The sequence below is a fragment of the Mauremys reevesii genome, linkage group 9, assembly GCF_016161935.1.
Source record: "Mauremys reevesii isolate NIE-2019 linkage group 9, ASM1616193v1, whole genome shotgun sequence".
Lineage (NCBI taxonomy): Eukaryota > Metazoa > Chordata > Testudines > Geoemydidae > Mauremys > Mauremys reevesii.
The window spans coordinates 100,353,057-100,641,241 of NC_052631.1; the positions used below are offsets into that span (position 1 = coordinate 100,353,057).

General features: G+C 45.4%; 3 protein-coding genes and 2 long non-coding RNA genes across 11 annotated transcripts; 2 read left to right on the plus strand and 3 right to left on the minus strand.

Annotated features, from left to right (window-relative positions):
* Positions 1–9,518: 9,518 nt before the first annotated feature.
* Positions 9,519–38,924, minus strand: IL13RA1 (interleukin 13 receptor subunit alpha 1). Of its 2 annotated transcripts, none has more exons than XM_039489504.1 (10): positions 38,267–38,924; positions 25,020–25,177; positions 23,210–23,345; positions 20,964–21,084; positions 18,747–18,928; positions 16,797–16,948; positions 14,924–15,059; positions 14,432–14,528; positions 13,358–13,442; positions 9,519–11,869 (listed from the first exon to the last, which is right to left on the minus strand). In XM_039489504.1, exons 1-10 carry the CDS (start codon positions 38,280–38,282, stop codon positions 11,723–11,725), a joined length of 1,230 nt encoding a protein of 409 aa, XP_039345438.1. In that variant the 5' UTR covers positions 38,283–38,924; the 3' UTR covers positions 9,519–11,722. The 2 variants fall into 2 exon arrangements, with proteins under 2 accessions (XP_039345438.1, XP_039345437.1); XM_039489503.1 differs by lacking the exon at positions 38,267–38,924 and adding an exon at positions 35,910–36,059.
* A 13,606-nt stretch (positions 38,925–52,530) lies between these two features.
* DOCK11 (dedicator of cytokinesis 11) lies at positions 52,531–167,357 on the minus strand. Of its 5 annotated transcripts, none has more exons than XM_039488291.1 (54): positions 167,212–167,356; positions 136,378–136,494; positions 136,042–136,131; positions 134,404–134,486; positions 132,191–132,260; positions 130,066–130,161; positions 125,867–126,001; positions 124,162–124,339; positions 123,712–123,791; positions 121,903–121,986; positions 119,401–119,541; positions 117,465–117,680; positions 116,487–116,609; positions 115,371–115,453; positions 113,489–113,611; positions 113,239–113,315; positions 112,224–112,408; positions 112,068–112,133; positions 111,517–111,609; positions 111,011–111,134; positions 110,223–110,344; positions 109,652–109,735; positions 107,989–108,078; positions 105,435–105,553; positions 102,683–102,752; positions 102,471–102,596; positions 101,555–101,626; positions 100,964–101,110; positions 100,402–100,485; positions 99,777–99,888; positions 97,771–97,809; positions 95,983–96,161; positions 93,965–94,081; positions 92,568–92,643; positions 91,206–91,318; positions 89,435–89,546; positions 88,345–88,411; positions 87,748–87,795; positions 86,941–87,083; positions 86,104–86,219; positions 83,720–83,857; positions 78,711–78,893; positions 76,673–76,786; positions 75,501–75,716; positions 75,352–75,409; positions 73,207–73,313; positions 72,927–73,049; positions 70,920–71,033; positions 69,671–69,817; positions 69,141–69,351; positions 67,056–67,246; positions 65,574–65,674; positions 63,855–63,993; positions 52,531–53,668 (listed from the first exon to the last, which is right to left on the minus strand). In XM_039488291.1, the coding sequence occupies exons 1-54, from the start codon at positions 167,311–167,313 to the stop codon at positions 53,546–53,548; spliced, it is 6,267 nt and encodes a 2,088-aa protein (XP_039344225.1). In that variant the 5' UTR covers positions 167,314–167,356; the 3' UTR covers positions 52,531–53,545. The 5 variants fall into 5 exon arrangements, 4 of the variants coding, with proteins under 4 accessions (XP_039344225.1, XP_039344223.1, XP_039344226.1 ...); XM_039488289.1 differs by having other exon boundaries at positions 109,652–109,738; XM_039488292.1 differs by lacking the exon at positions 97,771–97,809 and having other exon boundaries at positions 109,652–109,738.
* On the plus strand, positions 53,557–65,190 carry LOC120371884. The gene is made up of 3 exons (XR_005584632.1): positions 53,557–53,683; positions 60,763–60,984; positions 65,162–65,190. It is a non-coding gene; the product is annotated as an uncharacterized LOC120371884 (long non-coding RNA).
* LOC120371883 lies at positions 111,353–117,169 on the plus strand. Its single transcript, XR_005584631.1, has 3 exons — positions 111,353–111,503; positions 113,252–113,398; positions 115,197–117,169. It is a non-coding gene; the product is annotated as an uncharacterized LOC120371883 (long non-coding RNA).
* A 15,250-nt stretch (positions 167,358–182,607) lies between the features above and the next one.
* WDR44 (WD repeat domain 44) lies at positions 182,608–239,778 on the minus strand. 2 transcript variants are annotated; one of them, XM_039488295.1, is made up of 20 exons: positions 239,639–239,778; positions 223,442–223,475; positions 216,224–216,298; positions 214,906–215,563; positions 211,070–211,152; positions 209,802–209,897; positions 207,487–207,623; positions 206,102–206,185; positions 205,246–205,352; positions 203,227–203,378; positions 199,217–199,355; positions 199,018–199,082; positions 197,573–197,686; positions 193,227–193,349; positions 191,963–192,154; positions 191,607–191,708; positions 187,815–187,930; positions 185,363–185,490; positions 184,262–184,393; positions 182,608–183,736 (listed from the first exon to the last, which is right to left on the minus strand). In XM_039488295.1, the coding sequence occupies exons 1-20, from the start codon at positions 239,713–239,715 to the stop codon at positions 183,642–183,644; spliced, it is 2,709 nt and encodes a 902-aa protein (XP_039344229.1). In that variant the 5' UTR covers positions 239,716–239,778; the 3' UTR covers positions 182,608–183,641. The 2 variants fall into 2 exon arrangements, with proteins under 2 accessions (XP_039344229.1, XP_039344228.1); XM_039488294.1 differs by having other exon boundaries at positions 223,442–223,478.
* Between the last annotated feature and the right edge of the window lie 48,407 nt (positions 239,779–288,185).

Sequence of the window (288,185 nt, forward strand, 5' to 3'; positions counted from 1 at the left end):
ACAATGGTATCATGCAAATTACTATCAGTGTGCATTGGAGATGAACTCCTCAGCAAGGGAAGTAACAACTCAGTGCACTAAACCAGAGCCCTCGCTTGGTGGGAGAATCCTGCCCCCTAATGTCTCCTCTAGACATGAGCAACTGTTACTGTGCAAATCCATTAATTGCTTCTGGCTGCAGCGGCTTGTTCTGACGAGCTAAGTAGCCTGGTAATTACCTGCATGAATCAAGGCAAGGTGATGATCAGTACACAATTTAATTACACTGCAGACATGGCTTTCAAAGCTATTAACACAGCCTCTAATACTATCGTTAATGGTCCCAGAACCTCTGGAGAACTGCTGGCTGTGCAGATAACACACAGAAAAGAGAGTCAAAACACACACAGATAGTTGTCCTAGAACTTAAAAAAATCCCCCTGTATGATCCCCAAATGTGTACACTTCAGGCAATAATGCCCAGGTGAATGCAGTAGGGATTCAAGACCTCCATGTCCCACAGCAATGTCCTCCTGCTGCCTCCAGAGGTCAGGAGAATGCTAATTATTTTTCCTATTACTTTGTAACACCTGATCCCTTCGATTTCCCTCGAGCACCTGCCCAGAATCTTGCTGTGCATCAGGTTTCTTAGAACCATGTCCTCAGATTTCAATTCCCAATTGATTTTTTTATGTGACCCCCCTAGCCGAAGAGATGCAAACAGAAGGATTCCAAGCTCACAGTTAGGCTGGGTTAGCTACAGGCAGTGGACAGGCCAGGTTCCAAGAGGCGCCACACACACAGCAGGTATAAATGCAGCACCGCAGTGTTGCCAACTCCTGCATTTTACTGTTCGCCTTGCAGTAGCTGGTGTTTTTCTGAAAGTTCCAGCTCCTGAAGGCAGGTGATGACTTGAGAATCTTAGTTTTCCTTGGGGAAAAAAATGCTTTTAGCCCACCTGGCTGTGGAGAAACGTGGAAACACAGCCTGAGTGCATGAGAAAGGCTCAGAAACCTGAAGGCAAAGAAAAAGAATCCAACGGTGACTTTTTTAAACATCTCGTGATTTCTGAATGCTTGGGGTTGGCAGGACTGAAGATGTTAACTATAAAGACAAGTTTAACTGAGGCTAGCAACGGTGAGAAACCGGTACAACACCCTGCTGGAGACAGGTCTTACAGAACCATTGCTTCACCTGCGGAGGGAAGAGTCACAGTTTCATAGTCATCTCAAATTCTTGGCAGCTCCTCTCTGTGTCACTGCCCTGATGTTTCCTGGATTGCACTGAGCAGAGGAATTCTCTCCCTTTTAAAATTAAACTCAGGTGTCAGTGAGGAGCTGGCCTGTTCTGTTTCACTTTCACCCTATGATAGAATTGTTTACAACGGTCTTGTCTGGCCTGTATCTTTTCAGAAGCTCTCACCGCTCAATGCCACGGTGGTTCAAATGCTGATGTCATGGGTTCACTAGTACTTCAATCATTGCTAGTGCAGGCGCAGCTGAAACGATACAAGTAGCTGGTCTGAGACTAACCCAGGAGAATTTCTGGACATCCATGATACATACCCAGCCTTGTTTACCTACCAGCTGTGTGGAGGAGAATGGAGCACACACAAAAACATTCACTGTCTATTCGGTCCTTTCAAGGTACATGCTTCCTTTCTGTGAACAGATAAAAAATCAGTCAAGAGCAGAGATGTGGGATAAGCAACTCACCAATTAGCTTGCCAATTTCACAGCTCCTATTATTCATGCTCGCCAAGTCAATCTGGCGAAGGATGGCGGAGATAGAAACCCAGCATTCCAGGAGAGAGATTTGCCTTGTTAGCTGTGAAAATATGGCAACTCAGGGCCAAATTCTCCGCTGGGTGAGTTAGCAAAATTCCCCCGCAGTCAATGGCACTGCACCCATTTACACCAGAAGAGGATTCAGCCCTGAGGTAACATGAAATTCTCTTTCGCCCACCAAGCTGGCAAAAGCCCAAGGCAACATCCCACTTGCCAGGGACCATAAGTGCCCAGGCAGTAATTGGCTACGATGCCAGACAGTCAGAGCCAGCAACCAAATGTCTCCCCTGCACCCCTCCTCTTACAAGGGACAGGGTGTCACTGTCAGGGAAAAACAAACCAGGCGTGGCGTACATTTGGGTGGGGATAGCGCCCCCTATGGCTGAGCAGGAGACAAATAGGAGTTTCAGTTACGCTGGCTACTTTCCATCTCCCTCCCATGACTTCTCTCCTTTACTCTGCCCCCTTCTGCTCTGCTCTCCTATACAGGCCCCCTAGTGCCTGGGGTTCATCTCTTTCACGCTTTCCAGATATCCCAGCCCACAATGCCTGGGGCCTGCAGCCTTGGACATTTCTCTTTCCAAGCTGCTAGCAGAACATGTAAAGGGAGAGAGTTATAGTAAATTAGCAGCACTGAAGATGCTTAGTTGTGGGGGAAAAAAGGGTAAAAAAGTGGGGATTAAGATGATTTTATATGCAGCGTATACCTTCTATACTCCTGTTTTGCTGTGCCCTTCATTTTAGGTTTTAATGGATTTTAGACACCCACTGTTATTAATTTGGGACAGGTCCGTGGTGTTTTACAATATCCAAACACCGGTCACGGACATTAATCTGAGAACCTGAGCTCAGTTCTGTAGGTCCCTTACACACCATTAACTGGCATTAGCCCAGTCGCTGTTTTCTCTCTTCGTATACACTCCCCATTGTCATTCATATGCTTGAACAGAGAGGACATAAGAGCCACCATCCGGGGTGAAAGTAACTTAAGGGACTTACCGGTATGCAGGGCTGCTGGGAGCCCCAGGCCCTTTTAAATTGCCGAGCCTGGGGAAGCTGCCCCTTTTGGCCCCTCAGCAGCAGCCCTGCCGGTGCGGTCGGCTGTGTACGGGCTCTTACTGGTACACGGGACGGGACTGGCTTACTTTCACTTCTGGCTGCCAGACTGGGTCAGACCAAAGGTCCATCCAGCCCAGTGTCCTGTCTGCCGACAGTGGCCAGTGCCAGGTGCCCCAGAGGGAATGAACAGAACAGGGAATCACCCAGTGACCCATCCCCGTCACCCATTCCCAGCTTCTGGCAAACAGAGGCTCGGGACACCATCCCTGCCCAACCTGGCTAATAGCCATTGATGGACCTAGCCTCCAGGAACTTATCTAGTTCTTTTTTGAACCCTGTTCTAGTCTTGGCCTTCGCAACACGCTCTGGCAGAGTTTCACAGGTTGACTGTGCGTTGTGTGAAAAAATACTTCCTTTTGTTTGCCATGTGCACTTTTAAGTATTACATAGACAGAAGCATCTTTTAAATTATGATGTTTACTTTTGCCACACGTTTACAGCATTCTGTAATGTGCTAACTCTTCAGACAAGGCCATTAAAACATCCTTGAGAGAACGCTAAACAGTGATAAATTACGTTCCAGTCCTATCTGGTGTATATGTACACAGTGCCCTGTCTTACCTCGCTCCATATATTCTTGTTCCTAAGCACAAGCTTATGCTGCCCCATTACCATATTTGGTAGAGTAATTTGGACTGAAAACAGAGACAAAAATCTTGGCTTAACAACCAAATGAAAATAATGCCTGGTTTTGCAGTGACTTATTTGTGGTCACCGGTCAGTTGCCAGGGCTCTGTGTCTGAGGCCACTTCCCTCTCGGTCTCACACGGTCACCTCACTAGGGGTGAAATCATGCCACTCTCAGATCAGGCTCTGGAAGGAAGTCTCCTGCAACCTACCATGATTACCTCAGCAGGCCTGACTTATATGCAATATCTGCAGCTCTGGTCCCTCCAGGAGCAGAGTCACTGGTATCGAGTGACCAGACAGCTTCCTTAAAGCCAAGTGTAGTTATTAGCACAACAGCATTCAGAGAAAACAGACCTAAACAATAAACCAGCCTCTACCCAGGCTTATCTGTAGAGCTCACCAGCTTCTGATGTCAGCCTTGTAGGCCCAACCTCTTCACACAGCCTGTTCCTCAGGACAGCCCCCTTACCTCTCCTGAGAGGGGCTTTTCAACTGTGTGCTGCCCTTTTCATCTCTCAGCTCCCAGTCTTGGCAAAACAGGGCTTGTCACTTCATCAGAGGCAGGATGTAGGATCCTCAAAGCTAACTGCTTTTCCCATTGTCTTTCAAGTGTGTGCTGGGGTATTCTTATCATTGTGTTGCCTTCCTGCTTGTTTTCCCTCCAGCCCCCTATTATGCTAGATCAGTGGTTCCCAAACTGGGGTTTGCAAAATGTTACACGGGGTTCTCAGGAAAAAATCCCCTATGGCGGACAGAGCTGTCCCTAGGGACCGTGGGCAGCACGGGGCCAGCAGCCCGGAGCCCCTGGACTTCCAAGAGCTAAGCAGATCAAAGCAAGCATCTCTGTCGCACCGAGGAGATTTAAACTTCGAGACTTCTTATAAGCAATGGAAAGGAAGGTGGATATTTTTTGCTGTTTTTTAAATTAAATAGGCAGCTAGGATTGTTTTTAAAATTATTATGAAGAACAAGTTGAAGCTTTGTTGTAACGTGTGTTGTTTGCCTGGACTGCTCAAGCCCTGAATGCTTGTGTATGAGGAACTCTTTGAGTTGGCTTCTTAAATCCCTTCCTGCTGTTTCACATCTGATACTCCTTGATGAAACCTAGGAGCCTTGTCTTATAACAGGCTTATTCAAAGGGATACAAGCTACAAAAGTCAGATCTTGGAAGAGTGTTGCCGTCTTCATAATGTAATAAAAATACTGTATTGCTAAATAATAATAGTGCGTAATAAGCATGTCATAAAAACAAATTTTATATTTCCAAGATCCCTGCTTTTATAATTTATACTCAGGTAAAGGAGAAAATCCCTGGAAATATTCATTTTTAGGAGGGGGTTCGCGAGACTTGACATTTTAGTGAAAGGGGTTCACAGATTGTTAAAGTTTGGGAACCACTGTGCTAGATTCAGACCGGGAAGTAACAACCCATAGTAACTTTGCTTCTCTAAGCAGGTCTCACACAGTGTTACAGATCAGTACTTACGTTACACAGCCGCCCCGCATGCCCAACAGTCACTACAGCACTGGCCAGCTAACGGGGAGAGGAGTGATTTAACCTAGGTATATGTCAACTAATGTCAGCAGGTTAATGCCTTACATTCTGGAGTCATCTAAAATCAAACATGTTAGGAGTTCGTTCTCACATTTAACAGACTCTGAAATTACATTTTGCCTTATCTGCTGCATAGGTTTTTGGAGGGAGAAAAATAGCATCCAAAGCGAGACAGACGAAGGCGCACACATCATCTCAGAATGGAATCGCACTAAATACTAATAAAGGGAAAAATCAATACTGTATTTTAAGCTCCTCACCCAAAAGGTTAGAGACCGGGGTGCTTAAAGTCAGATTCCAAATTAACATTTCTCCAGGTACCGAGCCCCTGACACTCCCATTGACTTCAGATTAAGTGACAATCTTCATCCAAGAATATTAAAGGAACTGGCACATGAAATTACAAGCCCATTAGCGAGAATTTTTAATGAATCAGTAAACTCCGGGGTTGTACCGTACGACTGGAGAATTGCTAACATAGTTCCTATTTTTAAGAAAGGGAAAAAAAGTGATCCGAGTAACTATAGGCCTGTTAGTTTGACATCTGTAGTATGTAAGGTCTTGGAAAAAAATTTGAAGGAGAAAGCAGTTAAGAACATTGAGGTCAATGGTAATTGGGACAAAATACAACATGGTTTTACAAAAGGTAGATCGTGCCAAACCAACCTGATCCCCTTCTTTGAGACAAAGGAAACGCAGTGGATCTAATTTACCTCGATTTCAGTAAGGCATTTGACACAGTTCCACATGGGGAATTATTAGTTAAATTGGAAAAGATGGGGATCAATAGGAAAATTGAAAGGTGGATAAGGAACTGGTTAAAGGGGAGACTACAACGGGTCGTACTGAAAGGTGAACTGTCAGGCTGGAAGGAGGTTACTAGTGGAGTTCCTCAGGGATCAGTTTTGGGGCCAATCTTATTTAACCTTTTTATTCCTGACCTTGGCATAAAAAGTGGGAATGTGCTAATAAAGTTTGCGGATGACACAAAGCTGGGAGGTATTGCTAACACAGAGAAGGACCGGGATATCATACAGGAAGATCTGGATGACCTTGTAAACGGAGTAATAGTAATAGGATGAAATTTAATAGTGAAAAGTGCAAGGTCATGCATTTAGGGATTAATAACAAGAATTTTAGTTATAAATTGGGGACACATCAGTTGGTAGTAACAGAGGAGGAGAAGGACCTTGGAGTATTGGTTGATCACAGGATGACTATGAGCTGCCAATGTGATATGGCCGTTATAAAAGCTAATGCAGTTTTAGGATGCATCAGGCGAGGTATTTCCAACAAAGATAAGGAGGTGTTAGTACCGTTATACAAGGCACTGGTGGGACCTCATCTGGAATACTGTGTGCAGTTCTGGTCTCCCATGTTCAAGAAGGATGAATTCAAACTGGAACAGGTTCAGAGACGGGCTACTAGGATGATCCGAGGAATGGAAAACCTATCTTATGAAAGGAGACTCAAAGAGCTTGGCTTGTTTAGCCTAACCAAAAGAAGGTTGAGAGGGGATATGATTGCTCTTTATAAATATATCAGAGGGATTAATATTAGGGAGGGAGAGGAATTATTTAAGCTTAGTACCAATGTGGACACAAGAACAAATGGATATAAACTGGACACTAGGAAGTTTAGACTTGAAATTAGACGAAGGTTTCTAACCATTAGAGGAGTGAAGTTCTGGAACAGCCTTCCAAGGGGAGTAGTGGGGGCAAAAGACATATCTGGCTTTAAAACTAAGCTTGATAAGTTTATGGAGGGGATGGTATGATGGGATAGCCTAATTTTGACAATTAATTTGGCAATTGTTCTTTGATTATCAGCAGGTAAGTAAACCCAGTGGTCTGTGATGGGATGTTAGATGGGGTGGGATCTGAGTTACTACAGAGAATTCTTTCCTGGGTGCTGGCTGGTGAGTCTTGCCCACATGCTCAGGGTTTAGCTGATCGCCATATTTGGGGTCGGGAAGGAATTTTCCTCCAGGGCAGATTGGCAGAGGCCCTGGAGGTTTTTCGCCTTCCTCTGCAGCATGGGGCACGGGTCACTTGCTGGAGGATTCTCTGAACCTTGAGGTCTTCAAACCACAATTTGAGGACTTCAATAACTCAGACACAGGTTAGGGGTTTGTTACAGGAGTGGATGGGAGAGGTTCTGTGGCCTGCCTTGTGCAGGAGGTCAGACTAGATGATCATAATGGTCCCTTCTGACCTTAAAGTCTATGAGTCTCTGACTTGCCCAGGTGACGTAGGAAGCCCCCGGCAGTCTGGTCTCCTGGCTTCTAGCCCTGCACTGTAGCCATTGGCCTGTGGTTGTCTAGCACATCCCAGGTATGGTTGAGCTCACAACACTGCAAAGAATCTGTAAATAAGTCATTAAACCTGTGCTACTCAGGTCAGGGTTAATTTAAAAAAAACACCAACAAACCATCAAGGTTTTGGACTCAAGCTAAGGTGAACGTAACCCTTTAAAGTCTAGAGCACAAGTGACATATAGTAGGGTCTCCGTTTTCTACTTACTGAGTGACAGAGATAAGATCTTCTGTGGAATAAAAGCACATGGAAACCCAGTTATGAGGACGGTTACGATTTTGTCAGGGTTATTTTTTAGTAACAGTCACAGACAACAACAAAAATTCATGGGAGAAGTGACTGGTCTGTGACTGTTACTAAAAATAAGCGGGGAGGGGGGAGGGGGTCAGAGAAGGAATGACAACCTGAGCCATGCTGCCCTGCGGGGGAGGGGAGGAACAGCCCAGACCTCCGGCTGCACTGGGGCGTCCAGCCCCAGCTCCAGCCACTGACAGTTGAAGCCAAAGAAGTCACATAGCTCCGGTAAAGTCATGGAATCTGTGACTTCCATGACCTAGTCATCTCCTTAGTCATGAGTAAGCATTGACTAACAGCTCCGTGCTTTTCAAATTCCCTTTATTCTGGGGGAATGTCTCTACATGAACGTTAGACGGTGTAAAAGAGGGTGTGAATCTAAAGTAGGATAGCGATTCCACAGTAACACAATAAGGCACTTTTATTAACAGGGTCCACAACAGTCCTGTCATTTAAAGAGCTAGGGAGCTGTGCACTTCTAAAGGCTGCCTAAATGGCATTTTCTAAAAGTTCTTGGCACATTTGAACATTTTATACAAGGAGAAAAGGGGCGTCAGCTGCACTAGAAAGTGGGTGGAATGTGAATGAAAAATAACTGCACTGCCACCCAGTGCTAGTGTCAAGAAGTGACCCATTTGATCTCAAGTCACAGTGACAGGAAGTAGCATTTACATGGGTAGATTCCTGCAGGCGCGTCAGATTATGACATTTCAAGCTGTACAGGATTCTGTTGCCACATGTGCACAGAGCTCTAAAGGTAACAAAAGGTTGATATCTATTTAATCTCTAATGATACTTATTATAAAGGATGCACCTTGTATGTACCAATTTCTTTCCAGCCTGCAATACCCAGTGTCTGTCACTTTTGTTAGCATAAAACTTTCAACAACTGCTACATTTAAACTAGTGTCTTTCTTTCTAATCCTTGGTTTAAGTCACTCCTAGCTTTCAGAAACTTTTCCTTTGCTAGTTTAGAAAAAGGTGGCTGAATTCCAAACGGTGATGCTAATGTTCCTATTATCACCTCTTGTCTGACAGTGTGCCTTACTCACTGTCATCTGAGAAGACTTGAACTTGGCCAGCGAGGACAAATCTAACCTTGCAACATTTTGCTGTGACGTTTGTTTTTCAATCCCTAAACAGCCTGATTTTCTGGTAGAAATTTGCCAGGCCCCAGTTGTGGATCACGTGTCTGTGATTTTCTAGTTATTGAACTGCAAACATCAGAGAGAACCTGCATTTTCCTACTTTTCATTCTTTTCTCTCCCTCTCACCTCTACTGCATACTTGCTTTTTTGCCTAAATAAGAAACATGATCAAACTTTAACAAGTTCCTGGTAACAAAATGTGAGACCCAAATTGCTGCTAATATGGGGCAGTAATTAAAAAACCCTGTGATTTAAAATAACATCTTAAACTCTACTGGATCTTCTCAACAATGTGACACACATTTAAGTTTGAAGACGTCTGTATGATATTCTACTGTATTACTGAGAAGCAGTACATGCTGACGTAGTTACAGACTATTTAAATGGAAACACACACGATGAAAGCTAAGGCTCTATGTACACCCTGTCTTGTAACACCCAAGTGAAAAATGCCAGTTTCTGCATTATCTTAGTTTACTGTATGGAATTAGCTTGTTTACACCAGAAATAGTAAATAGGAATGGCCGTTTTGCCTCTGTATTCCTCCAGCATACGCCCTTTTACTTATCTTCTCTCTAAACTAAACAGCTCCCATTTTTTGTCTCTCGATTTACCCTCTCGTTAAAATACAAGGAAGCTATTCAATTCAATTGAAAGGCAACAGTTATTCAAATATATTTTTATTCATCCTTTTAACAAAATTACAATCAAGTTACTGTAATAAAAGAAAACATACATTAGAAGATTCACATCATTACAAAAGCTGAAAAAAAATCCCAAATTTGTCAAGAAGTCTACTAAAAATGGCATATGGACAAAAAGAAAAAATAGCAATTCAAGTGTACTCACATTGCATTGTGGTATGTAACGTAATAGACACAAGAAATTCATTTACCGGGAAGTGTCTTCACTATTCATAGTCAGGAAACAAAAAATTATTCACAACATCCTCATCAGGACCTACATTTATCTCTTCGTTTTGGCCTAGCACTACCCTACTTCTTAAACACACAAAACCAAACAGAATGTTCTCTTTAATAAGCTTCAGTTTTGCCAGAAACACCACAGAAGCTAACTCAAAAAGAATTTGTGGCAAAGCGCCAATAATTTTCTTCCTTGATTGGTAAGAAAAAAATCCATTGCCCTTCCTTATACTGTCATTTTACGTTCCTGGTCACACCGTGATGCCAGAGCTAATACCATTCTAGTTGAGGTAGATCATTTTAACTATGGTAAGATCTGAGAAGTAAATGGAATATCTTTAGAATATGTACAATGAATGTTTTGGGGGGGCTGAAGTTTGGAAAGGGAATTTAACAGGCAGGATATTCTTTAAAACTCTTCTCCCTCTGGAACAACCTATTATTAGCTGATGTTTTTGAGCATTTTGCTGTACCTTTTATTAAAATCCCTGAGAGTGCATCCTCGTTTTGGGGATTGATACATGTATGAAGAGGATGGTCCCTTCCACTCCTAATGGCTTCCAATGAAACTTGTGAGGTGGCCTGTTCCAATTTGTTTAGAGCTAGGTCTCTTCTCAGCTAACTGCACTGCACTTCCTAGCAGAGGCTGCCAAGGGGATAAGAGGAGAAAGAAAATCCCTAATCCACCACGTAAAGCTGGCTGATATGATTTTTTTCTGCAGTTCTTTCTCCCCATCTTTAGGAGGCATAAGAATGGCCAGAAAGTAACCCTGCTTGAAGCATAAAAGCACATATTAGGTTATGCTTAGAATTTACAGCAGGAAAGCATGGCGAAAACAACCTCAGACATAGCTAAGGAGAATATTATGAACAATCAGCTAGTGATCACGATGGTCCCTTCTGACCTTAAAGTCTATGGAAGTACAATCACTAAAGATAAATACCATCAGCAGAGACAGCATGAAATAAAGTCAGCCCCTACTTCTTTTAAATAGCTTTCGAGTCCTCAGAGGAGAAAACCAAGAACAAAATAGCATCACTGTGTTAACCAGGGGGAAGAGCGACGCTTAGTCCCAAGAAGCGGGCTTTCACCTTCTCCCCATCCTGGGACGTTACGCTGGGCTACATGGAGAGAACCAGTCCCGGCAGCAGCAGCTGAAAGGCTACACATTTAAAGTGAGAGACTGCAATGGTTTTTAAACAGAGCATAATTAACTGATGAAACTCACCATCGAAAAGATATTAGCGGCCAAGAGCTTTGTAGAATTCAAAAAGGATTAAACACTTGTGTGGTTAGTGACAACATCCACTGTTATGCTAGGAGACTTGTGTATATACATATATTTTAAAGAAAGGATATAAATCCTCCTCTTTGGTTTTGGCCGCCACTAACTGGGGGCGTTAGGAGAAACTTCCTTTATAGCCAGGTAGTTATTCCATAAATACTCTTGAAGATTTATTGCACCTTCCTCTGAAGCGTCTGGAATCGGCCACTGTTAGAGACAGGATGCCAGACTAAATGGTCCAGCCCATCTCCTGGCAGGCAGTTCCTATGTCCCAGCAGTGACAAGCTGTAAACAAGTTGTTTATTGTTTTACTTCTCACCAAGCTGAGCAAGGTGCTTCACAGAAGAACCAGTTCTTGCTTCAAACCACCTACAGTCCAAATGTGAGGTGTGAGCAGAAGAAAGAAAGGCAAGTAGTCAGAAGAGCTGAGCTTAGGCAGGAGGAGGGGCACTGCGGTGGGGCCAGTCCCATGGTTTATGTACATGCATATCGTGGTGGCTCTGGGAGCATTTTTAGCAGAGATGGAAGGTGGCAACGGTCAACATTTTATCTTGCGAGTGTCACCAGAGAGGTGAGTTTTCAGTAGGGGTTTGCTGAATGGAATGTAGGTGTCTGCCTTGCAGACCAGTCACTGTCAATATTCAGAAATCCTCTGAGGTAAACAAACTGCAACAAAGAAGTCTTCCTCACAAGGCTTTCACTTGTAAAGCAGGTCTTTCTCGGTCCTCATTTTCAGATGTGGAGCTCTCTGGATTCTCTAGCCAAACTAAAGAGGAGATTTCCTCTTCTACAGCTGGTTTATTGACATTCAAAAAGTCATCCCCCAGACCGCCCTGAAAGAGAATACAATACATTATTTTACAGAAAATCTTCAGTGTCCTCAGGGCTTGGTCTCTCTTTTAGCTGGCAGTAACAGTCAGTTTTACAGGGCATGCAGTGTACAGTTCAGAGGCAGCTCAGGACCAAGAGCATGTCTTATGGAGGGATATGTGGAGGCACAGCTGCTCCTCCTAGGAAAGTGATGGGACCTCGGTTGGTGCCAAGGGTTGGCCAGAGTCTCAAGAGAGCTCCCCTTGCCGCAGCTGCTTATCTGAGAGGGGCAGGCATGCGAGTGGGACATTCCAGATGTCAGGACTGGGTCCCACAACGCTGCCAAGCTGCACATGGACATTGAGCTTATACAGGTGAGAGGCTGTTGTTGCTGGGATCAGATAGGGAAGAAGGCGGCAGGGGAATAGTGGCAGGGAGGAATATTGCAGTACTTCTAACCCTGCTGGAACTAGAACCACCATTAGAAGAGCCTCAGTGATCACTGGATGCTGCAGTCTGAACTCAGGGGGAGCTGGCGTAGAGCCTGAAGCTAGCCTTCCACACTGGGCTGAGTTACAACGGGAGTATCTAGCCTGCCCCTCACCATGGGGAGTGGGGCTTCTGGGTTCACGCTGCCCAACTCCCTCCCACTTGAGAGGTTGCAGGAGGAAGAAGCGCTCTCCTCTACTTGAGCCTGTCTTTTCTGGAGAGAGTCACCTGGCCCCTTGGGAGCCAGAGCCCACCAGGACTTCCCTCAGTGGAAGCTGTTCAGCCCAGGGTGTCCTAGTCCTACAAGAGCTCCAGGAAGAGACACCCTTAATCGTTCTTTAGTCCTCTATAAAGCTGTCAAGGACAGTGTATTTTCCAGATGCAGAAGACAGAGACAATTCACTGTGGTGAGCCAACAGCTTCTCTATAAACTGGGAATGGCCGCACCAGAAAGGTTCTGTGAGCTGTCTCCAACTGCTGGAAGGAAGGAACTACCAGCTGTGTCTGGATTGGCTAGAGATTTGAGGAGAGAAAAAGGGATTTAAACACAATTAAATGTAGCATAACCAGGATAACAATCACAAAGGTGCAAAGTGCCTGTGACTTCACAGAAGCACGTAATTAACTCCATGCACCAATTCATTGTGTGTGTCTGTAAGGCTCCTCAAGACTGGGAGATTGGAATGTCCCTGAAAAGCGGATTAATTGGGTTGCAAAGAGAACCATTTCATGGAACTGGAAGAGAAAGCGCAAGCTTTGTTGAATAGCATAATGGCATTTAGTAAACTAGTGAGTCAGAAAAAGTTTACACTGCTTAAGAAAAACTTAACTGAGGACATAAAACTCTTGGTTTTAGACTGTACTTGTTTTTGTATCATTCTCATTGTCTTAAATACTTGGTCTATGTATAGTGAAAATTCTCTTAGATTAAGTAAAGGCAAAATACTAATATAGGAGGTGGGACTGTAGAGACAACTTCTAATTCTGAGAGATCACTTGACAGCCAACAGGCAGATACTAACCTGGAAGTCCTCAATTTGCTCTCCAAACATGCGTTTAATAATTTTTCTAGGGTCAGGAATTTGTGGATAAATTAGTATCTTGAGCCTTTAGAACAGAGAAATAAAAAAGTGTTCGATGAAAACAGTTTATTAACCAAAAGGAAGAACATTTCAAAGTTGCATTTAGGATGTTATGGTGAAAGTCAGCTGGACTCTGTCTTCTCTGACCATCTTCTGTCCTCCCAGACCATGCCCCCTTCTCTCCACCTCCACTCCCAACAACGAATGGAAAAGGCCCAATTTTGTCTTTGGATATCTCTGAGCAACTCCCACAGAAGTCAATGGGAGCTGTAAGCATGCACCTAATGCATATGCAACCACTGAGTGAGAGGAACTGCCTTTTTCTTAGGCAGGTAAACTACACAGCGTTCGTGCAACCAGAACGTATTTGTTCCATAAAAAAACCTCAACTCAAACTCAACTCTAGAGCTCCGATTGGCACCTCCATATTAATTTTGTATGCAGAGGTATAAAGGGAAGATAACCACTGTCAAAAACATACATACTACACATGAAAGGTAAACTAAAGCAGAGACGGACTGCAATGTAACTCAAACAGAGGTGGCCAACCTGTGGCTCCGGAGCCACACGCGGCTCTTCAGAAGTTAATATGCGGCTCCTTGTATAGGCACCGACTCCAGGGCTGGAGCTACAGGCGCCAACTTTCCAATGTGCCGGGGGGTGCTCACTGCTCAACCCCTGGCTCTGCCCCAGGCCCTGCCCCCACTCCACCCCTTCCTGCCCCCTCCCCTGAGCTTGCCATGCCCTTGCTCCCTCCTGCCCCCAGCCTCCTGCATGCCGGGAAACAGCTGATCAGGAGGTGTGGGAAGGCGCTGATCAGCGGGGCTGCCGGTGGGTGGGAGGCGGTGGGAGCAAGGGGGAGCTGATGTGGGGCTGCTGACCTGTTACTGTGGCTCTTTGGCAATGTACATTGGTACATTCTGGCTCCTTCTCAGGCTCAGGTTGGCCATCCCTGCTCTAAAAGATAAGTCAGTAAGTGACAGATTTTAATATAAAAGCGGTACGGTTATTTACCTTTTCAGGTACACTAGTAGAATTATAGTAGCTACTGCTACTGTTAATGGAATAGTGAGTATTAAAACAATATAGAATGTGAAGTCTGTGTTTTCACCTGGAAAAAAAAATCCCAAAGGATTTAGAGAGTGAAGTGCTTCAGGAATAATGAAAACAACATTTAATGCAACGCTTCTTTTCTGGCTACATGATAGACTCCTAAGAACATTCAACTTACAAATTCACAAATGCTTTTGTAACCAATGAAAGTGACCACTAACTTTTCAAAATGTGATAGATGAAATACAACAGCAACAGCTATGAAAATTCATGTAGTAAAGCTAACTATATTCAAAGAGAGAGTTAAGAAGGAACTTAGTCATAGCTATAAGTACCTACACAGGAAGAAAGAATCTGACAAATCTAGGACACAAAAGCATAAGCCGTCTAATGGCTAGAAGTTGAAGTTAGAAAAAAATTCAGATCAGTGAAACAATGAAAGATTGTTCTTACCAATGCTCTTCTCCTCACTCCAGTCACTCCATTGACTGCTGCTGTAACATGTTCCTTCAAACCCTGCTCTCACTTTGACGATGTACACAGTGTTAGGATGAACGCTGGGAAACCGAGCTTTAGTGAGCGCTTTAAACTTAAAATAAAGAAATGAAAGATATTTACTTTTTCCCTGTATCAGGATACATGATGTTTACAAACTTGGTTTCATTGTGTAGCTTTAATATAATCAGACTGAATGTTTTGACTGAAGCTCCATTTGACTTTTGTATTTTTGAACTCCATGAAATAAAGGAGTAAAAGATGAGGAATTCAGATTTTCACAGTATGCGTTGGCCTTTAACTAAACAACGACCCAACCTGCCGGAGCAAGGTCATTCAGAACTCAAGGTTCAAACTAGCTGACCCCAGTGTTTCTGCTACAACACTCAGCCGCAAAGGTTAAACTGAGGCTGAATGGCCTGGAGTGGTGGTCTACAAGCTCCTCCAAATGCCTGCCTGAGTTCTACTGCCTTCCCCTCCATCTATCAGGAGGGCAGAACTGCCGCTCGAGCTTTCCCTACCCCGGAGCCTACCCCATCCCTGGGAGAAGTGAGATGCCTGAGAACCTTCATGTTTATTTGGAGCCCAAAGGACCACGTTCTCTGGGGAAGTTTGATAAAATGCAGTTTGGGCATTTGTCCTACCTCAGAGGTTCTCAAACCGTGGGTCAGGACCCCAAAGGGGGTTGTGACCCTGATTTAATGGGGTGGCCAGGGCTGGTATTAGATTTGCTGAGGCCCCCCGGCCCGGGACTGAAGCTGAAGCCCGAGGGCTTCAGGCCAGGCTGGCAGGGCTCAGGCTTTGACTTGCACCCTGGGTGAGGCTCAGGTAGGTTACAGGTCTACTGCCTGGGGCTGAAGCCCATGGCCCCCCACCTGGGGCAGTGAGGCTTGGGCTTTGTCTCCCCCTCCCCCCCAGGGATCAGGCTTCAGTCCCTGTTCTGGGGTCGTGTAGTAATTTTTGTGGTCAGAAGCGAGTCGCGGTACAATGAAGTTTGAGAACCGCATCTATTTCTCTCATTTTTCCTATGGGAGAAATAAAGGGAGGGCTGAACAAATTAATCTAGTGCCTTTTTTGGTGCGTGGACCACTCAGTTTTGTTTATAACTTATTGTGTACACAGTCCTCAGGAAAGGACTCTTGCTTTGCCAAGTTATAAAGCATTGAAAGCAGTATATAGCATACTAAGCTGTTTTCCTTACTGATTTAATGGCACACCTAGTTCAGTTACTCAGATATAGGCATGCACAAGCAAGTCCACATCCACACATTGATAGAAGTGCAGTTGCAGTGCTTTCCGTGCGTGATTATTTCCCCCTTTCCCTTACCCTCAAATCTCCTTGCCTGCTACATGCACAGAACCACAAATCAGCACGTTCCTTTTCTTTGTGATAATCAAAGTCGTGAAACCAAAGTAGATGAATATGAGGATCTGACTGGGAGACAGACAGACCATAGGGTAATGTAGTTGCGCTGTATGTTTCTGAAGAGCTATTGCCCCGTTCAGAAGTGTCCCTGTTTTGCAGAGTACATTACGTAGATATCAAGACACAGATACGGTAAACGGGTAGCTAAGGTGAGAGACTCAGAAAACTGGCATTAGTTTCAATGCATGGTCATATTACTGAACCCCATTTCATGAGAGGAAAACCAGTTATGTCCACATATGCAGTTTCAAGTAAGTTAATAAACCTACACATTTCTGCTCTGCATACAATTATAGTTCTTCAATGGCAACACTTGAGTTGCTATTAACAGTTTGAAGAAGATATTAAAAAAAACACACAACAAATTTCAATTCCATTGTAAATAATGAATGAAAAAAAAGTTACATTATATGGCTGACCGGAGTCCGATTTGCTGTCTTTAAGTTCTACTTGGTAAACTAAGCAATGTGCTGGAAAGGTGCCTGGCTTTTGCCATTCTAAATGTATTTCATCTTTGATCATTGATACTGTTACAATCCTTGGAGGTCCAGGTTTTACTGAAATAGAAAAATAAAATCTAAATTTCTGAACTAAGTTTATTTTGACATTTATAATATGATTAAAGTACATACAGGTTAAAAAGAGAGTCACTAGATACAGCAGTACAAGGCATAATACACACACAGCAATTAGGACACTGAAAAGTGAGGGAAGAGCTTGACAGATTCAATATCAGGATAGGGTGACCAGATGTCCCAATTTTATAGGGAGAGTCAAAGATTTCAGACTTTGTCTTATGTAGGCACCTATTACCTCTAATCTTGTCCTGATTTTTCACACTTTGCTGTCTGGTCACCCTTTATCAGGATCAGCAATACTTCTGATGAATTCCCAAATCAAATCTCGTGAAAAGTAAGTAGCAGATAAGATGCAATCACTGTATCATTCTGCACTAGTCATATTGTCTGGAGCATAAAGTGGAAGTTCCATTTACATGGAAGCATTTGCTAACATGTCAAAGACAAGTCAACCACTAAAATGATGCTTTAATTTTTAGGAATCTGAACATAACTGTGAGATGGCAGGCTCAAAAATTGCGTAAGTTAAACTACTCAGTAATGTCAGGTCCTGGTATTTCAAAATACAGTGCAATTTCTCACACCAGGAAGTCAAACTAATGAGAATATTCTGTCAAGAAGCAACATGCTGAATGAACTCATTTGCCTTGCAATAGGATACAGCCTCTCAAAAACTAGTCATCACACCACAAAGAACTATGATTAGCCACCGAGTTCCAACATCAGAGTGTGTGGCCTAAGATACACCAAAGAGTGCTCTTCATTTGTCAAAAATAATTGGCTACTTTACAATAAAATTTACAGGAAGCTGTGAACAAATCCTAGGTCCCTGACAATTTTCATATGCCACAGACTGGCAAGAAGGTTGAAAGACCAGGATCCTTAACGACAAGGGGCTGTGTAGTTTAGGTGAATGATAACACACACAAGGGCAAAAATACCCTAAAATCTCCCACTATTACTGCAAAAATTTGGTACCTGCAATGAGTCTCAATTGCAAGCTGATAGCTGATCAGATGCATCTGCTGTTCTCACTAAGTGCAAGGGACTCATACCCTGGGGAATCCAAAACTTTGGCTTCAAGATGGAAGAGAATGGATTTAAATGGCTCCAATGCTATCCAGTTCCACTCTCCTATCCCCAACTCCCAGAAGACCTGACACATGTAGGACAGTGGTTCTTAAAGCCAGTCTGCCCCTTGTTCAGGGAAAGCCCCTGGAGGGCCGGGCTGGTTTGTCTACCTGCTGCGTCCGCAGGTTCGGCCAATCGTGGCTCCCACTGGCCACGGTTCGCCACTCTAGGCCGGTGGGAGCGGCGGGAAGCGGTGCGGGCTGAGGGATGTGTTGGCCACCCTTCCTGCAGCCCATTGGCCTGGGGTGGCGAACCACGGCCAGTGGGAGCCGCGATCGGCCGAAGATGCACAGAATACAGTGGGACCATTCCTGTAGATGAAGGGCCAGATCTTTGGCTAATGTAAAGTGGTTTAGTGCTGAGTTTCATCCAGACGCATCACTGATGCAATTGAATCTGGATAAGATGATCAGCCTATTACAAGAGAATCTTGTGTGTTCATGCACAATTTATGAACATTACATAATGTTCTTATTGGAAAAAATACAGATATATTTATCCTGGGTGTATTCTTATCAGGTTAAACCAGCTGTTCCTTTTTGCACTGAACAATACATGATCAAAATAAATTCCATTCCCTTTTCTTTGACTGATATTTAAACCTAACACTCTTTGCAAAATTACATAATCTACCTTTTAAACCTACCAATTGTTGTTGGATTTTTGTTTGCACAGACAGGCCTAATTTCCTCCGAGTTGCCTCTGATCAAAATACTGATAGTTGGATAGACATTTGTGCAATTTGGGATTGAAAGACTGAAATTACATCCAAAGTTATCGCCATAGATATAATTCTGGCACTGCTGGCGACGTCCCAGGCCTTCATACCTACAAGAATAAAATGTAAACATACTATGTTTTAACTTCAGACGCCAGGGCAATGATGGTCACATTTGCTTTTAAACCGGCTTTACAAGATTGTCAAAGTGGGCATTGCACAAAGGTTGGGTTACAGCAATAAGAGATGGGATTAGACTGAATAAACACTGTGTCATTTCACCCTTACTTCAAGGAATGCCAAAGCATGAAACGTACTGATTTTTCTGTACAAAGCTGCAGCAAAACAGAAGCAAGTCTTGGGCCCTTTAACTCAAATCATTACAGACAACTCTGCTACCTCTAGTCTATATTTTAAATGTTTTACAAAAATATTTGTTCAAAATAGTTTGTTCCAGGGGGGCAAACATCCCCAGGGGAAAAGAATTCCACCTCCGAATGATTCCTTTTGACATTTCCCCACCCCGAAAAGGGAAGTTAGTCCACTCTATGATGGGAGGTGGCTAGCCCTACTCCTGTAATTTACTCATCGTTATAGAGCAGAGGTCCCCAAGCTTTTTCAGTTGCAACCCCCTTACTCCTAAATATTATCTGCCCATGCCCCGTGGAGCCATGGACAGGAGCAGAGACTGCGGTCAGGGGCTGGGAGCGGGGCAGTCCACTGTTCTAGAGTCACCCAGTGATTCCTTAATCCAGTCAAGAGTCCCTCCCCTGATACCCACTTTACTAATTACCCACCTTCCCCAGCTGCCCAAGCGAATTGCCGCCACCCGCACACCATCCTCCTCCTCGTTTCCCCACCTTACCCTATGGAAGCAATCACAGCAGGGAATTCCTGGCTCCGCCACAGGAGCTGGGGTACTGCTGCTGTAGATGCCTTCCCTCCTGTCCCGCCCCCACCCCAACAGTGAAGGAAAACTCTCACTGCCTCCGGCACCACAACAGGAGTGCAGTTCCTGTGCTGCCTGCTCCCATGCGTATGAGGTGGGGAAGTTGTTGCAGTTTCTCTCACATATGTACCTTCAGCCCCCCACACCGTCCCACCCCACACTATCCACCTCCTTGTTGATTGCCTACCACCTTCAACCACCCCTGAATTTTCAGGAAAATAAGAGTACAAAGATATATTAATACTGTACTCCTTCCTTCCAGCTGGACTCTATTCCAGCTAATCACCACTCTGGACTGGTGTGAATTTGTTGCCAGCTAATGGCAACAACCTAGGCAGCTGAGAGGCCTTATATTCACATTCATCCATTATCCAAACATGGGTTGTGCAGGAAAGGATTGCGGGAGAAGGGTGTAAAGTGCTCCCCCAAGAACAAAGTCCCCTAGAAATTTAAATTCTTTTTTCCAATCAGGCCCAGGGCTAGGTTACCATTGCGACATGTAAGAAGGGGTTGAAGTGAATAGTTTTGGACAGTGAAAAGGTCATTTCTCCCTGTGTTTAGCTTAACAAGTACCACAAACATCCTAGTATTTGCTCTCCAAATACATTTGCAGAAAACTTAGTATCTACCATTGGAGTGAGAAAGATGACATTTTTAATGTAGTCAACAGAAAGTAAGATGTAATGTAAATTTAAAACTGAAAAGAACTTTGAAAGCTTTCAAAAATCTCTCTTTACATCTCTGCAGAAGCTAATGCAGTCTAAAATTTCAGGAAATTTTCATCAATATTGGGGAGTATGCACTGGTTAGTGTATATAAATATCCATGCCAAATTCTTCCTCTCTCCACAACTCAGTTGTCTTGTAACAAAGACTATTTATGGAAGACAGTTGGCAAGTGAGCTGGAGATGTTAAGGTGGCATCCTATTCCATAACTTCCAGGAATAAATCAGTTTCTTAAAGATGGAAGATAAAACCAACAGATAGATTTTTGAAAAATGAGTTTCTGGGGCAGGCCAAATGCTTCATATAAGCAAATCAGCTCTCAAAGAGCCAACATGCTAGATGGGACTCTCAGTTATAGTCTCTATATTAGAGTTTTGGGATCCTTCAAGGCAATGGGTAATAAAAAAAAATAAGTCAGAGGTATACCGAGTACTTTTAAAGCAAGGGAAAAAAAATCAATCTATACAAACCAGTAGTACAGAGTGTAGTTGGTACTAGCACTTGCATTCCGTCCAGGAAGCCATGTACAGATCATGTACTCTAAGTCGTACCAAGTGCAATTTATGCCAACAGCAGCAGTGCCTGCAGCACCTGGAATACAAGTTTAAGGACTTCTTAGAAAGATTTTTTCTACCAGTAAGTGCCTTTCTTTCCCAAATATCAGAGCACTCTCCCTTTGTTTAGTGAATATCTTAGCAGTTGCCATTGTTCACTTTCCACTATCCCACCTGAAAGGCAGAGTGCGGGCTTCTCAGACTACAGTGAATGCCTTCATTAGCCAGCAAGTGAAAGTCACTCACTTGTACAGCCTGGCATGCCTGAACCTGTGCAAGGCCCCTTCTAAACACAAGTGACCCAGAAAAGCCTAAACTGTTGCTTTCATTGAATCTGAACTAGTCCGAACAATAATTTTACATATAGAATGAGATGGTGAAGCAGGTAGTAGTATTCCAGTAAAATGTAGGTGCTTTAGAACTAGTTAAAATCCTTGGCAGTTAGGGGAATATTGTTGCAAAGCCATGAATAGCTGCCGCCATTAGAAACCATCAATACCGACCCATGGTTACTGGGATATCATAGTTATTTTCATGTACTTTGAATATGGAAATAACTGGCTCTAAAATACTATTCAGTGGCAACATGAGTCAAAGTCGAGTTTTAATCATGACTACTGTACCTCTAGGATACCGCTACTGTATTCAAAACACTAGGAAACAAGCGACAGAATGGTAAAAACAAACGATTACATAGTCACCATGAAATGGGATGTTAACGGGATATCCCATGGTGGGTAGAGCAGCTATAGAATCAGGTTCTTCATATTTAATTTCATGTCACACACATGCAAAGTGGCAAAACTGCATAGGTTGAAGAGTTTCTTTTTTTAAATTTAATTTCTTCGTTTCCTTCCATCCTCTGCTGTCTCACACTGCATTAACTGATTTCATCTTAGAGAAGAAATAAGTATATCTGGTAACGCCACAATAATCCTCAGGCACTGCACATACATGTTATTTCCATAAAGAGTCCAGCCTCCAACTGGTGCCAAGCCTGGAAACTCACTTCTGTTCCTGAATTTGTTACTTCTGCGGCAGCGACTACTTGAGGGTTTATTACAGGAAAATTAAACCTGTGCTTAGACACTAAGGTGACAGACGCCTATGCAGAGAGCTTTTTAAAAACAAAAGTCTGTTTAGCCCACTCAGTCCCACTTCTGTGGTGCATCAGAACAGTCCTTAGACCAAAGGATACACAGTACTCCTAGGACACTGAATCCCTTTCATCAATGAAAGCTTCCAGGTCTCAGCGGCTCGCTGAAACTTTACTTTTCTTTGCAGGTAACCTGCCAACAGCAGTCACCTGTTTTTTTTGCTTCCATTACTGTCACTTGCTTTCCTGCCCACTTCGCCCTGTAGCTCTCTCTACTCCCAAGCTACTGGACTCTGCCCTGTGGCCTATTACTCATCAGTCCTTGATACACCGGTCTCGTCCCTGACATTACCCAGAAAATGCGTTTCCCTTAGCCATTCTCCCCTGGCCCAATCACTTATATTCTCCTCGTTTTTTAAAAGATGAATTCAGAGATGAGAAGTTTAAGAATCAAATTTGTTAGCAGGGCACACAGAGTAGGTTTCACCATTACAGAGGTGCACACACTTTGAGAACCAAACATGTGACAGTTATTTCCCACTTGTATGCAGTATTGTTGTACCCGTGTTGGTCCCAGGATATTAGTGGGACAAGGAGGTGAGGGAATATAGTCTATTGGACCCACTTCTGTTGGTGAGACAAGCTTTCAAGTTTAGACATGCTTTTGAGTAATGCCTGTGTAAACCTGAAAGCTTGTCTCTCTCACCAACAGAAGTGGTTCCAATAAAAGATATTCCCTCACCCACCTTGTCCCTCTAATTTGCTGTCTTACTTACCTGCCAGGATTGGCATTCAGGATTTTCCGTTTCTCCTGTAAGAGCTAATAATATAAACAACAAACAATCCTGAACTAAGGTCCTGGCAGGTGAGAACTGTACAGTTTACTTTTAAAGTGTATTCGGCTGTGCAAAGATACAGATACTTTCAGTTAATTTAAGATTTTAACAGAGTTTTATTTTTCTTAAGATTCAGCTTTCTTGTACTACATCCCAGAAAGCAAGATGATGTGTATTTAGTCAGATATAAAGAAGACAACATGTTCAAGGCTAGGTTTTAGAGTGAGTACCTTTTGGTGTAGTAAAAATCTCCACCCAGTTGCTTAGTTCACTTGTATTATCAAATTTGCATTCACTTCTCACTCTGAAATAAACCTCCTCATTCAAGGACACATCTTCCTCACGAAAAAGATTCTTAGTCCATTCCTAAATTTAAAGAAAAAGAAAACTTTTAAATGACCAAATATAGTAAACACAAGCTACAAGGAAACCATAGGTAATGTAAAAACATATTAGAACAAATCAAGAGGCTCACAGCCAGTTCTAGAACTAAAGGAACAACGAGGATTCTTAAAAATCCAAACCAAAAGCAATGAACAGCCATTCAGCAAAAACAAAAGGTGATGATCTCTCGGCAGGCGTACTTAAACATACCACTCAAGAAGAGAGGGTCATAGTCTAAATCCAATTCCCCATGGACATGGACTTACTGGCAACCTACAGAGATCCAGAATGGAGTATGGAGGAGAGTTTTCTTCCTACAGGCAGCCTTCCAGATCTGATAAGGCAGTCCGGAATTTTATATTGCCTCTGTCTAAATAGAGGACTTCAAAAAGATAGGGATGTCAGTCCAGCACCTTTCACCATTCCATAGTCACACAAAACATTAATAGAAGAAAAAGCATTTAAAGCCCATGTCAGAGCAACAACAGTAAAAAATGTGCATATAAGCAAACAATCATTGAACAGGTAGGGAGTCAAACAGCCATTAACATTCCAAATACAGCAGATCAGAATGCAAAAACTGCAGCCACAAAACAAACTTATGAACAGCTTTCCCTTAAAAGGACCAGGATATCCTAGATTTGGCAGGAAGAATACAGCAGTCACAGCTGGGATGGTGCTGTAAACATCAGGCCTTATGGCCACAATAGTGTTCAGTAATCACAGAGTGTCTCCATGAGGCATCCTCTCAGGGCCTGGAGGACTTGCATCACATCAGGCTTGACTGCATCCAAGACACAATGACTTGGGGGCAGTTCAGGAAAAAAGTAAAGTTTGTTAAAATTTGGAGGTTTATGACTTTCTAAACTAGATTGACCACAGATGTCTCTTCTGGACTGGGAGCCTACTTTGAGGGGTTCAAAGTCAGGGTACAGGGCCCTTGCAGGAAACTCAGTTTTCCGTAGCTTGAAGATGAAGACAGTGTGGTATGTATTTGTTAAAGTACCTTTAAAATGAATACTTAATATAATGGAAACATGAGTCTTTTCTATTATGCTCTTTGTGAATTATCACTAAGTCCCCTGCTCAAGAATGAGCCTGGCTGCTGCTTTTGAGCGCTGAATATTCCATAACCCGTCATGACATCTTAACTGCAGCAGGTGAGATTTTTTCAGGCCCAAACCTCCTTTCCCTCCTCCCCGGACCAAAAAGTGCATACTTGGGTCAACCAAAACATTTTATAATTGTGTTGATTTCACCAAATTATTTCAGTGAAAAAGACTCCAAAAAGTCAATATGTTGTTTCGAATTAAAAAAAAGTAACATTTTCAAATTAAACTTTTCATTTCAAAATTTACTTCCATTTTATTAAAAAAGGTAAAAATCCATCCATAATTTTTTTAAATTGTTTTGTCGAAATTTTTGTCTGCTTGTTTCTGGTCAGCTCAAGATTATTTTTACCCCCTTGTTTGGCCACCAAACCTAAACTAGTTATTCGCACAGCCCTGCACGTGACCCCCAAGTATATAAATCCATTATAAGTGTATAACATCTGAGAACAGTTACAGGTAATTTTATTTCCTTTCATTGTAAGAATAAACATTTACTGGAACATCGTGGAATTCAAAGAGCTGGTGGGGGGGGGGGGGAACATACCCGGTTATCTTGCGGGATGCCATTAATGAAAATTTCACTGCAATATTTTAGATCACAGCCACTGCTAATGCCCTCTGCAGGATTCCATGTCCATTTCAGTTTACAGAGCTGGCCAAATGAATAATGCAGATTGGATGGAGGTGGGAGATCTTTTCTTCCTATAAAAGCAAAGGAAAAAGTTTTAAATAAATACTTCATGGGTGCTGTAAGTAATTTAATTAGTGCTGGCCAAAAATTTTCCATCAAGACTATTTCGACAGAAATTTCATTTTAATTAAATGAAATTTTCCACCGAAAGCTGACAGTTTTCTTGAAAAAGAACCCACCCTTTCTGGCCAAAAAATTAAAATCAAGTTTTCAGCTGGAAACTTTCACATTTTGACACCCCCCCCCCCCCAAACCAAAAAAAAAAAGTCTGTGGAAAATAAAAATTAAAGCTGGTCAGAAAATGTTTTAAGTTTCATGTAATGAAGCTGAAATCCTAAAATTTTAAATCATTGTAATATAATCTGCTTCAGTTTCACAACTCTACTTAAATAAAGAATAAATAAATAAAACCCAGTATATTTTTGTATTTATTTTTAAAGAGTCGTTTGATAAAAAATCCTGCCGTTACAATGGTTTAGACCTGACTCTAAAGCAACACAACTGAAATATTTGCCCAATCAATGCTTCCTCTTACTTCCCCAAATCATACCTAAGTCTGAAGTTGAGGGGCTGGGAGTGAGGTATTGCACAAGCCTGACCGATTGGGTGGGCAGGCATAGACAAAACGTTCTCCATTAGGAACTACATTTTTTGGTCAGATTTTATTCAGCATCAGCAAAGGGTGATGCGAGAGTGTCATCACCCTCATACGTCTGCCCATCCCACAGCCAGATACCTAAATAAGAACATAAGAACAGCCCTACTGGGTCAAACCAAAGGTCTATCTAGCCCAGTATCCAGTCTGCCGATGGTGACTCAAAGGTCTCTCCTGGAATGAAGCAGCTTACACACCTCTGGTCTGTGAGTGTGCACAGGCACAGTCTAATCCCGAATATCTATTCTCGCAGCCAAAAGAATACATTGGGAGGGAAGAAAGGAAGCAAGGACCAAGAGAAGAAAACCAGGTTCATCAAGAAAAATGGCTTGGTAGGAAGGTAAAGAGCACAAACTATACCAGACTCCCATTCTCGTTACCAACTCAAGGGCTACTGATTCTCAAGAGGCAGGGAGGTCTTTTTGTTGAAGGCTACTGTTTATTATATCTAATGGAACAGGCGCTAAAGAGGGCCAAATGAGATTGGTTTCCACGTGAGAGCCCTCATGATGTCCGCTGTATAAGCAATACCACCACCAAGAGATAAACTGGTATCATAATTAAGGCTCTACTAAATTCATGGTCCATTCTTGTCAATTTCACAGCCATAGGATTTGAAAATTGGTAAATTTCATGTTTTCAGATGTTTAAATCTGAAATTTCACAGTATTGTAACCATGGGGGTCCTGACCCGAAAAGGGGTTGTGGTGATGGTGGGATTGTTGCAAAACTGCTGTAAGAGGGTCAAGGGTTTGCCACCCTCACTTCTGTGCTGCCTTCAGACCTGGCCTCAGAAGGCAGCATCCACAGAGCTTCCTGCAGCTACAGGAGGTTCGCGGAGGCGGAGGTGGTTCTGATCTCCCCTCTGCTGCTAGGAGCACCCCAGCCAAGGCCTCTTACCTGCTAGTCCCAGCCAGGCTGGGGAGAGACAGGACTTGTCCTTCTCCTGCATGGCCACTGGCCGGGGGAAATCAGACCCACCTCTGGGTGCCCACCCCCCACCCCGAACTGCAGGAAGCTCCGGGTCTCGGCAGCAGACCTGGAGGTTCCTGCAGCAGGGGAAGGCACTTGAAGGTGGGTCTGATCTCCGCCTCAAGAGTGGCTGTATAGGGGAAGGACAAATCTGGTCCCTTCCCAACCCAGCCGGGACTCGCAGCTAGGAGCCCCTCGCTAGGATGCTCCCAGCAGCACAGGGAACAGATTTCATGGGGAAGGGCTTATTTCATGGTCTCTGACACATTTTTCACAACTGTGAAATTGGTATGGCCCTAATCATAATCAACTGTCAGCCCTGATAGCCCTCTGTTCATCTGAAGCTGGCACTGGACATGAGTGCATGAATGGCCACTGCAAAAGGATGTTATAAAGTCAGTTGTGATAGTCAGCAGGAACTGCAAGTGTGGGTGTTTTCTTTTGAATGTGGGCAGATCTTCTTGTAAGAAGTTTGTATCGCTTATTTGCACTTATTGGAACCACTGCCAACTTTGTGTGCAAAAGGTTGTTTTCATCCATCATACTCCTGCATGCAGTTTTAAGGGTAAAGGCATCTTGCAAGTTTCAGGGGAGCTATACAAGCCAACACATATAAATTAGATGTTAATGTGTGCCTAAAGCGACCACCAATGATACAGGTGGCTGTATTCAGCTCTAACTGAATGAGATATATATGCTGACTTCTGCCCCAACTGCTGCACAATATTCTGCTGCAATGAATACCAGCACCAAGATTGAGGTTTGTAAAAACATTTGCCTCTGCCACTAGCTGGTTTCTGCTAGCTTCTGGGTCAAGGCAGTGTGGCAAGTGATCTTTTTCTTTAAGTATTCTAGATGGGACTAGTATGCTAAAGTGCAATACAGTCTGACCCCTAAATAAGGGTCAACTGGCTGGAGAGGGAGTGGGTGATCCTCACCACAGACTGCAAGGGGTTGATTAGTCAGGCGATTGTTCAGCTGGAAGGTCGTGGCTGCCATCTTACTCATTTACTGGAAGTCTCCACTGACCAAGGGAAGTGGCCAGAGCATGTGTGTCCTGGCTGAGTGACCCTTCGATATTATGTAGAGCAGTGGTTCCTAAACTGGGGTTTCTGAATCCTTGGGGTTCATGAAATGTATCGGGGGTTCTCAGAAAAAAATTCTGTAACTGTGGACAGAGCTGTCCCTAGGATTCCCATGACCATGACTTCCTGGCAGAACAAGTTTAAGCTTTGTTGTAGTCATGCATTGTTTGCCTGGACAGCTCAAGACCCAAATGCTTGTGGGAGGAACTCTTCATTTGAGTTGGCTTCTTAACTACCTTCATGCTGTTCCACATCTGGTACTCCTTGATTAAACATGTAGAGGCTTAATCCAAGTGATATGAGCTACAAAAGTGAAATCTTGGAAGACTGTTTCCGTTTTCATAATGTAATAAAATAATGTAATGATAAATGATAATGTAATAATAAATAGTATGTAATAAGCAGGATGGATTTGATTTAAGTCACTAGTCAGGAAGACTCGATTTAATCATGGATTTCTACATAAAAGTGCATTCTTGTTGATTGTTATAACCTTAATACATATTCTTCACAACTCAGAGATAGATGTAGGTTTCATTTTTAGAAGGTACACACTATACATTTTTAAACAGTGATTCATTCTGAAAACTTTTCAGGTTAGTTTTACAGCTATATGAGAAAATGAATGATTGTTTGGTTATTTCATTTACCAAAGGTAATTGAAGCACATATTTATGAAGTCATTGGGAGGTGAACTATCTCCAATTCAACAGGTTAATCATTAATATTTGGAGGATTTCTTGCCATGCTGTACGAGGAAGAAAACATCACCAGACAGACATTTAAATGGTTTTATTTAACTAAAACAACATTATGTATTCTGGATTTTTTCTTCAACAGCAAACATATACTATTTTAACAAAACAAGCATATGAATTTTGAATTTAGTTAAACATTCAAGTTTTTTTAAAATCAGGTTTGTTTTTGTTAAAATTGTTTTTAACTAAAATAGTTAAATGAAATATTAAAAAAAAATCAAATCAACTATGTCAGATAGGTCAACATGAGAAACTTAAAATATTGGCTTCTGCAGCTAACTCAGTCATCTTCACCTTCATTTTCCTGTTTGTTCATAAGCTTGTTTTTCCTTTTCCAGATTTCCTGCTTTTTCAGGTCCCAAACAATTTCTCAATTTGGAATGAATTAGTCCAAAGGAAGAAAATATTCCTTCTACACCGGCAGAAGAAGCTACTGCTGTTAAAAGTGAGATTATCACTTCAACAGTCTCTGAATCCAAGTGCTTAAGTGACTTCTACCAGTTTAATGGTGTGACTTTCTTTAAAACATCAGCAGCAAACATATTTCTTAAATTTATTATATATTTCTTATTCCCAAACTGGGTCTCTTTTACAGCCTGCTGCCATTATAGGGTTTTCCCTTCTAGTGAGAAAATGGTATGGTAGATCTCAAGTCAATGAAGGCTACACTCAGGAAGACTTCTGGAATATGCTACTCAAAGTTTCACTTTCGTTTCTACTGCCTGTCTCTCCCTTCTCACATTTATCTCCAGACTTCTTCTCCTTGTCCAGATCTATTCCACCCCCAGCAATCTTCTATTCATTGAACTTTTTGAAACTTTGCACTTTTAGAGAGAGGTAAAGGAGTGACTCTGTGTACACTAATTTGCAGAGGGACAATAGGGTTGAGGTCTGTTATTTCTCACCTCTATATATTATTTATTTAAAAACATGTTTGCTGTTAACAAGCATGTTATCTCTGGAGACACAAATCCACAGTTTGAGAACTGCAAAACTAAGCATCTCTCATGGTGTCTTCTAGACTGAGCACTGAGTCCCATTGGGTAGATAGAAAGATTAACCTAAATAATCTAGACAGAAGCCTCTAGAACTTCATCAAATTGGGTCCCTAATCCATGAACTATTGGAACTCATTTACAAAACTTTTCTTAAACATTACATGAACACATTGTCTCATACTATAGAATTAGAATTTATAAACCCTATTCCATGATGAGATCTCTTTGAGCTATAATGTATCTTTAGATAGGATTTTTTTGATAAAATGTTTTTTGTGGGGGGAAAAAACCTATTTAAATAAAAAAAATCTGTTTTGATTTTTAAAAAAAAACCATGATAAGCGTGTTATAAAAAAACCCCAAATTATTTCCAAGATCACTGCTTCTATAATTTATGCTCAGGTAAGGGAGAAAATCCCTGGAAATATTCATTTTTAGGAGGGGGTTTGTGAGATTTGGTTTGTTAAAGTTTGGAACCACTGATGTAGAGTTATCCATGTCAGCAAGACAGATAGCTTCCGCATACTTATCCAACCTCAGCCAGTTTGCTTATAAATGTATCTAGTTCTGCTTGAAAGACCTCCCACCAAGCTTTCTGAAAATTCCGCCAGGCCTTCTATAAACTGTTTGTTGTTAATATCTGCACGCCTGTGGGTGGTCAAAGAAAGCAGATGCTGAGATTTCAGAAAAGCTTCAAGCACTTTCTGCTCTTTGACCACTGGAGGCAGTTGCCTGGAAGATGAAAAGGTGATGTTGGGTGAAGTACCTGTGGCCCATCTCCTACCGTGAAAGCTGGGGGGGAGGGATGTTGCCTTGGGTCATAGAGAAGTTATAGGTCAGTGACTGATGCCCACTCCATTAGATTCTCCCCATCTGTGTTGTTTTCAAGGTAACCCCAACAGACTTGATGGGAACTGAAGTCACCACAGTAAATGGAAAGATCTGGAAAGGTGGGTGGAGTAGAGACTGGCCAGTTGGCTGATGGAGGCTTGTAAATAATTAGTGCAAACTCATTCACCTTGATTGCCTACAATGGCATTTGGACCAGATGTCAATACTGTGACAGAGGACAGCTCTTCTCTAACATAAGATGTCATCCCATACTGACTGCAATGGTGATGAGCCATGACAGCACAGCCTGGAACTGAAACTTGCATATCAGTGGTAGAGTGCATCTCCTGAAGCAAGATTACACGTGCTTCAAAGTTTGTATGTAGGTGGAGTCTGTAACTTTGCTCTTGCTGTCTTTCAATATCAAGGGGATCTCATCTTGAGAACCGGCCCTAGCGCTAGGGTTTGCTGTGCTGGCCCTGAAAGGGGCCCCATTGGAAAATGGCTCTTTCAGGCTGATTATTGCTTAAAACATGAACCTGTTCCACATTTTGTTTGCTTTCTTTTCCTTTTGCACTGCTTATGGGGGATGCCACAAGAAGGTAGCAGACATACCCTGTTGGGCCCTATTCTGAAAACATTCACTACTGTGATCTCACTAAATCAATTAGAAGCCCTAGTTAAGTCTTTCGATATGACTTTCTACAGTAGTATCACATCTTGAAGTATTTGCAGAATTAATCCCCTAATTAACTGCAACCAGCACAGGAGGCATAAAATGTTTTTTGTGGGGCAACCCAAGTGTCTTTAAAAAAATTCCAAGCTAAGAACTTTAATAGACACTCCTTTTAAAATTCTACAGCTTTCCTTTTAATAAAGCTTAATTTTAGGTATTTTAGGTTCACACACAACTATTTCACACTGCATGAAGCTGAAATTGTGTTTGCAAGAAATAAACTTTGAGTAAGTCTTATTAGCATAACAAATTTAACCTAATAAACTTCAAAAGTAATTTTCAGGTCTCATACTTTTATGTCAGCCTCTGGGGGGGAAATGGCTTAGATGTAAAAAGCATGTATAGAATACACCTTCAGTGATTACTGAAGTCCCCCTCAATACTTTTATTATTAAATAATCAGACAGACAGTGGTTTGAACAGCAATTACCACAATCTTTTCAGCTTTCATGAATTTGGACCTATTCCACATAAAGCATAGTTAAATTCTGATGCAAAAAACTTGCATTAATAGTCAAAAAATTCTAAGTTACATTTGTATGTGCATTTAATTTCTGGTAAAAGCTGAGCAGTACATGTTCCTTTCCCAAAATCTGGATGCTAGTTTGGGATCAGGTATGGTTAGGGCAGTCGGGGGAAGGACACAGGGATGTGTGACAGCTTTATGATCAAACACTGGAATTGGGCAAGCAAACACGTTCCTCTCGAATACTAGTATGGTTTGGAAGCTTCCATTTTGGAGCCACATCTCAGGACATGTGATGGGTGCAAGATTGTTTAGAACCCCAGAGCTGTTGGCTAACACAGCAGGATGGTTTACTCAATAGAAACCTCTGCTTTTAAATTCAGTACCATTGTGGTGTTTTATTTCTGCATCATCCCAATTACCATCCACAGTTTGATATGCAGATCAGCTATACCTGAAAGGATCTAAATTATAAAATACATATAAATACATGCCTGGGATCTCCATCCCTTTTTCATGGCCTCTCTTTCCCTATAGCTCTCTCTGGCTAAACACCATAATACAAAGTAAAAGTAATCACAATCTCTGCAAAACAGTCTGTTTCTACTCAATTTTTTCTTCCTTTAGCAACTTAATGATTCAATGTGATTTTACTTCACTCCACACTAAAGCCTTAAAAATCAAGTAGACAATAACCAACCTGATTATATATTAATACATACTATTAAATACATATAGTTGGCAGCCAACATATAGTTAGCACCCAATTTTCTATTTTAATCTTAGTTCCAGGAACCAATTCCTGTAGCAAACCTCCTTGCTTACTCTGTCCCCATATCTACTCTACCGACCCAACCACATCAGAGGACCTAACCACATCAGCCACACCATTAGGGGCTCATTCACCTGCACATCTACTAATGTGATATATGCCATCATGTGCCAGCAATGCCCCTCTTCCATGTACATTGGCCAAACCAGACAGTCCCTATGTAAACGGACATAGTAAACACAAAAGCCAGTAGGAGAACACTTCAATCTCCCTGGACATTCTACTACAGATTTAAAAGTAGCTATACTTGAACAAAAAAAAAAAACTTCAGAAACAAAGAGAAACAGCAAAACTAAAATTCATTTGCAAACTTAACACCATTAATTTGGGCTTGAATAGGACTGGGAGTGGCTGGCTCATTAAAGAAGCAGCGTTGCCTCTCCTGGATTTGCAGCGAAGAGTCCTGTGGCACCTTATAGACTAACAGAAGTTCTGGAGCATGAGCTTTCGTGGGTGCATCCGACGAAGTGGGTATTCACCCACGAAAGCTCATGCTCCAAAACTTCTGTTAGTCTATAAGGTGCCACAGGACTCTTTGCTGCTTTTACAGATCCAGACTAACACAGCTACCCCTCTGATACTCTCCTGGAATTGACACCTCCTCATCTATTATTGGGAGTGGACTACATCCACCCTGATCGAATTGGCCCTGTCAACGCTGGTTCTTCACTTATGAGGTAACTCCCTTCTCTTCATGTGTCATTATATAATGCCTGCATCTACAATTTTCACTCCATGCATCTGAAGAAGTGTGTGTTTTTTTTAACCCACGAAAGCTTATGCCCAAATAAATCTGTTAGTCTTTAAGGAGCCACCGGACTCCTTGATGATAAAATTAAGATATCTAATTTAAAGAAATTACTATAGCTTTACAAAGTTTGACCGATAATATTAGATGAGCTGGTAATGGCAGCCCAATAGTAATTATGAAAGTGAAAGAAGAAGTAGATCAAAGATAGTACTTATCAATAGTCGTGAGGGGATTCCAACTTTCTCTCAAGGAGAACAATACATTACATTTAAAAAATATATAATTATTCATTATTTCCACTCTTCCAAAGATGTGCACAATGATTTAGTGACAATTAAAATGGCACCCTTTTGAGCTGAAAAACTTTACAATAATAGGAAAAGAAAATCAATAGCTCAGTTCAAAGACCAAGATTTATTCATTTCAAAAGCCTGAAAAGAGAAGTATTTTATTTTTGCCCAAGATATATCATCAGTAAGACCTCCAGGAAGATTAACTGCAGAACAGATTGATTCACTGATGTACTCTTGTTTCCAATACTTAACTCCCCAATATCAGAAATACCACCATTTATACGAAATACAATTTGATCAAATATTGAACCTCTGCCTCCCCTCCCTCTGCACTCCACCAAAATTATCCTTCTCTACATCTGAGGCTTTAATGACTTCATCTGGGTTCCACCTTGGCATACAGGTCCATACTTACAAACAATTTGCAGAACTCAGATGAGTTAGTATAGAAAATAATCTACATATAAGGCTAACATCCCACATGGAAGATGAGAACTAATTAAGTTATTTAGAACTAAATTATATGGTGGAATTTACTTCTGAATTGTATTCCTTTGTACTTACCACACACACACTTTTCAGATTGTTAATAAGAACAAGAATAAAATGCTGATGGAAAAGTAAACACAGTGAACATCACTGGGATCGAATGTAGCCTCTACATACATTTAAGCATGTGGTCTTTTGAATCAGTATTTACACTCATCCTATGTAAATAGAGAATCCTTTAAAATTTCGATTGTTTAAATTTTCATTTAAATTTTCAGTCACATTATATTAACAACGTTTTTCCACTGAATTTCTTTAGTTAAAGGGACAGTCAACATGAAATTCTAGATACTTCAAAAAAATCCCCCAATGAGAGGTAGATTCAGACACTTGTTCTCAAATCTTTCTTTGCTGATTTTGTGGCTTTACAGATGTATTATCCTATTTATCTGAAAAAACTAAAATGAAAAAAAAAACCTTGTCTTCCCTGTCACTGTGTGAGCCCCTCTGCTTCAGAAAAAGCAACGGGAAACTAACTATACAGAAAGTAGTATCAAATGCATAAAGTAAAGAACGGAGTGCTGAATACAGTTTTCAAATGCACAACCGATGAAAGTTTTTTTCTTTAATTCTTTCAATTTTAGTCAACTTTGAGGCTACTTGCAGGAGAAGCAGGTATGAAATTTTTAGAAAAGTATGATTTTATTTTAAGGTGGTTGTGGCTGCAGCCACAGGAATTTGAGATATAGTTTAACCTATGGCACGTGTGCCAAAAGCAGCACGCAAGCTGATTTTCAGTGGCACTCACACTGCCCAGGTCGGGGGGGGGGGCTCTGCATTTTAATTTAATTTTAAATGAAGCTTCTTAAATATTTTAAAAACCTTATTTACTTTCCATACAACAATAGTTTAGTTATATATTACAGATTTATAGAAAGAGACCTTCTAAAAATGTTAAAATGTATTACTGTCACACAAAACCTTAAATTAGAGTGAATAAATGAAGACTTGGCACACCACCTCTGAAAGGTTACTGACCCCTGGTTTAAAGCCACCAGATAGGTTAGGGATCTTTTCAAATGCCATCATAAAGGAAGGACGATCAGCATCTTAAATTTCTCCTCACTACTTTATGATCTAGGAAGCAGTGGATCTGAAGTCCTAATCTGGATTGCACATCACTTTCAAAATTTGCACGATCTATAGGCAGTTTGGGCTGAAAAGTCATAGTTATTTGAACGGAACGTGCAAGCCAATGATTTAGAGAAACACATTTAGAGAAATATTGTGACTAATCCTGCGAACGGCAACTACCTCCTGTTTTTACAAAGGGTTGTACAGGAGCAAAAAGACTTGCGGTAGTCAATGTCTGCAGTGACCACACACTTGGAGCTGGCGGGATTGCGGGATTAGGAACGGTTGGCCAGGTGGTAAGATCTGTATTTATTTTAAAAGAGGGAGAATTATGGCCCTGATCCTGCCAATGGGCGCGCGCTTGATTTGGATGTACGCCCTGGGATAACCCCACCGCGCTAGGAGGGATCAGTCCTGGGGTAAACCTTGGCCGCAGCCCCGAAGTACCCGGGGTGAGGCCGCGCTGGAGGGAGGCGTGTGGGGCAAACACACGCACACAGCGCCCGGGAGCGGGCGGGTCCCGGCGGGGAGCGAGCCCGGGCCGGCCGGGAGCCTGTTAAACATGAACAGCGGTGCCCAGCGCAGGGGGTCAGCGGCCCCTCACCCCGGCCGCCCCACGCCCCGGCTGCCCCCTCGCCCGCCGTGTCCCCGGCCCCGGCCCCGGCAGCCGGAGCCAAGGGAGCCGGGTGCTCAGCGCCCCCAGCCGAGCCCGGCTCCCGGCCCCTGGGCGCCCAGCTCCGCACCTGCTGGCCGCCCGTCGGGCTCCGCGGCCCCGGCCGCGAGGCAGAGCGTCAGGGCGAGGCAGAGCCGGGCTCCGACGGGGACAGCAGCGCCCATGTCCGCGTCCGGCAGCGCCGCCGCCGCCGCTCCGACCCGCTTCCCGGCGCTGCGGGGACGGGCCAGACGGGAAGAGGCGCTCGGCGGCCCGCCCAGGTAACCCGAGCCGGGAAGGGAGCGGCCTCCGTCCCGGCTGGCCCGCCCCCTCACACCCCTCTCGGGGCCGCCGGCCCGAGCCGGCCCCTGCCCCGGCCCTACACACCCCCCGGCCTCTCTGCTCCCCCGCACGGAGCCGCCGCCTCACACACCCCGGTCCCCCCGGCCGCCACCCCAGCCCCAGCCCTACACACCCCCTGGCCCCTCAGCCCTCTCCACGCTCCCGCCTCGCACCCCACAGGCCGCCACCGGGCCGCCGGCCCGCGCCCGCCCTGCCCCTGCCCTACACCCCGGCCCCTCAGCACCCGCACGGAGCCGCCGCCTCACACACCCCGGTCCCCTCAGAGCCCCCCCAACATTCCCCCCGGCCGCAGCCCCCAGCCCCACACATCCCTCAGCCGTCTCCGCGCCCCCGCCTCATCCCCCCCGGGCCGCCCCTCCACCCCCGCGGCCCCTCAGCGCCCCGCACGGAGCCGCCGCCTCACACACCCCGGTCCCCTCAGGGCCCCCAGCAGCCCCCGGCCGCCGCCCCAGCCCCACCCCCTCCGGCCCCTCAGCCCTCTCGCGCCCCCGCCTCATCCCCGGGCCGCCACCCGAAACCCCGGCCCGAGCCCGCCCTCAGCGCTCTCAGTGCCCCCGCCCGCCCCACACATTCTGGCCCTCTCAGGGCTCCCGCCCCGAGCCCATCCACTGCCCCCATCCCACACCCGTCGGCCCCCGCCTCAGCGGTACGATAACCCCCCTCTCCAGCCTACGGGGTCCTGGCTCCCCCGGCCTGCAGCAAGCCCACAGCTCCCCTGGCCCCAGCCCCCCCGCTTCTGTTAAGAGGTTTTGAAATGTTTAAAATGGTGCGCAGCAGTTTTAATACGTTACAGCGACGCTGATGGGAAGGGCCCGGTGTACCTGAGGGCACTAGCACTGTCCAGAGGGAGACAGCTAAGCCAGCCGCTAAGGGAAAGGGGGTGCCCTAAAATGTCTTAAAATAAAACAAGGGCCTTTATTTTTCCAGGTGGTTTCCCCTTATTTCCCTTCCACAAGGGAGGTTGCTTTGTACCCAAGCCCTAGGGCTACACTCCTGATTTGAGATTAACACCCACCCCCCCCAACCAGGGATCATAAAGCTTCCCCTATGCCTCCCCCAATCCCCAGCACACTCACTACCTGCACTCTCCGCTCTGGCCTCTCTGACACCCCCCTTACAGCCACTCTCCCTCTACGACCCCACTTTTAGAAATCCTAGACCAGGGGTTCTCACGGGGGGGGGGTCAGGACCCTTTAGGGGGTCACAAGGTTATTACATGGGGGGGTCTTGAGTGTCAGCCTCCAGCATTTATAATGGTATTAAATTTATTAAAAAGTGTGTTTAATTTATTGGGGGGGGGTCGCATTCATAGGCTTGCTCTGTGAAAGGGGTAGCCAGTAAAAAGAGTTTGAGACCCACTGTCCTAGACCAATCCATCATACTCTCTCAGACCCCAGAACAGGGGTGGGCAGATTACAGCTCATGGGACCGTCCTGCCCAGCCCTGAGCTCCTGGCCTGACAGGCTCACCCCCGACCCCTCCTCTGCTGTTCCCCACACCTCACAGTGCAATGCTCTGGGCAGCGGGGCTGTGAGCTCCTGGGGCAGTGCAGAGCAGAGACCTGGGCTCTGTGCTGTGTGGCAGCAGCATGGCTGGCTCCATCCAGGCCGCCAGCCACTGGTGCTCCAGGCAGCGTGGTAAGGGGGCAGGGGGTGTTGGACAGAGGACGGAGTTTGGGGTGGTGGTCAGGGTGTGGATGGTATTCATGGGGGAAAATGGGGTTGAATGCAGGCAGGGGTCCCCAGGGGGCAGTCAGGGGCAGGCGTTCCAGGAGAAGGGGTGGTAGGATGGGGCAGGGGTCCCAGGGGGGCCCATCAGGAATGAGAGGAGGGGTTGGATGGGGCAGCAGGGATCCAGGGGCAGTCAGGGGACAGGGAGTGGGTGTGTGAGAATGGGGCAGGGGTCCCAGGGAGGCAGATAGGAGGTGGGGGCTAGGTCACAACCCCCTCCCCTAACCAGCCCTCCATACAATTTACAAAACCCGATGTGGCCCTCAGGCCCAAAATACTCCCCCCACCCCAGAATTGATCTTGTCCACCCACTACTGCAAATTCATGTATTTTCCACCCCCATTTTACTACTCATCTTGTACTGCAAACATTTTTCCTCATACTGACCATGTGGATAATCTCATTCAGGAATAAACTAGTTAATCCCTAGACTGTATGACTTCACACCTGTAGCTGATTCACATTAACCTTCTTGAGAGTTCCTGTACAGGCAAGATGTTAGGCAGACTTTCTAACCGTCCACAGATACCTATCCTCTGCTTCAGAGTTCAGACCCAATACTACAGCTACAGCCCTGCAGCTGTAGCACCACAGTGTAGATTCTTCTGACATCATCAATGTAGTTATCTACCCTTTCAGAGAGATGGTTCCTAGGATGACAGAAGAATTCCATTGACTTAGCCACATCTACACCCAGTGTTAGGTTGGTTTAACTGCAGCACTCAAGGCATGAAATTTTAAAGTATAGACGTCACAAGCCCCTTGCTGTAAGAGGGCCTGATTCTATTCTTATGCACAGCCACATAGCTACCATCCCACAGCTGTGCCACCGTACTGCAGGTGCTTCCTATATTGATGGCAGGGGTTTGTCTATCAATGCAGGTAATCCATCTCTCCAAGAGGCAGTAGCTAGGTTGACAGAAGAATCCTTCTGTGGACCTAGGGATGTCTACACTGGGGGTTAGGTCAACCTAACTGTGGCGCTCAGGTCACAACACTTTTCACAGCCCTGAGTCATGTAGCTAGGTCAACCTAACTTTTAGGAGTAGCCCAGGCAGGGGTGAAAGTAATTTACAGGATTTACCGGTACTGCTGGAGCCCTGGGGGTGTGTGGCCTCTCAAGATTTAAAGGCCCTGGGGCACCGGCTGTGGCTGGGAGCCCCAGGGCCTTTAAATCAACCTGGTGCTCCCAGCAGCAGAGGTGGCTGGGTGCCTCCGGGGCTCATGGGCAAATTAAAGGGCTCGGGCTGCCATGAAGCTCCAGGCCCTTTAAATTCCCACCACAGCTCCAGTTGGGATTTAAAGGCAGCTGTGTGAGCCTTGAGCCTTGCCGGGCTGGGGTTGGAGCTGTGGGCTCTGGGCTGTCTGTAGCGGTGGGGAGCTCTGAGCCCTTTAAATCCTGGCCCCAGCCCGGCCGCTGGAGGGATTTAAAAGGCTCTGGGCTCTCCACGGCTGCAGGGAGCTCCGAGCCTTTTAAATCCCAGCCCCAGCAGCTGCAGGAGGGATTTAAAGGGCTCGGCACTCCCCACCACTGTGGGGAGCCTAGAGCCCTTTTAATCCCGGCCGCAGAAGCCAGTACGCCGTACCGGCTTACTTTCATCTCTGAGCCCAGGCCCTACTTACACCAGTACTGCCTCAGTATAATTCCACTGACTTCAATAGTTATTCGTGGTTTACACCTTGAACATACAGGAGATTAGAACTAAAGGAGATTGTAAACTCTGTGGGACAAAAAACATGTTTTGTGCTGTTTGTACAGTAACTAACATCCCAATGTGCTAGGTGCTACCACAATACAAATACTGATAAAAGCCTAGCCCATAGAGAACTTTGGGTAATAATTTTAAACTGCTGATGGACCAAAGAGTGAATTAGTTAAAATTCTCCTTGTTCCTAAACCTGTAAAACTGATATTCTGTAGTCTGACTTGCAAAAGTCTTCAGCCAGGGAGTTGAGTGAGTAAGTGTTCATTAGCATTCATAGCCATTTTGGGAAAAGGGAAGCTGACCCTTTTCTTCTAGGGTGCGGAATATCCTGTTTTAATATTGCATTTTTCCTGAGTTTTTTTTTTAAATTGTTGTAGGACAAGAAAAGAAGCAGGTGCAGGGAACCTCCCAATCTCTGTAAAATGGTATCCAAGACAAGCTAAATAAGAACGTTGTAGTTTAATTTACACACGCTGGAATATGTGTCAGGCTTTTGCTGCTAGGTTTGTGACAAGGCACTGCCTGCTAGCGCAGGGCTTCTGGAACTACAGCACAAGGGCTTGATCCTGAGCTATATGGCATCCTCCCAATCTCCACCCTTACTAAATACTACACTGTACAGTGTCTCACTTCTGCTTTCTTTTTCTATCCACTCACTCTCAGAGCAACAGCTTCACAGATTACTCCAGTCCTTGACTCTCTGTCCTGCCTCCCAGATCTTTGTTGCATTTATTTTCTCAATCCAACTCCCAGCATGGTGCATTCCTCTCTGCTCCAACATACCATGCTTTCCCACTCTCCCATGTTCATTACTCTCTAATCTGAGACTTCAGATTCCTGGGTCTCCTTGGTGTTGACTCCTGTCTTGTGGTTCCAATTCCTGGAATAAAAGATCTCTTCAGTTCCTGTCCCAGCCTCTTTCCTCTCACTGCTGACAGTCTTCTTGGACACATTTCAAAGCTCTGCTGGAGTCAGAGGTGCTTTTGCAGGAATACCATGAAACAGCGCTATTCCTGGCAGACTTTTCTTCTTTAGCTCTTCCTCCCTGCCCCCCACAGTTTTTATTCTAATTTCTCTCGTTTTTCCTCTTGTTGTCGCTTCCCAGGCACACTGACTTTACTGAGGACAATACAGTAACATGGGATGAATTAGAGTTACATTAGCAATGAATTTGGCTCCATATATTCTTTATGTTCTCCCTCCCCCCAGGGCAAAAAAGGCCACTAGGTGTTTCAGACCAAGGTAAATTGCTATACAGGGGAGTCGCATCTTACGTGGGGGTTAGGTTCTGAAATCAGCATGTAAGGCAAAAATCGCATATAATCAAATGCTCTTTGAGTGGAATGGCAGGTGGAATTGCCTGCACTACGGGTACAGTATTTAAATTGTAATTTCTTTGTTTTGCTGAGCACATATAGTTAAAAATCACACAAGTTAAATGTGCCTATGATGCGACGCCAGTGTATTTAATTGTACAGTTATTGTATGATTTTAAATTCAGCCTGTTCTTGCAGTTTGGAGGATAGAATGTGTATTACATGGGGGAGAGGGAGAGGGAACTGCCACCCTACTTTAAAAGAATACTATTAAGGTTGCAAAGTCAAGCACCCAAAAAAAAAGGAAAAAGAAAGAAAGAATTGGCAGGCAGGGAAAAGCAGCGTGTGTGTGTGTGTGTGTGTGTGTGTGTGTGTGTGTGTGTGTGTGTGTGTGTGTGTGTGTGTACACATACACACACACACACACTTTGATACAATCTTTAGTTAAGTGATCACATACTCTAGCTTCCATAGGACCTTTCCTATAAGTTTGGTAAAGCTATAAAGCAAACTAACTAAAGGCTTATAAAGTGAGTGTGTAGTAGCCTTAATAGGTGTACTACCTCCTTACCCCTGGTACTTTTTCTTTTTGTACATCCCAGTTGGAGTGCTGTAGCAATCATCAAAAGCATAAATAGCATACATCATCAAAAAAGAAAATATAAAATATTTTGGATTGGCTTATATAAAAAATATTTAAAAATAAAATAATAGTTTTCTAAAAACAAAAATTTCACATTCTTACTCATGCTGAGTCAGCTTCTGCATGATGAGTAGTTCCAACTAACACAATTTAACATGTAAAACAAAACAACATAACATGCAAAAAAAAAAATCATATCAGGGTGTTGTTGTTTTCAAAAAAAACAAAAAAGTTTTCCTTAAACAAACAACAATTTCCATGAGGCAGATTGAACAATTTTGATCACCTGATTAGATTCCATCATCTTCTTCTTCTTTTGAGGAAAGGAAATAGGAGTTTACATGATGTAATAATATAATAATGTGGGTCTGTTTCTGTTATGCAAAATTCAAACAAAAAACTCCAGTGGATTTCAAGGGTGTAAATTCATAGATCAAATCTCCAATCTAAGCAATGCATTGTGTAGTTTTTTCTGTTGTGGCTTTCAAGTTATGAGCTATGCTTGCTTGCATGGAATTAGTCATTATGACTATACTCCTGTGCTTTGTTGAAGTTTAGGCCAGTAGACCCAATCACTAGCCTGGGACAAACAAGCAATCAGCCATACACAGTTCAGCTTGTAGCTCACTTTATTCCTCGCCACAGAAACAAACAAAAAGCAACAGTCCTGTTCCTGAGTGACATTGTGGTGTGCTTTAATAGCTCAAGGGTCTCACCTTCACCCAGCCTAATGGGTTCATAGGGGCAGCTTTAACTTACCTTCTCCCAGCCTTCTACTACTGCAACCACAAGCAAGCATCTTATCAACTCTCTTAGGGAGCTTATCAACTCTCTAAGGGCTCTCCTTTGTATCCTTTAGCTGGAAATCAGTCCCAATCACTAGATTCTGTATGGCTGAATTGGCAGATTCTCGGCACCTACTTGCTGGGCTTCTCTCCAGAGCAGGGCTGGCTGAGAGGTCCCTGATCCTTAAGGGTATGTCTACCCTGCAATTTAAAAGCGGTGGCTGGCCCATGCCAGCTGACTTGGGCTCAAGCTAAGGGGTTGTTTAACTGTGTTGTAGACATTCAGGCCTGGGCTCTAGGATCTTGTGAGGGGGGGTTGGGGAATTTCTATACCTCAATTAAGCAACCCCTTAGCCCAAGTCAGCTGGCATGGGCCAGCTGTGGTTGTCTACACACAGTGTAGACATTCCCTAAAGGGACAGACTGCCCTGTTACAAAGTTTTATTTCACATGGAATAGATTGTACAATTTAATTCAATGACAAGAATACAGGTTAGGGTGTACAATCTTATAAAATGTAAAACGACCAAAAAAGCTAGTCTCTCTGAGTAAATTATATTTTAAAATATACCAGTTTTACAATTTAAGATGTATTCTGGTAGAAAGCAGCTGAATTTGGTTTCTACAATAAGTGGCATGTAAGAGAAAATAACACAATAGAAACAAGACATGGAATGACTTGCTATTAATTACTAGTTTAGGACCTGATCCTTTAAGCACCTGTCTTTGCAGGATAGGGGCAGGGGGAGGGCTTAGACAACATCTTTCCTATATATGTATGGTTTCCAGATGAGAAGTCAGTACCATTGAATTCATTTTGCAGTAATGCTTGATAGATTTTATTTGCTACAAATAGCTGGTGGCTTGTTAATGTCCATGACCATAAACCATATAAACAATTGTAGTCTCCTCCCTGAAGAGGTTGCTTACATAGGGATCTTGCAAGACTTGGAGATATCTCCGTGGAGCCAGTTACAGTCTCTTTCTCTTCTCTGTGGGCAGCAGGAGACTAGACAGTGAGGGAAAGAAAGGCGACAAAAGATAATCATAATCATCTCCATCTCCACCTCCCCCACTGGTTAAACAGAACTCGAGGAGCTTTATACAGAGGGATGGCATCTGGGGAGCTGTGTGGTGTACTGTTGAGGCCTGGAGGTTCAGTGGCACTTAATTGAGGGAATACAGGTCTTGGGTGCAGCACTGTCACCACAAAGTGACCTAGCTGATGAATGCTCCACAGCAGCTGGAGGGCCCAGAAGAGGCAATGTGCCACCTGAGTGAGGGGTGAAAGAAAGGGTTACTGTAGGACATAAAGGGTTAAATTTGTTTAAACAGGAAAAATACACATTTCTGTAGGTTATGTAAAGTGCAGGTTTGTTAGCCTTTGTGGGAAGGCCTTGAAAGACTGTAGCTTAATTAGAAAAACTGGACCTGAAAGGTAACTGATAAGACAGACTGAAGTAGAGGCTCCAATTAACAGGGATAGTTAATAATAAGCATGGTGCATTTGAACCAGCAATGACCCTAAACTGCCCCCAAACTTGTTTTTTAGCTAAATTAGTAACAGGCAATAACACCACTTGTTAATTGCTAATAGATGTCTGAACAAGGTGGAGCAGACTACTGTGGGTCTAAATACCCCTGGGGTTAGCCCACTTGTAAGCATCTTGATCAAATGGTTATAAATGTTTTGTTACTGTTTGGCTGTAGGAAATTGCTTATTATTTAGGCTTTTTAAGACATATTTAGAATGATTGTATACATGTCATTTGGCTTTAGTCAATAAATGTATGGTTAAATTAGTGTCCTGATAATTCCTTGCATAAATAATTCCAGCAATTACTGCCAGCAGAAGCATTGCCAGAAAGTTGCTCCAATGGCTGAATGCTGTCCATACTCAGCAAGCCCTTTCAATGTCAGGCTTTCTTTCTTAACCCCATGGGAGCTGGATCCATTTCCCCAGCCACGCAGCACAGAAAAAGCGATGTCTAGCTTTTATCAGCTGTTACAAGCTTGCAAGTATCCAATAAGCATTGGATTTCATTCTGATCTCAGATACACCAATTGTAAAGCCAGGATAACTACATATATTTCAGATTTACCCTGAAGTAGCTGAGATCAGCATCAAGCCCCTTAATTTTAGATATAAATTGTCAGTTAGGAAATTTAGGCTTGAAATTAGACGAAGGTTTCTAACCATCAGAGGAGTGCAATTCTGGAACAGCCTACCGAGGGAAATAGTGGGGGCAAAGGACCTCCATGACTTTAAGATTAAGCTGGATAAGTTTATGGAGGGGATGGTACGATAGGATAACGGGTTTAGTCAATAGGTCAATAACGTGCCACTGGTAATTAGTACAAAGGGTGAATGTTGGGATATTGTTAGCCCTTTCCAGAGGGTCTGGCTGGAGAGTCTTGCACACATGCTTGGGGTTCAGCTGATCGCCATATTTGGGGTCGGGAAGGAATTTTCCTCCAGGGTAGATTGGCAGTGGCCCTGGAGGTTTTTCGCCTTCCTCTGAAGCATGGGGCAGGGGTCGCTTGCTGGTGGATTATCTGCTACTTGAAGTCTCTAAATCACGATTTGGAGCATTCAACAGCAGAGTCAAGGGAGAGAATTAGTTCAGGAGTGGGTGGATCGGCTTATGTGGCCTGCATCTTGCAGGAGGTCAGACTAGATCTTGAATTCTATGATTCTATACCCGAAGTGGGCAATCAGGGTAAATATATTCCAAGACAACAGACTTTGGGGCTCAGAATCTGTAACTGCAAGATGCAGCAAAAATTGGATCACTACCGTACTGAATCTTCTCCAGGCGAGGAGGGAGGTTAATTTGCTGTCATCATCTCCTAGGGGAACCATACCATATTTCCAGTCATTCTGGGCTACTGCCTGGTTTTACTTAGGAGATTCCCTGGTGAGTGTAGGACTAGTAACACTGTATGGCATGCATGATCCTCTGGAGCTGCCTGAATTTGTGTCAGATACCTCAGCCTGCACCCCTCAGTAAATGACTTAGTATTATTTATCATTCACATGCATGCATCTGACGAAGTGGGTATTCACCCATGAAAGCTCATGCTCCAAAACATCTGTTAGTCTATAAGGTGCCACAGGACTCTTTGCTGCTTTTGGAGTACCTAGACATTTGTGTGTGTGTGGAGTGGGGGTTGGCATAGTAATCTGGGGTTGTGGGAATTATATACAAGTTTGCATTTGACCTAATTCTGCTTTCACAAGTTTTACAGTGGTGTAGCTATTAACTTTAAAAACAATATTCTAGGTCTAGATTGGTATAAACAAAAGCAGAATCAGGCTCAGTAAGTAAAAGATTCACTGTAGTGCAGAGTGTACCACTAGTTTTTCTTGTCCTCTTTCTATAATCCTTTTAGTGAGCCTTAGTGAAATGTCCTCTCTCTGGGTCACTGGAGGTGTGAGGTTGCTCCCAGTTCCTGTGCTGGATTATGGATTCCAAGGAGGAGGAACCAGGAACAGGTAATATTCTTGTTGGGAAGCTAGATTTTAGAGTTCTCTGGAGGTAGCTTTTGTATATTACTAGGTGTCACCACCACATTAGTTAGCAACTTAGCTGAACAGGATGTGCAATCCAGTCATCACACAGAGAACCAAGGTCATAGAATCATAGACATGTAGGGCGAGAAGGGATCTCATGAGGTCATCTAGTCCAGTCCCCGGTGCTGAGGCAGGGCCAAGTAAACCTAGACCAGCCCTGACAGGTGTTTGTTCAACCTGTTCTTAAAAACCTCCAATAATGGGGATTCCACAACCTCTCTTGGAAGCCTATTCCAGTGTTGAACTACCCTATAGTTAGAAAGTTTCTCCTAGTATCTAACCTAAATCTTCCTCGCTGCAGATTAAACCCATTCAACCTGTCCCCTTTATAGCAGCCCTTTGCATCCTTGAAGATTGTGCTGAGCTGGCTTCTTACTGGAACTGACATGTATTTCTGATTAAACAGCCACACCTCATTTTACACAACACTTTTAATAATGTGGTTATATCAAGCTATGGATGAGCCAGGTTAATCAAGTCTCCAGTGATGCTGGTTGGAATTTACACTCCTTTTAAAATCAAGATATATCGTCCCTGCTCCGTTCTCCAGCCACTAGGCCAGTAACCCTAACAAAGAAGATAATTAAGTTGGTTTGGCATGATTTGTTTTGCACAAATCTATGTTGGCTAGTCCTCATACCCCTGTTATCCTCTAGTTGCGCACAAATTGATTGTTTAATAATTTGTTCCTGGTCATGCTGAGATTGACGGGGAGTTACACAATATATTACTGAACTTGTCTGGAGGACTTTTATCAAGGAGTAAGTAGCGGCAGGTGTTAAAGAAGATAGACATCCAAGACCACAATTTTCAAACCCAGCTTGACTCTATAAGTTAGCCTTCCAAAATGGACAAACTGAACATCATGCAGTTTACTGTGTATGGGTACTGTCTACCCCTTGTCCATCACCAACTTTTTCCTCTTCTCTCTTGAGCCTTTTTTTTTGCCAGCTAATTATCGCCTTCCAGCTCTGAGGTGACTGCATTTCAGTGGTGCCATAACTGGTTAAAAGATAGGAAACAGGATAGAATTAAATGCTTTCAGTTTCAGTTTTCAGAATGGAGAGAGGTAAATAGTGGTTTCCCCCAGGGGTCTGTACTGGGTCCAGTACTATTCAACATATTCATAAATGATCTGGAAAAAGGCATAAACAGTGAGGTGGCAAAATTTGCAGATGATACAAAACTACTCAAGACCGTTACGTTTCAAACAGACTGTGAAGAGCTACAAAAGGATCTCTCAAAACTGGGTGACTGGGCAACAAAATGGCAGATGAAATTCAATGTTGATAAATGCAAAGTAATGCACCTTAGAAAACATAATCCCAACTATAAATATAAAATGATGGGGTGTAAATTAACTGTTACCACTCAAGAAAGAGATCTTGGAGTCATTGTGGATAGTTCTCTGAAAACATCCACTCAATATGTAGTGGCAGTCAAAAAAACCCGAACAGAATTTTGGGAATCATTAAGAAAGGAATAGCTAATAAGACTGAAAATATCATATTGCCTCTATATAAATCCAAGGTACACCCACATTTTGAATACTGGTTCAGAAAAGGGTAACAAAAATTATTAGGGTTATGGTACAGCTTCCGTATGAGGAGAGATTAATAAGACTGGGACTTTTCAGCTTGGAAAAGAGACGACTAAGGGGGGATACAATAGAGGTCTATAAAGTCATGACTGGTGTGGAGAAAGTAAATAAGGAAGTGTTATTTACTCCTTATAACACAAGAACTAGGGGTTACCAAATGTAATTAGGCTGCAGATTTAAAACAAACAAAAGGAAGTATTTCTTCACACAACACGAAGCGAGCTTGTGTAATTCTTTGCCAGAGGATGTTGTGAAGGCCAAGACTATAATAGAGTTCAAAAAAGAACTAGATAAGTTCATGGAGGATAAGTCTGTCAATGGCTATTAGCCAGGATGTGCAGGGATGGTGTCCCTAGCCTCTGTTTGCCAGAAGCTGGGAATAGACAACGGGTTGGATCACTTGATGATTCCCTGTTAATTCCCTCTGGGGCACCTGGCATTGGCCACTGTTGGAAGACAAGTTACTGGGCTAACATGGACTTTTGGTCTGACTCAGTATGGTCGTTCTTATGATAGGGTCACAGGAGAAGGCCCTTTCTCATGTGGGTTGTCGTCTTACCAGTGGGACTATTTGCACGTATAAGGGCTACAAGAGATAGGCCCCCAGTTTGCAATGTGCTTTGGGATTCTTTGAGATTAAAGGTGCTATGTAGATTATAAAATACAGTAACTCCTCACTTAACGTCGTCCCGGTTAACATTGTTTCGTTGTTATGTTGCTGATCAATTAGGGAACACGCTTCGTTTAAAGTTGCGCAATGCTCCCTTATAACGTTGTTTGGCAGCCGCCTGCTTTGTCCACTGCTTGCAGGAAGAGCAGCCCATTGGAGCTAGCTGGTGGGGGCTTGGAACCAGGGTGGGCTGGAAGCCCCCCTACCAGCTCCCCGCTCCCCTAAGTTCCCTGTGCGGCAGCCACCCAGCAGGCTAGCAATTGCCAGCAGTTCAGGTGTCCCGCCCACCACTGCCATGTGCTGCTCCTGTCCTCTGCCTTGGAGCCTCCTGCTTGCTGTGCAGGGGATGGGGGGAAAGAGGGGTGCTGATGTAAGGGTGTTCCCTCCCGCCTCTCCTGTACCCCATCTTCATGGGGCAGGACAGGACAGGGCTCAGCACTGAGGGAGCTGCAGCTGCTGTCTCAACTTGCTGATCTACTTAAAATGACAGTGTACTTGGAGTGGGGTCAGTGTACTTAAAGGGGCAATGCGTCTCTCTCTCTCTCTCACACACACGTGCCCCCCCCCCGGCCCTTTGAAAAGTGGAGGGAGTGGTGTGCTCCAATGGGATGGTATCAGGGTGACCAGATGTCCCGATAAAATCGGGACTGTCCTGATATTTAACCCTTTGTCCTGTGTCCCGATCAATGTACGATTAGGATGCCGTTTGTCCCAATATTCAGGTAAAGAGGTGAGCGGGAGGGAGGCACTGACCCCGTGGGTTCTCCGGGGCTGGAGCACCCACAGGGAAAAATTGCAGCCAAGCTTCTCCCCTCCTCACTGCCTCCTCCCCCCAGAGCATGCCATAGCCTCACTCCTCCCCCACTCCAGTGCTTCCCACCGCCTAACAGCTGTTTGGCGGCACTTAGTGCTTTCCAGGAGGGAGGGGGAGGAGTGAGTATGTGGTGTGCTCAGGGGAGGAGGCGGAGAAGAGGCAGGGCAGGGATGGGGACTTGGGGGAAGGGGGTGGAATGGGGGCAGAGCGACAGCAGTGCAGGGTGGGAAGAGGTGGGGGGGTGGGCGAGCACCCACTCGGCAGAGGAGAAGGTGGCACCATAGGGGTGAGTGGCAGGCAGGGGGGTGAAGAGGTGAGCGGTAGGTGGGCGAGCAAGCGGGTGGGGAGGCGAGCAGTGGGTGGGGGACTGAGGAGGGACGCAGCAAGCCAGTGGCAGGCCAGGGGATGAGGAAGGGCACGGTGGGGAGGGGGCGGAACCTGGGGCAGAGCCTGGGAGGAGCAGGGATGGACTGTGGGTGGGACTGATGGCTCCCCAATGTGTCCTGATATATTAGTGTGGTGATCTGGTCACCCTAGATAGCATGGGTTCATCACGGTTTGTTTCTGCAGGGAACGTTTGCAGCCACTGCCATGCCTCTGTTGTGTCTCCTCCCTCCATTCGTGCTGCCTTGTAAAGCGCGAGGCTACATTAACAACAATGGGTTAACCCTTGAGGGCTCAGCCGAGTGCTAGTTCATCATTTAGCAGCAAAAACAACACCTTAGAGACTAACATTTATTTGGGCATAAGTTTTCGTGGGCTAGACCCCACTTCATCAGCTGCAAGGCATTCCCTGGGAAATATCCCACCCTCTGACGCCACCACCTCAACCAGACTTCACAATTATTATCGCTGTGTACAGTATTGTTTGTTTAAAACTTATTTTGTGTGTGTGTGTGTGGGGGGGGGGGTGTATATGTCTTTTGTCTGATGAAAAAAATTTCCCTGGAACCTAACCCCTGCTATTTACATTAATTCTTATGGGGAAATTGGATTAACATCATTTTGCTTACAGTAGCATTTTTCAGGAACATAACTGCACCATTAAGCGTGGAGTTACTGTACATCTGAAACTGTACTGTTTATGCTCAGGCTTCTAGAACATGTCAAACACATCAGAGTATAAACGTCCTCAATGTTCACCCTTTTCCATCTGCCTACATGTCCAATAAACATCTCTCCTACACTTCAAGTGGAAATTTAGGAAACTGAGCAATGTATGAGAAGAAATTTTGCGTTGCTTGAATCCAGATCAAATACCTCTTGCTGAAAAGTGTAATTCTGAAGTTAGTTGGCTTGAAAGCATTAGCTTCTAAGCTATCCTTAGAAATAGATAGAAGCCAGTGGTATGTTTCAGAGGGAAACATATTGATATTTGTTTCATAAGCATAATAATTCTGTTCCATGCAGGCATATAGATACACTCTCAAACAAAAGTGCTGACAGATATGTTATCTTCCTACATCTCCTTTTCCTTATTTATCTGGCCCACAACACAAAACATCAAAATGGGCCCCGATATTGTGAGAAGCTGAGTGCCCTCAATGCCCATTGACAGCATTCTACATCCTGCTCATTCTGACCCTAAGTGCGTGTTGTGTCCAGGGGTGGCTCCAGGCCCCAGCACGCCAAGCGCGTGCTTGGGGCGGCAAGCCGCGGGGGGCGCTCTGCCAGCGCCGCGAGGGCAGCAGGCAGGCTGCCTCCGGTGGTTTGCCTGCGGGGGGTCTGCTGTTCTCACGACTTCGGAGGACCTCCCGCAGGAATGCCTGCGGGAGGTCCGCCAAAGCCGCGGGACCAGCGGGCCCTCTGCGGGCAAACCGCCAGAGGCAGCCTGCCTGCCGTGCTTGGGGCGGCAAAATCCCTAGAGCCGCCCCTGGTTGTGTCTGCAGAATACGGAGCTGGGCACAAAATATTGTTTGCCTGCAAACAGTTGAGTGTTTGCATAATTACCTGTTTGTTCCTGCACATGTGTATGTTGCTGGCATAATATATATTGTTGAAAACTCTCTCCAGAATGTCAGCTGGGAACACTAGGAAGTATAAAGCGACCAGGAACAATCACGTTGTCATCACCAGGAACAGCATCAGCAATAACTATTAGCGTGGCTATGGCATTTGAGATAGCATCAGTGCATATAGCTTGGAAACTTCCTTGCTACATTGCTTTCTGTCCCTGTGTACCCAGAACATGTTTTCAGTACTGCTGGTTGCTTTTAATGGACAGATAAGGCCATTTATTGCAGTCACTGATAAATATCTTTATCTTTTCAAAGCATAATTTGGAATGGGCCCACTATCTGTCCTTAAACATTCTTGAAAGAAAGCTGATGACCAAGATGGTAATGACTATAACTAAATGTACTAATCTCTCTTCCTCTTTCTGTGAAACTAAATTTGGATCCTGGCTGGAACACAAGCACGTACAAGCAGAAACATGATCTGTTTGTGAAACAGGAGTTTCTATATTTTGCTTACTACTAAAAGTAATGGAACTCTCATAATCTCCTTCCCAGAACACTCTATTAATTTTCCACTGTCGTCATTCCAGGCTACCTGCCATGCTCCCTTGCAGGCAGACATGGAGTTGCAGGTGAGCCATTAGTTGATTTTCCCCTCACCCAGGGTATCAACAAGGCCAAACAGACCATAAGGTTAACAGAAAAGCCAACAGAGGACATGAACAAAACTTTCATTTCAACATCTCAGATGGGAGACTAGGTCATCCCTGGTCTACCTATCCCCACACCTGAGCCCAGTGCTCTCTCTACCCAGGCACTTCCCTCTGGGGGTCTCTCAGTTCCAGTCTCTGCACCTGATGTTAGGCCTCTTACCTCACTGGAGTAAGATCCCTCTCTGAAGTCAGAGGTCCATCCACAGCGACTCTTCTCCAGGGACAGCAGGTGATACTTTCCAGGTCAGGCTTCTGGCCACTGTCAAAGAGACTCCTGGCTGACACCAGATACTGTTGGGTGCTGGCTGACTGAATTCCTCCATATAGGAGGCTCCCCTTTCTAGGAGCACCTCTTATAGATTCAATATTTCAGTGGGTTCCCCAGAGAGCTCACCCTCTAGGCTCAGTTTCTCCTGGGAGCTCCTCCTCACAAGAGCTTCCTGTCACCCCTTGGACTATTCCCTTCGAACTGAGTTTAGGTAACTGTTATTAACTCATCAGCCACCTGGGCCAGTTATGGGAAGACTAGGACCTAGCTCCCCATAAAGGACAGCTACCATACATAGCGTGTGGACTATTTGCTATTTAATGACCACTTTTATTATGGAGATTAGAGGTTTAGCATGAGGTTTGTCACAAGGTGTAAAAAGTCTAGTTAATAAAAGTTATTTCAGTCCGAGAAAATTCCAGTGAAAAACCCATCTTTCTTTAAAATGGATCTTGCACAACATTAGAATTTTCTGAAAAGCGCTAAAGCACTTTAGACTCCCAGACCCACTTTAAGAAGGTCTCTAATTATTTATTTATCTCATACATAAAATGTAATAATTCCATCACACATGATCTTTCAAGGTTTATTCAGCTTCTAGCCCATGAATGATGAAGAGGAAGAGTATATAAACAAAGGATTATATTATCAGAGATCTTGCTTAGTCATAATGACTGTTCCTCAATCAGACAGTGTAAGAGAGGCAAAAGCCAGCAGAGGTAAGTCCCCTAGAGGCACAACAAGGATTCCTTTCAATTCACCTGACAAGAGTGTCTATTTGTGGACTATGTGGTGTCTGCATTAGGTGTTAATTGTGATATATGCAGGATTCAAACTAAGTAAGTCTACCTATTGTATAGTAATGCCTCTTGGTGCATAGGTAGCATATATAGCCTAAATCGCTTTCTAGGAGGCTGGATCTCTAGTGAGCAGGGACGGTTCTAGGGCTGGGCGAGCAGGGCTGTGGCCCTGGGTGACAGTTTCTAGGAAGTGCTGTACCACTGCACCACTCAGCCTTTTAAAAATACATTTCAGGCTTGACTGCTGCAGGATGGGGCAGTGAAAATGTTTTCCACCATGGCTGGCAAAACAGTTAGGGCCACTCCTGTTCATAAGTGCTCTGAGGGCAGATTGACTTCCACACCGATCTGCATACCCCATGCCCACGAGAGACTGGGAATTTAGCAGCAAATATTGCACAGGGGTAATTTCTATACACTGTACTCCACTTTCTACTTACAAAGCAGTTTTACACTTTATTATATTCCATTTTACAACTTTACAGACTACCATTACAATTTCAACTCATACTTACGCAATTCAATACATACTTTGATAAATGCCTTTCAGTGTACTGTATATATTTAACTAAAAAAGTACAAAACAAGCACAGTGGTGCAATTGTCCGGGCACTTTCAATGTTGCTCAGCAAAATAAGCGAGAACCCTGTTTGAAAGCATGTTAATTTTTTGGGGAAAAAAATACTGAATGTATACTAGTCACTCATTTGAATTTTAACATCCTTTGCACAGCTCCAAGTATTCCTGAGACATATCTGTAAAGTGTCACTTTTACTTGTAAATCTCTTTATATTTCGGCAGTGGATCTAAGCGAACCATAACCTCCGTCACCAGATGTTCCGCTGATTGCGCAAAAAACGTGTAAGGAGTCGTGCATCCAGGGAGAATGCATAGTATCTTCTTGGTACATCTAAACAAAAACAAGGTAGTAATTAAGTCACATTTCAACTCATTATTCACTCATGATATCACTATTTTAAAAGATACACAAAGCAAAAGTGGCATAGCATTACCCAATTTTGTCTTCAAAGCTGGATTGCAAAGGCAGCATAACAAAGAAATGAGAAAGAATGGTTATTCAGTAACTACAGCATGATACGTATATATTATTAGGTAGATTTCAGGAGACGAGACTGTTCAGCTTAAAGACAGGCAAGACTCTTTCTAAGAATTCCTTACTGCTATACCTGTATATTTTAACAATAGCTCAGAACAAATGTTATTTTAGTGGCAATCAGGAATGTTTTACCAAAGAACAGAAAGCTGCTTGTGGAAGATGTTGTTCAACCAAAATCAATATTGTATAGTATGATCTGATGACCTATACACATGACCTAGAAATCAATCTTCATTATACTGCAGCATTTACTTAAAAATGTACAAAATGAAAACACACACAGCTCCAGAAACTGATATTTCTCAGTCTGATTTCAGTAGATTTAGCTTTATAGCCTTGCAGACTTCTCTAGTTTAGAAAATAAACCTAAATTCTGTGACGCAAATGTCAGGATGAGCGGTAAATACAAATACAGATAGGAACCCACTTGCTTGTACAACCTGATGGTAGAAAGATTCTAGGTGCTCAGATCCCATTTAAATAGGTGGGAGTTCTGAGCCTTCCCTGCAGAAGCAAACTGACCCTTTGCTGAGAATGGATGTCAGTGCCGGGTGGTGAATATAGCATAGTTGCAGGTATAGAGATGAAGAGACTGGTTTTGGTACTCTCAGAGAGCATGGCTGTAGAGCTGGGTCAATAATGGATTTACTGGCAATTTTGAAAGAAGTCAAAATTGTTTAGAGTGAAAATGAAAATTTTCAGAGGATTCAAAAGTAAAAATTTGTTTAGAGTTGAATAAAATGTTTTGTTTAGATTGTGAGCATTTTTTTGAATTTTAAAAATATAATTAAAGGAAGATTCTGAATGAAAAGTCTGTTTCAAACCAAAAAAATAAAACCCCTTTCCCCCACTAAAAAACAATTTGGCAAAATCAACACCAATTCATAAATGTTTGTGTCATCAATCTTGCATTTATTGCCAGAAAAGTCAGGGCACGGTGGGAACTACAACATACTACCTATCTGCTGGACCCTGATTTCAACGAGCTCCTCCTTGGGTAGGTTATTGGGGGCTTAGTGTACCTTCTGTGGGGCACTGGTAAGACAAAGGAATTACTCTGGATTTACACTGATGGAACTGAGCTCAGAATCTGGCCCATTTTGGGCCATCTAGCACTGTGCTTCTTTCTGTGGTGCCCTGTGTCCTCTAATTGCAGTTCCCCATCTACTTTTGCTTCTACCCTTCTCTTCCCCATCTCTCTCTCTTGCAGCTTCCCGTCCCTTCACTATCTTGAGTAACCTGGAAGTGGGTCTCAGGGGGGCATCTAGTGGGTTGCCCTTCTCCCTCCTATATCAAAATAGCATACAATATTTGTTTGTTGGCTGATTTTTAAAAACATATAGCAAACAATTTTTTTAAATTTAAATTGGGCCTCTAAACTAACCCAATTTTCTCCTCTGTGTTTAACCAAGGAACTTTGCAGAAGAGTTTCATTATGGTAAAACTGGTAAAGATGTTTTATTGCTATTAAATGCACAGAAGATTCAAAGCCGACCATTATCTACATCTAATAAGTAAGACAAACATGAAGATCAGTTTTGTATATATGAAGTCTTGGGCTATTCATTCTATACAATGCAAAATGTGGACCCTTCATTAATGAAAACTAATATTCTTAGCTAGCACTTAACCTGAAAATAGTAGATAATGCATTAATACAGGGGTAGGCAACCTGCGGCACGCGTGCCGAAGGTGGCACACGAGCTGATTTTCAGTGGCACTCACACTGCCCGGGTCCTGGCCACTGGTCCAGAGGACTCTGCATTTTAATTTAATTTTAAATGAAACTTCTTAAACATTTTAAAAACCTTATTTACTTTACATACAACAATAGTTTAGTTATATATTATAGACTTATAGAAAGAGACCTTCTGAGAACGTTAAAATATGTTACTGGCACACGAAACCTTAAATTAGAGTGAATAAATGAAGACTCGGCACAGCACTTCTGAAAGGTTGCCGACCCCTGCATTAATATGTTGTCCCATTCATCAAAGAGAACAAGATGGTGGATTTTTAAATGTGTTCAGATAATAGGGAGTTTATTAACAATGCGTCTCTGTTCTAAGAGCCCCTTACCCGCTGTGATGCTAAGGCGTGGTACTGCCTGATTTGTTTTCGATTTGAATATTGCAGAATTAAAAAACCCTCAAATTCTGGCAGCTGCATGTAAATTCAATAGCTTAGTCAGGCTTACTTGCAAAAGGAGTGGAAGTAAGCAGGTGCAACTCCTGTGAACTTTTCTGGCCAAAATTTAGCAGTGAAGTAAACAGGGTTATAATATGTGGCGAAAACACAGCAGGGGGCAGGTAGCAGAAAAAGCAACTGACTAGAAGATGTAAGATAAAGCAGACACCCCCCCTCCTTAATACCTTCCTCTTCCCCAACACTCCCTGGGCCAAATTCAGCCGCAGCACAAGAGAGGGAAACTCCCACTGACTCGAACCAACCAACCAACCAACCAAAAAAACAACCAACATTACATCCACTTGGTTTGCAAATGCCAAATAGATGCAAGTTATACTTTGCCACTTACATACATTTTCCTATCAATTTACACAACTGTTTGTGTCACCAATGAATTTGATGAAATATTTTTCAAGAGTAAAATGGTACAGTTATAGAAATGAAGGGAACTGTTTAATCAAACAAAAATCATTATATATTGTGTGCAGACCCTCCCCCAGACTATTTTAATGTAAAATAATTTCGATTTCACATGTTCATTTGAAATTATACTGTATATAGTATTCTAACTTGTGAGAGATGAAATTAGTGTGCATAACATGACTAGGAAATTCTGAGAACATCTTGTTCAATCAGAAGTTACGAACACTTGGAAACACATAGTACAAACACAACTATTCATTTTAGACACCTGGTACTGTAGCTTTGTTATATTAACTTTCTTTTATAAATTAAAGATATGATCCCAAAAGTAGAGAGATCAGTTTGAAGAGCCAACTGACCTCTGATTTCATACCATGTTAATGGATGGTACAAGTTATTTTTCTGCGTCTGTTAACCCTATGCTATTATTGATCATAGATTACATCTGTACAACACCTTTCACCCAGAAGATTCCCAAAGTGTGATTATAGTGCACGTATATCTAATGGTATAACACCCACTTCACTCCCTCCTTGGTTTTACATGCTGTTTAACACATACACTGCTGTTTAGGCCAGGAAGCAGAAACCATCAGAAAAATGAGGGAAGGAATTTATATAGGCAAGATGTAACTAATCAAGTTGCCAGCAAGCCAAGACTTATTACTGTACTCTTGCAAAAACTGCCGGAGTTCTTCATGCCTATACATGGCTAGGATCCTAGTTATTTGCATCTGTGAAGGCTTCACCCTAAAGCACGGTATGTGGCAACTCCACAATGAGGCACAGGCTCAAAACAAACTCAGAGGTTAGAGTTCCACCTACTGAATCATCCACGCTTCCATATTCAGGGGCTTGGGTTTTCATATGCAGTTAAATAATGAAAGAAAAATTTGAGCCTGTTTTCAAGCACAAAGAAAAAATCCCATTTAAGTCCCTGACACACAATATAGCCATGTTTGGGTTGCAGACTGGGAGCATGTGTAATTCTGTGGACAAATTAATGATAGGAAAGTATGGGAGGTGTCATTTCATTTGTAAAAGTCTACAGGATCATAATTTCAAAAGTGTCACCCTCTACAGCATGACAGGGAGGACTTGCTACCCCCCACCCTCAGGGCCAGATTAAGGTTATGAGGGGCCTAAGTATGAATTACAAAGTCATCAAACATTCTTCTACATACATATTTACATATTATTTATTTATGTAAAATTAACAAGTTTATTCTACTCTCACGACACGCAATTCTTCAAACAGATACTTCTGAGTAAGAGGTAGCACGAGGGATGCTACGCTGTCCTTCTCCTGGGCCTCCTTCCTCCTAGGTAGTGGAGTGCTTGTCTGTATGAGGATGAACACTGCAACATTCCCATCCTGCTCACCTCTTTCCACCTGGTGCGTCTACCCTCAGCTCTCCACAGTGCAAAGCCAAGCCCTGCAGGTGTTTCCTCCAAGCACACCACATACCCTATCTCACTCTGACTGCAGCATGGGAGGCAGCCAGCTTTTATTATGTAAAAGAAAACCACTTAGGTGTAAAATCCACTGAAGTAGAGGAAGGAGTAGTGGGAAAATTACATTGGGTGGCATTGTATTTTAGGCTGTCTTGGTCTGGAAGCTGCCTCCCAGTGTTGCACTGGCTGAGGACAATGAATTACAGTTTTCACATTGAACCCAAATGTTATTTGTGGGATGATACCCAGTTTGCATAGTTAATCTCCAGTGATTCACCATATCAGGCCATTCTGTCACCAAGCTCTTCCACAATTAGAATCATAGATAGAATCATAGGACTGGAAGGGACCTTGAGAGGTCGTCTAGTCCAGTCCCCTGCACTCATGGCAGGACTAAGTATTATCTATTCTAGAATGTGTGATCAGCAGCTCTAACACGAGGTTTTTTAAGCATGAGTTCTGTGTGCATCAGCCCTCTATGGTTTGCATTTGTTTGTTTTAAGCTTTCTGTAAGAAAAAGGTAACAGCTAGAAGTGACAGATCTTTAGATGGTTGTCCAGTCATAATATTTAGCACTTCTGTACTATGTTAGCTCTTCAAAATCACTATACAAACATTAAACAAACTTAATCTAAAGCCTTTCAGCTTTTGAATGACTTGGAGTTGACAAAACAGAGCTATTCCCTGTTGTGTTCTCTGCCTCCCTGAACAAAAAGACTTCATTGAAAATCAGCATCTTAAAAAAACCAGTAAGGATCTTTCAAAAGAACAGTCCAACCAAGGCTGCTGTAGTGACACCTTTGTTACATCAGGTCTGGTGTTTAAGGATGGGAGAATGAAGGGAGAGCTTGCTGTTTCGTTTGCAGGTGTAAATCAAGCAGACCTTGCTTATTTTTTTCCCCTAAGTCCTCAGAGTTTAGGGGAGGAAAGTGAATGAGATTCTGCTTATACCAGGTGTGAAAAAGCAGAAGGAACCAAAATCTATTCTTGTGCAAAAATCTGTCCTCCCTGAAGTCAATAAGGCTACACAGGTGTAACTATCAGCAGGAACTGGTCTGTGTTCTCATTCCCTTCTCAAATCACATTCCGGGCTCACCCAACATTTTCCAGTTGGGAAAGAAGTTAGTTTGAGTTGGGGCAGAAAAATGAGGACTAACTTCAGGTTTATTTAGCTTTAAGTTTTTGGAATGAAACTCAAAAGAAATCAAATATGAGGTACTTTTATGATGGATTGGAAGGCTAGAGAACCAGCAAATGGACAGAACCTGCCTTTAGCCTATTCAGCCAGTCTTTCTATCATAGCCTACTAAGAAGTGGATTTAAAATCCTTGAGGGAGCAGGGAGGGAGAAACTTACAACATTGTGTGTTGAGCTTCCTCCAGTCATTTTGCAACCCCTTAAAAGTACAAAGATGCATTGGCCTGTGGAACTAGGCTGAGCATGAGGAAAGAACTTGGTTCCCTGTGCATCCCAGTACAGAAAAATACACCAAAGAAAAACATTGGATTTCTTTGATTTTTTTAGTACAGTTCAATACAGTATTGAACACAGTGCATCATACAGCTGAAGCCCCTTGATGGAAAATACTGTAAAAGTTAAAGGACTGGTATCCAGAATGGGATGTTTTGTTTTGTTTTCCTACACATGTGTGGGAGTTTGTTCCTTATACCTGGGAGGGGCAATAGTTCAGGCTGGAGCTGGATAGAGTGTGTGCAGGTTCTGTGCAAGCTTCCCACCCTACTGCTCTGGTACTGCCTCTTCCCCTGCCACCCCCTTGCTCTGCCCCCCACAGGCACTCACCATTGTCCAGAAACGGGATCCAGCAGACACAGAAGGTGATGGCACTAGGACCCAGGATGCAGCATTCTGGAGCTGCCTGCCAGCCTCAGCCAAGGAGAGGGTCAGAGGGAGACTCTTCCCTCCCTGACAGCTAAGCAGAGCTCCAGAGAAATCATGGGTGGAGAGGCAATGCCTGCTCAAACGACACCCACAGCTGGCACAGGTTCCCATGGTAACCGGATTTTTAGTGTCCAGTCATCAGTGTTAACCAGATCCCTGGCAGCGTGTTCCTACAGCGCGGGGCAATGCAGACTGCCAGCCCAGCTGAGCTCCTTCCAAGCCACAGGGGGCTGCTTTGCCTTTCCTTTGCAAGCTCGCTCCCCCTCACCTGGCCCCGGCTCTGCCCCCTGCCTGACCAGTAGAGCCTAAAAATAGGAGGGCCTAAGGCTACCGCCTTATTAGCTTACTGGTTAATGCAGCCCTGCCCACCCCCCACTTCCAGCTTGAAGGCCTCTGGTTGGTGGGAATTTTGGTAATAGAATGTCATCAGAAGTGGGTCAAGTTGGGTATGATTCCCCTTCTGCCACCAACACAATGGTACCAAACATGACAAAACTAGAACAATTATCAAGCTGTATATTTGACAAAATGTTTTCAAAAAATCAATGTTTCTGTAATTATACTTTACCACAGGCATGGGAAACATGCAGCCCTCACAACGTTATACTGTGGCCCTTGACTGACAGTACCGTGTTACCAGTTAATGTTCAAACATGGCACCTGAATCATTTTTTTAATGTTACAGATTACTGTAAATAGACGGAGTGCATCAAGTTGATTTGCCATCATTGGGGGAAAAAAAGCAGTTCAGTGGTATTATCAGCTTTGCTTATTTTGCCAAAAGAGTTATAATGAGGCACTGATTAAGACATCAGAATCCATCTGCAAACAGTATGCATATAGTTATATAACATACATTACATACAATCCCAAAGTAATTTATTAGAAAATCCTTGTTTTTACTTTGGTCTTGATAATTTTTAGGTATCAATGGGGAGACAAAGAGTAACAACTAGGAGCCGAATCTTTGGAGGATACCACCACTGAGGATCTGATTACACATAACGCTTGTGGCACCTTACATGCTCTAAGAAATGCACACAAAGTGAATATGGCAAGGTTGGAGAGAAAGTACATCAAGCAACAGGAAAATTGATGGGATAAGTGCCAGCTGTGGGCAAGAATTGCCTTATACTAAGTCCCAAGGTATGTGTTTAGATAAGAACACCTGCTTCTTCTGTGGTTAGCCCAAAGGCATTCATTATTCAGTTTCAACATGAGAGACATGGCATTATGAAGCTGTTGCCATGCATGGTTCAGTGAAGTTTCTTCGTAGCTCTCATGAAGAGGCTGACACTAAAATTATCTTGCATGCCATCAATGCCACAAAGAGAGGTGCAACTGAACTCCATGTGTTTGCACAAGACTCAGATGTTCTAGTGCTCTCTGTGCAATTGAGACGGAATGCACGCCATACTCATAACTTGCTGATCACTAATATCATGGTAAAATGCGTGTAGCACCATTAGGTGTAAAGTTATGAACATAAGCTGACATCATGACTGAAGTGTGTTTCCCAACTAAGTCTGAGGAGGGGCTAACCCTGTTTCTCTAAAACAATGGGCAAGCCGATGCCCCAGCCAGATGTCAAGAAAGCTGATGGGACCTCATGTATCCAGTGACCATTCTTTGTCAAGAAAAGGGGACTTGGACATAGAGATCTGCATCTTAGCAAAAAACAGCTGGAGGTCTCCTTCCTCCATCAGACCTCCATCTCCTGGTTCTCAGCTGGAAATGTTTTTCAAGGGGGGGGGGTACTGAAATTATAAAAAGGAGGAGCAAACACCCCAAGAGACCGCTTCCTCTCTCCCTCCCATCCATTTCACTCTTTGCACCTGAGAAGACAAAAGAAGCAGCCGTTGGTCTCCGGGGAAGGGGCCCTGACTGGAAGAGTTTGGTCAGTAACACTCTTGGAAGCATGTGGTAAGAAATTTTGCTTTGAATCTAATATAGTTTGTTAAGCTAGGCACTATAAAATGTTATCTTTATTTTTCTAGTAATCATTTTGACTTTTATGCCTCATTCCTTGTACTCACTTAAAATCTCTCTTTATAATTAATAAACTTGTTTTACTGTTTTACCTAATCCACTGTGTTTATCTTAAAGTGTCTGAGTAACTATTTAAGATAATAAGCTAGTGTATATTATTCCCTTAAAGGAATAATGGACTTAATACATTTGAACTGTCCAGGAGAGGGCTGGGTGGCATAGGACATACATTTATGAGGGGAAATCTGCGATTGGGAATATGATGGGGTCACGTGGCAGAAGTAACCGAAGTGTGGTGGAAGTTTGCAGTCACACACAGACACACAAGGGGTGGCTGGAAGGCTGTGAGCAGCCCAGGTGGGAGCTACAGCAGCAAGACACGGGAAGGCACCGAAGGTTACAGGGCAATGATGAGAGAGCCCCTCACTGATCGGATTGCACCGTGGTATGTCACAGAGATGCTACCCAAGACTTTCAGAAGATTCTGTTTTTGTGCCTGCTGCTGAGGAGCAGAATTGCAGGGTATCCCTCAGAGACCTGTTTCTATCACTCTAACCATTAAAAGCTGCCACTCTGCCAGGTCTCCACGCCCTTTCAGAATGTGACACTACTGGAGGTTGGCTGGAAAGACCAAATTATCTTACTGGAAGGCTTTTGTTTCAGCCTCCAAAGACTCTATCCTGGCTCTGGAGGTGCTTGGAAGAGCTGAGACAGTCACTGATGACGTCATAAGTACACTGGAGGTGTTTACATGCCGAGATTGCCATTTGAAGACCAACATTATGACACTTGCCAACATTACATTGGTAGACGTTTTCCAAGAGGCAGGCAGACAAAGCAAAACTGCCACTGAGAAGGGGTGCTGTCTAGAGGACAAATTATCAAGCAATGGAATGGCTCTGGGATGATCAAACATATCCAAAACTACCATCCCCTATCAAGCATGAAGAGGTGTTGGAGGATGGACTGATCACACTAATCATGTGTGAAATAAAATGTGCTGCCCAATCAATCCTTCAGCTAATCAAATGCTCGTGCGCAAAGACCAGATGCTCACCACCATGCAAATGTTTAGCTAGCAGCCTTCCCTGTACAGAGAAGTCCAAGTGTGATGTGGACGAGAATCAGTGTGACAATGGGTCTAGCAGTGATGCCTGTATAAGAAGGTTGTAAGCCAGAGGCCCAAGGGGAGTCTCTCTCCAGACTGGGAGAGAGCATGGCCTGGCTTCCTGCAGGAAGGGCACTGGGAGTGAGGCAGGGCTGGGGACAGGCCAGAGGAGCAGGGGAGCTCCAGGCTGGCAACTCCCCAGGCTGCAGGGCCTGGTCCAAGGCCCACGGAGGTACTGGGAGGCAGAGGAAGGCAGCAGGTCTGAATCCCCTTGCCTGTGATGAGTGGCTTTTACACTGCAGTCTGCCCCAGGGAGCAGGGGCTTGGTGATGACTGGCAGGAGCCCAGACTGAGGCAAGGTGGGGATTAGAGGGTTGGAGGTTTCCCAGAGAAGGGAGACCCCTAGAGACTGGTGGGGGTATTGCCAGGGGGCAGCCCCCGGGTAAAGGGACACTGGGTCCGGGACGGACACGGGGGCCAGCGGCAGCGGGACACCAGCCTGCAGAGGTGCTCCGAGGGCTGTAGAGCTAATTTCCTGAGACGACCAGCAGGAGGCGCCACAGGGGTGAGTCGTCCCACGCTTACAGAATATAATAGTTCTAGGTTTGCCATGTCTGGTACAACTGTGTGCATGGAAGAAAGGGTTTGCAAATGATACCCAGCTTGACCCATTTCTGAAGATATTGTATTATCAAAATTCCCACCAACTAGAGGACCGGGAGCTGGCCACTGCAGGGGAGGAGGAAAAGGCGGGAGTGAGTCCCTCCACTGAAATGATTCTGTAGAATTTTGAGAGTCAGATGACCCCTCTCTTACCTTCCTATCACTAAGTTGCCCATGGAATGTGATTTCACTACATTGTGCTCGCAGACTAGAGATAATATTTCAGCATAGTTTTTGGAGTCTCTTTAATACATGCCTGTTCATGGATGATGTCGGAAAGCTCTTTCACCATGTCTCTGAAGTTTGATTTTAGTCCTTCATGGTACTCTACTTGGTCCTCCTTAATGAGCTGCTCATTGAGTTCCAGAGCAAGTCCACAGGCCTGTATAAAATTCCTGGGGATGAAAGAAATAGGCCCTGGGCATTATTGTTTCTCATTCACATTTGCAGATTGGAGCCAAAAAAACAAACGGATGTGTGCGACTTTGTTTACAAATTCACCCCATGGGCAAGCACAAGGCAACATCTAATCAAAAAAGCAGCCCACAGGTTCTCTCTTGGGTGGCCCTGAGCAAAAAAGGATGTTTGTAGTCTATTCCTGTCTGTTACTGTTACTCTTGGATTAAGTTCTCTTTCACATAACCACTTCTCCCCTGTCTGAGGCTGTGGTGAAATAACTGTGTGCGTCTGACTTTCAAAGGCTGTTATGAAAAGGATAGAGCTGCTGGGACCACAAGATTGCGCAGCAGGGTTAGGGGTACAAGATGTCTTCCCTCCTTCTTTCGTGGCAACCATAAGTGTCCGGCACTACTTCCCAGGGGTGCCCAGTGCCCCAAAGGGGACAGGAAAGCAGAGTCCACAGCCTGCTCCCCCTGTGCATTGGTCAGCTGTGTGGGGTGAGCAGCAGCAGGCGAGCAGGCTGGGTGTGCCTCATTGCTCCCGGAGGAATTCTGGATACCAAAGGCAGACTAGTAGGAAGGAGGAGAGAGGGCAGGACAAAAGTGGGGGAAACCTACAATGGCCCTAACTGAATGGAGGACAGGAAGTTAGCTAGTTAATATATTTAGTTATCTCTTGGGAGGCACAGAGTTGGGCACAATTCTAAGACCACAGAAAAAATGACAGGATAGATTGGCAGGTAGGTAGGTAGATAGATTGATAGACAGACAGATGCAAGACAAATTCTTGTTTGAAATCAAATATCTTTGCAAAAGTAGCAATGGAAGCGAGAATAATGGAACCACATGGACAGTAAATGGATTTATTTAAATATTTTAAAAGTTCTTTCCAGTTTGACAGCCCCCCTAGAAAAGTCTCTCTTGAAAGATCAGGACATGAACCATAATTTAAAAAAAATAACAAACACACACACACAAAGTCTTTGGGTTTTAGCAAGACATTTCCCCTTTTAAAAAACAGTTTTGTCTAGGTGTTGAGACTGGGCACCTGATAGCACATGAAAGCTCTAGCTTTAAAAACAGAGTCAGCTTCAGTGTGCAGCAACTGCTGGTGTATTATTTATTAATTATTACCATTATTATTGTTTTGTGTTATTTATTGTAGCCCCAAGTGCCCTAGTCATGAACCAGGATTCCATTGTGCTACACGCTGTACAAACGCAGAATGAAGAGAGCTCCAAAGAGCTTACCATCTAAGACAAGAGACACATGGATGGATACAGACAGACCAATCATGGGGGAGTATAAAAACTAATGAGACAGTCTGAGTCAGCGTGACGGGCAGTGGTCTCAGGGTTAGAAGGAGCCAAGATGTTCTGACTAGGATTTGGTAAACTCATCATGGTCAGGATACTTTTGGGCCAGGAAAGTGGAAACCAGTCTCCTTCCAAAATCAGAAGGACAGCACCAAATCTTTGAATTAGTATTTCAAATCTTAACTCTAATCATTAAAAATATAAGAAAAACCATATATCCCATTATGGCCAGCAGGCTAATTCAATTACTTAGTAACCTACCTGAACATTTCTTTTAACTCATTCACCTTCTTCGCGGGATATTTGCTGGACTGATTGTCATTCAGGAAAGCTCTAGCATAGGCCAGCGGACCAGCATTAACCTAAAACCCAAAATGTGAGAACTCATTTATGCTGCAGCTTTTAGGTTAATTTCAGAGGGTAATAAGTTTGTTTTATTAGAAATATTACTTAAGCTATTACTTCATGCCACAAGATGTGCATTTCTATATGGTCATGGGATAACAATACTATAGTACTGTTTATGTAACGGAACAGAAGGCACCTGTAGTTCAAAATGTCAGGCTTTTTGGAATGGAAAAAATGTCTTTACTGATATTCTGAGTCATTTTCAATAAGACATTGTGATGATATTGTCTTGAAAAGTATATCTTCATACAGAATTAACAATATTAAGCAACATATTGAATCTTGACATCATATGATATTATTAACATTTCCCTTTTTTCCCAGAAAATGTTTAAAGACATTATATTCGATATATTCCTGGTTTGAATCTCTTTAAGAGGCCAGCTCCTAATATAAACCTTTCAGTCCTGTTCAAATTCTATTGCTAATATTTGTTTCATTTCCTTCAGGATGTTTTTCCAATTTTTTATTTATTACCACCAGTCCCATATCATGTGCATGAAAGAGGGCCTGGCTGTCTTGCATTTCATACAGATATCTGGGGCCATATTATGTATTTTATTATATTGACATGGAGAAACATACACCCTGTAAACTAAAAATTACTGAACTTGCACTACGTTAATAGTAGATTCAATATCCATTGTCTGCATCATCTCATCCCATTATTTTGCTATTTCACATTTACAGTCTAATGAAATTACACATTCTAGACATAATCTTGATTGATGCTTACTTTATTAAAAATCTCTTTCAGAGAAGAAAAGCACCAACAAAGCTATCTGTATTAGAAAATTTTACACACGGGTTTGAAGTTTCAGCAATCTAGATACACTAAAAAGAATGCACGATAGGAGTTTATCAGCTACAACGGTTTGCTTTAAGGGTTGTGCTAGACTTTACTTTTCTATTTATGATCTTTACATACAAAAAGAAAAATGAAGAAATTGACATTCCTTCATTTCCTTTTTAGGGAGTGACCTCTTGAGACACATGGGCCATGTCTCAGACTGGGGACAGGTCAGGATTCATGAAGCTGTTTCTGTCTGTATTTTCCAGGTCAATCTTTCAGAGCTGTTAAATATAACTAACACCTGCCACAAACAAATAATGGGCAAATACATATGGGCCTGATTCTGCGAACACAACTGGGCATAGTGTTTACTCCCATGAGTAGTCCCATTGACTTACAGTGGCAAGTACTACAGTCAGTATTGTTGGCAAGATCTGGCCAGCAGTGCTCCAATGAGCTAGTTAATGATTTCTGGAAAGTAAATAAGCTGTTCTGTCAACAGCGTAATGATTTCAAGATGTTGTGCTAATGATGGGCCTTACCTGTACAGAAACACAACCCTGCAACTTCAGCTGCAGCTGGATCATGTCAACCTCATTGGAAGAGCAGAGTTTTTGCAGTTCTGCTGTCTTGTCTTTTATCTCATCAGTAGCAACATCAATTGGCTTGAGATCAACCTGTTGTTTGTTATTTACTGGAATTCTCTTCTTCACATATGGAAACGAGTTTGAAGCTATTAAACATATCAAACAGAATGTACAGTCTGAAAATCTTCTCAGTAGACCCCTTCCCAAAGGCTCACAGAACAGACACAGACAGGTCCCTATCCTGAGGATCTCACAAAGTGAAGGTAAAATCCTGGCTGTGCTGAAGTCAGTAGTAGTTTTGCCACTCAGTTTCAAGAGGAGTCAGGATTTCATCCATAGAGTTTAGGCATGACACAATCACAAACAAGAGGGGGAGGAAGTGGTGAGGTTGAATAAATCAGATCTAAAACAGTATGGAGGCTCAGTCCATGTCCAATTAAAATGAAAAATAGTGCACAGAATAATAAAAATGTAAAAATAGTTTAAAATTCTGCAAATTTTGTCACTAAATAAATGTGGAGGCTCCAGCGTGGCATTGGGGAGCACAGACCACTGGCTGCACAGAGGTGGGACAGGGACTCCAGGACAGGGACTCGACGGTGAGGCTGCATCCAATCCTGACACAGCGCCAGGGCTGGGCCTGCCCCAGAAACACCTCGGGGACCCACCTCTCTGTGCCAGGTGCACCAGGTGTGGGCAGGCAGACTCAGCCTGGCAGGATCCAAGTGTGGAGGGGCTTAGTGTGGGGGGGATCCAGGTGTGGGGTAAGAGGGTTCTTTATGGGGCAGTCTGGGTGCTGGTGGCTCAGTGGGGTGGGGTGCCAGGGGGATCTGGATGCACAGGTACTCAGTGGGGGAGGAGGGTCTGGATGCAGGGGCAGTGGGACTCTGCAGGGAAGTCCCAGGTGAAGGTGGTTGGGGCTCAGCATGGGGAGTGCGGGTGCTGGGGGAGTGGGGCTTGGTGGGGTGAGGATCCAGCAGATGGTTGGGGCTCAATGGAGTGGGGGGTGGTCCATGTGCGGGTGGCTCATTGGGGTGGTCCAGGTGCACAGGAGGTGGGGCTCACTGAGGTGGGGGTTTGAGTGCCGGGGTCGGACTGGGTGCAGAAATAGGAAGGCTGGATGCAGGGGGTGGGGCTTGGTGAGGGGGAGTCTGAGTGCAGGGGTGGGGGTCTGGATGCAGGGGGGTAGGGACTCGGCAGGGTTCCAGATGCATGGGGGTTGGGCTCAGCAGGGAGGGCCTTGTGCAGGGGGCTGGGGCTTGGCAGGGTGGGGGTTCTGGGGCAGGGGGTTGCAGGTGTGGGGAGTGAGGCTTGGTGGGGGTACTGGGTATATGGGGTGTCCAGCTGCAAGAGGGTTTGGAGGACAGGGGAGCAGTTCCCCATACAGTGACCCTGCTCCCCATAGCTGAGGAGTGATAGGGACAGGAAGCAGGGCGGGGGGGTGGAGCCAGGGGAGGTTTCCGTGGGTGGGTCTGACCCAGCCGCTTTGTGCGGGGGAAGTGCACTCCTCCCCCATCCCCATCCCAGCCTGGACTAGCAGCGGAGCCCTGCACAGAGTAGGGCTGAGGAGGGGTGGGGCTCGGCAGGGTGGGAGTTCAATTATCGGGGACTCCTCCACCTCTGCCCCCGCAGTGATTTACTTCTCTACTGGCTGCTCCGGGAGTCTGAAAGGATACGCCCATGCTGCTGGGAAGAGGCATGTGACCATTCTTGCAGCTTCCCTTTGCTTTCCCGTCAGAAAGTCATTTTTCTGCCGGGAAGTAAAGAAATCTAGGGGGGGTCAAGAATTCTGTGCCCACATAGTGGTGCAGAATTCCCACAGGAGTAATTTGAGATCCAGGGGTTAATACTGTAATTAGCTGACACTTTAAACATTCTATATGTGGGAATAAAATGAACAAACCAAAATGAACAATTCTGCATGATTCTAAGTTACAGAGAGTATTCCTGCCATTTTTTGGAGGTTAATCAGCTGTGATTTGTGTGTTAAAACAATATTTGCTGATTCCTATTCCCTAATATTTAGAAGGTCCTACTCACTAGTTAGAATGATCCGTCTTTTGCACTGCTCTTCCACAGAGCCATGTTTTTTCCCAGATAAGGTATAAGGAGATTCAAACACAAATCTGCGAATGTTGTGATTTCTTTCAAACTCAGTCTTTCTTTCAGAGAGCTCTTTGTCTTCAAAGTAGGGCTTCACATAAGTCACTTGAATATGAGCATATTTGGGATCAAGATCTTTGACATTGACCTATGATAGAAGAGAGTTATTTACTAGAAGAGGAAACAGGCACAAACTACATTAACGACCAGTTTTAGATATTCACGTATTTATCCATCACGGGTGTAATTCACCCCATGCAGAGGACCTGTATGAATCCTATACATCACTTTAGTTCCACTTACATGCTATTTCAAGGGCTTAAGTGGCATACAGGCCTTGGACTGACCCTGCTGCCTCAGGTGAATTTCACCCACAAGAATTCCTTTGGACCTCTGCCTCACTCTTCCAAGCATTTTGTTAGCAGGGCTGTCTAGATTCACTGACACCACATGCCATTTAACTCCACCTTATTTGAATCCTGGATAATTTTTACATTCTCTGCTCCAAATTTTTCTCCATAAAGTTTAAGAAGTCTCAGGGAGATCTCCGACAGGCCCGTCAGCTTGGGTTCCTTGTAAATGTATTCCTTGCCATCCTCTTCTTCAAAGAAAGTCTAGCATTAATCAGAAAGGTGTAGGCGGTGAATGGAGAGATTTCGTGACATTAAACATTTAATTTAAAACTTACTTTAAAATGGTTTTTAAAAAACTTCTCAGATAAGATAGGTTTATATGTTAAAACAATCTCTGTGTAGTAATATCTAAAAAGTTGGTGAAACTTTCAAAGTGAAAATCTGGAACCTGTACTGGGAATAAGGCTGAATATCATTTAGTCACATTACTGTAAATGTAGTTAGAATGATCCCAGCCAGGGGCGGCTCCAGGCACCAGCGCACCAAGCGCGTGCCTGGGGCGGCAAGCCGTGGGGGGCGGCCTGCCGGTCGCCATGAGCATGCCACCGAATCCATGTTACCAGAGGACCTCCCACAGGCGCGCCGCCGAAAGCCACCTGACTGCCATGCTTGGGGCGGCAAAATACATAGAGCCGCCCCTGATCCCAGCATATAGAAAATTAAAGCCAGTTGTTGCTCCTTGTACATTTGATTAAAAGGGATTCTGTCTTTGGTTTTATAGAAGTCCAAAGTGAGAGACATCAGACTATGTGCACTGCAGAGACAGCCACTGTCTGAGTATGTCAAACCTGTAACAACAATGGACCATATTGTGCCACCAGTTTTTAAGCAGACCTTCCCCCTGAACACACCCGTGCTAATATTCTGAAAAGTCACAATGATTTTCTGTGGAGGGAAATATCCACTGTCGCTATTGGTTCTGTATTGCTTGTGTAATCCAAAGTGTTTTTTAAACGTTGTTAACTCATTACAGTAATATTTATACAGGCTAGGATTTTCAAAAGCGTCTAAGTCACTTAAGAGGAGAAGTCTTGTTAAAAATCAATGAGACTTGTATCTTAAATCAGTCAGCTGCTTTTGAGAATCCCACCCAGTGTCATAAAGCTTTGTAATAACACATTAACAAGGTACAGAAGCTCTGTACTGAAGAGTTTACTATATAAAAGAGCACAAGTGAGCAAAATATAGAACCATCTTAAAGAAGCTAGTGGTCAATGCAACGGGAATGCTTCCTGAATGAGGCGGCTGAGCAAAGACAGGGTGCTTGGGGCAGGTTAGTTGACAGGCTGGTCTATGTACTTACTTGTCCATAAAAGGCCACTCGGAAAAAGGTTCCTAGAAGTCTTTTTCTTGTGTGCATCACCTCCAATATTTTAGTGTAAGCACCATGAAGTGTTCTGTACAACTGAGTAAGTTTCTGGAAAGCAGAAAAAGCCAGGTGTGTTTCAACATTATTCAAGTAGAATTATGTGAGCAGGAAGTCAGAGCTGATCCTGCAAAGTGCTGAGCGCTCTTGCCCTGATTCAGCCTAGCACAGAAGCTCCTTTGAAAATGCCAGACTGAAACATGTGTCTAATGTTAAGCACAAGAGTAGTCCCATTCATTTCAGTAGGGCTGCTCCTATTCAACTTTAGCACACGCTTAAATGCTCTGCTAGGTTAAGAGCTCAGCACATTGCAGGACTGAGCCTTTGAAAGCAGAGCTGCTTGAAATATTTCACTCAAAGTTTTTCCAATGAAAACTGACCTTTTCTAAAAACTGAACTTTTTGTGAAAAACTGCTGACGTATTTGAAACTTTGTTTTTCCTGAAACTTGTGGTGACATTTTTATTGTTATGTTTTAAATCAGAATATTTATTGAAACAATACGCAAAATCTTTATCCAACATTTTTGTTTACCAAAGACCAAGATTCCAGTAAACAAAAACGCTGGAGAACTATTGCTAATAAGATTTCAGTAAAAATTCTGATTTGAAAATGGTGACAAAATGCTGTGGAATCTTCCAGGAAAAGCAGAAAATGGGTCCATTTCAAAGCCTGCGAAACAGAGCTTTGAAGTCCCCATAGAAACATTTTTTGACCCACTCTACTCGGCGCATTCTTTCATTCCCCCACCTTTCCTAAAGCCATAGGAAATGAAAGACGTCCCTGAGTGTCCCCTGTGACTCACACACAGGGCCAAATTTAGCCTTCAGACATATAGGCATTGCTCTCAGTGGGGTCAATGGGATCATCCAATGACCGCATGTGGCCCATGGGGTACAGAAAATCTCCTGGCATCACTGAAAGCCTGTCCTCAAGAATGCCTTCCCTGCGGATTTGATTGTGCATTGAACCTGTTCTGAGGGAAAGTAACATATACAACTGCATGCTGGAGCATAGCTCACATTTCTTCTGTCTGGTTAGCAGCCAGAAATGACACAGATTTAGGAATGTGCCTGCACAGTACTTTGGGTTGTGAACCACTAAGATAGGCAAGCACTGCGCATTAAGCAAGTCAAGGCATGCTGGAGGTACAGTTTTAATGTATGGTTTCTCATCTGCTTTCAGTGACTCAATTCCATGGTCTACAGCAGAGCAGCAGGCGATTGTAGACTCTGTTTGTCAGAGGGTGGAGATGGATGGCAGGAGAGAGATCACTTGACCATTGCCTGTTAGGTTCACTCCCTCTGGGGCACCTGGCATTGGCCACTGTCGGTAGACAGGATACTGGGCTAGATGGACCTTTGGTCTGACCCAGTACGGCCGTTCTTATGTTCTTATGTATAAGGCACAACTAATTTCTCCAGGATGGTGTTCTGCTGAGGTGGGTTTGGACACGTTGGGCTGCATTGCCTCTTGGAAGAAAGCTCGAGGATCACGGGAGAAACAAGTTTCCATCTGGGAACAGGAGGAAATGTTTGCCTTGGAGCTTTGGTGGCTCTGGGTCCCATTTAGTGTCAATTACCCCCAAGTCAAAGGAAGGGACTCATTCAAGTTTTAAAAAATCCTCAAAGCTTCGAAGCCTTCCCAAGTCTAAGGGCACCCAGAAACAAGGGTTTCTATGGGCACGTGTGGTGTGGATGGTAGCTATAATCTTTGTTGAATTGGGTCCCTATTTAAGAGATCTCTGTGTCTGCGGCATCTCATAGGAACTATTAGCCTCCAGATTCTTGCTTTAACTTATTTTGTTTAATATTCATCAATAATACAGAGCGTACAAAAAAAATAATACATCCATCACATCGGCTCATCACTCACAAACTAAGAATTTCTTTACTAGCAGCCTGGGGAATTCTCATTAACACAAAGCCAAGGTCCAAATAGCTACCTCAAACTCACGGCGCTTTTCATAAATCGGAATGATCAGTTTGGAAACCTCTGAAATTGTTTCGTAACGTTCTGCCTTCCACAGGCCATCTACGCATTGTTCCAACAGCTCCACTAGGACTTCCTGTATGAAGCACAAAAAGGAGGCTGTTCATAGCTAAGTAATCTTAGGGAGAGGTACCATGAAAGACATCAGAACAGTTCAGCAGCACAAGGGTGGGTGATTCATTCTTAGAGAATTATTCTCATTCAATCTAAGGTTCTGCGCCTTGGAATCCCACCTCGCTGTAGTGAACATCCATCATCCCAGCATCTTCTTTCATGGCTCCCTCTTCATCAATATTGGACGTAATTTTCCTGAAGGCTGAGCATCCATTAGGGAACAATTCTATGGAAGGCAAAAAGAAAAATAAAGTTAGAATTAAAATATTATCGAACAGTCTAATGCAGTGTATGGAATACCGTGCTATGGTTACCCATGCTACATCTTTGTCATGCAGATTCCCATTGTACTTGGTGCATTTGTGCATGAAAAGCTAAACTTACTTTCATGTTATCTGTTATACAGTGGCTTATGTTTTAGCATTGTTAATACGCACCATCATGCCTCAGCATAGGAGGCAGTGTGGGCTAGCAAACAGGGCACTTATATGCATGTCAGGAGACCTGGGTTCTATTCCCCAGTGCTGTCACTGACCAACAGGGTGACCTTGGGAAGTCACTTCCCCTCTCTGAACCTCACTTTCCCCTCCCAACCTCTGTCTGTCTCGTCTCTTTAGATTGTTAGATCGTTTGGGCCCAGACTGCCTGGGCATGTACTGCACCTGGCACAACCGAGCTCAGATCTCAGTTGGGGTCTCTAGGTGCTATTGCAGTAAAAATAATAACGTCCAAAAGCACTTCAGTGAAAGGGTCGATTGCAAAGTAAGAGGGACAAGAAAGGTCTCAAGGCTGCTCTGCCTTTGTACCATAAAAGGAGGAATAGAACCAAAACAGATGAATCAGTACATTAGAGAGTGTGGCCTCCAGCTGACCCCTCTGCAGCTGCAAGGAATTTGGGGGAGTACTAACTAATCACTGAGGCATGGACACATATTGCCCCTTGTGTCAGCCACACTGTTCAACAAACTGTCAGCCTGCATGTCCTCTGAGACCGTGGCTTGTTCCAGCAGCCTGGATCTGTCTGATGGCAGAGCCAGCTGGCCTGCTCCTTCTGATGGACACCAGCCATGACCTGGCCAGCCTGTTCCATCTGGTAAGGGCCCCACTTCTCAGAAGTACCCCCTCCTCCACCAATAGCCGTGGCTTCCTCTACCACAAAGCAATGAACACATGTTTCACTTAGCAACTACTGCACAGAGTCAGCTGTGAACCCCTGATGGGGGCTGCACTGTACAGGAGACGAGAGAAGGAGCGAGGTGTGTTTGTGTTCTGAATATGCATGCTGAGTGATGGGCGGTGCTGTGTGCTGCAGCACAAGGTAATGAATGCACAGGGCTGGATTCTGAAATTGAGAATACTTCCTTGGGCATGGCAAAAGTGTCACTTTCCTGCACATGTGATGGATGAGCAATGTAGTTCAGTAGCAATACTAACTCACACATCCTTTGGAACTGTTCCTCTTTTTCTGCTGGCTTCGGTCTCCCTTTCTCTCCAGTCACATGAATGGAGAATATCCAGATTTGCAATGACCCTTCCATTTGCAATCATGTAAGTTTTGTATATGTAACCAGAAATGTATGCCAACAAGGAGCCATCAATCACCTTTGCAAACTACAGCTGAAAATCAGTGTTTCCTGGTCTCTGCTCCCTTCTTCCTAGTGTTTACAGATCAACTGCAGTCAGAGATATTCAAGCTACAGTTTCAATGGCGCCCTTTAGATGAAAAGATCAGAGGGAGCCGACCGGTGGAGTGCAGTACATTAACTGTCAATGTACGGAGTTATTCGAAAGAAAAACTTTTTACATGCAAAATGGTGATATTTTAAAACCAACCAGTCTGCCCGCCACTTCCTGTTCTGCACTAAGCCACAATGTCCTCTGTCACCGCTGGCTCTTTATCTAGTTGTACAGGGCGTAGAACAATTCCGCTTTCACTGCCCTTAGCCTGTACGCCCGCTGTGAAGGAACCCACTACTCTGACCTCTATGCAACGACACCTGTGGCATGATCAAAATATCGGGGAGCCAGTTTTTACACTGATTAGGACATTTCAGTCCTGTGTTCGAACACCTAGACTGGTATTTACATGTGTAAATTCCTATGCCACAGAGTTCACTATTTTAGAAGAACCCAGTATAACCTGAAAACAGTTGTTTACCAAATCAAGTGAATTTGATCTTGAAAACATTTTGATGACCTGTAAATTCAAAGATGGACACAAAGAAAAGGCTGCCGCATTCCCCACTCCAATAGTAAACTCTTACTTTTTCTGTGAAGAAACTCTGCCACAAGGGCTGCTACATGGACATAACACATGGCAGCCTGCAAAATACAAAACAGGAGCAGTTATAGTGTCAGTTGGACTCTCTGCCTCTCCCACACCACCTGTTTCCAGTGGAATCTGACAGATTACCTCAGAAAAGTCTCCATTTTTGACATGGATCTTTGCCATGCTGTCCAGCCATGTTTTCCTGAGCTCTGGGGTACTAGCATAGGACTTGGCTAAGCTGTACTGTAAATCGATCAACATTTCAGGGTCCTTTTCGTGTTCTTTCATTTGAGCAGTAGCCATAAGCACGGTACGGATTCTCTTGGTCAAATCTTTGACTTCTGAGGGGAAAGCAGTTGCCTGGCACAAAACAAATCTAATTAGAAGCAAACACAGAAATAAAGATGTTCGAGGTTTTGTCACAGAAAGACAGATGTCAACCCTTCAAGTCACTCAGCGTGCAATGGATTTAATTACTATGTAGACTGCACGTAGCAATTTTCACATGCAAGATACAGGAGATGATGCTGACTGGACTTTTGATACATTAATCCTATACTGTGCCATTTTGTTATGCAATCAATGCATTTCACCTTGGGCCTGCAAATCCTCTTGTTCAGGGTCAAAGTGCAACTCTTACTTGAGTTGCTCATTTAACAGTAGCCAAATGGACTTCAGTGGGACTACTTATGCTTACGTACCCTACTGGATTGGCATGTGGGTGAGCAAGTGCTACTCAGCGTGAGTACAGGCTACAGAATTGGGCCTTCAATCATTCCTGAAGTATTTTTCACTTCAGTCAACGCCTGCCTCGCTTGTTCGCTGTCTAGCGTGGTCTATTGTACTAAAAGTGTGCGCAGTACGAAAAATATGTGAAGTAAAAACTAGAAATAAACAGACATACTCCCTTCCCTGTAAAGTGTATGACTTAAGGTCCACATGCAGGGCCACTCCTAGCCATTTGGGTGCCCTACGCAGCCCCCCTGCGGGGGGGCTATGTTGGGCCCCAGGCCTCCCTCCCCCAGGGCCTGGGTGGCAGGAGCTGTGGGGGGCCACTTTTGGAGGCCCCACAGGCCCAGAGTGGCCCTGGAGATTAGCTGGGGGTCAGTAGCAGCCCGCTCCACTTTCCTCGCCCCGGCCCCAGCCATGTCGCTCAGGGGAGGGGATCCCCCACTCACCGGCAGAGGGTTACAGGAGTAAACAGTATAAATACATAACAGTCAATCTTTAAATACGATCTCTGTGTACATTTCCCAGACCATGTACTTGGCGGTGGTAGTGCAAACTTATTGTTTGTTTTAATTCATCAAACTTACCTTCATGGGCCTGTCACTGTTTGCAAAGTTATTAATAATGGATAGCGACTCCTGGAACCTCGATCCTCCATTTAGTGCCACATCTGCTATTAACTGGCTCACTGCAATTATTATCTGTTGGAAAAGGGACAGGTTCTCATCCATGTGCTTTGTTGTCACAATTGTATAAAAAGACATTTGTGGGTCAAAACTTTTTCAAACAGAATTAATACAATTAATCCACGTCTGCGACTGCTGTGACTTCCGCAGCGGCCAGCGTGGCTGACCCCAGGGCTGCCCAAGCAGCTGCCCTGGAGCCAGCCGCACCAGCTGCTGCTGGAGAGGCCTGGGACCAGCTGCACCGGCTGCTTCTCTGGTGGCTCTGGGCAGCTGGCCCCAGGGACTGCATGAGCAGCGGCCAATGTGGATGGCCCAGGGGACCACCTGAGCAGTGGTCCTGGGGGCAGCGGGGGCAGCCGCAGCTTGGTGGCTCCTGGCAGAAGTCCTGGGGGCGGCGGGGGCAGCCGCAGCTCGGTGGCTCCTGGCAGAGGTCCTGTGGGCGGCGGGAGCAGCCGGCGCTCGGTGGCTCCTGGCAGAGGTCCTGGGGGCGGCGGGAGCAGCCGGCGCTCGGTGGCTCCTGGCAGAGGTCCTGGGGGCGGCGGGAGCAGCCGGAGCTCGGTGGCTCCTGGCAGGGGTCCTGGGGGCGGCGGGAGCAGCCGGAGCTCGGTGGCTCCTGGCAGGGGTCCTGGGGGCGGCGGGAGCAGCCGGAGCTCGGTGGCTCCTGGCAGGGGTCCTGGGGGCGGCGGGAGCAGCCGGAGCTCGGTGGCTCCTGGCAGAGGTCCTGGGGGCGGCGGGAGCAGCCGGAGCTCGGTGGCTCCTGGCAGAGGTCCTGGGGCGGCCGGAGCAGCTGCAGCTCGGTGGCTCCTGGCAGAGGTCTTGGGGCGGCCGGAGCAGCAGCTGGCCCCCCGTGGTTTCCCCCTCCCTGGCAGTGGCCTGAGTGGCAGCAGGTCCCCCTGGCAGCTGGTGCTGTGGGCCTTCCCGCAGCTGGTGCCACCAGGGCTCCTCCCCGCCCTCCAAGATTCAGTCAGGGGTATTTGTGGTATAAGTGATTCTTTGTTTCTTGCCCGTGATTTGTCCATGAGTTTAATTAAAAATACCCATGATTACATTGTAGCCTTAACCATAACCGGTCTCATTTTCTTGTTTACTCTTCAAAATCTGAGGATTATTAAACCACAGGACGTAGTCCCGCTGTCAGAACAGCGCATTTTAGGACTAGGACTAGAACAAGCAGACTACAAATCCTAGGCAGGAGTTATTAGATGCTATGTTATATTTTCTCTCTTTTGTGATTTATCACAGCTTGTAGCCCATCTGCTACTCTGGCTGTTTTTATCATGACTGAAAACAACAATACAACACAAGCCAGAAACAACTCCCCAGAAGAATTCCTCCCCCAATCCACAGGCAGGACTTTTCCCACCTGACCATGGACAATCACCCCAGTTCTCTTCACTGGTCTCTTGGCAAAGAGGCGAGCCTTGCAAGCATACTCTGAAAAACAATAATCTCATCCATAAGGACCAAATTCTGAAATCACGATTTAGAACAAACTCCCAGGGAAATCACTGGAATCAATGGGATTTCTGACCAGATAAGGACTGCAAGATTTAGCCTTTATAAAAAAAGTCAAACTCCTTCTCAGACTCCCTGATGAATAGGACAGGCTGAGGTTGATAAATCCCCGTGATACCCAGGAGTTCTGGGTTCTATTCCTGGCCCTGCCTTTTGAGCGACCATGGGCAAGTCGCTGCCATGCTTGGTTCCTCACTTTCCCCAGCAATAAAATGGGGAGGGACGACACTGACCTCCTTTGTAAAGTGCTTTGAGATCTGCTGATGACAAGTGCTGGATGACAGCTAGGTCCTAGAGTTAATATTTTAATCTCTCATGCTGAAGATCAGAGTCACGCGGGACACATTCTCTGTCTTTGCAGGACTCATACCTGGAGATTAAGCACTGAGGTGCACCACTGCGCAGCAGTTCATCTTTCACTGACCTGCAGGTGTGTTCTCAGAAAGGTTTTCCTTTTAGTGAACTCAAAGTTGTTCCTCATCAAAAGATACAGGAGTGCCGATGCCTCGTTCCTGGTGGAGGCTAGCTTCGAGGTGCAGCACTTCAGGACCTCATAGCACAAGGCTGCACACATGGTCATCCTTCCTTTGAAAAATGCTGAGGGAAACTTAACAAGAAGTGTGCCAATGTTAAAAACACACCCAGTACACACCCAGACACGCGCGCAAGCAGGGCCATGCTTTGTCTTCACGTCTGAATGCAAACAGGCCTAGACTGGTCTTTGGCTCCTATAAATACACATAGGAGTGAATTTCAGGGTCTTATTTTTAATTGCTGAATGTTTATAGAATGACTGAACTGTGTAACTCTGAAGACACACCAATGAGACACATCCTGTCCTAGGGAGCGTGAAATCTCCATCAGATCCCCCCAAATGGAGCTAGCAGACAAAGGAAGCCGTAGGCCAGGGAAGGATGAGGGTTAAAACAAACACAGACTGTTATCCTGAGGAGGAGGAAGTATATCGGAGCGGCAGGTAGGAAATTTGTAATCCAAGCAAATCTCTAAATAAGAGTGAATTGTGGCTGAAGCCTTCACTGCTGGCTGCCTGGAGTTGCAATCTGCTTCTTCCCCCAACTCACTGGGCCTGACGGTGGGAGCAGGGGTCAGGGCAGGGAAATGACCTGGAAGGAGGACAGGGGGAGGAGGGATGCATGCTACCTTCCAGCCCGCCACAAGGAAGCCTCAGCAGGGAAGCTTCAGCGATGAGGCGAGCTCAGGGGTGGCACAAGGACCTTCCTTGTGGAAATGGTGACGGCTACATAGTCACTGAAGAGTGGGCAGGATTTGTCCGTGGGCCTGGAACACACACAAGTGCTCAGAGTATGCCTGCCCTGCAGTCAAAAACCAGCCTCACAGCCGCAGCTGGCCTGGGTCAGCTGACTTGGGCTCAGCTGCAGGGCTAAAACTTGCCGTGTAGATGTTCAGGCTCGGCCTGGCGACCCCGTGAGAGGGGAGGCTCCCAGAGCCTGGGCTCCAGCCTGAGCCCAAACGTCTACTCTGCAATTCTTAGCCCCACAGCCCGGGCTCCGAGACTCGGGGCTGGATGGTTTTCACTGCAGCGTAGCCATGTTCTCGGGGGCATCGTTCCCCCAGACACCACAGAGATGTTAAACGCTGCCGTACTAGGTGACAAAGTGTCAGGGGTCTCGCCCAGCGAGGGTGCGTCTATGCAGCAGCTGGGCAGTGCAATTCCCAGGGCGGCTGCAGCAGCCCGGGCTAACCATCTGAGTCCACTCCCCGAGAGTCAGGCCAGGCTGTACTCGGGTGGGTAGCCTGACCCATCACCCATGCCACTACAGCCACAGTGCTACTTCTACCGAGCTAGTGCGTGTCCATCTACCCGCGTTGTGTCGCACCTGCCCGGCTGTTATGTAGATGCACCCTGCGTTGCCATCGGCATGAGCATTTTCAGCAGCTGATCCACCCCCTGAGGCCTCGGCCACTTCAGCTAAGCATAGCGAGCCAAATGCCCCGACTCACCCCAATTCAGGGGAATGCCACGGAGTCGTCTCTTCTCTTGTTCTTCCTAGCAGAGGAGGAGGGGGCACCCTGCGGTGTGCGGGTGGATCCGAGCGGAGTAATTTGCTGAGGGGATGGGGACTTGTGAGCGCCGTTAAAGGTTGTATTCAGTGGCCAGAATATTGGGCAGACGTTTAAAAAACGTCCATAAGGAAATGAACTGTGGGGATGTCACTGTGGAGCTCTAGGCTTTCTGCCGCCACATGATTTCTGAGCAACTTGCTCAGCTTACAGGAGGCTGTTTGGTTTATTTTTTAATTTGATTAAGTAAATGGTAATCTCAGCACCACCAGGGACTGTGACTGCATCACGGTATTATTTGTCAAAGAAGAGTCAACAGCCGAAAGATCACGCTAGGGACAGACTGAACCATTGGTAGGGGAGCTCTGATCTCCTCCTATGCCCAGGGCAGGTCTCTTAGTTGAGTTGGTAATGCAAATAGTAATTATAGCAGCTTATAGTGAGTGAGACAGCAGATAAGCCTTACATTCATTGTCTTTGGCCAAAATCAACATTTTAAGGAAAAAAATTGGGAAAAAGAGAAAATAAACACCAGTGTAATAGTAAGGAGCTAACAAAATGTGTACATAAGAAACGACTGATTAAAGATCAAGAGTACTTGTGGCACCTTAGAGACTAACAAATTTATTTGAGCATAAACTTTCGTGGGCTACAGCCCACTTCATCAGATTAAAGATTAAAGATTAACTGCTGCTTACTGTAGCATTGCCCTCTTCCACTAGCAAAGGCAGGAGATCAACCACAGTTCAGGCATTTCTACTAGGCAGCTCCCCTATGATCAAGTTTACTCAACAGTTGGCTGAGAGGATTAGTGGGTGATGTATTTATATTAGGTATTGTTTCTGGCCCGATTCCACACACAACCTTGAGATCTGCAGGAATGTGTAGTCTTTGGCTGCCACAGAAAGTTCAGAGATTCTTTTCCATGTCTATAATACTCCTCAGTCACTCCTTGAGTGTGTCAGCTGTGGGAAGGCAGCTCTCAGCCAGACAAAGAGAAGCCATTCCCCCCAAAAGGGGGGAACTTGGCTGTTCCCATCTATGGGGCAGATCCTCAGTGGGTGTAAATTGTCCTAGAGCCACTGACTTCAGAGGTGCCGCCCCAATGAGCTCTGAGTGCCCGTCGGCAGAGGGACATCTAGATCCTCGTATCTGGAAGTGCTGAAGAAGTGCTGAGGGGCCCCCAGCTCAGCATGCTTTGGGCCCAGTGGGGTTCTGCCTTGCAGCACACAACCCACGGCATCCCTGATGCCCCACAGAGGGACACCTGAGCAACATCCATGGAGAAAGTACCTCCATGCTGGGCCTGAATAGACGAGTAGCCCAAGGTGCCCTTAAAGAAGCCAGAGAATTTCCCCTGCGCTGTGGGAAAAGCCTCCTGTGCCAGGCCCCACCTGGCATAAGGAGAGGGAGGAAGCATGCCAGGCCAGAGGGGTGAGACAGAGCTTGGGCATGGTGGAGCAGGGCTCTGCTACTCCTGACTCCACTGGCAGGAAGTTCTCAGGGACCTTTGCCAGTGACAACAGTTAAAGCTGCTCCCCTGCAGCTTCAAGTTGCAGCAAGGCCAGTGGACAAAGATTAGGGATTTGCAACCAGCTCCCCTTATCCCCACTCTCAGCTCCACTTGGACATAGTAGAGAATCAAGCCTGATGTGGATCAAGTGAATTAGCCCCTTAAAATACACATTTCCTTCATAATCCTTCTTTCTGGGACCACTCCCGAATAGGAGATATGTGTTTTATGTCAGCATTCTCCCCAGCAACTTGGGGCTGGCAGCAAGCAAGAGCATAAACAATTAAGAATAATTGATTTTTATTGAGTTTCCACTAAGGAAAGAAACAGAGCTTTTTCTTCCTCTTTTTTTTTTAAACAACTAAGCACAGCGTGAGCTCTGTTTTCTTGTGCCAGTTCTGTTCTATGTCTCTTCCCGGTCGTGTTGCCAATTTGAGTTTAGTATAGAAGGGAAGACTTTTGAGACAACAAGCGATAAAATGTATTTAGTGGGGGGGGGGAAATTAAAAAGATTTTTTCCCTAACTACTACCTTTACAAACTCCCCATGACAGGAGGCTCTTTCCTGCTTCATTACCATTATCTCTGCGCTAAAGGAGGTGTGTTAAAGTAGGAGGTAACATACGCATACAAGTTGCATCAGAGCTACAACCAGAATACACCGTAGCGGTAACACAGTTACTGGTGAAGGTGCGCAAACCAAAACCAGCATGCTGGGACTTTCAGATCCCATAACAAGTTTGCAAACAGAAAAGCCAACCTTGTACCTGCCTTTTAGAGACAATTGCCATGGCCACTTTAGAGTCACTCTGCAGTTAGAAATGACCTTTAAAGTCTAACACAGGTAGGACAAGGATGCTTGGAACCCATGCGGTTACAGCTCGCAGAGAAAACACTTCCTTGCAGATACTATCTACTGGGTCTGTATCTCATTTTACAGAAGCAACATATCACAGGGGAAATGAGAAAACTTCACTAAAATGATATTGCAAGTCTTTGAAAATATATCAGCCAAATTCAGCGCAGGTGTAGATGGTCAAGACTCCACTGAAGTCAACGAGTTGCCCTCATGGACACCAGCAGGGAACTTGGCCCACCGTAGTTTTCACTTTGCTTTGGAACTCCTGGGCATAAGGCCTTAGCTCCGGGCTAAGTCTCCGGGAGCTCGGGGTCTTGGAATCTCGTAAGGAGACCCAGCAGGGCGGGTGTGGATTTGCCTGTTCATTTGAACTGCATAACAATTGGCGGGGAAGGGAGGAAGTTGCTGTGTTCAAACACAACCTTGGGCTGCTTTTGTGCAGAACGGAACTATTGGAATGTTGAAAAAGCTGCTGGAGAAAGTGAGTGCGTCGCTACCTCCCATAGATGCAGCACGTCCCGAGTGCTAGTCCCACCTTGGCGGCTAACTCGTTTTAACGCTGCCTGTTGGCACAAATGCTTCAGGGAAGAGCAACATTTTGGTGGGACTGATACTGAGCTCTTACAGGATCCAGGGAAAACCGCAGAGGTCAATGGACTGACTTCAGAGTCACACTTGTCCACCGCCAGAGTCAGGACAGCCTCTTTAGCTCCTGGTGAGGTCCCCTGGTATTTTACCCAGCTGCGATGAGTGTCAGTACATTGCTGACCGCTGTTTAAAGTTAGACAACTTCGTCTGGCCCTGCTGATCCATTACCTCCAAGCAGCGCAGGCCGGCAGTGAAAGTGAGGCTAGGGCTGTCCATCCATCCATCCCCCCCACTGCCTGTACAAATTCTAACCGGAACCTTTAAAGCTGTCCCACCTACCCAGGGATATCTCGTAACTGTCAGTAGGGGCAGGAGCACAGTTTAAAGGTTTGGGGGCACAGGACCGCCTCATGTGTCACCTCTGCACCTACCTTGCTAATGAAAGCTCTCAGGGAAGCGAAGACGTGCTTCAGAGCTGCTTCTGACTGCCCGTTTTTGAGAAAGGCGAGATGAATATCAAAAACCTTTTTCATGAGTGGATTATGGCCGTCGTTGTTTAAGAGTTGGTTCTAGAAAGCAAGGAGAGAATTCATTCTGCAGAAATACCCAGCGTGTGCACCTCAAAAACCAGTTCCCTACCTTTCGTAATGGTTATTCTTCGAGATGTGTTGCTCACGTCCATTCCATTCTAGGTGTGTGCGCACCCGCATGCGTGGCCGTCAGAGATTTTTGCCTTAGTGGTATCCATAGGGTAGGCCGTTGCGCCCTCTGGAGTGCCGTTCTCATCCGTCGGTATATCAGGCACCACCAGCCCTACATCCTCTCAGTTCCTTCTTGCTGGAAACTCCAACAGAGGGGCAGGAGGGCGGGTAATGGAATGGACATGAGCAACACAAGTCGAAGAACAACACTTACAGAAGTTAGGTAACCGTTTTTTCTTCTTCAAGTGCTTGCTCACGTCAATTCCATTCTAGGTGACTCACAAGCAGTTTCTACGGAGGTGGGCTCGGAGTTCACGGTCTTGCAGCTTGCAGCACTGCTCTGCCAAAGCCAGCATCCTCTCAAGCTTGCTGGGTAAGCACGTAATAAGATGTAAAGGTGTGGATGGACAACCAGGCAGCGGCCCCGCAGATATCCTGAATCAGCACCTGGGCCAAGTGCCTTTCATCCTGTCTGCCACCACAATGAACAACGTTGACTTGTGAAATAGCTTAGTATTGTCCATGTAGAAGGCAAAGTGCCCTCCTAATGTCCATGGCATGCAACTTGCACTCCTCTTCCGATTTACGAGGCTTCAGAAAGATGGCAGGTAAGCATATGTCCTGGCCGGTATGAAACTGTGAAACTACCTTGGGCAGGAACGCTGGATGTGGCCACAGCTGGACCTTGTCCTTGTAGAGCACCGTATTGGGTGGCTCAGAAGTAAGCACCCTGATCTCAGAGGCCCTGCGGGAAGACGTTATCGCAACCAGGAACAAAACCTTCCAGGAGAGAAGAAGAAGAGAGCAGGAAGCCAGAGGTTTGAAGGGGGGGACCTGTGAGCCGTGACAGCACAAGGTTGAGGTCCAAGGGAAGGGACGAGATCCCTGACGTGCAGGTAGAGACTCTCCAGACCTTTCAAAAACCATCATGTCATGAGCGAAGACTGACCTGCCCTAGAGCAGAGGGTGGAAGGCCAAAATAGCGGCCAAGTGGACTTTGATTAAAGACAGGGACAACCCCCAGAGCTTGAGGTGCAGAAGATAATCCAGGATCACCTGCAGCGAGGCCTGCTCGGATACCCTGGTCCAAGGTCCAGCATGTGAACTTTTTCCACTTGGCCAGGTAGGTCACTCTGGTGGAGAGCTTTCTGCTACCCAACAAGATCAGTTGGACACAGGCCCCTGAAGTAGAAGAACTGCTAACCCTTGCTAGGCAAGGGAAAGGTGCTCCGACTAACCACCACGGGTGGTAAGAAGGAATCGAGAGGGTGTAGGTCGGCGGTGCCTAATATACCAACACCTGAGTGCAGCATTCAGGAGGGCGCCACAGCTGACCCTACAGATACCACTACGGCAAAAATCTCCGAAGGCTGCGCACATGGGCGCGTGCACACCTAGAATGGAATCGACATAAGCAAGCACTCAAAGAAGAACTGTAAGTGACTAGGATACCCATGCATAACAGAACATACCATTTCTTAAGCCAGACAAATAATAGTTCTACAGCGACTTGGGTAAATAAGTACAGACACACGACGGTAGAAAAATGGGAAGTCATCCCAGAGCTATACTATTTGGTCAGAGATTTTATTTTCTACACTAGATAAAAAGTCAAACGATATTACCACATTTGCAGAAGTAACTTCAAAAGCTGAGCCACTTATCTGTTACCTCTCTCACCGCAGCTCTTAAAAACATAACAAGCTTATATCACAGACACCCTGTTACAGTTGTGTAGTACTTTTTACACAGGCTGGGATCTGGCCCCAGAGAAGTAGGTGCTCTCATTTGACTAACTGCACAAAGCACGGGCAATACTGTCTGTGAGTTTTTGGCTTTTACTATTTGTTTGAATTCCTAAACACGCCTACTAGCAGGATACACTTACTTATTTTATTGAACTAACTCTGTCAATAAAAGTATAAATGCCTAAGACTCAGCTCGGGTTTTCTTTTTTTGCACTATACTTCCGTGTGGTACATCTTTATGATAGTGAGCACAAAGGAAAAGCACATGAACACGGGAGAGCGTTCAGTCTAACACAGGGTTTGCAAATCGACACTGTTTTGGGGGTCTGCAATACACCAAAGGACAATGGTGATTTCAATGCTCACCTTGAAACAGTGGGTGAAGAAAGAAATGGTGTCCAGGACCGTTAGGGAAACTTCTGTGGCCGTATTGCCTTCCAGTAAGGCCTGGTGCACAATGTCTGCTTCGGAGGTGCCAGCATCTGGGAGCAGGAAGTAAAGAAAAGTGATGGAACCCTCCAGAACAATGTGCAAGGGTGGTGCTCAGGCACACACGGGGTTATAACGCCAGCTCTCCTGAGGCCTAAGCGCAGCAGATACTCTCCTTACCCACGGCAGACAAGGGCAGCGGCGTCACCACACAGAGGGAAGCTTGTGAGTGGCCTCTTGCCACCTCCCTTGGCCCCCAAATCAGATGCAACGCGACATCCCCACCCATCAGCTGCCTTCTCCAAGCTGGCTTCCTGGAGCAGACGCGGGGCAGGCTCTCTCATGGGGGAGGGGTGGCATTCACCCATGGGAAGAAGGGCCAATACCCCACTTAAATCCCACTGAAGCCCCGTTGGCATTGCCCTCGTGCTGGGACTCTGCACGGGGCGAACACCACGCAGGGCGCAGCATTCCTGTCTGCTCTGCTCTCTCACTAGCAGCAGGGCACCATCTGTCCCTACCGGCAACCAGGAATTGGAAGCGAGATCGGAAGAGGAAAATTCCATCTACAGACGAAACAGGGGTGATTTTTAACACACCCTTTGGCATGAAGCCCCACCACGCCCCACAGTTCAGGGGGCTGCAGGGAAGAGAGGGGATCAGTGTAAAGATGCAAAGCCGAGCAGCCTGATGCAACCAAAGGGAAGTGTCGTCGCAAGTGGCAACACGCAGTGGTCGATAAAATGACATTACCAGCCCCGTCTCCGTACATACTGTGATTGAGCGTAAATGAACTTTCCAAGCTGCTCAGGTGCTGCAGCCGGGCCTGCATCAGGCCGGCTCTGCTGCGAAGGGCAGGCATTGTCTGTGATTTCCTGTCCACTCCGACGTGCTTTGATAGCCAGGCATCGTGAACCCTGAAAGGAGAACCCAAGATGCAGACTAGGATGGGCCTGTGGCACTGGGCTGGCATCACCATTGGAGCGTGAAGCAGGGAGACCCGAGTCCAAACTGCTTGTCAAGCTCATGCCAATACCAAGCAGGGCTTAATGTGGTACCTGGAGCAGGCAACAAAAAACCACAAGGACAGCCTGTCCCTGCTGGCCCAACGGAGCACGGTGCCAATTAGCCCCAGCGGCGGGTCTGTCCCTCAAACTCTAGCATAGCCAGCAACGAAGGGGCTGCTTTGCAGCACCTCTGAGAATCAGGCCCCGAGCCAGACTTGTGAACTGAGACCCACCACTTGTCTTTCAAAACTTGCGGCTTCACGCTAGCAGAAAGCTATAAAAATAAATCTCAGTGAAGGGCTGGCGGGGTCAGAGAAACGGCTGGGAAGTTGAGCTTTACCAGTGAGAGCTGAAGTTGCCCTCTGCTGAGCCGGAGGAAAAGAGAGAGCACTGAGAGAAGTGTCACTTCCCTCCCCTCTTAAAAGCAGAAGGGAGCTCCCCACTTCCTCTCCCTGGCTCCCCAACAGCTCCCTCTCCCCGCACTGGATCCGAGTGCTCCCCTGCTCATTCTCATGTTGACTCCATGGGGCAGGTGGCGCGTGGGAAGAAACCACTAGCAAAAAGAGTACAATACCTGGCTATATTTCTCTTCCCCGCGTATCTGAAGTGGAATAAACAGACTCTAGAAAGAAAAACATTGTAAATGTCAGGAAGGAGACTGAGTGTTTCACTTTAACCAGTACACGTCTGGGTGTGTGGGTTTGGGTGTCTGTATTTTAACCCTGTGCTCAGTGTGTAGGCCCTCAGCCCCCCCAAACACACTCCTATCTACTCCCCCATCTGTGCTGCCAGACACAATAGAAAGTGAGACTGCGCTGGTATTTCCAGAGCCTTTGATGTGATCACCTTCTCTTGTTATGCAATGGAACGCTCTTTGCACAGAATCAGTGCCCATCACCGTCAGCTTGGCAGCCCGGCCTCACGTATCTAACACTGCTCCTCTCGGGCTGTGACCCTACAGTCTGCAATGGCTGACCCTAGATCATTCCTCATGTGAAGCAATATTATACAAACTACTTTTCTACCTCCTGGTAGGCTGCATCTTGTGTGGAACGGAGCAGCATGTACCGTGTACAGTGCATGGAGGGATGGTTTCATTTTACCTACATACGTTATATAACAAACGTATCACGTGCAATTCGAAGCATAGATACAATCTCCTGATACTTACTCCAGAAGTACAAGGACATTTATCAGCTCAGGGGGGGATATTTTGTTCCAATAGGTGAGAAGTGTATCTGAAAATGAAACAAACCTGCTAAGAATATATAACAACATTTAAGACCGTCACAGAGGGTCTTTGCAGGCTAAATCAGCCTGTGACCACTGGCCCGTGGAAATCTATCTTTGCAGCCACACAAGCATGTGTCTTTTCGTACTGGCCATTTGATTCTTCACCTCCCTGGAGGCCTTTGCCAAGCCTGCTCATCCAATGAAATGGTGCAGGGAGCTGCAGTGAACGTGTTTCCAGCCACGGAGGGGAACAGCCCCTAAGCTGCCCTCCTCCAGCAGTCAGGGTCAGACGCTCCCCTTCCCCACTAACGCATTTTTGAAAATGATGAAATAAGACAGAGCTGAGCAAGTCCGGGATCTGCCTGTCCCCCCAGTGATGGATGTGGTACCCGTGGGCTCGCCCTCTTTCCTGTGATGGGGGCTCCTCTACCGAACCAGGCTCCAGCTGGGATCCCTTCGCTCCCCCCTCAACTCAGCAGTGTGGGACGGGCCGGGGTTCGCAGCCCTTGATTCCAGTCTTAGGCCTTGGCAGCCCCAGCTGGCTGTGGGAGACAGCTGGGCTTCGCGAGGGGAGGCGCAGCCCTCCCCTCAGAAATGAGTTCACTTACTGTACATTTCTGGTAACACGATGAAAACCGAGGGTGCACAACCGGCACCCCCCCTTCTGTGATGCCCCAACACACCCTGCTGCAATATACAGCACAGAGACCACCCGAGCAATGGTGCTTTACCAGACCCTCGGCCCATGCTGGTGTCTGACTGGCACAGCCTGGGGTGGGGGACGAAGAGGGTGTCTAACTCCCAGCAGCCTCTCCAGGGTCCTTGCAGCACTGGGGATGCCCCCTCCTGCCCCTCACACTGGGGCCTGTCAGGTGAGGAAGTGTATGGCTGCTTCTGGTGGCCCCGCATTATTCCTGTCCTGGGGTAGATCCCCTCTCCTTTACGGCTGCTACACGCCACGGCACACGGGGCTGTGGTGGGGACCAGACCCATCTCCCTAAGCACACAGTACGGTGAGCGTCACTAACCTTCAGAGACCATTTTAATGACGTAGAGGTAGCACATTAGGAGACTCCTGATCTCATACTGGTCCAGCCTACTGTGATGGGACACGTTACTCCTCGTGGAACTTCTCCGGCTCTAACCACCACAAAGATACGTGTTAGAAAACCATCCCGAAGCACAGAGAGCCGGGTCCCTGCTTTGAATGGAGCCTAGGCTGCCCCCCATCCGAGGCTGCTTCCACCTGATGGCTAATTGGTGGCTTAGGTGAAATATGCTGGTGGCTGCAATCTGCGTGCTGGGGCGAGATGTTCCCATGTCACCCAAGCCACCGTGAGATCGGGCTGGAGCTGGCACTTGCCGGGGTCTCGGCTGACAGAAGGGGAATGCGGAATGAACGATCTCCGCCATGGAGCGAGCAGAATGAAACCGCACGCACCCTCTTTGCTCCCTGGGCTGGTCAGTTCTGGCTGAAGCCCCACACAGGTTTTTTTCTGGTTTGTTTTTTTTAGCTGGGCCCCAGGACCATACAGAATAGACAGACATTTTTAGTTTCTGATTTATTCTGGAACAGGCTAGGGGCATGAGTCACTGCACACACAGAATGAGCATCGCGCTGTTTGTATGTGCCAAATTCTACCTATTAAATCCACACGCCACTCAATGCTGGAAAACAGGAGGTGCACAGATGGCACCGGAGAACAGTGTACATACTACACTATGCAGCTGTAAAGACCTGCACCTCTGTTGCTGTAAAACTGAACCCTGGTACATCACGTCTATTAACAGAACTATTTTTTGGGTACTCTGAAAAACAAACCTTCTACTACTTGGAGGAGGACTCCTGGCTAACCAGGGTCCCTGGACAAGAATTGTGCCAAAACAACACTACTTGCTGCAAAGCAGAGCTGGATGTTCTCTTATGCACGTGTGTAACATGCGTAACACTTGGCTGAATAGGAATGGTTCAGTGCTCAAGCACTTGGCAGAACTGGGACTTCAGGGCTCTTGGTGGGGATACTGGATCTTCACCAGGCCCCGCCTCTCCCACGGAGAAGCTCTGCAGACTCCCTTCTGAGGATGCACTGGCAGAACCAGTGGCAGCTCCGAGAGCTCGCTCCTGTTGCCTTTTTAGTCACAGAGGCCAACGTTTTTAAAAGAGCATGTAGCAATTCCGCGTCCGCCCCAGTTACATGTGCAAATGCCTGCTGGTCACAGGAAAGCCGGGGCAAATCCCCAGTCTCTGTGCACGCAACTTGGGCTCAGGCAGGGAACTTGCATTCTTAAAATTTGGGGCCAGATTCTTCCCTGGGTCATTTGACCAACGTTATTTACTGTGAAGCGAGGTGGTGGCTGCTTTTTAAACAGAGCTGCTTTTCCTACAGCTGTGTCCTCTCCGCATCTTCTCCCCTGAAAGTGATGAGCACTGGCAGACAAACACCATGGTGCTCTGCTTTCAGTCCACCTAGAGAACTCACCAGGCCTTGGTCAAACGTGCAGTGACCCATGGAAACCACTGGGGATCTGTGCACGTGCATGTCAGTCACAGCACATGTGCATACCGGAGTAGAAACATTCCCTATGAATTCTGACTTTGACCTTCTATAAATCATTCACAGTGTTTTAGATCAATAGATTAAGGCACAATTAGATCATCTAGTCGGACCTCTATAAAACACATCTATCACTTTCTGTTTGCTTTAAAACTGGTTTGCAAGAGAACGATCAACATGGTGATTTTTTTTTTTTTGAACAGCCCAAATGTGCTATTGCTTTCTGTCATCCCACATGCATTACGTTTTCCCCGGTGTTGTACTGATCAGGAGAACCCGTTGCCCCTTCTGAACTCAGAGATCCTTTCGAGTCGTCTCTTTTCATACTGTGGCCGTTTGGAAGTGCTGTACCGTAGCCTAAAGGAAAAGAACAAACCCAGGAAGGCACAGTTAGCGACTACCTACCACTGGGAAGGGGCTTCATGAAAGATGCCTGAAGAGGTGGTACACGACTTGCAGAGAACAAATGGCAAGTGCACAAGTACTGCTGGAGCCACGACCAATCCAGAAAGAACTGACAGGGTCATGCAGAGTTTCGACAAAGACGTACAAACCTTTAAGAGGTTGTTTAACAGACTAGTAGTGTAATAATTAAGTCTCTTCCAAGCCTAATATTCTATGATTCTATGTTCTGGCCCAGATTCTGTTCCACTTACTCGCACTGAGTAACACATTATTCCACCGGTAGTCCCATTGATTTCCGTGTGAGTAAGGGTGTCAGGCTCTGCCTTTTGACAATTGATTTGATAACTGTTGAATATTAACAATGGATCAGTTCCGCCAGCCCTTTCTCACCTCCCACTGAACTGAGCTTTGGAAGGAGGACGGAAGAGTCTGGCAGGCCACCTATCTCCTGAGCATAAGGAGGGAAATCTATTCTCCTAATACGTCTTGTGGCTTCCCCCAAGAGCAAAGTCCTTTATAAACATTTAAGGAGAGTTTCCATCTAGCAATAATCACCCCTTGGAATGAGTAATCTCATTGGGTCCGATATTGATGCTTAGGCCACTGCAGGTAGGTCTACACTGCAACTCGAGAGGCGATCCCAGCCCCGAGAGGCAGACCTGCACTAGCACTAGAACAGCTGAAAAGGGCATGTGAAGCCTTGGCAATACTTCAGGCCTTCAGGGAGGGCTGTACAAACCCGCTGGGACCCTAAGCACAGAAACACACACGTCGCTGAAGCCTGTGTCGCCGCCTCTTGACTGCTGCTTTTAGCTGTGCTAACTAGACTGAATGTAGGGTGGGTACGCGTCCAGGAGCTGCACTCACACCTCCGACTACCCTGGCTACTGATTTCAACAGAGCTACTCAGTCGAAGCATGGCCGAATCTAGCCTCGTAACCTTAGTGTTACAAAGTCCCTCACAAAGGGTGGGCATACTATTGTGCTGGGCAAGGAAGGGAGCAGACTTCTGCCATTTTTAATCACTTAAAACTCTGGCCCATTGAAGACTAAGACAAGCCCACATTTGGTGTATTGTTCTCCTGTCTCCCTTCTCTTGCTATGCATTTGGAATAATACAGGGAAAGTGCTGTTTGGTTCTACCAGCTGCTTTTAGTTTGCACTGCTGATACTTTAATTACATTTTAACTAACTCATTTACCTGTATCTTTCTCCACAATCAGACTCGATCTGTTTGAAGGGGATGTAAAATTACATAACAACTCATCTCTCGATGCCTGCAAAACAACAGGAGATATGTGTGACGGAAAAGCGGTGTCAAAGTATAACAGCAACTACCAACTAGATCAGCGTTGCAAATTTGGGATGAAAAATATTTATTGTGACTACAAAGAAAAAAAAAAAATCTCCTCACTCACTTCTGCCAGGATGAGGATGAATACACTAGCAGAGTTGTTCAAGGAACAGTAAAGCATTTTTAAAAATGTTTTGTTAAATTTTTTTCTCCCCAAGATTTCTGTTGAAATGTTGGCCAGCTCTAAAAATTTGATATTTTACTTGCCAGTCTAAAAAATTTACTTGCCCTGAATAAATGGGCAGGGACAATTTGCAAGGCTGAGCTCACTCCGCGGCCAAGCTCAGATATGAACATGCAACTCCCATTGTAAATCCACGTCTGTGCGAGAGCGGGACTTGGTTTTACATTAACACATTACGATAACCCACTTTCCTCAAATAATGACACTTACATAGGGTAGATCTCAAAAGAATGTGTTATAAACTGCAAATGAAAGGGCAAAGCAATCTCACCTAGCAGTGCAGAGAGATTTATGTCAGAGTAGAAAAGGAATGTGAAATGAATGAAACAAGCGAGATCAAACTGGGCTATGGAAAAGAGAACACAGTTATTTGTTTATAAAGCAAAACTGAGCAGGCTACTGGCAGTACATACTAAAAACTTCAGGTAGGGTGATAGAGCTAACGGAATGGGGGGTTGGTCCCTGTGGGAAGATCAGGTCTAATGGAGCCAATTCAAGGGGGCAGGGCTACCCCTGGGACTAGAAAGGCCTGCCAGAGGCCAAGAGGAGGAAGAGTGGCTGGGGCAGGTTGTGCTGGGGGAGAGGAGTGGAGCTAACTCTGATGGTGGGCTCCTGGAACAAGAGACCAGGTGCCCAAGAAGGTAGCTCTGGGGCCAGTGTTCCAGAAGGGAAGCAAAGGTGACTGAGAACAGAGAACTGGCCGTGAGGCTGAAAGAGCAGGATTACCACAGACCCCTGGGAGGGAAGGCTGTGAAACACTGGGACGAAGGGCGAGCCAAGGAACTGTTTGTGTGTGGAGTGTGCTTATGTTCAGACAAATAAACCTACTTCAAGGAGGCTGGGTCTGGCAGTGAGTGCTTAAGCTAGGGAGAAGTCCTGCTCTGTCATGTATGGTGGAGAATGGGGGCGCCTCGATGGGCCCTGAGACAAGGGGAGAGCGAGGTGGATCTTTGGTGCCCAGTGAAGAAGGGAAAACGGCCTTGGATGGCGGCCGCTCTAGCTGAGCTAAAAATCCTGAGGAAGAGAACTGCCAATCCTCAGTGCACGTAGCGTTACTCACAGAATTAGACATGGCCGTGCAGGAGTATAGGGTGTCCCGGCCAGCCACTCGCTGGATATTCTCTAAGAGCAGTGCAACCAGTGGCAGATACAGCTGGGCTATTTTCGCCTGCTGGTTCTGAAAGACAATCAATAGCACAAACTGTTAAGATAACCACCAATCTCTTCAAATGTGGGTGACACAGTTAAGCTCCTCAGCTTCTCCATGATGATCCCTGCTGATTGCTATAGCCTAGAAAGAGTTAGCTCCTGCTCCGTCACTATCTTTAATACGTTTATTCGCACAACACCTCTGGGAGACAGGAAATATTAATATTCCTCTTTTATAGATGAGGAACAGCAGGGATAAGTGACATGCCCAACATCACACAGGAAGTATGGGGCAGAACAAGCAATTGAACCCGAGTCTCGGGCTGCACCTTAAGCACTAGACCATCCTTCTTCTAAACAAGAGAGGCCTGATTTGCAAGAACACGGAGTACCCAGTAAGTGCCACTGAATTAACGAGCTGTGGCTTTTGTTCCCTTATCTTGCACTGAGAAGGGACAGGGAGCTTTTCCTTGATCTCACTGATTCTTACAACATGACTTGCCAACCGCTGAGCATTGCGGCAAAGAGTTTCTAAGCTACAGAAGTCAACAGAGATCAGCAAGAAGCAAAACAAACTGATACCAAATGCTGACTCCTAATTCCCCCAAAAGAGAGGAGTTACGCTGGCAGAAATCCCGCATCTCAGAAGTCACTGGCGGGAAAGTCATGGGGAAGCAGAACAATTCCAACATTTAAAAATGATTTACCATAAAACTGCTGGAGTAAGAAAGGCACCCTAAACACAATGTGGGCATTTCATAGATTCATAGACTTAAGGTCAGAAGGGACCATTATGGTCATCTAGTCTGACCTCCTGCACAATGCAGGCCACAGAATCTCACCCACCCACTTCTGTAACAAACCCCTAACCTATGTCTGAGTTATTGAAGTCCTCAAATCGTGGTTTAAAGACCTCAAGGTGCAGAGAATCCTCCAGGAAGTGACCCGTGCCCAACGCTGCAGAGGAAGGCAAAAAACCTCCAGGGCCTCTGCCAATCTGCCCTGGAGGAAAATTCCTTCCCGACCCCAATATGGCGATCAGCTAAACCCTGAGCATGTGGGCAAGACTCACTAGCCAGCATCCAGGAAAGAATTCTCTGTAGTAACTCAGATCCCAACCCATCTAACATCCCATCACTGGCCATTGGGCATATTTACCTGCTAATAATCAAAGATCTAATTTTGGCAATTAATTGGCTATCCCATGATACCATCCCCTCCATAAACTTATCAAGCTTAGTCTTGAAGCCAGATATGTCTCTTACCTCCACTGCTCCCCTTGGAAGGCTGTTCCAGAACTTCACTCCTCTAATGGTTAGAAACCTTCGTCTAATTTCAAGCCTAAACTTCCTAGTGTCCAGTTTATATCCATTTGTTCTTGTGTCCACATTGGTACTAGGCTTAAATAATTCCTCTCTCTCCCTGATATTTATCCCTCTGATATATTTATAAAGAGCAATCATAGCCCTCCTCAACCTTCTTTTGGTTTCAAACCAAACCTCACCCAAATCCTTTTACCATAGTGTGAGATTGACTAGTCAGAAAAACATCAAGCTGCCTTAGAGTAATAGAGATTAGTTCTCTCTCCAGATTGCTGCATATTTAATACAAGGATGCTAAATTAAGTCCTAGTCCAGCAAAGCACATGCTTAACTTCAGGTAGCCCATGGCTAATCACATGCTTAAGTACCCGGTTGGATCAGGGCCTTATCACCTTAATGCTCATTATGGCTAAAACCAATGGGAATAACTAACTGAAGATTAAGCTATTTCCATCTTGAACTTTCCCCATAACACAGTGTCAGTTATTCAGAACCGGTCTTTAAACAGTGATAAAATACGAATGAACTGTTCAAAACCAAAAGTTTGTTGTGTGTCTTTGCATCGAACCCAAAGACACGCTGAATCATCAGTAAAGTCATGTCTTACCTTGTGCTGGTATCTATTGTCAAACGCATGCTTTATTAACAGATTCTTTAATACAGTGATGGCTGTAAATCTGATATCATAATTGTCCTGCAGAGCAAGAGCTGTTTCCCTCAGTAGCATCCCCACCAAGAAGTGATGCCTGCAATACTCATCGGTTAAATTGTATTCAAGATTTACATCTGCAACAAAACAGAAAAACACTGAACTGTGCTCGCCATATTTTGTTTTAGGGAAAGAAAACACAATCATGACGTATTTGTAATACAGATCCCGCCTCCTCTGTAAAGCACTCTCCTGTCGGTGTGATTCAGTGACTATGAACAGCCCTGTAGCTTTCGTAACCATTATTCAATGCAGCAACGTTTTGATTAAGGCTGAACTGACCAGGGGTTTTGCCCACCGACTTCAATCACATTAAAGGACACAGACACCCACTAGCTCCTCCGGTTTAGGTTCAACATTGATATTTGCTTCTCTCTTTCATGACAATGTTTTGGCAGCGCTGGAGCTAAAGGTCCTCAGAGATCCTTGTTAAATTTACCTCTCTAGGGCCCAGTTCAGCGGCGTTTTACTGAAGTCCTAGAATCACAGAGAACAGAGACGGAAGAGATTTGCCAAGACCCAACAATATTTAGCGCCTGGGGACTAGCCCACTCGCAGGGTTATAATAACGACACAGCATCTTTCTGGGGCTGTTTATGCGACTGCGAACTAACAAGCAAGCGAGAAGCTCACGCCCTGGAGTGAATGCGACACTCGGCGGGGGATGGTGAATGGGTGGTGGAACGAGAGACATCATGGCAGTGATGCCTAGTTTCAATAGGCCACTTGGCACAGCGGCTTGGGAAGGGATCTGCACACCGAGTCAGGACGCTGGTTTATTTTGCATCCACAGTGGCAGCACTGCCTCCTTCAGCTCAGGTCAGACCGCAAAGGAAAGGGTTATAATACTCCAGAGTCCCAATACGCAGGCGACAGCTTCTTGCAATTACCGTACAAGATCAAACTGCAGGAAGAGCTAAAACATACGGGAGGCACATGAGGCCACACCTCACTGCCCAGCCCTGTCCCTGCTGCTGCATTATAACACGCCCCCGAGGGCCTGGGGAGCTAACCGGGAGGGGGTTTAATGCCCTGCTTGCCAGGAGCTGTGATGGCTTCACCTCTGCCAGCAGACACCTTTTGCTATTCCCGACACATCCTCTGCAGCACGGCCACCAAGGAGCAATGCAGCCCAGCATTTCACTGCTGAGGGTGGTTTAACTTCACCAAGGCCAGCTCCTGTTGTGCTCTCCCCTAATGCACGCCCAGAGTCTGCATAGTCCGCAAGCTCCCAGTCTCGTGGACATGACACAAGTTGCGTGGCCTTTCCCCAGAACGGACAGCCACCTTGTTCTTGGCTCAGATGCCTTTTGGAAACTCCCACAAGTGTGGAAGGCTCCCCTGATACACCTGGTTAGGCCTAGGGGGTCTAGACAGCTTTGAAAATCCCACACTAAATTTTCCAACAGCTGTGTCATGCTGCTTACAGAAACAATAGATATTTTAAATTCTGCTGATCCATATCATCCAATACAACGTTAATTGAACTGTGAATTCTTGATTAGGAGAAAACAGAAAGCAAGCTGGAGAAGCTATCTAGCATTGATTGTTAACTGTTTTAGTAAAAAGTCTACGTCTATTACACAATATGGTTATTTCAGTTAGTTGGGTGCAAGCAAGCTAGTTGATTTAAAGCTGCGTATTTAATTTGACATTAGCTGATTCAACGATCCCAGTCGAACCTACCTACTGAAGTGAACCGTTCCACAGCAAATGAAAAAAAATCTAATTAATATGTAAAAAGAAAAGGAACAAATAAAAATACAGCAAAACTGAACAGTATTAAGTAATCCTGCCCTCAGCCTTGGGCAGGGGACAGTCTTGATGGTGTTGTTACACACTGTTAGCACATTAACAATGAAGAGTCCGGTGGCACCTTAAAGACTAACAGATTTATTTCGGCATAAGCTTTTGTGGGTAAAGAACCCACTTTGGGCATAAGCTTTTGTGGGTAAAGAACCCACTTCTTCACACATTGTAACTTGCGCTTTTACTAATCTGTTGTTTAGCTGGCTGACAGCGACCTGCAAAACCTGGCCAGTGTTAGTTCTGTTTACAAAAGCAGTGCCAAATTCTAGCTGCTGATGAAACACAGATGTCTTTCAGGAAACCTACAGGGGGAGGGAGGGGATGTGAAAACTGACTTCTCCTTATCCCTGCCCTGGAAAGCCACAGACAAACTGCTCTGAGATGCCTCAGAGATAATGGAGTGTGACTGAGGCGGGCATGGTCTGCATGCGATCTGTCTGTTCACGCCACGTCCCCTGTTCCCAGCCCTATGCATACTAGTCCTTTTCTAGCGTGAACACAGTACTAAAGGGGTGGCGTGAAGGGTTCTTCCCTTGGTTCAGATAACTCCATACGCCATGAACTACACCTGCAGACCTGCCCACTTCACCACGGACACGCCCCAGTATGCTCCTCTGCAAGGGCAGGCAGAATGGACATGTCAATGCTACTTCTATCGTGTGCACATTTGAGGAGGGGTCTGTGCCACTTTCTCACGTCAGCCAGATCCTGGTGACCGTGGTGAACCGATTCACACTCATTAACATATGCACTTTTTTTTTTAAAAGGAAGGAAAATGACTTAAATGGCAGACACTGGCAGCAGTGAACTACAGGGCAGGAGCTCAGTGGCTTTTAGTTTTTCAGTCTGAATGCTGCAAGTACACAGACGTATGTTAACCAAGTCAGAGCATCCCTGTCCTATTGCGTTAACCGTAAGCAGTCAGCAGACATCCCAGCCCAGTGTGTAATGTTTCCTCTCTTTCCCAGCCACTTCCAGCAGTGCATGCTGTTACACCGGGCCAGACGGACAAAAGGCCAGCTTTACGTGAGTGTGATGGAGATTAGTCTGGGCCAGGCAGCTCAGAGAAGTAAGTAATGCGAGAAAACAGACAGGAAGATGCTGATCTGTCCGCAGGCGCTCCAACTGAACACAGTTCGCCTTGGCGCTCCCTCGGAGGTAGGGCAGTGCTGTTATCCCCATGGGACAGATGGGGGACTGAGGAGACATCTATGCTGCAGAAAATCCCATGATGGCGAGTCTCAGAGCCTGCAGACTTGGGCTTGCAGAGCTCAAATGACAGCACTAACAATAGCCATGCAGCCATTCCCGCTCTGCTCTGAAACCCAGCAATGGGGGTAGGGCTCAGAGCCTGGGCAGGCACGTTTACACAGCTATTTTTAGTGCCGTAGCGCCAGCCCCGTGAGCCCGAGTCTGTAGAGCTGAGCTCTGAGACTTACCACCACGGATTTGTTTTTGTTTTGTTTTTCTCCAGTGTAGACATGCACAGAGACCCGGTCACCCATTGAACCAGCAGCACAGCGGGGAATTAAACCAGGTCTCCTGTGTCACAGGCTAGTGCCCTGCCTCTGGGAACAGCCATCCTCTTTGGGGATGGAGCTCGGAGGTTGTGGGAAAGGGCAGTTAGATACACTACATACAACGCAGTCACTGAACCCTGTCCAGAAAACTCAACGGGTTTATTTAAACGTAGGAAAGTGCTGACCAAGTATTGTCTGTAGTTACATGGGCCCAGGAACACAGAAGCATTCAAATTAAAATGGGGCTCACCGAGGGGCGTTACATAAACTTAACCACCAAGGGAACCCATCAAGGCCACCGAGGGAACCCACCACGGCTGATAAAGTAGGGCTCTCGCACCAGTTCAACAGGAAAGGACGTACCTTGAACTCTCTGAAGTTTCGGTTTGGCAAAGGTCATCGGTAAATTTAGAGGAATGTAATGCTCGTGATTGCAAATTGTTTGCAGAAATTCAAACTTGAATTCAACCAGTATCTGGATAAAAGACGTAAGATTTTAGTTTGAGTAGCTCATTGCCAGTTGGCACTCAATGTACTTCTTGGTCTCCACTTGTGGAGTTAGCACAGGAACGGGATTTGCACGATACCAGCTTGGTCTCAATAGTATCAGTGACTGATTAGGGCTGGTTTATGTCCTGCTTCCTGCCTCTTCTCTCCAGTCATTATAAGCCACCGTGACCTCCTGTCCTCTGCTACCCCGCTCTTTGTCTCCTCCGGTACCCCGCTCTTGATACCCTGGGCCTGATACTCCCTAGCATCTCTTGAGTTTGGTTGCTCCAATTCTCTCAGGTTGTTTTAAAATTTACAACGGTATTGGCACTCTTGGAGCACACGGAGATGCTGCTACACTTCGCTGATATTGCAGCAATTGTGTCCATCTGGCAGCCAATTACAGTGCAAAATAATTACTGCAAAGCTCTGTTTGATGCTGACAAATACCCCCCCACACACACACACACTATGCTATTTCAATAAATCCGACGCTCACCTTAGGGTCTTTGCGGCTGAATCCAGAAACGTAGTCATTTATCAAGTTAAAAATAAACCCTCTGTCCATAAACGTCAAGCAGCGCTGCAGAAAACACAGTGAAGCATGTCAGCAATCATTAGAAAAGAACGTCACCATCCTAAATCTTCTCTACACCCCAAGAGTCAATTCACCAAGAGTCCTGCTAAGAGTCAAGCCGTGTCCTTCTGCAGGGCTACTCAAGTCCCATGTGATCTATAAGACTTTTTTCTCTGAAATGTACTGGATGATCTCACTTCAGTCTCCAAGGGACATGAGAAACATTCAAATGAGAGAGTGCACACATTTAATCACAGCCGTGGCACAGCTGCTTGGCATGATGGCAGGCCCTACATTAAAAGTGGAGAGTCCCCATTGCTCCTTACCTGCTACAAAAGCTAACCATGACAGAAAGAGTCTGAGTCACGGAACGTGCAGAGATGACGCAGCAAAGCCATGTCTGCCCGGCTTGTGAATTCACAGCCTGTTCAGTGCTAGCTGCTTTTTATTTATTAAGCCTGGGAGAGAGCAGGAAATGACTGACCTTCAGGAAGTTGGCCAAGCTAAAGTTGACATTCCTTGACTCCTCGGGGATTTCACTGTAGCGAATAGTCACATGGGGAATTATGGCAAGAAGCAGTGAATGTAAAACATGATGGTAGGAGTCAGGAAACCGCTGGGCTCTGGGAAGCTGAAATCAAACACCACAGCGTACAATCAGGTCTGAGAGATGGGAGTCCATGTGAAAGCTCCCTTTAAGCATTCACGTAAAGAAATATTTAGACAGACACCAGAAAATGGTGCATCATGTGCCCCTCAAGTGGCTGGGACACTAGAGGAGAACAGCCTACTACTGCTACCAACTAATGGAGCTACTCCTTTAGCTCAAGTACAAGAGGTCTGTGCTGCACTGACCATAAGAAAAAGACCACAAATGTTTATAGTGACATAAAATTACAATGGAGGGGAAGTGGGGAGAGGGAAGAAAAAAAACTATCTGGCTGGGGTTTTTTTTTGGTTTGTTTAGAAAGGTTTACACATTTTGTTTGAGGATCCAGTTTGCAGAATAGCTGTCTGAATGAATATTGCGTTGTGACATCTCTCTTTGGTATGGGTCCTGGGCAGTCACGCTTACCTTGATTTTGTTTTCCTCTAACAGGTACATTGCCATCGACTTTGCCAGTGCTTCAAAGAAAAACCAGGAGTACTAGAACAAACAAATGGAGATCAGTTCGCTCTCCCAGCAAGATTGAGCTCATTGGTCTGAATCAAAAAATGCAGTCTTGTAATGACTGGAGGAGTAATACCGATGACAGTTTAAACCACGCGCATCCCTTCATGCATGTCTTAAATAAGCCTTTTAAACTGAATCTGAGACACAGATGTAAGGCGCTGCTCGTAAGTAGATTACAACTTCAAAATGCTTGCAACTATCACCCCCCATTGCACTCGGAGCCGAGCAGGTCAACCCTGACACTTGGACAGAGTCTCACTGAAATCAATGGGTCTCCCTCAGGTGCAGGAGTCTGCCTGGAGAAGATCCGCTTGCAGGATCAGGGGCTATGTCGTTATGCAAAGGCACATAGGAAGGGCCAGCTGACGTCACTGGGGCTGGAATGGGGGTAAGGCAGCGCATTACGGGGCCCAAAGAACATTATGCATGGGCAGAGGGAGGGCACAGAAAGGTACACGTTCCTAGGCTACAGGAGGCAGAAATGCAAAATCAGCACTGTAAGGAACACTCCCCCTGAGTGCAGTCTGGAAAGGAGCGAGATTGTATGTCAAATGAATGAATACGATTGCACACAGAGAAATCCAGGAGGTGCATCAGAGTAGGAATCAGTCACAGCTGTGTCTCCTGCAGGGAGAGCAGGGATCAGTGTCTGCTGGGAGCGGGACCTGGGAACAGATTACAAAGGCTCGCCCGGGCACGAGGCTCTGATCCTAGGGATGGGTTTGAGCGGACAGAAGTGGCTTTGTAACACGGAGCCCCGGACCTTTCCCCCTTTCTTCTCTGGCAGTTTACAGTAAATGGCCAGCTACCCCTTTACCTTGAGCAGCTTATTGATGGCTAGGAAATCTGCTGACTGCTTCAGCACTGTGGCCATTGCGGCGGCCAGGATTTCATGGGTCGTCTTTGCCTGTGAGGTGCTGGGTTTCTCTGCACGGAAGCCGTACTACAAAGAAACAGGGACATCGTCAGACAGTGCGGTGCTTGCTCGTGGTGATGAATTTTCCAGACCAGAGCATTGTCCTGACTGACCTTTATGAAGGACCGTAAGTAATGATCTAGTCCTTCCTCATGGCACTTGGACACGATGTGGAGAAGAACCCTACAAAAACAAACCATGGGGTTCTGCTCACTACAGAGCACTCCGTGACATGCAAAGGTGAGCTCATCCAGCTCGTGAACAGAGCATTCGGGCTTCGTCCTACTGCAACAGTAGCGTAACAGCCAGAGTCCCTGCGGCTGGTGTGATCAGACACACTTCCCAAGTGTGAGCCCTTGGGCCGTGGAGGAGGTTCCCCCCAGAGACATTCTAGCCCGACTGAATGCCCTCAAACTCTGTGGGGGTGAGAGAGAGGGGGCTAGGGCAGGACAGAAGCCCCCTGCCTTCTACTCCCAGTGTGCGCAAGCCTGCAGTGTTTGGTTAAATCTAGGGGCCCGATTCTCCTCTCCGACTGGTGGAAGTCATGAGGCTCTGCAGTGGAGCTGCACCAGTGTGTAACCCTGTGACAAGTGAACCAGGCCCCAGAGATGTTTAACTCATCACTTTGTTTACCTGCATTTTGACTGTCTCTTAGATTGCCAGGAGCAAAAGGTGGTTTAAAAAGCAACTTGACTATTCACTGCTACGCCTGGGGTTTCCTCTCTACAGCTCTCTCAGCTGAGGCCAGGGAGACCTGCAGCCCAGCCAGCTGCCCTCTGGCTTTCACCCCCTGGCCCAGAGCTACAGCACTCGGCTTCCAAACACTGCAGGGGAATTTTCAAATTCCAACACAAGCCAGTTTTCACTGGAGATCCAAGAAATGTGGAAACCTTCCCACTGATGCTGGGGTTTCTCAAGCCTATTTCTTCAAAATCTAAATCAACCCAGCAGAGTCCTTGGAAAGGGCCAGCTGATCACACCCACCCACATTCCTCCATGCACTGCGTCTTCTCCTCCAAATCCTTCCGCCAGGAATGCTCCACGTCTCTACTCCCAGCAACCCCTCCAGACCCTTTCCTCCTGAATGACGCTTCTGCAAGGGGCGGCGAGTTGTATGGGCCCGTGGTGCCCGGGCTCCACCAATATGAGAGCATGGGGGCCTGCCACCCCCGCGCACCTCCCCTGGAGCATCCCCCCGGCCCCACCTGCTGCCCCCAGGCAATTTGAAAGGGCCCCTCCCACCAGCACAACGGTGCTAAGGTGACTTCCTGCCTGCTGCACTTCACATCCCGGTGGCTCCTGGGTGGGGGGAGGGGCGCATGTCTCTGAGCGCTGCCCCCACCCCAAGCTGCGGCCAATTGGAGCTGCAGGGGCAGTGCCTGTGGGCAGTAGTGCATGGAGACCCCTCCGGCCCCCTGCCTAGGAGCTGCTGTCAGTGGCAGGTGTGGGTCACTTTCGGGAGCTGCCCGAGGTAAGCACTGCATCCCCACACCCCAACCGCCTGCCTCAGCCCAGACCCCACACCCAAACCCCCTCCCAGAGCCCGCCCCTTGCACCCCAAACCTCTGCCCCAGCCCAGAGCCCACCCCCTGCACCCTCTACTGCACCCCAACCCCCTGCCCCAGCCCACACCCAAACCCCCTCCCAGATCCCACCCCTGCACCCCAACCCACTGCCCCAGCCCAGAGCCCACCCCTACTGCACCCCAACCCCCTGCCCCAGCCCAGAGCCCACACCCAAACTCCCTCCCAGAGCCCATCCCCTGCACCCCCCCCCCCTCCCAGAGCTGTGCACTAAGGGGAATGAGACTTCATACATGGCGGTGCAGCGCTATGCATATTCAGCACGAGGTCTTGAACCTGGGGCTCCTGGGTCACCAGGCAACCGTCATATCCCAGCAACCATCCAGCATCTTGTTAGCAGGGGGTGGGCTAAGCAGGTAATGGAATCCCAGCCCCGCCAGAGGCCCCGCCCACAGGAGCGCCTGACCCCACCAGTTGGCCTAGCTGCACTATTTAAGCCAGAAAGAGGCACAGGAAGTTGGCTGTGCAATTGGTGAGCTCCTGGTTGGCTGCTACATTGGAGCTGCCTTCCAGTCTTGCCTGCTTCCCTGCCTCGTTCCTGCTTCCCTGACCAGCTCCCGGTTCCTGTCCCCCTTCTTCTGGCTCCAGCTCCAGCTCGGACCCTCAGCTCGGATTCTGGGCTTTCGCATCCAGCATTTGATTCTGGTTCTCACCCTCAGCTCCAGCTCCTGACTCCTACTCGGACCTCTAGGCCTGACCGCCCATGTCCCAGCCTGTAACAGGCAGTGCTAGATAAGTGATTTTTAATAAGACTAGACAATGAACCAATTCTAATTCAGGCTCTAGGATCTGGTGGGAAGTGACAGTTCAGAGTAGACCGGTGACTCCAGTCTCACTCAAACAACGTCAGGATCCTCAAGACAATTAGGGTCAGATTCTGCAACCTTTACTCATGTTGAGTAACATTTACTCCTGCCCCCAACAGGACCACTCATAAGAGCAAATTCTACCCAGCACAGCTCAGGAAGAACCTGGCCCCCAAAAAATAAAGTTTTGAAGCCAAGTAGTAAAATAACAAAAAGAGGGAAAATCCAATTCCCTGATCTCTGATTTCATCTCCAAATACTTTTTAATAAAAAAGGCAAGATCTTTTGCTAAAGCAAGCTGACTTCCAACTCTGTTTGTGGAGGTCAGCAAGATCTTTAATAGAAATATCAGTTGCAGGAATGCTATGTTTTTTTCTTTTTTTGGTGATGGAATGTCAGAATTCCTTTGAAAAAAATCTGAATTACAGCTTTATATTTATAGTGGAAGAAAGCCGCACTGGTTAGCAGACTCTTACATGGTGCAGTTGACAGCTACTTCATCCTCCTGGCTCACATTTGTGAGGACTCTGAACAGTTGCATAAGAATTACCGGTAGAAACTGTATCATCACTTGGCTCTCCATGGCGTGCAAACACTAGAACAAAGGTTCAAAACACATGGCTTTTAGCCTGATATGTTACAGATGTTGCCCTGTGTTTACTTTGCACAGAAATTTTTCACCAGTGCAGGCATAAATAAAGGCGAGGGCTTCCCAGTTGGAAAGAAAGGAGGAGAGGTTGGAATTACCCGGCCAGCTCCTCACACCAGTAAAAGCAGATAATTCCCAGGGCTCATAAATACTGCCCTCAGATGTGCCCCGACAGCCAGCGCTGTCTTGGAATGACTCAGCTGCCTTTATGAGAAGTCACATGCTTGCTCCGGAGGGCCTCATATATCCCAAAGATTCAAGCTGAAGTTTTGATCCCAACTCTCTTTTTGTGATTGGGGGAAAAACTTTCAAAAGCAACTCTGGCACTTCGGTGCCTAACTCCCACTGATGTGCAATGATACTCAGGCTCCCAAGTGCCTGGGTCCACTTTTGAACATGGGACTTAGGAGCTTTTGAAAGTTTGACCCTGTGAGTGAATATTTAAACTCACTGTCACTCGGCCATTCCCCAGGCCCACGTCCTTATTTAGGGACCTAAAGAAAAGTGGCCTCATTTTCAGAGGAGCTAAGCCCTGACTCTGACATGGACTCCCTCTACGACCGTGGCAATGTGACAACATCTCTGCCTCAGTTTCCCCATCTGTGAAAGAGGACTAACAATTGCTACTTGCCTATCTCAGGGGCTGAGGCTTCATTAGATTATCTTTGTAAAGTGTTTTGAACATGGAAACTATTATTTAAGTGCTCACCATTATTATTAAAGGTGTGATTATTTTTATTCCTTAAAACAAAATTTAGATCTATGAAATATAGCCAATGATTTTTAACACGAAGTGATCTACCTCTTTGCTATAGAATCACACTTGAAGACAAGTTCTTAGCATAAAGTTATCAGAAACGGTGAACAGAAAGTTTTTGTCCTGTTCAGAAGTTACTGTTTATAAAAACTTGGGCCTGATCCTACAACCCACCTTCAGATTTCAGTGGGATGACTCACCTGCGTCAGGATTGGAGTTCCTTTAAAATTAAAATTCAGTTCTGAGCTATCAGCCACATGGGCCAAATTTCAAGCTGGCAAAAAAATCCAAAAAACAAAAAATGCTCCACACTGATTAGAAATTGCTGCAAATAAGAGATTATGCTAATCCAGGGGCATCTTCAGTACCTACAGCAGCATGGAAGTATAGGTGCAATATAAAATATCATTACAGCTTTGGGAAATCATTGATGCCAGCTAGGTTCAATGTAGCAAATCCATCTGTGATATCAGGAAACATTCTGTGACTTATGTGCCTGTGACATCTGCCAGTCAAGAGAATTACTCCCTTGTTTACAGGAAATTGCTAGTATGAATGGGCACTATTTGGTCCTTTGCCACTAGAGGGTGCTTGGAAGCTGCACAAATGCCACTACGCTCACACCCTCATAAAAATCAGAACGAAAGTGAAAACAGCAGGGAGAATTTCTGAGCGATTCACGTAAGCAGAGGAGAGCACACTTCTGAACGAGCAGAACACCGGGAACGTTAACTCGGGGGAAGAAGGGCCTTATATCTCAACATGCGCTGTTCAGGATCACACAAGGATAGTGACCCTGGCCTCGTTCTAGTTTCTACGGGTCTGACCCAATTTCCAATGCCATCAATGGAAAACTCTTGGCAACATCAGTGGGAGCTGGGCCAGACCCGAATGGGTAGAGAGAGGAGGGTCCTTTCTCACAGGGGCTCCGCCGTTCCCACAAAAGCCTAAAAACGGACCCTGCCGCAGTGTGTGCCAGACAACTGAGCAACCAGTTCTCTGTGCTGCAGCGCAAGACACGTGGCACTTTACCGCTCGGAGTCCCTGCCTCAAGGTGTCTGCAGTATGAAGAGATAGGGCAGAGCAAGAAATGACATCAGAAAAGGGGCGGGGCTTCCATGACATCAGGGAAGGGCTGGAGTGGCTCCTAACACCGCGCACCGTTGCGTTTGGTGATTGGTCTCTCTCTAGCGTCTTGATACTTAGTTTAAGAACAACATGAAGTGGCAGGTCCCTGCAGGGAAGTGAAGGGTTTGCAGGACACCCGCCACACAGGGCTACCGAAGCTACACATGCTGCCCGCACCGTATGGAGCATATAGCGCAGAATCACTGCATCATGTGTGATAGTAACTAGGGCTTATATAGATCTCACTGTTAACTCCAGGGATAAGCCATTTACTTTCTAGGCTACGGGGCTGCTGACTCGTAGGTGTCCAGAGGTACCGATGCACATACTAGAAAGCATTATTGAGATCGATAACTCTGTTACTGTCCCACACTCGCCTTTAAAGCCCTATTTGCATACTCCACATGGAATACTTAGTGGCGACTGAGTGACTTGAAAAGCCAGCTGGGTGTTCACCGATGGACTGTAAAAAGGGTCAGGGAAAGACACTGTTCACCTTTAGATATTTAACAAGCTCTCCTGGAACTTCTTTAGCTCCTGCCTGGACCAGCTGGCAGTACTGGAAGAATTTGTGCAGGTGCAAGTCCTGAAAGAAAGATGAAAACAAACAAAATTCAATGAATCAACCTCAACTCTGGTCAGTCTTTCCTACCCCACATTTCCCAGGTCTGCAAACCTACCAAATCTATCTGCCTCTGCAACAGGCATGTGGCATAGCCTGATCTCAGCCCTGCCAGGAACTCCTCAACTGCCTGCCCCAAATCCCAGTTCCCTAGACCACAGCCTGGGCGGCACACTGCTCCCGGCCTTTTCAGATGCACACAGATGCATGGCCACATAACCACCCTCTTCAAACAGCTCCTCTGGCTCCCTGTTCTTTTCAGCATTAACACAAAACAGCGGCCTCAGTAGGCTTGTACCAATCTGCATCACATTGTCTCTTTCCGGCTAGCCCTCCCCACACAGTCTGCTCAGTGCCAGCCTCCTCCTGTCTCTTCTTCCAGTCCCACCACTGGTGGGGCAAAAGCTTTCTCCTCCTAGCTCCTGATATTTGAAACAGCCTCGCTGTGCCCGTCTGCTTCACTGATCCCCTCTGAAATCCCCTCCTTTCTCCCCTGCCTACGTCCCTTCATTTCTCTCTCCCTTGGATCTTTCAGTTTATTAGTGGGGTATTTGCCTCTGGAAAGATTTGGGGGCACAGTTTGCACGAAGGGTGCAGTGTACGTGGGCTTGTGCTGTTGCTACTGACAGTACCACACAGTTAAGAGGAAAAAAAGGATAAAAAGCGCAAGGTAAAATGAGGCAGCTGCACACCGAGGCCTGGTCTACATTTACAAATCCCACACTGGCCTAGCTCCGGCACTCAGGGGTGTGAAAAATCCCCACCCCTAAGCGCCAAGCTCTGCTGTCCTAACGTCCGGTGTAGACACAGCTCGGTCGATGGAAGAATGCTGCTGTCACTAAGGGGGGAGGTGGAAAACCCCTTCCAAGGCTGCGCTCTGCAGCTACACTATAGGGTTATGCTGGCGTAGCTCTGGTGCTATAGTCCCCCTAGTGTCGACACGGCCTTGAACACGGCCCACGACACCTCAGCATTGCTGCACACACACTGCGGCTCCCGTGACACTCACACAGTCAGATCAATGGCGCTGGGGAGATGAAATCTGTCATCACGAGTCTGACCTACTCAGGTGAACATTTGCCTTGGGACTCAATGAAGGTTGCTGCGGAAGGTGCTGTCTGGGGCGAAGTGTGACTCTTTGTCAAAACCCAAACCCTTTTCTTTTGGGGATGAAAAGTCAAAATGGTCTACAGGAAAACCCCATTTTCCAACCAGCTCAGCGACTCAGGCTTCCACAGCGCCTGCAGGTCGGAGTGTGAGCAGCAAAGGGAATGAATGCCAGCACGTCTCGGGGCTCTCTCGCAGCTCCGACTGCTCGTTATGCTCCCAGTCAGAAGGGAGAGTGAACAAGCCGTAACCTGCTATTACATAGACTCTCTCTGCTTTATTCTGCAGATGCTAATCCCTTTCTTAATACCCTAAACCCAGCAGCAACAGAGTAGTTCAAATCATTTTATTACAACACTCCCTCCAAGCCCATCGGGACAAGGTTTTGCTACCTCTGTGCTAACGGCTAGGAAGGAGACAGTCAGCTTACCTGGGTGTAAATGGTTGACTCCAAGTGGATTTTGATCTTCAACAGTGGCTTTGCTCCATCGACCCATTTAATATCAACGCTCTGCTGCTGCGAACAGAAAATATTCAGCTACCTGGTTGCAGACATTTGCAGATGAGAACAAGGCTTTATGCAACTGGATCTTTATTCAGTCCTGTACGTAAATGCTCAATGCCTGCACAAAGTCTGAAGAAAAGGGCTTTGTGTGGCACAAGAGAATGGCACCCTCCTTCAACCCTCAGTGCACCCTGCAGCCACTCTGTTCCCAGCCTGCAGCAGGGAACGTGGCCTGCTGCACTTCATCAGCCACTGAATCCACATAATACACGTGCTCACTAGCCAGGCCCCAGTACCACACACAACTGTCCAGACACACTGGGACTGGGGTCTTTTACAGGCTCCAGCGTTGCTGATGGTGGGTGAAGTGGGGGCAGGACTTTCTGGATGGACAGGTGTGGCTAAGAAGATCTGGGGGGCAACCCAAGGCTTGACACGGTAACAGTCGTAGCTTTCTTCTCTCTACAGTTAAGTGTATTTTAAATACTCTTCCTACCCTGCGCGACTCCGCGTCCCCAGGGCTCAGGTAGCCAGGCGGAAGATTGGCTGAAACGGGTAAATGCTGCTCAAAGGTGATAATTCGACCATCCTTCAGCAAAGGGAGCCAGGCAAATCCCACTGCGGAAACAGCCAATGAGGAGAGATTAACGCACCTGCAGGAGTGTGCGTTCAGCACGGTTCTCAGGAGACTTGGAGCCGCGGCCACGACTCACCCCCCCAGGGAAGCTAACCCAGAGACTGGGAACTGGCCTCCACCTGCCTTACTCTGACAAATTCCCTTCTGCAGAGTCAACGGCTGAAATTCACAGGGCACCAACTGCGACCCTCAGTGGGGCTGCGTGGCAAATAGCCTTTGTGCTGGCTTAATGCACAGGGGTGAACTTCCCCCAGCGAGCATTGCCTGAGGGAGGACTGCAGGCACAGATGCCCAGGTCAATAGGACTTCAATGTGGAAAGTTACACATACGCCCTGATCCTGCACCAACCTGCCACTTTACTCCCATGGGTGGTCCCGTTGCAGTCAATGGGACTTCTTATGCAAGTAAAGGTAAGACTATGCAGAAGAGTTTGCAGGATGGAGGCAGTAGTTTGTATTTAAGGAGACACTAACCGGATGTGTTGCTTCCTGTAGCAGGGCATACATGATTCATTTGTTCATAAGAAGATTAAAACAGACAAGTACCTTAAATCACAAATAGTGTTTTCTTTTTATTCAGCTCTTTACATGTATTCCCATCGCTGAGTATTAGATTTTAAGGGCTGTAATTTAAGCAGCAAACATACCTGGAGTTTCAATGGAGTCCTGTTTTTTCACTGATGCCTTGGTGTTAATTTCACAGCTGACATGATAGAAGGTGAAAAGCAAATGATGCTTTTGATGGAGATGAATTGGAAGCTCAATTTTAATCTAAAATGATACCATGACAGATAATACTGGATTTGTAATTGGCAAGTTATGTTGTAAGCTCTCTTATTTACTGAAGTTTTCAGAATCACACATTGTGTTGCAGATATTTCTGCTCATCTTTGAACTCGACTGTGTAACAGTTTCATCACAACCGTGTATTATTTATACATTGTGACCATAACCTCCCAGTAGTGACACCACATGCTAGGAAAGCAAGAACCAGAAAACAAACTGACATTAAACACTGAAAATCACTGAGCAGATGGGCTGAGGCTTATTCCATCTCCAGCTGTACAGAAAGAGGTGCTGGAGCTCTCTACGGTTTTGGTGTACCCATGAAGGACTATTACTTCCCGCAGCTGTTCTAGAGTTGAGTGTTTACCTCATCATAGAACTCTGGACTCTGGTTATGATGCAACACGATGGCACAGGCATTTGCTGTCAGGAGGGGTCCTCCAGGTTTGCCATAGATACACTACAATGAAGGCAAGTGACATGTTGGATCAAAGGCATCTGTCACTCAAATTTGCCAACCAGAATAATGAAATACATTGGAAACAGAAAATACTGACATTTTTCTAGATTCTGTTCTCCAGCTTGGAGAGACCATTTGACTGGAGGATCGGTCCATCAATGGCTATTAGCCAGGAAGGGCAGGGATGGTGTCCCGAGCCTCTGTTTGCCAGAAGCTGGGAATGGGCGACAGGGGATGGATCACTTGGTGATTCCCTGTTCTGTTCATTCCCTCTGAAGCACCTGGCATTGGCCACTGTCAGCAGGCAGGATACTGGGCTAGATGGACCTTTGGTCTGACCTAGTATGGCCGTTCTTGTGTTCTTATGGAGATACTCAGTACTACACCATATTAACCTAATGAAGTGCCCAATTCTATATACATTTGTTTACGGTTTCAAAAATGGATTATGAACCAACCTTCAAAGCTTGGGCATCAGCTTCATCTGAGTCCTTGAATTCCATGCAGACCACGATATTCCTTGCCTGGAATGAAGAAGAATGGGAGAGTAAGCTCCCAGTTTTAGATCGGGGACGTTGTGAGCATCTGTCCGGCCCGTGTTCCGTGTGACTCACCTTTGCAAATGTTTTCTGGCTGTCGTATTTTAAATGCAAGGGGTACACGTAGAGATGATTTTTGTAAATGGTGAAGGGATAATGGTATTTCGCCACTTCTGGGACAAACTCCTCCACCTCAATGGTGATGTTCTCATGGCCCTTTTCAAAAGGCGTTATAGGGTTGTAAGAGGCAGTAACACAATCTAAAGAGGAAGGATAAGCTGAGATAAGCAGGTGTCTGACAAACACGGGAAAGAAAGCAAATGCAACGTGCCACTTTACATTGGACATTCTGCCTTTGCCATCACATCCACGCACTCGCTGCAGCCAGAGAGCCAGGGGTATGTGCCCCAGGGTAGAATTTGGCTCCTGTCTGTTCCACGCTACTGGGCCAACTTCTCCTGTCAATCACAGGACAGCAACTCCTTCAATGGATCATTGACTAATGCAGCCAGAGCTGCAGATTCCCTAAAGCTTGAAAACAAAAGTGCAAGACGTGTTCCTTAAGAGAAACCTTTGCTGCTAAGCGCCAGCCATTCATAAAAAAATATTTTAAAATATCATCTGCAAATTTAACACCATCAGTTTAGGACTAAACAAAGACTGTGAATGGCTTGCCAATTACAGAACCAGTTTCTCCTCCCTTGGTTTTCACACCTCAGCTGCTCTGGAAGAGGCCCCATCCTCCTGATTGATGAAACTCGTTATCTCTCTCTTGCTTCTTGCTTGCTTATATATATACACACCTGCCCCTGCTGCTGCACTTGCATCAGAAGAGTGGTATCAAGGGTCATGACCATGAAAGCATGCTGCACAAAAAAGGTGTATATGCCACAGGCTAGGCTGCTCAGGATTCTTGCTACACCACCAGAACTACACACTACCTGATATTTAAAATATCAGTTTCACTAAGTTAGTTGCTCATTATCTATCATTGTAAATTCTAGATATTTATATTATAGAGAAGCATGCTATAGATGTTACCAGGATGGTTAGCAGAGTTAATATTTACTTTCTGATTTGTGTTTCTTACTTGATAATTCCAGAGGGATGCACTCGATGGTGATATTTAAGTGGCCTGGGATAACCTGGAGTTTTGTCTTCTCTGGCCTGTATTAGAAAGCAAGAACAAACTCATCAATCTTGAAAATTCAAGCATGAACAAATTAGCTCCAAATATTTGATCTCTCCAGGTAGTTTAGAAACACTCTCGCATCCACACATACTATTTTAAAGAATATTCAAATGCCCACTCAGCCGCTACACCAGTTCCTTGCACTCACTTCCTAAACTCTGCTAGCAGCTTCAGCAGATCCTCACTAGAGAGTTTGCCACTATCTTGTTTATAGAGAGGAGAGAATTTCCCGTCGACATCCAGAGTACCTTGAGAGTCTTTGAAAACTGGCCTGCAAAAAACAAAAGTGGACACATTTCCCAAGCGTTAGTATCAGGGCTACCCATGTATGGCTACCCATGCCAGTCTGGGAGAAGCTCAAAGGGTGATTGACTCCTGTGCAGGCAACACACACGAGGTCTACGCAACACAAATACTCAAACCCGCACACAGGTGGTGCATAGGCTTTGTGCTGGCTCTCTGCACAGGAATGAACGGCATCGGCATGTCCTTGCAATATGAAAATACTGCTCAGGAACCTACATGTATGTACCAAGCCACAGTCCAAGCTGACATTCAAGAGTCATCACCATCTTGGTTTAGGACCAAATAGCAACCTAGTGGTAGGCATAGGAGACAGTGGGATGAATTTACATCAGTGTCTTCAAGGGCGCTGCATTCGGGTCAGTTTGGCTCGGTATACATTCACCCTCAACAAAAGAATATTAGGGGAATCAGATCATGGTCTTCAGTCATCCAAGAGACAAAGGGAGGAGCTGCGGCTAGGCGGCATCTCTTGGGACTCTCCAGAGTTCCAGACTGAACTCGTTAACCTCCACCCCAAAAACCCACTAACTAAAGGTCCAGCCCTGCAGCCCTTGTCTCCTGGGCAGAGTCACTGAAGCTGAGAGGACGTGCATGCAGACCCTTCAGTCCTTTCTTTGAAAAAGAACCACAGAGGCTATCAGATGGGATCAGACCAGTGGACCATCCTGCCCTGAGGCAGACAGTGTAATGCACTAGCTGCTTCACAGGCAGCTGCAGGACCTTGGCACCAGCAGTTATGGGATAACCTGTCCCCAAGGAAATTCCCTCCTGACCCCAATAGGCAGAGCTCAGCTCACACCCTGAAGCAGGAGGGTTTATAGCTACAACTGGTTGGAAATTTTTCACCCACATGGTTTTGGTGAAAAATGCCATTGCTGTTGAAATCTAGACAGCTCAACAAATGTGTTGCTTGTGATGAAAATTCCTGTGGGAGGGAAAATGCATTTTTTTTGTTTTGAAATTTTCATTTTGGGGGAAGTTTTGTTTCAGATTTTATTTCACATTATGTTTTTCATGTTTAAAATATTTTCACATTATTTCTTAACATGTCAGCAGTAGCGGTGCACAATCTGATCTAATCTAAGAGCTGAAATACTCTATTTTATTTTAAAAATCATTAAGGAAGACACTACATTGCAGTGATTGAAACATTTTCTTTTCCTGATCAAAGCATCTCCTGTCTGTGTTCCAGTGAACAGTCTGACCCTACTATTATTATCATGGTATGAAAGAAAATGGAATTCCCATAAAATTTCTGTTTTGGAAAATTTTCATTTTGGAATTCTGAAATTCCATTTTGAATTTTTTTCAGTTTTATATTATAATAAAATTCAAAATGGAATTTCAGAATTCCAAAATGAAAATTTTCCAAAACTGGAATTCCCATAAAATTTCTTTTTCCTGGGAAATTTCAAATGTTTTTGTTCCCATATGGAACAATTTTTTTTTCAAAATGTTGACATTTCCCACAAAATGGAAGTTCCATGTTTCAACCAGCTCTATTTATAGCCCTCCCCAGAACTCTTGTTTATTTTATAATCTCTCTCCAGATCTAGGACTCCAGCCAATCCAAATTCTGGCTCAGGAAAACAATTTGCAGGGCCAAATTCTGCCCTCAGTTACACTTGTGCAGCCTCCCTGACTTGAGGAATTTGGCCGAATTTACAAACAACATAGACAACAACAACTTCAGGAGGACACGTGAGGATTTCAAGACAACTGACCTGGCAGCCCAAGCAAAGGGCATCCTGTACTGCCCAAGCCGACTACACACCTGCTTAGCCAACTTATGAACCTTCTGGGCAGTCTGGAAAAACAAGAGAAAGGATCAACAAGGTGACAGTGGGGTCACACCTTCATAGGACAAGAATTAAAATGTGACAGCTGTGGGAAAGGAAAGCTCTCAGCCTTCCAGCAACATACAGCCAGGTAGCAAGTTAGAGCATCTAAGCTGACACCAAGGACCAAGCCGACAATCATTGTGACTTCACACCATGTCTATTTCATTGCTGTATGTGATCAACATGCCTTTTAGGGTCCAGCTGTGTTACCAACTAACCTATGCTGTATGCAAGGGGAGTACAGAGCCTTTACCCACCCTGGGCCTCACCCCACTCACCCTGAAGTCAACGGGAATCTTTTCATTGAATTCAGTGGAGGGTTGAGGTCCCAGCTGGGGTACACACAATTCATGGCAGCTACCACTAGAGGGCCCCCAGATCCTGCTCCCATTTGCACACGCTGGCCATCAGCCCTGTGCACCCAAGCAGAGGAGAAGGAGGTGGAGCTGTGTGCAGAGTGGGCGTGGCTACAGGGTGGGCCATATTCTGCCTGGTTCTGAGCCCCGCCAACTGTGGTGCAGGAGCCATTTTCATTAAAAAAAAATAGCTCTTCCCACCTGCAGGAGCAAACGCAGAGGCAACCTGAGGCAGCTGGTTGTGAGCAGAGCTGAATCTCTTGTGTGCATAGCAGTTCCACACCCAGCTTAGGCCGATGCGGCATCAGGCCCCGCACTGTTCTAATGTGCTGGGGAAATAATTATCTCATCTTAAAAATCAATCACGTTTCTGAACAGCCAAGCTCTGTTCTGAGAGACGAGCTGACATCAGCCGTGAGGCCAGTACCCAGAGCAAGGCCAGAAATGCCAAGAGCCGCGGCCATCTTAACTGCATAGGGAAAGCCCAAGGTTTGCCAGAAAGGACAAGAAATAACAAACCACATGTATTTTCATGCTTCTCAGAGTATCACAAGCCAACGGAGACTAGCCAGCTCCAGGTTATCACAGGAGTGGCCTGCAGTGCCCTTTCGGAGACCCTGCCATACATAACCTTATCCAGTACCTTCCCCGGGTCGGAGTTCTTGATGTACGGGTCCACACAGTGTGTGATGCTGCCTTGCAACACTTTCTCCACACGGGCGACAAGAAAAATCTCCACATGGGGGTTTGCCACAGAGAAAACTCCCTGAAAGTGAACAAACAGCAGAGAGTCAGAGGCAGTTACTCCTCCCACGGCCACGCTCTCCTCCGGCTCCAATCAGAATGGAGCCTGGTAGCCTCCCCACTTTGGCGCTATGCAGATTCATGGCACATGCCACGTGCCAGGTTCCAGCAGGTTTTCATGGCCTGAGGGAGGCCAAAGCCTGAGAGAGGCTACTGGGACGGTGCAGGCACTCAGTACTTCTCAGAATTGGCGCTAGCTGTGGGACTTGGAGGGTTAAATGGCTCATCAGATCTTTCTATGAGCCCCAAACATGGTAAAAGTCAGAACCATTTGGGTTCCCAGCAGAATGAGGAGCTGGGTGGAGGGGATTTGATAACGAAACCTCCCTCCCACTCAAAGAAAAGCTGCAGCGTATGCTTGAACTATGGGCTGGGAGTGTCAAAGGTGCCTTGGGGAGGGAGATGACCAGCTTTCAGGCACTTTCACTGGCTCCTTCGCGAATCCCAGGTGGATACGTTTCAGGCAGAATTGGTGATTTTTTTTAAATTTCAAAATGTTGATAAAATCAGGAAAAATGTCAACTAATTTTGTTTGCATGTTTTATCAGTGATCATTCAGGTACAGAGCGTCATGAGCGAATGAGGGCTGGATAATCAGGGCTGTGCTCTTGGGAGCACGGACCATCTTTTTGTGCTGTCTCTGTACAGCACCTACCACAGTGGAGTCCTGGTCCCTGACGAAGGCTCCTAGATGCTACAGCACTCCACATAATCAATCACATGCTGGACATTTTCTGAAGAGCTGCAACCACATCAAAGCTTTTTCCTTGCACGTACAGTGACAACAAGGAAAGAAAACAGGAAGTCAGTTCCTCACCTGCTTTATGTAGCGCAGGTGAGATTCAGCAATTCCATGAACGAGGTGCTCATTGGTCGGAGTCCCCTTGGGGTGACTGTCACCAGCTGCTTGGGTGGAGCTTCCCAGCAGCATTTCACGTACTGAGGGAGGATTCAAGTCCACGTGGAAGTCAGCTGAAATCTTGCAATTGTTTTTTACGTCAAATAATGCCAGGCTGATGAAAAAAGGCTCAACCTGGGAATTTGAATGAATGTTCTTGTTAAAAAGCCTGGTACGAGTTCTAACCTCAAGGTGTACTTGAAATTCACTGCCAGGTACACAAGTGTGATCTCTGTTTCTTTGAGTCTCAGTTCAACTCTTATGATGAAATTCACCCTTCCACGAGGACTGTGCACCACTTACAATCTGTGGGGGCCATCTATGCGGGGTGAATTTCACTGTAAAAGAATTATATAAGTAACCAATAGTTTATTTGCTTCTGACTATCTGGAAAAGCACTCTAAGACCACAGCTTTGCTGGGTCTTCTTGCATTCGTATCTAGTGAAGATGAGCATAAAGATGAGGGCCATTTTAAAATCACTGACATACAGAAAGAAGAGGAGAGGGTTATTTATACAAATGATGGAACACGAATGTCAGGAAGAGATGAAAACGCTGATCAGTCTGTAAGAGCTGTTTAAAGGCTGTACATTCAGGATAAGGCTACGTCAATCCTAGCCCTTTTGTCAGTATAACATTTGTCGGTCAGAGGTGTGAAAAGAACACAAGTTTCACCGACAGAAGCGCTGGTGTGGACAGTGCTATGCTGGCGGGAGACGCTCTCGCGCCGACATAGCTACCACTTCTCATGGGAGGGTTAATGATGCCGGCGGGAGAGCTCTCTCCCCTCAGCACAGCGCCGTCTCACGGGAGTCCTGACAGCACCGCAGCTGCGCTGCGGTAAGGTCTGCAGTGTACGCAGAGCCTAGGAATGTGCATTTTTAGCATATCTCACAAAGTCCCAAATAACTCAGTTCTCAGTTGCCTGACTTCAGTTGTGTTCTAGCAAGAGAGTTCTACATATTTCTTGGTCACATCAGGCAGGGTCACACAGAGAAAGCTTCCAGCATAAATTAACCACCTTTTCCTAGCTGTTTTCACCTTGCACGTGAACTGTCTGAAGTGAGTTCCACAATGGGGTGACTACATCAGATCTCAGGCTGGGCTTTGTAGCTCCAGGCCTTGACAAGTAGCAACAATTCCAGATGTTCTTGGTTCAGAAAGATTGTAGAGGACAAAGCTACCATGTGAAGGTCAGCCCGCAGCATGCCTGATCAGAGCAGTGATGTACATATGTGCTATAACAATGTTTAAAAGGGGACTGGATAAATTCATGGTGGCTAAGTCCATAAATGGCTATTAGCCAGGATGGGTAAGAATGGTGTCCCTAGCCTCTGTTCGTCAGGAGAGAGAGGATGATGGGCAGGAGAGAGATCACTTCATTGCCTGTTTTTTTCTTCCCTCAGGGGGGGCTGGCATTGGCCTGTCGGAGACAGAGATGATACTGGATGGACCTTGGACCTTTGGTCTGACCCGCCTCTTTTTCTCTTTCTATCTTATTATGCTACCTCCAGGCCTGATTCTGCAGGCTAAAATCTAAAGTCCCCACTGGCCCTGGGTGCATCAGGACTGAGGTCTCTGTTAGCAGTGCCTCCATCCCTCTCCGACATATTGGTGAAATATTGGAACAGGGATGGATGCAAATTCAGGCCCCAGGCCTGCAATGAGCTCTGTGCCAGTCGACCCCCTGTGTCGGCCCATAGGCCACTAGGAGCAGAATTGGGGCCTAATTTCTTTTCCCAGCTCCACCCCCAGTCGGTTTCTGTTGCCGATCAGAAGAAACGGGATGGTAATTGTCTATGTCTAAGCACAGCTCCAAGAGAAGAAATGGAACTTTCCAATGAAAATGCGTACGTTTGTGGGGGAGCCCTCGGCTCGGTCACCGACGTGAGTCTGGAGGTTGAAGGTTAAATCATGACAGTTCACCAAAAAGCGCCTGCTGCACTTTTCCTCAAAGGGCTTTACGTCAGGCTCAATTCCAGAGAAGTCCAGCCTCTAGAAAACAAATGAGACACAGTCTTTAAAACAGGAACCTCACAAAAAAGTTAAGGGATTACATTATAGCTAATGGTATTTTACCATGCTTAAAAACATGGTCTAAAAAGTGCAGCACATTCACAAACTGAGAGCCCATTTGGTGCCTGTTAGGCACATGCACTAAGGACAGGAATTCATAACTTTGTACTGGGTTTTAGCAGTCTGCTTTGAGCTGTTTGTACAGTACAGAGAACTAAATCACTGTAAGATTTCAGTTCTGCCCTCTGCCTTTTAGTTGTAACCTTGAGGATCCACCCAAAATGTCCGATTACAGGGAGCTTGGAGGTGAAAACAGCGTATGTGCAGCAGGAATGCTTAAAGAGTTTCTACCACTTTGCAGGATTCTGTTGGTTGAAGAGATCGTTCACATAGTTAATAGACAGCGCTGGCAGAATGAGAAACAGCTCACAAACGGGAAGACATTTTTGATAGGCAGCAATGACCAGTCTGGTTATAAACAGGCCAGATGGGCAATTGATTTAGATTGGCTGTAATAAAACTCAAACCACCTTGAATCCAGTCACCTCCTCCATGGCCCTTAAAGCCCATATGGTCCTGTGGCTGGTATGTACCCACAGCGACCTTTCACAGACAGTGCCGAACAGGAAGAAAGAGACGAGACGACCTTTAGGCACGACCCTTAGCCAGATAACAACTCCCTCCCTTCCCCAGACCCACCTTGCTGCGTGCCAAGGATGCAGGACTGCATCCGGAACATCAAAATCACAGTGTGTTGAAGGGCGGATGTACCCGCTATCATTCTCCCCCAGTTACTGAGGAGACCCATGTTATTACTCTCTGGGGGCTATTTCCCCCCTCTGAGTAATCTAAGCAAATATAGGCTGCAATCATTAACCCATTTTAGAAAACTATTTCTGAGTCACTTTCGAGCAGACAGAAAACCCTGCCCGCTCTCAGGCCCATGGCTACGATCACAGAATTGCTTCAACATCAGCCTGACAAGCGTGCAAACATGCCACAAAACTGAACTTGTGTCCACGATCGCAGACGTACCAAGCCGCAGAACACACGGGGTCTGCTCTGAACCAGAATCAACAGGCTTCTTTGTGCCCAGGGACAGGGCACTGTGAGTTCAGTGACAGCCCAGCCAATAAAGATGTTTTGTACTTTCAAGGATGTTCCCCTTCTGAATCACACGACTAGTATTTTGGGGAGTTGCCAACAGTCCCTTTTTAAAAACAAACCTCGTGGCTGCCACAGGGATGTAGAGACCCTGGTGCAATCATCCTAAGGAAGGCCCAAGAGGAAAGTTTGGTTTGGTACAAGAAAGACCCTTGGGAGACTCTGCATTTTTCCCATTAAATCAGAATTGTCACCCTCCAGGGCTCTAACCGCTCATATTGATTTGAAGCTAGAGAAAATCAGAAACTAGGAAATAAATGGAGCAGTTTTCTAAAGTCGTGTTAGCAGCAGCAGCTTTTTCCCTTTAAATGTCACAGGTGCCTTCAGATCCGTACCGCTGCTCTCAGGAACGGAGAAGAAATGCTAGCGTGCATGCCGAACCTTCCTTTGCCATCCTGGGGAGAACCTCGGGCCTCATCATCCCACATGGCAGCTCTGCTGGAGCCAGGGCAGTCTCTCTCTCTCTCTCTCTCTCTCTATTCCCATGACTGTGCAGTGAATAAAGTCAGGCCTTCATATTCCCAAGGTACTGAGCTCAAGCCGCATTATCATTGTGCTTGTATCAACATTTCTATTAACTCTTTCCTATCTGTGTGAATAGAAATTAATTTTTGCCACTTTTCCAAGGCCAAAACTTGAAAGTTCGTAAAGAATTAATATAGAGACAAACAGATGTATTACCTATAAAAACAGCCTACTTAAAGAAGGGTCAGCTGTCTACATGGTCAAATTAAGGGCTATCATGGAATCAGACTAAGTCCCTGGAAAGGAGCAATGGAGAAAGACCAAATTCAGCATTCTGCAGCTGTCAGACAGGAGTCTGAACAAGGAACAGCCTCTGTGGTTTGAGAGCTTCCACGTGCCAGCAGCCATGAGGACTTCCTTTACGTGAAAGCTGTTCTGAGCTTTGGCATCTCCAAAACCCAGAACCTGCATGGCTGGCATATCTCGCAAGGACTCCGCACAGTCATGGGCTTGCTGCTTATCTCATCGGCCTTAGCTGTAGAGGTGACTTGACTACCAGTCATTTCACCGTCTTCCTACGAGTCCCATTGCTGGTGTAGGTGACCATGGCCACCCAAGGAAGGAAGGAAGCAGGCGACACCAAATGGACTTTTCAGAATGGGTGAACCCTGGAAGACTCTCAAGGGTGTGTGTGGGGGGGGGTAGAATTACCTGGACTTCCGCGTCAAAGGAGAAGAGGTTTTGTCGTCCATCATTTCTGCTTAGTTTATTCAGCTGTTCAGTTTCTCTTCCATACTAGGACAAGGAAAACACTGACATTACTGAGGAGACCAAGCCACAAGAGAAGCAAGTGTTTGTCTTCGGGAGGAACGGACACAAAATGTAATAAAAATAAAGCAGTCAGTATTGTTCAGCGCTGACTGATGACCGGAGAGATTACACAATACCGCCCCACCGCACCAACGAACGCCGCGCTGGGAAACAGGAGGACTCGGGGTCCTGTGGCCTGGCCCTGTGACAGGGTCACTCTGAGTGACACAGCCAGCTGGCTACCAGACACCTGCACCTGGCCGACCCAGCGCAGGCCCAGAGAGCTGTGACAGCCATCCCCGCCCTGCCAAACAGGAGTGAAGCTGTCAATATTGCACCATTTTGGAGGCCAAGCTCTCCTGCCCCCGTCCGCACTGCATGTCCCTGCGGTAGATTTGGCGACCTCTTCTCCTGCCCCATCCCCAGATGCATCCACTGTCCCTTGCTTGACGCCCTCTCCCCCAGCTGAGTTATCCTCTTTTGTGGCTTGGGTGGCACCTTTTACGTCGATGACTCAGGTCAGTGCCCCCCCTTCCACTCTCCCACGTCTTCTGGGATGTTCGACGCATCCAAACCTGAACTTCTCGCCTTGCTCCCCAAATCACTTCCCTCCCTGCCTTTCTCCATCGCCGTGGGCAACATTCTCACCCTCTGAGTCACTCGTGTCTACAACCCCGTGGCTGTGTGACTCTTCCCCTCCCTGTCCCCCTCTCTTACCAAATCCAGCCTCGGCTCCCTCGACGGCCTCTCCCTCTGAGATCCGCCCCATCCCCAACCACAGAACTCCTCTCTGCAAGCCCTCGTTACCTCTCCCCAGAACTTCTGCAGCCTCCCCGGCCTCTCATCTCATCCGCTCCAATACATTCCACGTGCTGCAGCCAAAGCGGCCTTTCCTGGCGGCTGCTCTGACCCTGCTCCCCATGGCCTGCCAAGTCCCCACCGGGTTTCAGACTCCTCACCCTGATTGTGAAGGCTCTCGCCCAGCGCTGCTCTGGGATGCACGTACCCCTCATCTCCTACTGCACTCCCACTCCCTCCCTCCCACCTTTCGGAGGCCTCCAGCCCTTTCCAGCTCTGTGCCACGGGGCCGGGCACACACGTGGGTCGGTAGGACCCAGCACTGGCAGAGCCTCCTGCAGCTCCCTCCCACGAATAGCTCCCCGAAAGGAACAAGAGCACCAGCTCAACACACATCCTCAGACTGTGGCCCTGTCTTCCTCCTGTCTGCAGCTCCCTCCAGGTTCCTGCTCCAGCCTCCTTCTCCCCTGCCACTCCCAGAGACTCGGACACTCTCCCTAGTGCGACTCTCCCTGCCCTCTCCTGGCTTCAGCTCCCCCACCCACGGTTCTTTCTCCTATTCCGTCCCAGCAGCTGGTTCTGGGCAGCAGCAGCGGCAGTGCTGGGTCCGGCTCCTGCCGGTGGTGTGCCTGAGTTTGGATGAGAATACAGGCAGCTCTTTATGCGGTAGCCTCAGCAGCAGACCTGGGAGCAGCTCCAGCTCTGTGCTGATGGGATCTGTACACAAGGAGGCGAAGCTGGGGCCAGCAGCATCCCGTGGCTGCCCAGCTCTCCCCAGAGCACAGCTTAGGGACCTCTGCTGTAGGGACCTCAACCTCTGTCACTGAATAGTGTCCAGCAGGAAGTCCCTTTCCAGTGGCAGCTGCAAGTTAGCTGTGGGAGCTGAGGAAATGACCACTGTGGACACAATACCTTCATCAGCTCAGGATGCATGCTTCTCTCCAAGCTCTCCAGGATGTTTTCTGATTTCCCTTGGCTGCTCGAGTCATCATCTGTCAAGTCATGAAAAGCAGATGTTCCAAATGACAGCAACAGCACCTTCTAATCCCACCGGGCCCCCGGGCTCCGCTCCTGAGCCGCTCACTTACAATAGCACAGGGACAATTGATCAGGGCTCTTGAGACGCTGCCATGGGTTTCCATCCAGCAGGAGAGTCAAGTTTCAAATCCACCTTTTTTCTACAGACTATAGTTTATGTGCTACCAGCCAAATCTCAGCATCAGCATTTACTTGCTACGATGCCGATTTTTAATGCAGGAAAGAATGTAAACTCTGGTACGGGCGTCCTCGCCTCCATGCTGCTAACGACGACGTCAGTGCCGCAACGGTGGGAATGAAAGATCCAGGGATTTAAAGACTGACCTTGTGCAGACTCCACGGTGTCTTTCCTCTCTTGCACCAAACTCTCCGTATTGATCTGAATAATCTTTTTCAGAGTCACCAGCCACTCCTCCATTTCCTGTTCACTTTCGGCTGCCAGATAGTGGCTGTACTTATCTAGCATCTTGAGTTCAAATGCATAGCGGCGCATCTTGGGGCACTGCACACACAAACAGAGAGCGGGCTTCGCGTTACACCTCGTTAATATCGCCTTCACTTTAGAGCTCAGCTCAGCGCAGACCTGGTACCAAGCTTCTCCCTGGCGAAACCCACTGTGCACAAATAATAATGTTAGAGATGCACCTTTCATTCATTCCTGCACTGCTCAGCCCCACTGACATGCGGCTAGCTCTGGGGTGGAAAGTAGCAAGCAGCCAAGGTGCAGCCTGTTGTACACTAGTGCGAAGGGAAACATGAGCCAAAGTCACAAGAGCAAATTCCTTCCCTTATTAAAAAAGTGCCATGGAGCCTTTACAGTCCACCCAGGAGCCTGATTTTAAAGACTCGTCCAACCCACCAAGTAGAACTTCTGCCCGGCGCTATAGTAAGAAGCATTAATCAAAAACTAAACTAACATAGTTTCATGGTCGCTCACTGTTCCAACCGCTGCTGGTCTAACAGCAGCATATTCCAGTGAGAAGTCCAGGCAAGTCCCTTGATGCAACATGTAAAGTACAGTCTACGCCGCCCAGAGTCATGATGGCTACAAAGAAATCTACGGAAACTCATTTTGGAACCTGCGTGGAGCCTGCTCTACTCACCCGAGAGTTAGCCCAAACCCCCATGAAAACAGTGCGCCCTGGGAGAGCTATGCAAGAGACAGCACAAGGTCAGGAATAAAAACTTTCTCAGGCTTCAGAAGCTGTGGTTTTCCATACACTACTGCTAGTGCATACAACTCAGGCCTGACGGGCCTTTCCAAAGCAAGGGTTTTCACATGAGCAACAGTTTTCCGCAGAAGTCCCCAAATTGCAACATCATGGGGTCATTTCCCACTACCACTCTTTACCATTCACCACTCCTCCTCCTCTTTAACAAGAGCTACAGGAAGCAAACACAGCTCTTTTGCATTCTCTTATTATTTGTATTATAGTAGTTCTCCAGCAAACCACAGTGTTCAAATACACAGTAAGAGACTCTTACAATTTAAGGCCCTGTTTCCGTAACCCCTTGCACGTGTGAGTTACTTTACATGTGTGAGTACTCCCATTGAATTCTGCGTGTACAGGATCCAGACCTAATTTAAGCCAAGAGACAACCAGTGGGTGCAGACAGACAGAGAGAAAGGCAGATGAAGGTAACACTGGAATGAACAGCTGACTGTACAGAGTAGTTACTGGCCTCAATCTTTCATGTACTTCAAGCACCTGTAGTCCTACTGAAGTCAATGGAGGTGCCAAGAGGTCCCCTTGGTGGTGGACACTGTACAGTCATAAAGAAAAAGAGCTCATCCAATCTCAGCAGGGACGACACAGCTGGCTGGGGAGCAGGCGGAAGGCGCAGTGGCAGTGAAGCCCAGGTTTTACACTGCCAGCAGTAGCCTCTGCCCACCCCGGCTAGCGGCAGCGATGGCATTGCTGGGCTGGCTGGTGGGTAGGCAGATGGAACAGGCAGAGCGCATGAATGAGATTGATGAAGCACACGTACAGGGACGAAAGCAGGTAGGACTCACCCCTTGTCAACCTACCTGAACAACATCAATGCAAGCGTCCAAGAAGATGCAGCCTTTGGATTCTTTTGAAATTTTCTCATCTTTATAGGAATTCAGAATATAGGAACCATCCGGCAGTTGTGTGAGGTAAAAATACCGTCTCTTGAATACCTGCAAGAGCAAAATGCCATTCTCATACAAGGGTCACTCTGTGCCATCCGTAGCCAGCGAGGCACACGTTTTCAGCATTTGACTTCTCGGTCACTGTACGATACCTCGCTAGGGAAAACAGATGGTCTCTCAGTGCTACACATCTACCAGGTTATTATTAAACCTAAAGATGTTCTCACGCTCAGGCTTTGGAAGGAGGAAAGGACAGGAAGCATGTTGCACAGGTCAGCACACTCAAAGCCAGGGCTGAAATACAACCCCCCAGAGCTCCTGCATCTCACACACCTAGTTTCCTAGACCCTCCATTCACCTCCTGCAGTTTGAGACTGTTCACTCAATGGGGTAATTGAAAACTCCTTAGCAGGGTTGGATTCCACAACTAAAGAAGTCCCTCTCACGCTGGCAAGCTGAGGAATTTCCCCCCCAGGTTAGATGGGCAGAGACCCTGCGGGGTGGGGGGGGTAGTTCGTCTTCCTCTGCAGCCTGGGGCAGGGGTCACTTGCAGGTTTAAACCAGTGTAAATGATGGATTTCCTACAACTTGAAGTCTTTAAAGCATGATTTGAGGCGTCAGTAACTCAGCCAGAGGTTAGGGGTCTATTACAAGAGTGAGGTTCTGTGGCCTGCGATGGGCAGGTCAGATTAGATTGTCGTGATGGTCCCGTCTGAGCTTAAAGCCTGAGTCTGAATCTGAGCTGGCACCTAGTTCTGTCCCTCCGCACCCCCTCCTGGCATGGCTCACTTCTGCAAGGAGCTGAGCAGCGCCGATCAGGCAAAGCACTCGCGTCTGTCCACAGCCCCGCTGAAATCAATGGGATCACTCATCTGCTGAAGTGTTTTGCTGGATCAGGATCAAAGTGCTCAGCACGTCGCAGGAGCAAGCCCTGAGTTAATATCTTTGGGGGGGGGAGGGGAGGATGTGCATGATTACAGGCTGGGGCCCCCGTTCCCCCAGTGCAGAGGCTTCATGCTGCCTGCACACCCTCCCCTCCGCTGGCTCCTGTCCCCGTCAGCGCGAAAGAGAAAAGCCAAGTGGTTCCATGAGGGTCTGGGCCATTCAGCTGAGCAAGCACCCGGGGATTCGTTCCACCACACACAAGGCACTTGCAGAACCCTTCCCGATAAAGGCCTCAGCAATAGTTGCAATCCAATTGTCAGACAGATGTTGTAACGACAGCTTGGCAAACAGTCCAGTGACACAATCGGAACGGGCTCCACGCAACTGGTTGTATCTCTTTTTGGAGAACACAGAGTAACTTTTATGGACCAGTCTTGGCTTAGTTTCCTGACCCATTCACTCACCCCTAGATGCACTAAGTTTGACTTCAGTGTCTCCATCGCTGAGTTACGAACACAGACATACAAAGCGGACTGTGCCCTCCAGTGCGCCACATGCAATCTTGTGCTGCAAGTCAACGGGCGCATACGACCATGCGCACACTTAGCTGCATCTGCAACTTCTTGCTCCTACCGCACTGGAGGCCAAATTAAGGCCAGGATGTTTGTGATCCGACTGCTGTACACTGGGAGCTACAGAGACACAACAAAGATGAGACAAATGTGCTCTTGCCCTAGGCAGTAGTCACAAACCCCACCTTTCCTGGAGCCTGCTTAGCAGTCAGTACAAGCACATAATGCCGGGGAACATTTTGCAATTTCAGCCGTGGGAAAAGTCGCCTCAGCTATTCTCAGGTTTGCTATGAATCAGAAATGTATTTCCTTCTTGTTAGAGATCACGATTAAAAGGTGGGCACGGGAGGTCAGGACAGGGAGACGAGAAACAGCACTTGCACTCCCATTTTGAGACTCTGAAAATATTCTCATTGTAATGAGTGCCTGGAACAAATATGGATCAATGCAGCATTTGAACAACACAGATCAGGTTCTACCAGTAATTTCATGCCTCCATGAACAGTGAATCCATCACATATTTGATCAGGCCATTCACTTACTGCACAGAATCGGAAAAGTGAATTAAATCTAATCCATTCAAATGTAACACGGAGTCAGTGTTTAGACAGGTCCCGTAAGTGAGCTCCGAGGATGTGATGCTGATGAATTTTAAGTTTAGAGGATAGTGTAAGCACGTTGGCCCTGATTCAGCATGTGTGGACTTAAGCAGGAGCTCCAAGGTAAGCACTGCTTCAGCACTTTGCTGAACTGGGGCCTTAGATACTTCAGTGCTGCGTGCTACGGAAAATCTTAGATTAAATAGAGGTGTATTAAACTAATGTTCAGAAGACAGGTGAATAAGTCTCTCATGGGATGTTTGATTTCATGCAAAACATTTGAAACATTTAACATCCTTCCAATGGAAAGTGCAGAAGCAAGCAGCACACACAAATACGCTGCATTATTTATATGGATTTTTCCTTTGCTGGCCTGCTGTTACAAAGAATTGAGAGGAAGCTGTACCGCTTTTGGAATGAATCGCAGGAACCTAGGAAGAGAGTGAATGCCATATCAGATCAGACCACCGGTACAGCCAGCTCAGTATCCCACCTTTGGCAGCGGGGAGTTGTGAAAGCTTCAGATGAAGCAAAAAGAACAACAACAAAAATGCTGCTAGACAATTGCGTGGGGTTAGCCAGAGAATTGAGGAGATCCAGAAAAAGAAAAGGTCCTGATATAGTGATTGCCATGGGTTAAACTGGATTGGTGTGCAACCGAATCCAAGCTAACGAGAGTCAAGCTAGAGAACATGTCTGCAAGAAAAAAGGTTACTCTGAAGCAAACGCAGTCAACTGTAAGCCTAATTAAGTTTTGCTCATAAGCTGGCTCACCACGAAAAACATTCTGTACATGCTTAGCAACTGCCAGCACCATTCGTTGCCTAGCACATCACTGTAATGAAAGAACTCGGAACTGAGATCATGGCAAATCTCCTTCTGCAGCGCTCTAATGATGCTGCAATGTGCCAGTATGGATGGCTTCAGACCTTCAAGGTGCTACTGCTGTCTCGGAACTCTAACAACTGGCATTAGAGAAGTCTTCTGCACGGAAGAGCAGTGCTCAGAACCGTTTGCACCAATGGGCACTAATTTGGGGTCCCTTGATTTTTGAGTCACCCTATAGATAACATGAGCCTGATTTGTAGAAGTGTTGCACCCCCACAACTCCAGCTAAGTCAATGGGATTGCAGCTGTACATTGATATGCTCTAGCGCAAACAGAAGTTATGGGCTTAGTGCAGAAACTACCAGTCCTCTGGCCTGTATGATGCAGGAGGTCAGACTAGACCATCACAGCTCGGGCTTCAAGTCATGCATGTGCTTCTGCACTTCGCTGAATTGAGGCATCCGACTGAGAAACTCAAAATCATGGAATGCTTTGGAGAGTTTTTAGCATCCTAACGGGAGCAAAAGAATGTCATGTTTTTTCTCCTGAGTCTCGCTGTAATTTGGATACCCATCCAAGTCCTATCACCAGATCAGTCTCTTTTAGCAAGTAACAAAGCAGCTGTTTGCTGAAACAACAAATAGATCATTGGCTGAGCAAAATCAATTATACAATTAGTTGGAGCTTCTGTAGCCAAGTCCGAGCTGTGGAGTGCTGCACAGTATCCGATAAAAAGAGCTGACGACTTAGCTGCTGCACCGAAGGTCAGTCCTATGGTAGCAGCTCACTGACACCATCCCTGCTTTAAGCACAGATACTTGTTATTTAGGTTCTACAAGTTTGGCCATGTGCATACAAGAGAACCAGCACTGGTTTTTTTAGGCCAGCTGTTTTGCTTAATTCAATTGTCCTCCTTTTCTGGGCCTCGGGCGCTGATTCAGAAGGCAATCGTGGGTTTGCTTTAACACACCTCTTTGCTTAGCCTGCCCCTTGTGATTCAAAGCAACTAGTCCTGCGCACTGCTTGGTAGGGTTCAGCACAGACCCCACTGCAGAAAGGGACTCGGGCCGAGGGAGGCTCTGTAAGACAGTTACAGAGGGGCCCAAACCAGAACCCAACAGCCAGTCTTGGAAGTTTGGATCGGAACTGAGACACTTGGCTACATGTAAGCGAGACACCCCCCATCCCGTCACTGCTCTGGCACGACAGCGTATGGAATTAAGCTCACCTTCATGGTAACAGTGATTGTACTATTGACATTTGCTTTGTACAGCCAGCCTTGTTTGATGATTCCACCTTTCTGAGAGCACAACGAGGAGGAGTCCTGGAACAAAACAGGAGATTAGAAAGAGGTGATGTCAGTGCTAACCCAGTCCTGACCCTGCCACTGTGTCACATGCAAAAAGTCCCATGGAAGTTGAGGGGAACTTTAAGTCTCATTCACACTAGGAAGTAGCACTGAATTAATCGTTTGAGTGGTATTACCTCCCAACATGGATGCAGTTCTAGCGATATACAGTTTTGTAATGGCACCACTATTTCTGTACAGAAAGGGGAAAATCCATACTGGTTCAGTCACCCTTATACCTGTATAACTGCATCCACTCGAGAGCTTTTACTGGTATAATGCTGCAGTTTAAAAAAAAACCAAAAAACCCCACCCCTCTACCTAAACCACTTATACCGGTAAAAGCTGGGCCTTAGCATCTGCCCAGCTCGTCATACTCGGCGTTTTCCCACGCGTAGCTCTCACAGTGCTCTACGCCATTGCACAGGCAGGGAAGTCTCACAGCCAGTCAGTAGCATAGCGGGGGATAGAACCTAGGCCTCCTGGCCCCTAAAAGAGCAACTTCCAAGCCTCACAATTCAAGACTCTACAGTGACAATGGAAATATTCACAGTGCGTTCCGGCTGTGACTAACGTCCCGGATTTCTCCTTGCTGGCAGTTCACCCTTTCCCCTCACCACACTGCTTTTCACTGACGTTCTTTAACCTAATCCTGATGCAAAAGCTCTACTGGAAAATTACAAAGAGCACAGTCCACATTCGGTCAGACACAAGCCACGATCAGGAAGTTCAGCTAAGAAGGGGTACGGACGCACTCTCTCAAATTACTTCAGTATTTTATTTGGGGAACTGCTTCAAAGAAGACAATTCTATTATATTTTGAGGGTTTACTTTTGTCCTTTTCTTTTGGGAAAGCACATTGTGTAACTTACTGCACAATACCGCAGCTAGACAGAGTGAGATGCTATTAAAGGAAAGAACTACACACAGCTAATGTTAAAGCTATGACACAAGCCAACAAAACAACCAGGAAATTCAAGGTTGGGCCCAACAATCAATTCCCGACTATAAAGAGCTGCTCCAGGACATGCACAATCGTCATTAAAAATGCATACGAAACATCCCTTTCAAATTTCAGCCTTGGTAAAACACAAGCTGCCTTCTTCCTTTAATAAATTCATCAGCCATGGTGCCTCATCACCCCATCACATTTAAACACATTTAGGCTACAATGTCCAACAATTTTAGACTAAAACTTATTAACAACTTCCACCTGCGGCTCTGCCGGTGTTTCTCCAGAGAGGCAGACGTTATTGCTACGTTGCAGATGTGGGCAATGCCAGGCAGAGTTGCTAAGGTGCACATGTTCAAAAGTGATCACTAATACTGGGTGCCCATCTCGAAACCCCTCGGGCCTGATTTTCAGAGGGGAGAAGCAGTCTCAACGCCAAGAGATGTCTGTGGAAAAGCACTGAGAGGACGCAGAGCCCCTGGAATGAGGTGAGCACACAGATGCTGGCTCCCAGAAGCAATGGACACTTTCGAATATTTGGGATCTGATTGCAGGATCCGGACCTCGGAGTGGCGGTGTTTTACACCCTGTGAGCCGGTGTAAGTGACTACACAAATCGCAAGGCAGAAGAGAGTCAGACCCTGTGCCTTTGAACGAGCAGCAGCGATTACTTTACACATGGACACTTACCTGTTCACTTTTGATTGGAGTAGATTGAATTAAAACCTTCACACAAAGAATTGCTTAGTAATGTTCTTGGCCTCTCCATTTCATACTGCTGCAAGATACCAGATGGAGAGCCAAAGAAAGCATCCAGGGAAAACATCCCAGTTAACTGAAAGGAGGCACATGCCTACTAATTCATAAGCTTCTTGGCTCTAAGAGATTATCGTGTAACACCTGCAGATAGATAATTGTCCGCAGGCTTGTCCCAACCGCTCAGAAAAGGGAATGGGCTGTCAGTGTATGATCACACCAGGCAAAGCACCAGTCTGGAATGCCCTTGCTGGGTAAATTGTTCCAGCCTCAACGCACAGTGCTACTCAGACATACCTCATCCTTCTCAATGTCTTCATCAATCTCAAACATATGGGTTGGAATCTTCTCCGGTCTAAAGGATTTGCTGAAAATATAACACGGTATGTAAGACAGCCACTCAAAAGGGAAGAATTCAGGACAATAGTAAAGAACGGGTACCAGTCCTCTTGTCACTGCTGGGAACGTACATGCATGCAATGGGACGAGTAGGCTCAACAACAGATATTATCTGCAAAAATTGATGTGGCTGAGTAGGGAGGGGGAGGACAATGGAAGGCCATACATTTGTGCACGTCGCCATGATGTGTCAAGAGCGGGTGGCTGCCTAAAAGATAACTTCGCCAACTTCAGTGCAGCTATTTCTGGTTCACATGAGCAGGACCGAGTCAAGGGGCTGGCCCATCATTTATTTAGCAAAACCCAACAAAGATCAGATAGCAAGAACATGTGCAAACTGAATGTAATTCAAGCACCAATGGCATCCTTTTGTGCATGGCTTTCACGCCACCTGCATGGAGCAGGCCTCTTGCACGTCGAGCTGGTCGGGAATTTGTTGACATAACTTTTTTTCATTGAAAAATGCCATATTGTGGAAATGAAAACTGTCTGCAAGACAAGGCCCTTTCTGACGAACCTCCTGACCAGAAACATGTTTGGGGAAAGGTACTGAAATTGTCAAGCCGTCTCTTTTAGACATTTTCAAAGTGAAAAATTCCAGTTTTCCGGTTCAGAATGACTCTCTGTTTCAAAATATAAGCCAATTAGACTGAAAGGAGTTAAAAGGAAAAAGGTTGAAATTGAAACAAAATGTTCACAATTCCAGAACTAAAACATTTTGATCCACCCGAGCCACTTATTTTTTCCAGTTTTTTTGGTTCACAAAAATTTCCAGATTTTGACTTTTCATCTCAATTCAGGACAGCAAAACTTTTCAAACTCAAAACCACTCCCAGCGCAGGCAAAGCCAGCTGTCCCCTAGCTCTTGTGGTCTGCCTCCTCAGAGGAGTCAATTAGCAAGAAGAGGCTGTCAGCATACCAGGAGAGCTTTGTCTGAAGCGGTTTGAGAGGGGAGCGGGGGCAAAACTGGCTCCACCCAGCACATAACCACCCATCAATCAGGCATGCATGTGCTTGTCTGAAGATGGAGGCACTAAACGAGATTAGCCTTTGGCTGGAATAATGCACAGGGCTGGCATTTTAATGCACAAAGCTCTCTTCAGCATTGCCAGTGTTGATGGCGATATTCTTATTCCCCAGGACTGTATTTCCCCACCATGTTAAGCAGAAGCAGGACTGACTTGAGCAAGGACCATGGTGTATCGCGCCCTGTGACAGTCGGCATTCAGAGACAATGGGATTCCTGATTCAGGATGAGCAGACTGCACTGAAGCTACTTATTCTGCCACATTCCTGAATTTAGGCTCTTCCTGTCATAACAGCTGATGGAAGGAGGATGTTTGCACATTGACAGTGACCGAACCCCTGTAATGTCTCCTGCAGTTCCTTGATACAGTCTGAGTGACACAGACCTCTGGCTTGCAAACCCTAAATAAAGGGCAAGTAAATCTCATGAGAAGATACAGGGGTGGGGCAAACATCAGGGAACAGGAAATATTAGTGGATTGTTGGATCAATAACAATATGCTATAAGAATGGCCAGACTGGGTCAGACCAATGGTCCATTCAATCCAGTATCCTGTCTTCTAACAGTAGCCAATGCCACGTGCTTCAGAGGGAATGAACAGAACATGGTAATTATGGAGTGATCCATAATGATGTCCAGTTGCAGCTTCTGGCAGTCAGAGACTAGGGACACCCAGAGCACGGGTTTGCGTCCTTGACCATCTTGGCCAATAAGTTCATGGAGGATAGGTCCATGAATGGCTATCTAGTTCTTTTTTGAACCCAGTTATACTTTTTGTCCTTCACAACATCCCTTGGCAATGAGTTCAACAGGTTAACTGTGCATTGTGTGACAAAATACTTTCTTTTGTTTGTTTTAAACCTGCTGCCTAGTAATTTCAGTGGGTGACCCCTGGCTCTTGTGATATGTGAAGGGGTAAACAACATTTCCCTATTCAATTTCTCCACATCAGTCACGATTTTATAGACCTCTATCATTTCCCCTTGAGTCGTCTCTTTTCTAAGCTGAAACTTAGACCTGATCAAACCACAGTCTAGCAAGGTTATTAAGCGTTCCTAGCATCCCAGAGGAGAGACACACTTACCACGGTAACATCCGGAAATCACCCGAGTATTCTTCATATTTATAGTTCACCACGTGCCAGTCCGAGTGGTACGTTTTAATGCACTGTAAGGAAAATGAGGCATGTTCTTTGAAATCACAGCATGCTAAGCAAAAACATCCACAACTCTTAAGAATGAAGCGCAATTAGTGAGATGCTGAGGCTGGCATTAAGGTAACAAACATACACAATAGGTTGGACAAAGGCTTGTGGAGTTGTTTCATTTATCCTGGACTGCAGAAACTAAACACCACAGAACTCCTTTGAGACCTAGATACCCATGTGATAGGATGGCCGCTTTCAGAGCGCCTCCTCCTGGCCTCAGGGTGACTCTGCAAGAGGTCCCCGCCTCAATTTCTCTCTTCCAAGGGACTGGTCACCTGCACAATTTCTCCACCATGTCACAGGCCCTTCCTGGGCTGCCCTCCTGTGGCAGGCCATGGCATGACTGGTGCTGGCAGCTACCGCGCTATGCCTCAGCCCAGCCCCTCTAGCTGGGGGACTCCTCTGCCCTGTTTCTGTCCCGACTCCCGGGTTTGCTCCTAGCTTTTGCCCGGAGACATTGGCAGGTTCAGCCCTCTCTGGCCCTCTGGCTTCAGCTCTCCCGCTCGGAGAGCCAGCCGGCATCTCCCTCTGCTGCTCTAAGCCTCCAGCCCTTTCTGGCCAGGGGAGGTTTGTGGGTGACCCGCGACTGCCTCCTCCTGTCACCAGCTGGCTCTGGCTCCCCAGCTCGATGAGGGACCTCTCGCCGCTCCCTCCCCGAGGCGCTCCATCCCGCTTGGCTCCTTTGAGCTCTCCGTCCCGAGACTTTCCCTCGCCTCTGGGCCCTCTCCCATTTCATACTCCCAAGGGCAGCCCCACCCTCCTCATTACACCAAACGAGGAGCCCCTGGACTGGGCAGGAGAGCTGCCCAGTTACAACGCACACCTAGCCTCTCGCCAGCTGCACGGGCGCCGGAATCTGCGCTTACCTCGGCCGCGGCTTTCAGACCTGACTAGTGCTGCTGAGTGCCCAGCCTGATGGCGCCGGGCACCTGCCTCCGAGAGTCAGGCTCCTTTAACGGTGTCTCAAAACAGTCATCCACCAATGGCACCTCTGCCGGGGTCCCCCTTTCCCCCCACTCTGGCTGCACGGGAGCTGGGCTTCCCACCAGTCCCCACCCGCCGCTGCACAGGAACGACTCTCAAGGGCACAGCTGCAGCTGCCAAGAGGAGTTGCTGCTGGGTCAAGAGCAACCCAGGAGTCATTTTCCATTTGGTGCTGCTCAGAGCAGCTGCTCTCGTTCCTGCCGACGCACACACAGGAGCCTCTCCAGCGGCTCTGAGGCACGACAGGCAGAAGCAGCAAAGCCTCTGCCTTCCCCCTTCCCATTAAAGGCCTTGGGGGTTCATACTGCACCCCACACAGCTGGGGGCAGCAGGTGGCTCATAAACTGCATCTGCCAGATAGAAAAAGAGTTGTTCCTCCAGGCCTGAAGTTGCAGCTCCCCTGGGTCACAGATGAGGCCAGCAAAGCAACTTGCAGCCTTATCTGCCATTAGCTGCAGAGCCGCCTGGAGAGCATTTCCCCTGAAGGACGAGGTGCTGCAACGCTGCATGTCCAAGGCCAGTGCACACTACCTCTTTGACAAAGAGACTCTGAGCCTTCCTGTGAGCGTCTTCTGGCACCGTAGACTGGACAGTCCTCTGCTGGCGACCGATCACCGAGATCTGCGGGGAGTGGCGATAGTAAAAGAGATGTCATGGTTAACTGGGCCCATATAAATTGTCAGTGAAAATAATCAATACTCTGGGCCTGATTCAAGGCCTGGTCGCTCCCATTCGACCTGGCTGTAACGCCTTTGAAATCAGTGTAGAAGTGGACACTGAAATTGAAGGGGGTTCCCCAGCGTGAGAGTGGGTTAGTGGAGGGGTGGATTAGGCCCTGTACGTGAGAAGGAGCCAGCACAAACTCACAGACACATCCTCCATCGGAAACATGAGCAGGTCGCGGAGAGGATCGCTGTAGATCTGGGCTTTCCTTTGCAGGACCACATTCTCGTAGTCCAGGGGTTCTACCACTTTGGTTTTTTCCTGAAGGAAAATAAAAGCAGAACAAAACAGATAGTGAAAAACAATTGCAAATGTTGCATCGGAGGCACCCAGCCAAGAACTGAGATTCACTTCCCCAACAAGAGTCATCAGTTCCACTTCTGCCCTGAAGTTGGCTGCTACCGAATCCAGGTTATGCTGGGAGCCCTTAACAAATCACATTCGTGACTCACAGCACTTTGCCCTTCCACAGCGATGTTCACCTGAGGATTTCAAAGCACGGTACCAATGAATTACTCATTACATCAACCTTACAATCCTCCTGCCGTGTAGGTGAACATTACTACGCACGTCCTGCGGGTGAGGCAGAGGCTCAGCGACATGCCCATGGTCACACAACAGCCTACAGAAACAACGGGATCGTCCTGACTGCTAAGCGCCAGCCGCCGCAGTCCACACGCCCTCTCTCCCTTTAGCGTGGAAGACAAGCTGCCCGGACAGGTGAGCTGCTGTGGTTTTAAAGGTATTGACCATAGTAGTAGTTCATCTGCACTAGTCTAAAACAATCCTGCTGGACTGACACTCCGACACGCCGTGTCGCTTGAGCCGTCTCTGTTTGAGCCTTGTTATGTGATGCGGGCTGACAAGATTTACGCGGCCTTTGGAAGCCTGCCATTTGGCAGGATGAAAGCAACCAGCTGTTCCGAGCTCTAACCAGGAATCTTGCAGGATGGAAAGGAAGATCAACACAATAATCCCTTTCAACACTTGAAACGCAAACGCCTAGCAATAAATCACACCTCCAGACGCACTGTGAGGTGACAGTTTATGGCAAGAGCGATTGTAAAGTCTCTGGGCCCGATTTTGCTCTCAGAACACGGGCTCGCCTATGTTACAGGCATGACAGCAGCACAGCTACACTGTGGCAGCTGCACCACTGCAGTGCCAAAGTGGGGCCACTCGCTGCAGCGATGGAAGGGTTTTGTCATTCGACGCAGGTAATCCACCCCCTCGTGGGTCGCCAGAATAATTCTTCCATCCGCCTAGCAGCGTCTATACCAGGCCTTAGGTTGGCTTAACTATCAGGCTGTGAATTTTCCCCCATTCTGTGCAGCCTGAGCTAGAGCAGCCTGAAGGACGGGAACTTTAATTCTCTCCTCACATCCATTTGGGCCTGATCCCGGGAGACCCTGAGCACCTCCTGACATTTGCTGCACTCCCTCAGGAGCTGCACCCTTGCCAGAGGGCGCTCAGCCCTTGGGATGGTGGAGACGTCAACACGTCACACCCCCAAACACTCGCCCTTCACCTGCCGTTTGACTCTCCCGATCTCACACACGCTGGGGCAGGAGGACATTGATAGGCGCCTGGTATTCTGGACTGTTACTTGTGCTTCCTGGTGCAGCATTTCCTGCTTGCGCAGGGTTTGGCATTCTCCAAAGTCTTACGGAGAATTAATCTGCAGAAATTCAAGGATTTGCTTGTAAATTCAAACCCTGCATTGCTCTAGATACAAAGTCATTACAAGCAATTGCCACGACAGAGTCACGTTACGTATTCTGTCATCACTGTAAACCACGGCATTCTGATTCCACTTGGCAGACAGAGCTAATTCAATGTAATAGTGGGCGAACATCATTGTTACGTGCCATTATTTATTCTTTAAACTAAACATGCCCATATTAAGATTGGGGGCTGGGGGTGTTAAAAAGACAGAGAGTGATGCCATGACACAGAAAGATACACAGCTAAAGCAAACATCCAAGACTCTAAGGAGACTGCACGGACGTATCCCATAGCGTTATACCTGAGCGAGTGATCAGGCCAAACGCTGCCCTCGGGTCTATGCAGGGTTTTGTCCCCATGTCCATAAGGCAGTAGCCACATTAGTAACAAAAGACCAACTTCTGCCATCTTTACTCAAGCAAAACTCCTACTGAGGTCAAGGGGAATTTAGTCGGGTTAAGGACTGATGAATTTGGGCCACAATTCCCTCCTCCTCCTCTCCTGACCAGCTCAACAATTGTTTCTGGCCTCCCTCTACAGCGGAAGGAGAGGCTGTCTATCTGGGTGTCTCTTTTGGTTCTCATACTGCACCCATCTCCATGGTTTCTGAGATCCCATTCTCATTTGGCCTGCGACCCCTGAGTATTTTCTTCTCTGGCATCTCATGGAGTTGCACCTGCTGACAGTATGAAGGAATTTGGCTTTACGCCTTAGAGCAGAGTTTTGTTTCAGTATATACACCTGATCTGTTAGCAAGCAAAGGATACTTCCCAAAAACTGCAACCAAAGAGGCAGAAATGCCATTTTGTGAAAGAAGAGTGCTGCGGCCCTGCTGCTTAAGCACAAAAAACGGAAGTGGTGTCATATGATTAAAACTGAAATACATTCGATACAATTTGCATGTGCTCCAACAATGTAATGTGTTGTGGAAAACTATTTTGCCAGCCGTGGCACTAGAAAATGAGCACACCATTCCCTTTATAAAAAGAGAAATATTAGAAACTTCTTTTCTTTAACATTCCTCTATGCGCTCACGAATTAAATACCTCTGATTATGCTATTCTAAGGATAAAATTGCTGCTATTTATGTTTTTTGTTTCCTCATTTTTAACTAACTTCTATCAATAACATCTCATCAGCTTGAATACAAGGAGATGATATTTCCTTTTAACACCTGCAAATAACTCCAATTTACATTACTGGAAGGTCCATGTGTCCAGTAAGATTAAACGGATCCTTCAATTTGTTCTTTTAGGATTGGGGTCCAAAAGAACACTCCATCAATTCAGTAGGCGAGGGCAGTGGTACCAATTTATCTCAAGCGGCACTAACTGGGAAGGTATGTGTTACACTGTAAAATCTTGCTGTATTATGTATATCAAACAAGGCTATAAAATACTGGTTTATATTGCTCTTTTCCCCCGTTTTTCAAGTTTATGAATGGGCTGCTGCTAAGTTATATCACGTGTTGTAAATATAAATGAGTTGACCTATTCCTAACACGTCTGATTATTAAAATGAAAGAAATTTAAATATCCAGCGTGAATCTCACCATTTATTGCTCCTTATTTACTTTTTTGCATTTTTCCCCACTGTGGGCAACTGAAATCAATTAAGTGCTTTTCACACTGGTTTAAAGGCGTTTCATTTGCAAGGGCTGCAATATCCCCAGGAGGTTTTCCATTTGATCAAACACAACTGTTGCCACTCACTTTTAAAAACAAAACTAAACCCGTCTCTTACTGGTTTTCACAAATTGGACGTGTGGGGCCAAGTTGACTGGAAGGCGGTGGGAGGATGAACAACGCCCATTGCATAGGCTGTCCCAAGGTCTGGGAAAGGCTCAGTCGGGAAGTCATTTGAGGTTAATTTCTAATGTGATAAGTAACAAACAATGAGATCTTAACAGTTTTCCACAGCACTTAAAAAATATCCACCTTTCACTTCAAGTTTCCTCGACCTGGCATGTGCGCCAACAGAAACACCCCGGTTCTGCAACCTACTGAGCCAGGCTTGCCAGCCCCATCCCTGCAGGAGGCTAGCACAGGGGCTACATGCTGGTTAGGCCCTAGTTTCCTGCCGTAAGTGGTGCCTGGCCTCACGTGGCTCGTCAGCAAGCAGGGAATTCCATGTCGTGTGAATAGTGCACAAAGCTTTTCCCGTACACGCTTTGAGCCGCCACCTCGGCGAGCTTTGGGTTGGCAATGGAGAGGCCTTGAAAAAGTCGGTGTCTAACTGCCCCACCTGATTTTCCATTCTGAGTTCTTTTCATGCAGCGTAGTGCAGTAATGCCGGTGTGGATTAGCTCAAACAGCTGAAACGGTGCCACCAAAATCGCTCTCTGGAAATGTGTGTGTCACCCCCACACAACCTTCAACGAACTCCGCCAAGCTCCAGCAGTGGGCTGAGGCCAGCAAAACCCTTTAGACGTAGACATGATGAGCCCACCAGACAAACTAGCAACTTGGAAAAACAAGAGGTGTTTGCCAGAGAGCCGCTTCACTCTCGCAAGTGGGTAGCGTCTGAGAATTACACAGGACGTGTTACACTGCATGAATCACGACCACATGGAAGACCTAATTCTGGAGACTTCCCAGGATGAGGCCCCGTCAGCGTAAATGGTGTGGTGAACCACTGCATGACAAGGAGCTCCAGCACAGACGCTCAACAGCGTCTGTGGACTGTAGCAGGGAGTTCCGTGCAGTTTCCCCTACCTAGGCAGGGATCTGTGAAGCTCCAGTGGCCGGTCAAAGTGCTGCCAACGCCTCTGATTTTAGAGCATAAGAATGGCCCTACTGGGTCAGACCTAAGGTCCATCCAGTCCCCTATCCTGTCTTCTGACAGTGGCCAGTGCCAGGTGCCCCAGCGGGAATGAACAGAACAGGGAATCACCAAGTGATCCATCCCGTTGCCCATTCCCAGCTTGACAAACAGAGGCTAGAGACACCATCCTTGAACATCCTGGCTAATAGCCATTGATGGACCCATCCTCCATGAACTTATCTAGCTTTTTCTGAACCCTGTTATAGTCTTGGTTTTCACAACATCCTCTGGTAAAGAGTTCCACAAGTTGACTGTGCGTTGTATGAAGAAATACTTCCTTTTCTTTGTTTTAAACATGTTGCCTATTAATTTTATTTGATGGCCCCTACTTCTTGTGTTATGTTCTTGTGTTTATTTTATTACAAGTCTTGTGATAGCTTTTCATAAGACCCTTGCTCCTGGAGTCATCTGATTATGTGAGAATCTCAGTTAACACTGTTTTTTTAACAAAAGGAAGTTACTAGCTTTCACGATTGCAAAGAAGAGATTGAAAATGGAACCCCCAAAAGCTCAAAAACAAGAAAGAAAATAAAAAGAACCTGATATTCATTGCTGTTAATGTCTCACTGTTTTCAAGCCAATCTCATGATTTCTGAATGCTTGGATTTGACAATGCTGATACCACAGCAACACTGAGGGGATAAAAGCCAACCCCACCTCCCACCCCTCCATTCTCACCCCTCCCAGCGTTGGCAGTCCCATGCTTTCATGGCCTTCCACACCCACAGCAGTGTGATGAGAGTGAGGGGACGGGAGCTGAAATTTGACTTCATGTACTTATGGCTAGAGCCCGCAGCCTCTACTCATACGTCACTGCCCGAGCTGGGACTGAGCACTGATGGCAGGAAGTGGCCCTGAATGTAGCTGCTGGTTAGCGTCTCCGGACAGCTCTCTGATTTCAGTCTAACAGATGCACTGTGACAATGTGCCAAAGACTCGCTAGTGATGGGCAGAAACATCCTAAAAGTCACTTTCCTGGCTTGCAGCTTTATATCCTGCATGCACAAAAATAGAGTCTGACTTTCTCTGAGCCAAGCTGCTTCCTGAACAAACCAGCCCTTAACACGTTGCTCTGAACATGCACCAGCATTTGCTGCAGTGCCAATTAAGGTAAATCAGTAAATCTGATGGCAAACTAAAGTCTTGAGCCTGCATTCTCCTTCACACTGAGACCCCTTTCTCCAGCTCTGGCGGCAGGGATGATGGTAATTCCTGCCTACCTTAAGAGTCTTTTATACTGCAGAAGCAGCGTAACAGGGCTGCAGGGATTCACTTTGTGTCAAAAGGGAAAAAATCCTGGAAATGAGCCTGGGGATTCCAAAACTATTTCCATCCCCCACCCCCCTTTGACAAGAGCCAAATTCTTCTCTCCTTGTTAGGTGGCTGACGACCAGTTAGCAAGGAGAGATTCTAGAGCACATCCCAGCACGGGCGTCTTTAAAGGAACTGGTGTCAATTGAATTATAAAGACTTCAAGGTCTAAGCATGAACCCAAGCCCTTCTTACGAGAGCACTAGCAATTGGTGTTATTGAGCTCCAAAAAATAGACCAGCATTTCCTCATCTCTTCTGCTCTAAGGGGCCTCTTCTGATTTTAATGACATTCAACAAAGCATCTGACGTAACACCTCCCCCCCTTATGTATAGCACCTGGATGGCAGGGTTCCCCCGAGGTTCCAGCCTGCCAGGAGGGCTCAGGGAGAGCTGAGGAAACCCGGCACCCTTCAGGAACAGACCTTCAGCTGTATGTGGGGAAACTTCACAGACCTACAGATCTGAGCTCTTAGCCATCTCGTCCAGCCACCAGCACAAGTGCAAAATACTCATAAGGGTTTGCAAGGCTGGGCCTTTGGGTATCAAGAGCCAAGGGTGTTTTACGTTGCCTTTTTTCAAAGATGTGAGAAGTGCGACCCCTTAACCAGCAGACTCTGCAATGCCCAGCCAGGCAGGGAGGTCAGAGAGGGGGTTAGGGCTTTCTAGTTTGCTCTCAAGCATCCCTGAACAGCATCACCTAAAGCCTGAATGGAAGCTGCCCACCCACATGCATGAAACAGACACGAATCACAGGGTTTGAGGTCAGCTGACATGTTTTCAGTGAAGGATTGCACCACACCATTTTCAAGGGCATCAAATCACTCTCCATCTAGTCCTCCCTGTATCAATCAGCTGCAGCCCTCATTGGCCCAGGAACCCATATTGCTGAAGAACTCTGCTGGGTTAATGGCAGAGTCACATCACATTCATTTTACTTATCACCAAAACACAACCCAACTGCCACAAGCCATAAGATGAGTTAGAGCAACGCCTTCAAAGTGAAACCGAAAGGTGCAGGTCAAGTCTTTGTAAACAAACTTGACTGTTAGCCCACAGCACAGCTATGAGCCAGGAGAACCTGAATTCCTCGGGGACAGGTTGTCACCCAGTTAGAGAGAAGTATTTTTATGTGCCTGATGCAAATTATAACTGCAGACTGGGAGGATGGCAAGACAGGCATCACAAATGTATCTTTGCTCTCCAGCACGTATCAAAGGTTGCAGATCTAACAGGGCGGGAGATGAAGCTTTTTAAGCCCTGAAAGAAGATTTCAAAAGTCTTCGTTTTTTTTGCTGAGTTCTGTTAAACTGCAAACCACAGACACCTACAGATGTAAATGATTCAGCCTCTTGCTATTACATCAGCAGATGGCTCCAACCGAATCGTGACAGTAGAGGAGAAGCCATTGCATTAAGCAATTATACAACTAGAAGCCGACTCTACGGGGTCAGCTGACATTGGAGCACAAGGGAGCTTGGCTACCTCAGCAACAAAATCACTATCTCCCTCCAGAGAGAATCAAGACCGGCTCACGGAAAGAGAGAGGGGGGGTCACAGTCAGAGACATGGCAGGTGTCAACATTGGGCTGCATTAAACTGACGAGCTTGCACACATTGCTCCATGGAGGAACATTTCCCAACCCGGTTACAACACTCGTTCTGTACAGCTCGTGAGGGTCTGGTCCCACCCCAGAGCCTCCACCAGGCACACAAAGCAAACCATAAAGCTCAGCAATTTTCTACATCAGTGACCCCTTTGCCATGTGAGGAATCAGGGCTGCCCATGGGGATAGTGCCAGGCTACGGCAGCGGCAGAAATCTGGAGCTTCTCTGTAGGAGATGATGAAGCAGCCTCTGGTTACTGTCCTTTTGCACAACGCTAAGCAAATTGCTCCTGGCTAACATGCACCAACAGAGGATACTTTTAAGCTCAGCTGAAAAGGACAAGGGCCTGTGTCCCCTTACTACAGCAGGGTTGACAGGGCTGCTTTGGGTTCACATGTCTCTCCTCACCTTCACCCGGAGGCCACATGCTGGAGCTCGCGAGGGGAAGGTCAGCTCAGAGGCATGCTGCATTAGTACCTCCCAGGGTAGCTTCTTTGGCCAGCTAGAAGGAGTGTGAGCATCATGCTTCCAGACACGGGGCGAGAGGTAACACGTGGGAGGCAGCAGGGAGATGGTCTCCAGGGATGTGTCTGGACAGACAGCGGGTGTGTTTCTCAGTCAAGTTAGCTTAACACTCCTGAGAGCCGCACTGAATCCAGGCCAGCACGGCTGAAGCCATGTGGTCTGGTTGCATTCCGGGTCCTTCTCTGTGCCGAGCCAAGGAGGCCCTCGGTGTGTTGTCCAAGATGGTGGCCACCATAATATAGCCTAGGAAGCCTCCTAGGGAACAACATGGCTTCAAACACGCCAGCCAGCATCTTGACAGGGCCTTTAGCTGCATTACTCCATTGAGACAAACTCTTTTTGCCCAGCCATGCAGGCACAAGGCTCTGCCATTGGTTGGGTGCAGATACAAAGAGTGAGAAAGCTCAGAAACTAACCCCAAGGCAAAGCCGCTTTGTCTCTGTATCAGAGGGGTAGCCGTGTTAGTCTGGATCTGTAAAAGCAACAAAGAATCCTGTGGCACCTTATAGACTAACAGACGTTCTGCAGCATGAGCTTTCGTGGGTGAATACCCACTTCTTCAGATGCAAGAAGAAGTGGGTCTTGCATCTGAAGAAGTGGGTATTCACCCACGAAAGCTCATGCTGCAGAACGTCTGTTAGTCTATAAGGTGCCACAGGACTCTTTGTTGCTTTGTCTCTGTGTGGAACCTACCGTCACCTGTACGGCTGCCCAAACCCTGTTCAGCGAGAGCCACGTACAGGCGCCCCCGAACATGCAGCTTTTGGGCACCAGGGTGCGTACAGCCACGGGAAACAGCCACAGAGGACACAAGGAACGGGTAAGTGAATGATTGATGCATCAAGGAGACAGACTGAGGGACTCCGGAGGCGGACGAGGAGTCAGACAAAGATCTGTCCTGTATCCATTTGCAAAATCGATGGAATTCTTTACATTTCGTTTCAGAACGAGGTCTTGGGCACACTTTTTCTAAAAAGGAAATAGTATTTTTTTAAATGCCACTAGCCCAACTTTCATGAGCTGCCCTATAATGACAATTGGGGTGTTCATGGGATTGAGGACAGGACAGGAGAGTTCCATTTCAAACTTTCCAGGCCAGTACAACACTCTCTCTCCAATGGCCTCCTTTCTGCACCTGCTGAATTTCTTACAAACACGTTTATTAATCGAAATATACTCCAATGGCCTCTTTCTCAGTATCCCTTTTCTTCCAAATCACCCCAGATGGTGAATAAAGTTACGCATTGTACATAATTTGCAGAAAAGATTGTTTCACAAAGATTTGAGGGTTTTCAAAATAGTAACTTAAGGGAACAAATATAACAAGTTATTTCATATCATTAGTCATGTCGGGGGGCTCGCATTTAAAACAAACCAACCCAGAAGAGTAATTGTCCATCATCCGCTTGCAGCAGTAACACACAGACCAAAAAGCTGTACTTTGCCATTAATCACTTCACGCAGTCTGTTTAGACAGCATGTGAAAGACTCATCAGTAACCATCAGCTCACATTTCCTGCTCCAGAACGGAAGTTGGTCATTATTTAACCCACAGCCCCAGTGTAGGAACTAGACTAGATTAGACTTTCACTTCTTGATGCACAAATGCCAACCCGTTAACACTGACATTATTTTTCAGTAGATGATCCTTCCCCTGCTAAAGTCAACCTTCACTGCAGCTTCGTCGCTGTCATTTAACCTTGCACTAAAAACCTTTTGTTTGTGGATGAGCCTGTGAACAAGAGATGTCATGTTTTCTCACTGTGACTTGATGGAGAAATATCTGAGACTCAACTAAACACATCCATTCATCACACCAAAAAGAGAGAGAGAGAGAGAGACACGGCATCCTGAACAGGGACACCAATAATCTGAATAGTAAGAGTGACAGCTGTCAAGTGCACTGGACAAAAGAGGGGAAATAACACAGATCACATACAAATCTAAAAATATGCATCAGGCTAGGCAACTGTTGCTCACAAAAATCTTGGTCAGCTTTTTACAGTATATCCACTTTCTATTTTCTCTACTGTAACTCCGTAATGCATTGATTTATGTATGAAATCATTTCTAGGATGCATCTCATAAAACCCAGTACAAACTATATTTTAAAATAGGTCCTAAAGGACCAACTAGATGAAAAATATAGAAAACATGAGGCAAAAGTTAAGCTGAGGAACTGGTTGAAAAAGGTGCATTTATATATATATAAAATTAAAAATGACAACATATAATTTAACATTTTGGACAGGCTGACCACAGTGGCCCAGTCAGTGATGCTCAAAAAAGAAGAGGCGTGTGCATGTGTAATACACTCACATTGGTTTTGAAACTTGCAACCTCTAATTTCAGAAGGGGAACAACTTCCGAGAGAAGTAACTAACCTGGATACATAAGCATATAAAAACCACAGACATCACATCTCAGCTTTTGTTCACACAATTTGTTTGTGAAAGAGTTTACATTGAATCGAGAACTGGGGAAATCTACCTTTAAACAAGTACACTATGGAAAAGTGAGGCATTTTTACCAGTAAATAACCATAACAGAAGAAAAGTATCTCCAGCACCAAACACTTAGAAATCACGAATCAGGCTCCCCAAACTTCATGGGATTGGATTAAAAATCATGAAGTTGTTTTTTTTGTTTTGTTTTACAAAAGTACTAAGTTTTGGGTTCTTTTTATTTGCCTTCTGCTTCCTGAGCCATCTTTGCGTCACTCTAGTCACATTTTCAAACTTTTCACTGCAGCCATTAGAGCTAAAACTTTCATTACCAAAAAACCAAACCCACCACCACCAAACTGAGATTCTTACATAATTCCTGACTCCAGGAGCTGGGACTTAAAGAAAAACATCAATCCTCATGCAAGCTGGCAACACACATTCATCTATGCAATGCATGGAGGGCCGCGCCTTTCTTCCTACAAAGGGATTATATACGTTCTAGAAGAGGAAACTGGGAATCAGAAGTAGTGATCCACTTGAAATAGGCATAACCCCATCCTTTGTATGCTCCAGGTGTTTCAACGGACTCCCTGAAGCACAGGAAAATTATAAAAGACAAACACTTTGTCACCTGTGGTGCACACTTTTCCCAAAGTGATCACTCTATAGCTGACCTCTCAGTCCTCATCCCGAAAGGAAACCCCAAACATGCACAACACTTTCAAAAGACAAGCCTGGGAGCTTAGATTGGTTACTCATGGACTGAACAGGGGTGCTGCATTTATGGCTTATTACAACAATCTGTAACCCACTAACCCCCTCTTTTCGTCCTCTGACTACAGAGGTGTTAACCGGCCACTGTACCTTGAATGGTCCCTTACCATATGTGCTAACCCCTTACGCTCAACACTCTGCTCCACCTGGCATTTTGCTGTGATCTGGGAGTTCCTTTCCCAGGCCTGGGGCAGAGCTGTGTGTGGCTCAAAAGCTTGTCTCCCTCACCAGCAGATGTTGGTCCAATAACAGATATTCCCTCCCTCACCTTGTCCCATTGTCATGTAACAACACTTATTGGCACCAAAGGATCCTACGGACGTGAAACAAGCATCCACACAGCTGTACAGAGCAGGGCCTCAGAAGCAATGACCATTGGGGCCAGCTATAAAATGTGGGTGCACCCCCTGCTTTTCGCTCCTGTCCCATCTCCCCCCAAACCTGCAGAGAGGCCAGAGCACAGGCTCCCCCAAATCGGGACAAAGTGGAGCAGAGCTAGGGGCCCGTAGTTATACACAGACTCCCAGGACCCCGCCCAGGGTCCTTACAGAGATGACGTGTCCTGGGCAGAGTGGTCTACAGGGGGGCGGGGGAGGGGTGTGCAAGGGGCTGCAGACAGCTTGGAACTCAGGCACATGTTCATTTTGCTTTCATAGCAGCCACCTGTGATCCCTCTGGCAGCCCGTCCACAAGGCAGCAAAACTTGGCTCTGGGGACCGGACTTTCTGCTGCCTAAAGTTTGGGAAAGTGTCTCTCACCTCTGTCACCATGGGAGACTCTCTCTACCATGCACCATACAAATCAAGTGCTCCCTTTGGCGGGGCACAGTAACATGGCGAATATTCCCCTCTCTTCCAGACCTTACACCATGCCCATCACTGTGGTATCCGATCTGGGCACCGCTTTGCCATCTGCAGGATTTCTCCCAAGGCTTTGAACACAAAAACTCCCCCAGGCTGGAGCTCAAGTAGCAGCATCTCCCCAGCCCATTTCTCCCACACCGGACTGTCACCACTCGCTGCCTTCTTCCATACCCAGTGCCGGGTCCTGATGGGCTGTACTGCCCTGCTGCCTGCACGTCACCCCCTGTAACCCTCCCCTGCCTGCTTCGCCACACAGAGCCGACAGGGAGCACAGGGCTAAGCTGGGACTTTCTGGGTGCCCAGGGCCGCGGGAGACCAGCTGGCTAATGCAGCCCATCTCACCCCATGCTTGCAGGCTGCTGTGTTATTCTGCCCAGGCCTGGACTTTAATGAGAAGCAGAGTAAACACAACAGCTTTCCTGTTCTCCTCCAAGGGTTCCTGTCGGACAATGCAAGCCGGAGCCTCCAGGAGGATGGAAAGTCCCTGCTTTGGGACGAGGGGGGCAGCTTCGGAGAATCTGAGCAATGACAACGACTCTCAGTGTCCATTTGAAAATACAGGCTTAGATTCTGGCATCTGCAGCAGCACCATCCCCAACGGGGTCATCACTGGTGCAAAAGCAGCTGTAACTGGACACCCGTGTCCTGCCCTGCCACGATACCTGCATGGCACCTCCCGCCCCTGCCCAGGTGATTCCTGCCAGTGGGGCTGAGAGCAGAGCCGGCACACGCTCACTAACAGGAGTAGATCATGCCCTCTGATACCACAGTCCACCTGGAAATCCTCTCCAGGGACCCACTCCTAAAACACCTTTCACAAGTTCAGGTTTGTGGGGAGTCGGGGCAGATTCACCCCAGCCTGAGCCATCCGGCTGCCTCTTTTCCAGCATGCGCAGAGAGGCACATGCCAGACAGGATGTGCCCACAGCATGTGACCATATGTTGCATTTGTTTCACAAAGGAAGTTTTACGCCGGTAACACCCGCGTATACGTCCCAGGCGGGCAGAGCCAGAGCAGAGCGGCGCAGGAACTCCCCGGCCGACTCAGACTGAAAAGCAGCCGACAAAGCCCCACTCAGAACCACACCCCAAAGGGGATTCTAGAACCTGGATCTTTTCCATCTCTTGAAACACAGCGCTGACTTCTCTAATTATACAGCGAGGGCTTGCGGAGTGGGGTTAGGGTTAGTTTAGGTCACTGTCTTTAGGAACCATGCAGAGACTGTGATACGGCATCCACAGGAAACGGGCACCGCAGTTTCTAAGGCGTGGGGCCTTGGAGCTAAGGCCAAGCCACAGTTTTTTCTGGGAGTCGTTTTCTAAAAGCATTTCTTCACTGCAGTGAGTGTGCTCAGGGTGTCAGAGATTCCTGCTGCAGCTAGCAGGACTCGGGGTCGCATCCATTGTAGACCTGATGATCTCCCCCAACGCCAACAGCTTTGCATTGCTCCAGTGATACAGAGCAGTCAAAACCGGACAGCTTGCTGGGCATTCGCCCTGCTCCAGGGGAGTCTGTGGATGGCAGAGCCCCCCAGGGTTAAGAGCCACAGTATGTCACCTGGAACCACCCGCTGCTTGTGACCACAGGCTGCCTGCACGTACGCTGGCTTGCAACAGACTCCCTGGGCCACTGCACATGGGGAAGTGATTTTTCCTGGCTTGTCAATTTGGGTTGAGCCACATTTTAGATCCAACTTTTGCCCCACAAGAACGGCCATACTGAGTCCATCCAGCCCCCTAGCCTGTCTTCTGACAGTGGCCAGTGCCAGGTGCCCCAGAGGGAATGAACAGAACAGGGAATCATCAAGTGATCCATCCCCTGTCTCTCACTCCCAGCTTCTGACAAACAGAGGCTAAGGACACCATCCCTGCCCATCCTGGCTAATAGCCACTGATGGACCTATCCTCCAAGAACTTATCTAGTTCTTTTTTGAATCCTGTTATAGTCTTGGCCTTTACAACATCCTCTGGCAAGGAGTTCCACGGGTTGACTGTGCATTGTGTGAAGAAATACTTCCTTTTGTTTGTTTTAAACCTGCTGCCCATTAATTTCATTGGGTGACCCCTAGTTCTTGTGTTATGAGAAGGAGTAAATAGCACTTCCTTATTTACTTTCCCCACACCAGTCATGATTTTATAGACCTCTATCGTATCCCTCCTCAGCGTCTCTTTTTCAAGCTGAAAAGTCCCAGTCTTGGTAATCTCTCCTCATGTGGATTAATGTTTAAAAATACTGCTTCCCCAGAGGGGGCCAGACACTAGCTGAGATCAATCCCAAGCAGCCACATGAAATCAGTTTGGGGAGGATCAGAGCCATAGTTTGAGCCCAAGGCTTGTGCACAGAAAGTTGTAACAACTCTTAAATGTTGAAGCCGCATGGTTTTTTAGGAGGGCTGTATGTCAGGAATCGCTCGCTTGAATGACCTCAACTTTGATCACTAACACTGTCCTGGATCCCCATGAGCCAGAGCAATTTTCAAGAAAATCTGTTTAAACATGTGGATATTGGAGCACTTAAAAATCAGCTGTTAAACCGTAAGCTAGTCTCAACGGTAACGAGAGTGGCAACACTACCACCCCCCTAGAATGTGGGGATCTCTGTTTTCAGTTAAAAAAGTAAGTTTCTAGCCCTCACGTTTGCAGACGATGTAACCAGAGTGTGACCTAAGGACTCAAGAACCAAATAAGAACCCAAATGGAGAATTTTTTTTTTTAAAAAAGCCCATGCATGTTTTGGGGGCCTGACATGATTTCTGCATGTTCGGGGCTGGTAATACTGAATCTGCAACACAGGAGATAACTCTTGCTCTCCTTGTGGCCATCTCAGACCAGCCATTCACAATATTTCTTTTCAGGGGCATCTTCTAAAGGCCTAAAAACATTCCCCACCCCCTTTTCTGTCTGCACAGATGCTGCTGGGAGCATCACACTCGAAGGGTGGTGGGAAAGGGTCTAGTTGCAGTGTAAATACAACTGCAGCTGGCCCGTGCCAGCTGACTCGGGCTAGGGGGCTGTTTAATAGCAGTGCAGATGTTCAGGCTGGGCTAGAACATCTGCACTGCATTTAAACAGCCCTTAGCCTGAGCCCTGAGTCAGCTGGCACAGGCCAGATGTGGGTTTTTTAACTGTAGTATAGACAGACCCCGAGAGGCTGATCCAGCCCCCTGTATGCTGCCCTCATGGCACAAAAGGGCTGTCAGAGAGTCACTTTCTCCTTCCCAGGGCACAGGAGCAGCACAGAGCTGACACAGAAAGCCCTGGAGCAAGCGGAAGCCTTGGTCATTCACCATCAAACTGCTCTCTCTCGTTAATTTCAGAAACAGAGCTCTACACAGAAGCAGCAAATCCATCAGAACGGCAGAAGGGGGTGGCACGAAGGGCCAGTCCTAGGACTCTCCTCAAAACCCGCTTCTGCCAGGATGCCTTCAAAAAAACCAACCAGCCAATGGGGGTGAGGCTGAGGAGCAGATCCAGTTCAGTCAGGCCTTGTCTACACTGGGGATCCGTTCTGGTTACAGCCGCTGGGTAACTGCCCAGTGCAGCCTGGAGCGTTATCAGTGTATTTACTCTAGTTCCAAGCAGGGCTAAGTGCCTCCCCTGTAAATAACCTCTTTGCCCGTCTACGCTAGGAGCCAGACTCTCCGTTGCCTTGCACCTTGTGTGGCTGTTTACACCAGAAGTGGGGCTAACCCCAGGAATTCAAAAATCACAACATCCTGAGACTGGCTTAAAGTCGTGAGATTTAAAAATAACGAGTGTGGGGTTCTTTTCATTTCCCTTCTGGTTTGGGGGCTCTCTTCCACAACCAGGAAGGCTGGAACCTCACTTTTTTTTCGAATGAATGCAGAGAGTCTCACCCAATCACTTGACTCCAGGAGCTGGGGCTTTAAGAAAAAACAACAACAAGTAACGAGACACTCAAGATAAAATGGTGAGAACTGGTAACGCTGCGAGCAAGGCAAAGTGAGTTAAAACGCCGCCGTGCTCAACACCCACTTTGCACCAGTGACAATGACCGCACAAGAGGAATGGAGAACCAGGCCGAGGTTAAGCTCGAATCAGCATCACTACACTGGTGCCTGCCACCCAGCGCTGGAATCGTGGAAAATCCCTGGCACAGAAAAGGTCTCGGTTTTAAATGTGTATCCGAGAGGATACGGTACCTCTAGCTGTCCAACAGCTCAGCAACGCAGCCACATGATCTTACTCCTGTTACCCTCACTCTCTTCTTTATCACACCCACTTGTTCTCCCACGCCTACCTACGTGTGTGCGCTGCACTCAGCACAATGCACTCCTGGTCCCAAGCAGAGTCACCGGACACTGCTGCATCACACATTATAATGACCATTAGGCCCCAATTGCTATGGCATCTTCTGCTGTGGGACACGTCGGGCTCCCACGGGAATCAATAGTGCACATCCCAGGGTAGAATCTGACCCTAAGCTAGGCCAAACGTGGCTTTCCTGCTTGTATACGTCAAAGACAGAGAGTCAGCCCCTGAGCTGGTGAAGTTCAGTGCATCTCCACAGACGTGAATGGAGTCACAGCTATTTCGAGTTCAGAGGAATGTAAACAAAACACTGTTTTGATTTTCTCCTCTGGAAATAGTGAGGCCAAGATTAAAAATTGGCAAAAGACTTGGTGTTTCCACTGGACACCTGGATCTCTGTCAGGGCTGATTTTTCAATCTGTTTTTGTACTGTGCTGTGTCAGGGAAATCATCAGCAACAACAGCACTGCTACTTTGCACTTCGGAAAGCTCCTTCCATCTCAGGAGCCAAAGAGCTTTACAGACATTGATGATGCCTCATCATGTATTGATGTGGTTTGGAATTTACATTTAGCGTTCAGCTCCAAAGCACCTGGGCTCCAGACATCATAAAACGATCAATGACACATCAACCCTCTGCTTGCTAACAGAAAAAAACCATTTCTCCATCAAGGAGCTGTTCAGAAGCTTGGCCAAAGGGCCCGGAAGCTCTCCAAACTAGCTGAATGCCCCTGGGAGGTAGGTGAAATGATAGAGATCTACCTGGCAGCTGTGCAAACTGAAGCATCGCGTGGTTAAGTGACTTCCCAAGGTTATACACAAGCCTGTGGCAGAAGCCAGGAAACACACACACACGGGTCGCCTTAACAACATGCTTAACATCCATGAAACTGCAGCACAAAAGTAAGGTTTCACAGAAGTGAAGATTTCACAGGAAGCTGCTCATGCCAGCTGCTCCTGGGCTTGCCCAGCCTGGTCTGCGGGCCAAATTAATTCAGGTGCAGACTGAATACTAGTTGCAACAACGTTTCTTTCTTTTCTGTTCCTACTGCAGGCACATGCAAACAACCCTTCAGGGGCTGGATTGCGAAAAGCGTTCACGAAGTTCCGGTCCAAACAAACGACACCAAAAACATTCAAGCTGCCAAATGAAGCACTCGGTCAGAAAACGACCGAGTGTGCGGTGTCCGTTCACCCTTCAAGCAAATGCATTGCAATGCAGGAGGAGGTGCACAGCATGGGCAGTAAACGAGGCAGGATTGTGCAGGGAACCCAGGCCTCCATTACCCACTATTGTTGTTAATAGGAGCTGGGTCGGGCCCTGTGATGGGGTATTCACCCCACACCAGCACTAGTGGAGTTAAAGTGGCTCCGAAAGGGTCATGAACCTTAATGACTGGACATGGAGCAGAGTCAGGCCTGACCCATAAGCACTAACTGAAGATGAAGCCGGGTGGGGCAGGAGCAGGTGGACGTGTAGAAAGCCTGGAAATTGAGAGCAGAAAGAGGCTGCCGGGAGTGAGCCTGCTTTCACCTCTGGGCACAGGCATGTGAGTGGGAGGAAGCCCAAGGAAAGAGAAGTGAGTGGTGATGGCTGCTGACAGGGTCCCGGGGCTGGAACCCAGAGCAGAGGGCAGGCCTGGGTTCCCCTACCAGCCACTGTGACAGTAGCGCAGAGCGGGAATTGCTGAAGACTACCTGAGACGGCACAGGGGTAGATTGCCGGTGGCACTTGGCTCCCCCAGAAGGGGAAATCTGCAGTGAGCTGGCTGGAGGGCTGGGTCCCGGAGAGCGAGAGGGATGTAGAGCCAGTGAGCAACGGAAGGAGGTGCTGGTCTGGATGAATGGTGATCCACAGACCCAGCTACGAGGAGGTGCCACAGCGGTGAGCGAATCCTGTTACAGGCCCCTAATGTAAGGGACAATCCGTCCTCGTCCCCTGAATGTAGACGCGTGGGAAATACAGAGAAGCACAAATAACTGCAGTTTCTTGACCCGAGAGCCTGGCTCGGTGTTTGGTTCCCCCCACCCCACCGCCTTGTTCTGGTCTCCATCTGGTCTCTCCGATCCGTCTGCAGCTCCTGCCTCCCCCCCTCCTCTCCTCTTTGGGCTCTTTATCATCTGCCTCTTCCTCCGCCTAACCCTATATCCTCTCTTCTGTTACCCCGTCCCTCCCCTCCGCTGTGCCTCGCCCCTCTGAGACAACTGGAAGTGCACGTTTTCATTCAAAACAAATCGCAGAGCTCACGAGAAGTAAAAAATCCAAACAAAACAGCAGCCCAGAACTGGAGCGTGAATGGCAAATATCCCACCCCGCTGTGTATTGTCAGCAATGCGGATCGGCCAGGCATGTGTTCCCGTCCGGCGTCAATGCCCTCCTCATGGCAGGCATGAAGAAAAGGTTTTGCAAGCAGGATGCCAGGGCTTGTGTTACAATAAGTGCTAATGGGGATGCTCCTGCTGCCGGCTTATTCCAGGTCCAGACAATTCCCCAGTTTACACAATCTCTGCTTATCAGGAATGCGCAACGGCCACGTTCTCCCCCGTGGAATCACAGCTGGACCCAGCTCTGTGGAGCCAATGGAGATGCACGGAGCAGAGCAGAGCAGGGTGGAGCCAAGGCCCCACTCACTGCCTCCCGCTCCCCGCCCACCCGCTGCACCTGCCTCCCCCTGCACAGCAGCCCCTGGGGCCAGGGACCTGCCCTGGGGTGGGGAGAGAGTTCCCACGTAGGTGTAGAGCCCAGTCACAATCTAGCGCCGAACCTGTCTGGGTCAAACCTGCTCTGATCCCTACGAATCACGCACCACCGGCAACTGCAGCTCTTCTGCTCGCCTCCGCTTGCTCTGCGAGTCTCTCGTCCTCCCAAGGCCTCTCCCGCGTTATCTGTCTGTGAGCTCTCGGGCACCGACCGCCCCCTGCGCTGCGTCTGCACAGCGCTTAGCTCCGAGCTGGGGCCTAGGCATGACCATCTTACTCTCCAGAGCAGCTCCCCGGAGACAATCGAAGAGATGGGCAAACAGGGTTTGACCTTTGGTCTCTCTGTTTCTTCAGCTGTTAAGAGGAGATAATAATACTTCCCTCCTCCATCTGGGTGCCGCGAGGACTGATGCTTGTGCGGGACAGCGAAAAAGGAAAGTCCTGTTACAATATAGGGGAGTTTACACTGTTTTATTCTGTATTTGCTTCTGGTAATGCTCTGTTACGGTCACTACATTTTACCTGCTCTTTTTTAAACACAGATCACCATTTTTAAAATCTAGATTCTCATTAACTTCCATGGCCGGCTCTCCCAGATGTCTTAGTCATGTCTGTCCAGCAGAGCCAGCTCGCCTCCGTGCGCAGCAGCAAAAACCTTTTCTCATTGCTCGTTACTTCTCATTTTCCCAATTTCTTCTGGCCCAGTGCGGCGGCCGCTGATTTTAAGGGAGTTTTCTCATTCACTTCAGTGGCAACAAATCAGGTGCTTAAATCTCCAATGGAATTTGTTTTAATGGGCTGGAAAATCGTTAGCTACTTTGGTTCCTGAAGACACATAATTTAAAAGATTTACTGTTACTAACGTTACTATTAGATCAAGCTGGGTTTTGTCAGGAGCTCAGGAGGCGTGGGGCCTGCTTGCTCTGAGCCCCTCTTGCAATCCCCTGACGCAGTGACGGAGCTCGGGCCAAAGGGAGAGAGCCTTTCTGGAAACGAATGAAGTCAGTTCCACACAGACGGGCATGAGTCCACGGCTGTTCTGGCTGAGCTAAGAAAACCCTGTCTGCAGCTGGAGAGCAAATGGCCTTCCCCTGGGCTGGTTCTGCTGCTATTTAATCCCCATCTCTGTCCCAAACGACATGAGTAGCTGTGCATGTTGCAGCAGCTTGCGCCCGCTTTGCCCGGGGTAGGCGATTACTGAGATAGCAGGGAGTGGAGGACTGGTCACTAGTAAATCACTTCCATTTTAAACCATCCCTCCACAGACACCTCATTGTTCAGCTGATCACAACCTTCTCCAGGGAATTCAGCCCTTCTGAACAAACCAGCTGAGCACTCCTCCTCGCACCCAGGGCGGGGCCCTCTCCAGTTCCCAGGAAAGCCAACGGGGGCCTTTGCCCCCCACCCCCGAGTGCTCAAGCCACTCGGCTCAGACGCGCTGAAAATCACATGGGGGCCCAGCAGCTGTTTGCTCCTGCCCGAGGTGGTGGCCACAGCACATCAAGGATTTACTCTCACTTGGGCTTTGCTTGTGTTTCCTTTGTTCAGGAGCAGAGCACCACGGTTTGTGGGCAGGACCTGCTGGCGCAGCCTGGGGCTGGCTGCATGGAGGCTGAGGGAGAGGTGCCAGAAGCAGCTGGAGCCTGGGTATGTTGGGAGAACAGGAGAGAATGAGAGAGCTGGGGCACTAAGCTCTGTGCAACAGCTGCCCTGGAAGAGAGAGAATCTTTTCCCCTCTGCAGTTGCTCCCCCGAGAAGCCCCCAGAGCTCTGATATTGAATCATCGCTAGATCAGCAGGAAATTAATAGGGCCAGAGACAAAGCTATTTCACATGGCATCAGGAGAGGAGTCAATGAGGGTGAGAAAAGGGCCGGCAAGAACAGACTAGACACTATTAGAGAAACAGCAGGAGCCAGGGGAGTGCTGGGCAGAGCAGACTGAGCTGTGAGCAAGGACCCTGGGACCAGGAAGGGAGAGCATTGATTGGAATCTTTAAGGTAATGAAAGAACGAAGCCAGATCGGCCATGGACAGAGGCAGCTGCAGGGAAACAGAGAATTCCCAGCATTTCTGGAAAGGCAGCAGGACACAGGAAGGTGTGTGAGTTTGCTCCTGTGCTCTGGAGAGAATGGGAGCAAAGGAGACGGATTAACCAGGGATCTGAAAACACTTGCACCTGAAAGCTGGTCGCTGTCCAAATGATTTATCGGACGGGATTGCACTGCCCAACCACAGAGATTTTAAAAGATTTTCACCATTTTGCCAAGACATTTGCCAATAATAATAATAATGATGAGATCATTTTGCAACCCTGTTAGAGATAATAAAGCAGCATGTTAGGCTTTAAAGGAAACACCGAAAAAGCCACCACGACTTATATTAGAACTGAGCACGTGGGGTCTCGATCTTTGGGGGGACTCTACCAATGGCCCCACTTTCTACCATGGGCTGGACCAACACCCCATATCCAAGCGCCTCCCTGGCTATTGGGCGCTTCCAATCCGGAACAGAATTTCTCATCAGTGCATGGTACAGTCACCAGCGCTAGCCAGAACCAAGGAGAAGAGTCAGCCCTCTAGCCTCTTCCTTTTACTAACAGTAACAGTCTGTTCAGACCCCCTCGGTAGCAATTCACCGGTGTGCACCCACTGCCGGGATCGGGGTTCTAGAGCCTTCAGCCATTCAAAACAACGCTGAAATCTCATCCTGGCTGGCAAAACATGATGGGACATGTAAGTGCAGGGGTGGGAAGGGCCCATGCCCTCCTCCCTCCTGTCCCTAGGTGCAAGAGAACCGCAGCCGACCCGAATCCTTCTCTCTAAGAAGCTGTGGTGAGACACTCAGGTCAGGCTCAGTGCTCTGCTTGCTCACGTGAACGCAGCCAGGGCTAAGCTGCCTAACATGCCTGCCTAGTAAATAGGGACGGTAGGTGCCTTTAGGTGTCTCTGTGGCACGACTGGGCCGCACACTCTGCTATTAACTGAAAGGCCGGTGGTTCAAGCCCACCTGGGGACGTTTCTCAGGCTGTACGCCTCGACCATTTCTCTTCGCTGTAGCGCAATCAGTCAGCAGCAGTATGTTCAGCTGTTAACCAAAAGGCCGCAGCGGGCACTGCCTGGGGTTCTCTGCTTGGTGTCCCCTTCTGGATCCCTGATTTTGAACCTGTATCCTCATTTCTGACCCTGTTTTCTCATTAGTTGTTCTCCATAGTTGCTTGAACCTCAGGTTTGGTAGCTCCTCCCCTTAGGCTGGGGGAGGGGCCTTCAGAGGTGGGCGGGCTTGCGCCCTCCCAAAACTCAGCAGGTGAATGCAGCCAGCAGAGAGAAGAAAGGCCCTCTGGGCTCGCTGGGGCGAGATCTCTTCTCAGCCAGGACCGTCAGGTTCTCAGCTCCCGGGGGCAAGTCGAAAACGGTGATAGTGAGGGATAAGATTTAGCACCTTTGGAGAACCGGCCCCAGCTTCCAAAAACCACCACCCAGGGTCCATTCACCGAATCCTGCACCATCACGGCCACCCACCAGCCTACTGCCCGCCTCGGCGGCCTGGGGGTGGAACCTCTTGCAGTAGCAGAGAGGGGCCTCGATCCCACACACAGGGCAGAGCTGTGAGGGGGCAGCAGGAGGCCAGGGAAGGTGGTGGTGGTAGCCAGGGGTTTTGCCAATTGGCGGATTTCGGAGGTGGGGTGGGGGGAGGTGTTTTGCTGTTTCTAGGTGGGACCCACGCTGAACGGCACTAGGGGGATGTGATGTTAGCAGCGCTCGCTCGTACCTCGGCAGTGCTCCTACACCCCTTCTGCCCCATGCTGCTCAGACTGGACCAGGAGGCCAGAGCAAAACTACCCATCTGTGTTGTGTAAATCGCCTGATAGCACAAAACGGCACGTGACTAACGTTGAGCTGTTCTCCAATACCCTAACTCACCGTGGCCCTGAACCAGGAAAGCATGTGATTAACTTTCAGCATGTGCTTCGGTGCTTTCCTGACTCCGAGTCTCTGAGCGGCCTTACCCTGCGAGTCACCCCATGGAGGTCAATGGGACCACCCCGGGAGCAAGGTGTTACTCAGAGTGAGTAAAGGTGGCAAAATGTGGCCCTAGTTATTTTGATGTGTAGAGGGTGGGTGAAATCCTGGCCACGCTGACATGGCAGGCAAAACTCCCATTGATTTCAATGGGCCCAGGATTTCACCCTTTGTAATGCAGCTGTTTGCTGTCAATATTATACCTGTGTAGTTACTGCTCAGACCGTAAATCCTTCAGTGCAGACCCCACGTCCGCTCATCTGTCTGTACCAGCCTAGCACACAGCCGGCACTGTCGGCGTTCACAGGGGGTTAGGTTATTACAACAAGGGTTTATGCTGTTGGAAGGTTGTTTTCTTTGCAGAGAGGCTCTCTCGTGTACTGTCTAATGAGTGTAAATCCTGCAGCCAATCATACAGATTAAACTGAAAGAGACGCACAAAGAAAAAATAAAATCTTTTTTGCCTCTAGTCAAAGCCTCTCTACCACCACCGTAATGGGCCGTTTTTGTCTCTTACTTTGTTTCTGTTGGAAACTGAGCCCCATGTACAAACCGAGCCCAGACTGGATCAAATGAAAATGACCTTCCTTTGGCTTCCTGCCAGTTCCCTAATAGCGAGGGGCCAAGGAGCACATCTCCGGCATCTACATAGCACCTGAGAGAGCAGATGCATTATTTAATCTGGCAAAAACCCACGCAGCCCTCTGCCAGCAGAGATTTTCACAAACGCGTGGGGGTGCAGACACACGTGTGCATGACCACACAGGTGTGCTCAGGTAATGCATTGCACCGTAGACTGAGGATGAGGCTAGCTGATCTTTCTGAATGTGTTGGTGAAGCTGCTGGTTTTCAGCTAAGATGCTGTATTACACCCACGACTTATTTTATAAATCCTTAAGGTGACGTACTGACTGGATCTTCAATTCATTCCGTGACAGAACGATGTAAAGAAAAGTAGGAGTAACACTGTCAGAGTTAAAATTGCCACCAGATGACTATTTTTGGCAACACTGTCAGGGAAACAGTTTGTCTATATTTGCCCAAATTCCTGCTTTCCTGATGATATATTTTACTTCTCCCCCCTACACGGGACAGCACCTTTGGAAGCCATTAAATCTACTCTCCCATCCCTGCACTGACGTTATGGCAGAGGCCCTGCTCCTTTAGAATACACTAGTGTTCGCAAGGGGAATAAGATCCATGAACTTTATGGTGTGGTGCTGAAATCACGATGGTCTCACTTTCACAAAGAGGAGATTACCTGGGGTAGCTGATGTGCTTTCCTCAGGCAGAGCTCTGTCCCTTTGCTGCCTATGCCACCAGGTGCAGCATTTTGGATCCTATTCCCACTGGGGACTTTTACATTATTAAACTAAGTGGGAGGCTTTTTGCCATGGCCAGCAATATTCCCGTGGTGAAGCCAAGACTCATGTGCTCCAAAGCGGGGAGCAGATGCACACAGAGGCCACTGCCACGGTCAGCAAGAACCTGTCTGCAGACCATGCTTGGCAAGCCTGATCCACGTCTCCCAATAACTCCTACAGCAGAAGTACCCAAATTCTACCCTGTGCTCCCACGGCTGTCTGCAGGTTTCCCTGTGTGCAATTCTTCACAGCACCGAGCCGGGCTGGGCCAGAACAGTCTCTCCTTCCCTGTTGGCTGGGGGACGCCCCATCCTGAGCACAGAGGGGAAGAGAGACCCTAGATACTATGATACTAGCACTTGTAGGACAGATAAGCTCAGCCAGAACAATCCTTGCCTGCATGAGACCAAGGCTTCCCCTTGCCCCTGTGTCCTGGCTCGGCTTGCGCAATGCCTCCCCGCCCGGTGTTCTCACTTTACACCCTGGGTGTGACGCTGCAGCCCAGATGGCGACATGTTACTGTCTGGGACCCCAAGATTTATTTCGCGACCAAACATTCGGTTAAGAGGGGTTTGAACCACTGAGCACTTTAGCTTAGCTGTTCCCTAGGCAGCACGGTCTGCCATCGCATGCCATTTACACCACAGCCCGACCACAAACTAAACACAGCAAGAGCATGAAAAGAGTGACCTTGTTCAGAAGTGATCCAGCCACTCATTTACAGACGGGCAAACCCAGGGAATGTTAAAGGCTGTAACTGATTCAATCGCACCCTACAGCTGTGTGAAAAACCTCACGCCTGCAGAAAGAATGAGGGTTCCCGTATGGCTGCACTGCCCAGAGTAGTCAGGGCTCTTTGGGTTTTGTTCTTAACGATTCCAGCTTGCCTTGGGGGGGGGGGGGTTCCCCCAGACTCTTTTTCTCACCCCTCCCTGATGGCTGTTTTCCTCTGCTGTGTGGTGTGAGAGACACAGAGAAGCCAGAGTTATGGAAGGGGAGAAGCAGCTTCCATATGCTGGCTAAGGGTTCGAGGAGGTGAAATGACGTGGACTGAGAGTTCTGTTCTGTCCTATCCTAGCCACCAAGATTATGAACGTCCCAGGCTGTGTTGTGGGCAGCCCTTTCGCCTCTAGAGATGGGGATTACAGCCCATTTCACAGCACAAGTAGAAATAACTTTGGTGGCCTTATCCTAGTGCCTAGTCAAAAGGGCAAAATCCCCCACCTGCCTCTCCCAGTCCAGAACTGCTCCCACACTGCGCTGGTGAGAGCCCAGGACTGGAGGAGCAGGAGCTGGGGGAGGAAGCTGGAATTACACCCAATGGTGGCTAGTGCAGTATTCAGCTCCTCCCTTTCACAGGCCTGGGGTGAAAGCCCAACCCCACTGAAGGCAATGACACAATGTCCATTGACTTCGCTAAGGCAGGATTTCACCCTGCTTCACACACACAACAAAAGGAACAACACTCATTCCAACTCTCCCCCTACTAGCTAGGCTTCACTAGAAGTGAAAATAGAAACAATACCACCTTAAAATCCACCAATGCAAGAACACTACGGGTGCTGTTTAACCAACACACTACACAACATGAGACACACATGGAGATTAGCCTACACAGGGGTATTTCTCAGCAGTCCCTGTCAAGTTGGAGTTATGTCGTCTTTTGAGCAGTGTTATTCCGCAATAAAACTAGACCGTTCTCCTGCTGCTAAAAGCTCTGTACATAAGAACGGCCACACTGGGCCGTTACGGGGTCAGATCCACTTCCCAATATCCTGTCTTCCGACAGCGGCCAGCGCCAGGTGCTCTGTAACCCTCAGTAAGATGTTTGCCTTTAAGCCTATTTGCAGAAGCTATGTGACAAAGAAACCTTCCCCAAGTGCTGGAGGCAAATTAGGCTCTCCCTGGTGTACCCACGCAGTTAGCTCCTCCAGGAGGATAAATTTAACTCTAAGGCACTGTGTATTTTCTATTCTGGGGCCTGATCACTGCTCACTGGAAAGACTCCCGTCAGCGTCGGTGGACAATGGGCCAACTCCCTGTGTATGACTGTCCTTTATGGACCCATACAGTGGTTAAGTGCGAAGACTGAGCTGAAGACGGTCACAGCTGCTTAGACCAGTGAGGGAGGGCAGTGATTCGGAGACTGGATTACTCCAGGGCTCACAAACAGAAATTCTCCCAGCAGCTGGTGGAAGAGGCATCCCTTCGGCTGTTCTGTGCTGGGTGGGAGTATTGAACTCAGCTGAGAGCTCTGACTGGCTAAACCTCACTTCCTGCATTATAACTGCACGGCACTGGATGGATCTTTACACTCCACGGTCACTAGCCTGAATCTGGCCTGGTTCAGAGCATCCAAAAAGGTTTGTGTGACAGTGAGGTCTCAGGCCAGTTGGCATCTCCCTGGCTGACGGCCTCAGACAGGCCTAGGATTATAGTCACTGAGGTGCCAGATCAGCCCCAGGTTTGCCGAGCTAGGCACGGTTGGAGGGCTGTGCGGGGAAGCAGGCACTGCCCCGGCCCATGCTGTACCTACTCTGTGCTCCAAGATAGCAGCTCTCAGGACTGGTGCCTTTTACAGGGCCTGCGAGCTGTCCCAGTCCCTCAGGCTCGCTGTGCTAAAATGAACTGTCGCTGGTGCCGGAGTCCAAATGCAGAACCCGCCACTCTGAGCCCGTGATGAGAATCTCCTCGGAAAGTTGTTCACACGGGTAGTGCTGGAGGAGGCCAGGTAAGTGCGTTCACACCATTCCCAACAGGCACAGCATGAGCCAAGCAGCTCCACATTGTGCTTTGCTTGTACACGAGGCCGGGTCATCAGCACGCACGGGAGATGTTATGGTTCCCGTCCGTGAGACGATTCCCCTGCCCTCTCAGCACCTCCTCACCCCAAGGCCCTTCAGGCTTTCCCCTCGCCCCTGCTCCCGGCCAGGTTCTGCTCTCTGCCTCTCTTCCTCCTCCTGATGGCTATGGGCAGCATGGGCGATCTCCCCTCCCAACTAGGCGAGTCTCTTCCCTCGCGTGACCAAGTGCCGAGTCCCAGGGTGAAGGTGGCTTCAGTTTATGGGACTGTCCCAAGTTCAGCCTGGGACTCTGGTTCTGACCTAGTGTTAGAGCAACGTGCTCCCTACAGGAGACCCAACGTCCAGCCTTGGCTGTGTTTATCCCGGCTGCTCAGCTGTCAGGAGCTGGGCTCTCTGCAGAGACAGCAGGTCCCAGCCCTGTGGAAATGAACTCTCTGCGCCCCCAACACTTGGCTGTGAACACGCAAACCAATTCCGAAGATGCACTAATGGGCTCTGGGGCACGTGTGTGTGAAAGAGAGAGAGAGAGGTGAGCCCAGGGAGAGCGTGTATGTGCGTGCGAGCCAAGGGGGTGGGGATGCAAACAAAGAACATGCCAGATGGGTGCTGAACATCATTACTGGCTCAGGGACTTGGGTTTTTTCTCTTCTCCTCTCTCATCCATTGTCTGTTTTGCTGGTAAGTCCCCGAGTGCAGGGACTGTGTCTTCACTGGGCTGTCAGGTACCTAGCAGACTATCCACGGAGATAATCACAATTTTAATGAGAAAAGTTCCATCAGCTTTAATAAAACATTTGTACATCTGACTTGAAAACAGTGAGCAAAACGAACGGGAGCCTGCTGAGAAACCCAGATTCAACATGATGCTGGAATTGCTGGGTGAAATTCTCTGGCCCGCGTTCGGCTACATTATTATAATGCTTCCTTCTGGCCTTAAAATCTCGGAGTCTGGGGAGATATTGTTAAATTCAGAGCTCTGAATCTTGGCCGCTTTGTTTTTAAAAGATTTGTCTAAAATTCTTCATTTATTCCACAGATGTCTGTCAGGTTAGGATTCGTAGAAATAATCTGTACTGAGACGTGCCTGCACAAACTGTACTTGTATTGTTGTACGTAGGCTCGACTAACGTTCTATCAAGTTCAAGGTCACACGTAATTGTCTCCTAACATAATTCAAAGAGGAACAGGGCAGCAAATCAAATTACGGCCCAGAGAAGCTTTGATCTGACCCTAACGTCAAATGCTGGAGCACCCACAGCCCTGCTGTTAACGTTCAGTCCGTAGCCTACACACTCAGTAGGGTACAGAGTTCATGACACGCTCCCTTTCAGTAGCCGGCCCAGGGCAGGGAAGCTAATGATCCACCCAGCGGACCAAGTTAGGCGATGGATCCTGGTGACATGCCACCTGAGACACATTGCACGCACACTAAAAAGTGAATACAACAGAGATATCCAGAGTACGGGGCTGGCAGGGACACCCTGCTCCCCAGGGCTAGAGTACAGGCTGTCTAAGAGGAACACAATATTCCTCTGGTTATTTTCTAAAACTTAAAAGGAATAAGTGGCACCACTTGACGCTTGATCTTCTGTGACTACAGAGACCTCTGGGACTCCCCGCTTATACCAGGGCATCCTTCTCTGCTGCTAGCCCCTCCCTCTCTCTGTACCACTGCTGTGTGTTGTCGATCCTAGGCGGTGAGCTGGCTGGGGCAGGGACCGCCTCTGTGCAACGTTTGCTCAGTGCCCAGCACAAGGAGGCCGGGACGGCTTGGAGCTCCCACCATAGAAATAACAATCCATAACCGTGAGGAGAATAGGTCACAACGGTGCCGATTCCTGTGACCCTCACACAGACTAACAGGCCACTGGGCGTTAGCTGGGGCTGCTCCACAGAGGCCAGCAGAGCAGGGGGGCTGCAAACCAGGTCCGAGAGGGAGCTTGAGCATGTAAGGGCTCCTGGAGAGGACAGGGGTGTAGTGGGTTAGAGCAGGGGGTTGGGAGTCAGGACGCCTGGGTTCTATCCCAGTTCTGGGAGGGGCATGGGGTGCAGTGGTTTAGAGTGGGTGGGAGTCAGGGTCTGTCCCCAGCTCACGGAGGGGAGCGGGTGTAATGGGTTAGGGCTGGGGTGGGAGGCTAGAAGCCAGAACTCCTGGGTTCTGTCCCCAGCTCAGGGAGGGGAGTGGGTGTAATGGGTTAGGGCTGGTGGAAGCGTTGGGAGCTGGGATTCCTGGGTTCTACCTGTGGCTCTGGAAGTACAAACACACACAGTCCATTGTTTCCAATGGGCAACACCCCTAACCAGCTCCCTCACAGCAGCCTTCATCCCATGGAAGAAACCACCTCAACTCACACCTGGCCCTGCAACAACCACCCAGGAGTCACCGTGGACAGCAGGACACAAACAGCCCTGCGCTGAGCAGGGCAGGCTCCCTGACACCCCCACAGACCCAGCGCCACGGACAATGCGTGCCCGGCGGGGCAGGAGGAGGTGGCCTCTCATTGATGTCTGGGTGTACTGAGATAGTGTCCAGGGCCCCCATCAGGAAGTGGGGGCCCCGCTGCACAAGGCTCTGCCCCACACAGCTCCCAGTCGGAGCGTGGCCAACACCAGGGAGGGGAAGTGCAGTGAGACAGCGGTGCAGCAGTGGATGGATGGATGGTGGGGAGGAGGAGACGGGTGTGAGTGCATGGTGGGTGGGTGGATAGATGCCAGCTGTTTTTCTAAAAGATCTGCTCTAGATCAGATAGGAATGATTCCAGGGCACTCCTCTGGCCAAGACTAGAAGATCACAGCCGTCCCTTCTGGCCTTAGAAGCTATAAACCTAATGTGGGGGCAGATTGGCCCACCTCTGCCTAACGAGAGGTTCCGCTAAAGCATCTAGCCATTCTCACAGCTGAGATGCTGGGCTCAATGGCCCAGACCACTGGTCTCATCCAGCCTGGCAGCTCCTGCATGAGCGGTGGGGCTCAGGGCGGGAAGAGAAGGGACATGGCAGTGGACGGAGGGCCCTCAGCTGAGCTGAACGTGGGCCCCCGCCGGCCGTGGCAGAGCTATTGGCCCCTGTGCCACACAAACCTTTAGAAAACCTGCCCAGGCCGGGGGCGGCGGCGAAGAAACACGGGTCATTCCATGCCCGTGCTGGCTCGAACCCCGGGCTCTCTGGGGAGAGTCACCCTGCAGCACCCCGTCCCGACAGCATGTCACCCAGCTCTGCCCGGCTCCAGAGACTGCAGCTGCTTGGCTGACCGGGTGGCACAGGCTGGGCTCTGCCCAGGCCTCCCACTGCAGCCCCATTGCCACGCAGGGTGGTGCCTTCCCCACAGGGCACTGGGCACAGCGAACCAGGGACCTGCTCGTGCCCACGGGCGGAGCCGGGCTCTGGCTGGCCCAGGCTAACTTATGCTGTGCGAGCCCTGGGCACGCCCGGGTAGCGGGGCCAGGGGAACCCAGGCAGCCCCGCCCGGGGCTCGCTTAGCGGATCAGCAGGAAGCGCCAGCTCCTCCCCGGGGCCGAGCGGGGCGCGGCCCTTCCCCTCCCACTCCCACTCCACCCGGGGGAGCTGCCCAGGGGGCGGGGAGCGGCTCCCCCCACAGCCCCCGCGGCACGGGGCAGGGGCGGGGCCCGGGGCCCCCGGCCCGCCAGGGCGCCCCCTTCCCGCGCCGGGCCAGGCGGGGCGGCCGCTGCCCGTGCGCCCTGGGCGCGCCCTGCCCGTGCGCCCTGCCCGTGCGCCCCGCGCTCACCAGCAGCAGCGAGCTGCGCACCGCCTCCGAGACGCTCTGCCGGAGCTCGGCCGCCGTGCCCGGCTTGCTGAGCCGCTTGGTGAATTTCCTCACTTCGGCCATGGTGCCCGGCTCGGCTCGGCTCGGCGGCCGCTCGCAGGGGCCCGCCCCGCAGCCTCCGCCGCCGCCCGCCGCCGGCCCCTCCCCGGCACGGGCGGGGGCGGGGTCACCGCACCGCAGCCGGGCGGGGCCGCCCCCTTCCCCCGGCCGGCGGGGCTGGTCCCTGCCCCGCGCAGCGGCTGCCTTGTCCATCCCCTGCGGGCGGCGAGTCCTTTGTCCCCGGCTCGCTGCGGAGCAGGGGCCCGTGTCCCCGGAGCGGGGCTGGCAGGAGCCGCGCGGAGAAGGGGGGGTCCCGGGGGGAAGGCGGCAGCTGGCTCCGCAGGGCAGAGCGAGCAGGGACCGGCCCCACAGCGCCCCGACCCCCAGAGCAAAGCAGGACACGCGGCACCGAGCAGCGCGGCTGGGGGAGCCCGGGGGAGCGGGCGGTGGGTGCCTCCTGCCCGGTGACCCGCCCCAACCCGCTCCCAGCTCCCCCCGGCTCCAGTGCACGGGCAGGGGCGCTGCAGCCCGGCCCGCCAGGGTATCAGCGACAGGGCGGGTAAGACGAGCTCGCGAGGCTCGAAAGCTTCTGTCTCACCCCCAGAACCGCTATTCGCTCTGCAGCCGGTAGCTCTCCGGGGTTCACTCAGGACAGGTGCACGTTAGAGGGCTGCAGGTGCATGCGTCCCGTGGGAGTAGTGCTAACGCGCACGCTGCCCTGCCACACTCCTGCTTTGATAACATGGGCTGGGGCCAGTTTTCCTGGTAGGCCACAAAACAGAACAAAGGAGGTGAAGGAAAGGCTCCTTCGGAGCTCACGCCAATAATGTATTTCTAACCATTGCTCTATGGTTGTATATTGTGTGATGGGTGGAACTGCACAGGTGTAATAGAGCCTGGGAGAAGGGTTGAGCCTGTGTTTTCACGGGGTGTGTCTTAAAAAATTGTATTTATTTCACCAAGTTGTGGTGGTTTTAACATCTATATTTATGTTGTATTTAGTTTATTGTGCTCTGTGGCCTAGGGCTAAGAACATATCATTAATATACAGTTAAGTATATGGGAAGTATCAAAACTGAATTGGATAGTTTTGCACTCAAGGAGAGCTCACATGCTTCCTGCAATACTGTTATTTAAGCACAGTGGAAGAGGATATTCTCTGTTACTGTATTGATATTACCAACCATGCAAGGTAATTATGTAGATTATCTGTAGGGTTCAAAAGTGCAGCTATTAATGTTTAAAATTATTTCAACTATATTAGTAACGTTTAAAGCGTGCCCTCAATTGCTATTTGGCTTTTAAGCGGCTTGTTAAATGGGCAGGAAGTACCAGTTCATAAGAAATATTACTTTTGCTTTCCTGTGCTTGGAGTCTCTGGAAGGAAAAATGAGTGAAGAAACGCAAGCCCAGTGGCTGATTCTCAGATATGTTGTCCATGAGGTTTAGGCAAAGAGGGAGGTTATTAGATGGTCTTTCAGTATCTTCAGAAGGGAAGGTTACTCCCCCTGTGCAGTAACTGGGATCAGTGCTGATTGTTTATGGGGTGCCTTGGTCAATACCGGGGGTGCTGATGTGGATCTTTCCATCATTTCCGATGCTGTTGGAGGCATTGGTGGTGGGGGCATCAGCACCGGAGAAGGCTGTGGTGCTGTGGTCTTCACCAGCATTGTCCATGCTATAGAGGAGGAGTTTGGCTTGTGTTTGCATCTCGACTTCCTAACTTTCCCAGCAGATGCCCCGGTGCGGGCGGTGCCGGAGGTTCCTGGTGCACCGAAGGTATTCACTCTTGGCATGGCCAGCACCGAGATAGCGACCTTGCAGGAGACCGTTTTCTTTTCAACAGTTCTCTCTGCTGGGACGATGTGTCTCTCCTTGTTTTCTTGGAGGAGTGAGTACTTGTTTCCAAAGACGATGTGCCCAGAGTCTCCCCGGTTGAGGGGGTCTGCTGGTTGGGGTCAGAAGTTGACTGAAGGGATTTCTCCATGAGGATAAGTTTCAGGCAGAGATCTCTATCGCATCTGGCTTTAGCTTTGAGGTTGCTGCAGGGAGTGCACTTCCGTGGTATGTGCGACTCACCTAAGCAATGGACGCAGACTGAGTGGCCGTCAGAAATCGGCATAGTGTCCTTGCACAAGGAAGAGCTTTGAAACCTGGTGAACCAGGCATGTTTTTAATGCCCCTCGCTGAGGTCATTTTTAAAACGGAATAAACGAAAGTTTGGGGTTTTTTTTAGAGGAGAACAAAAAGATGTGACATATCTAAACTAGTAACCTACGAAAACCTAACTATCACAAAGGAATTGTAACTAGCTAATTATTTTTCCTGGGTTGTCTTCTGACACAGCTACCAAGCTCTGTCTCAGGCAAGGATGGTTGAGAAAGAACTGAGGGGGTTGAGTTGTGCACACGCTGGTCAAGGCGCCAACAGCACTGCGACAACTACTGTGCACACGTGGCCTCGACAGACACTGCTACTGAAAATCTCTGATGGACAGTGCCGGGATGCACCGACCCCTGAAGTCTCAAAGAAGAAATGGCCTTTTCTTTTCAACATCCTCAAATGTACAAATTATTGAGGCAAAAAGGGTGAACTGATAAGACAAATATTTAGCATTTAAAATGTTTCCAGTAGCACAGGCACTGACTCCCGGGGTGTGCCAGCCCTGGAGCACCCACAAAAAAAATTAGCAGGTGCTTGGCAGCCACCAGCAGCCTCCTGCCTCCTGCAATCAGCTGTTCCGCGGCATGCAGGAGGCTCGGGGTGGAGAGGGGAGGAGCAGACGCAGGGCACACTCTGGGGAGGGGGCAGAACTGGGCAGGAAGAGACAGGGTGGGGATGAGGGAAGGGGAGCAGGGCCTGGGGCTGAGCAGTAGTTGAGCACCCCCAGGAGAAAAGAGGAAGCTGGCCCCCGTGTTCAGTGAAGTGTCAATTGGGCTCACTCTCTTATTCCCAGATATATGGACATTCTTACATAGAGGTTAGCTGTTATGTCAAAGCTCAAGAGAACTGCTTTTGTACCATATCCCTTTAGTGTCTGAAGCAGGGGTGGCAACCTTTCAGAAGTGCTGTGCCGAGTCTTCATTTATTCACTCTCATTTAAGGTTTCACGTGCCAGTAATACATTTTAATGTTTTTAGAAGGTCTCTTTCTACAAGTCTATAATATATAATTAAACTATTGTTGTATGTAAAGTAAATAAGGTTTAAGAAGCTTCATTTAAAATTAAATTAAAATGCAGACCCCCCTCCCCCCCCGGACCGGTGGCCAGGACCCGGGCAGTTGGAGTGCCACTGAAAATCAGCTCACGTGCCGTAGGTTGCCTACCCCTGGTCTGAAGTATGGTGACCTAGTGTAACTTTATTTGCAAAAATGAAAAGAAGGAGCACAACTCCTTATGCTTTGGCACATCACTGGACAGGAAACGAAATCAGCACCACAGCAGTCATAGTTCCTATAAAGTGAGGTGTCTAGTGGAGTTATGAGCTGGGCATGAGGCCAGTTACTGAGTGTCAGCCCAGCTGCGCATCAGCCTCCTGATGCAATTGGATTAAATAGTCATTGAAGCTACAGGGAACAATGGGGCCGTACTTTGGAGATGAACATAAAAATAAGTGAAAGGGAAGTGACGAGGTGCATTCTCCCACCTGTGGCGTCTTAATGCAACGTGTTCCGAAGGTAGCGATCCCCTCAGAAGGAATCAGCATCAGAATAGAGGAGAATTACAAGCATAATGGAACATTATCATTGTGGACAAATGACAGCAGAGCAGCAGGAGCAACATGGAGCTAGAGGGGCCCCTCAAAGGGGATGTATTTTCAACCACCTACGTGAAACGGGGAAAGGAATGGGGAAGATTGACCATTGGTGAGAGCAACAACGTAAGCAAGGAGGTCTCCACAGACCCGAGTGGCAAATCTCTCAAACTATTGACCCCACTGCTCCGGGCCTGCTGGGGGCAACCAGGTAAATCACACACTCAAGATTTTTCAGGTCTTTTCAAAATTTCCCTCTCAGTTTTCTCTGATGACCTGTGCACATTGGTGTCATTCTGACCTAGGGCAGGATTAAAAATACAGCTTTCGCAATACATAGGAGCCGATCAAATTTAACTTTCAAAATGTTAATGATTTTTTTTCAAAATTAATTTGATGACATTTTTTGCCTTTTTTCCCCACACCAGCTCACAGAGTTGTCAGAATGTTGAAAGAAAAACACCACATTTTGATGAATGATTTTCATGAAAAAGTTTGGAAAACTTTTAATGAAAAATATGAAAAAAAACCTTGTGACATTTGTTTCCATTTTTTTCAAACCAGCTCCCCCTCCAGTCCTGCTGATGTGAGGAAACTTAGTCCCAAGAATGGCTCTGAAGTGTCCCTCCTTTGCCATCACCAAATTTCCTACCTTCCACACTGAATGGTGCCCTCACTTTTATGGGTGGTTACCATTTACATCAGGAGTTAAGCATCATGGACTTCAGTCTATAGAGAGAGTCACTGCACTGAAGGAATCAGCCCCTGCATGGAAGTTTCCTGAAGGAACAATCTTTGTGTGACCCTTGTTTTAGAACTTTGTCACTGTGCCCTGCATCCTGGGTTTGGGTCTTCGCTAGCTGAAAGCTACAGCCCCCCCACCAAGGTCTTTGCTTGTGTTTAAAGCTTGCCCTGGTCAGTGTGATGCTAGGGTGCAGGAAAGCAGCCACTGGAATTAAAAAGTCTTCATATCTGATAAGTTGTCGTCACCATCCGACGGCTGCTCAAGGACCAACAGAAATGGGCACGGTGATCCTAGTCCACTTCTGTGTGGTATCCGCCTCTCAGAAACCACCGTCCCACTTGGCTCCTTTGTTGGCGACCTTGGCCCAGAAGCCAAGGGCTGAACGGGTCCTGGAGACCGATTTACTGAGGCCTGTTCCCATTCCCAGAGATGGTCCCCGCAGATTGAGGCCCAGTGACTAGACAGTGAGAGGAGCCTCGCCCTGCTGCCACTTGGGCTGTCTCTCCCCCGTGGACATCGTGGGCTGTCCTTGAGGCACCTTTCATGAGCATCAACAAAAAATTTGCTCCAGAAGGGCTTTACATCATGTACAAGACAGGTGCAAGTCCCGCTGGATTTCTGCTGGGGTCGCACTAACCCGTGATTAACATGCAGAATAACCCAGCACTGAGACTCTCATAGACATTTACAATCCCCCACCAGAGGCCTCCCAGGCCCTCACAGCTGGGAAACAAACAGGCCCTGCATCCTTCCCGTCCCTTAGTAGGGTGACCAGATAGCAACTGTGAAAAAACAGGACGGGGGGTGGGTAATAGGCGCCTAGATAAGAAAGTCCCCCAAAACAGGACTGTCCCTTTAAAAACAAGACCTCTGGTCACCTTACCCGCCCCTTAGTGCTCCTGCTTAACAAATCCCAGAAGGACTGGATGTATGGCCCCAGCACAGCGCTGGGCTCCAGGACTCCTGAGTCTGTACCTGGCCTGGCCACACGCTCCCTGGAGGACTTCACCTCTCCGTGCGTGCGTTAGTGCTTCTTTCCCTCACCGCGGGTGTTGTGGGTAAATTCATCCCTTGGGGCAGGGAGCAACTCTTTGTTCTGTGTCTGTAGTGCCTAGCACGAGGGTGGTCCTGGTCCGGGGCGGGGCTGCCAGGCACTGCTGCCATGCAAATGGTAATCCATGGCTGGACAGCACGTGTGGTCCATACATGGCAAGGGACACAGGAGTTAGGCAGGGGGCCTCTTACTCACTTTGCTTCTCTAAGAGCATGGATCTAGATTTCAAACAGGTCTCTTGCTAGAGGGATTATTTTTTTACTCCCTTACTGCCCTGGTCCTTCTCGCGTGACCAGAGAGCAACGCTACCCGAAGTCCGAACGTGCAAACAATTGGATGTTTATTGGGGTGAACTTTTAGCAACCAGTGATTCCAATTTCCTTCCTCAGTGTCCCCCTTCCCAGCTCTGATGCCACAGAGCCTTGTTTGTGTTCCTGTCCCCATTCCCATTCCTCTCCTTAGCAAAACATGAGTCCAATTCCTGCCCCCCCTTACTTCCTGATTGACTGCAGACTAGATAGTAAAGCTTGAGTTCTGCTTAGCTAGATCTTAACCAATCGTTTTACTGAAATTTAACTAACCAATCCTAACATATTGTAACGTGGTTATTTAACCAATTATATCCCATCACCTTAATTGGTTTACACCCAACAAAATTAATTATACAGCAGACAGTTACAGAACCAGACAGACCATGCAAATAAACTATAGCAAAGTGGGGGCCATAAAGATCAAACACACGGTTTTACAACCACAGCTATTGAGAAGTGATTTCTTGCCAGACAGGAGGCTGTCAAACTGCCTTTTCTTTAACCACCTTTCTCTGGAGGTGATCGGCGTTATCAGGACAGGACTATTTTGAACATCCCAATAGCACCTTATTTCAATGTGACTAGTTTGGAATGTGAGGATGTGACCATACACTTCCCAGCTTATGGCTGCCTCGGCTGCTTAGCCAAAGGCCTTAGCTTAAGAACAGGGCATCAGACTGTCACAGTGAGAGAAGGCCCTTATACCTCTATAACTAGCTAAATGATAAACGTACCTAAATTCTTAAAATATAGCCTTTAATGGCAGGCCTGCGTATCTATAGCTTAACACTCCACCCCTTAGAGCAGTGGTTCCCAAATTTTAACAACCTGTGAACCCCTTTCACTAAAATGTCAAGTCTCATGAACCCCCTCCTACAAATGAATATTTCCAGGGATTTTCTCCTTTACCTGAGTATAAATTATAAAAGCAGGGATCTTGGAAATGTAATTTTTTATGACAAGCTTATTATGACACTATTATTGATCATTACAGTATTACAACATTATGAAATCAGCAACACTCTTCCAAGATCTCACTTTCATAGCTTGTATCACTTTGAATAAGCCTGTTTTAAGACAAGGCTCCTAGGTTTCATCAAGGAGTATCAGATGTGAAAGAGCAGGAAGGTTTTTAAGAAGCCAACTCAAAGAGTTCCTCCTACACAAGCATTCAGGTCTTGAGCAGTCCAGGCAAACAACACACGTTACAACAAAGCTTCAACTTGTTCTTCATAATAATTTTTAAAACAATCCTAGCTGCCTATTTAATTTAAAAAACAGCAAAAAATATCCACCTTCCTTTCCATTGCTTATAAGAAGTCTCGAAGTTTAAATCTCCTCGGTGCGACAGAGATGCTTGCTTTGATCTGCTTAGCTCTTGGAAGTCCAGGGGCTCCGGGCTGCTGGCCCCGTGCTGCTCAGGGTTCCTAGGGACAGCTCTGTCCGCCATTAGGGAATTTTTTCCCCCCAAGAACCCCCTGTAACATTTTGCAAACCCCCAGGGGTTCACAAACCCCAGTCTGGGAACCACTGCCTTAAAGGGTTTAAACCTGGCTAAGAAATATGGGCAATTAGTGGAAATTTAAACTCAACTCACTCTTAAAATTTATCCCTGAAAAATCACAAAACTACCAAATCAACACACCAGCACCTATTGATTTGTATGGCAGCTGTCTGGAGATCAGTGAGGTAGGGTATGGCCTGCAACTGTCAAGAGGAGCAGGGATGCAAGTCAAGACCATTCAGAAGCCCCAAGTTGTGTATAACAAATATAAAGCTCCTTGTTCCTTCTCTCCCTAGCAAACAACCTAATCATTGCCTGTGCCCTCAGGGTGAGGAATGGTTGGCATCTGTATTATAGATTTTAAGCTCGTAGCGCCATCTACTGGAAACAAGCTTTGTTTCTCCAGTAATTGTCATGCACAGACCCTACCGCTGGTTACCATCCGTATAAAATCTACAGATTATCCATGCAGATTATCTAGGCACACCAGCTATTGAAATATTCTTTTTATGTTTTTGTATAAACCTAATCAGGGCATCATTTATTACAAAAACTTCATGAAAACTTGCCAAATTTAATTATTCAACCATCAGCAGTAATGCTAGATCATAGAATCTCAGGGTTGGAAGGGACCTCAGGAGGTCATCTAGTCCAACCCCCTGCTCAAAGCAGGACCAAACCCAACTACATCATCCCAGCCAGGGCTTTGTCAAGCCTGACCTTAAAAACCTCTAAGGAAGGAGATTCCACCACCTCCCTAGGTAACCCATTCCAGTGCTTCACCACCCTCCTAGTGAAAAAGTTTTTCCTAATGTCCAACCTAAACCTCCCCCTCTGCAACTTGAGACCATTACTCCTTGTTCTGTCATCTTCTACCACTGAGAACAGTCTAGATCCATCCTCTTTGGAATCCCCTTTCAGGTAGTTGAAAGCAGCTATCAAATCCCCCCTCATTCTTCTCTTCTGCAGGCTAAACAATCCCAGTTCCCTCAGCCTCTCCTCATAAGTCATGTGCTCCAGCCCCCTAATCATTTTTGTTGCCCTCCGCTGGACTCTCTCCAATTTATCCACATCCTTCTTGTAGTGTGGGGCCCAAAACTGGACACAGTACTCCAGATGAGGCCTCACCAGTGCTGAATAGAGGGGAATGATCACATCCCTCGATCTGCTGGAAATGCCCCTACTTATACAACCCAAAATGCCATTAGCCTTCTTGGCAACAAGGGCACACTGTTGACTCATATTCAGTTTTTCGTCCACGGTAACGCCTAGGTCCTTTTCTGCAGAACTGCTGCCCAGCCATTCGGTCCCTAGTCTGTAGCAGTGCATGGGATTCTTCCGTCCTAAGTGCAGGACTCTGCACTTGTCCTTGTTGAACCTCATAATATTTCTTTTGGCCCAATCCTCTAATTTGTCTAGGTCCCTCTGTATCCTATCCCTACCCTTCAGCGTATCAACCACTCCTCCCAGTTTAGTGTCATCTGCAAACTTGCTAAGGGTGCAGTCCACACCATCCTCCAGATCGTTAATGAAGATATTGAACAAAACCGGCCCCAGCACCGACCTTGGGGCACTCTACTTGATACCGGCTGCCAACTAGACATGGAACCATTGATCACTACCCGTTGAGCCCGACCATCTAGCCAGTTTTCTATCCACCTTACTGACCATTCATCCAGCCCATACTTCTTTAACTTGCTGGCAAGAATACTGTGGGAGACTGTATCAAAAGCTTTGCTAAAGTCCAGAAATAGCACATCCACTGCTTTCCCCTCATCCACAGAGCCAGTTATCTCATCATAGAAGGCAATTAGGTTAGTCAGGCATGACTTGCCCTTGGTGAATCCATGCTGACTGTTCCTGATCACTTTCCCCTCCTTTAAGTGGTTCAGAATTGATTCCTTGAGGACCTGTTCCATGATTTTTCCAGGGACTGAGGTGAGACTGACTGGCCTGTAGTTCCCTGGATCTTCCTTCTTCCCTTTTTTAAAGATGGGCACTACATTAGCTTTTTTCCAGTCATCCGGGACCTCCCCTGATCGCCATGATTTTTCAAAGATAATGGCCAATGGCTCTGCAATCTCATCGGCCAACTCCTTTAGCACCCTCGGATGCAGCGCATCTGGCCCCATGGACTTGTGCTCGTCCAGCTTTTCTAAATAGTCCTGAACTACTTCTTTCTCCACAGAGAGCTGGTCACCTCCTCCCCATACTGTGCTGCAGAGTGGTCAATTATTCTTCAAATTTGCCAAGTTCCACAGTTTCTGTAATAAATTATGCACTGATCCCCCTCACACCTTGTAGAGCTAATCAATAGTCACAAAAATATGCACATTTCAAACACAAGTTGAGTAGAATATTCACCAATAACTTCTGTCTGGCTCTGAACCTCACCTATGCATGTCATTTAAATAGGTGCCCTAGAAACACACAAGCCAGTCTGCTCTCCTCCTCCTGCAAGACAATAAATCAAAAGATGCATATTCAGGTCTACGGTGCCTCTAGTCATTGTATCCGATTTAATGTTTCTCCTTGTATTTTTTAATACATTGCTGCTTAGATTGTAAGCAGGAACTTAGTTGTCATGTGCGTAGGGACAGCGCTCAGTGATTGTGACTATTATTGGGATGTAAATAATAAATCATGGCAATGTGTGAAGTCCCATGGCTGCCAACAACAGACAGTGCAGGCTTGCAGACAACATACCTGTGATACAAGCGAAGGGCATTGTATTCAGTCCTAAGGGGCTGTAGCTTTTTTGGATTGTATTCAGTGCAGGGACATAGCCAGGGATGATATTGGAAGCCTGTCCTGTTAACACACCATGATTGTGCTAGCCTTTAAACTGACCGGGAAAGGTCAGAGTCAGAGCATCTGACGCAGACACGTTGGCGTGGAGCTTAAGAGATCAGACTGGGCTTGCGCTTTAAAGACCTGGCATCGTGGAAGGAGAAATCCTACTATTTGTCACTCACACAGCAATCCAAATTGGGGCACCATCCTACATTTGATCAGAAAGGTAGTGACTAGACAAACTAGGCTCACTTGAAACACGCTCAAAGTTGTGTAAGTGCCACTGTGGATGGAGTTTAGTTTCTCAGCTACTTACAGAGTTTAGGACAAGTCTTTGTCTACATTGATTTAGTTATTTTCTTCTGTACATGTGTTTCTTTGGGGAAAGAGCTTCCTGGTTAGTGTCTCATTGTTTCCTTGTACTCCCCATCTGTTGTCACCTGTCTTAGATTGTAAATTCTTTGGGGGCAGGGACTGTCTTTTTATTCTGTGGTTGTACAGCGCCGAGCACAATGGGGTCCTGGGGCTAATGTAACAAATATTGTGTAAATAGCATTCCTTTGCCTTACCATCCACCCAGTGAATATAAACTCTTCATTCTTTCCTTTGACATAAACAGCCTAATATTCATCCATGCCCTTGAAATCTCTCTGGTTAAAGCACAAGAGCAGCACATTCCCATCCAGCTGTGACCATCCGGGAAGTGAGTGGATGGTGGCAGCAGAGTTTCCTCTCCAGGAATTGCCTGGTTACAGGTACCTTCTGGTGCTGAAGAGGCAGCCATGGCTACTGAATGTTCAATAGTATAACATGCTTTCCTCTACTAGACTAGGCAGGTCCTAAATTAGCCATAGCGAAATGCAAGTGCCTCTTAGTGCGAAGGTTGTGAAAACCCAAACCCTTCTCCAGGCTGCCCTTTTAACATTGCTCAAACCACATGAATTCTTTTCTCTGACACTCTATTTGTTAGGAGTGATGGAGGAAGCGTCAAAGAAACATGCACCTTTACTACAGACTCTAGCTGCTGCATAAAGCCTGCCCCCTCGTTGGGAGTCAGTAGTCAAAAGTCATGGTATAAAGGTAGGAGCTGGTTGCAGCAGAGATGGAAAGGGGATTTATTGTTACAAAATCTGTGATCAAGCTGGCTTGTTCTACTGGTTCTTGGGAGGGGAGAGCTCATTTTTTCTTTGCAGGGATTTCCTGAGTAGGAATTCTTTCCCACAAGGATGATTCCCCTCCTCCACCATCCATTCGTGGTTTGTTTGGCATGGCAGGGAGGGGCTGAGTTGCCATTTTTTTTAGGTGGGATTTTGCCTGCACAACTGATCCCACTACTGATCAAAGAAAGTGAGTTAGTCTGTTGGAAGAGATGTATGTCACGGGAGGAAGACCTCAGGAATGACAGGAAGTGCCTCCTTGTAAGCTTCTCGGATGACTCAGATACCCTCATGTAGCTGAGGGAGGTCAGATTCCTTCTGCCTGAGGTGCCAGTGGATCATGCCTGACCTAACACAGCTGGTACACTCCACAGCTCTGTGGTGCTGAAGCAAAGAGCAGAGGCCTGAACGGACAAAACTGTAGGTTGTTTTGCTGTTGTACGTTGTAGCCAAGTACTCAGTGATCCACCAACTTCAGGCAGCATGAAGATGAGTCGCTCTGATATTTACTATGTCTCTGATTGTAGCTTCTACCCACAGGATTGGGGCACCCCTGTGCCAAGCACTGTACAGAGGAGAGGCCCGGCCCTGTTTAAGATGCAGCAACGGGTACAATGTAGGAAGGAGCAGGGGCAAGAGCACAAGGGAAAAAACAAAGGCAGCAGCCATAAACAGACTGGCTGTGCCCACAGCTTGGTAACAAGGGGGGGTGTGTGGTTTTTTTTTCTCTTTTAAATTGATGTACCTAAACTATTCAAAGAATCTCAACATAGTTCAGAAACCATGAGCGCTGAAAGTAATAATCTCACTTACGCTAGATATATAGCAATGAAAGCAAAACTAAAACTGGTTTGGTGTAGGAGACTGTCTCAATCAGAAATAGTCTGTTTGAGAGAGCATTTTGCTTACTGCCAGATACTATAAAAGGAGCTGGATAATTCAAGATAGCTGTAACCAGTGATTTTTATGAAGGGATATTGAATACTTTAGAGTCGTAGAGCACCATCAAACGTAAGTAATGGCGTCTTCAGCAGCTAAGGAGAAAAACAAATCTTTGATTCATCAAATTCCAAAGTGGATGGTATGTTTTAACTACAACCCAATCACGTTAAAATCCCTCCTCCAGATCTTTAAGGAAAGATAAGAGACAAAGGATTAGAAGGTTTGAGGTGGTTTGTGTAGATCAGCTTTGGTTCTCAGGCATGAGAAGTAGTAACTTGAAAAGAATCTGTTCCTCACTCGTGGCTAGATATCGTTCAATGGGATTGCATGTACAAAGGTCAGTGATTATATCTAATACGTATTTGCAAGGAGAAGCCAAGATGCTGAGGTACTATTCACCTCCAATTGCTGAATGATGGGAGACTGAAAAATCAACTATCTTCCTTAAGTTTGCAGCATGTAATTTACAAATTATAACAAATGAAGTTGTAAGTAGATGTTGAAAATAAAGTTAGCAACAGTGTTTCAGTTATGAGCTGTTCAAAAAAGCTGGATGGGAATTTTCCGATGAAATGCTTTTTTGTCAAGAGAAGTGGATTTGTCAAAACTGAAACTGGCAGTGGGAAAAGGTCAGTTTCAGCAAATCTCCCAATTAAAACATTACAAAATTTTAAAATTGTAGAAATGGAATGTTTAGACTTTTAAAAACTTTTGATTTGATGAGACTGTTTTGAAATTTTAATTAACATATACTAATAAGGTTATATTTTAAAAAGAGATCACAATTGAAACAAGATATTTCATTTGACCCAAGCTGAATTTTTTTTGGATTATCAGCTTGTGAACGTTTTCAATATATTGATTTTTCCCTCTGATTCAGGACAGGAACAATTTTCAAAATGTCAAAAATTCATGCAGGACAAGAATCTGTTCCCTGCTCATGTCTATTCTTTGAACAATACTGAGACATAGGGACTAAAGGAGCTCCTTTATCCTCCTATTTTACTTACCTGTAATGACCAAGGTCAGCCGTTAACTAGATGGCTTTTGCTTGCACCACAGCTGAAGACGTATGAAGGAGCTCCCTCCACATGAACCACTCTTCCCTGGTCATCCAGCAAAGTTGCTTGAATTAAAGGGCTGTAGCAAATTAGGCAGGACAGGCTCTCTAAAGGAGGAGACCCTGTCAGTGGTGCATTCCTATGGTGATCACATCTAGGAAACATGCTTGATGGCATATAGCACTATAGCTAGAGAAGTGAGCAAGTGGATTTTTGATATTCATATACTGTCAAAACATACAAGCTATGAAAACAATCTCGTGGAATCTAAATGGTCACAGATTAAGTCCAGTATCTAGCTACAGGAAGCAACACTGTCTAGTAGAACATAGTGTGTATTCACCCTCTTCATTATAGTGGCACCTCATTTCATTTTAGGAATCACAAGCTCCGCCTTTCTCCATGTTCTTCAGGTTTCTCCTCAAATTACTAAGAAACTGTCGTGGAAAAGAACAGAATAAATAGTACCCCCTAAGAACATCCCAACTTAAGATGGCTTTCAGCTGGTCTACATTACCCAAGTACTTATTTTCAAAGTAATAAGTCATGGTTATCCCAAGTGACAGCGTCTTGAAGGCAAACCGGATTTTCCACAGCATGTCTCTCATATTAGCATTTACTAAGCAGAGCTGTCAGAAGCAGTGATTTCTTTACTACAGTCCTTTTCAACTATCAGCTTTCTGGCTTAAGATACTGCCTCCAATATTACCTTCACTCAAACTGTGATCATACTCATCACAGCAGCAGTAGTGGCAAAGTAGAAATCAGAGCAATTAAAGTATGCCGTTTCCTTTTCTTTACGGCTTTCCCATTTCTTTCCCCATGCTGCTACAAATGTCAAGACTCCATGAATTTCTCAGAAGGGAAGTGTGTGTATAGGATCATGCAACTCTTAACACAGTCTCCGCCTAATACCCATTTCCAGTCCCTACTGCTTCTTTCAAGAAGAAAATTGAAATTACCATTTACAATCAGATGAGGGGAAAAAAATCAGGGAGAGTGGAGAGGACAAATGAAGAACTGTATGCAAAAAGATTTTGATCTGAGAAAAAACAGGTGGAAACTGTACTAAGACAAAGAGGCAAACATCAGGGCCGGTGCAACCTATTAGGCGACCTAGGCGGCGATCGTCTAGGGTGCCAGGATTTGGGGGGGGTGGCATTTTCTTCGGCGGCAGCGACCACAGCGGCCGGATCTTCGGCCGCCTCGGTTGCCGCCGGCATTTAGGCGGAGGGAGCTGGGACAGGGGAGCGCGGGGAGGGCCGCCTGCAGCAAGTAAGGGGGGGGGGGGGTGCGGCACGCAGGGGAACTTCCCGCCCCAGCTCACCTCTGCTCCGCCTCCTCCCCTGAGTTTGCCGCCCTGCTCTGCTTCTCTCCCTCCCAGGCTTGCAGCGCCAAACAGCTGATTGGTGCTGCAAGTCTGGGAGGCGGGAGAAGTGGAGCAGCGACAGAATGCTCGGAGAGGAGGCGGAGCCGAGGTGAGCTAGAGCAGGGAGCTGCCACACAGCTCCCTAGGCTGGGAGGGGGTGTGTGTGGAGCTACCACGGGGTGCCTCCGGGCAGGGGGGGGAGCGGCCACTGGGGGTGGGTGCCTCTGGGCTGGGTGGGGAGCTGCTGCAGGGCTCAGGGAGGGGGCAGAGCAGAGGTGAGCTGGGGTGGGGAGCTGCCGCACAGCTCCCCAGGCTGTGGGGTGTGTGTGTGTGGAGCTACCACGGGGTGCCTCAGGGCAGGGTGGGGAGCTGCCGCGGGGCTCAGGAGGGGCAGAGCAGAGGTGAGCTGGGGTGGGAGCTGCCGCACAGCTCCCTGGGCGGGGGAGGGAAGGAGCTGCTGCAGGAGGGGGCACCTCGGGGCGGAGGGGGGGATGGGGAGCTGCTGCAAAGGGGGCACCGCCGCAGGGCTCGGGGACAGGGAAGGGCACAAGGTGGAAGTTTTGCCTAGGGCGTGAAACATCCTTGCACCGGCCCTGGCAAACATACAAAATATCTGACAATGAATGATATTTTCCAAGTATTTGTGACCAATTTTAATGATACATCTTTGTTCTCTGAAACAGTTTTAACCATCAATAACATTTCATGGGTTATGTTGCCCAGAACGTTATTTCATTGGTACATTATATGAATATTTACAAAGACTTTCAAATTCAGTAGCTCTAAACGAACAAAAAGACAACTTAAAACTTTTTTAAACTACAATGCTTAAAAAAAATATGTAAACAGTTTATTTTACATTGTTGTAAAATATAAGAATTGTTTCTAATGCAGCTTAAATTTTTTAAGTGAGCATAGCATGGTGCTCGTGAATAAGGAATGAGAGAATTCTTTACATAGAAATATTGTGCTCCGGTGTGCAAAATATATATATATACACATATATAAAGGAATCTAATCCACAATTAAAAGACAACAAAAATTTTCACGTCCTGAAAGTTGACAAAATTTATAAAAACATTTAACACATGGTTGCTGACCCATCAGAAACTTGCATAACTTAGATATTCTGAACCATAACTACCACAAATTCAAAATAGATCACCTTTCTTAGAAATGGAACTTTGTGCAAAGAGATTGCATTTTCTTTTCAAGCTAGACCATTTAGCATTTTCTAAAATTTATTTTCCCCTCCCGCATCAAGTGGCCATAAGCACCACTAAATAAATTAACTCTTGATATATGTTCAATTTAGTGCATGTAACCAAAAAGGCACACACATGTGTGAATATATTAACATATTTTCATGCAGAAATCTGTGCATGTTCACAATTATGTAGCAAAACAATGGTATTTAGAAAACGTAGAGCCTATTTGTTTGGCAAGGTTATTATTACACATTCCCTTCTATTCTACAAGCCCAGGTATTAATAGGTTGAGACTGCTTCCCAACAGGTCTGATAACTGAGTAGCTTTAAAATAATGATTTAAAACTAAATCAGCCCATGATGCTATTACATTAGGTACTTTGCTTCTGTTCATGTCATCTGTGGAGTTTTACTTCCAGGGTACCACATTTTAATGCTATCAGCTCCAAATAATTAAGATACATTTTTCTTTTTATTAATGAAGACTTTGATAGCTCCAGTAAAGTCAGCCGATAAAAGCACTTCTGTGTGATCTGTCTTCAGAGCACCTTAAGGGAAAAGAAAGTATTGAGTTGATTTTAAAAGAGAACTGCTTATTAAAACAAAGCTACCAATGGCAATGAAAGATGCAGTTTTCAGCTGAAGACCAGATACAACATAACTTGTCCTCTCCATATTTCCCATGTTATACTCAGCAGTTGCCTCTTGTTATCTGCCAAGATCATAAGCTATCTTTGGGCGAGGGACAGTCTTTTTATTATGGGTTTGTATAACCACCTACTACAGTGGGGCCCCATTGTCCTCAGTCTGAATGGAAAAAAATGCATCTTCCTAATGGGGACTGGATGTTAGTGATATGTTCCATTTGCCCATTTCTAAACAATTTCTACAGAATAACAGTTGGGTATTCTTACATCCATTAAAGCACCTCATTAAAAAAAATGCCCATACCAATGGATGAACTACCAATTTTCCTCAAGAAAATTCTGACAAGTAATTTATACACTATGGGTCAAATCTTGCCTCTGATCTTTTCGGCTGGTACCAAATACAGGTGGACATCAGCAACCTACCAGAAGGTATAGTGTCTGATGCTTCAGAATCATCTCCCTTGCTTTCAGCTTCTTGTTTTTCAGAGGTTTCCAATGATACCATCAAACTGGGATTTGGGGCAAAAATTGCTGATGTGACAACGGCATTGTGTGCTAAAGAAAGCGGGAAAAATACATTTTAAGATAAATTCATTTCAAGAAACATCAATTTTTCTAAAATACAGGATGTGTAAATACAGTAAAAAATGCCAAGAATTTGAGTCCCAAAGTAGCTTAATGTAATAAGCTGAACTAAGGCATCCCCTGCATTTTCCAGGAATTCTGGGGCTAGGCAGAGAGTATTGTTGCCGTCTTAAAAATCTGAGGAAATAAAATGTCTCTGTAGGCACCCATCCCATTAATTAAGATGCACAATATGAACGATTGCCCAGACAGAATAAAATATGTACAAGAAACTCCTCTTACTTTAACTCCCCTCCCAACCTAGGTGTCGGGGTGGGAGAGAGAAGATGGGCGTTTTGCTGCTTTCTTTCTTTCTTTCTTTCTATTGATGCCATGTTTTCTTATTTTAAGGAGTGGCAAGTTACAAAGCTTAAAGTTTAAGCAATTCATTTTGTTTTCAGAGTCAACTTGCTATTTCCATACAACAGAACCCCCTGGGATTTTAAATTAGACACCAAGCAACACATTCCTCAATGTTGATGACCCTACCGTTCTACAACTGAGCGAATAGCTCTGCTGACGTGCATGAATTATTATAGTGCATCTAGAAACCTAAGTACAGACCCTGACTGAAGTTGGATTGACACTTATGGATTATTTGAAAAATTTAAATCCATCTCTTATCATGCCACTTATTCAGTTATACTTAGTCAAATATTCTTCAGCTCTTCAAGTGAAAAGTTTCATTATGAGTAAAGCTAAAAAGTTATGTATTACACTTTGCTTCTATAAACTTAATGCTTGTTATATTAGGTTAATGAATCTGTGTGACTTTCCTTACAGTTTTTAATTGTTGCTGGCAAAAGTAAAAGCCAAAAGGCATTAAAAACATTCAATTCCTAAAACTGTACAAGCTTAGATAAAAAACAAAATATATAAATATTATATCAAGTAATTTACCTTTAATGCCTTCCCAGAAGTCATTACGATCTCTCCTTACTGAAGTAAACTTGCTTAAGTCATGGTAGGTGCTCCAGATATAAACATATTTATCTTCTGAGCCACTTACAATGTAAGTAAAATCATGGCTGAAGATACAAAAGAGAAAGACTTATTACCTTCATCTTTGGCTCTTCCACTCAGCACACCGCATTGCTTTCCTTAAAAGGACATGAAATCACAGAAAAGCATACACCTGCTGTTTAAAACTTACAGAACAGAAATCAGAAATTATTCCAATACCATATATAAAGCTAGTTAGCAGTCAAATCATAAGAAATACATCATATCAGCAGCTGGATTGTAACAAGTGATTGGGTTTGGACACTAGAACAGTAAGGAACTAATGTAAGGAACTGTGGAAAAACAAGTTACAATCAAGGTAGCTCCTTTGCTTCAGTGGCAGCACCACAGCCACTTAAAACAAGAAACCCAGAGTCTAAGGCCAGGTCTACCCTACAAACTTAAACTGATAGAACTACATCGCTTAAGAGTGTGAAAAATCCACACCTGAGCAACATGGTTATGCCCCTTAACCCTGGTGTAGACAGCGCTATGTTGATGGGAGAGCTTCTCCTCTTGATGCAACTACTGCCCCTTGGGGAGGTGGATTAAGCACAGCAATGGGAGAAGCTCTCATGCACAAAACGCTCCCCAACAGCTGACAATGGCAGCTGCAAAGAAATTACTCTTCTGCTACTACTGCTACTAGAGGGGATTACATTATCCTAGTTTACGACATTCAGAGGGAGAAAAATCACTCATACAAAAGCACAGTCCTGTTTTTCTTCTTCTTCTGGCTCCAACCTGAAATAAGCACCTTGCAAGATATACAGTGACAGTGCAGCCTATCATACAATATAGATATTCATGGTCAAACAGACCAGTATCTAGAGGCACAATTTTTTGTGTATGAAAGGTTGCAAAAATTAGACATTTGAGAAATAGTATGTGCTCATACGATAACAGACTGTCACAACAGAGTCTTTTTTAAAGCCCAGCTTGACAAAGCCCTGGCTGGGATGACTTAGTTGGGGATTGGTCCTGCTTTGAGCAGGGGATTGGACTAGATACCTCCTGAGATCTCTTCCAAGCCTAATCTTCTATGATTCTATGATATACAAAACGGGCTCAGTCAAGGTAGTACATACAATTCCTAACCTGAGTACTTAACTGTGCTATCCCCTAATCTTGTTGTACAATTTTGGTTTTTAAACGCAAGCGTATTTAAACGTCACACAATGTACAGCCTTGTTAGCATGAACATCTCAACTTCGGGGACTTCATTCCTCCCCCTGCTGCCACTCCCACAAGAGGATACCTATTATTTTTGTATACATTTGCACCTTTGACGTAAGAACCCCAGCACAGATTTTGGGTTAAGCAGCTATTCAAGCCAACCCCCTTCTCAGGGATAAGAACATAAGAAAAGCCAGACTGACTCAGACCAATGGTCCATCTAGCCCAGTACCCTGTCTTCCAACAGTGGCTGGTGCCAGATGCTTTAAGGGGAAAGAACAGACCAGGTCACCCATCAAGTGATCCATCCCTTGTCGTCTAGTCCCAGCATCTGGGAGTCAGAGGCTTGGGCTGGGATGGGCTCTGCAACTTTCCTGGCCTGACTACCGTGTATGGTACGTGTAAAGAAGGCCCCCTTTCGTCTTCCTTCGAGCTCCCCAGGTTTTTTTTTTTTTTTGTAGCAGGAAACTGACCCCTGCATGCCTGAGCGGAGTCACAAGCTCAAAGGAGCTTAATCAGGGAGAGAATATTATGCTTGTTGGGCCAAATACTCCTCCCCTAGCCAATGCAGTGTGAGGTGGGGACAAAGGAGAATTCCCCCCCCCCCCGAGAAATGCAGGCACCTTGCTGATGGGGTCACCAATAAATGTGATCAAGAGCCTTTTGCTTCCCTACGACAGATGGGGAAGGAAGAACCAAGACATCAACAGCCACCAAGAGATTTTCTTCATTAGAGGAAGGAACACCTCAGAGAGCCTCTCTTTCTCCTCACCACTGCAATGAACTACAATACTTTTTCCAGACCTAGAGTTTTCCTAGCTTCTGTGAGAGGCTTCTGGAACCTGTGGTTTGCCAGCTGTGGAAGCAATTACGGGACATGACTCAAGAATTGGGAGTAATGGTGCAGATAAGGGAAGGAGATTAGCTTATTTACATGAGTTCTCTATCCCTAAGCACCTCTGACACTCCTGCCTGCAGAGTGGGTTTGGGTTCTCCCCTCCCCTACAACTCACTTGGGATTTCTAGCAAACCGGCATTCAAGCTGCTCCGTTTCATATTAGGTTACATACAGATATCCTCCAACAAGACGATTTTGTACATTACCCTGAACAGATTTCTAGGAGATTTACAAAATGTATTGCTATAACACAGTCTACATATTTCCACTTCTTACCTGAAGCTGGCTTTAATTTGGCTGCTGCTGTTGACATAACCTTTGTATTTCATGGACAAGGACAAATCTCTTAGGTCATACAGTCTGATTCTGGAGTCATTGGATGTCACTAATATCTAGAAGGGAAACAAAAATGTTGCAAAGATTTAGAAACTGCTTTCCAATTTAAAATTAACAGAAAAAGGTAAATTATACGAAGCACAAACCTTTAATACAAAACAATACAGCATACACAAAAGATCATCATAGCTGATTCAAACCACAGCAGCAGAATTTCCAGGTACTTAAATAGACTGACACTTACTTTCCTTCTCGTCACCTACATTCATCCCAGAAGAACTGATACAATGACATTTCCATATTTTTGGTCTTGTGTCAAACGGCACATGCAGGACATCCCCACCCATGTTGGTTATGGACTGAACCAAATACATCACCTAGGAGTCCCAGTCATGGACCCCACTGCGCTAGGTGATGTACGAACACAGAACAGAAAGACAATCCCTGTATCAAGGAGCTTACAATTGAAGTATTAAACAAGAGAACAGGTGAACAGAGACACAGATCTGAGAATACAAGGAAACAATGAGACAATATTGGTCAGCATGATAGGCAGCCGTCTCAGCATACCAATGGCATAATTATTGTCAATTTTTTGTTGGATCACGTCAAAGGAGAGTTTTAAGGAGGGATTTGTAGGTGGTTAATGAGGTAGCTTGGGTGACGTTTACAGGAAGAAGAAGAATATTTACAGGAATGGCTCTTCCCAAAGTGTGACGGCCAACATGGGAGAAAGCACAAAGGTGCTTGATTGAACATTTGAACAAGTGGGAGATGGAGGCTGGCATCCTGGGCTGATTGGAGATGGGAGTCAACAGATCCGTAGTGAATGAGAGATAAGTAGGGTGAGGACTGACCATGAAGAGCCTTGAAAGTGAAGACAAGTCACTTATGTTTCATCAGCGAGGGAAAGGGGAGCCAGGGAAGCTATTTAAAGATAGGCGTGATATGGCCAAAGCAATGGGCTAGGAAAATGGTCTTTAAACAACATTCTGAATGGATATGAACAGGGCAAGATGGCATGTGTCAAGGCCAGAGAGAAGGATGCTGCAGTTATTGAGATGAGAGGCTGAGCAAATGCTTTAGCTCCGTAGAGGGACAGGAAAGGCTGTATCTTAGAGATGTTATGCAAGAATATCTGCAAGATTTAGACAGCCTTGATGTGAGGACCCAGAGAGAACTGAGTCAAAGAGGGCAGCCAGGTTACGGGTCTGAGAGACAGGCAGAATGGTGCCACTGTCCATAGTGACTAAGAAAGGAGGCAGTGGGAGAGCCTTGAGGGGGGAGGCAATTCAGCGCTCTGTATTAACCACTGCATTAGCAACTTAGCAGGTGTGTCTAGGCTGAGTTTCATCTCACTGTGCTACATGGCAGTTAGAAAGGAGCCCTTGAATGACATGAGCTCTCACAACAAGCCATGTGTACTTCAGGTGGAGACTGGGTGCTCATCTAGTCCCTGTCTCTCAAGCTTATAAAGCATCCAAGTAATATGCCCAGATCTGGGAGCCTTCAGGAGATAGCGCAAGATGTATGTTTAAATCAGTTTCTTGCGGATTGGCATCAATAGGTAACTTAGTAGAATATTCTACTGCCTACCCTTTGATATCTGAGGTATGCTGTTCACTCAAGTCACATGGTATTGTTTCTGCTACCTGATTGGAAAACCCAACTTCTATCAACAAGAGTTCTTGAACAAATCATTCAGGCTTTGACTGTCTCAAGAAAGTGTGCGAGAGAATGACACCAAATTATTGATAAATAGGGCTAGAGAATTTAAGGAAATTTTTTAAAAAACCTTTTATTATTTTGCACAAGAGCAGTATATTGAGCTATTTGCATTGACTCCTGATTTCAGAAAACCAGGCTCCCACCTTACTGAGGGAGAGATTAAGTCAGATTTATTGGCTGTTTAGTAGTATTCATATTTTTTCTTGTCCCTTTCATGCGAAGTACAGATAAAAACCAGGGTTTGGTTAATTGGAGTTTAAATTCAGATATGTCCTTCACATCAAATCTTGATGCAGAAACACTTTTTTTAAAATTCAGATTATTCAAAAGGTTAATTCTGGAATATCTGAATAACTGGGACTAACCTGTAAATAAATGAATGTGCATGTAGATAATGCTCTCATTATTTTACAGGACATTAAAGTTGGCAAGTACACCTGCACACAGCTTTCACATGTACTGAGGCTCAAAGGACATTGAATCACTTGGTAAAGGAGATTTTGGAAATGTGTTAGTTATTCTACAATAAGGACAAAGGGAGAGCTGTTTAGTAATCGCGGTCTCGCAGAAGAGCACAAGTATATCATTCACGCCACACAGCTGGAAGAACAGCCGTAACCCCAAATAAGACTGGCCCCTTATTGACAACATAATTTAATGTTTTGGTTTTTTGCACATCCATTGTCACACTTCTTAAGATCAGGGATTTAAGTGCACATTTAAACAGGGAACATTAGAAAAGGTACATGGGAAAGCAACTACGCAAGAGGACAGAAGAAATTTCCACTCACTAGCACCTTCATATCATGATGGAAATAGAATAGGATCTGCCGTGTAGCAATAAGCCCAATGGGATGTTGCAAAAGTAGGTACCACTGGACTCCTTGGGTGCATTGTGAAGCAGAAGTGGTCAACTATTCAGGCAGTGCACAAAAACTGAGACAGTCCTTGGCGTGATTTATTGCTATATCATATGCTTATCGGGTTCCCTCATTTTGGCATTCATTTAATTGAATAAAGTTCAATTGAAGTAGGTGTTACACACAGTATCCTTCAAACTACAGGGGGAAGATATTTCCCAGTTGAAGGAGAAAAGAAAATAAAGGTTAGAAACACCTCCCATGAGCAGGTCACTTTTAACATAATGGGCAGAGGGATTTCACCTATTTCCTCTAGGTGATAAGGTCCCATCCCCTGCTTTTTTGGAAGCTCATGCACAGCTCACCACCAACCCCAGTTGATTAACCAGAGCATAACATTGCCCAGTCCAGATCCAAAGACTTCTGAGGTTTCTGCACTCCCTTGAGATGGGCCAGTGCTGCTTGCAGCATTGGTATACGTCTAGAGTACAATCGCGGAAGCAACAGAGCAGCAGGTGATAAATAGTTACGCCAGAGCCAGGAGTTCACATAGCAGAACATCAGAGCCTTGACAGAGCAGATGTTAGTGGCAGCTGAGAATTCTCTCACTTTAAGCTGAGTATGCTGTAGTGTAGTTCTTTGATTCATGATAATTTGTCCTTTATGACGATCAAGGGGACCCACTATGGAAACACCAAAGGTAACTTATTCCCTAAAATAGCAGCTTCTGAGTTGTGTTTAACAACTTTTCTAGGTAAATCGTATGAAATCACATGTAAATTCAGCAAAATTTCCAAAAATAAACCCAATAGGAAACAAGTGAGACATACTAAAAGGTAAGATGTAAGCACTTCCTGGGGTAACCATCAGCAATCAATTGCAGTATTTTAGATTGCTACAATATTCCCAATATTAATATTAAATTTGGCGTTTGTGGTACCATATCAACTGAACTACATCTTGGCAAATGTTTATATCGCAGTAGTGCCCAGAAACTATTATTCAAAAGTCAGTGGGGGCAGTGTGTGTGTTCAGGACCTCTTAAATAACTATTAGCATAGGCCCTCGGAAGAATACTGAGTATCTGAGACCAACACCTTGCTGAACATGCATGTGAAAGATTGCTTGGACTATATTACAGTACCTTATTTTCTCCAGGCAAAGGCTCAATGCCAGTAATTTTTCTTCCAACTCTGTTCCGTCCTCTGGTAGAACGCACATGTATCTGTGTATGGTACTTCAAGTGCTAGAGAGAAATTACACTGATTCTTAATTATTGGAAAGTATTAGATAAAACTGCAGGCAGCATAAATAAGTCTGCTAGAACTTGAAAAATAGTAACTGTTTAGAAAGCTTATATTTCTGTAAATGAATAGTAAAAAAAGGTTTTAAACTAAGTTGTTTATCTAATATAATGTAAGTTAGAAATGAAATGTCCTATCAATAAATGGATGCCGTGGCTGTAATTAACAACTCAGTATACAAAACAGAAAATTTTACCTCTGTATCATAGAAAATACATCTGCCATCATATGTTCCAATCACTGCATATTTGCCATTCTGACAGAAGTTTGCTGCTGTGATCAATTTTGTCTGCCCATCCACTTCATTCCATAATGCCACTTTTTTGTCAGGAATGTTCCAAAGTCGGAGTTTCCCATCCAGTGAACCACTTAAAAAGTACCTGTCATCCTAAAAGGGCAGATACCATAAGCTGTGGAGTAAAAGGATGTGTATGCACTGAAACACATACTGGAAACCCCATTCCCAGCCCCACCATTTGTCCCAAACAGGAATTCACTGATAATTCTACTAACTGATTTAAGACCCAGACACTATTTGAAATATCATTTAATGTACAATGCACACCTCTAAGTTTTTTGGTTTTGTTCTTAAATTTAGCAAAATCATCAATATCTTCTATCCAAAGATGGCCTAACTGTTCAAAAGTCCCTCTGAGAGGCGCAACGTGTTAGAGCAGGGGTAGGCAACCTATGGCACGTGTGCCGAAGGCGGCACGTGAGCTGATTGTCAGTGGCACTCACACTGCCCAAGTCCTGGCCACCGGTCCGGGGGGCTCTGCATTTTAATTTAATTTTAAGTGAAGCTTCTTAAACATTTTTAAAACCATCTTTACTTTACAGACAATAATAGTTTAGTGTTGTATTATAGACTTATAGAAAGAGACCTTCTAAAAACATTAAAATGTATTACTGGCACGCGAAACCTTAAATTAGAGTGAATAAATGAAGACTCGGCACACCACTGCGGAAAGGTTGCCAACCCCTGTGTTAGAGTTCTTTACTCTCTGATATACCCTGCTAAGGACTGATGTTTTTCTGGCTGGGTGGACACCGCTCCTTCTGGAGTCCATGAAGAAGCTCATAAGCGGCTGGGTGGATTTTCAGAGAGTGCTGCACTGTGTTCCTGCTCCGTTGTCAACATTGGGAAATTTTATCATTTTGAAACATGATTTATTTTACAATCAAGTTAGCTAGCCATATATTAGTGGTCAGTGCAGACAAGAAGAATTCATGTTCTATATCATGTCAGCCAGTCAACTAGGACTAGAGTTGAGCAATAACTAGTATTTAGGACAGAATTTTAAGGACACAGGGAATAGTTTCAAGAGGCACAAAGAGCACTCACGTGCCCAACTTTTACAGAGACTCAATTTTTAAGTTTGACAGTTAATGGGAAATGCCTAAATCCCCTTTCAAAAATATTCCCCTCTATTCATATTAAAGAGTATACAAATACTTACTCTTGGATGGAAAGCTATCGCAGTGACAAAGTCTATATGCTGGAAACAGCAGAGACACTCTCTTCTGGATATGTGCCATAATCTGACTGTTTTATCCATTGAAGAAGAAAGCAAGAAGTAGTTCTGTGGAAGAAATTGCATGAAATAATTCAAAGGTTTATCAAATATACTGGTACACAGCACAAATGCAATTTGGTATATAATATTTCCTGCTCAGATTATAACATGGATTTCCAGGTAACAGCACTCCAGTAGAAACTAAGTATTAATGAAAAGCTTACCCACCACCTGCCCCAAAATGCTAATGCTCGAACACTTATTTTAATATACCACCTTTGGGAGGGGGAGGGGGACTGGAAAGACAATAGTTGTAGCAACTAGCTTACTAAATGGGGTAATTAGCAGAGGCACCTACCAACTACAATTTTCTTAAGTATCTTACAACATTTCTTGAAGAATTCTGAAAACCACTTAAACATTTCTATATCATACTCTGTTTCTCCTTGTTTGTTTATTACTAGAAAAATTTGGATGAAAATTTTAGAGTTCATCTATTCCTGATTATTCCCCATCTTAAAGTCAAGAACCATTCCCATTTATGACATCAAAATAACCTCCACAGAAACTAACTGCAAAGTTGCTGTTGCAGAAGAGGAATAATCAACAAGAGCAAATTAACTCTTCAGGAATAAACTTTTCCTTTTCACGAAAACAGAAGAAAAATATTCTCTTTATATTTTCAGTTCTTCAAAAGAATAATTTTCACAGTATTTGAAAGGTGCAGCCTGTAGGTTAAGATTTTTTTTAACAAACAAGATTACTGAGCACATGCATATAAGGTTTCATCCTTTGTAAATTTCACACTTAAAGATTAAAATGATACCAAGTGAAGTTCTTTACAAACTCCCACAGACCACTTAATCATTTCCTCCTATCATGCTTAACATTTGATCTTTTCGTAAAAACGTCACTTTCACCCAAAATACTTATTGATTGTGCACTGATTTAGGTAGAATTTATTTTTTAAAATAGGAAAAAATATCAATGAAAGTGGCAATGAAATCGTTATAACAATTAGTTCTTAAAGTAGTTAAAAAAAAGCAAGGGTACAAGAAAAACTCCAGGGTGAGGGCAGAGAGGCTACTGCCTGGTCTCCTTTGGCCAGATGTCTGCATTCCTAAGAGGTTGCTCTGTTATTTATTTCAGCATAGAGAACTCTAGAAAAGTTAATTTGGTTTTAAAATGTGATACAAAACTGAAGGTAGGGTAATTTTCTCATTTTAAATGCAGACATACAGCAGTGGCTTCAAGGACTATACAATTTGCACGAGAACAGTGGAATGTACTGAAGACAAAAATAGCAATGCAGGAACTAGAAACCACAGAATACATCAGTGGAAATTCCCCTTCCCTCTCCTCTCCAATTCAGTTATTTCAGTACTGCATACATATCACTTAGTTCTATTTAGGGTCTTTTTTTCAGCTGAAAGTTCTGTTTAATCTTTCAGTTCTTACTTGTGCACTCTGTGAAGGACAGACAGTGAAGGATATTTTTTTATTGGACCAACTTCTGTTGGTGGGAGACAAGTTTTCAAGCTTACACAGAGTTCTTCTTCTAGTGTGGGAAATGTACAAGGTGGAACAGATTGTTTAGCGTAAGAAGTTAACACATATTTCAATGGACCATTCAAGGCAAAGTGGCTAGTTAACCATTCATGGGGGGGGAAGGAAAAAAAGCTGAGGTGTGGGGGGGTGTTAAGTGGGTTACAGATTGTTGTAATAAGCCATAAATCCAGTGTCTCTATTCAGTCCATGACTTTTAGTATCTAGCAAAGTTACGGATTGAAGCTCTCAGTGTCGCCTTTTGGTGTTGAGCAAGTTACCTTTGAGGATGAGGACGGAGAAGGCAGATACAGAAGGATTACTTTGTGAAGAGTTCACCCGCAGATAATATGGTGTTTTTTACCTTATTTTTCAGCGTCAGCTCATTCGAGAGTGTAGCAATTTCACCCACACAGGTGTTATTGGGGCACTGGATGAAGTACATCACATGTTGTGACAGGCATGGGTAAGGATCCATGGATCTTGAAAGGTGTGCTGTGAGGGGTGTTGATCATCAGAGCAGTGGAGATATGTCTACAGGTTTTGCATCTGTTGTGGCAGGGTCTGGTGCTTCTGAGTTGGTGTGTCCTGCTCTGTGGGGAGCCTGCTTGTAATTATGAGCTTGGAGAGGCTGGAGGGTTGTTTAAAGGCCAGAAGAGGGGATTCAGAAAAGATTTTTCTGGATGGGGTACCCATCAAGCGGAGGGTGTCATTGTTTGATACCCCCTGTATAGGTTCCAACATAGGGTGGTGGGGAAAACGAGAGGTGTGTGGTTGGAGCGGGGTTTATTTCTGTACTCAAGTAGGTTCTCTCGGGGCATTTGGGTGGCCTGTTCCATGATGAGCTACACTTCTCTGGTAGAGTGTCCTTGTTTGGTGAAGGCAGTTTTAAATGTGTTAGGTGTATATTCCAGACTTTCTCCTGGAAGACTATTCTGTGGATCTGAGTGCCTGGCAGTAAGTAACAGATGTCTTAGTTTGTTTGGGGTGGTTACTGGATCTGTGAAGGTAGGTGTGGTAATCTGTGGGTTCTCTGTATATGGTTGTCTGTAGGATTTCACGGTTGAAGTGGATTGTAGCATCCAGGAAGCTGATGCTAGTGTGGGTGTGTTCTAGAAAGTTTAATGGATGGCTAGTGGTGGCTGAAGTTGTGGTGGAAATTAATGAGGGAGCTCAAGTCGTCTGTCCAGAGGATGCTAACGTCTTTGATGTATCTCACGTATATTACTGGTTTCATGGTGCATTTGTCTAGAAATTCTTCAAGGTGGGCCATGAAGAGGTTGATGTACTGGGAAGTCATCCTAGTAACCATGACTCTTCACATGGTTTGAATAAAGTTTGTTGTTAAATATGAAATTGTTATGGGTGAAGATGAATGGATGAATTTGGCGATGTGTTTTGGGTGGATATCTGAGAGTTGTCCATTATCTTGTAAATATATTCTGAGGGAGATTGTTAATTCGCAGAGTTTTTGGAGGAAGTCAAGTTTTGTCCTGGAGGAAGCTGGCCCTTTGAGTGGTGAGTGGTTTGAGGATAGTTTCTATGAGTCTTGATATTCCTTCAGTAAGAGTGCTGTGGCCAGATATGGTGGGTCTGCCTGGGTTTCCTTGTTTGCGTATCTTGGGAAGATCCCTGAGGTGTGTTCTGTATCAGGTACTGAATGTATACTACTTTGATTTTAATACAGACCCTTAACTGAGTAGGAAATGTAATGGCCTCCAGAAATTAAGGTGTTTGATTTGATAATGGTAAAGTTAAAATCTTGATTTCTGAATCTTTATAATCTAAGTAGCTTCCAGACAATCCAATAAAAAGTTTTCCCTGTTTCCATATTTATTAACAACTGTATTGGAACACCGTTACTTATGCTGGTGAGCCCTTACACACATGAGTAGCCTCATGGTGAGTAAGATCTCATCAGCACAAGTCAGTAGGGTTGCACAATTAGCTGCAAGAATTTAAAACTTTTTTTTTTTAAATTAGCTGTTATTCAACCACACTCATTCAACCAGTGCCAATCAACCTCTGAAACAAAGTAACAATAATTCCTGCCTCCTCTCTGTGTAGCTTAAGGTCTTCAGTGAATGGTCAAAAAGGTGTGAAATAACCAGTTTTCTTCTTCTTTTAAAAATAGGGGAGATGGAAGAAGAGCAACATTTTCAGATAATCAAACTGCAGCCAGTAGTGGCAGGACATTATGTAATCATATGAAAGATGGAAAGCCACAAATGGACTCTGCTTCCTGCTAATACAGACTGAGCCACAACAGAATAGTTAAAAGGGTGCAATAAAATAAGCTCTTCACAGAACAGCAGCCAAGATCACATTTTAGATATAACACAGACAGCACGGCTCGAACTCAAATGGCCAATCTGAAGGTATTGAGTATTCTGCGATCAGATCCTCATCTAGAGTAAACCAGCACAGCTTCACTGACTCCAATGACACTATGCCATTTACACCAGCTCAGAATCTGGGCCCCTAAAAAACTGCAGCGGAGCTAGAATGAGAGATAATGTTCTTATGCTGGATACTCTACGAGAGACAAGAGGAAACCATCTACAAAGTGTTTTAGACATTTATCAGCCAATTCACGGATGGGCTGTGCCTATATCCACAGACTAATAATCAGTCGTTTCACTGGTTAGATATGAAGTGCCAATGGCAAGTGCAAGAAAAGGAACACAGCAAAACATGGGGGGAAATGGGAAAGTTCTGTATAGTCTGCACAAAAGCTGTCTTACTTTAGACCATGAAAGATCAAGAAGATCTGCTGTATGACCTTTGTATTTGCAAAATGGCCGCTGCCGAAATGGTGCATTTTTATCATCAGGGTCTTCATCAGCTCCACTGCAAACCTATCAATATATCAAAATCAATGCAACAGGAAAAAAAACCATGGTAACAGAATACATTGTTACTGCTTTCTGATATGCAGATGTGCCACAGATATCTGAGCACAGATATAAAACCTAAGTACCAAGTATTAGAGAAATAAGTGATTCATATCAGTTACTTGAACATTCAAAATAAATTACATGGTGCTGAAAGCAATGTACTGAGTTTACAACTACACTGTTCTAAAAGCATTAAGTTCTGCCATACATCTCGAATGTTTAATGCTTATTATTGTACTTAACTGATTTGAATAGATTAAAATAACATTGTCTAAATGCATACTGCATGTTTAAGACAGGTCAATTCTCTGATTTATTGGCTAAGTATTCAGTTTATGTAACTGTATAAATAAATGAAACAGAATATGTATACATACATATCTACTATAAACATACACAACTCTTAAAACTTCTCTTGTGTTTTTTGTTCCTTTCTCTCTCACACCCACCCACCCCCCAAACCCCGACACCAATCTGTGAGAATGAAGGGTGCAAGTTGGTCACAGATTCCGTGACTCTCTGGTACCTCCATGACTTCTGCAGTGGACGGTGCAGCTGACCCCAGGGCCACCCGAGGAGCTGGGGCGGCCTCCGGAGCCAGCCGCACTGGAGTGGGCCCGGGGTCAGCTGCTCAGGCCGCCCACCCGCAGAGCAGCAGTGGGCCCCTGGGATCCTCCCCAAAGCACCTAAGATTTAGTCATGGGTATTTATAGTACAAATCATGGACAGGCCATGAGTTTTTGTTTATTGCCTATGACCTGTCCATGACTATTACTAAAAATGCCCATGACTAAATCTTAGCGGGAATTAAGGATACAGTGTCAGACTCATTTTTAAATAAAGTTGTAAAAAATTGCCAGGTGAGGAAATTCAAAGTTATCTGTATTTAATTATTTCCAGCATTCAGCTCAAAGACCCACTGAGGGATTAGCTTTAATTAATAACGTATCAAAATGAAGATGTGCAGACTAACAAGTTATCTAGTTTTGCTCTACTTTATTTTTTTGCCTGTATCACATGCACACATTGACTAAACATCTTCAATCAGATCTCAGTTTTTGACTAAGTGAATAAATGTTTGAGTCATATTCACACATGATCCAAGCCTGCATTTATTGAGGGAAACTCCTTCAGAAGACAATGTAGAATTAGATTGAAGAATTGAGACTTCAGAGTTTGAACTCCTCCGAAGCTGGGGCATACTTTCTGGATTAAAGCAGTGCAAATCTATAGCATTACAGAAATAGGAAATACATTGCTTAAAAAACTCCTACACTATCTGGTACACATACCCCTGCATCAGTATCAGACTTGGAAGAATTCAGGCTCTCTTGAGAAGGGGAAGGAGAGACACGACCTAGAACACAGATTAAAACCCAGAAAGTTAGAAACTATTTAAGTAGAATTTTAAAAAAAAAAATACAAGAAAAACTCTAGATTGTTCTAGAATTTCTAATGCCCTTAAAGTACCAGTGAGATATGGAGAGGTACCTTCTGTATTGTATTTCAGTCGCATGTTATTGAAATAGTCAAAAGCATTCTTTAAAACCCATATTCTCACTACATTGTCCTGTCCAGCTGATGCAAGTAATCTTCCACAGTGAGAAAATTTCATTGTCCAAACAGCACCCTGTCAAAATAAGAGTTCACAATAAAACAAAGAAAGTATGTTTTTCCATTCCAGAACCATTAACATACGTAATAATTGGCATATACATACACCACCATGTTAAAACAACATTTTATTAGGATTGTGAAGTTAAGCACCAAAAAGTTAGGAAACACCAGAATTAAGGTTGCCTGTGCAATCTGAATTTGTCCCCCGTCCCGAGCTCATACATTATGATACTATGAGAATTTCATCATCACACACTGCTTTGTACAAAGGAGCCCTACTTCATTCAGTGCACAGGATGGACAGTGTTCACTTGAAGTGCAGCTATTCAATATGTGGCCCCATGCCTTATTTACTGGACACTATTCAAACCCTACTTGCATCCGACGAAGTGGGTATTCACCCACGAAAGCTCATGCTGCAAAACGTCTGTTAGTCTATAAGGTGCCACAGGATTCTTTGCTGCTTCTACAGAACCAGACTAACACGGCTATCCCTCTGATACTATTCAAACCCTGCGAGGAAGACGGAATTAACAACTTCTCATCAGCTTGTCTATGGCACCCACCACTCTATCAGAGTGCTTCAAAAACATTAGTGAAATTCTGTTATACCCTTGTGAGATGAGTGGTTATTATAATACACATTTCACAGAGGCACAGAGATTAAGGTCAAAAGTATCCACCAATTCTGGGTGCCCAATTTGAGATAATTACCGCTTGATTTTTCAGAATATTTAGTGTTACACAGCACTTGATATGTTCAAAGCACAGCTCCTATTGACTTCAGTGGCAGCTGAGCGCTCAGCACTTCTGTGTATCAGACCCAGGTCTCAAATCAGGCACCCAGAAAATGCAGATTACACAATTAGTGATCCTCTGTGAAAAGTCTAGTTTAAGTGACTCGACTTGCACCACACAGGAACTCTGTGGCAGAGGCAGGGATAGAATCCAGTTCTCCAGGGCACCATTTAACTGCCTTATGAGACCCTCCTTTCTCTTTCTGCACACCCCTGCAGAGTGCACTACACCTCTAACAAATGAAGCAAAGGTCTTGAAGATGACAACCTCCTTCACTACACAACCCTGATTCATCTCCAGAGCAGTTCCATCCTGTGCACTACATGAGGCAGGGGTCCTGCGGAGAAAAAAATATTATGTAGTCACATAATTCGTGACTATCATAATTCATGTGCACAAGGGGTCCGAATTAAGGTTGGGGAGGCAACCTTAATTCTGACATTTTATAACTTTTGAGGCTTGACTTTGCAATCTTAATGTTCTTGTTACATAGTTTGCATGTAATTTTCCTAGGTTTTAAAAAAGTAAACTGAGAAAACAATTCCATCATGTGGCACCTTTTGACATCCACATGGCTCATCAGCAGGTCTGGAACCTTTAGATCCACTGCACAGACTTCTGCCACTTGAGCTAATGGAGTAACTGAGAACAAAGTAGGTTCTCATCCTTTGGGTGAATGAGTGCTGCAGGGGACTCAGACACACACTTTGTCAGGGGGTTCATAGACATTTGCTGACAGCAGAAGCCTGGTGAGACTTGTGGGTTCCATGCCAAACTCTGGAGAGGGGGCTGTTGTAGTGGGAAGACAACTCTTCTGCCCATTCCACACTCAAGATCGACCTCCTCCCCACCCCAGGCTCCTCATCACAATCCCATTCTCCTCAACTAGCGAGTCCCAGCCTCCACTCCTGAGGCTTCTTGTCCCAGTCCCAAGCTCCTTACCCAGTAAATCCAAACTTTCACCCCTCCAGACTCCCTGTTCCCCATCTCAGCCATACCCAGTTCTGCCTACATTCCCCCAGCGCCTTCTCTCCAGTCTCTTTACACAGCCAGTTACAGGCTCCCCATATCCACTGATTCCTAGGGTCCCACTTCCCCCTGCTGCCAGTCCCAGTCTCCTTGCTCTGCCAGTCCCAGTCTCCCTCACCTTCCTGCCAGCCTCCACTCTCAGACTCAGTCTTTAAGGCCTCCTGCTCATCACCAGCCACAGAACCTCACCTATCTACTCCCATAACCTCTGGCTCAGTTACTGAAGTCCTCAGATCTTGATTTAAATACTTCAAGTTATAAAGAATCCACCACTTACTCTAGTTCAAATCAGCAAGTGATCCATTCCCCATGCTTCAGAGGAAGGCGAAAAATGCCCAAGATCTCTGCCAATCTGACCTAAGGGAAAATTTCTTCCCGACCCCAAATATGGTGATCAGTTTGACCCTGAGCATGTGGGTGAGACACCTGGAAAAGAATTCTCTATAGTAATTCAGAGCCCTCCCCATTTACTGTTCTATTTCCAGCTGTTGGACATATTTGCTAATAGCAGTCACGGATGGGCCATATGACACTGTAAGAAACCTCCTCATACCATCCCCTCCACAAAATTATCAAGCTCAGTCTTAAAACAAGTTAGGTTATTTGTCCCCACTACTCCTCTTGGAAGGCTGTTCCAGAACTTCATTCCTCTGATGGATAGAAACGTTTAATTTCGAACCTAAACTTACTGATGGTCAGTTTATAACCATTTGTCCTTGTGCCAACTCTGGCCCATAATTTAAATAACTTCTCCCTGCCTGGTGTTTATCCCTCTGATGTATTTAGAAAGCAATCCTATCTCCCCTCAGTCTTCATTTTGTTAGACTAAACAAACCAAGCTCCTCTAGTCTCCTCTCGTAAGGTAGGTTTCTCCATTCCTAGATCCTACTAGCCTTCTCTGCACCTGTTCCCAATCTATTCTGCCCTGCCACAGTCAAGATTTTCTCTTCTCTGCATTTGAATCAGGCAGCTTCCTCCTCCACGCTGCCTGGATGTCTGTCTACAGTGAGAAATCACTGAAAGCAGAGCAAGACAAGTTCCCTGCTCAGTTCTAGTGCCCAGGTCCAACCTTGGTCTGCAACAGCCCAGAGCTGCAATTATAGGGAAATTTCTGCTCAACCTTTGCCTGGAGCATGCCGAATATGGAGAACATCTTTGGGGAACTTAGCTGGGAAGCGCTTGCACATGTTGAATAGAGATTTGCTAACTGCAAGTTTTCAAAAGCTTGTAACTTGGCCAAATTTGGGCGGATTTTCACAGGGATGGCAAAAGGCACATCCCCAACAGAAAGGCCACCTCCCCATCCCAGCTGAATTTAAAGTCCCTGCTCCAAAACACAGGCGCCAAAGCTTCTCAAAATTAAAAATGGCCAAAATTTTAATATGGATAAAACATTTCCCTAGCTTTCTAGGAAACTGCCAACCATTTTGCCTGAAATTTTCTAAAGAAAAAGTCAGCATGATACAGACACCCAGCATAGAAAATTTCAGCTCAAACAGTTAAGGTTTGGCAAAGTTATAAGCTACTGAAAAAAACAGTCTTTAAAAGGGAAGAGTTGGGCAATCATTATGCTGTAACACACACACTTGAAGAACCAGGCCAATACCAGTGCATTGCAATGCCAGGTTGAAGACTTAATTCAGTGGCACTCAAATAGAACATTGATCTTAGGCATGAAGGCTCTCCAGCAAGGCTGGAAAGGGAGGAAGGGAGATTCTTGCCTTCCAGTTCCCACAAAAACACTCAAATCAAGAGTATGAGAAAGCAGCATGATACTTTAACTGAAGGAATGGCACTGCATTAGCTGCTGCATATACACGGCTACATCCTGCAAAAAGCTCCTGGGGAGTGGGGAGGTAGGAATGAATCCAGACAAATTTATTTGCAGAACCTCACCCACAGATAAGACAGAAGAAAGGAGTCTTAATGGCTCTGTCTCCCTACTCTTGTTTCATAATCTGAAGATACACTTGGATTTCACACTGACCACACTCGGCAAGCAGAAGTATTCTCTTAATTTACATCAAAGTGGAATTTGACATAAAAAATAAACTTACCATGTGTTCACCACTGAGATCCTGAACTACTTTTATTTGTTCAAAGTCATAAGGTCCCTTGAAGCCATGTGCTGCTTTGAATTTAACTGGCCTTGTATATGGCATTCCTTCATCATCACTTGAAGAGGGATCATCCTGGTCAGTATGGAACACTAAGCAGAACACAACACCACTGTGTACATTAGATAGCATTGATCCCAACAATATGCATTTCTCAATCATTTTTCTTGGAACAGAAGATTATTTTGGTTTTGAATTAATTGTGATTCTTTTAGTAATGAGTTCTGATGATCTTACAAACTGATTGAGGTTGTTACTGCATTAGTGTGTCTAAATCTAATCTGAACTGAAAGGAAGAACACTAATCATAAAATATCAGGGTTGGGAGGGACCTCAGGAGGTATCTAGTCCAACTCCCTGCTCAAAGCAGGGCCAATCCCTGGACAGATTTCTGCCCCAAACCCCTAAATAGCCCCCTCAAGGATTGAACTCACAACCCTGGGTGTAGCAGGCCAAAGCTCAAACCACTGAGCTATCCCTCCCCCCTCTGCTTACACTGCTGAAGACCCCCTTGATCAGAGTCCAATAACTCCTCGCTTAACGCTGCAGTTATATTCCTGAAAAATGCTACTTTCAGCGAAACCATGTTAAACTAATCCCATTTCCCCATAAGAACTAATGTAAAGAGTAGGGCAGGGGTCCCAAACGCGGTGCCTGTGGGCGGGCATCTAAATGTGCCTGCGTCCTGGCCAGCGGTCGAGCACCCGCCGAAATGCCGCCCAATTTCTGCGGCGACGCCTCATGATGACGCTGCTTGCCGCCGACAAGCGACATCATCGAGAGGCGTTGCCACCGAATTTCTGCGGCATTTCGGTGGCGACGCCTCTCAATGACGCCGCTTGACACTGACAAGCGACGTCATCGAGAGGCATCACTGCCAAAATGCCGCAGAAATTCGGCAGTATTTCGGCGGATGTTCGACCGCCACCACGGTCCTTCGTCTGGCGCCTGCCAGACGAAAAGGTTGGGGACCACTGGAGTAGGGGGTTAGGTTCCAAAGAAATTTTTTTCGCTAGACTATACACACACACACACACAATAAGTTTTAAACAATTTAATAACGTACACAGCAACGATTGTGAAGCTTGGTTGAGGTGGTGGAGTCAGAGGGTGGGATACTGATCTTATGATCTGCACACAAAGACTCACCCAACTTGGACTAGGATGGGGAGGGATGCTCTCTCTTAGAGGCAGATGTGCATGGGGATCTGTCCTTATGCCTGTGGTCATATTCCTTACTCTTGTGAGGGGGTTTCTTAGGCTTAACTGATTTGGCCTCTACTCGGGGTTGATGCTGCTCATGGTTTGAGGACACTTATAGATACTGAAAGTAGAGGACGATCATAGCGGACACAGAATTCCAACTCAGGCCATGTGGTGGTAAGAAGGAACTGGAGTGGCATCGGTCTACGCCGCCCTTTATGCCCACGGTTTGGAGCATGGGGAAACCAAAGAGCACTCCCTGCTACAAATCTCTAGTCTCGGGTGCATGCACACCCAGGTGTGGAATACACATGGGGACCAGGACTAGAAGAACCACCAAACATAATTCTTTATGTTTTTATTAAGTATATACATCGATTAAATGTCTTACAATTCCCTATATTTCCTGTACATCTATAGACTAGATTTTATGCTACACTTAAAATGGTTATTCAGCTCCCACCACCCTCTCCACAGCTTTTCCTGCAGTTTGTACTGTGTAAGTAACAGTAACACCATAAGGGAAGCAAACAAAACCATCCCTGAAGTATTCATCTGTCATGTCATACAGAGAACTGCAAGACAGACCTCAGTCTTGAGAACTCGCATTATGTTGAAGCTATTTGGTGGGAGCATAATTCATTTTTAATTTTCCCCTCAAAGGAAGATCTCAAATTCCCTTATACAGCTGGCTTTTGTCCCAAGGGATACACAACAAGACTCGGCTCTATTAGATAAGGATTCTATTTCACTGACCTTCATCTCGAACACTTTTAACTTTATTTACAGCACGTTCACCGTATTCTTCAGCAAGATGCTTTGCCCTCTTTACTGATTTGCCCAAGAACTTTTTCAGCTGAGTCCTTAAAAAGCAAGAATATTTGTTCACCACCCATGTCATGCAAAGAAAACCAATCACATAGTATTTGCCATCTGTGACCCAAAACCACTTTGGGTTTGAAATAAAGTGTTATTTCTTTCCATTTGTATTTTTACATTTTAATATAAGAACGGCCATACTAGGTCAAACCAATGGCCCAGCTAGCCCAGTATCCTGTCTTCCAACAGTGGCTGGTGTCCGATGCTTCAAAGGGAATGAACAGAACAAGGCAATTATCTAGCGATCCATCTTCCGTTGTCCAGTCCCAGCTTCTGGCAGTCACAAACTTAGGGACACCCCAAGCATGGGGTTGCATCCCTGACCATCTTGGCTGACAGTCACTGATGGACCTATCCTCCATGAACTTACCTAATTAGTTTTTGAACCCAGTTATACTTTTGACCTTCACAACATCCCCTGGCAATGAGTAACAGAGGTTGTCTGTGTGTTGTGTGAAGTAGTACTTCCTTTTGTTAGTTTTAAACCTGTTGGTTCAGCTTTTTTGCTCGTAAGCATCAGTAATTTAATTAGGGTAAAATATAGCTGCCTATTTTTAATATATAGTAGTCGGCATAACTGATTTCAGACCCTTGTTCTGAAATCATTCTTAAACACAAAGGGGAGATAAGTTGTGACCAGAGTGCAGATCACTACATAAAAACAAAACATTTGTACTTCTAAAGATACTGGTAGTTTACATAAAACATTAAAACAAGAGTCCTAAAGTCTTACGTTTTTTGTTTTAATCTTCCTCCATCAGAATCAGTTTGCTGTGTCTGCATTTTGTCTTCATCATCAGATTGTGCGGCATCATTGCTGTGAAATATATGTTTTATGCAAAATACCATATCAGCTCTTAACACAAATTAAAGTGCTAGCATCATTCTATTAAGCATTAAACCATATCTTCTGATTCCTACTTATATCACACATCTTGATGGACTTCTAAATCAAGAGCTATTAGTAAGTTCAACATCCTCCAATAACGTTCACCATCACATTCAGCAAGCAATAGTTTTAGTCAGCAGATCAAGGTACCTAGTGCATTGTATCAAGGCAAACTGCATACATCTCTCCCAGAGCGACCAACTCAAGCGACATGTTATCTATCACCTTCTGTACATTCAAGTATCCTGAAAGGCCACATTTTTCAAAACAGACGAGAAAATGTCTGAAGCAGACTAAATACATGAATTGGCTAACAAATTATTTGTATGTATAACAACTTGTTATTGTTTCATAACATGTTACGGATACTTCTGTTCCATCTTGCTACTTTGTTTCCAATTGTAAATATTAAGCAAATATGTATCTAAGAAAGCCAATACTGAAGGAAGAAAATGCAAAGCAAAACTTTGCACACAAGTTTATTTATGTGGCTGTCTGAACATTATTTTGTCCAATACTATACGTATTTATAAACAGTACAAATGTTCAAATTTGTCTGACATTTATGCTAAGGGCTTAGAGATCTCTGCATTAAAATATGACTTAACAGCATCAAGTATCTGCAATAGTCTACCATAAAGTCAATTGACAACAATCTCCAAACTTATTCAAGAACTCAAAAGAGAAATTATAAACCTGATTAATAGGATGGAGACTAAAATACTCAACTGTAATGGTGGCCGTAGATTTTCAAAGCATGAATTACCTCTTAAAATAAATTTATGGGAGAATAAATATTAACTACTTCATAGATTCCCATGATAGTGATACAATAAAATGCATTCAGTTCAGGTCAGAAGCGACAACATTACGCATATTTACTGCTGTTTGGTTTGGAGTTAGGGCTGATTTTCAGAGATGCTGAGCACCTGCAGATCTAGTCAGAGATTTATTGTCCAATAGTCAGTTATCCTAAAAATACAGTATTTCAATAGATATCCTCTGTTACCTAATTAAATAAGCTAATGTCAGAGAGAATTGGGTAACGGCATTCAAATTATACACACCACAAACAGATGGATGGGTTGAAACATACTTCCTTGCTTCCATTAAAAAAGGCTTTAAACAAAATAATGAGTACAGAAACAAAACAGGAATATTAGAGCAAGGGACAACAATATATCACAAGCTATCAGAGATGAACAGCTAAAAGCCATTTTCACTCATACCTGACATATTCCTTAGTTCTCCTCATGATATGTAACGTCAGGGGGTTAATGCCTGTTGGCAATTTTTCTTCTGCTAAGCTCAATGGTATTTCTTCACCTGTATCAAGGTTCTTTATCATTACACTCGCTAGAATTTCCTGCAGTAAAGAAAATATGAAGAATCTGACATTAATGAGGCTTCCTTAAGTCCTGAGACTTAAAACAATGATTTTAGAGGATTCTAAAGAAAAAAGGACACCTTATATACTGGAATATTTTGTATTTGTTTTTAGTGGGAAATTCTGCAGTACACGATATGCCTTACAATACTGCATTATAGGAACCATTTTTCATAAATTATCTTGATTTAGACATGTAGAATGCCCACGGTGCATTTTTTTAAAAAAGGACACAACTAACTGGATTATACGGGTAGAGTTATACATTTTAGATGTATACTTGGTGGGAGCATGTGAAGAGAAACATTCTCTATGACCTCTGCAGCACACAGACCTAACTTGTCTTCTGTTTTACAACATGCAAACTCAACTTTCTTCTATTTCTGAATTGATATTTGGTAACTGATACTGCCTTAATAGCCAACTGTACCACTCTACAATTAGGAAACTGGATAAGGGAGCAGATTGGATAAGATGCAGATTCCAAAATTCTGAAATCCTTCTCTTAAAACTTTACTTTAGGTTTATGTCTGAATGGAAAAGAGAGAAGAGACCATATTATCTGCCTACTGCCAACCTCTATTCACCAGGGGGTATTGTGGGCTAGAACAGTTGAGTCCAAGTCAGGGAAAGACAGGGACAGCTTTTGAAAGGCAGTTTAACCTACTGATGTCCTAGATGTGGTCTGCCATCCCATGATAGCAATGATTCAGTCCTGGGTTGGCTTATTCATGCCTCCATTCATTTTTTTAGTTTATTAATAAGCCTTCTGTTTCCTAATGACACTAGGAAGATGTTCATTTGATAAGAAAGGTTTTACTCCATCCTTTTTAGAAGCATGACAAGTTAAACGTGCTGGAATTCCCACTCATGATGCTACTTAGTTTGAGAATGGAGTGGGGTAAAGCAATCCAAGAAAGAATAATTTTAAAGACAGGTCCTCTATCGCTATTAGCCAGGATGGTCAGGGATGCAACCCCATGATCTGGGTGTCCCTAAACCTTGACTACCAGAAGCTGGGACTGGACAACAGGATGGATCTTTCAATATGTTGCCCTATTCTATTCATTTCCTCAGAAGCATTTGGCACCGGCCACTGTCAGAAGACAGGATACTGGGCTAGGTGGACCATTGATCTGACCCAATATGGACATTCTTATGCTCTTATGAAAGGAAACTAAAATTTTGCTGAAATAACTAGTACAAATTTAAGGTATGGAATGAAGCAAGAGATATAAGGGAAAAGCGTAAAGAACACACAAAGCCAACAGTGTTATTCCAACAACAAGACAGCTAGTGCCTATTTATGACGGGAGGGAATCCTATAATGTCAGAATGGACAAGAATACGCATAAGAATATAAGTCATAAGTAAGGCTAAGATTTTGTCCTCCTCCAGGTTCCAGCGACTCAAGGGGACAGCCTCCCGGGGTGGGGGTGCGGAGGGAAAGAATACCCTACAGTTCCCAGCCACCATGGTGACGGGCAACAAACAAAAATTCATGGAAGCCGTGCCCTGTCCGTGACTTTTGCTGCTGCAGCTCTATGGTTTCCCCTGCCACCATGGTGGCTGGGAACTGTAGGGTACTCTTCCCCTCCCCACTCCGGAGGCTGTCCCCTTGAGTTGCTGGAACCCTGAGGAGGGCCCCGGAGGATGCTGTCGCCGGAACCCTGCAGGGAGACCCTGAGGAGGCTTTTGCCTGTTGCTGGAACCCTGTTGGGGCCCTGCTGGCTTCCAGCTCCTGTCTCACAGCCCCAGGGGCTGAAGCAGAAAATGTCACGGAGGTCTCTGGAAGTCATGGATTCCGTGACATATGACTAAGGGTATGTTTAAGTATGACAGAAAATATTCTATCTTCTAATAAAATATGCAGCCAAACACTCTTGAAATTCCAGTATGCTCAGAGGCATTTAAACATGTTGTGAGCATTCACAGCCCTTGATTCACTTGAACTTCTAACTTGTGAAGAAAAATAGTGTTACCCTACACCGTTCCCTACCGCACCTTCCTTCCCCCCCCCCCCCCCCCCCATCTCATTATACCATGGTTCAACAGTGCATGAGCAGGGGTGATGAAACATGACTATTTTAACCCACCTCTCAAACTGCAAAGAAAAAGCACACACAAGAAAGAACTGGGTAGAAGTCCTAGTAATACCTCATCTGTGAGTTCTCTTCCAGAGTTAGATCTGGGTCTTTGCGGTCCAAGTAATTCATTTGGTATTGTTTGTCCATCAGCTGCTTTTCCATTTTCCTGCAGTTGTGTGTGTGCAGAGATATACAGATATATTAATATATGTATTTACTTCAAACATTCTTTAAGTACATTAGTTTCACTATAATTCCAGAAATACAAATTGGCAATTACATTACACTAGATTTCCAGAAAAATAGAGATATTAACCATTTTCCAACTGAAAAATGTACATTTGTTTATTAATAAAGTATTCTGAAATTAAACTCTGAATGAATAGCTATACAGATGGACTATCAAATACACAATACTTTAAACACCTAGGCCTGATATCTGCAAGTGCTGAGCACCTGCAGCTCCAACTGACTTCTGTTAAAGAGTTGTGAACGCTGAGAACTTGTGAAAGATTGGGTCCCAAGATCTAATAGCTTCCCTTGCCTTTGTCCCAACCAAAAGGTGATTGTGCTTATATTTAAGTGACTTTCCGATTATCTCATTTTCTCTTGCTCTGTCCTGTGGTGAAAGTTCAGAGTCAAACAAATCCCTGGGCAACTTCACTGGCTACAATGGAGTTAACCCTAAGGTGAATTTGGCCACAATAATTTCAGCTGCAAGTTTGTCAAAATCTACTGTATCAAATCAAACAAAAGGTGGATTGGGAGATAGAATAATATTATTCAGACAAAAAACACCTTCATTGGCAAGAGATGTACTAAGAAATACTGACAAAGTAACTGTATTTTCTATCGTAATAGGCTCTCCCCCTGACTAGTTGGGATGCAGGTAGGTGGGGTTAGCGAGAACCTGGAGAAGAAAGGGAAAGCATTTAAGTGAGCTGCTACTTGTAGTCATCTCTAGGAGACAGGCACTTGTGTGAGGCTCCATCTGCATTAAAGGACTGTCAATAATTTAAAAAAACATGCCGTCACTATTTTCATTCTCCTTTTGCTGCATTGTATTTTATGCAATATTAGCTACATGTATGTACACCTTTGATTTCTCCAAGTTTGTTATGATGTGAAATTGCCAATTTAAATAAACCCATTTGCTGCGATTTCTAAATACTTTATTAAGGTCGTCCAAAGATTTTAACTTCATTTGTACACTGAGGCAAGGAAAATCTTTTCATTTTGTCTGTTGTACACATATGTAGTGCCTAGCACAATGGGGCCCGGATACATGAATGTGATTCCAGATAGCCACAATGCAGAATAATATAACAGTTCACTAACCTGTGCAGTAACTATTTTATCTCCACTGGTTGCGCTTGCCAGATCCAAAGAAGGCTGAGAATCTTTGACCATGCAGTCTGTCACTGTATTCAAAGCAAAGACACCACCAATTGTTAAATTCTCTCTAGGAACTATAAAGCAACTGCAGGTTAGAAAAAGGTACACCATGATATTATTCTATGCCCTAGAATTTTTTTTATTTAATTGCAATACCAAATAGATGATATTTAGTCAAAGTTACATTAATAAACCACATTTTTCAAACTGAAATAAATACTATTAGTAATCTGTATTGCCAATTAGATTTCTTATGCACACAAATCCAACACAATTTAAGGGGATCATTTAAGCCTGAAAATAAGTTTTGCTACTAACCTCTACTCCATTCAGCAAGTGTTTATGTTACTGGTTTCCCCCCCACGCCCAGGGCCTGAGCAGCACTTGTTTTTGTTTACTTCTGTCTATTTATTAGCATGAAAATATAGATTATACACGCTTCAGCTGCAATTTACACAGCTCTGGGAAGCCGTCCATGTATACCAAGCTGCTGAACACACTATTCATTGTTCTGTTCCTTGTACAAGACTTTGTTAGGTAACTATTTCTACTGAGCAGTACAGGCAGCTCAGCCAGCCAGTGCAGATACTGTACTTTGGTGAAACAATAATATAGCAGCTTCTTTAAACACAGAATCCTAGGACTGGAAGGGACATCGAGAGGTCATTTAATCCAGACCCTTGCACTCATGGCAGGACTGAGTATTATCTAGACCATGCCTGACAGGTTTGTCTAACCTGCTCTTAAAAATCTCCCATGACAAAATCTCCCTTGGCAATTTAATCCAGTGCTTAACCACCTTGAGAGTTAGGAAATTCTTCCTCATGTCCAACCTAAACTGCCATTGCTACAATGTAGGCCCATTGCTTCTTGTCCTATCCTTAGAGGTAAAAAGAGAACAATTTTCTCTCCCTTTTCCTTGTAGGAACCTTTTATATACTTGAAAACTGTTATGTCCCCCCTTAGTCTCCAGACTAAACAAACCCAATTTTTTCAATCTTCTCTCATAGGTCATGTTTTCTAGACCTTTAATCATTTTTGTTGCTCTTCTCCAGACTTTCTCCAATTTGCCCACATCTTTCCTGAAATGTAGCACTCAGAACTGGATACAATACACCAGTTGAGGCCTAATCAGCATGGAGAAGAGCAGAAGAATTACTTCTCGTGTCTTGCTTACAACACCCCAGATCCCTTTCCTTCCTAGGCAGTCATTTCCCATTTTGTATGTGTGCAACTGATTGTTCCTTCCGAAGTGGAGTACTTTGCATTTTTCCTTATTGAATTCATCCTATTTACTTCAGGTTATTTCTCCAGTTTGTCCATATCATTTTGAATTTTAATCCTATCCTCCGAAGCACTTGCAACCCCTTCCAGCTTCATATCATCTGCAAACTTTATAAGTGTACTCTCTCTGCCATTATCTAAACCACTGAAGAAGATATTAAACAGAACCAGACCCAGAACTGATACAACCTAGTTGGATCTACTATAAGGTATTTCCCTAGTTTCTTTATGGGAAAGTCATGTGAGACAGTATGAAACTTTAGTAAAGTCAACATATACCATAGCTACTGTTTCCTGGCTATCCACAAGGCTTGTTATCCTATCAAAGAAAGCTATCAGATTGGTCTGACAAATCCATGCTGTTACTTATCACCTTATCTTCTAAGTGTTTGCAAATTGATTGCTTAATTATTTGCTCCATTATCTTTCTGGGCACTGAAGTTAAGCTGACTGGTCTGTAATTTCCCCTGGGTTGTCATTTTCCTTTTTATAGACTGGCACTATATTTGCCCTTTTCCAGTCCTCTGGAATCTGTCCCATCTTCCATGACTTTTCAAAGATAATCGCTAATGGCTCAGATACCTCCTCAGTCAGCTTCTTGAGTATACTAGGATGTATTTCATCAGGCCCTAGTGACTTGCAGACACTTAAGTAATTTTTAATTTGTTCTTTCCCTATGTTGGCCTCTGATCCTACCTCATTTTCACTGGCATTCACTAAGTTAAATATCCAATCACTAACAACCTTTTTGGTGAAGACCGAAACAAAAAACTCATCTCCCACTTCTGCAATTCCCACATTTTCTGTTGTTTTACCCCCTCATTGAATAACGGGCCAACCTTGTCCTGGGACTTCCTCTAGCTTCAAATGTATTTGTAGAATATTTTCTTGTTACTCTTTATGTCTCTAGCTAATTTAATCTTGTGTTATTTCCACTTTTTGCAAGACTTTTTTTGAGTTTCAGATCAATTGAAGAACTCCTGGTTAAGCCAGGGTGATCTCTTGCCATACTTCCCATCTATCCTACACAGTGGGATAGTTTGCTCTTATTGTGACTTTAATAATGTCTCTTTGAAAAACTGCCCACTCTCTAACTGTTTTTCCCCTATAGTAATCTCTGAAATGAAATATTTATTATAGAATATTTTACAGGTCATTTATAATTTTAGAACCAACAAAAACTGAAATAGTCTGTAATGATATAAAATGATATAGTAACAATATGACCCCACTAACTCCTTCTCTTTATCATCCAGTGGTTAAAAATCATCCAAAAATTTATCTAAGCTGACTTTTGGCAAACTGAAACTACACAATTTCTCTATTTGTTGGAGCAAAGGTTAATTTTCCTCCTAGTGGAACGTTTCAAAGAGTTTCATTAGGAATGTGCCCTGCTTAAAAACCAAATCTTCAGACAATACATATGGGGAAAACCATCACTGGAAAACTAAAATGTATGCGTGTACTATGCTGGGTGTTTTACCTTTCACCACAAGAGTTCTATTTTGCTCAAAGTATATTTTATAGCATATCAAACTTGCCATTTTCTGTCCTACACTATTCTCAACATAAAAGACCACTCTCTCCTATGCAGAAATAGTTGATAGAGTGCCTGAAGATCACGTTTCTTTTGGTTCTGACTAAAAATTATTTGACAGTTATTGCATCAGAAATTTAGTACTGAAGGTTTAATTTGACCTTTGTGAACGGTTTACTGTTTCTAATCTGCTGTCCTCACTGTTGCTGGGCAATTCTCTGGGACAGTATATAATTACTGAGTATAAAGTGGCATAGTGCTAGCTTCGGAACTGCGTCTCATGTTTACTTATGACACTCCAATACAAATGCACACCCAACCGCCGTTAGTAGAAGGTAGTAAGATACCTACAGTATGGGCAACAGTAATAACTAAAAGTCATGTGTAGAGATTTTTTAAGAAGTTCAACATGAATACCAAAGAAAGACTCTACTTCTAAAGATCTAGCCATAAACATAGCCATCTAGCCAAAAACATAACTGAGTCTCACATCTAATCCATGGCTTTCTAATCACTATTTTTTTAAAAAACATTTAGTCTCCTATTGCTGTGCAGAAGAGACATGAGCAGGGAAAAGAAAGGAACAGTGAAACTGATCACAAAATGGTGCAAACACAGAAAATAAAGAAAATAGAGAAAATGTTTCCATTACCTTCTCTTGCGCTGTTGTTTTAGGTGTTCTGTCAGAATTTTTCACCCACTTTTATTCAGAAGTATGGAGTGAGCGTTTCAAAAGAAAATGTGAGTTAACAGCCCAAATCCCGTTGACTCTGAAAGGACCTTGGGCTCCTAACTCACCTAGATATCTGAAAATCTCATGTGATTGTTCAGTTGATTGCATCTCTTTAATTCAAGGATAGCTAGCCAAAAGAAAATCAAGAGGCTCAGTAATTTCTGAAAAGCAGAAAAATAGCAACTGTCTATTGACAGAATACCTTAGGGCAAAGCATATACTTGCCTTCTAAACCAGATAACTTTCGCACCTCGAACTCCAATTCACTCTTTTTCTTCCGTGGTGGTGGAGCAGGCCGTGCAGGTGGTGGTGGTCTAGGAGGAGGAACATTTGCTGGAGGCGGTGGGCGTGCCGGAAGAGATTTCTTAGTGCTAGCAACTATATCAGGTTCTACACTAAGTTGCCTTGGGGGTTTGGCTGGAGGCATTTCTTCTGTTGTAAGATCTTTGGTAGGTAAGAAATCTGAAGTCACCTGTTCTAAAATATCTGTCTGTTTCACTTCTGTTATTTCCTCATTTTTAGATGTTTCTTTTGGTGAGTAAGTTTCTGTGATTTTAAGCTCTTCAGTTGCATTTATTATTTCTGCTAGTTTATTAGTGGTTTCACCTTCTTGATGCTCAACAGCATGGTCAGAAGGCAAAAAAAGCCCTCTGGATTCCACATCTGCCTCCTTACATGTACTCTGAGTCACAGGTTCTTGAGTATCTTCTTGTAATGCTGATTCTGTAGCTACTAGTTCAGGAATATTACTAAGGATATCTGCTCCAGGAATCCAAGTATTTGTATCTGAAGTTTGATCAGTTAGTTCTTTTCCTTGGGAAGCCAAAGGATCACCTTCTAGCTGTTGTACCTTTTGGCTTTCTTCTATAATACTGTCAATAATCTAAAAAAACCCAAAACATATGTTTGCCAAGACACACAAATATAGGAAGGCAGAGTTCTTAGAGCACACTTGTCAGGCAGTCCATGCCACAGCATAGGATAAGTCTCAGCTTCTAAGGAAAAGTCACCTCACTTTTATAATGAAAACAAGGACACAACCAGTAAATATTATCCTCCAGCATGTTTTAAACAAAATTATGGGGGCTAGAAGCTAAGTACAGAAATACGCCCACTTGAGTGGTAATGGGGGCAAGTGACTTCAGAAAATGTAGACTGCATTTTAGCGTAGTTTATATTTTTTTAAAAAGAAGGTTGTAACAAAACACAAAAATCAAATCTGATTAATTTTTTTTGACATTTATCATCCCTCCCTCCCCCTATTTATTATACTGTAAACTAGCCAAATGATTTAGTGGCCACAAATCTTGATTTTTTATTTTGAACATATTTAGCTTGATTTCTCTCCCCCACCCGCCCAAAACAACATTTGGGCTGTTTACAATAACTATTTCTAAAAAATGTGTATTAAGGTAATTTTAAAACTTATTGATTCCAATTTCAATATATTGCTAGAAATATTAAAATATTTTAATTCAGCTAAGAACATTTTCAATCTAAATTTAGACATTTTTATGTACTGGTAAACAGATGTTTAACTAACCTCTTTAGAGTCATCTTGTTTTACTTCCTGTATCAGGGCCTCATTTGCAACTCTGTGTATATTGCTGTCTGTTTCCTGTAAAAACCACCATCGATAATAAGTAAGGAAAGGAATAAGAAATTCCTCACTAAGGTAATTTAGCAAAGATACAAATTAAGTGGCAAAGCAGAAAAATATCCCAAGGGGGAAAACACTCTGCTATATATGAAGACTGGTTTTATTGCTGTCATACTGAGAAGCTTAAATAGTAGTTCATAGAGCAAACTGGAAAACGTACGTCACGCTGGGGTAATCATAGAAATAGACAACATACACTACACTGAGAAATAAAAATGTAACTCAATATCAGTAGTTTTCTATTCTCTTGCTATTTAGGAGTGCCTGATAAGGTGTCTGCCTTATCCCAGCTTGATCCTACACAGAAATTAGAATCTCGTGCTTATGAAACCCAGTGTTTTCCTACTGAAATCTCACAAAAAGCAATATTCTGACTTCACTGCTAAAATGACCAAATTGAAGGTAATGTTGAGTTATGAGAAATAAATGCAAGCATATTTTTTAATAATCTGCAACAAATGAAAATTAGGAAAACAAACATTTATAAGAGAGAAGGTAGGTAAGGTAATATCTTTTACTGGACAACTTCTGTTGGTGGAGGGTACAAGCTTTTGAACCACACAGTTCTTCTTTTGTTGTCTAGGAAAAGAAATCAGAGTGGGACAGATAGTAAACATAAGGGGTAACATACTACAGGTCCCTTGAGATGAGTGGGCAATAAGATTGTTATGCAAAGGGGGTATGAAGTGGACCATTAAGGATATGTCTACACTACCCACCAGATCGGCAGGTAGTGATCGATCCGACTCCTGTACTCCACTGCAGCGAGAGGCGGAAGCGGAGTCGACAGGGGAGCAGTGGCAGTCGACCCCGCGCCATGAGGATGCAAAGTCGACCTAAGAGACGTCGACTTCAGCTCCACTATTCTCGTAGTGGAATTGCATATCTTAGGTCGATCCCCCCCCCTCAGTGTAGACCAGGCCTAAGGGTTAGCAGGCAGGTGTGTGTTACAAATTGTTGGAATGAGCCATGAAACCAGTGTCCCCATTAGGTCCATGGTTTTTAGTGTCTAGCAGCATTAAGAATTTAAGCTCCCAAGCTTGCTTTTGAAGGTGTTGTGCAGGTGTCAGAATGAGGAACGAGAGATCAGATACGAAGCAATCGCTTTGTGAAGCGTTCGCTGATGGATGATATGGCATTTTTCGTCTTATTTTTCTGAGAGTTCATTTAGAGTGCAGTGATGGTCTAGTTTCACCCATAGTTGTTACTGGGGCATCTGATGCACCAGATGAGGTACCCTACATGTTGCAACAGGCACGTATAGGATCCATAAATCTTTAAAGGTGCGTTGTGAGGGGTATTCATCATCACAGAGGTGGAGAATGTCTGAGGGTGTTGACGCCATTGTTCTGGTAGGTTCTGGTGCCATTTTGATTTGGTGTGTCCTGGTCCACGGGGAGCCTACTAATGTTTGGGAGTTGTCTGAAAGCCAGAGGAAGGAGCTCAGGAAAGATTTATTTTCCAGTATAACTTTTTTTCTATTCCTGAAAAATGCTCATTTTTGCTCCTTGGGTTAAGCTTGAACAAATGGTGGTGGTCTCCTGAAAATACTGCACAGAATGTCATACCAGTACAGCCAGTAACTATTTAGAAATGCTGTTCAAGAAGTAATGGGTATAACTATAACTCGAATAGCATATTTCAATTAAAGAAATACTTTTTCTTTTGGACATTTTTTTTTGTCGTATGAAAAGTCCACACTTTTAACATGCAATTGTAGGTCTTTAAAATGTTCAAAATTAAGTTTAGTTACTTGAGCTAAATAAATGGCTAATGCTTTAGAATTGGGTTCCAAATGTTTGCTTTAGGTCTTAGTGTATTTAATACACTTCATTGTGTCAATTGCACCGTTTTCCTGGAGTGCTTCTATACAAACTTGCTAAAATTTATGCTACATTTTACTTTCTTGGCTAAGCGTGACGGGGTGAAACAAAGTGCTCTAAGGTTTGCATTGTATGTTTAAGATTGATTCATAAAGTTAAAATATAATCAGTGGAAATACTATTCAGATGAATGGTACAAGATGCAAACTGCCCTGGATGTGTGAGTATTTTCTAACAACGTTTCTTATGTTTGTAACAAGCAAATATCCCATAAGGATCACACTTAATGACTTTCATTTTAGGATGGAGCAGTTTTGTCTGTCTGAGGAATGTAAACAACTGCTTAAGTATTTTCTTGGTTGTGTTCATTAAACCTCATAATGAAATGGGTTTAATGTACTGTACTGCAGTTTCATTAGATTCCAAAAGCATCTGATTGAACGTACCTCTGTATTTAGTTGTATTAACTAGTATTGCTATGCCAGGTGTTAAGCAGTTATAGTTAGGACAGAATACAAGGTTGTGAATTTTCAAGAGCTCAAAGACTTATTTGTGATTGCCAAATGTGACTGTCCTGCTATAACCTGGCAACTACTAATCACATTACACTTGCTATTGTGGGTGATGGTAGTACTAAGCTTTAAAAATGTGAAAATACTGCAAGTACCTAAAGATCACTTGTACTGAACTAGTTTTGTATAATCAAGACAAACTTTACGTAAACTACTATAAATGTAGCTGTGTTGATCCCAGGATATTAGAAACACAAGGAGGTAAGGTAGTGTCTCTCTTACTGAACCAATTCTACAAATGATTATGTACAAGAAAGCCATGTATCACCAAACTTACCTTCACAGATCCAGCAACCACCTCAGACAAACCAAAAAATCTCTTATCTACAGCCAGGCACTCAGCTACCCCTGAATTTGTGCCAAAGAGAGAGTCAGGGATACACATACCTAAACACACTTAAAACTGCCTTCACCAAGCGAGGACAGTCTACCAGAGAAGTAGATTGCATAATGGAAAGGGCCACCCAGATACCCTGGGAGAACCTATTTCAGTATGTGGGAGGCGGGAAGCCAATCACCGTCACCCCTAGTTGTCACCTACCACCCCACACTGGAGCCCATACAGAGTATCATCATCAAACAGTTACAATCCATATTTTATGGGGACCATATCCTGAAATTGATGTTACTAATCAGTGGAAGTGCTCCTTACACATCTGCTATTGCAATTTAGTTATTAGGAATTCACTCTCTCCTCTTCAACACTGCTAAGGAGACAAACAAGCTAGTTTTCATTTCAGCGGACAAAATACTGATCATAGGCTGACCCATAAGCTTTTAGATACTCTGCAACTCACATACTACATGGCTTACGATGATGTGGAGAAAAGAGACTGGCTCTTAGAGCCCAAACCCACAGGCAAAGGCCAGTATTAGCTAGCCTTACACAGAAGAAACAAATCCTGGTGCATAACTGGCTGAGAGGAGTAAGCTGATAAGCCATTATTTTAACCTGTGATGAGGTCAAAGCAATGCAAGAGCAATGTAAAATGAACACACTTGATTCTCTGAACTCGGATGCAGCCAACGCTATTCTACCCCTCTGGTCTGGTGATAGAGCAAATCTGGAAGCAGTGATTTTCATGTGAGTTGAACAGTGCTCCCCCCTCCCAGCCCCATCCAGACCTCTTATTTCATTAAGCTTTCAAACTATTAGCGATTTTAATCTCAAATTCATAGCCAAAGTGAAAAGATTTCTGACATTTCATATATATTAATAATGTACGTGCACTTTATATTTTACAGCACCTCAATATTTATTTTTTCTTGATAGAGGCAGAGGCCCTTTTTTTCAGACTACTGTATCTTGAGAGAGATTTTAAATGACAACCTTTTTAGTATAAATTTAGCAGATTTGGTCTATTTTTTCTAGATCTTTTAGTAACCTAGTACAGTTAAAAGGTGTGTTATCCGGCACTTTACCAGCTGGAAAGTTCTAGAAACCGGCATTTTTGATACCTCCCAACACAAATATTCAATCTAGTAACCAGGACCGATGCTGAAGCTAACCGGAATTGATGCCAAAGCTATTCGGGACTCGAGTATTTCCGAGAGCAGTCAGACTACGCTCAATTTAGCCAAGAAGAGCCAAAGGCTGTTCTGTTTGTATCCGCCATTGTGATTGGTCGGTTTATTACTCTGTGTATAGTCCTGTGTTTCATAAAGTATCAATGCCACACTACCATTATGGCATCCAAAATACCAGTGAAAAGCAAAGGAGAGAAGCATAAGACTTGTGTTGATATTAAAACACAAAATAGATATTTCTCCGTGCCTTGTAAAGGGCGAGAATAGGAATGTGGTCTCCTCATCTCAAAAAAGATTTACTAGCATTAGAAAAGGTTCAGAGAAGGGCAACTAAAATGATTAGGGATTTGGAACAGGTTCCATATAAGAAGAGATTAAAGAGGCTAGGACTTTTCAGCTTGGAAAAGAGGAGACTAAGGGGGGATATGATAGAGGTATATAAAATCATGAGTGATGTGAAGAAAGTAAATAGGGAAAAGTTATTTACTTGTTCCCATAATACAAGAACTAGGGGCCACCAAACGAAATTAATGGGTAGCAGGTTTAAAACAAGTAAAAGCAAGTTCTTCACACAGCGCACAGCAGGGCTTTGGAGCTGTGCTCCGGCTCTGCTCCAGCTCCAGGCAAAAACCTGCAGCTCCACTGCTCCGGAGCTGCTTTGCGCTCCAGCTCCGGGCTCCACGCGAAAGCCCTGGTGCATAATCAACTTGTGGAACTCCTTGCCTGAGGAGGTTGTGAAGGCTAGGACTATAACAGTGTTTAAAAGAGAACTGGATAAATTCATGGAGGTTAAGTCCGTTAATGACTATTAGCCAGGATGGGTAAGGAATGGTGTCCCTAGCCTGTTTGTCAGAGGGTGGAGATGGATGGCAGGAGAGAGATCACTTCATCATTACCTGTTAGGTTCACTCCCTCTGGGGCACCTGGCCTTGGCCACTGTCGGTAGACAGGATACTGGGCTAGATGGACCTTTGGTCTGACCCAGTATGGCCATTCTTATGTTCTTAATGTTTATTCATTTTATTGTATTCTATTCTTTGAAAATTGGTAATCCATTGGTAAGTATAACTCTTAGTTAACTGGAGTTTTTGACTAACCAGCACCCCCCATTCCTCCAACATGTCGGATAACAAAGCTTTTACTGTAATATCAAGTTTGTCAAAAAAATGTAATAGACCAAATTTTATCTGTTCAATGGGATCCAGTTTAGTCTACAATTAAACCGTTTTTACAATTAAACAGTTTTTAATCTCAGTTAAAAATCAGAAGTCAACATGTTTATGGCCTGAGAAGGAACAGGGAGAAATGTCTATAATACACTCCAACAATTAGAATTGAAAAGTTAGAAAATAAGGGCAAGTTCTTGAAAAGTAGGAGCCTGATTTCCAGCACCCAAATCCATATTCAGGCATCTAAATCAGTGGCCTGATTTTTAACCAGGCAGAGCACCCAGCAGTTATCGGTGACTTCAGTGAAACTCAGCTGTCTTTTGAAAGCCAAGTTTAGGCACATTTATTTTTAAGTGTTGGCCCAGAAATGTACATTAGTAGAGAAGCACCTGCAGTTATTCTATCAGAACACAAATTAATGAGCAAAATTACTCAACAGTAGAGTATATAGGCACTTTCCCCATAACAGAAATACTTGTATATTTTAATGTACTTTTTCTAATTACTCTTAGTGACATGACATCATATAATAAATTCCTACAACACTTTAATTTAGGCTACTCTTCAAAGGCATACTGACAAGGTGACAAGAAGCAAACACATTTTGACACAAATACATCCCACTATAGTCTGTGCCTCAACAAGCCTGCTGTATTAATTTCCACTTTTGTTGACATTAACACAGACTTTGGACTTGTGAAAGATCCCAAACTCCTTCAGCTGTATGGTTAGTCACAAGTTTAATGAACTGATAATGGTACCAAGCAGTGAAGCTGATAGTGTGTTTTTATACAAGGCTGATTTTTGAAGGTCAAGTGATTTAGGAAAATGCTCCTTAATGAAAAATGAAAATTAACAACATGGTGAGGACCCCATAAGCAACAAACAGTAGTGCCCAGCCACTGCATATACTTAAAAATGTGGATTATAGCCAAACGTCCACACTCGTGATACATGGAATCCAACTCAATCCACGTCCACATACTACTTTGTCAGAATTAAATAGAACTACATTTACTGAAAAGTTTAGACATTTAATACCACATTGTCAAGGAGACATTGAAATTAAAGCAGGATACCAGGTGAGACACCTATAAAATTTGACAACATTAAGTTACTGACTTTTCTAAATCTCTCCTTCTAAATCTCAAAAAGATATGCTGTTATCTGTGGGACAGTGTTATGACTTATTTTCTACTACTGTTGATGAATCAAAATATTGCTATTTTCACTACTGATTACCCAGCACTTCTGGGACAGAAATGGCCAACCCTGCTTTACTCCACATAAAAGATTATTGCATATCACCACCTTTGGCCCTTCTCCCAACCCATATAATGAATTGTATCTGTATATATACCAATTCCTGACCTACTTAATAAATACCAGAGGTTCAGCTGCACTGTCATTGTGCACAGAAGCAGCATACTAATTACCTGCGTGGGAAGTGGTGATGCTGCCTCGATAAGCTAAATTTAGAGTTTTGCTTTCATGTCACCTGAAGTGGTAGCTTTTGAAGTATAAACACTTTGCTGCCTTCTGTCACCAAAATACGAATAGAAATTTTAGTCAACGATTTGAAATAAGTCAGCATAATCAAGGTGACCAAAACTCTCCCACATACTCCTGTATCTGAATATAAAACAAAAAAGAGATGGGTCCAGTTCCTCTACATACTGTTTGAGTAATTAAAAACTCTGCAAATTTAAGGATACCATTTATTAGCTCTTTAGTCAAAGCATGAAGGTTCATTTTTCTTTTCCTTTTTTAAGCCAAAGGAAACAAGCAAAGTTTAAACTTAAAAAAAAAAGTAGAAGCATAAAAAAAAACCAACAAACCCACAACAAGGAAAGTCTGGTTTGGGAAAAAGCTTCATCCTTAGTTTGCCATTTTCTGCCTAGGCATGCAGCTATACAATATCATGAATCAATATTATGGACTTAAGGTCAGGCATGTTACATAAGCATTGTCAAATTACAAACATTTAAGATTATATAAAGAGAGACATACCTTTAATACATGGGACCCAACTTTTGTCGGTGACCTGCTAGAAAAAAAAGGAGAAAAGATTTAGATGAAAGTATGCAAAAGAACCCCAAAGCTCCAAAAATAAATCCTTCCCTTGATTATTTAATGGAAGTTTCACTATACAAAAACCACAAGGACAAAGGTCTTCTCTAAACTGGTGGTTTACTTTGAGTTTTCAGTTTAAAAATATTATGTCTGCCTCTTCTACACGAAGACAAGTGATTGTACCACAGGTTCCTCAACACTTACAGTGAAGACTTTTCAGAGAAGCTGAAGAGAGTTAAATGCTCAATTGTCACTGACATTTGACAGGAGCTGGGAAAATAACTCCCAAAATCTCCTTTGAAAACCCCAGCCAAAAGCAATTTCTAAGAACCTAATAATAAGATTATCCTGCCCTCCATCCCTTCTATAAAACCGATGCTATCCATCTCTGTGGCCATTGATCATTTCTAATCAGAGGGATTTAAACAGAGTTATTGCCCATGAAAGATGCCAGAGAGGCATAACTGAAAACTGAAGCCCTCATTGAAAGGAACAGTGCAAACTCCAAGAGAGCAATCAAGTGCCTCAGCCCTCACTGACCGAGTCATCTCTGGCATGTCCAGTCAATCTTCAGCCTCTCCATAAAGGCTGCAACCAAGAGTTCCAACTAGCACGGACTGTGATAAGAACACCTTCACATCAGTCACAGGAATGAGACAAGCAGCTTGGACACTTGGCCTTCAGAAGTTTACATTCAGAGCCAGAGAACTACATTAGCATCCACTCTGAAGTGCAACTTCTAATAAACCTAATCAGAGAAAGGCTCTAGATGCCTCCAGGGATTGGGCACCAGGGAGCTATTCATCTTCAGGTCACTGGTTTAATGATACTCAGGTTGACGGCAAGGGTAAGTTGACTGGTTTATTTTACTTCTGCAATGTACCCAAATTCCTGAACCTGTTCTTGATTTTTGATGTTCCAGAAGATACTCTTATATTGAATAGTGCTGTGTCAGTTTTTTGACTTCAGGGCCCTTAAAGTTACATACACCATAACCTCTGCCTATTATGGGCTGTTTGATACTCTCATTGGAGGAAGCAAACTATGGGCAAAGTCTGAAGCTATGTTAAATAAACTGCTCAAGTATTTTAACTGGCTGCAGAGTTCAGTGATCACACCTTTGATGAACCACATACATAAACAAATCCTTGCTTCCTAATTGATTAGGCCTAGTCCACACTTAAAACTTTTTGCCAAAAGTTATGTCAGTTAGGTGTGTGAAAAAAATAATCACATCCCTAAACCAATATAGCTGTGCCAGCAAAAGCCCCATTGTGAACATAGTTATGCCTGCAAAAGAGTTCTTTTGCTGGTAATAGCTTATTTAATTCAAGAAACTGGCATAATACTTGCAAAAGAACTCTTGGCAGTAAAAGCTGCTACTCCATTAGGAGGGTTTGCTGGTGCAACCATATCAGCAAACCCTTTCTAGTATAGACAAGGCCTAAGAGAATAGTTTTTTTTCCAGACCTTTTTCCTTCATTTTCTTCCAGAATGACAGTTTCAAGGGACAATATCAACTTGAAAAACAAGTAATTACCATCTTTTTTTGGTTTTTCAAAAGACTACCATTGTTACACCAGAGACAACTAAAAAAATAAACTGAAAGGTTAGAGAAAAATATTTACTCAGTTTACTTGAGTCATCAAGTTTTTTCTTTTGTTCAAGAAGGTCCTTCAAAGAATGGAGTGAGATTTCTGTGGTTTTTGTTTTGCTTTTTAATAAAAGTTAGGTGCAGTATCCAAAACTACTTTCAGCTCTTTTAAAAATTGACTAGATTTCAGGTTGACAGCATCTCTTTAATAGGAAAAAACCAATATGCTTTTGAAATTCATCAATGCATTGGACAGAGATTTCCAGAGATATACAGAATATTTGTAGTAATATAGATAGTAACTTATTTCAGTGATTATGATGTAAAATTACTGGAAGTAAATGTTGACCAATGTGTTCAGGTCAATAAAGCAATATTTAACTCAAATATCAGTATGTGCCTTTTACTGCTATTCTTAACATAATGCTTGGGAAAATGACCTATCACTCGCTCACTCCCCTCTCCTCCTCCACTCTCTCTTCCCAGCAGCTATCCATAACCACTTTGTATTTCTAGTTAGAAGGACTTTGTACTATAATCCCTTAATTTTAAATTGAAAAGAATTGATGTACACAGTACCACGTCACTATAGCCATAAATCTTAGAAGTATTTTATTCCTTAGTATTATTATTAAACACGTTTATTGTGGCAATGCCCAAGGACCAGCCAAGAATGGGGGGCCACTATGCTAAACACTATACAAATACAACAATAGACAGTCCTTCCCCTGAAGAACTTAATCTAAATGACCAAGGTGGTCAAAGATATTTCAGACACCCTGTTACAAAGTAATAACACTAAACAAAGTTATATAAGTATGTAACTAAAATTGATTATTTCTAAGCAAAGAAACACACCAGGGAAACACCCCCTCACATTCCTTCACTAATTGTATGAAGTAAGTAGTATAGTAAACCAATTTAATTCTTCCCGCCTTCTGTGGATAGATTTTTTAGATTCAAAATAATTAATTGCAGTTTCTTGGGAAAACGCACACAAGTTCCATTTAATTATTTTCCACTTCTGATGTATTACTGAAGTGTACAGAACGCCTACAAAGAGAATACAATAAGAATGTCAAAGGTATCACAAGGTATAACACAACACAAGTATTTGATAAGGCCGTAGAATAAAAGTCACATTAAAGATAAATGTTTTTTGTTGCTGTGGCATCTATTCAACATAAGGCTGGGGGGAGCCAACCTGAGCCTGAGAAGGAGCCAGAATTTACCATGTACGTTGCCAAAGAGCCACAGTAACAGGTCAGCAGTCCCCCATCTGCTCCCCAGCCCCCACCAATCAGCACCTCCTCTGCCCCCCCCCCACTGCAATCACGTTTCACACACACAGGAAGCTATGGTGGGGAGAGGGGAGGAGCGAGGGCATGGCAGGCTCAGGGGAAGTGGCAGGGGCCTTCGGGGAAGTGGTGGAGTGGTGGCAGGGGTTGAGCAGTGAGTACTCCCCGGCATGTTGGAAAGTTGGCATCTATAGCTCCAGCCCTGGAATCACTGCCTAAGTAAGGAGCCGCATATTAACCTCTGAAGAGCCACATGCGGCTCCGGAGCCACAGGTTGGCCACCCCAGAATAAGGCATTCAGATTATCTGCCATAATTATTCTTGGTTGTGGTGGCATAATTCTCTGAGATCAATCTGTGGTGCAGTAAGAATAAAATAAACCCTGTTCATTAGGCTTGTGTGTACTTCATTTAAATTATTCATAAATGTCACTACTTGTCCCTCCAAAGCATGAGTGCTTCACATTTTTATCCCTCTATAACTCAGCATAGCAAGTACATCACAAACAAACAAAACAAAAACAAAAAAACCAACCCACACAACTGGTTAGTAGGCACTTTTACCAATAAGAGTTTTTGTTAATATTGTTCTGTAATGGTTTCCTTTTCTTTCCCAGCCCCCTAAAATGATCAGATCTACTTCATCAGACACTGATTTTACAAATACTGTATCTGAACAGCAGCAGTTTCATAAATAAATGTACAGAAGACATGGAAATTTATTTGGTACAAATATTAGTCAATTATAGAAGTTTGAGCCTGCATGAAAAAAATCCATTAGGAAGTCTCTTTATGCTATATGAACAATGAAATGTAACGTACTAAACAAAAACTTAAGGCAAATGAAGATGCTAGATACTGTTATTAGTAATGAAAGTACTGTTGAATGTAATTGATATTCATCCAGGAAATTTATCAGCTCTATAATCCCATTATCTGACATTTAGCAGTTAGAGGACCATCCCTGCATAACAGATTTCATAAAAATCCTTTCCAACAAAACTGATTTTCAGTTAAATGCAGATGAAATGTTTAGAGAGCAGCTTGTTGTCACTACACCTGAACAAATGGGGTTTAATAGGCAAAGCAGGAGTCAAAGAATAGCCAGTGGGACAGCCACAAACATAACCAGCTTATTAAAATATCTAAAACTGAAAATACCAGCAGCCTCCTGCAGATCTTGCTCTTATATTCATTCAACCTACTTATTCATCCTAACTCTGACCAGGCTATAAAAGGCCTCCTCCTCCCTGTTTCCCCTTATTGGGCAGCTCCATGCTAGTAGACTGTCAAGCAAGAACAGAGACTTCATGAAGATTAATGTCTTCACCACTGAACAGCTTCTTGCCGAATTCAGTGCAAGTGAAAACAGGAGACATTTAGGCCTGCATTGTCCATGATACATCATCTTTGAGAAGATTACTGCATTTCCTTTGTCTAAGAAAAGAAGTTGATCTAATCCACCTGGATTTCAGTAAGGCATTTGATACAATTCTACATGGGAAATTATTAGTTATATTGGAGAAGATGGGGATTAATGAGAATTGAAAGGTGGATAAGGACTGGTTAAAGGGGAGGCTACAGTGGGATTATACTGAAAGGTGAACTGTCAGGATGGAGGGAGGTTACTAGTGCAGTTCCTCAGGGACTGGTCTTGGGACCAATAATATTTAACATTTTTATTATTGATAAAAAGTGGGATGCACTAATAAAATTTGCAAATGACACAAAGTTGGGAGGTATTGCTAATACGGAGGAGAACCGGAACATCTTACAAAAAGATCTGGATGACCTTGTAAACTGGAGTAATAGAAATGGGATGAAATTTAATAGTGCAAAGTCATGCATTTAGGGACTAACAAGAAGATTTTTTCCTATTAGCTGGGGGGCATTCACAGTTGGAATTGACAGGAGGAGGAGAAAGATGTGGGTGTTTTGGTTGATCACAGGAGGACTATGAGCTGCCAAGGTGATCTAGCTGTGAAAAAGGCTAATGCAGTCCTAGGACACATCAGGTGAGGTATTTCCAGTAGAGACTGGGAAGTGTTAGAACCATTATACAAGGCACTGGTGAGATCTCGTCTAGAACACTGTGTGCAGTTCTCATCTCCCATGTTTAAGAAAGATGAATCTGAACTGGAACAGGTGCAGAGAAGGGCTACCAGGATGCCCGGAGAAATGGAAAACCTCTCTCATGAGAGGAGACTCAAAAGATCTTGGCTTGTTCTGCCTAACCAAGAGAAGGATGAGGGAGATATGATTGCTCTCTATAAATACATCAGAAGAATAAATACCAGGGAGGGAGAAAAGCTATATGGACACAAATACAAGGGATATAAACTGGCCATCAACAAGTTTAGGCTTGAAATTAGGTGAAGGTTTCTAACCGTCAGAGTGAAGTTCTGGAGCTCCAAGGGGAGCAGTGGGGGCAAAAAACCTAACTGGTTTCAAGACTGAGCTTGATAAGGAGGTGATGATATGATGAGACTGCCTACAATGACGTGTAGCCGATTTGCGATGGCTAGTAGCAAATCTCTCCAACGGCTGATGATGAGACACTAGATGGGAAAGGCTCTGAGTTATTAAAGGTGTCTGGCTGGTAGGTCTTGCCCACATGCTCATGGTCTAACTGATTGTCATATTTGACGTCAGGAAGGAATTTTCCCCCAGGTCAGATTGGCCAAGAACCTGGGGGGTTTCCCCTTCCTCTGCAGCATGGGTCACTTGCAGGTTTAAACAAGTGTAAATGCTGGATTCTTTGTAACTTGAAGTCTTTAAACCATGATTTGAGAACATCAGTAACTCAGGCAGAAGTTAGGGGTCTATTACAGGAGTGGGTGGGTGAGATTCTGTGTCTTGCAACATGTAAGTGGTCAGACTAGATGATCATGATGGTCCCTTCTGAGCTTAAATTTTAATGTGTCTATGAACGACACAAACCTTTTGTCAAATCCCTTAACTGTAATCTGCTTGCTTTCCTGGGATGAAGGAACAAGAGGGGAGCAAACTGGCTTAGGATCAGCCTAGGTAAGAGGAAGATGAGGCTGACAGGAAGAGGGAAACAGGACTGGACTGAAGCCACAAGACCATCTTGTACAGGTGGTATGTGTTTGACCTCAGTCAGCCCAGTCCAGTCATCATATCCATTACTGCTCTTTGATTTCCATGTGACACCAAGAACATGTAATGTTTTCCTCCTTCCTACGACCTATGGCTGGTAGAGGCTGCAATTATTCCTACCTGCAGATCTTACTGCAGTAGTCTAGACCTTTGTAATCACAAGGATACATCACTACTATGTACTCTACTTGAGCTACCCTTGGAAAACATTTGGAAATGTCAGCTGATAGAGAACAAAGAAGCTTGTCTCAGGAGGGGCGAGCCGTTTCAAGGATATAATTAATGCACCATACACTGCACTGGCTACCGATTCACTCCGAGTGCAGTTTTAGATGTTGGTTAAAATAAGTATAGGAACAAAGGAATTACCATACATGTCACATCAGCGTTTTACCTAGTCTCTAATAATGGCCAGTATGAGATGCTTCAAAGTTTAAAACTCTAATAATATAATAGCCTTAGGATAGTTAGATCGTAATCCCCAAAAAACTAGTGGTTGGCTTACATACCAAAAGCATGAGCGCTGAAACCCTCAACTATTTACCCTACCTAGTTAATGTAACAGAGGATATTTTATAGTCCATGGAAGTCTAATTCTTTTTTTAATCCTACAATTCTCTGCCCCAATCTCCTGTAACGAGAAGTTCCAAGTTTCCTGTGTGTAGTTCACAAGAAGTATCCCCTTATCAGTATTAAGTCTGCTACTGTTTCCATTTGGGTGACACCTTTTTCTTGTGATATGAGATAGAGTAAATAAATGCCTATGAGTGACTTTATCTATACAATTCATTATCTCTACCATCTCACTTGCCTCTTCTCTGAACTGAAGAGCCTGAATCACTTTCCTCTCCTGAAAATCTTCATGTCTCTATTAATCTTCATTGCCATTCTTGGAACCCCTTCTATCACTATACCCTTTTTGAAATGGGGTGACCAAACCTAAAAATAGTAGTCCAGATAAGGGCATTCCATCTGTTTATATAGGGTCATTACAATATTTTCAGTTTTATTCTCTATTAATACAGCCTGTCATCTAGGATGCATTTTGACCCTAGCTGCACACTGAGCAGATGTGCTCATTGATCAGTCCATAACAATGCCCAAGTTATTTTCCTCAGTGATGTACAGAAAACTAATTAAGGCTGACATGGTCCAGGACCCAGTTATCTGAGAGACTGACTCTCTCCATATGTCCAGTCATAGAAGCATAGTTACAAATAAAATGAAAGAAGATATACTTTGGCAATGAAGCATATAGGCTCAGCTAGAGGGAATGCCTTAGCTCCCTAAACATCTGGTTTAGCATATTTAATCTTACTGAAGTCCCCAATCTGGAAGGGCAAGCTCAGCCCTTAATCCTCGGGATAAATTGCATTATATGCAGTTACTTGTATGGATTTTTATCCATACTAAACATTTACATAGCACCATAGTTTTGCATGATGCTTCCTGAAGGAGTTGAGGTTGTGATTGTCAAAGGAGCCTTGGGCATCCAACTCTTACTGAGTTGCAGTGGGAGTTGGGAACCCAAGTCTCCTTTGAAAAGTTCAGTCTTGCAATAGAAGTTAGGTCATAAGATGACAAAGGGAGGGGCAAGGGAAAGGAGAGACAAAGGTTAAAAGAAAAAATTTGAATAATTTTATAATGGGCAAATTACAAATTCTGATATGTCTGGAATGGCATCTGCAAGTGTAAGGAGCAGCATGTCAAGAAGCACAAAGGTGAGAGTGGGATGAGGCAACAAAGGGAGTGACAAGGCCTGAAAAGTGGGCAGAACACAGCAGGAGAGGTGGGAGCAACTTTGGGCATGTCACTTACTCTATGCTTCAGTCTCCTTGTCTGTAAAATGGAGATAATACATTTCACAGTAGTGTTGGGAGGCAAAACTGATGTTTGTCATAGAAGAGCATAAAGAATCACAAATTATTACACTTCATATACTGACCAGACACTTTCATCTCAATAGATTTCTCACACAGAGAATTAGAAATGTTACATCCATTCTAACTCATTATTTGCTAGAGTGGTTGGGCTTCCTGAGTCTGCAATTATCAAAACCAGTCTATTCCTACTGTTAGGTTCCTGTACTCTGCCACATAAATCACAGTGGACATTGTTCAAGATATTTATGGCTGCATGCAAAGCAAGAAATGAGGTTTGACGTGACCCCAGTTGAGTGTTAGACAACATGGTGCTTAAAACAGCAGCAGTTGCATTCCCCAAAGCTGCTAACACCAGAAAACTGAACCACTATCATTCAGTGGTGGGAAATTTTTGAAAGATATTCCTATGCACACAGGGTCACAGTAATATTGGAGTAGACAATTCTTTAAGGGCATTGCTTAATATTTGGCTGCAATCAGAAGGTTTTTCTTGAAGTTGTGTTAAACAGAATGACAGCCACAAGATTTTAAAGACAGGAGTCACAATATTCTTTTTTGAGGGACAAGCAGGGTTTTCAAGTAACATTGCCACCAGTGTATGCAGCCCATAAGTGAGATTCAACTGACTAAGCACAATAGTGTAGTCATACAAAATCCTCACTGCTAACTGTGATTCCTGTTAAAATCATTTATGCTGTTACTATGAATATCACCATGCAACAGATAAAAATACCAAATCAAGTCACTATTTTGAAGAATTTACAATGTAATGATAGCCTTGCATACTTAGACTCCTCTTGTATTTTTGATTTCCCTGAAATGCTGGCTTTGTGCTTCAGAGTCATACATCCCAATTACTGCCTTTTGTGGAATGTTAACCGCTCCTCCCAAATCATATGTGAAGACATCTGCAGAAAAGTTGGCCTATCAATAAGAGCAGCAGCATGGGGTGTTTAAACCCAGCCTTCCCAACAGTGCTGCTAGATGTGGAAAAACAAGTTTTCCATTCTCCAAAATACAAACTACTCCTACATAGTACTGCAGTAAGAAACTTGACAGCTGCTTAAAAAACACAGCTCTAAAATAACTAATCAGATATTTTCAACAAAACAGCAACTTTGTGCTATTCCTCAAAGCTATTCTGTTTATACCTTAGTCCAGACCATTTTTTAAAAAGCTACACGAGGTGTTCTAGGCAATACAATAGCCCTACCATTATACTAAGATTTAGAGCTGAAAAACAAAACTAACATACCAAGCAAGTTCACAAGTGAAAAAATAAATAACTTAATAAAGATGAGTTCAAGCTATTAGACGTAAAGAATTCTAGCTTAGCAACACAATTTAATCATAAGTAGGACTTGGGGTGTTTTCTCTCCACACCACCATCAAAACTTAAAGGGTTTTCAAACACCAATGGTTGTCACTCGACTAAGTTTCATTGGTAATGACAGAAATTAATGTCAAAGTGCAGTTCGAGTAGGGGAGCTGTGCTAAAGCCACTGCTCCCCAAGGCCCAGGAAACTGAGGGAAGAAGCTGGTTATATGAAACAATCAAACATTAAATTTATTGATTTACACATTTCTTCCATCAGCTCCAAGTTTTAGCTAGACACTTACACGTGTGGACACCCTTAACAGTGAAAAACCTAACCTGCGGCTATTATGTCAATATGACCAAACCAAACTTTTGAAGAGAGATTACACTGCAAGCACTCAGCAACAAGAACTGTCACCTGTGTAGTGTGGTGTATGGTCCACACAGGTGTCAAACTGAAAACCAATGCCCAATTTATAACACCCCATCCATAGGTAGCTTTTACCCCTCTAATTCCTTTCACGTTGAACACTGGGGTCAAACTAAAAATAATGGTATTAAGAAAAAAAGAATAATGCTTAGGGAAACTTCTAAAGACCAGTCTCCTTAGCTATGATGGAAACCACACTGCTTGAGCCATTTCTACCGTAATTAGTCTGGAAAAAGCCCTGAGAATATACACATTGTGAAAATCTTATTCAGGCCTCAGAGAAGGAAGTAGGTGGCCCAATACATTTTTTCCACCTCTAAAGTCAGTCTTCTTTTGCTGACATGTTCAGAAGTGAAATTGTTAATGATATTTAAACCATTAAACTTCAGAGTCAATATTCAACTGATATAAGTAGTGTAGTCTACATATCTGAGCTACTGTTTGACTTGTATGCTGTCTCGGCAAGACAGCATGACTCTGGTTCATTATCAGAACATATCCCTGTAACCAAAAACGCTAACTTTTTTTTTTAAATAAATCCTGATGATATTGATGGATCTCCCCACAGAAACACTGGAATACCATCCTAACTTTTAGCCTGGGCTTTGAATGCACACGTATGAATGAACATGCAGTTAATCAGACCAAGTCATGCTTTCCAAGCACAACTCCAGCCCCCTTCAAATCTATTCCTACTCTTGGCAGAAACAGAACACAAGGGAACTGCGAAAAGGTCTGTCCCAGCAATGATATGGGTGCCCATGAATGTTTTGCAATGTCTAAATTGACTATTTTGGGGTGGGAGGTTAAGTCATTTGCCCCGACATGAGGATATTGCCCCAATATTCTGAATCCTACTGATATGCTATTAAAAACTAGAACATGAAAGTATACAGCCACTCTCTCTTGTTGTATAGAAGAGATTTACATAGTTTTTTAAACAATTTTTAAACACCTAGTCATGTAAGCAGGATGTAAATAAAAGCATTCATAAACTGACTAAGTACATTAGGTCATATACAACAAGGTCAATATGTCAACTTGATACGATATGTTATTGATGACATGTTGATGTGCTATTTGGTAAGGCGGCTAAAAAACAAGACATGCGGTCCACTGGAAAGGCAATAAAAATCAAAGTTCTGCACAGCTTTACAAGATGATTTTAATACAGTTGTCCCAGTGGACAAGTCAGTGGCATTAAAACATTGCCATTTGTATAGACACAGGTGAAGTGTCTGCTTCCATTAAACTTCTATTTTGTTAAGTTGTTAAATTCATGTTTTTGTTTAAGTCAGACTCAGCAGTGAGCATTTCATTTGTTGTTTACTTGTCCACTTATGTTGTTTACATCAAGCCCAACTTTATGCTGTATTTGACCTTTATAAGCACAGAAAGTTGTATTAGTAACAAATTTAAAAAATTCAGGTATGACACATTAAAGCTGTTAAATACATACACACACCCCATGCTGAAGGATATACACATTTAGATCTGTAATGCACTGAAGAATATTTTTTGTGTAAGTGTGTTAAAGTTCTTTCCAAGGATCAAATGAATTAAGTCATGAAAAAGTTTTTAGCAAAAATTACCAAGAAAAATAGTCTGAAGTACCAGTCTTCAGAAGCTGTCATAGGACTCATTACGCTGAGCAGAGAACTCCAACAAAGCGTCAGAGGAACTACACTTTGTGTGGTATGTTTGTATTGAGTGATTCTGCTAACCTCTTCTTCAGTGGCCAAACTGCTATGATCAGGTGCTAGCTCAAGCAGAGCTCGTGCATGGATATCTACCTGCACTGGGAACCACAACTCCCAGCTGCTATGTAGACATACCCTGCATGGGAAGAGCCTCTCTAATCAGTTCTTACTCTCTCAAGGGATATTTCTTTTGGTGGATCTCAACTCAAATACTGTTCCTCACACATGCACAGAAACCTCCAAGAGCAACAGGGACAGCAGACCACAACCTAAAACAAAAAATGTTTATCCAACCTCAGAAGCATATGAATTGTATAGGTAGCAACAAAAAATGCTACAAGAGCCAGATGGAGTGGGCCCAGTTTCAAAAGATGTTACAATTAATTCTAAATGATTTGTGCCCAGAGAGGGTCAAACATAATGGCAGGCATTTTGACCGAATGCAGTGGGAATATTTGAAAATACAGCTAGTTAACAAATGATACTTGGTTTTGCTAGTAATAATACTTAGCACTTTAAAGCTTAATTATTTAAAACAGTCTTCACAATACTCCTGTAACGTGGGCAGGCAGTATAATTCCTAATTTTCAGACAGCGAAATAGAAAGGTTGTGAGACTTGTCCAAGGCCAGAGGTTTCCATATCAGTAAGGGGATTAGAACCCAGTCCCATATTCTATTAGGCTATGCCTCTTGTTTCCTGCTACTAAAAAAAAACACAAAAACATGTTGTCATAACTATAAAGGGAAGGGAATAGCCCTCCTGTGTACAATACTATAAAATCCCTCACGGCCAGAGACACCAAAATCCTTTTACCTGTAAAGGGTTAAGAAGCTCAGGAAACCTGGCTGACACCTGACCCAAAGGACCAATAAGGGGACAAGATACTTTCAAATCTTGGTAGGGGGAAGTCTTTTGTTTGTGCTCTTTGTTTTGGGGGTTGTTCGCTCTTGGGTCTAAGAGGGACCAGACATCAATCCAGGCTCTCCAAATCTTTCTGAACCAATCTCTCATATTTCAAACTTGTAACAAACAGCCAGGCAAGGCGTGTTAGTTTTATTTTTGTTTTCTCAACTTGTAAATGTTCCTTTTTGCTGAGAGGATTTTACCTCTGTTTGCTGTAACTATGAACCTAAGGCCAGAGGGGGTTCCTCTGGGCTCTCTGAATCTGATTACCCTGTAAAGTTATTTTCCATCCTGATTTTACAGAGATGATTTTTACCTTTTGTTTCTTTAATTAAAAGCCTTCTTTTTAAGAACCTGATTGATTTTTCTTTGTTTTAAGATCCAAGGGGATTGGATCTGGACTCACCAGGAATTGGTGGGGGAAAGATGGGGGGATGGTTAAATTCTCCTTGTGTTAAGATCCAAGGCGTTGGATCAGTGTTCACCAGGGACTCGGTGAAAAAGTCTCTCAAGACTATCCAGAAAAGGGAGCTAGTACTTGAGAGTGGTGGCAGCGAGACCAGATCTAAGCTGGTAGTTAAGCTTAGAGGTGTTTATGCAGGTCCCCACATCTGTACCCTAAAGTTCAGAGTGGGGGAGGAACCTTGACACATGTATTTGGAGTATTACACCACATAAATTAGTTCCTGTTTTGTACTCCTGAGCCCAAGTATTAATTACAAATTTTAATGAAAGATCATTGAAATTGTGAGAAACCATATTTCTGCTTAATTTTACTGTTATGCGTGCTCTATACCTAATGGCAGAGATGGAATTGGAGCTGGGTGAGAAACTTTTTACATTGCATGACATTTTCCAGGAATTTATATTTCTGCATTGGGATGAACCCAAGATCTTTCAAAGTTTTTTGCAAAAAACTGGAGACAAGGACTTGAACCTGGATCTACCACATTCCATGCAAGTGCCCTAACTACCAGGCTATAGCCTATTCTGGACTATACATTGGTCAGTCTCTCTTGAATCCAATCTGGGCCAGAGAAACCTTCCCAAAACTGATAGGTTCCTGTAAAAAACCTTAGTTCTGACAAATCAGCATTTTCCAATGAAAACCCATTTTGTCAAAAATTTTCCAACCAGCTCTACATGGAAATCATACAGCTACTGCGTACTAGATTAGCTGGGTCAGGTGCAAGATGGGGTAAGACGAGTAATTCTCTAGGTCTCCAGGTTATTCTATAGAGGCTTCCTGAAGGTGGCCACTAAATTATACATCCAACCTAGGAATGACTACGGTGAGTGACATTAGAAAAAAATCAAATACCAGGTCTAGTAACCCTAATATACATCATTGTGACATTAAGATAGCCCAGGACAGAGTGCACGTAAAAAGCTGATGGTGCAAAATGCACTAGCTTTGACAAAAGTGCCGGGGGGGGGGGGGCGCGGCGGGGCGGGTGCAGACAGCATGGACTCAGTATCTATTGCTTTGCTCTGGACCATGGCTGCTTGTTGATATACAGATTGTTAAAACTAAAACACTAACTCAAAGTTTTAAAAATGGAATGGATCCCATATCTTACTGCTCTTTCAACAAGCTACATATGGTCTTCCACTGCAAGGTCAAAGGATGTATGGTTTTTGGTTCAGACTATGCGCAAAACAGAATTGATCCAGCTAATAACTATTTAAAATACACAATTAAAAAGAAAGACATTTGTGACAGGTAACTATAATAAAAGCTTACTTATCTGCAGCAGGGGTAGTTGTGGCTTTAGCTAATACACAATTTCCAGATGGTCATTTTATGATTTTACATTGAAATAAAAAAACCTCTTATTTAACCCATAAGATGTTTTATAATACCTGAACACCACTACATCAGTGGTATGAAGCACCACACACACTATAGTTCACATAGGGTAAAATTAACTTCATAAAAAAGCCTAATTTTCTACATAATTGATTTTGCCTTACTTCTATGGTTCAGTGTGGTTCCTAGATTATATATAAAAGTAATGTCTACCACCAACTTCTACTGCATGTAATAAAAATATTTATGTCCTTATATAAGGCAATGCATTACTTGACCAGGGCACGCAAACATGATTTTACAAAGATGATTCTCAATATACATGTTAATATATGTAATAGATACTAAGAATAGGGTTAGAGTTTTGATTTCCCATTTGTCATCTGTGAGATATTTCTCTCCAACAGCAATTGTGTAATCAAGTGCAGCCAATTAAAGAGCTTTTATATTCAAAATAAAAATGAAAACTTTAAGCATTTTTGTTCTACCAAAACCTATAATTAGTTTTCAGTAATAGAGAATTGTTTCTGAAGCACAGAAAACATACGAGACCTAAGTTTTTCAAACAGTATGCAGCTGTAGCAATTAACAAAAACCCGCAATACGAACAAGCATAGGTTACAACTGTAGACAATCTGGCTTTACTAAACTATAATGGTTTGAACTTTAACATTGATAATGGTACCCTACCCTCTCTAATTCAAGACAATAGGTACTGAACTAGCATTAGCAAGAGTATATCCTATGAAATAAGTAACTAGATGACGTAGCACAAATATTCTAGAATGAAAGATGCCATCATCTAAATTGCAGAGTCTTGTGTGACGTGTTAGTTGTACAGGCATTCTTAAACTCCAAGTTCAACATAAAAGAAAAGTAACATAAAACATGATATTGAAGGTCTACAAAACCTGTAGATTGCCTCAAGAACTCTGTATTTCCTAGGTATGAACTTTGTGTTTATAAACATGAAACTGTTTTCACTCTCTGCATCTCAGCTCATAAGAAGGCCTTAAATTGAATACTATGAAGTTAAAAATTATGCATTTAAAAACTAGTACTCGTTATTAATTCTTACATGGTTATTAACACTTCCATGATCTTTATAAATATCTAATTTGCTTTTCCCATACAGATTCTCTCTGAGTTTGGACAGTGAATACAAATCAATCAGTGCCATTTTCATGATCTCATGTATTGGCACCATGCTGCAAAGTTTGACTTGCAAAGACTGCAGGGAATTTTTTTTTTAAATAGCTAATTTCACCACATTTTTTTATTTCATAGGAAGCCATTTCTATTGCATTTAAGTTTTTACTACCGCATACATCTGAATCACCAAAGCAAACATGAATAATTCTTCAAGGAGCAAAGGACCTTTTGACAGAAGAGTCTGGAAGCAACCTCAATTAGGAAAATATTTTTTTTAAGTCTGTAAGGTCAGATAATTATTGAACACCCTAATGCCATCCAGCTGTAATCACCACATAGTGCCTCAACACCCAGAGGGGGTGTCCCACCCACTGACAAACAAGTTGAAGACTTAGGGATCTTTTTTGGGAGAGAGGAAACAGCCCCAAGGCCGTAGCCATCTAACCCCAAGGGCAGCAGTCGGCGCAGGTCAGCTAGGAGATTGCCTCTCCCACTACCTGACACTAGCCATCAGAAGGCCTCCTGCCCAGAGACGGAGCCGGCCCTGCCCAGGCTGGGGCGGTGCAAAGGGAAGCGCCGCTTCCCCACAGAGCATCTTCCCCTCCGAATGCATCGCCGCAGCGCCCGCCCGCCCCCGGCCCCTCAGGGCGGGGGAGCCCCAGGCGCACCCCACTTGGGAAGGGCCCAACGGGCGGGGGGCAACGGGGAGCTGAAGGGCCGGGGCAGCAGGCGGGGCCGGGGGGAAGAAGCCAGGGGAAATGGGGCCGTGCTGGGGCTGGAGCTATTCCCGGCGCGGGGGGGACTGACTGGGGGTGCCCGATACTCCGAGGTGGGGCTGAGGCCGGTGTTCCCGGCGCGGGGGGGGAGAGGCCGGGCGGGGGCGCTCGGCTGGGACCTGTGGGGGGGAGGGGAGGCCGGTACTCACGGGGCGGGGGAGGCGCCCCCCGGGTGCACGTCCTCGGGCGCGTCGTAGAACTCCTCGGTGTCGCTGTCGGACGCCATGGGCGGCCGCGGCCCGGCGGGCAGCAGGCGAAGCGGCGGCGCGGGGCTGGCGGCGGCAGCGGGTGGGGGCGGGGTGTCCGCACAAGTCTCGCGAGCGGAGCGGGCGCTGCGGAGGCTCCGCCCACTGCCGGCGGGGGGGGGGCGCTGCGAGTCGGCCAATGGCGATGGGCGCCGCGACGTACCCCGCGCGGGGCGGGGCGGGGCGGGGCGGGCGGGGCCGGGCCGCTGGCGGGAGCGCGGGGCGGGGCCCACGGCAGAGCCTGGGCGGGGCTCGGGGCTCTCGGGGCTCCCGCCTGGGTCTGAGCTGTGGCCCTGCGGATGACTGGTGTTGGCGCGGCGCCTAGAGACCCCGCTCGGGCAGGGCTGTGCTCGGCGCTGTACAAACACACAGCACAGAGCGGCTGCCGGGGCCCCTGGCGCAGCACTGGGTGCGCCCAGAGGCTGGTGCTTAGTTCTGTGGGGCTCCTCTGTGTGCTGGGCTGTACAAACACCCAGGGGAGAGCCAGGCCTGGCCCTGGAGAGTCATACACCCTACGTGATCGGGAGTGATAAGCCCTTCAGAAGGGCAGGGGGTTAATTAACTTTGTCCCTGGGCTGCCAGGGTGCGGTAGATTGCACAGTTATTATTGGCCTGTCAAGCTGCTAGCTGCAGCCCTGCCTCAGCTAAAGTCGCATGACGCAAGTTAAATACAAGGTCCCAAAAAAGGAAAATAAGCAGTTAAATCAGTCAGCGCCCCACTCATCCATTCCCCTTCTCAGCTTCCCCCCACCCCCCGCCGCCTCCCTGCCTTTCACCAACCACAACCCGTACGGAAAGTGGCAATGGCTGAAATGAGAACTGAAGAGTGTCATGTAATTAATAAATGGGGCTATTGAATGACTCAGCGTCTTGTTTCTTTGCTTTTGGGAGGGTTGCTTTGGTGGCTTGTTTATACAGCTTTTAAAGGAAAGACAGTGACTACATAGAGAAGACCCACACAACTCTGTCTCTGAGCAGCCATGATCCAGAGTTACATGATTGAGGGATAATAGCTGGGGGACAAATTGATAAATAGCAATAAGGCACCAGGACCAGATGACATTCACCCAAGAGTTCTGAAGCAGCTCAAATATTCAATTGCAGAAATAACAACTATTGTATGTAACTACTGCTTAAATCAGCCTCTGTACCCGATGACGAGCACAACTAATGTAATGCTGATTTTTTAAAAAGGCTCCAAAGGTGATCCTGGCAATTACATGACAGTTAGCCTAACTTCAGTACCAGGCAAATTGGTTGAAACTATAGTAAAAAACAGAATTATCAGACACATAAATGAAAATGCTATGTTGGGGAAGAGTCAATACAGCTTTTGTAAAGAGAAATCATGCCTCATCAATCTATTAGAATTCTCTGAGGGAGTAAACAAGAATCTAGACAAGGGTGATCCAGTGGATATAGTGTACTTGGACTTGCAAAAAGCCTTTGACAAACTCCCTCACCAAAGGCTCTTAAGCAAACTAAGCTGTCATGGAATAAGAGGAAATGTCCTCTCATGAATCAGTAGCTAGATAAAAGATAGGAAACAAAGAGTAGGAATAAATGGTCAGTTTTCACAATGGAGAGAGGTAAATAGTGGTGTCCCCCAGGGGTGGGGTCTGTACTGGGGCCAGTACAATTCAACATATTCATAAATGATCTGGAAAAAGGGGTAAACAGTGAGGTGGCAAAGTTGGCAGATGATACAAAATTACTCAAAATAGTTAAATCCAAAGCTGACTGTGAAGAGTTACAAAGGGATCTCACAAGACTGGTGGCTGGGCAACAAAATGGCAGATGAAATTCAATGTCAATAAAAAGTAATGCACATTGGAAAACATAATCCCAACTAGCCATACAAAATGATGGGGTCTAAATGAGCTGTTGTCACTCAAGAAAGAGATCTTGGAGTCATCATGGATAGTTCTCTGAAAACATCTGCTCAATGTGCAGCAGCAATAAGAAAAGCGAACAGAATGTTAGAAACCATTAGGAAAGGGATAGACAGAAAATATCATAATTCCACTACATCTCCACAGTACACCTGTACCTTGAACACTGCATACAGTTCTGGTCCCCCCATCTCAAAAAGCCATATATTAGAATCAGAAAAGGTGCAGAGAAGGGCAACACAAGTGATTAGGGATATGAAACAGTTTCCATAAGAGGACAGATTAAAAAGGCTGGGACTGTTCAGTTTAGAAAGGAGATGACTAAGAGGGGCTATGGTAGAGGTCTAATCAAATTGTGAATAGGGAAGTGTGATTTATCCCTTCACATAACACAAGAATCAGGGGTCATCTATTGAAATTAAAGGCAGCATGTATAAAACAAAAAAAATAAAAATAAAAAGGGAAGTACTTTGCACAATGCACAGTCAACCTGTGGAACTCATTGCCAGGTGATCTTGTGAAGGACAAAAGTATAACTTGGTTCAAGAAAGAATTAGATAAATTAATGGAGTATAGGTCCATCAATGGCTATTAGCCAAGATGGTCAGGGATGCAACCCTATGCTCTGGATGTCCCTAAACCTCAGACTGCCAGATGCTGGGACTGGACGATAGATGTTGGAAGGGAGTCATAGTTGATCACAAGCTAAATATGAGTCACCACTGAAACACTGTTGCAAAAAAAAAAAAGCAAATATCATTCTGTGGTGGATTAGCAGGAGTGTTGTAAGCAAGACACAAGAAGTAATTCTTCTGCTCTACTCTGTGCTGTTAAGGCCTCAGCTGGAGTATTGTGTCCAGTTCTGGGCACCACATTTCAGGAAAGATGTGGAGAAACTGGAGAAATTCTGGAGAAGAGCAACAAAAATTATTAAAGGTCTAGAAACCATGACCTATGAAGGAAGATTGAAAACGTTGGGTTTGTTTAGTCTGGAGAAGAGAAGACTGAGGGGTGACATGATAAAGTTTTCAGGTACATAAAAGTTATTTCAAGGATGAGGGAGAAAAATTGTTTTCTTTAATCTCTGAGGATAGGACAAGAAGCAATGGGCTTAAATTGCAGCAAGGGAGGTTAGGTTGGACATTAGGAAAAACTTCCTAACTGTCAGGGTGGTTAAGCACTGGAACAAATTGCCTAGGGAGGTTGTGGAATCGCCATCTCTGGAGATGTTTAAGAGCAGGTTAGAGAAATACCTGCCAGGTGTGATCTAGATAATACTTAGTCCTGCCATGAGTGCAGAGGACTGGACTAGAGACTTCTCGGGGTCCCTTCCAGTTCTACGATTCTATGATTCTAAAATAATGTTTTCTGTTGGTTTTTGAAAATGTAAATGTTCTGGTTTAATATTTTTATTTTGGGGGATTCCCCCTTTCTCTTCCTTTTTTACTTTTTCTACTGGAAACAGGGGGAAATAGTAAGAATGTGTGGGAAAGCGGGGAAACATTTTTATATTTTATTAGTTTTTCAAGTGTCAAAAATGGAGTTCCCACATTTTCTTACTGTTTTTCCCTGGTTTCCAGTGGAAAAAGGAGGGGAATGTATTAAAAAAAGAAGCGGGGGGAATCCAAAGACAAACCATAGAAAACCAAAATGTTTTCACTTCCAAAAGCCAAAAATGAAATGACACTTCAAGATGAAATAAAATGCAAAATTTCCTGTAAAAAAAATCTGAAAATGTTCAGTTGAAAAAATTTTAAAAGGGATTTTTCCTGTTGAAAAAATTGTTTTTTGTGACTAGCTTTAGCAATGAACATTTGAATCCAGCAAGAGACAAATTCTTTGGTTCTTCATTTTATATTATATATATTTATATTCCTGCCTATGATATTCATTTTATGTGGACATTTCCCACCCACCACCAAATAATCAATGGATAAGGCAACAACAGTTCACTGTAGGGAGCTAACTTCTTTCTGACACATTAAACATTCCTTTCATTTTGCATCTGCACAGTAATTTTATAAGTACATGTTACTGAAACAAAGCAGAATTAATTTATCAGCACTTGCCAAGATGACATGCTGATCATAATTGTCGTTACCTTGTGCTTCCCCCGCATCTATCTGTTAGGTCCACCTGTTTTCTCTTGTTGTCTCATACTTAGGTTGTAAGCTTTTTGGGCCACCTCGTTATGTGTCTGTACAGCACCTAACACAATGCGGGTGGGAATCCAGGCACTACTGCAATACATTAATAATTAATTAATAATAAGGCAAATATTTCTGGCCAGAGCTGGAAGCTGAATGGTGGGTCTTTGTAACTTAGGCTAAACTTCTAAACTTTTAAATACTTGTACGGATTCTCATTCTTGAGGAGTGGATAGTCTCCTCTACTTCAGAGTCTGCAAGTAGTGCATTTTAAGATTATGACAGTCCTTCATCTTTCCATACAGTACCTTAGCCCTCAATCCTGCAAAGACTTGTGCACATACTTAATTTGATGCACTGTGAATATTCCCATAGACTTCAATGAGATTACTCTCAGTACCTCAAACTAAGCATGGGCATGAGTCTTTGCAGGGTTGGGGTCTTAAATGGGACTCCACATTAAGGATTTCCTGTTAAAATATATTGCAGGTCCAGGAACAAGCTGAATTAGATTCATTACAGGTAGTTGTGATGTTATCTAATTAAAATATAATCAGATCATTATTGCTACCACTGTTATATAATTGCAACAAATTTTACACAAAGTATAACACATGGCCAGAAAGGGTTAAACAGCTGGCAGGCTAACTAACCAAGAGCCAACCGGTAGAGACATGTTAGAAATGGTAATTACGGCCATTCTATAGTAGATAGGCTAGAACTTTGAAATGCAAACCTATATTGTTAGAAGTGATACTAATTGTGTACTCATAAATGTTAGCCATGTAAACAGACAGTTCCTGTCTGTCACTCTAGCTGTTGATTTAGAGATCAAAAGGGAATATTAATATTTAAATGAATTTTGGGTGCAATAATGTCATTGTCTATATATCTCTTTGAAGTTCGTGATATCCCGCCTAATGGATAAATTGCCCTGTTAATTTGTATAACTAATTACTGGGGGTGTTTAGGAAACAGAAGGTTACATCAAAAGCCTATTGTTTACACAGGACTGTATGGTCAAGTGGATGCTAAAACACTGGCTCTTGGGTCCTGATCCTATCATCTCAGATCTGCTTAAGCTTCATCGGGGAAGTTTGAGTCGCAAGACTGAGATCCCAGCCTGAGCTGGAACACCCTAATATAATATTGGACATTGAACTATAACCTATGGACTAAATTCTAAAAGAACTTTTTGCAACTATAAAGCTCACCATCTCTGCTAGGAATCTGAATTTCAAGACTGTGCTCATGTCTGTATGTATACTGATCTTTTAACCAATTCTCTCTCTCTCTTTTCTTTATTAATACATTTTAGTTTAGTTAATAAGAACTGTCTGTAAGCATGTATTTGGGAGCTAATCTGTCCGATCCCTTTTTTTATATGATTATTAAGATTTTCATTTATCCTCATCATACCTGACTTGGATGTCTAGGCGGAGCCCTGAGGCTGGATCACTATAAGGGGACTGTGTCATTTGGACTTCTGAGTAACCGGTAAGATAATAAAGAAGCTGTTTTATGCTGGCCTGGTAAATCTAAGTATTGGAATATCCACCAGCCGGGAAGCGGTGCAAGCCGAGGGATGTGCTGGCTGCCGCTTCCAGCAGCTCCCATTGGCCTGCAGCAGTGAACCGTGGCCAGCAGGAGCCATGATCGGCCAAACCTACAGACACGGCAGGTAAACAAACCGGCCCGGCCCGCCGGGGCTTTCCCTACACAAGCGGCGGACCAGCTTTGAGAACCACTGCTCTACATAGCATGTGGGCTTAGGCCAGTCTACACAGGAGGCTACATGGCCTGCTCACAGCATACATCCAGAGGACGGGCTGGGCCTTCAGCTCCAAAACCATACGCCTCTAGCATTTGAGCCAAAAGACACACCTAGTAAGTTCCCATTCTCTCTGGACTTGCCAGTGACTACAGGGTGACATCACTCACCAAAAGGCAGTAATGGGTGAAGAGTAGCAGCCAACCAGATGACGATGGGTTGTGGGGGGTGGGGGGAAGATGAGGAGGGAGGGCACCGGGCACATCCTTAGGCCGTTGTTGTACTTCTAATAATAATAGGTAAGGTGGGAGCTGGCTGGAACCCTGCACTTTTATGTAGGAAACAAGAGGGCAAATATCCCATGCAGCAAATTACTGCCGAGTGTTGGATACCTAGCTCATGTTCCTAGTCTGGCAGTCAGCGTGGCACACAGACTCCGTTAAAGACAATAGAGTGGTCTCTAAATTATTAAAGCTAATGATGTAATCCTAATTGGAAAGACAGACCTCTACCGACGTTCAAAAACCACGAAGAGCTTCTTGAATTTAGTACTTTGCCAATAGCTGAAAGAAATGGTAAAGCTGAGTATATTGTTGCCCAGAGGAAACGGTGTAGAGAACATTATCATCTTAAAGATCACCAAGAGCCCAAGTCTGGACTTACTCAAGTATAAGCCATTTACTCCTGCTTTGTACAAGCTAAAGATCAGAATCAAGCCCAATTTCCTATCTGTAGTGATCTTTGCCCTCACATTCTGAAAACTCTCATCCTGTGAATGTCTGAGAAGATTCACAGCAATTGTTAGACACTATAGGGAGTCAGTAGGATTATTACCACAGCACTAACAATCAGCAACCTAAATTTCCTTTATCGGTTTGGACAAGTATAAAGTTGCATATTATGAAGGATTTTTTAGAGATGTCATTAAGCATCAGCAAATCTATTTGTTGATCAGAAGAGGCTAGAAAGGAAGGTGTGCACAAGATTTGGCAGCCACAATGCTATGTTTCTGCCAAGTTCATAGGAGCAAAACAGAAGAGTGTCTTCCATGGTTTTAATCTCACTCATATTTCTTCAGGGTGCAGTCAGGTGTTTTCAGTTTGTTTTAAAAGGTGAATATTGTTAACTTTCCTGTTCCCAGCCAACCAGAACAGCACAATTTGGGTGTAGCAGGAAGGGCCGTCTCTCAGGCGGTATGGGAGCCTGGGGCAGAAGTGACGAATCCGTCACTTCCAGGACTAATCCATCACTTCCAGGACCAACTACACCGGCCAATCACACCGGCTCTCAAAGCGCAGGGCCAGGAGCGTTCGCCCCGATTCACCATATCGTAGGGACAGCTCTGGTAGCAGGAATACAGTTTCCAGAGATATAGTGTACAGTTCATGACTGGTATTACAAATTATTCAGCCTTTTTTCCCTCCAATCCAAGCAAATCTTTGCAGATAAAACTTCTGATTGGCATTGCACACGGCTGTGCTGAGTGCTTTGGCAGCAGGTAAGGAGAATAATGATCTCTGTAACTGAGAATTAGATTATCTGGCTGAGGCTGGATTAACTACAATGCAGCCCCAATCTGGCATGAGGCTATGACCCCAGCTATACTGGTCCTAACCCAGCAATGAGGCTGCAGCAAATGGCCACAGGGCCCTGCTGCGAACGGCACATTTCATATTCACTGAATACTCATAGACGGCGAGGGAGTGGCACTCACCTAAGCCAGAGGTGAATTTGACCCGAAAGAAGCAGAACACCTGTGTGCTCAAAGCAACTGTCACTGCAGAAAAAAATTAACAGGCCAAGGTTAATAATAGGGTCAAAGTGTCCTTGGTAATGCCAGTAATCTTAAAAATGTTCCAGATCAGTCAGCTCTCACGTGGCTGTGTGAAAGGGGAGCTGCAAGCCAAAGGCAGAGCATGGAGAAAATGGAAATGAGTTCCTTGTAGTAAGTGCTGAGTGCACAAGACTTGACTAAATTGACAGCCCTGGCATTCCTGGCCAGTCAGTAGGAGTTCCCAGCTGAGGTGGCTCTGACAGTTTGGTCTAAGGAAATAAAACAGTCTGTCGATACTGCCTTTCTGTGGGCATGCCTGGAACACATCAAAGGAATGCCACAGGGGGAAGGCTCACAGATCTGGATGGGCTGTACCTGCCACCTGTGTGAGGAGGGAACTGGCAAAAACCTTTTAATGGAACATTTATTTTTTCTGGCTATTAAAAAAAGTGAAACACTGGCTCTGGTTCTTCCCTACAATCTGGCTGCTTCACATCACTCCGGCTTAACAGGTTACCTGCCCCCAGTGGGACAGAATCAGAGTAGTGGCTCTACTGCCTGCCCACTCCCGCCCAAGCTCAAGGAGTGTGGGCAAGTAAAAAGATGAATGAGTGGAGTGCTGTTGTGTTCTGGTGATCCCTGGATGTCCTGGGTGTAACCTAGAGCAGCCCTGAGGCTACTCCAAGTTGTGCAATGGGCCAAACCTATCACTAGTCAGCCTCAGGGCCACAAAATTAATATAAAACCGCCTTTGTCCTTCCCAGTCCTGGAATGAGCACAGCTCAGCAGGACACAGGAAATCTGGGCCATGGTTTCTGCACCCTCAGGACCAAATTAAGCTCTGGCATTAGCAAGTGCAATTACCATTAGCATTAACAGGTGTTGCAGCAGCTCACCCCAGAGCCATATTTGCCTTCCTGGTGTCACCAACCAAGAACCGCCATGACAGCCACAATTGACAGGCAATCACAACCAACAGCAGCTAATGATTGTTGGTGTCTCTTCTTGGGTTTCCTTCCTCTCCTCTTCGTGATTGCTGTGCGGCCTCCTCTACCTCCCATAAGCAACACCCCTGTACACTGAACTTAATTCCTCACTTCATTTCTAGAATGTGCCATCTTGGTTCAGTCCATGTAGTTCCTATATGGGGGGTGAGGGTCAACTGCCAATGTTTGGTAAAGAAAGAGCGCCTTGGAAATGTTAACCTATAATTTCACTGGGTTTTCCATGGAAAGTGGAGTCTTTGTAGGGTCACTGATATACTGGTCTTGGAGTAGATCTCTGGCTTCCTGGTTAAATGATGATGATGGTTTCTCTAGTGCCCCAGAAAGTGCTCGGCGCTTTACAAACGTATCAAAAATCTCTAGTCAGGTCCCTACCTAAAGAGTTTACAGTGGCCACAGGCAACACGCAGACACATTGGTGGGCAAAGGGCGGGACTGCCTTTCTTTAAATAGCCAAGAGAGGATGCTGTCTGAAGCACTGTGGGAAGAGGACCAAAGAGAGGTCGTGCTGCCTATAGGACGAGGAGGATATTCCAGGTGTATGAGGCACCATGGAGAAAGGGACAGAGGTACGGCTGTCTGTCTAAACAGCCCCCAGCATAGTAGCTGCTGAGCCACTCACAATCGTTAACCAATCTGCCCAAACCTCTAGGAAGGAGGGAAGTGTTAATATCCTCGTTGTACAATGGGGATCTACAGCTCAGTGTAGATTAAGCAATACTCCAGCTGAGGCCTCACCAATGTCCAAAATGCTGTTGGCCTTCTTGGCAACAAGGGCACACTGTCGACTCATATCCAGCTTCTCGTCCACTGTAACCCCTGGGTCCTTTTCTGCAGAACTGCTGCCTAGCCACTCGGTCCCTAGTCTGTAACAGTGAATGGGATTCTTCCGTCCTAAGTGCAGAACCAAACTGCTTTGTCGGGAGCGAAATATGTTTGTTTCTTTTGGCAAGGAACTGCACTAAGCATTCGAATAGCATATAATGCCCATACTGATGTGAGACTCCAAATTGCACTGCTACTCATTTTCTGCTAGACAGAAAAACAAACAGCTGAGAGAACTCTCAGTGGAGCTACCCATCTGCCTCTTCAGCTGTCCTCCCAAAACTCAGAATGCAGAAGTACTTATGTTTAAAGAGTTTTCCTGCTACTTTATCATCTTAGTCTTACAAATAAAAACATTTTAATTACACAGATTTGATGTAAAGACTTGTTCTTTATCCATTATTACTGGCATGCTGCCAACTTTTGCATATGCAGATGAGCTATATCTCAATCTTTGCAAGAGCAAATATTCTATTGTCAGAAGTGCCATTTTTTATTTTTGTCTGGAACAATCCAGGTGTGTGTGTGTGTGTGTGTGTGTGTGTGTGACTATATAATGGTTATCATTTTGTTTTCTGTGTCCTACTTCATTAAATATCTAGGAATCAGCTGCCATTTTATGAAGCAGAGTTGATACATCATTCTACAGCAGCACCACACAGTGTGGTCTCTCCTGGAAACTGCTTTTGTTGTTCCTGGTCTGTTTTCATTAAGCTAAAATAGAAGTTCTTCACACTAAGAAGTAAATGAGGTCACTGTTTATGCATGGAAAATGTGTGATACAGACAACTTTCTTTTAATCAGTGTTGGCAGGTTTACAAAGTTATAAAATAATTCAAAATTCATTAAGAAATTCAAAGAATTTTTTTATAAAATAAAGGAAATATTTTCAAACACATTTTTTGTAAAACAATCTCAGGCTTGAGAAAGAATATTAAAAATTAATAAAATAATTTAAGCAATTGATTTTGTCCACATTATCCCCACTGGATCCCACTCAAACCAAAGTGGCTGGGTTCAAAACATTCTCATGAAAGTCAATTGAATGCTATGATTGACAACACAAAGTATTTTGAAATGATTGTAACTTTATATGTTATAATACTCTAATGATCAGCATTAAGAAAATGTCCCAGTTTCCAATTGTCACAAAACTGTTCAAGGATGTTGTAGATGTCTGGGAATTGTCTCCTCCAAAAGTTAGATGGAGAAGGGGAACCAGGCTTTCTTGGGTTATGGTTGGAAGTTTAGACAAAGAGCTTTTCACTGAGGCTTTGTGCACCACCGATGGTCCAATATCACTTCATATTTCAGACTCCTTCTTCTTCTTCTTCAAAACAACTGGATGGATGACTAAATCTTCTGGAGAAGATGATTTCAGTGCAGCATTTTACTTGGAGAAAAATATAGCTGTTCCTGTGATGGAGAGAGATCTGCTAGGCCAGCAAGAATGAGAGGACTTCATCACGCCACTTTGCTTCAGATGACACAATGTTTGGGCTGCGTGCAGAGCCATTAAGAACATAAGAACAGCCATACTGGGTCAGATCAAAGGTCCATCTAGCCCAGTATCCTGTCTTCCAACAGTGGCCAATGCCAGGTGCTTCAGAGGGAATCATCAGAACAGGGAATCATCAAGTGATCCATCCCCTTTCACCTATTCCCAGCTTCTGGCAAACAGAGGCTAGGAACAGCATCCCTGCCCATCCTGGCTAATAGCCATTGATGGACCTATCCTCCATGAACTTATCTAGTTCTTTTTTGAACCCTGTTATAGTCTTGGCCTTCATAATATCCTCTGGCAAGAAGTTCCACAGGTTGACTGTGCATTGTATAAAAACATACTTCCTTTTGTTTGTTTTAAACCTGCTGCCTATTAATTTCATTTGGTGGATGCTAGTTCTCATGTTATGAGAAGGAGTAAATAACACTTCCTTATTTACTTTCTCTACACCAGTCATGATTTTATAGACCTCCATCATATCTCCCCTTAGCCATCTCTTTTCCAAGCTGAAAAGTCCCAGTTTTATTAATCTCTCCTCATATGGAAGCCATTCCATACCCTTATTCATTTTTACTGCCCTTTTCTGAACCTTTTCCAATTCCAATATATCTTTTCTAAGATGGGGCAACCACATCTGCATGCAGTATTCAAGGTGCGGGCATACCATGGATTTATACAGAGGCAATATGATATTTTCTGTCTTCTTATCTATCCCCTTCTTAATGATTCCCAACATCCTGTTCGCTATTTTGGCTGCTGCTGCACATTGAGAGGATGTTTTCAGAGAACTATCCACAATGACTCCAAGATCTCTTTCTTGAGTGGCAACAGCTAATTTAGACCCTATTGTCATTGTTGTCAGAGCGGTACCGGTGTGGTGCTCTGCTGTCTCCTTGTTGATATCACTCGGCTGCGTGTGTGAGTCCCTCTGTGTGCTGCCCCAGCTCTGCAGAAGCTGACACAGCAGACCCGACGAGAATCCCCAATGACCACAGAGTCCAGTAAGATGCAAAGCCACATCGGGCTAGGTTTATTGCGACCTCGGACACAATTGCAGTTCCCTGTAGGTTTCTTAGCCTAATTCAGGGCATACTACGAGAAAGTGCCTCTTGGCAAGGACCCGGCTTAGTGGCGGGACTTTCCCTAGGATGCATTCTTATACACCGATACAAACAAGTTACACATCACACCTGACGTATTGAGGTACAACCTCTCTCGTAGCAAGTTACAACCCTTCAGGCACCGCCTTCTACCTTGTACATGTTGGTTCGAACAAAACAACTCTATCCATCATTTTACCCTTTTGCCCCTGTCATTGGGATGGGTCGGCCTGTCCTTTTATTATCTATGGAATGTTTCAGTATAGTGTGTTCTAGTGCTGTGTTTATGCTAGGTGAATGCAGCATCAGCCCTTTCCGTGCCAGCTTCTGTGAGCAGGGCCTACCTCTGGCTCACAGCTTAACTTTGCTTTATGTTAGCAAAGTCTTGACCATTACTTTAGTTCAGGCCTCAGGCCTCATACTGGGCCTTTATCAGGGCCTGCACTTACTACATTCCCCCGCTTTTTGTCTTTTTATGGGGAGGATGTTTACCCATCGTCCCGGAAAAGCATAATGTATGGACTAAAGATAACCCAGTGGGCTAAACACTGTTATGTGGTTACCTTATTTTACCATCCATACACTCATGCCCCATCTGTCTGTTTAGTCTGCACATTCCCTCGTACGACTATTAGGCAGATTTTATTATCCAATTATTTTAGTCCCTTATGTTGGGCCTGGGAATGTTAGGCCCGGGACCATAGATTCATAGGGGGTAAGTAGCCTTTCTAGTGTTTTATTGAGGGCCTCATGAGACCATACAAATGTAAATGTAAATGTAAAATATAAAGGTAGTATTATGATTGAGCCTTAGAGGCACTCCCAAATAATTAATATATATAAATTATATAGTTATAGCATATATATTTGTAGCGTGTATGGGCATATATGTATAGTATGTATGTGTACATATGACACCACCTTATATCCAAGCATAACCATGTTTTTCCAATTTGCTGGTGTACTCTGGCCCTTTTACTTTGGTGATACAGATAGACACACACCCCTATTAGGGCAATTTCAGTGACTATCTCTCTCATTATTAGTAGTAGGCTGAATGTTTTAAAATACTGGGATAGGGATTATGATAGTGTGTCCCACAGTGTATATGAGAAGTAAAACAGAAATTTGGAGTAGTGACACTACCACTGAGGCCTTTATATATAAATATATTGTAATTAGTTACTACACAGTACTGTCCATTCATATTATAGGTTATCCTTAAACTGGTTGTCACCCTCTGGTCAGCTTTACTGGGCAGGAAACAGAAGTGGGTATCTTCTCTGTTCCATTGGTTGATGTAGATCCAGTTGTTTCTTATGGATGCTGTCTTCCAGATAACCTACTGAATGGACAGTAACCAATTTATCAAATATTGCTGTGTCTGGATTTAATATTGGTACCCAGACACTGAACAAGATTGTTTTGAATAACATGTGCCTTAGTTAGGATGCAGTGTTACTGACCCAAATTATGACTGGTACTAACAGGCAATTTGTTTACCCAATTTGTAGTTACTATGTAACTTAGTTTCTTTACCAATTTGTTCTTTTCTTGTCTTCATGTTGTTTGCTGCCATTCGTTTGTTGATTTGTACCTGTGTGTTGGTTAAACAGTTTAGCAAGGTTATACACATTGTACATGTTGTACAGCAATCATACAATACAGCAACAATACAGTAGTACAATAATAATACAGTAGTACAGCAATAATACAGCAGTACAGTGATAATACAGTAATACAGCCATCATACAGTTGTTTTTACACAATAACCAACTTGAAATTAAATGACAGTTTTTCTGGTCCAGCTAGTGGTTTTTAGCTGATTGTTAAATTAATTGTCCATATATTGTAAATAGAGGTGTAATTGACCAGTCTCTTATTTATAAAACACTTCATTTTTCTTTTCTTGATGCTTGGGGGTTTCTTCACTGTATACAGATATGAACTGGTGTTTTCAGGGTGTGATATTTTCTGGTGTTTTTGGTCTGTGGGATGCAACTTAAACAACTTTTGTTAGTTAACATAGTAAAGTTTTTTTTTTTGTTTGCTTTTTAGTAACCCAAACTTAATACACAGTTATAGGGACCGAGTCTTTTATAACACAAGCTATACTTTTGCAATTGTTGTATAGACATTCATTTTCATTTGGGGTGCATTACTAATATTTCATATTAAATATAACGCTTAACAGCTAAAATAAATGCTCACAATCTTCCATGAGAAGGTGTATTACTTTCCTTTGCTGAACACTTTGTTTCAGCAAAAGAGTTAGTAACATAATTTTAACTAGCTTTTTAGAGTTAATTTGCTTGTGATACCAACTTTATTCTTGTTAACTGTTTAGGAGCACAAACCTTAACAACCATTGCTTCCCATTAACATAACATAACATAACATAAAAGAAAAGCATATAAAACTAAACCAACTATAAAATTAAACCAAAATAAATTTTAAATACAGATACATGCAAATACTTTGAGAGTATTTGAGGGTATACTTTCATGATGCTCTGTTATGTTTGGGAGCCAAAGGTGGAAACCTGTTGAAAATGTTAAAACCTGTTAAAATTGTTTGGTTAGCTTTATGCATAAATTGTTGTTTTAAAACATTTTGGTTATGACATTCTTATAACTATATTTAAAAGTGCAAACAAGTTTATAAAAAGCCCAAACAAGAAATTGACATTTGTTAATATTATCTTTACCTTAATGTTGAGGTTTTCCCTTACATTTTTTCTTTGAATAACAATTTAAAAAAAAAACTTAAAAAACAAAACTGTGATTGATAAAGATAATTATTTTTGTTTGCAATTGCATTATTTGTTGAGGCAGAAATATATGTACATATATTTGTAACTGAAACCTTTTTGAACTTTGCACAAAAAATTGGTGTTAATAATATGATTATACCCCAACCATGATCTTAAAATATTGTGGTACCACATTTTATATATATTTTTAAAAGGGTATAAAATTGACTTTTGTTGCAACAAAATAAAAATAATTTTTTAAAAAATAGTCACGTGACACACACAACATAGACACAAGACACAACATGACATACAGGACCAACTTACAATTAAAAACAAATGGCGCCAAAATTCTATTCATAACTATACAAAATAACACAACCAAAAATAAAAAATAAAAAGTTATTACCTTATTTAAAACTTGTAGCATAAATTTGATAAAAATATATTAATATTTGCCAAATGTATTGTATTAATTTGGTAACCAGGAATTTTGCATTACTTTATTTTTAACATTATTTTAAAACTCTGCTATATGGAAATAAAAAAAAAATCCCACGTTTCAAATATTAATTAGTGCTTAGGATTAGAAGCAGAGAGTGCATTTTTGTTGCTTGGCAACCATATCTTTAAGAAAGTTAGGAATAATTTCAGCTGTTGCATTCCTGAAGGGTTAAAATAATTAATTTACTGGATTTAAAGTTTTTACCTTGTTTTGTTTTTGTTTCTTGTTTTGTTCTGTTTTCAATTGCTTTATTTTTTGGAGGTTTCTGTAAAAACTATAACTTTTAACGTTTAAAACAAAAAGAGAGAGGGGAAGGGAGTTTGTGAAGAGCAACCTAGGAAGGTAGCGAGACCTGAGCCAAGAAAGATTAACTCTATCAAGGTATTTGAAAGTACAGGCAGCAGCAAATTTAGCAAACTGAGACAAATTTAGCAAACTGTCCTAACATATAAAGGACAAAACTTAATTGGTATGTACAAATATTTAAGAAACAAGGTTATATTTTTAGATATGAGCGAGTGTGGTTCCATGGGTCAAAGCAATTGGGAACCTGCACAGTTTTTTATCCTGGCTGTGAGAGGAGATTGGGGTAGTTACCTGCTCTTGTAAAACCTGAATTTGTTCCCCAGTGTTTGTTGCTTTTGTGTGCATGCCAAATGGATAGTGGAGTGCCCTTTTTGCTGCAGTTAACTGGTTTTGGGCAGCTCCATGTGTTAATGCATCAATTCTAGGTGTTAACCCGCTTAATTTCAGTTTTTACTTTGAAATTCTTTTTATTTACTCCCCTGCAATCGCTCCTGTCTCCTAATGTGCTCTGTGAACTGTTCCATTTTTTCCTTCATTTGATTTACCAATTCAGTGAGAGTATTGTTTCCTACTCTTTCCTTCTGTACACTTACTTGTCCCATTCTGACAGGCACCCTAGGTTCCGGTTTAAGTTTAACTGGAACCTGGCTTTTATCATAAGGTGATGGTTGCAATACAGTGGACCCTGTTTCATGTTTTAATTTTACTAGGGTCACCTTTTTCCATTTCTGTCCCCATTCTTCAGGCAGAGAGTAGCTACCTGAAGCCTGCTGTTTACCACCAATATTTATATTTATAACAGGGACGGCACAGGTATTTTTGTAGGTTCCTTACAGCTGTTTCCAGTGTTTCACTCTGTTCCTGTACTGGTTGTCTCTGGGCTGCTTGCCACCCTGCAAGGGTGGGAGCATTCCAGGGCTGTGTAGCTTCTTTGGATTCTTTTAACTCTTTCTTTGTTACTGTTACTTGTTTGGCCAGCATGCCAGCATGCTGTTTCACTGCTTTTTACTTTTATTACTATTTCTCAGAGTCTCGGTCTGTACCGTTGCTCTACATATGCCAGTCCATGTTTCCCCACTCTCTTTTTAAATTCATAAGGACCCCTTTACTGGCAATCCAGCGGGTCCAGGAGTTATCAAACTCCGTGGGGATTAAAAGGAGGGGATAACTAGCTCGAGGTTTACTGCCATGTTGGATTGCGATTCTTACCACGGCAGGCTTGCTTACTCACCAGATCAGCGGTCGGGGTCACCAGTGTTGTCAGTGTGGTGCTCTGCTGTCTCCTTGTTGATATCACTCGGCTGCGTGTGAGTCCCTCTGTGTGCTGCCCCAGCTCTGCAGAAGCTGACACAGCAGACCAATCCCCAATGACCACAGAGTCCAGTAAGATGCAAAGCCACATCGGGCTAGGACACAATTGCAGTTCCCTGTAGGTTTCTTAGCCTAATTCAGGGCATACTACGAGAAAGTGCCTCTTGGCAAGGACCCGGCTTAGTGGCGGGACTTTCCGACAAAGACACCGCCCCAAGGATGCATTCTTATACACCGATACAAACAAGTTACACATCACACCTGACGTATTGAGGTACAACCTCTCTCTACCTTGTACATGTTGGTTCGAACAAAACAACTCTATCCATCATTTTACCCTTTTGCCCCTGTCATTGGGATGGGTCGGCCTGTCCTTTTATTATCTATGGAATGTTTCAGTATAGTGTGTTCTAGTGCTGTGTTTATGCTAGGTGAATGCAGCATCAGCCCTTTCCGTGCCAGCTTCTGTGAGCAGGGCCTACCTCTGGCTCACAGCTTAACTTTGCTTTATGTTAGCAAAGTCTTGACCATTACTTTAGTTCAGGCCTCAGGCCTCATACTGGGCCTTTATCAGGGCCTGCACTTACTACAGTCATGTGACAAGCATCCACTCTCTAGTCTTTCAACTCTTGCTCCTAAACACACCTTTCACAAAGCCTATCACTGAAACCACCACCCTAAGCAGCTCCATTCTTCATCCGTTCGACCCACACAAGCTGCTGCACTGGTGTGTAACGAATGCACCTGCAGGTCATGCAGAGCACCATGACTCTCTGTTGTATGTTGTCTTGGACAGTAAGCTTCATAGGAGTGTGTGTGTGAGGGAGTTCGTGGCCGTCCCTCCCCGTCAGTCTCGGAGGGAGACCACACCCCTTCACTACAGTGTGGTATATGAACCTATATAGAGCAGATTAGCTTCATTTTCAAGGTGACATCAAGAGCAAAAAATAAAGTAAGTAGCTATAATTACCTACCTGTTTGTACAGCTTGGTCACTGAGCTATGTGACAGTCTGATGTAGAGCTGCTGCACTCTGGATAAATAATGAAAGAGTGGTTGGAGCAGGAGGACGGGATCCAGCTAACCACGGGGCTACAGAGTCATTCTCTCTGGCCCAGTGACCACTCCACTGTGGGCAAATGGTTAAACAGTCATTGAGCCAGAGAAAGAGAGTGAAGTACAGTCTGAAGAAATGTGTGGGCAGAACACTGCTCGGTATGTCACACATTCTAATGCTAAGGCACAATAGGATGGGTTAATTCTGAATGTGCAGATTTTCCTGGGTTTAAATCAGATCCTGATAGTTACTCCTATACCATGCATCCACCTACTGGTTTAATTTTAGCCATGTACAGCTAAATGTTCACTCAATGCTGTATTATTAACTAATTTAAATGTCACAGTCCTAGATGAAGCACTCAACACTGGAATTAAATTAAGGGTTTCTGCTTCCGTCATGGTCTAGGAAAGCACAGTTTGCATGTTCTACAGTAGCAGCAAAGCCAGAATTACAGCCTGGGTATTCAGTCTGCGTGCACATCTGACACTAGAGACAGCAACAGGCCAAACTTGTAAAGGCTGAAGCCAAGAAACAATGGAAATGCTGTGAGTGATTTTAGACCTAGCTTTGGAGGTAAGAGAAGGAATAGTTCCCAATGTTGCACTGGGATCTGCCGGTGTGGGCTCCCATTCCTGTGCAGAGTACCACTGGGCCTCTGTCTGGGCGTAGGGGTTCATGCTAGTGTGAGACACTGCTTACCCTGCGGTACACATCCCTCTTGGTACGTGATGCCCAGAGGAGCTGACACTGCTACAGCTCCCAGCTGGAAGACTCCCCATGGGAGTCCTTTACAAATCGGGCCCTGGGTGTTTTAGTAGCTCACATTCTGGGTCAGGGAGCTGCCGGGTTCACGCCCCAGGTGTGACTGGGACGATTGTCACAACTCTGGCAGATTGTACGGCAGGATCAGGGTTTCAGTAGACATTAATTTAGCACAGACCAGGGATCCAAGCCAACCCCCTGGACTGCAACGATCCAAAGTCCTTTTCACGCAGGGAGAGGAGAAGCACTATGCTGGTTGTGCGGGAGGGAAAGCTAGAGCTGCGGGTAAATACACCCGTGCCCTGCAGCGCTGGCGCTGCCCTGGTGGAAAAACACCAGTGGGAGAAGAGAAGGAAAGGGCGAGTGTCTGTCCTGCCACTAGAAAGAGGCTCCCTGCTGTTGTCATCAGGGTCATCTACCCACTTGGGGGAAACACCTTCTTCAGAGGGAATGTGTCATCCTCTGGGGATGAGCGCATGGCTGGTTTGTGCGATCTCACAATAGCTATTGGGAGGCAGCATGGCCCAGTGGATAGCGCGGTATCCTGGCCATAGGAGTCTAAGTTCTCCCCTTGACTCCGCCCCTGACCTGTGTGAACTTGGACACAGTCTGTCTTGTCTGCTTAGCCTGGGAGCTCTTCAAGGCAGAGACTGTGTTTGTCCAGGGCAAGGAGGCTCCAGCCGTGTTTGGCATTATGCAGTGATACAAATAATAGGAAAGTGGAACTGGATAGAAGAAGAAGCCACTCTGTGTGCATGACGGGAGGTGAGAAGATACACAGCGCACACATTAGCTACATCATTTTAGGGTGATGAGCACACGATTAACGTGTTTAACTGCGATACAATGTAGCTGTGAGCCTGTAGCATTGTTCCCAGCCCTTTCAGTGAGTTTTTAACTGGGTGATGGTATGGCTGGCTGTGAGGATAGGTCATGGAGGCCCCACCTCACCAGCTACCTTCCTGGACCTGCTTCAAACACACAGAGTTTTGTTTTTGTTTTTTAACCTTCAGCCCACAAGGATTTTAAGTGCATCTACTTTTCTGCTTCAGCACCAGTAACCGTGAAGTCCTCCTATCTATGAACAGGATTACCGAGCCTTACCCCGTCACTAGCAGAGAACGTTCTAATCCTCAGAGTCAGCTGGCTGTGTTTAGCACTAGCATATATTATCAGAAACGCACCAGCCGACTGCTCCTCCTTCCACCTGCTGTCGGAAGGGAAATGTTTAGCTGTATTACCAGGGGAGGTCTGCCTAGGGATGTGGCCTGCTAACAGCTCTTTTCTACAGTTTGATACAGTGTAAGAGCCAACCCGGACGTTTTGCAGTTCTCAAATTGCCTTTGCTTTTTTTTCTTATCCTCCTAGCCACATTTAGGACATAATGAAATTCCCCTTCCTTTCTTCAGCTAATACTTAAAAAGGACAAGAAACAACAATAGGAACTTTTCCAAGCGGATATCATGTGCACGCACACACACAAGCTTGCTACAGAAATGCTTGACTAGATCTTCACTCCTGAATATCTCATCCCCCCACCCACCTCAGGACCCCTTTGGCAGATGCTGTAGATTCTCTAGTCTCTTCACTTGTTCTGCAGATTATTCCTTTTAACTAAAGCTAGTCAGAGAATGTTAAGTATTGGCTATGGAAAAAAATTCAAAAGAAACTCCCCCCCCCAAAAAAAAATTTACACAGACATTTTCAGTTTTTTCAATTAAAAATATTTTATGGTTTTCAAAAAAGTTTTAGGCTTTTTCAATGAAAAACCAGAAGATTTAGGAAGTAAAAGTTTTCTGAAAAACTTTTCCTTTGAAAAACGACCACTTTTGTTGCCAAGATTTTGACCAGCTCTCCTTTAAACAGTGTTTGTTTTCTCTGCACTCTTCTAGGCCAGGTCTGCCTGGAAGTTGCAATAGTGTTGCTAATAACAATGACGGGGGTCATTGCGCCACCTCACCAACGAGGCGAGTACATTTTGAGAAACTACATTATAGTCTATACAATGATTGCCATGAAATTCCATACAGCTGTTGCTTGCAAGTCACTAATGTTACTTTGCTATTTACAGAAATACTGTGGTAATTGGACAAAAAGCAGAGTTTAAAGGATTTTAATGACAACTTTGGAAAGACACCTTGTGCTATACGGTAACACGCGAATAAGAGTGGGATGGATTCCCTAGGCACATAGAATCATAGAATCTCAGGTTTGGAAAGGACCTCAGGAGGTCATCTAGTCCAACCCCCTGCTTAAAGCAGGACGAATCCCCAGACAGATTTTTGCCCCAGATCCCTAAATGGTCCCCTCATAACATAGACAGCCACAGCCCTTCTTAAACAAGAGACATTTGTTAGGGACGACAGCAGCATGCTATAGACAAAACATCTCGGCTTCCATCTTTTGTCTGTAACCAGAGCACGCTCCCTTTCCTGGAGCTCCAAACACAGCAGAGATATGTCGCAGGTGACCAGCATAACTGACGGCCTAACTGCAGGTGAGTAGTGTTCCTTCCCTCTGACAAATGGCAGCAGCAGAAGTCCAGGGCTTTGCAGACCTGCTTCTTCTGGGAGGCGAAATCACGGGTGCAGGGTCTGAGCACATGCTTTGTGCAATTTCTTTTATCGACACATACCCACTAGTCCTGGAACAGAGCAGGTCACACAGCTGGCAGGCAATTCCTTCTTCCAGAAATCTCAGCCCAACTCCAATGCCTGGCTCCCAGGGACCCACGCTGCCCCAGAATACACTCTCCTTAGAGAGATTAAAGCAGAGAGCAAACTCCCTGGCTGCTGGCCATAGCTCCCCGCAGAGACACAGCATCAGAAAACTAGCAGCACAGCATTTCTCCAGGGACTGAAAACCTGCTTCCTTGCTAAGAAAAACCTCCAGGGACATGGTGTACAATGTCAGGGCAGAGGCCAGGTCAATCAGACTGGGAGGAAGTGTTGTTATCGTCATGTCAACTGTCATGGTGACTGCACCTGAGGTGGGGTCTGGGCCGTTTTACTGCACCTGTTTGGTGATGTCAGTGGTGAAATTTGCATGGGTGCAGAGGGCCTACAGACAGCCCTTCACGCTGTGTCTGTCTGCCTGCTGGTGCAACAGCAGCATGCCAAAGAGGTGTCTGCAGCTGGTCCCCTGGAGGGTCCTTTCTTGTCTTGGTGGTGATGGGGTATGTGGATGGAGCAGCTTCAGCAGCTATGACTGGACACTCCAGTGGCCTTAGCACCAACCCTCTTGTAAGTGGTATGAACAGCCAGTAGCCAGACTCATTAGAAAAGGAGGGGAGGAGGGTTTGAGCATTGGCCTGCTAAACCCAGGGTTGAATTCAATCCTTGAGGGGGCCATTGAGGGAACTGGGGTAAAAATCTGTCAGGGGATTGGTCCTGCTTTGAGCAGCGGGTTGGACTAGATGAGCTCCTGAGGTCCCTTCCAACCCTGATATTCTATGAGAAGCAGCAAAGCACATGCATTCCCCAGTAGCACACAAACACCACAGCCTCTCCACTTAACTCCACTCAATACATGTTAAGGCAGCGTCCATGTTGTTTCCTGACTGATAGTCAGCTGTTAAGAAGCTGTAACATACACTGGGCAATGGCTATATGCTGCCTTTTGAAATTCTCCTTGATGCCAGCATTTGATGTCCAATTTCAACCGACTTTTACACAGGCCAGAGAAAACGCATACGTGTGGTTAGCAAAACTGATCAGTAAATAGCACCAGCCAATACCCACTGGTGACTCTTGGCCAGTACAACTAAATTCACTGCTGAGGAATGTGAAACTCCTGGAATAGTTTAGCATGCAGCCACTTTTGGGAACGGGGGGGGGGGGCAGCCACTCCCACAGAAGACCCCTGGGACCCACTGCTTAAACGGTGGGCTGCTGCCCTCCGCACCTGCCTGGGTTTGCAGATTTTCTGAAGGACCAGCCCCACACAGGGTCCTTTGCAGTAATCAAGCCCAGCGATGCCAGAGGCAGGATCTCAGTACCCAGGATCACAGCTGCAAGGCATAGCTGGTCTCCCACCCAAAGATAGTGACGGCAGTGGTGCCAGAACAGGGGGGACCAGGGGGCTAGGGCCCTCCCAGTTTTTGAAAGTGGGCAGGCCTGGCCCATCCACTTTTCACTGGGGTAGACACCTTGCCCTTCCCCTCCTCTTCCCCCCGAGGTCCCACCCCCTGGCCAGGGCAGCAGGGAGCTAGGGGGCAGGGACACAGGCAGGGGCCTGCTTTTGGCCCTACCCTGGGTGGGATCCCTGGCCCCACTCCGGCTTCTGGTTTGGCTGGGGACAGGGCCTCAGGGGGAAAAGGTGGGGCAGGGGTGGGCCCTCAGGGGGGCCCATAGCCCTCCCCTCTTTTGTGAAGGCTCCAATGCCCTTGAAGGCCTGTCCTGGGCAGTGCTGCATGATCATCTAACAGCAGGTCAGGATCCAACAGCACCCCAGGGTATGACAGATGCACACCCGCAGCAAAAAGGGCATTAAGAATTCTTGCCAGAGCCCCCAGTTGCTGCCCCGACCTGCCGCCGAAAGAGCTAGGCTGCATGGGCTGTATCTGAGTTCCCCAACTGCAGCTAGTTTGACAAGTGAAGCAGCCAGTCGATTGGGTTACACCAGAATCCATGCACGGGGATTCCAACCCAAAAGGGTGACGTGCTCAGACCTGTGTCTCCAGCGAACCGGCTCTCCTTGTTTAGCCTCTGTCCTCAGAGCCGGCTCCGGGGGTTTTGCCGCCCCAAGCAGCAAAAAAAAAAAAAAAAAAAAAAAAGCCGCGATCGCGATCTGTGGCAATTCAGCGGGAGTGAGGGACCCTCTGCCAAATTGTCGCCGAATACCTGAAAGTGCTGCCCCGCTCCGGAGTTGCTGCTCCAAGCACCTGCTTGATAAGCTGGTGCCTGGAGCTGGCCCTGTCTGTCCTACCGAAATGATATGTAAACTGTGGGCCTTATCCTGCTGCAGTCCCATGAATGGGGGCTGGATCAGGACCTAGAGACCAGAAAAATGCATCCTCCTCTGGGGGGAAAAGTGCCGTTTGTTTACCAGCGAACAGAAACACCAGCAGTGGAGATTGGCAATGGAGGAGAAGACCACACCCTAATGTAAACGATCAGGGCTGCAGTGTGAGTAGGGCCCCAGGACAAACATTCCCCACAGGTGAATAGAGTCACAGAATTATTACTGACCACAGGTCGGCAGGCCCTCAGGCTCACACCGCAGCTGAAAGTTGGGACAAAGGGCAGCAGAGTGTCATTGCAAACAAGAGTTTAACTTAGCCTGCCTCCAAGGACCACAGAGCCTCCCTCCTTCCCAGGAGAGTGCCCCTCCGCAACCCCACAAGAACCTGCAAATTAGCTGGTTCCCAGGTGCCACGCCTGAGGGCTCTGGCTACTTTCCAAAGGGCGAAGTGCTACAAAGACAGAAAAGAGGAACACAGCTGCAAGGAAGGAAGTGGGTCAGTTTCTGAGAGGGAAGCTGCTCCAGTTTGCATGTGGATATAAGGGATCAATGGAAAACTATTGAGAGTTTGCTTTTCAATACAACACCAGAGGGTGGTGCTCTGGCCTCATGCTTATAATCACACACAGGTTTAAAAAAGGAAACGTAGTGACAGCAAGAAAAACTACAAAGAGCACCAACCAGGGTTTTCTTGGGTTATGTTAGCAATGTTGGACAGCAAAGCAAACTCTAACTGAAGTACTGTTTTTTCCAACACCATGCAGACCTTATGATCTATAACAGTGCAAGACAGTGACCTGAAGGAGATTTCCTAGAGCAGCACTGTATTTAAAAGCCTACATTTAAACTGTGAATCCTAGGACACAAGAGAAAAATAATCTGAAAACCAAAACTGAGGCTTAAAAAAGACATCATTCACGGAAAAAGCAAAGTAGATGCACATTAATGGGTTTTTTCTTAGAAGACATCCCTGAGAACTAACCCTAGACATGGTGGTGGTCTGATTGCTATGGAAAGTTGCTAATGAATTTTCAGAAATAGCAATGGAATATTGTTTGCAAAGGTACGGTGTCGTCTCCTGCACAAACAGCAAACTAATGACTGCTGTGATTGCTGCTTTTAGAGATGAGATTGGAGGAGCAGAATGACTAACAGCACATGCACACATCCCCCTTTTAAAGCATTCAGGTTGGCCCCGGCACTGCTTACTCAAGCAAAAGTCCCACTGAAGACCAGAGAAATCTTTTCCAAGGAAGGACAGCAGAACCGGACTCATTGTAAATACCTCATGAAGGCTCTGATACCTTTCAGCACAGGGCTAGCCAATGACACACCTACGACGCGTCACTTAGTGTCTGGTCCTGCAGCCCTTACATGCGCAAGTGATTCTATGAAGTCAATAGTGTGACTTGCATGTGTAAGCACTACTTGTCTGAGTAAGGGATTGAAATACTGGGCCCCTGTTCTTTACCCAAAGCAGATTGGGGTGGCATTGTCACATCATTTTGGTCAGATATGAGGAACCATTGTGAAAGGAAAAACAATATGTAGCTTCTTCCATGAACTGCAGACTAAAAGAAGTGATTTGAAGTCCAGGAAAGTTGTCTCGACTTTCGCTACTGACATGAGTAGAATGTGTCCTGTGCTTTGTGCCTGAAAACCTGTTCGCATGCTCATCATTGCCTTGTGATATCCAACAGGAACCCATGTATCCTTGATCACCTCTTAATAAATGGGACCCCGGGGGAGTTTCTCCTGCTCAGTTTCTGTGATTAGGCTCTTGGGACCAATTGCAATAACAGAGCCAATAGTTTAGCAATAAAATGAGCCCAGGTTTGCCCCTGACAACCTGAAGTTTTGAGTTATGGTTTATTTATTTTTTTAAATTTCAAGTTTAAAAAAACCCTCAGACTAGATTTCACCAAAATTTCAGAAAGCATGGAAGCTAAATTGTCCCTGTTCCCGTACAGAATCTATTTTAAACAGGGTAATTCCTAAAAGTTTAACTTTTATCCTGAATCTCCTGGTGTGACGCATGGCTAGAAAGGGTTAAACAGCCTGCAAAATAAGTAATCCACAGAAGACATGTGGGAGATAATGTCTGTGTTTTTGTGTATTTACGGTAGGTATGTGTAGGGTCCACAATGTAATCAACAGTCCCTGTGTCTGCTGTATTCCGATATCATTTACATGAATTGTAAACATGGAATATCTCGGTATTCATCTCTCTTTGAAATGCACTGTGAATGGTGGAGGAGAAAGCAAATGGCCACCTCCTTCAAAGTTATCTTAATTGCCTTCTGTTCCCAGAGGAAATCCCAACTTGTCAAAGAGGACATGAAATTGTATAAAAGATCCTTGGGTCCTGATTCTGTCACCTCAGATCTACTTAGAGTCTTAGACTTCATCAGGGGATGTTTGAGTCGCCAGACTGAGGCCCCAGTTATGCTGGTACGCCCTGAATATGAGATTTGGACATTGGACTATGACTTATGAACTGAATTCTAAAGAAACTCTTTGCAACTATGAAGCTCACCATCTCTGCTGTGAATCTGCACCTCAATGAATTGAACTCATGTCTGCATGTATATTGATCTTTTAACCATACTCTCTCTTTTGTTTTTTAATAAATTTTAGTGTAATTAATAAGAATTGGCCATAGCGTGTATTTGGGTAAGATCTGAAACATTTGTTAACCTGGGAGGTGATGTGTCCGATCCTTTGGGATTGGTAGAACCTTTTCTTTTATATGATGAAATAAAATTTACAAAAATGTTCATCATATTTGATGTGGGTTCCTGGATGGAGGCCTGGGGCTGGATGTTGTTTGGACTTCTGAGTAACCAGCAAAGTAAGAAAGAAGCTGTCTTATGCTGGTTTGGTGAATCTAAGTATTGGAATATCCACCACTTTTACGGGGATTGTCTGCCCCATTCTTTGCAGTTCACCTTAATTGAGTGACCTCAGCTGGCTCCCCATTAGGACCCTGGTCACAGTGGCGTAGTCGTGCTTAGATACCCATTACCGCAGGTTTATTAGGTTTTTGGATCCGAACCACACGCTTGTCAAAATTTAATTTTGATATTGGAGAGTTTAAGGGTTAAAAATCAGTTACAGTGAGTGGCCTACGATCAAGATCCTGACAGAAAAAGCCTGGAAGAAATGTGCTCACAGAGCGGGTTGTATTTTAAGCAAAAGGCCCCAGAGCAGGAACTAAAAAATCAGTTGATTGCCAGTGATAAGGAAGCAGACCCAGCGAAAATGCTTGCAGTGAGAAACCAGCAGTTAGAACATGAACAAAAGCAAAAAAATAGCCATTATGGAAGGAGAAGCTGCTGAAAGAGAATGCCTGGGCTTTGAACATGAACAGAAAATGGCATAGATTCAATTGCAGGAACTAGAAGCTAAGGCAAAGTGGACAGACTTAAGCTCCAACTCCAGAGAATAAAGGAACAGGAACTGTATCATCCTGAAGAGCCAGCTCCTCTCAGCAACAAGATGGGGATAGTATCAGAGGGGGAGCCGTGTTAGTCTGGATCTGTAAAAGCAGCAAAGAATCCTGTGGCACCTTATAGACTAACAGACGTTTTGCAGCATGAGCTTTTGTGGGTGAATACCCACTTCATCAGATTGCATCCGACGAAGTGGGTATTCACCCACGAAAGCTCATGCTGCAAAACGTCTGTTAGTCTATAAGATGGGGATAGAATCTATCCAGTTTGCGACAATGTTGGTATGTTGAGCAGTTGTCTGTGTGTAACCAAATTTACCCCAACACTGCCACTTTTTATGTAAATGATTTTACTGTGAGCTCAGGTGAAGATAACCCCATAACTTGTGCAGAGATTGTAGCAGTCAAGGGGAAAAGCTGTTTAGGGCAAATTACAACTTCTAACATCATTCTTGTTAAAGCAGATCTTGTCAAAGAGGTAGATTATTTCCAAAATCAGAGTGTGAATATTGTGATCCTCTGTGAGTTTACTGTACGTGTGCCTTTAGCCAGAATCCATGGAATGGTGTTAAACATAAAGTTAAAACTGGTGTAAGAAAGTTATTGCCTACGGCTCTTTTGGTTGGGGATAATATTAAAGCTTTGTTCAGTCAAGCTGATGACATAAATCAGCCACAGGAAAGCAATAATACTGAACCTGTGTCTACTAGGGGCAAGGATTTGCCTATGGAGGGTTTCTCCAAATGTTTGTATGAGGAAGATAGTTGTTTTTCTGTGCAAAGAAGCGTCATTAATTTCTAAGTGTCTGTCTGGTATCTCAGAAGTGAATCTGGCATTAGATGAGGCTCAGGGAAATGTTTCTCTAGAGCAAATTAAAATTGGGTTAAAGCCCTGACTGAGGAAGGAAGGGGGACATTCTTAGTGAGTGATACCAAGTGTTGGCTAGTAAAGCTTGGGAAAGTAAGCCTGACCCAGGGAAAAGTGATGTGCTTAAAGTGCACTAACTGAGTGACCACAGCTGGCCCCCACTAGGACCCTGGTCACACCTGGAGTAGAGGAAATATTGTCCATTGCAACCTCCTCAAAGAGGTTTCACCAGTGGGCTAAAGGATAGAGGAAAGAGCTCATTCAGGGGACATGCACTGGGGTGTAACTCTCCTTAGAGATTTCCCAAGGCATGGCACACATTACATTACCCATTTTCTCAAGCAGAAGAAAAAGGTAACTCTGCCAAGATGGAAGGGCGCAGATTCTCCTGCAGTAACAGGCTGGCAAAGTGCATTACTGCAGGTTATAAAAGTGGTATTTACTGTAAAGAAAATAGACCGAATATGTTCCTCAGAAAATGGGCTAAAGCATCTCCCCAGGCTGTGTCCTGCTGTGACTGGATTGCCTCGGGATGGAGGCTGGGATTTGTCCTCTCCTCCACTTCCTTCAATAACCCATGAGGAGTGTGGCTTAGCCACGCTTTTGTCAGTGTTTTCCCCAAAGGGGCTGGCAGTTCTATAGTTGGCATGGCAGGCCTCACCGCGGTAGCGTGTAAGTAAAACATTTTTATGAAAGCTAATGTTTAAAATCAAATTTACACAAGTTAAGAGGGAAGGTCCTGTACATCTGGGGTCAGGCTTGAGTTGTGGGGGATTACAAGTGCCAGTTACAAGGTTCATGAGATACATACATATCACATAACCAGCATAGGCCCAGATTGGGGTGCGGGAGTTTTTAAAGCGTCAGTGGATAAGTGGGCTCAGGTATGCCACCCAAGGAATGTATTAAGCGTCCAAGTCAGTATTGGTGTAGTGAATAAGTACATGGGTAGGGTGCATCCCTTGGTTCGTCAGGCAAGGAAGTGGGTTATTTCCCTGGTCGGCGTTCTCGGTTACTCAACCTGGTACTGGTGGTGTCCCGTGATGTGTTCCGAGTAGATGTCTCTGGACCACCATGAGCTGTCTCATGAGCTGGGCATAGCGCCGACCGACTCTGCATGCTCTCAGCACTGGCTTGTTGTGGGGGTCCCACGCGCCCAGGGCTCCCACGATCAGGGCGTGAATCTGGACCTTGTAGCCATGGGCTCTCAGGGTGTCGGCCAGCGGGGTGTATTTCAACACCTTCCAAGCTCAGAAGGTACACTTAGGGGTTGCCCACATCCTAAGCCCTAATTTGTTTTTACAGTAAGAGAACGAAGGTCTAATTCTACCAAGCCCACAAATACGGCCTTGCCTGTTTCTGAAGCCAGTGCCGGAATACCCAGCTCTCTAGGCCAGTGATACTCAGACTGCGGCTCGCAAGCAGCTCTTTGCAGCACATGCTATTAAAACACTGGGTGATTTCATTCTTAACCCATCTAGGTTATTAACCAATCTGGATGCGTTTACTATATCGTTGTTGATAAAATAATTATACTTGATCAGTTGTTTTGCTGTGAGAATAATATATATGTATACAGACTAAATATTTCCCCTGTCATGCTGTTTCAATATGACTAGGAAGTACGATATCAAATGAAACTATGAATTCACACTGCTGAGGCTCTTTTGGATAATGTCGATTGCTAATTTGGCTCCTGAGCCACTGAGGGTCTGAGTATCGCTGCTCATCTGGCTTCGATCTCAAAGCAATAGGTCCAAGGAGAGAAGAAAACACATTCCCTGATAGCACATTGCATTTAAAAAGCCCAGTGTGTGGCTGCTAGTATGAACTTACATCCTGGAGCAATGATGTCAGTCTCTTCACACAGAAAAGTTCAACAGCTTCACAAAAATCAGCACTGCCCCCTCACTGGTACATTTTGTTTCAGGAGGCTGGTTTATGAGGGCTCAGGCCTAAGGCCAAGTACCTGCTATTTTCAGCACTGTTCAGAAACAAAACTGAGTTCCCCGAACCAGTTCAGAGTAAAGACAAACAGTGGCATTCTGGGGAGGGGAGCATAAAGTCGCGAACAACACCTCCGATGAAACTTTATTTAACCAGACAGAACCTTTATGCTTAGACGCAACTGCTAAATCCACCAAAGACCAAATGTCAGCCCTTGCCCTTTAAAGCACAAGACAAATGACCATACTAAAGGCCACATTACAATAAGTAAAGTTGAAATTGTCATATGTGCTCAGAGTAATTGGAGGAGATGAGTGCTGGTTAGCCCCAGCTTTGGGCTGATCACCATGCTGTTGTGAGGGCCAGATGTTTGGAGTCACAATTAAATACCTACCACAAGACACTGTGACCAGTTTCCTAAAAAAACCCAAAGAGACAATTTCCTTTTCTTCTCTAGGGCATCAGGACATCAACGATTCAGCTCCTTCTAGTCAGAACCAAGCTGCACTAATTAATTTTCATGAATAGCTTTCTCGAAGGCAGAGTGCAGTGTATACCTTTGTGCTGTTATGTTGGGCTGGCCAGCCATGACTAAACCCCTAAGATGTGAGCACCCACTGTTCAAAAAACCCAGAAGAAGCAGAGTGGGCTCCAACATGCTTAATGTGTGAATTCTGGATTGAAATTAGACAGGTATGAATGAGCTTCTTCATATACAAGATGTGCCAAGAGACTGGTCCGAATCTCCCACCTGTTTACCTTGTGAAAGCATATGAATGGCTTGGCCGACCTGTCCAATCTTACTGCTGCCTGATGCATTTCTATGGATGACGGGGATTATTATGAACCGAATCGCACTGCCACACGCACAGCTGATCTGACAGGACCACCATTGCAATGGGAATGGCAACTGCTCAAGGTATTGCTTATATGCTTAGCAGTCCAAAAGGCAGCCTGGCTGAGGGCTTGAATCGCTTGGCTATAGGTTGTAAGGGGGCGGGGGTTGCATTCAGGCCTAGCTCCAGGAGAGGATTCGTGGCTGTGCAGCCTGAGCAGAGGCAGGTGCTGAAGTGCCTTTGAGGGGTGGAGTTAGGCCCGTCTTCTCTCCTAGGCCTTTCCCATTAGCTAGGTTCAGCAGCTCCCCATGCAGCGTGCTGGCTTTGGTGAATCCCATTCTGCGGTGCCTACCTCTCCCTAGGCACGGTGTAAGGAGCCGGGGCACCTCGCATGAGGCTGGGGATTCCACTAGGGGGCAGCATCCCTAACCATTAGGCCTTGTGATGCTCAGCCTGTCCCCATTGCGAATCTAGCCCCAAATCTGCAGCAGCAGAGGGGCAGTGTCCCCCTGGCATGCTGCTCCTGCCGCCCAGCCCTGCTGTGTGAGAGCCCCAACCCTGGGGCTGGGGTAGCGTTCTGAGAGTGGGGCAGGAATGACCGCTGAACTGGGCATGAGTGTCCCACCTGCACCAAGCTTCGTAGCCAGAGAGCTGTGCTGCCAAGGGAGATGGAGCGCCGAGCCCAGGACTCCAGATCGACAGGACCCAGAGGCAGGGTTCTGCACAGACTTCTCCACGGGTCCTTCATCCTTTGCACTGGCCCAACCTCCTTCCCCCTCAGGCAGGGCAGCTGTGCCTTTGATCCACAGCACTCGGGGTACATACTTTTAGGGTGACCAGATGTCCCGATTTTATAGGGGCAGTCCTGATTTTTGGGTCTTTTTCTTATATAGGCTCCTATTGCCCCCCACCCCCGTCCCGATTTTTCACACTTGCTGTCTGGTCACCCTACATGTTTTAGCTCCTCATGGATTTATATGCAGGAATGTAAAACAAGCACGTTGTTTTTTTAAACTCATGCTTGGAGCATGGGGAATCCCCTAAGCAATGCACTCCCAAGCTCCCCCATGCCAGAGAAGCCCCATCCGACTCTGCTCGGTGACAGGTACTAGCAGTAGTTCCAGCCCTTGTTGCAACTGAGCAAGCTTTAGTTTGCACTTTTGACCTTGGTGATGAGCTATGAGACACACAAGAGGCCTAGTTTTCAAAAGGGAAATGCTGCATCCTACTGTCCCAGCCTCGCCAAGCTCCCCTGGCTGGACGCTCACCAGGCTGCGGGTTTGGGTTCACACGCTGGACCTACGTACCCTTAAGCATCCCTTGGTCCCAGCCAGCATTTGTGCCGCCTCAAGCGGCAGGGAAAAAAAATAAATCCGCGATCGGCAGCAGCTCTACCGCTGCCGCTTCATTCTTCAGTGGCGGGTCCTTCCCTCCAAGAGGGACTGAGGGACTTGTCGCCGAATTGCCGCTGAAGAGCTGGATGTGCTGCCCCTTTCTGTTGGCTGCCCCAAGCACCTGCTTGCTGTGCTGGTGCCTGGAGCCAGCCCTGGTCCCAGCAGAGTCCTTTCCCTTGGCCTCTCTGGCACACATGCTGATCCCTGCCCCAAAGTGGAAGCTCACAGTCCGGACAGTCCAGCTGCCCGAGGCCCCCAGGGCTGACCCCTCACATCCCCAGTTGTTGAAGCAGACCCTTTTCCAGAGCTCCAGCCTTGGCAATGCACCTCTTCAGGGACAAAGGAAGCAGCTAGCATACAGGCTTTGGAAGGGTTCCCAAAACCCAACTGCTCTTCCCTCTAGATAGCACAAGGGTGACACAGATCTAGACAACACAGCAAAACCCCCTGGACGCCTTTCCCTGCCTCATTTCCCTCACCACTCTGGAGCATGCCTTGGGTCAGAGCCGTCTGAGGAGTCCAGAGCCCACCCCCCAGCCTAGGCCTTCTCCTCAATCCTTGGAGTCTCTCTGCTCTGCAACCAGTTTCCTTCTTGCTCAGCCGGTCCCACCCTTAGAGGTCCCCTATGCAATGGAAGCACACCCTGCTGTTCCAAGCTTCCTTCATCTCTCTGAGGTTCCCCTGAGTTCCCCCTTTTTCAGGCCTTCAGTCCCACCCCGAGCCATTGCCTCCTCCCAGAGATCAGACCTGGAAGAACAAGTTTGCCCAAACAGCAGCCCACTCTTTGCCCCAGGGAGCTTCCGAGTGACTAGGGAACCATCAAAGTTTAACACCCCCCCTTGTTCGCCTTGTCGAGGTTCCCGTGTGGGCTGGTGGGCTCCCTTGCCAGCCCCAGAAAACTCAGCCTCATGCCCATCGCTTTCAGGCTCTTCCCTCAGGGCACAGGTTATGAATTCAACTAAAAAGTCCTCAAAGAAACCCAAACCAAAGCCATTCCCCTACCCAGCACCACCTGCTGGGGCCTTTCACTCTATGCCTCCTGGTCTGCTCTAGGGCCCATCACGGCAGCCAACCTCCCTCCAGCTGAGCTCTCCCCAGCCTTGGTAGGGATTGCTTGCCTCTGATAACTGAGCGGTGCTGGCTGGCCCAGATACCTGGCCCTTAAAGAGACATGCCACAAGCAAGAATTTCTCTGGTTCTCTCCTGTGAGTTTTACCTCACCAGGAAGCCAAGAGACAGCGGACACAGCAGCCAAGCCCCACACCCGTACTGGAATTTGCAGTTGGCACCAGATACACAACCCCCCGTCTCACGCAGAGTTCATAAAGTGCATGGCCAGATTCCTACTACGCTTGCTAAGTACGCTCATGTCTGACCTGCCGGAGAGCAGCAGGGACTAGCGATCACAGAATCATAGAGCCATAGGGTTAGAAGGGACTGCCAGGGCCAGCTAGTCAATCCCCTACTGAGAGGCAGGATTTGTTGTGTCTAAACCATCCAAGACAGGTGCCTCTCCAGCCTCCTTTTGAAAACCTCCAGTGAAGGAGCCTCCACAACCCCCCTAGGGAGCCTGTTCCATCGTCCGACTGTTCTTACAGCGAGGAAGTTTTTCCTGAGATGAAGCAAATGCAAAGCTGTGGGGAGAAGGTGGCAGCTGAGAGCCCGGTTCTCCCCTGCCACTCACACAGTCATTGACACTTGTGCTGAGCGGGTGCCCAGTGCCGTGAGTAAGTGGTGAGTTCTGACTGCCTGGCCATTCACACTCCCTGTGCCCAGGCGTGAATGGCTGCACAAGGTACAGGGCAAGGGAGAGGCAGGCGCCAGAACACCCAGCCTGTGTCGATAACGTGAGAAAATGAATTTGCTGCTGACATCATCCTACTTCCCTTAGGACACCAGGTCACATTTTGCCCAGGTGTAAATGGGCTGAAATCAGTGGAGCTTCACAAGGGACAGGCTTGGGTCATTCTGTCTACATTACCAAAAAGCTGCAAAACAAGCCCTCGGAAGCAGCAGTCCTGCCTCCCAAGAGGTCCCTGCAGAACTGGAAGAGAAGAGGTGCTGGAGATCTTGACTGGCTGCATTGATAGCACCGTGTGCAGCAGTTACACTTAGCCAGCCTGTGCTCTGCCTGCCTCCAGCCAGCTCTATAAATAGCTCGTGTTCATGAGCGCTGAATTCATCACCGAGAAAGAGCAAACAGACTCACACCAAGCCTGGCCTAGTCTTAGCCCAGAATTTAGCCAGGACTTATTATGACAGGTATTAGCTATATAGCACACAAGTGTGCTGGACAATCGAGTGCAATGGAACCACACAGGATGTCAGGGGGCAGGGACTGTTCCAGGGGGTGACTCGGACAGCCGGGCCTAGTTCCTTGTAATGACGTTCAGGGACAAAGTCAGCCCTGCTGCAAGCGGCCGCATTTCTGCTGGAATCAGAGCTGACGATCTTTTCCGTTCATAAGAAGTCGTCAGCCAACCTCTGAGGACATCTGCAGCCAACTGCAACCCACTGGGCGTCAGGATAGAGCAGCGCAAACACACACAGAAATGACTCGTCCCCAACGCCCAGGAAAACAACCCCTGGAAAAACCCTGGCTAAACAAAGAAGCCTTCAGAATGCCCCAAAGAGGCTCCACCACGAACACCCTGATCCCAGTCCCAGACGTGCCAATCTAGGCACTCTCAGGTATTCGTCTCAGCTGAACTCAGAAGCTGGGATGGAAAACAAAGAGAGAGGCAGGTCTGAGATACATTGGACCCAAACCATTAAAGGATGCCAGTGTCAACAGTTATGAATTGGAGCATCGGTGAAGCATGCTCAGGGTGAGAAGCCCCGGTTAGCAGACCTGTGCATTCTGCACCAACTGGATTTCTGGAGTAGCCCCATCCAGAAACCATTGCAGTGACTCAGTCCAGACATGACAAAGGCAAGGACAGCTGTTAGGAGAACACCGGTAAAGTCACACACTCTTCTTGCGAAGCACATTTGCAATCTAGTTCAACTCTGATTTGAATCAAACCTCTCTCTACTGATACCTGTTCAATGAACAGTTCCACAGGCCAGTATACAGGTAAGAATAATAAATAGTCCCTAGCTCTTTTCATCAAAGCACTTTACAAAGGAGATCAGGATTTTACAGAGAGGGAAATGAGGTACAGGGAGGGGACGTGACTTGCCTAAGGACACACAGTAGGCCAGTGGCAGAGCCAGGAAGAGAATGCAGGTCTCCTGAGCCCCACTTCAGTGCACTCTCCATTACATCACACTGTCTCCCCACTGCTGGTGGCACTGAAGTCTAGTTCTGTATTGGAACCAAAATTAGCATTGAATAAAATTCTAGATGAGCCGTAGATCAGGAATAAACCAGAACACGGACAGAAGCCATGCTGGATTTCTCTGCGTTGTTTAATTTAGACAGGTGCCAGGAAGAGAGGTGCTTTAGGAAATACAACGTGTACAATTCTGAAGGATGCATCTGGCCCTCAGCCTATTGAAATTTTAAACCCACTGTCATCTAAACCACTTACCTCTGATTTCCTATTCAGCCAATAATGATTGTTTTATTTCCCCCTATTGTAATTTATTAGATCTAAAGAGCAACTATACTGGCTCACCCTAGGACACCTCCCATATTTTACACCGATTTATACCAACAGAAACCTAGTCATGAATGTGAAATGGGGGAATCTGCTTTGAGTCCTTATAATCTAAACTACTATGAGGCCGAAAAGTGCCTGGATTTACATCCCAACAGACATTCAGATAAAGCAAATATCACATACTATTGAGCTGAGTGCAGGCAGCCCAATCACAATGCAATGTTTATAATCAAAGGACATTACAAATCTGATTCAAGTGCTTGCTGCTGCACGTATACCGATAACACAAAAGTTCCTGGTTTGCAAAAGGAACATGATGGAGAAAATGCTAATGTGGCTTTTGTGGCCTATTTCCACTGGTAAACCAAAGCCCCAAGAAACAGAAAATTGTATAGAAATAAAGAAAAGACAGGTTGGTTCTACAGAATGGCTTTACTGCCTTGTTTGAAATAATTGCAAAGTGATAGAAAGGAAACAATTGGGGAGGAACAGTACACAACACATTGTATTCTGGGGGGATTGTTTCTAGTCTGGTAACTATACAAGTTGCAGCCAACAAAGAAAAGAGAGATCCTATGCACCTGGATCATAACTAAGTCTAAATAAGCCATATAAATACTGGAAGAGAGGGGCTCACTTCTCAACACCCTACACTCACAGGTTCACTCATTCGGTTGTACTATTCCAGGATGCTCAGTTAGCCTGCATCGCTCCTTATAACAGCCAGCCTCTAGTTCCTACAGAGGAACTGAAAAGCTTTGTGCTTGACAAGACTTTGGTTCAAGACCATGTTCATATGTGTTCTTTGGTGGGCAGCAGAGCTGATCAGACATCTGCATTCTGATATTTCAGCACTCCCGTTTGTCCCGAATGAGGACAAAATGTCAAAACATCACTTTTTTGATTAATAGAAAGTTGGAAAACTATTCAGTTTGGAAATGTGAAAATATTTCATTTTAGATCAGTTCAGCGTTGAACTGCCTTTGTCTGCACTGCTGCAATTCCTCCTGGGAGATGTCATTTGGGCGTCTTATGCCCCTTCTTCGCTATGGATCAGCTGCCCTGGCTGAGTACATTGTCCAGGATCTACTAGATTAGGGGTTCTCAAACTGGGGGTCGGGACCCCTCAGGGAGTCATGAGGTTATTACATGGGGGGGTCGCAAGCTGTCCAGCCTTTGTTGTTGTTGTCTTCCTCTAAGTATTCAAAAGAAAATAACAAACCAATAGCATCTGCGTATCGGGGACATTTATTTTGAGTAGAGCTGGATGAAATTTTTTTTGTGCAAAACCTTTTTTTGTTAAAAAAAAATTACAGATTTGGGTGAACCAAAACAATTTGTGCATTTGGGTGGATTTTGGCAAAACGCTTAGGCCGACATTTTTTCATAAATGTCAAAATATTTCACTTCAGCATTTCCCAAAATGAAACATTTGGAATTTTCATTTTGGAAAAGCACTTCTTTTCTGAATTTCCCTGAATTCTATTTTAAAAACAAAATGAAATACTGTGGGTCAAACTAAGTGCTTTGTTTGACTTTAAATGAATTTTTTTAGATTTGATGAAAAAATTGACAAATTTTAATTTTGGATCAGCCTGAAACAATTTTTTTCTGGTTCAGCCAGTATGTCAGGGGATCGGGTCATAGGTGGTCATGCCTAGTGGTCGGCCCAGGAGTCAGGCCTAGTGGTCGGAGTCCAAATGCCAGTGCCAAAGGTCAAGACAGAGGCTGAGTCAGAAGTCAGAGCTGAGGACTGGAACCAGATTACCAAAAGTCAGGAACAGGCCGGAGCAAGGCTGGGACCAGATGGGAACAAGGCTGGGTGCAGGGCAGGATCTGGGCTGGACCTGTAGAGGAGCAAAGCAGGAACAAGGCTTAGAGAGACAGTACAGGGAGTACAGTACAGAGAGTCCATGGGCATGTGCATTGAACAGCCTGTGAGGAGCTGCTGCTGCTGAGTTTAAGAATCAGCCTGCTGGCTTCTTCAGCCTCCTGTCAGGCAGCCTAGCTGGCTTGTTAGGGGATCAGGAGTACTGAGCAGGTGCAGCTGAGGACCTCATTCCTGACATAGTGAGGCAAAAAACTGGATATTTATACAGCTGTACCTATGGTGCCTTGAGTCCTGTACCCTGGAACAGACCATCAGCTGGTGTAAACTGATATAGCTCCCTTGAGGTCAATAGATATGATGATTTACACCAGCTCAGCTAATTGATTTTATTCTTGTAGTACCACTACAAATACCTTGCTCGAATTAAGAATGATTTCATGTCCCTTACATTATGTTGGAATGTTTGATACGTGCGTTCTGCCTGGATGTTTTTACTTTTTTGCTAGTGTTTGTTTATTATAAAATCATAGAAAGGTGGTGGTGGTGGGGGGGGGGTTTAAAAAAAGGTGGAGCCCTTTTGTAGCACTGGTTAGCACAGTAAGTTCATTTGAGCGTCTCACGAGCCAGAGGCTAGCGTGGCTATTTTGATTCACTATTTTTATAAAATGAAAGTAGTTCACCCTCTCTAACAGGATTGGTTCATTCATGAATATTCCCTCTTTCCTAGATGCATCGGAACATTTATCTGCAGGGGATGACATCGCAGCCACTCATTCCAGGTGCTTATGTGCAGAAGAGTGTGTTTCTGAGAATGCCATTAGAGCATCTCACACCATCAAGTACTCTGGTAATTTGGTTCTACCTCCAGGTGGGCCCAGATACCGTGCAATCTCTCTCTCTAGGAGCTAGCTACATACTGGGCACTATAGCCTAATGCACAGCACTTCCCGAAGAAACGACAGTCATTTGCATGCTGAAAGCTCTCCGTTATATTTAGGAATGAACAGAGCCTTTTAAAATTCCTTCTTTCTAAGCCAGTTCAAGTTTCTCCAGCTATCTTTTTGCATTTTGGGAACACAAGTCCCATCCCCATTGAGGAGACATCTGCCCGAGGATGCTTTCTACAACGACTCTGAAAATGGAAAATTGAGTCATAGCCACAGAACTACATAATGGAGAGGCAGCGGAGACGGCCCTTCACAATAAATATCTGCCCTCCACCTGCTAGAAATGTGGTGTTGACAAGATCCAGCAGGACAATTCGATTATGGTGTTCTGGCTGTTCATTGCTTACGCTGGCCTTTTTCTGCAGGAACATGTCAAAAATCCCATCTTCTTTAATATTCTTAGGAGTCCTGGTTCAAAGCTGCTCCGCTGGGGCACCTCCTTGCAGCTCATCTGGGGATTAGCTCTCAGTGGGTCTGACACCCCCTCCTTCGGTTGCTCACTCTGTGGTGTCTCTCTCTCTCTCTGGACTCAGGGTGCTCCCTCTTTGTGATTTAGGGGGCTCCCTCTTCGTGGCTTGGCCCTCCAGCCAAGTCACTATCATTTTCTCCTTTTGGGGGGTCAAAGTCTCTCAGGACTAACTATCCCAGGCAGTCTTCAGCTCCACAGCCCAGACCATGGCACTTCCCCAGCGGCTGGTAGGGGAACCCGGGCCCACCCTCTACACTGGGTTCCAGCCTTGGGACCCCCTGCCCAACAGCCACGGTCTGTCTAATCTCAGACCCTGTGGCTGTTTCCCTGGGCTCTTTCCTACCTTCCCTTCTCTGCCTTCTGGCCTGCTCTGGGTTACCACTGGAGCTCCCTCTGCTCCCTGTGGCCACTTTGCCCTCTCTCGGGTTCTTGTCTGAGTCTGTGTTCCCAGGCAGGATCCCAGGGCTTCTGCCCCACTGCTCTCTAGGGAGTGACTGCAGAGTTCCTCCCTACAGTCTCCTCTTACCACCATCTTCTTCTTTATGCCTGTCTCAGCTCCTCCCCGAGCTGGGCTTCATCCACCATTTGGGCCTCGTCAGCTCTGACTCTCCTCCAGGGGCAGCTTATCATGGGGTTAATTGGCCCTTTCCCCCCCATCAGGCCTTGGTGGGGTAGACACCCCAGCACACCGAGATACTCTACATCACTCCCGGGATAAAAGCACGGAGGAATGATCAGTGCTAAGAAAAGCCCAGCTAAATGGAGCAGAGTGAATGGGTAGGTGATCGGCCAGCGTGGCGTGTAGTCCTTCGCATGTCTGTTTGTATAAGAGAGGCTGCTTCTTCCTGGGCAATATTACATGGAAAAGTTGTCACGTTGTATTTCAACAGTAAGTTGAGGACAAAAGTATAATCCAAACTCCTGGGTGTTGCTGGGGGTGCTCCCCTCTGGAATTCACTTCCACAGAAATCTGTCTGAACCCGATGACAGGCAGAACACGTTGTCTGTGTTTCACATCCTGGGGGCTGGGTAGCCAGAGGAGGACTCTTTTTACAGAAATGCTGCCGCTAGCATTCAAGCCACATGCAAACAGAATGACTTCTTCATGCCTCCTCCAGAGTCTTCCCTCCTGCCACCTGTGCTTCTCCCTCCACATTCCAGGCAGGGTGCTCCGGTCCAAACCAACCTCTGTCTGTGGACTCAGGATTCCTGAGGAGCGGGGGGTGGGGGATGCCAAGGAGACATGGTCACCTGGGTGTGCAGCATTGAACCACCTGAGCAGTCCAGAACTCTGACAGGGACGCTTTGATATTTGGGTGTTGGAGAGGGAGAAAGCACAGGAAAATATCTGGAGAGCAGGGACTCTGTGTGGATGTCCCAAGCTCTGTAGGGTTGGCACCAAGATTTGCCCCAGATGCTCAGGCATCACATGGTCCCCAGGCCACAGCCCCGCCCTGTCTGCACAAACCCTCACCCCTTTTCTAGAAAGGGAGAATGAGTCATGACATTGCTTGGAGAGCTTCCTGCGCTTGGCCACTTCTTATCTCGGTCAGAGAAATACCTAGAAGTTGCGTTGTGCTAAATGCTTTACAGACTTCACATAAAAAGACGGACAGCACTTGTCTCAGAGAACTTAGTCTGATGTCAAAAAGGCAACACTGGGACAAGACAAGCCAGACTTTGGCTGATTGTGTCTAAGTGATTTATGCAGCATTCCCGGCAAGCCCAGTTTTGAATTTCTTTATTGTTCTTTCTTGAGCAAATCTGGTTACAAATAAAGGCCCCGATCCTGCAATGTAGCACACTGCCAATGCCCCTGTAGAGTTCGGTACAGGATCAGTGCCTCAGATTGGTTTATCTAATCTGGCTCCTTCCCAGCCATGTCCCCATGCAATATAATTTCCTCCTTCCCTGGCATATAATTAGAGTGATTCACTTGAGAATGTGCAAATTTTGGTATTTTATAACCTTTTTTTAAGGTCAGATCAACTGAATTCATTTCAGAACTTAGGGTTTTGTTTCCTAAGCAGAGTATGATTTCACTGACCTTCTAACAACTGGCTGCAGAGGCTAAATTCATATCCAGAATAATAAGAAATAGGAACCCCAGAAAGTTAGCCAGTCAGAGGAGTTAGCCAGTCAGAGGAGTGAGGGACAAACTCTGGAACATATTTCTTTTTCCTGCCCTGTGGAAATCACCTGCTGATTTGAATAGGGCCAATCACAAGCATTTGAGGATTTAGTTATTCAGTGTATTAACACTGCTTGAGAAAATACTGCTCTCAGCTATTGAGCCAAGCCTCAGTTTCTACCTCCCTCCCCAGGGGAAATTAACCTCCATATAGAGGAGCTGCACAGGGTTTTCTTCTGCTCTCAAACCAGAATGGAAGAATCCAAAGGTCTTGTACTGGGGTGACTTTGACTCCAAGGGGACAGGTTCCACATCAAAACCATCACCATCAACAAAGGTCTTTTCAGGCTGGAGAGCGGTACTTTCTATTTGCCTTCTGGGTTTTATTGGACCTTTAGGATACATATTTTCAACTAGTAGGGCTAGCAGGGCCAATATTCTCAAGTAATCAGTTGACTCCAGGAGCTGGGGCTTTGAGAAAAAACACCAAAGATTGCAAGACTCATGATAAAACAGTGAGAGCTGGCAACACTTGAGTAGAATGACTTTAATCACCCTCTAGCATACTGTATAAGGGGAACAAGGCTATGGTTTTTATTTAAAGATGTCAGGCTTCAATTTCTTAATAACCAGTCACACATCACACTAACCCTGCCACTTCCTTACCTCACGTGTGCAGGAAAAACGGCAAGTCACAACAGCATAACCGACATGACATCCCAGACACTATGTTCTCAGCTTTCTTACAAAGCTGCTACTTTTCTCAAGTCAATTTCCCCAGCCAAGCCCGGACAGTGGTACTAAACAAGAGCAGTAATTAGGCCGGCCTTTCTTCCGGTTTTAAGCTGGACAGTCCAGTTTTTAAATGGTTTGTCCCCATTCTGGTACTGAGACAAAACTGGTCATGGTTTGTCCCATAGCATTTTGAAGCACACTGCTATGGCCTCGCTGGTGTGTCCTTGCACGCGACGCTTCAGAATGGCATCTTCCACGTGGCGTGACCAGGGCAGGGTGCCCTTCAAACCGGTGTCCTCTGTGCAGCATGACCTCATGCACACTGGGCATGGTCCTGCTGGTAGGGTCAGGGTCATGCCGTTCCTACAAGTCCCAGAATGTCCAGTGTTCTGGGCATGCCTGAGCAGCCACCCTAAGAGTAATACATCACATTTTTCAACCAAGAATCACTTTTCAAAGGGGTCTGAGCAGCTGTTTCATTATTCCTGAACTTATTTGTTGTGCATTTTTCAAGTAGCTTCTTTGCTGGGTGCAGTTTTGACGTGCCCTATTCTATTAGAACCTAGCGCTATTATTTTATAAATTTGTCCGGAGGAGACTTACCTAGTGGCAAACACATCAGTGAAACTAGGTATAACCCACCTGCAAAATGGGCAGAAGAAAGAGGTTGTAGCAGGATAAGTAACCAACAGGAGGATGTATATGAAGGTGTAAAATCAAGCATGTCTACTTAGCTTATATCGTATATTGCCTGGTGGTTGCTGCTATGAGCCCACTCTGCCCCGGCCCTGGCATGTAATCTACAGCTACTTGCCCTCATTTGTGCTGACTTTGTTATGTGATACTTTCACTACATCTAGTCTGAATTTGGCCCCAATGGTTTACACATCCAGAGACTTGCAAAACTATTTTAAATGACTGTAACCAAAATCTTTAGAAAAAAGCGTCAAAAGGTATTACGGTTGCATGCAAAGAGAAAGGTGCCACGAGTTTTCAAAGATAATGGCCGATGGCTCTGCAATCACATCAGCCAACTCCCTCAGCGCCCTCGGATGCATTGCATCTGTCTTATGCATGTCCAACTTTTCTAAATAGTCCTTGGCCTGTTCTTTCACCAGTGAGGGCTGCTCACCTCCTCCCCATACTGTGCTGCCCAGTGCAGCAGTCTGGGAGCTGATCTTGTCTGTGAAAACTGAGGCAAAAAAAGCCTAGAAAATTATTAGGCTATTCACAGCCATGTTCTTCGAGGCTTCCCATCAACTCTTCTAACCTCCCCATCCCCCCATGCCTCCTGCCAATGTGACCTGGGAGAAGATTCATTCCTGACCCCAAATCTGGGGAGCAGTTGGTCCCTGAGCATGTAAACAAAACTCACCTGGCAGGTATCTAAGAGAGAATTTTCCGTACCACCTCAGAGCTCTAGCTCACCAAACCTGAGGTCCCATCTCCAGTTGCAGCCAATCTCAGAAGCTTCAGAGGAAGGCAAAAAACTACCCACCAAATATATCTGGCCAATTGTGCATTAGGGGGAAAATATCCTCATGCTTTAGGGGACAGCAAGACTTGATTATGGTCATTGTTTTAATGCAGAGCAGCAAGTGTTAAGAGCATGCCGAAGTCAAGGCACAGCATCCTATTCTCGTCATGGCCCAAGAAGGGAGGGAAATGAGCTGGGGCAGTGATATAGTCCCAGGCCAGAAAGGACCACCATGCCAACCAGCCAACCCATCCTCCCCGCTGCCACACACACACCACATCTAATCTCTTCTGAAAGAGTGAGCCAGGGTGAGTCCACCACTCCCCTGAAGCTGTTCCATTATTTAATTACCCTCACAGCTAAAGCAGCAAAGAGTCCTGTGGCACCTTATAGACTAACAGACGTTTTGCAGCATGGGCTTTCGTGGGTGAATACCCACTTCTTCGGATTGTGTCATGTTTTAAAGCTGAATGTATCCAATTTCAGCCACTGGATCTTGTGATGTCTTTGTCAGCAAGGCTGAAAAGCCGCCTACTATCAGATCTCTTTCCCATGTGTAAATATCTAGACCCGGTGATCAAGTCACCTCCCAACCTCTTCTTTGATCAGTTGAAAAGACCGAGCTCCTTAAGGCTTGTTTTCTGGCCCTGGGATTACTTTTGTGGCCCTCTTTTGAATTCTCTCCAGCATTTCCACATCCTTCACGAAGCACAGACACCAGAAGTGGACACAATAGTCTAGTAGCAGTTTTACCAATCCCGTGCACAGAGGCAAGATCACTTCCTACTTCTGCTTCTTGATATCCCCCTTTTTATACATCCAAGGATTGTATTAGCCCTTTTTTTGCCATACCACTGCAAGGAGAGCTAATGTTGAGGCAGTTGTCCTCCTAAATCTTCCTCCGAGTCTCTGCTTTCCAAGACAGTGTCCCCTCCTCTAGGTGTAGCCTGCATTCTAGAGTCCCAGATGTGCTACCTTGCAACTGGCTGTATTAAGGTGAATTTTACTGGATTGTGACCATTTTACTCAGTAATCTAATCTCCTTATTACTTACTACTCCACCAATCTTTATCAGTTGCAAACTTTACCTCCACACATTTCACATCATTGTCTAGATCAGAGGTTCTCAAAAAGGGGAGCTGCACAGATCATATTCTGGGAGGGTGGGTGTGAGAAACTTTAGAGAAAAAAACCTACCTGCGCACATTCTACCTACGGCAATGAATAACTGGCCAAGCTGATTCCTCCAGACTGATCAGGTCCTCAGAAGAACTGTGCATTTGACTCTAGATGGCGCTGTGCATTTTGACGGATTTCTGTTAAACTGACATAGCATTGTACAAAGTCGTTGCCACCTGCACATTAATCTGTTTGTTATGATGTGGTGGGCACATTTAATTATAAGCATCGACCACAACTGCAGTTTTGCATTTGCTCTTATTACAACAGACCCTTGGCTCTGTTTGAATCAATGCCTTACTGTTTTCAATATTTAGTGAGAGTTGCATGTTGATTTTTTTTTTATCAGTTTATGTACTTGTGTGGTGGTGGGGGGGTAAACTACTACAGACACAAAGAAGTGGGGGTGCAATCAAATGCATCTGAAAACCACTGGTCTAGCTCATTGATAAAAGTATTAAATAGCATTGGACCAAGAACCAATCCCTGGGGCCCCTGCTCAAAACAGTTCTGGTCATTGATAATTCTCCACTAACAACTACATTTTGAGATCTGTCAGTGACCCAGTTTGTAATCCATCTAATCTGTGCTGGGCTGGTTCCATATAATGCAAGGTTTCTAATCAAACTGTGAACTAAGTCAGATCCTTTGGAGAGATCCGACAATACTGTATCAACAGACACAGTTGCCTTTACCAACCAAACCTGTCAAAAAAGACTAACAGGTTTGATAAGAAATACTTTCGGTGAAACCATTCTCACTGGCGTTAGTTCTAATTAACCTCTAATTCTTTGTTGGCAAAGTCCTGGATTAACCATTCTCTTATTTTTCCTCAGGTTGACTGCAGGCTAATGAGTCTATAGTTCCCTGGCTCATCCCTTTTACCATTTAACATATCTGTGACGTGCTTTTAATGGTCCTTCAAGGGCAAGCTGCCCTGTTGCAGTGTGAATTAAAACGGATTGAATTAATCGGATGTGTGCGGACACTCTCATTTCAGATTACCAGTCCCAGAGGAAGATTAAGATTCACTGGGGCCCTGGGCACAAAGAACGTTTGCCCCCCCCCACACCTCCATTGCCACAGGGCCCCACCCCCCAGCCAGGCCAGAAGCTGGAGCTGGGCTGTGGTAAATGCCACCCAGGGAGCCTGGGCCGCTATGGAGAGCCCTGGACCCTCCACCTGCCTTGGGTGGTGCACCTCGGGGGACGGGGACAGGGGCTGGGGGCTGCTCTCAGGCCCTCCAGCCCTCTGCCCAGGGAAGATGGAGGGTCCGAGGCTCCCCTCAGCAGCATGCGCTCCCTGGGAGGCTGGCTCCGGCCTCTGGCCTGGCCAGGGGGCGGGGCCTCAGGGGAAAGGAGGAGCAGGGGGCGGGGCCTCATGGAAAGAGGAGGAGCAGGGGGTGGGGCCTCAATTCCAGTGCCTGTGGCCCTACCGCTTCTACCCAGGTTCCAGAGCTCCTTCCGAGCCCCAAAATTGGCCAGGGCCCCTGGGCACAGGCCCATGCCACTGCCAATGGCCTGTTTTGAGTTAGCTTAAATAAAACCACTTGAGAGGAGAGCATCCACACCCGGATTTGCACCGTAGCAACCAAGGGTGTGAATGAAAAGCAATTCAGCTATTTTAGTGGTAGTTTATGTGGAGCGCTGGAGACCAGCCCCAAGGCCCAAAATGAAGGCGGTCTCTCCCCCAATGTCACATTGTTTGAGAGACACATTTTCTTCTATTGGTGGAGGAAATACTGCTTAGCGCCACAGGGTATAAATAACTGTGGCTGAGAGCGTAACAATAGCTTTGCCTCTTCTATAGTGGAGTCAATAATTTCACACCCAGTGAGCACAAACCAGTGAAATAATAGGCAAAGCTGATAAGAGGTCCCTTCAAGCCTATAAATACAATTATACTCTGCAGCTATATGTGGATGTTCAAATGAGTTCCATCTAAAGCCAACGGCAGAACAGAAACGGGCAGTCTTTATGTGCTTTTTCCTTGGGATACTTACAAACAATTGGAACCTGCCACAGGAGGAGGCTAAACTTTTTCCCCAGCGTAGTGTTGTTGCTCTAAAGATTCTGTTTGCTCTTTCTGCTATAGCCCTGGTCCCACTGTGGTGCCGATAAAGATGAGCCCTCTCAGTGCACACGAAGGCACTAATGTTCAGTTGTCGCTCTCTCCATGCAGCACAAACGAGCAGCCAGGTGTTTGTGCAGTTGGAGAAGTGGGGTGTCATTCCAATTGCATTTTCATTTTTTGGAAGCAGCTACTTTTTTTTTTTTTTTAAAGAGGAATGGAGTGAACAGAAAGCAGCTCTGCGACCAATCACAGCATGTTCGTAGCTGTGCCGCAGAACCATAGTCAGCAGTTTGTACTTTAACTAGACTCCAAACAGATGGCTGGTTAATGGCACAGCCTCCTGGCTAGTGCTGTGTGAACAACCAATTTTTGGTTCTCTAGCAGTTCCGAAAAAACAAAAATTAATTTAGGATCAAATAAAACATTTAGTTCTCCCTGAAACAACAAAACATTTTGTTTCAAGTTTGAGCTTTTTTAAACGTTACATTTTTTTAAAATAAAATTGAAGGAAATGTCCAAAAGACAAGCCATGTCAAATTGAAAAATCAAAAAGTTTAGCTGCGAAAATGTGGAAATGAAATGTTCAGATTTCTTCAGGGTTTTTTGTGACTCAGACAAGTCAGCGACTTTGACACAAATTCACACAATGTTTCATTTGACCTCAGTTTGCGTTTTTGATGTACTCAAAATAAGTCTCAACCAAAATATTTCACCCAGCTCTATTTCCGACCTCCACTCCTCGAGCTCTGCCATACCTGGCTGGTTGTGCCCATTCAGATCTGCTTTTTATGAGGCTCAAGACCAGAGTCCTCTAACCTCAGGGCCAGAGACACGTACAGCCTACACATTGGGTGATGGTGCATGAGTCATAGGCATGCAGCATGCCATAATGGTACAGAATGACAACATTAGCGCAGGAGAAGGGGGGATCTTCTCTGCTTGCTCCTGTTCATTGACAGGCCAGGTTGTGCCATTCCATCCAGGCTGGCAGAACCTTATGTCCACGTCGAGTCACGTTGACTTCACTGGGGCTCTGCATAGGTGTGAAGGCTGCATGCAGGATTGGGGCCTTTGTTTGTGCTAGGTTGGCTTAGCTGCTTGCCTCCGAGTAACACTGGGCTGGAAGGAGCATCAAGACCCCTTCTCCAGCAGAAATTTCAACTGGGACACAGTAAATCATTCAGAGTGGAAATATCGCACTGGTGTATTGTGGTCACTTTAGCACTAGTTTTCCTCTCCAAGCTTATTTCCCCAGTGGCTGTTTCTTCTACCTTCTTGGCTCTTCTTTGGACATATTTTGGGCTATGTGTTTTATCTCTGTTTTATTAAAAATAATACTAGAGGGTCTTAGAGCACTTCTCCCAAACAAGCAACACATAGCTCTAGATTCAAATGCTGCAGGGTTGGTCGTAGAAGCCATTAGTGGTTTTGCAATGTTCTGGTAAAAGAGTGTAATACTTGTTTTTTCTTTAAAGGGGTTACGGCTGCTATAGAAGCAGCAGCAGCAGCAAAAGTGGTAATGGACACCTCGGCTGTCAAAGGCAAAAACCTCTCGACCGACAAATGACCACCCACACTACAGCAAAACTTACAAGTTCACAGAACCATCCCTGTGAAGCTTATCTCAGCTGAGTCATTCTGTGAGTATCTCGCATCATCTGAGGTCAGTGTGATAGGAAGTGGTCCCCGTACAGCACTGGGCAAGGCGTGTAATGTATGACTTTATGTCAGGCTTTGAATGCAGCTGCATTTCCTATGCGTGTTCCTCTCTCAGCACGCTTTATTGCCTTCCATTTCAAAGCACAGTTTTGACCTTTTGTGCCTGTTTTAGTTTA

Excerpts from the sequence above, each read along its gene's own strand:
- IL13RA1 (XM_039489503.1), bottom strand. The coding sequence starts at position 36,003 with ATGGGCGCTGCTGTCCCCGTCGGAGCCCGGCTCTGCCTCGCCCTGACG. Across the intron at positions 16,949-18,746 it reads CAAAAATCCAACAACAATTG|TAAAACCTGGACCTCCAAGG; the intron begins GTAGGTTTAAAA and ends TTTCTATTTCAG. Across the intron at positions 15,060-16,796 it reads ACTCCGGTCAGCCATATAAT|TTTAAAGCGCTCACTAAAGC; the intron begins GTAACTTTTTTT and ends CTTTATTTTAAG.
- DOCK11 (XM_039488289.1), bottom strand. The coding sequence starts at position 167,313 with ATGGCCGAAGTGAGGAAATTCACCAAGCGGCTCAGCAAGCCGGGCACG. Across the intron at positions 117,681-119,400 it reads CCGAGGGCTCCCCCACAAAC|GTTGAGCCTTTTTTCATCAG; the intron begins GTACGCATTTTC and ends TCAAATTCCCAG. Across the intron at positions 75,410-75,500 it reads AAAATGGAGACTTTTCTGAG|GCTGCCATGTGTTATGTCCA; the intron begins GTAATCTGTCAG and ends TGTATTTTGCAG.
- WDR44 (XM_039488294.1), bottom strand. The coding sequence starts at position 239,715 with ATGGCGTCCGACAGCGACACCGAGGAGTTCTACGACGCGCCCGAGGAC. Across the intron at positions 215,564-216,223 it reads AACAAGATGACTCTAAAGAG|ATTATTGACAGTATTATAGA; the intron begins GTTAGTTAAACA and ends GGGTTTTTTTAG. Across the intron at positions 191,709-191,962 it reads GTATTTTCTATGATACAGAG|CACTTGAAGTACCATACACA; the intron begins GTAAAATTTTCT and ends ATTTCTCTCTAG.